Source organism: Panthera leo, chromosome F2 (assembly GCF_018350215.1).
Source record: "Panthera leo isolate Ple1 chromosome F2, P.leo_Ple1_pat1.1, whole genome shotgun sequence".
In the NCBI taxonomy this organism is placed as follows: domain Eukaryota; kingdom Metazoa; phylum Chordata; class Mammalia; order Carnivora; family Felidae; genus Panthera; species Panthera leo.
In genome coordinates, this window is record NC_056695.1 from 65,754,217 (window position 1) to 66,011,708 (window position 257,492).

The 257,492-nt window shown below is 48.5% G+C and overlaps 1 protein-coding gene, 1 long non-coding RNA gene, 1 other non-coding gene and 1 pseudogene across 9 annotated transcripts; all 4 read left to right on the top strand.

The window, feature by feature from the left end:
• Nucleotides 1-1,354: 1,354 nt before the first annotated feature.
• LOC122211335 lies at nt 1,355-1,461 on the top strand. Its single transcript, XR_006198635.1, has one exon. It is a non-coding gene; the product is annotated as a U6 spliceosomal RNA (small nuclear RNA).
• A 2,243-nt stretch (nt 1,462-3,704) lies between these two features.
• LOC122211124 lies at nt 3,705-11,241 on the top strand. Its single transcript, XR_006198513.1, has 2 exons — nt 3,705-4,057; nt 10,952-11,241. It is a non-coding gene; the product is annotated as an uncharacterized LOC122211124 (long non-coding RNA).
• Nucleotides 11,242-76,899: 65,658 nt separating this feature from the next.
• On the top strand, nt 76,900-238,841 carry ZHX2 (zinc fingers and homeoboxes 2). Of its 7 annotated transcripts, none has more exons than XM_042924130.1 (5): nt 76,900-77,221; nt 96,456-96,759; nt 149,461-149,531; nt 222,778-225,522; nt 237,563-238,841. In XM_042924130.1, the coding sequence occupies exon 4, from the start codon at nt 223,003-223,005 to the stop codon at nt 225,517-225,519; it is 2,517 nt and encodes an 838-aa protein (XP_042780064.1). In that variant the 5' UTR covers nt 76,900-77,221; nt 96,456-96,759; nt 149,461-149,531; nt 222,778-223,002; the 3' UTR covers nt 225,520-225,522; nt 237,563-238,841. The 7 variants fall into 7 exon arrangements, with proteins under 7 accessions (XP_042780064.1, XP_042780063.1, XP_042780061.1 ...); XM_042924129.1 differs by lacking the exon at nt 96,456-96,759 and adding an exon at nt 214,176-214,276; XM_042924131.1 differs by lacking the exon at nt 76,900-77,221 and adding an exon at nt 87,627-88,686.
• Nucleotides 238,842-254,221: 15,380 nt separating this feature from the next.
• LOC122211012 overlaps nt 254,222-257,492 on the top strand; it is a 4,232-nt pseudogene continuing 961 nt past the window's right edge.

The following is a 257,492-nucleotide window of genomic DNA, read 5'->3' on the forward strand; positions in this document are numbered from 1 at the left end:
GTGGCCACTGAATAGAGTTAACCCCTGGGGGGCGGGGGCATGGGGGGTGGAGGGTCAGCCATTTTAAAGCTGAATGAGCACACCTAAATGGGAATGAGACCCATGATCTGCCCTCAGGAGCAGCAACCAATGGAGTGACCGTGTCCAGCACTCTCGAGTAGAGGCCAGGCTTTTCTAAATGGGAATTTAAAACCTCCACTCGTTTTGTGCTGCGAAGGACCCTGTTTAGAGGATGAACAAATAAACTACAGCGTAGGAGAAAATATTTGCAAGTCACATATCTGATGAATGCCTTGTATGAAAACTATATAAAGGCCTCTCAAAACTCAACACTATAAAAGCAAAGAATCAAATAAGAAAATGGCCCAAACACATGAACAAATATTTCAAAAGAGAGGAGTTACAGATGGCAAGTAAGCACAAGAAAAGCTATTGAACATCAGTAGCCATTAAGAAAACGCAAATTAAAACCACAATTATATATCCCTACACACCTATTCAAATAGCTAAAATAAAAAAAAATAGTGATAGTATCAAAAGCTGGTGAGAACCCAGAAAAACTGGATCTCTGGGGTATCGCTAATGGCAACGTAAAATGGTACAAGCACTATGGGAAACAGTTTGGCAGTTTCTTATAAAACCAAACATGCGCTTACCATATAACCCAGTAATCACACTCCTTGGGCATGTATCCCAGAGAAACGAAAACTTATATTCATGCAGAAACATGTACACAAATGTTCATAGCAGCTTTATTTAAACTAGCAAAATACTGAAAACAATTGCAATGTTCTTTTCTGGGTGAGTGGTAGAGCAAACTCTGAGATATGCATAAGGAGGGAATACGGCTCAACAAGAAAAATGAAGTATTGGAATGTGCAACAACCTAAGTGATCCTCGAGGGCATTATGCTTAATGAAATAAGTCAGTCTGTAAAAGTTGCATACCTTTTGAAGTATGACTCTACTTCTGTAACATTATAAAAAAAATGACCCCAAAACCCCACATGGAAATGGAGAGTAGATTGATGGTTGCCAGGGGAGGGAAAGGATAGGAAAGTGGGAATACAAGAGGTAGCATGAAGGAGTTCTCCCATGGTGACAAAGCGGCTCTGTGTCTTGATTGTGATGGTAGTTATATGAATCTATTCACGAAATACAATTACATAGACACGGACACACACAAATGAATGCAGTCTTCAAAAATGATAAAAACAAGGGCACCTGGGTGGCTAGGTCGGTTAAGTGTCTGACTCTTGATCTCAGCCTAGGTCTTGATCTCAGTGTTGTGAGTTCAAGCCCCATGGTGGGCTCCACCCTGGGCATGAAGCCTAGTTTAAAAAAAATTATAAAATGTGCTCGCTTCGGCCGCACATATACTAAAATTGGAACGATACAGAGAAGATTAGCATGGCCCCTGTGCAAGGATGACACGCAAATTCGTGAAGCGTTCCATATGTTTTAGTACGCGAGGGGTGTAAAGCGTATCGAGGAGGGTTAATAAAATTTGGAGGAATAAGAATCCAGAATGGATTATAACAGTGATTACTTTCTTAGCCACAGCTCATAGGGTTTTTGTTCTTTGGTGGTGAGGAATAAAAAATTTATAGCAGACTTTGACATACTCATTATAATTTATAAAATACATTTGTGGCAATGTCATCTTCATAATAAACTACATATAAAATCAAAAAAATTATAAAAGCAAAATGAGGTCTGTAGTCTAGTTAACGGTAATATACTAATGTCAATGTCCTGGCTTTGATATCATACTACAGCTTGTTATCACCATTAGGGGAAGCTGGGTGAAGGACATATGTGACTGCGCTATTTTTCGCAACTTCCTATGAGTCTATAGTTATTTCAAAATTAAAAGTTACAAAAAGCCCTCTATTCGTCATTTTCATTTATCATTTGCTTAATCATTTATTCATGGTGTTAACTCTAATGATAACCCTCCGTGTCAAAACAAAAAAAAAACGGGGCGCCTGGGTGGCTCAGTCGGTTGAGCGTCCGACTTCGGCTCAGGTCACGATCTTGCGGTCCCTGAGTTCGAGCCCCACGTCAGGCTCTGGGCTGATGGCCCAAAGCCTGGAGCCTGCTTCCGATTCTGTGTCTCCCTCTCTCTCTGCCCCTCCCCCGTTCATGCTCTGTCTCTCTCTGTCTCAAAAATGAATAAATGTTAAAAACAAAAACAAAACAAAAAACCCAAACCCTCAAATAATCAGCAGATCTCCTTGTTTATTCTCAAAGCATTGCTGGGAGCTGTCCCGAGCCTGCCCGTGATCCTTCTGAGCACTTGTCTTACGCTCCATCTCTGACAGAAGCATTGAGTGTGGAGGCGATTGTCCTTTGTTGGCAGGGCTTCATCTAGACCGTCCTCCGGGGTCGGGAGATTCACTCTTGGTCTGTCGTCCGTGAATTTACGCAAATTCTTAAGGACTTTATCTTTTCAAACACTGTTCCTTCTAAAGTCACTGAATTTCATGTGTTTATCTCCATTGTTTAAAACACTCACACTCAATATTTGTAATTCTTTTAGCCCTTTGAAACTTCATGGGTGCCCCTCTTATTTGGGTCCACTGAAATTTGGTCAACAAGTTTACTTACAGACATACTTTCTATGTCTTTCGTGAATTCATAACATTTGCTTATTTCTTCAAAGCTTTGGTCTTTCCATACTTGAATCCATACCTTTTGAGCTCTTGCTCAGATGTAGATTCCTCTTAATAATTTAGTTTGCCTCTTCTGATGTGTCCTCTACATGTCCTTCCTTGAGTGGCGGAATGACTAAAATCACACACATTCCTTCAAGTGCTGACCCATCTAGGTGTTGTACAAGATAGATGGAACCAAACTTTTAGAATCCAGGACCGGTGAAAGGCTCTTTTACATGCTAAGTTTTACAGGTGTAAATTTTTCTAGACTTTTTTCTTCACTTGTACTTTTTTTTTTTTTTACCAATTGAAATATGCATAAAAGGAACACAGAGGGCAGCCTCTATCAAAGGGATTGAAAGCTTTGCCCGAGAACACCAGGCACTGGGGAGAAACGTTTCCCAGGCGCCCATAGCAGGCAGAGACAGTGAAAGAGGAAAAGTGAAGGTAGCAGACATTTACATAATGACATCAACATATTTTAGCTGCCAGCTGTGAGCTGTCTCCAATTCTTCTTTCACGAGCTCCTCAAAGTGCTAGACCCAGAGTGACCCCTGGGTTTTATTGGCCCCAAGGGCAACTCTGAAAGTAACCACAAGTAAGTTTCCTTTTGTTTCTAATGCTGCCCAGAATACTGAGCAGGATTTTCTTATCCTGATAAGAAAAACACAGCGCAAGTATTTTTGGCAAATAATCTACAGTGAATACTATATCTGTTCTCTGGCAACTGATGGCCATCATTGTATGGTTTGACTTGTTCAGATCTGTCCGCTTTTAATGTGTTTTTATACATTTGCCTATCACGCTTTCTCTCTTTTGCTTACTCAGTTGTTCACTGGTTTCATGTCATTTCTCATTTGCTTATTATTATGCAAGTCCCTGGGTTATGCCCTGGGAGCACACCACAAATATCACTATGACTGAGTGCCCGACACTCAAAAAGTAACTGGCATTTGGTAAGTGGGGCACGTGACCCAGCCCAAGCCAATTAGCGTATCACATACTCCTGGCTACAGTGATTGGTCCACAGACAGCACGTGTCCAAAGACAGTCCAATCAGAGCCCCCAAGGGCTCTCGTGTGAAAGCCCCAGGATGACCCAAAGCTCTCCTACCTCTTTCTCTCTACATCCCCAGCACGTAGAGGAGCCCTTGACATGTAGTGGCCCTCAATAAGTATTTTTTGAATTATTGAATGCTATGCCTTTCTTTCTTATTGTACCAGAAATCTGAGAGGACACGAGAGGCTAGACCTGCCATCTTACCCCCTCAGGGAGCCTGAGACTGAGCCAACAGAGCACAAAGCATGCGGCAGGCAGAGACACGTGATTACATCTGGGAGCCCTGAATCTTGCCATGCCTGAAGCCAGAGCTGCCCTTGGTCTTCTCACTTCCATGAGCCAGTAAGTTTCTGTTTTGCTTAATCCGTGTTTAGTTAGGTTTATGTTATGTCACTGTTTACTGCCGAGTCCTAAATGAAAAAATTAAAAGAAGGGTCATGCCCCGGCCTTAAACTGGAGCATTTCAGTCCCTTGGAAGGTGAAATATGGAGCACAGGCACGTGGGATGGGAGTTTGACGGAGGTGCTTTCCATGACGATGTGCTGATGCCTGTGGCAGAGGGGTGATGGCAGCAGGCATAGAGACAGCACTGGCGATGGTGATGATGCTTGTAATAATGGTGGTGAAGGGGCACGTGGGTGGCTCAGCCGGTGAAGACTACAACTCTTGGTTTCGGCTCAGGTCATGATCTCACGGTTTGTGGGGTTGAGCCTTGCAGCAGGCTTTGTGCAAACAGCATGGAGCCTGCTTGGGATTCTCTCTGTCCTTCTTTGTCTGCCCCTTCCCCACTCGTGTGCAGGCTCTTCCTCTCTCTCAAAATAAATAAACATTTAACATGGTGGCAGACCCAGTGGTGTTGGTGATGCTGCTAATGGTGATAATGGGGGGGGTGGGGGCTGGGATGGCTGCAGTGGTGGCCATTAGCACCAAGTGACTCTCCTCCTGTCTCCTCCAACACTCAGCACCACTGTAAACTAACCTTACAACTTCCTCCAGAATAAGAAATCTTAGAACTGAAAGAAACCTCAAGAAAGTATCTAGTATGAGCCCCACATTGTGCTGAGCATGGAACCTGCTTGGGATTCTCTCTCTCCCCCTCTCTCTCTTTCCCTCCCCTGCTCGTGCATGCTCTCTCTCTCTCTCTCTCTCTCAAAATAAGTAAACTTTAAAAATTAAAAAAAAACAACTGATCTTGAACTTCTAGCCTTCAAAACTATGAGAAAGTAAGTTTTTGCTTACCTACCTTGTGCTACTTTGTCATGGCAACCCTAGAAAACTCATGTAGGGTCAGTGAACTAGTATTTCTTAATTCCCCCCAGTTTGTTCTAAGACTCAATCAGTGTCTAGAATAATTGCCTTAAAAGGTAAACTTACATTTTCCAGCCCTCTTTCAAGACACTGGCCACACTTCACCTGTCCTACCACAGGTCCAACTTCCCTATGAAAGTTCCTAACCTCAGTTAGGACCTTCACTGCACCATCTCTTAGAAGTACCATGCCAGTGCCAAGAACTCATTTGCTCCTGCTAGCTCTTCCCCAACCCCAAAGTTTTCACCTCTCCCTTCCCCCAAACCACATGCAAGTCAAGCTTTTATCAAGCATTTACTAGGCAAGGTGCCATGATGCCTAACCACATAATATATTTTTAAAGAAGGGACTTTCAGGGACCTTTTCTCCTGAGCAAGGTGGGGGGGTGGGGGTTGCGGATTCAAGCTTTACACTGCATCTCTCAAGTTATGCCAACCGGGAACCTATCTAAACCATTGATGCTAAGTTCTCAGGGAGCTAGAGCAGGAATTTATTTAAGATTTTGTTTTTAATCAAATCTCTACGTGCAATATGGAGCTTAAACTCACAACCCTGAGGTCAAGAATTGCATGCTCTACAGACTGAGCCAGCTAGACAGCCCTAGAGCAGGAATTCCCACCACCGGCACAAGGAAGGGAATGAATCCTTGGTTCAGGCAGCACCATGAATGAGTTGGTAAATTCACCTTGGCAATCTTTGAGCTGTGTTCTCAGTTTCTGTGCACAGTTTTCTTTGTCTCAGACTGCCTTGCTACTCTACCAACTAATGCTAGTGAGAAGGTATGTCCATTAATAGTTAAGAGCATAAGCTCTGCACTTGGAAGAACCTGGTTCAAATCCTAGCTGCTCCACTTTGTAGCTCTCTAGAACAACATCCTAAACTTGGGAATATGCAGAAGAGGTTCCTGGGTGTTCTTTTGGTGCAGTTTTTGGACTTGACTTTCTACTGAGTAGGCAATTTTCGTCTCTGTAGGGGCAGAGGTTAACTTTTAAATTTTGGTCCAGTTAAGATGCAAATAATTTAACTCTGGTGGTAGAATTGGTTCCAAGGGTTATGGTTTATGGCCCTGTTGGACATTAACCAGCTTTCCATCTAATCCAGTAATATTTCTGTATTGATTTCCTGCTGCTGCTATGATAATTTACCACATCTTAGGGCTTAAAACAACATACACTTATCTTAGTTCTAGAAGTCAGAAGTCCAAAATCAGGTTCATGGGCTAAAATCAAGTGCCAGCAGGGTTGGTTTCTTCTGGGGGCTCTACAAGAGGATGTGTTTCCTTGCTTTTCCAGCCTCCAGGGTCACCTACATTCTGCAGCTTGTGGCCCCTTCCTCCATCCTCAAAGCGCATCACTCCAGCCTCTGCTTTCACTCTTCTGTCTCTCACTCAGACACTCCTGCCTCCCTTGTATAAGGATGCTTGTGATGACACTGCATTACCAGATAATCCAGAATAATCTCCCCATCTCAAAATCTACAACTTAATTACATCTGCGAAGTCCTTTTTACCTTTAAGGGGACGTATTCACAAGTTCTAGCATCGGGATGTGGACATCTTTGGAGGGTGGGGAGGCATTATCTAGGCTACCAGGCTTTCCTTGTATTTCTTTGTTAAATCATCTGCATATACCTAAATTCTCTAATGCTCTTTGGGTAAGCTTTAATATCCTACTGGTTCTCACACAAATTAAAGACTAAAAATCTTTGACATGTGATCATTTAATACTCACCTGAGAATCATGATGCACATTTTGTAAAAATACACTTAACATAGCTTCGTGACCCTAGGCAAGTCACTTAACCTCTCCAAGTTTTACATCTCTATAAGCAAGGATGACATAAATAATAATAATACTTAATTTGGGGGGGTTGTCATTGTAGGGGACAAATGAGACAATGTATGTACAACAATTGGTTCAGCGCCTTGTGCATCATAAGACCTCAATAAATGTTACATGCTGATGCCAATAAGAACCCGGACAAGTACTGTGGCCCCCTGTACCTCCACTTGCCTAAAACCAGAGTGCTGTGCTTAGCGCCCTCTATTTGCCTTTGTAGCTCTAGCTTTAGGACCAGTTAGCAAACATTAGGTAGTTTCATTCAAGTTGCAAAAAGGCGCCCCCTCTCGGTGAAAAAGGCATTGCAACTCCAGCCAGAGCACCTGACCTGGCAAAGGGGTGCTGACTGGTTTTCAGTCTCCACTTGCCCTTCCCCAGCCGGGTCCCTTTGTGGCACACACAAACTGTACACTCCGCGTGGGGAGTCCCTGACCATGATTTTAAAACTAATTGATGCTGGTGATTATCATAGGAAGCACTCCACATTGTTCTCTGGACAGAAGGAGAGTGATGTAATAATAACCTGAGCAGAAAGACAGGACTTGTCTTTGTACTGATTTCATGCCAAAACATGTCAAATTGCAACAGACAATTGCCAGGAAACTTATTAGCATCAATAATAATATTCTTGCGCGCACACACACACACATACACACACACCCCAAAACCAAACAAAACTAAATCTGCCCAGAACAACGGACAGTCATCATTCAACAGACTACAAACAGTTCCTCCCGTGGCATGTATAATGATGGATGAAACTGGGCACAAATGTAGTGTCCTGCAGCTATGGCTGCACTGACCCCAGAACTGCTTGAACTCAGGGTCATGTTTACACTGTAAATATGTAAATATGCTATGCAAATATGTATACTCACTCCATTTCTTAAAAAAAAGAAAACAGAACCATGCTTAAGATGAGCAGAGCAGCCTTGCCACTCAATGTGTGGTCTGGATCGCCAGCATCTACATGACCTACCTGGCTGCTGGTTAGAAATTCAGAGTCTCAGGTCCCCCAGACCTGCTGGATCCGAAGCTGAATTTTAACAAGATTCCCAGGCAATTCAAATGCACATCAAAGTTTAAGAAGCTCTGCTCTAAGAACTTCTGAGTGAAAGCGGTGGGTGGTAATATCCTTCTGAATAGCTGTCCCTCTTTGTAAGGAAAAATCACACCATTGCTACCAACCAGCAGGGATGTCAGAGAAGGGAAGTCACTGAAGCCGTCTTTCTACACAAACATTCATTAGGGTCTGTTGTATGCCAGACATTGTTCTAGATGCTGAGATACAGCAATGGAAAAGAAAGAGAAAAAGAAAAAGAAAAACCCTGCCCTGGAAGATCAAATGAATAGTCTATAGCATGTCAGGTGGTGGTAAATACTATGAAGAAAAATTAAAACAGGATAGGGAGGGTGACATTTTTGCACTTTTTTAAAAAAAATTAAATCTTTCCTTTGTTTTCACATTTTTGCTTCTTTTTACTTCCAAAAGTAAAGGAGATCGTAGCTCTGCAGTTTTTGCGCTCTTCAACATCATGGTCAGGAGAGGATGCTTGTGCAAAGATCCAAAGGAAACAGAGACAAGCTTTGCAAATATTTCCTGGAACAGCATGGCAAGGAAAGGGAACGGCACATGCAAAGCCCCAGGGAGCAGAAATTACAGCATGTGTGTATGTGGACGAGAGTGACCCATTGATGATTGATCGAGGTAGAGGGAAGAATTGCTGATGATGTATGTTCTCATCAGTGGAAGAGGATGAGACAGAGGACACAACAGAGGCCAGTCCAGTAGGGGAGTATAGAGTCTGACCACTAATATGAGGGAAGGTAGAACACATGTGCCCAATGTGGGTAAGCTGGTAAATAAAGTGGCAAAGCTCCCAGAGGTTTCCTGTAGGGTTTAAGATTTCTCCTTGTAATAGGAGTCAAGTTCATGAGTTGAGAGAGAGAGAGAATACTAGAGGTATAGCAGAGAGGGTAGCGTTTGAAACGGCTGGAAGAGTGAACAGACCAGGGAAGCGGGTGCTTGTTAAGTAGCACTGATTCCTCCTGGTGACACAGCAGCTGTCTTTCTCCAGCCACGTTCAGCATCAAGTGGAGACGAGGAGAGAGTGGGGGGTTGGCAGTGAAGATAGGAGCGGCCTTCCCCAGGGAACAGGGGGCTCCCTCTTGACTGCTTGAACCTACAACCAGAAATGCTTAGTGTTGGAATTTCCCTGGAGATGGGGGCTGCTGGAAGCAGAAGCCAAGCTTCAGGGACCCCATACTGGAAACCTACATGAGTTCAAATCCTGACTCGGTCACTTACTACTCTGCATCCTGGGGTACGTGTTCTCACTTCTCTGAGTCTGCACCCCTTCTCTTCAGGCTCTGCTCATGTTAACGCCTCTGCCCAGAGGCTTCCTCTCCCTTTACCAAGCCAAGGAAATGGTCCTGGTCTGCTGCTTGAAGATACACATTTTAAATATTCAAATGACTGTTCATGTATTCATTCAGGGAATACTAATAGCTCATATTAGGAGAAAAAAATGGATAGGGGCATCTGGGTGGCTCAGTTGGTTAAGCATTTGACTCTTGATTTTGACTGGCGTCATGATCTCACAGTTGGTGGGATCAAGCCCCGCCCTGGGCTCTGCACTGACAGTGCAGAGCCTTCTTGGGATTCTCTCCCTCTCTGTCTCTGTCTCCCCTTCTCTCTCTCTCCCTCTCTCTCCCTCTCTCTCCCTCTCTCTCTTTCTCTCTGTCTCTCAAAATAAATAAATAAACAGTTTTTAAACAAAAAAGGACAACAAGTGGATAAATCCAGGTTCCAGTAGAAGTTCTACCAGTTACCAGTTTTATGAAACACACAGAAATAGCTGCACCAGAAAGTTTCTAACTACGCCAAGGCTCATTTTTCTCTGCTGCAAAACAGAAACATTAACACAATGTTCCTCACAGGGCTGTGTGAGAAATAAGTGAAATAATCAAGCTCACCCACAAAGATACTTAGTGCAGTGCCCAGGCACATAGTAAAAGCTCATTAAGCGTTAGCCGTTATTAGTCACAGATATGTTTTGCTAGGCACTGTGCTAAGAGCTGGGGATGCAAGGATAAAGGGGGTCATTTGTGTTTCACACGATTCATATTATAGTGAGGGAGACAGTATCTAAACCAATACATTATAATTGTGATGCAATTAGACACGAGCTCTGCCAAAGACGTGTATACAGTTACCACTGACGGGTAATGAAGCAGAAGTTTTCACTGCACCTTGGGAAGATGAGAAGTCTTCCTGGGGTGATATTTGGAATGGTCTTCCAATGACGAGACATTTGCCAGATGGAGGAGGGGAAGGGCATCCCACGTTGAAGGAACAACGTGGCATCTTGAAAGGGCATAGTGTATCCATGAAGCTGTGCAGAGCCACAGTCACTGGAATGGAGGGGACATGGAAAAGCAGAACAGCAGATGAAGCCTAAGAGGCAAAGGTCCCACATGGGGAGGGCCATGTTTGCCACGCTAGCCCTTCCCACGTGATCTGATAAACCATGGGCAACTGTGTTCAGGTTTTTAGGCAGAAGAACAAGATCAGGATCCTGGCATTACAATGGAACATAGATGAGAGGAGGAACAAGGCTGAGGATGGGAAATGGGAAATGGCCAGGAGGCCATTGTAATAATGCAGGTGCGACATGATAAGAACTTGGACAAGGGCAGTGGCAGAGGGCATAGAAAGGAAGCTAAGGATGGGAGAGACCGTTCAGAAGTCAAATCCACAGTACTCAGGAATGTGTTGGGGCTGGATGTGGGGTAAGAAGATGAGGGAGTCATTCACCATAGCCTATTAAACTCACATAGCGATGGGTTAGTGAAGCGGAGTTTAAAAATGTTTTAGCAAGTGAAGGCTCCAAATCTAGGGCAGCTTGAGAGTTACCTTGGAGCATATCTTCTTTGACTCCCTGATGAACACTTGAGCATTTCCTGGTAATCATGTAATAGTAAAGCAAATAGCACCCATTGCCCTCAAAAAAGACTATATGACCATGTATCTATAATGCAAATATAATATTACTATAATATTAACCATTATGCCATGTGCGTGCTACAGGAGATATGGAACAAAGAATACAAGACCTAGCAGAGAGAAACATCTACTCCTTGGAGGCACTCAACCATGAGAACATTTTTGAAAGATAGAGATGGGCACTGAACGAGGGAGGAAATGCCTGAGCTGAGCAGGTGAGCAGGAAAGCATTTTTCAGGTGTGTTGTGACAGCCCTTCATCCTGTGAGCTGTTCCAGAACGAAAGGATCCATGATCAGAAAAGTCTGGAGATTCAACCCCCTGTCACAGCATGTCGCACAATTCTCTTGACATATTAAAGATCCTGAGAAGCCCTGCAGTTAAAAATAATTTGTCTAGGGGCGCCTGGGTGGTTCAGTCGGTTAAGCGTCTGACTCTTGATTTTGGCTCAGGTCATGATGTCACAGTCCGTGGGATCGAGCCCCATATCGGGCTCCACACTGACAGCAGGGAGCCTGCTTGGGATTCTCTCTCTCCCTCTCTCTCTCTCTCTGCCCTTCTCTGCTCATGCACACATGCTCTCTCTCTCTCTCTCTCTGTCAAAATAAATAAACTTAAGAAAAAATAATTTGTCTAGTGAAAAAAGCAAGTTAGTGGTTACTTGAGAGAGGTGGTAGGGATAGGGAGGGGCACAAGAAAACATTTTGGGGTAACGTACATGTTCTATATCTTGATTGGGGTGGTAGGTTACATGGATGTACGTATGCGTCAAATTCATTGACCTGTACACAGAATGTAAACATTTTGCTGTACGTTTTATGTGTAAATTATACCTCATTTAACTTGATTAAAAACAATAACAATTTGTTGGGGGGCCTGGGTGTCTCTGTTGGTTGGGCATCTGGCTCTTGATTTTGGCTCAGATCATGATCCCAGGGAGGTGGGATGGAACCCTATGTTGGGCTGAGCATGGAGCCTGCTTAAGATTCTCTCTCTCTCTCTCTCTCTCTCTCTCTGTCTCTCCCTCTATGTCCTGCCCCCATTTGCATGCTCTCTCTAAAACGAAAATTGTCTAAAAATTATTATAACTCGTCTTTTTTTTTTTTTTTTTTTTTGCCTTGGAGAACCTTTTTATTATTTTCATTAATATTCCCTCAAAAGGCCTATTTCTCTGAACACCATCTGGAGAAACACCAGTGTGTCCATTTCCTATGGCTGCTGTTACAAATTACCACAAACTTAGTGGTTTAAAACATCATAAATTTATTATCTTACAGTTCTAGAGGTCACACATCTGAAATGGGTCTCACTAGGCTAACTCAAGGTGCTGTGTTTGTTCTGGAGGCCCTAGGGGAGGAAAGATCTGTCTTCTTGCCTTTTCCATCTCCCAGAGGCCACCCACATCCCCTGCCTCAGAGGGTCCCCGTTCCTTTATCTTCAAAGTCAGCAATCATATCCCTGTGACCTCTACTTCCTTCCCCAGATCTCCTTCTCTGACTTCTACTTCCCTCTCTCACTCACTAGAACCCTTGCGATTACCCTGCACCCACTCACATCATCCAGGATTACGTCCTCATCTCAAGCTACTTAATTGGATCACATCTGCAAAGTCTTTTTTGTTGTATAACACTGCCAGTTTCCAGGAATTAGGACAACTTGGGAGACTGGGGGCATTATTCTGCTTAACATAACCAGTTTTTAGTGTAAAATAAGAGGAGTGAATAAGAACCCCAGAAATGAAGGTTGAGGAGGTTGAGGTCAGATCAGGCTAAAGAATTTGGTAAGCGACAGGCAGAATTTCTTTAACCTTAAATTGCTACATTTACATGTTTTAAAATATGAAAGCTATCATCGGGTATAAAGAGTTTTTCCTCGGATCACCAGCCATCCAGTTCCCCTTTATGGGACCAACAAATGTTACTTACCACTTTCTTATATATTCAGACATAACCCATGCCTACATAATTCCTTTACACACATAGTAACATAGTATAAAAATTGTCTTGGTGACTTTCTAACTACTACTCAGCAATATAAGTTGGATATCACACCAGAACAAGACAATGAGAGCTTTTTAAAGAGTTTATTTATATTTTTTAGTAATCTCTACACCCAATGTGGGACTCGAACTCGCAACCCCAAGACCAAGAGTCCTATGCTTTACCAACTGAGCCAGCCAGGCATCTCCAAAGAGAGCTTCTTTATTCATTTCAAATGGATACATAGCATTTAATTTTATGGACTGGTGATTCTTCTCATGGTTGTTCATTGGAATGGCCTAGGGAGATTTTGAAAGATCCCCAGGAGTTCCAGTTATCTTTTCTCTGCAACAAATCACCTCAAAGGTTAGAAGCATAAAACAATGACCATTTTGTTATGCTCACAATTTGGGGGGGGGGGGCAAGAATTCTTGTAGGGCACAGTGGGGACAGCTTGTCTCTGCTCCACAGTGATGGGAGGCTTTGGTGGGGTGACTTGGATGGCTGGGAGATGGCAGGAATGGTTTGATTGGAGCCGTGTATCTGGGGCTTTGATTTTGACATCAGTTGGAATGCCTGGTTACTATCCACATCATATCTGCAGAGGCTGAAATATCTAAAAACGATTCCTGACTCACATGCCTAGTGCCTGGGCTAGGATGGCTGTAACAGCTGGGGCTGAATGGACCTCTCTCTCTCTCTCTGTCTCTCTCTCTGTCTCTCTCTCTTCTTTCTTTCTTTCTCTCTCCCTCCCTCCCTCCCTCTCCACCCACCGCCTGTCTTCATGCAGCTGGTTTGGGCTTCCTCAAAGTATGGCGGTCTCAGGCTAGTCAGACGTCTTGCAATGGAGGCTGGCTCACCCCAGAGCTTAAGTTCCAAGAGTCAATGCAAAAGCTACAAAGCTTCTTAAAACTTAGCCTTTGAGATCTCAGACGACCTATTTGATCCCCTTCTATTGGTTGAGCAAGTCCCTAAACAAGAGACTATCCCTGTTTAAGAGAGGGGGAATTAGACTCTACCTCTCAATGGGAGAAGTGGCAGAGACTTTCAGATCATCCTAATATACCACACCCAGGTGACCTGAAAGTGCAACCAGGCTTAAAAACCACAGTTAAAATGTTCCAGCCCTTATTAGCCAAGCCCTTATTGATGAATATGCTGGTTGCTTCAGATTTGCTGCTGCTGCCAGTGATACAGCACTCAGTATGAACGGCAGTTGTGATCTCACACATGGGCAGATGTGTCTGGGGTAAATTCCAAGAAGTGAAACTGGTGTGGGCTGAGGACACCGGGCTGGCTTGGTTGGTAGAACACGTGACTCTTGATCGTGGGATCGTGAGTTCAAGCTCCACAGTTGGGGGGAAACCAAGGGAAATTGGTGTGGATTACGGATTAGATACTAGAAGTTTTTGAGTGATAATAAGGTGACACAACCAAGGTGGAACTTTAGAAAATCCAGTCTGTCTGCACTGCCCGGGATGGAGCAGAGGGATGCAGGAATTGTAGACAGAGACCAGGTTGATTGTGGCCAGACCGTCTGGCGGGGACAGATCATAAGGTAGAAGTACATCTAGAAAGCGACAGGTGAGACAGAGCTCCCGAATGCTATGATTCTCGTTACAGGTGATGGAAGACAGAGGGTGAGGGGGTGATAAACTTATCAGTAGGGATAATATGCACTGGAGTGCTCATGGCCAGTTTCTGAGAAGGGGTGGGACTTCAGATGCAGCATGTAGGATGAGGGGAATTTTAATAGGCAGCAAGGAAAAGGGAAGACAATCTGGTCAGCAGCATTTCATGAGTTAGAAGCCACGGAGAGAGCTCCTTCTTGAGATAGATAATCCAGCTCAAGCACTTAGGGCTTAGCTGTTACCTGTCACACAGCAAGTATTCAAAACGATGATGCATTATTCTCAATAATAGCCAGTAAGGTCTACTAAAAGCTTAACAAATTGGAACAAGACTTTGGATGACAACTGTCAATGCTCTCATTATTTCTAAAGAGATCTACACGGAATGGGAAAAGCTTTGGTTCGGCCATCGATTCTTCAACCATAGGCCCAATCCGAAACCGAGAGGAGTTTCCTCATTCTGTCCTAGAACCCCTCATCAGCTTCCCTTCCTTCCGAGGGATGATCAGTGGGAACTGACGCTAGCTGCACAGAGAATCCCTAGAACCCCATTCCTGACCCACCATCACCCACTCAGCCTGGTGCTCCTGGTACTCCTCTCCTTGCCATCTGGTGACGGGCCCAGGAGTTGATGCTCTTTGGGGTGCATTAACAAAAGATCCCAGAGCAACTCTGAAAAGGGTCTCGCTCTAAGTGCTGGAAAGACCTTCTCTGAAGACTTGATACAATTCTGGGTGGTGCATGGTAATGAAAAGAAGTAACATCTGGATAGTATATTAGGATATGGCTAACTTCAGTCATCCTCTGGGTCTCAGCTTAAAAAGTCACTTCCCATGGGGTGCCTGGGTGGCTCAGTCAGTAAAGTGTCAGACTTTGTCTCAGGTCATGATCTCACGGTGAGTGAGTTTGAGTCCCACATCAAGCTCTGTGCTGACAGTACAGAGCCTGCTTGGGATTTTCTCTCTCTGCCCCTTCTGTGCTCTCTCAAAATAAACAAATTTTTTAAAAAATCAATTCCTTGGGGCGCCTGGGTGGCTCAGTCAGTTAAGCCCCAGACTTCAGCTCAGGTCATGATCTCATGGTTCGTGAGTTCGAGCCCCACACCAGGCTCTGTGCTGACAGCTCAGAGCCTGGAGCCTGCTTCGGATTCGGTGTCACCTTCTCTCTTCCTCCCCACTGCTCGTTCTCTCTCCCTCTCTCTCTCTCTCTGAAACAAATAAACATAATAAAAAAATTTTTTTAATCACTTCCTCCACAAAGTCCTAACAACCCGGACACTGTTTGAGTGCCCCCAATATGTACTTTCCTATACTCTAAGCAATTATGACACTATTGTTATTCTTGTGTATACGTCTCCCTTATATACACACTCTCTCTTATAAATGAACTCTTGTTTGCACATCTCTGTGGTAGAGAGACCCCAGTGACTCCCACTTCCGGTTTTCTATGCCTTGGTATAATCCCTTGCCCCTTGACTATATAGCCAGGACCTGTGACTTGCTTCTAATCAGTAGAATAGACAAGGTCAAGGGATATCACCCCCAAGGCTGTATTAGCTTATATAACACTCCATCTCGGCAGACTGGAGCAGGAGACTCTGCTGGCTGGCTTGATGAAGTCAAGCCGTGTTGAAGAAGCCGCCGTGGCAAGGAGCTGCAAGTAGGCCCCCGTTATCATGGGCGGCCTCTACGGCCTGCAGATGGAATGCAGCTGACGGCCAGCCAAAACCGAGGCCCACGGTCTTACCGTGATAAGAAAGTCAACTCCTCCAGCAAGCTGAAGAAGCTTGGAAGCAGACTTCCCTCCAATCAAGCTTCCAGATCAGAACGAACCCAGTGGACACCTTGAGTGCAACCTTACAAGACCCTGAGCAGAGGAGCCAGCTAAGCTGTGTCCAGACCCTTAACCCACAGGAAATGTGATATAAAAATGTATACTTTCAAAGCCTCTAAATTTCTGATAATTTGTTACAGCAATAGAAAACAAATATATCCCCCACTAGACTATAAGCTCTGTGCGGGCAGGAACCACCTCCATGGCGTACCCCTCATTGTACCTCCAGCAACCTACAGCGTGCTTCACAAATATCTGTGGACTGGATGTACATCATCCCTACAACACTTATAAGCACTCCATAAGGAGGATCATTTTTACTCGAGTTTTCCTCGAGTGAATCCAAGATTCACACAGAAAGAGAAGAGACAGGACTTGAACGAGCATTTCCTCAGACCGGACCCCAAGCTCACTCTCTCACATCTGTAGGAACAGTGCGGGCTTTCCATCCCGGCAGGCCCAGTAGAAGCCTACACGCATTACTGTCCCTCACCCACACTCACGGCAGACATCACGGATAAATCCCTGTATGCTCTCAGGCTGAGTCCATTGCAAACCTTCTCAACTCAGCATTTCGGTAGCCACGAGCAATTGATCAGAGCTGGCCCAGGAGAGGAAACCTATTTATCATCTGAGCTCTCAGCTCCTAGTTCTCTCCATATCTCCGTGCAGCTGAATTTGGGATCTATCCCTAGGAATGTGCAGGAAATAATAGGAAAGCAACGAAAGGCTGGGCATAGATAGAGTGGTACCCAGGAAAGAAAAGGTGAGAAAAGAAAAGGGAGCTAGGGGTGGGGGGGCAACGTTCCTAGAACTTTCCCTGCAGAGGAAAGCCCTACAACATTTCCAGGCAGGAAATTCCACTAATGACACATGCTACAGCTGGGTTCTCTCATGGATGAATTCCCTAAGTTAGCTGATGGATTCTTCCTTGCACAGAAATTGGATTCAACAATTTGAATCCTTTTTTAAATTATTATCACTGCCATGCCACCCCAGCTGATGACTACACCAGGGGAGCAATGGACTGAACATTTGCCATGGCTGATATTTTTGTTGTTTTGACAATTAAGGTGTTATGTTTGCCTGAAGGGTTATAGTTTTGCTATTTTAAACATTAATCTCCAGAAAAGAAAGCTAACTGTTCAAACAAGGAATACCTATGCCGCCATAAATATGATAGAGCCTTGAAGTAAGAAAAAAGATTGAAAAGTGAGGAAAACAGTCAATGAAACAGTTGTCTGGCTTTGACTTTATTTGTTAGTAAATTGAGTCAATCCACTTTGCTCTAGGCATTAAATAGACGAGGGTTACCAAAGATATTATGCTGACAATACCACCTCTCCTGCCATGGCAGGCATTACTAATTAATCACATCATTCCTTCCTCCCTGAGTCCCAGCTTGGTCTTGGGAACCTTCCCAACATGGAGCTCCAAGCAGCCAATAACAATCTATCATGTTGGATCTCCAGGCAAAACTACTTGCTGTCCAAGATTATCGGCATAGCCCCAACTCACAAGTTAGCAAACAAACAAACAAACAAACAAAACCAGTAGAGTGAAGCTTTAAGATTAAGAACACAGAAACTGGACTAAGAGTGTCTGGATTTGAAGCCCATCCCTGCTATCCATTAGCCATTCCATGCCTCAGTTATGTCAGCCATCAAATGGGGATAATAACTGCATCTACCTCACTAAGCTACAATGTCGATGACATGAGTTCAAATACATACAGATCCTGGAAGAGTACCTGGCAATGGCACTGGCTGTTCTTATATTTTGATTCCCTTTGTTCCATGTACAAAATCTAGCCCTTCTATCGGACCGTAGGTTGTTCAAAGGTAAGCAACATGCTTTTTCTTCTTTGCATCCCCAGCGTTTAATACACAATAGGAGCTGAATCAGACTCTTCCAGCCAGACCGGCAGACTCACCATTTCCACCCTTGCACCTTGTGCATTTCTGCTTCCGTCTCTTCCACAGCTTCTCGCCTCCCCCACTGCTTCCCATCCCCCCACCAGCCTCCATGTCTTTACGGCTCCCCTTCATCTTCTTCATCCCTCGACTCTCCCCACCAAACCCACCCCGCCAATATTCACCTGATCTCTAGCCATCCTTCAGAGCCTACCCACCTGGAGTCCTTATTCATCTGTTCACCAAATATTTCCAGCTCCCTGCTTTCTGGGCTCGTAGTGGAATTTTACTTCCTGCCCTGCCCCCTGTGGTGGGGTGCAACCATATTAAAAGGTTGGCCCATGAGTGGAGAATTTGATTGCTGGTGTGAGACCCTCCCAATCTCAGATCCGTTTCCTCTGCCACAACAAGAAGCAAAGATCCAACCTGAGGCTGCTCTATCTGTCCGGTCTGGAGTGAAATTAGGGGAGCAGAGCCACCAGCTGACCCATGATGGACCAATAGCATGAATGAGAAATAAATCTTCATTTTTTTAAGCCACGGAAATTCATCATTACTATTTCTGCCACCATCACCTGATCTATCCTGACAGATACATTACCGTAAGGTCAGCGCCCTCCTACAAGCCTGCTCTAGGCTCCCCTGACCCACAATTTCTTCAAAAGGGCAGGAAAAAAACTCTTACCCATTTTTATCCCCAAATCTAACATACTGTCACACAGTATGTTACCCATTAACATAAGTTGGGTTTAATCTCTGGGCCTCTAGTTTTTCAATCTATAAAACAGGATAATGAATTTCTTGCTCTTCTTACTTTGCAGGGCTGTTGTGCTCCTAGAATGGAATTATGTGTAAGACAATGCTTTGTGAACTATAAAATGATGAACTCATCTCAAGCATTACTATTAGATAATAAACTACTGAGAAACATTCTCGGAATTCATCCATTCATCTTATACTTGGTACCGTTCCATTTTGATCATTAACTACCTACACACACGTCACTTTTTAAGTTCTGTAACTGTTCTTAAACTCAGGAATGATAACAGTGGTCAACACCTATTGAATGGTCAATATATGCCACGCACCGTGCTGCGCGTGCTTTTCATGCCCTTGTCTCTATAATCCTCAAAGAGTCCTAGGAGAGGGACACCATATGCCTATTTACAGATGGCAAAACTGAGGTTCAAAAGAGTTAAGTATTTGGCCTGAGGTCAAGTGGCAAGAAAGTTGCAGAGTCATGAGCTTGGTCAATAACCCCAAGTATTTGGAGCCCTTGGAATGGAAGCTATTAGCCACAGCACTATTCTCTCTCCCAAGGAAGGTATGAACCAAACGTTCTTCAAACCGGGCAGGAAGGACCACTGCGTGCTCAGGAGTCCCTGGTGTGGCCACCGAACAGACAGCAGAGACTCCGTGTATGCAGACTGCCAGACACTCCACTCACTTCCCCCGAGTCACATGGGCTGAGCTGCTGCTGTGTTTTAAAATACATGCATCCAGGGGCGCCTGGGTGGCTCAGTCGGTTAAGCGGCCGACTTCGGCTCAGGTCACTATCTCGCGGTCCGTGAATTCGAGCCCCATGTCGGGCCCTGTGCTGACAGCTCAGAGCCTGGATCCTGTTCAGATTCTGTGTCTCCCTCTCTCTGACCCTCCCCCGTTCATGCTCTGTCTGTCTCTGTCTCAAAAATAAATAAACGTTAAAAAAATAAAATAAAATAAAATACACACATCCAGGAGGGAGGGGAGGGTGGGTGATGGGTACCAGTTTGACAATAAACTTCATATATTGAAAAAAAAATTAAATAAATTAAATAAATAAATAAATAAATAAACATAAATTAAAAAAAATACACACATCCATGTAGATGAGTCCACCCCCAGTTTAGGAAACTCAATACATACAAGACACACACACACACACACACACACACACACACACACACAAGCATGCTTCTCACTTTAGAAATATATATGCCATAAAAAGCATTTAAAATAGTGCCAGCTTTGTGAACGTCTGCCTGGTGCGGTCACACAGGCCCAGCCCGCAGAGGCCCCGTGCCTGGTGTTTAATGCTCTGCAGTCACCATCTTGAAGTTCTCAGATTCCACCCCTGAGTATGTGTTTTGCAAGTGAAGTTGGATGGGACGATGGAGCATGCTTCAGAGGCCTGGAGCCTTAGCTCACACCCAGTCCCAGCTCCTGCCACCTCGTAGCTTCCCAGGGGAGGACTCTCAGCTGCCCACGCCCCCACCCCACATGCTCCAGAAGCCCCTTCCCTATCCTCACCTGAGTGAGTACCCACGTGGAGACGGCTGGGCCAGGCAGCGTGTGGGGCAAAGTACTAGAATCCACATCCGGGCATATTATCTAACCTCTCTAAGCCTCAATTTCTTCATCTGTAAAATGAACAAAAAACCAATACCTGCTCCATGGGGTTGCTAGAAGAACTAAATCTGAAAACCCCTGGAACGTAGCACGGTACTTGGGACATAGCAGCGGCTCAATAAATGGCAGGTGTTACATTCTCACCACAAGCTCTGAGACTGGTACTGTGACCCAGGTGTCAGATGACACTGACTGTCAGTCACAGATGTGACTCAGGCCTCAGAAGATCAGGCTCCGCAGCCAGGGGCCCCCTAAGTGGGAGAGTCCAGCTGCACACCTACGGCTGCCTGCCAGATGCCAAAACCCATGTGCTGGACCACCATCCCCCACTGCCTCTATCACAGAGCGGGGCCTGTCTTGATGGCCAATGTCACACTCCAGGCCTAATTCTGAGGTCCTCAAACCACACAGCCCTCCCAACAGAACCTTTGTAGCAATCAAAGTCCTGGTGGGGATCAAGATAGCCCTGCTAGGTAGCGACCGCGACCACCAAGTGCGCCTGCCCCAAGAGATCTCCCGTCTGTCTGACTTCCCTTCCAGAGAGGCTCATACAGTGCCACGCCCAAACGGGTACTTGATGAGCTCCTTTGATACAAATCTAGTAGCTGATAAGGCTATACAGCACCTGCCTAATATTTGATGCTGATGCTGAACAGTAGGAGGCATCCAACAAGAAAAACCTAGGAGAATCTCAATAGAAACTAAAGGCAAAGGAAAAAAAGTGAAAAAGACAGACCAGGCACCAACTGAATGTTTGAAACCAAGGCTTTTATGCCTTTGAAACGGAATCCGGGGAAAAGGCAGCAACGCCTGCAGACAGTTGGAGGGCTTTTCTCCCCTGGATTGTTGCACCGCTGGGGAGTCTCCGATGTCGAATCTCACAGGTTGGAAGCACAGCCCCGGAGTCCCTGTGCAGCAGGGTGCGCATGAGTCAGCCCTGGAGCTGGCGCGGCCCCAGGGCCTCGCGTGGAGTCCAGACCCATCTCTGACACATGCGGGAGAGCAGAGGCAGGAGTGGGTGTTTGCTGACAAGCAGCTTCATGGGAACGCTTGCCTTGGCATTTCTCAGTGCTGAATCAGGGAGAAAAGTTGGGCAGGGTGCCTGCGAGGTTCAAGGGACTGGGGAGCAGGGAAGGGGAGCGGGGGAGAGACCAGGGCCCGAGGCGGGAGGGTGGTAGTCGCAACAGCAAAATGACCACCCCTGGCGGCCCAGGTGGGTGCATTCCACCCTCTGTCCTGTTTGTCCTACCACAGCCCTAGGCGGCGAGGAATCCCCTGGGGGAACTCTCTTATTCTCTCCTGCTCAGGAGGAAACCAGGGCTAAGAAAGACCAAGGGCTGCACAGCTAACTAGTGGCTAAAATGGAAAACACACTCCAGTCTAACCAAAGCCTGCCATTCTCCCACATCTGACCCATCACTTGGCCCTACCTCTGATACGCCCCGTCTCACCCTGCGCTCCCCTGCTTCTCCTCCAAAGCTTAGCGAGAGCCAGACAGACGCAACAAATGTGGAGAATGGCATTCACCTCTCGCACAGACTGGGAGGGAGGGAGCGGCCCCCAAAAGCAGGGGCCTAGGTGTGTTTTGCTCAGCCCTGAGTAGGGCCATCCTACACCTGTTGATCCAGATGAAGAGAGAAAAAGCCAGACCTCCCCATTCCTCCCTGATTGTGTCATCCTGAGCAGCACCGTCCAATCAAAATATCATCCAAGCTATGTATTATGACTTTCTAGTTACCAGATCTTTAAAAGGAAAAAGAGGTGAAGTTAATTAACAGTATGTTTTATTTAATCAAATCTATCCAAAACAGTACTATTTCAAGACGTAATCAACATAAAATATTATTGAGATACTGCATGTCCTTTTTTTTTGTATTAAGTCTTCAGAAACCGATGTGCTCGTTATACTTGCTCAACTGGGACTAGCACACATGAGTCGTGGCTGCCATATTGGATGGTGTAGACCTACAGGGCAGGAAAATACTTAAACGAATACGCACGCTCCATGATGAGAAGGGTTTTTTAACTGTCATACAGGGAGGTTGACTTTTTTTATTTACAGTTCTATGAATTTTAACACACGTATGGATTCATGTAACCATCACCATAATCAGGATACAGAGCAGTTCCATCCCACCAAAGAATTCCATCCTCCACCCATGCCAATGGTTTTTCCGTGCCAAACTTTCCATCCTCCCCCAGTCCTGGTACACATGGAATCATACGGTAGGTAACATTTTGAGACTGGCTTCGTTCACTCAGCGTGATCCCTCCGAGATTCATCCAAGTTTGTTGTGTGCCTCGATGCTTCGTTCCTTTTTACTACTGAGTTTTAGCACAATGTATATATATATATACACCACAATCTTGCATATCCATTCAGCTGCCGACGGATGTTGGAAGTGTTTCCAGTTTGGGATAATTATGATCAGAGCTGCTGTAAATATGTGCACAGGATTTGTGTAAACATAAGTTTTCATTTCATATCTCAGGAATGGAGTTGCTGGGCCACGTGGTAAGTATATGTTTAACTTCATAAGAAACCACCAAATTGTCTTCCAGAGTAGTTGAACTATGTCTTATTCCCATCAGCAATGTGGGAGAGTTCCAGCTGCTCGGCATCCTTTTCTGCACTTGATGTTGTCCGTATTTTTATTTCAGCCGTTATGATAGGTATGTAGTTGTGTCTCGTTATGGCTTTAATTTGCTTTTGCTTAATGCCTGATGGTGTCGACATCTTTTAATGTGCCTCTGTGCCCCTCCATACGTCCTCTATGGTAATATGTCTGTTCACATCTTTTACCCATTTTTAAATTAGGTTGTGTGTTTTTAAGGTTTTGTATATTCTAAATACAAGACCTTTGTCGGATATGTGATTTGTATAATATTTTCTCCCAGTCCCTAGGTTGCCATTTTATTCTCTTAACACTGTCTTTCACCGAGCAGAAGTTTTCAATTTTGATAATGTTCAACTTAACAATTTTTTCTTTTATGGACTTTGCTTTTGTTATCAAGCACTCTTTTGCCCAACCCCAGGTCATGGAGATGTTCTCATATTCAGTCTCTGAACAACAAATCACATGTTTCATATGCAAGGGGTTGAAACTCCTTAAAGAAGTTCAGCTGTGGGTTTTAGTTGTGAAAATCTACCTTGTCATGTGGATTCATTCATCCACTCCGCAGATATTTAGTAAGTGCAAAGTCATCACTAGTAAAGCAGAGATGATTAAAGTTTGGCTCAGGATAGTGGCTGCCATGAATTGAAGATCTAGGGCCAATGGCCATGTCAATATCCTCTGCACCCTCAAATCTGGCGTTACTATCCTCATTTTATAAGAGAAGAACCTAGAGCTTAGAAAAGATAAGTAATTTTCCAGTAACACAGGCAAGTGGCAATAGAGTTAGGATCAGCTGATTCCAAAGCCCTCAGGTATGGGAGGGTTCTTTGGTTTCTAGCAACCGAAGGGGTAAATAATAACAATAATTAATAATAATAATAATAAAGAAGTAATCCACAGGTATTTTATAGAACCAATCCAATGGTTCAAGAACCAAATCTTGAAAGGGGGAAAAAATAAGGAAGTTCAAAGATCTAGGTAGCAGAAAACATATATATGTTAATGTTCAGACATCCTCTTTGAATGAAGCATCTTCAACTAGTTTCAGCCTTTTCATGTGTCCTCTCTAGATTGAAGTTCCCTGGAACAATCATCTGACTGACCTGTCATGGGTCACGAGACCATCTTTTGACCAAGAAATGACGCAACACCTGGTTTGATGGTCGCATCACAACTGTGTCCAATTAGGGGCCTAGTCCCCTTTCCTTGTTGAGATGAAAACTCAGGTACTATTACTGCAGAAAAAGGGAAGAATGGATCCTGAGAAGACAAAAACCACAGAGGCCCACAATGGCAGCCTTCAAAATTTTTGAGCATGATCCATGTTGAGAAATATATTTCACCAGCACGTGAGCATATTCACACATGACTGAAATGAAGTTTTCATATAACAGTAGGTACCCTTACAACGAGTAGCATACTTTACTATGGCACATTCGCTTCCTTTCATTTTTTAAAAATGGATGTTGCAGGGCACCGAGGTGGTTCAGTTGGCTGAAAGTCCGACTCTTGATTTCAGATCAGATCATGATCTCACGGTTCATGGGACCGGGCCCCATATCAGGCTCTGTGCTGACAGCATGGAGTGTGCTTGGGGTTCTCTCTCTCCCTCTCTGCCCCTTCCCCACTCACAGACTCACTCTCTCTCTCTCCCTCTCTTTCTCAAAATCAGTGAATAAAAATGGACGTTGTAACTCCCTCATGGGTCACAATCTACAGATTGTGAAGCATTGTACTTACCGTGCTTTCCTTCCCCTCTCCATCCATGAAGACCCCAGGAGGGAAGTGAGACAAGGAAGGAAGGAAAGCCAGCAGAGGGTTCATGATGAGGGGCTTGTCACTGTGGCATGTGGGGCTCAGTCACACAGGAGACTTTCTAAGAAACTGTGCAGAACACGCCTGAGGACTGTTCCACCAAAGGGCAGGGAAGCTGGGGTGTTCATCTGCTAACTGACATTCCTCCATATGAAGGTGGCACCCAAGCCATTAATTTCCCAATACTTCCAGCCCTCCATCAAGTGAGGGCCAAGCTCCCAAGGCCAGAGAACACCCCCAAGCAGAGAGGGGCAGGAAGCTTCAGACTGTATGGGAATTATCTTTAGAAGACCTCTGGGTGGATCAAGAGTATAGTTTGACAGTGTCCTCCAAGACGTAACTGGGAGGAAGAAGGACTAACTCGGAAAGCCATTTTCAGCCATAAACACCTGCTTCCCTTCCCGAGCCACACGTCACAGTCAGGCACATCCTGCCCCGATCCCCTGATTTCTAAATTCACCATGTTCATCCTGGCCTGGCTGCCCGGTTCCCTGCTTCAGCACTGCTGAATGCAGACAGGAAATCTGCCCATCTGGTTCGCCAGCCCTACCTGGACCCACTGATTCTCAGTCACTGTCCCAGAGAATGTCTCGATTTCAGCCAATCATCTCTGCCACAACATTTCAGTAAATCTTTACCCACCCTTCCCCTCCCCTTAGTGCCAGGAGAGAATATGTCCCCGCTCCTGTCAAGATGCCAGTGAAAACAAATATCCTGGGCTCAGGGAGGGATCCGGCACACAAACCTTGATTAATCATCTGCCTTTTGTCAGATTAAAACACAGAAGACAAACTGACTTTTGGAGTCGGGTCCAATGGGATGGGAATCGAAGCAGCACTGGGTTCGGAGAGCAAAGCCTTACTCAGCAATGTCTGAGGGCAGTGGGTTTTCACCCAGGCTGCACCAGTCACCTGAGGAGCTTTTAGAGCATACTGATTCCCACTGGGAGATGGGGTGGATCCCAGGGATCCGTAAGTGTTTTCAATCCCCCAGATTGTAATACACAGGAAGTACAAATGGGACAAGAAGGAGGAAATCATTTTCCTTGGGGTGGTTTTCTTTTTGAGCTAACCTTTGTATCTCATCGAATTATCTCAATAATGCTACAGTAGCCTCCCTTATCTGCGAGGGATATGTTCCAAGATGCTTGGCAGATGCCTGAAACCACAGTTAGTACCAAATTCTATATATACTATGTTTTTTCTGTGCCTACATAGCCATGATAAAGTTCAATTCATAAATTAGGCACAGTAAGAGATTAAGAACAATAATCTAATAGAACAACTATAGCAATGTACTGTAATAAAAGTTATATGAATGTGACCGATCTCTCTCTCTTTCAAAATATCTTATTGTCCTATACTCACCTTTCTTGTGACGATGTGAGATGATAAAATGCCTGTGTGAGGAGACGAAGTGAGGGAGCAACGTGTGCATTTCGACGTAGTGTTAGGCTACTTGTGACTTTCTGATTATCCGTCAGAAGGGGGACCCCTCGTTTCCAAACCGCTGTTGACTGCAGGTAACTGAAACGGCAGAAAGCAAAACCAAGGATAAGGGGGAAGGACTGTTTACATTACGGATTACTGTACCCATCTCAAAGGCGAGAAGACTGAGGCTGAGGGAAACCAAGTAACTCACCCAGGTCCCCATTGTTATGAGCGAAAAGACCACCATCACCATGCAGGATGGAGTCCGAAGGCCACGACTCCTCCTACCCCGCCGTGCTATCCCCCGAGTAAGATTTTAAGAAGATTCATGATGAAAGGAAGGGAGCAGGAAAACATTTGAGGACAAGAGTGTCACTGGATAAATCAAGACTGGGCCGGGGGAGGCATGTGGGAAGGGCTCTGGAGGCAGGGCAAGCCCTAGATACCTGCTTCAGGAGAAATGAGGCAAAGCCACCAAAGGGGAGGCTGAGTCCCAGCTACCCTGCCCTGTCCCCGTGTGCCCTGAGGCTGGCCCTGGTCTCAAGGAAGTCTTGCATTCACAGCTAGCTCAATGGGCCAATTTCTCATCAGACCTGAACTATGACACGGAGCGCCCCAGCCCATGTGAACCTTCCCCCTCTTGTCCCCGCCCCCAGGCTGACTACATTCAGCTGCGAGAATAAGCCGACATCCGGCGGCCAGCCTTTCCCCATTTCCGCCCTTGATTTCGCTATTCTCTGTGACTGCCTGGCTCTCCAGGCTCAGAGGCCCCTCTGGTTGAAGGGACGTCCTGCTGTTTCCAGCCTCCTCTGGGACTGCTCAAAGACAAGGGAAACCCTATCCGTCTCTACTCCTCTGTGTCTGCTCCATGAAACGGAATTTTATTTAAGCATCACATTTGGGGAGGGAAAAGGAACTTCAGTCTGTTCTTTCTTGATTGTATGTTTCAGCAACAAGATGCCCAATAAATTAAGGCAATCTTCGGAGGGAAAACTTCAAAACCAAGGTCTCCCCAGCACGCTGTGCTTCCCAAGTCCACGAGCGTCTTTCAGAAAATCCTGGAAAACTATAGGGCTGGAAGGGGAGGCTGAAGGCCCACATGGGAGAGCAACCTGCCCGATATCATGGCCTGAGGTGACAGCAGACGAGGGCGAGGGTCTGGAACCTGGGGCTTTGACCTCCTGTCTCCAGACAGCGTGTTACTGGCAGCGACTGAGGAAACACAGAAAAGCAGCAGACTGAAGGTGGTCTCCCTTGGGCCCACCACGATCCATGTTGAGGAATATATTTCGCCAACATGTGGGCACATACACTCATGGCTGAAACGTGTGTGTAGAAAGTACAGCCGGTGCCAAGAAAAACAGCGAATGGAAAACATGCAGGCTCAGCCCCAAGTGTGAAGCAAACAAAGTGATCCTCACTATTTACCAACCCGTCCCTCCCAAGTTGACTGATCGGAGGGGGCCACCATACGACACGACTCCAGGGGGCATACCGCACTCTGTACCGTGAATCTGTGTTTTAGAAAGGCAGAAGAGAAGAGCTGAAATATTAGCTGTTATTTTTCTCGCTCTGCATTAACAGCAGGAACCGAGGCATTAATTGATAACTACAGGATTCATTCAAAACAAATAGTAACTTAAGAACAACCCCGGGAGACTTGGCTTTCGAGATACAAAAGAACGAATCTATAAAAGCAAGTTAATCACCAAGATGCCTGAAAGGACGTCCAGAAGGAGCGGACTTAAGCACACACAGGTGTTGGCTGTGGTAGGCATTGTTCTCAGTGCTTTGTGTACATCGAGTCTCCCAACAACCGTATGACATGGTTACTATTATTATCACCCATTTTACAGATGGGGGGACTGAGGGGTACAGCTATCAACTTGCAAATCACATAGCCAGGAAGTGGCCAGGCGTGATTCAAAGGCTGCCAACGCTGTGTGCTCGACTATTTACCACATCGCCCTTTGCAGGAGCCGGCTAATCAATGTTACTTGCTATCAGGAGCTGGGGGCAATTGACTCCTCTGTTGCTCTCGCGTCAGTGCAGGTAAGGAGCGTGAAGTTTGCAGAGGGGCCACAGTGAGGAAGCCATCCTGCTCCAGGAGATCTGGGAAGGAAAGAGGATGTCGTAGCAGGGAAGCACAGATCTGGACAAGAGTCTCAGCATCCCCGAATATCGACATGGGAGCCTCTGGGAATCCTCCCTTATCCCCAGGCCCAACCTTCTTCAGGGTGAGGCGTGAAAAGAAGGAAGAAAGTGCTTTAGCTCCTCCCTTGGAGGCCCAACAGAGTAACAATTCTGAGTAACTTGGGACCTCCTCCACTTCTGAAGCCAGTAAGGAGAGAAGAGATACTTCTTTTTCTTTTTAAGGAAGAAATTCTTTTTTTTTTTAAGTTTATTTATTTTGAGAAAGAGAGAGAGTACCCACGTGCATGCCAGCAATCAGGGGAGGAGCAGAGAGAGGGAGAGAGAAATCCACGCTGTCAGCACACAGGCCTTGATCCCATGAACTGTGAGATCGTGACCTGAGCTGAAATCAAGAGTCAGTTGTTCAACCAACTGAGCCACCCAGGCGAGATACATTTTAATTCATTGCTCTCTGCTACCTGGAGCAATTTACTTAATGCCTTCCAGCCTCAGTTTCCTCACCTCTACCCTAGAGTTCCCGCCTGCCACACCTACCTTAATTAACTTGAGTTGGCTGGTGAAAGGGCTTAACACAACGCTTACCGCCACTAAAAGACCAGCTGAACCGATGAGTGACCGTTCTCTTCTGCCCCTTTGGGATAAAAGGGCACAGTTAAATTCCTGCCCAATACTCCTAATTTTTCTTTCCCAACAGACCCCTGATTTGATGCAGGGCTTCAATATGGCCAAATAAGAGGATGGCCTTCCCAGGTTCCTTTGTGAGTAGGAGTGGCCATATTTCAGTTCTGGCAAATGAGATGTAAGGAGAAGACTGTTTGTGGGTAGAGGACTTCCAGGACATTAGTTACCTCCCAAAAAACAGGGGGAACAAACTCAGCTAGGATTTCCCTCTACCCTTCCCTCTCCTTCCTTCTGAAGGTATAGCAGCCAAATTTCTGCCATCAGGACAAAAACCACAGACTGATGGCCTGGGTGGTTCAGTCAGTTAAGCCTCCAACTCTTGATTTCAACTCAGGTCATAATCTCACGGTCTGTGAGATTGAGCCCCATGTCGGGCTCTGCACTGCCCTGCTTGGGATTCTCTCTCACCCCCTCCCTCTCTCTCTCTCTCTCTCTCTCTCTCTCTCACTCTCTGCCCCTCCCAGCTCATGCTCTCATTCACTCTCTCTCAAAATAAATAAACTTTAAAAAGAAAAAAAAAAAAAAACCCACAGGCTTATGGCAAAAACAGAGGAGCCTGGCTCCTAAATAACATCCCAATTCTTGACTCCCTGCCTCTTGGTTTGTCATGTTAGAAAAATAAACTCTTATCAGGTTTTCCATTATTTGTAGCTAAACACATTCCTAACTGATATTTACCAATTTCAGTTTGATATATTGAAACAAACAAAATACAGTGTTTGCCTAAGGTCATATCATGAATTGATTGATGGCAAATCCAGGCCTGATGAGTATCTTGAGTATCTTAAATTCCCACTCCAAATATTCTCCTAATAGACTACATGCCCATGAAAATCATATTTATGGCGAGAATCAGAATGAGCAATTATAAAATATTTATATGGAAGCCAGTTGTGCCCATGTATAAGAAACTCCCATCAGAGCACCTGGATGGCTCAGTTGGTTAAGCGTCGGACTGTTGATCTCAGCTCAAGTATGATCTCACGGCTCCTGGGTTCGAGCCCCATGTCGGATTCTTGGGGTTCTGTGTCTCCCTCTCTCTGCCCCTCCCCCGCTCTCTCTCGTTCTCTCAAAATAAATAAGTAAAGTTTAAAAAGAGAAAAAAATGAACTCCTATCTAGAAATTTAAGTAGCCAAATTTATTTTTGAAAACCGTGGATTTCATTTAATCTGTGCAAGTGGCCTTTCAGTCTTGGGGCAAATCACGCAAGGAGCTGACCACCTACAGAGCCTGACTTCACCCCTCAGTAAACACAAGGAAGTACCTTTGCACATCACACCGTGAACTCAAACCCAAAAGAGCCGTCTGCCCTGATATCTATCCTAAAGAAGATACTGAATTTGCAAAAGCAATGCTTTTGAACCACTAATAAATATTTTATAAGCCGATCACTTAGGAAGTCAGGACTGAAAAGCACTCTTATATAAATATAATCTTTGCATGGTAAAATTGTTTGAGCTTAAGGATATCATCTGCCTTGGATTGTTGTAATTTAATGAAAACTGCTGGACTCGAAAAAACGCAATTAATAAAATCATATTCAAATGTTCTTGCTGTGAATCTGTATCTGCAATAAAGCTGCAGGGTGTGAGTTTGGTCAGAATCTCTGGAACTTCAGGATCCCTGGGAGACGGAAGCCTATTCCTTTCCTTGGGACAAGCTATGTCCTTGGAACTATCCAGGTGGATGTAGGTAGCGGTGCTTAGAACTTAATTCTGCCACCAAGCAGTTAGACACCAAGCAAGATGGCTTCATAGAGATTCCCCCAGTGGCCGTGGCTGTGCTCATGTCCCTGTTCCCCTGGACAGATCCAGGTTGTCCAGTGTAAAAACAATGTTGGGCCAGATTCTCTCTCGTGGGAAGTCAAGACATAAACAAGAAGTCATAGTGATGGGAGGTTTTTACACCCAAGTCACATGGCTGTCAGCAAATGAGAAAGTGAGCCCACCGAATGCTGCCGGCAGCTCAGGTCCCGGGGGCTTGTCTAGTTCTTGCCCTTCCTAGGACGGGCTGATTCTGTGAGCTCTCCCAGCACTTTTCCAAGAAATACTTCATTTTAAACTTGAGCTAGATGGAATCAGTTCCTGCTGCTTAAAGAAAAAGTATCTTCGCGAATACATTTGACATTATTATGCACTTATTTGTAGGGTCACAGAATCAGAAAGACTAGCTCCTTCCCACATCCAAACAGAAATAAGCAGTCCTACTCTTGAAAAGACAGGAGGTGACAAGAGGGGGTGCCTGGGTGGCTCAGTCAGTTAAGTGTCCGACTCTTGATCTCGGCTCAGGTCACGATCTCGCAGTTGGTGGGTTCGAGCCCCACGTTGGGCTCTGTGCTGACAGCTCAGAGCCTGTTGGGGATTCTGGCTCCCTCTCTCTGCCCCTCCCCCCACCTCTCTCTCAAAATAAATAAATAGACTCTTTAAAGAAAAGGAAGTGACAGGGAATCTCTACCCTAGTGTCTCTAGGCCTCTCAGGACAGTAGTTTCAACATCTGCCCTCATACTATGCGCCAAACTCTTCTTTGCCTTGTCCCTTCTCCTCCCTGCTGTGGTGCCAGCAGTGTGGCAAGTGGTTCAGGGTGTGGGCTTTGGAGCCGGACCCCCTGAGTTGGAGACCTGACACTGACGCTTCTAGCTGTGGGACTTAGACTATTGTCTGACCTCTCCAGGCCTCAGTTTCCCCATCTGGAAAGAGGGGAAGACACCACAGCACTTACCTCGTGGGGTTGTCATGAGGACTGAGTTAACCCAGATGAGTGCTCAGAATAGCACCCCATCCCTAACTCCTCCACATTTCTCCTCCCGTATCCCAGGCACACCAGCCTGCCTTTCAGAGACGTGTACTCTTCTTCCCACCTGGGAATCTCACCCCACCCAGACCGGTTCCCTCACATGCTCCCCATTCCCACCTAGTGATATATTGCAAAAAAAAAAAAAAAAAAATGGGCCTGGTTCTCCACCCCTCCCTGTATCCGCACCCACCGTATGCTCTGTGATTTCACAGCCCTTCCCATCCGGAGTCTGTGTTCCCTGTCCCTTGGTCCCGGGCTTGCTTTAGCTAATAGAATGCAGCAGACGTGACCTTCACCAGTTTGGAGACTGGGCCTCAAGAGACCTGGCGTGTGTCCAAGCTCCCTCTCAGACCCCTGCCCGGCCACAAACCCAGGCTGGCCGACTAGATGATGAGACGCAAGTGTGCCAGTCTCCACCCTCACCCCAGCCTACAACCAACCAGTCCCCTTGAGTGGGGGCACCTCCTCGCTGACCAGCATCCGACCATAGATGCGTGATGCTCTCCATGGCCCCGCTGAGACTAGAAGGACTGTCCAGGGGAACCCAGCCCAAAGTGTCAACTCACTGCACTGAAAACTACATGAGGGTTTGCTGTCTCAAGGCACTACGTTTGGGGTGGGTTGCTATGTTGTAAACGCTTACTGATAACACACCCTCTTTAGGCCCGGCTTCTTCGATGATATAACTGACATAAGGAGTAATGAGACCTACCTCCTAAAATAAGCGTGAAGAGGGGCGCCTGGGTGGCGCAGTTGGTTAAGCGTCCGACTTCAGCCAGGTCACGATCTCGCGGTCCGTGAGTTCGAGCCCTGCGTCGGGCTCTGGGCTGATGGCTCGGAGCCTGGAGCCTGTTTCCGATTCTGTGTCTCCCTCTCTCTCTGCCCCTCCCCCGTTCATGCTCTGTCTCTCTCTGTCCCAAAAATAAATAAAAAACGTTGATAAAATAAGCGTGAAGATTATGTGACATAATGCTTGTAAAGTGCCTATGTGACATCACCCAACTGTTAACTACCACTGACACATTAATGATTCTTTGCCTCTTGTCTATAAATGGGGAAATAATATCTAATGAATAGGGTTGCTGTGAGGAATTGAGAAAATACGTGTCATGCGCTCAGCACCGTCTTAGACACAGATCAGCAGTAAATGGTTATTATTGACTTGTTAACATACTATTGCACAGGCTTGACTCGTTCATTCTCTTCCCTGGCCCTTAGACACAGTCCACCACCACCATCTCTTCGCCTACCCCTAGCTTCAGTTTTCTCGCCTTGATGATTAGACCTGGCCTCCCAGCCTCACCTTGGGGCACCCCCAGCCGGCACGGCCCCCCGTCGTGGGAGGAGGCATCAGAACCCAGGGCAGGAAGGTCACCTTTAGTCTCTGGGACTCGTTGAACTTCGGCCCTGTGCGGACCTTTGCCACTAGGGGGCCGCCTCCCCCTCCAGCCACACAGAAAGCCGGGGGTCAGCCCGTGGCTCCTTTCTGGTTCTGCGACGCACCGCCCACCTTGTCTCTGGGCCGCTGGGGGACCCATTGCATTGGGGCCACACCCGCACTGTGATCACGCACCTGTCCACAGACCATCTCTGCCGACCGGGAGCCACCCCACCCCCCAGCCAGCCTGCAGAGACACTGGTGGCGATACTTGCCCAGCTCCGGGCAACCTCTCAACCTACGTGAGTGGTTTCATAATTCATGTCTGCCCATCAGCGGACAGATTTAGCCTGCTGCCTGCTGAGTCTGGAAATACTGAATATTAAAATATCCCAGCTCGCCCTTCTGACGCCCTCGCCTCTCTCAGATTCGCATGCAGTTGGTTGCACAAACAATCCCAGAGACACACATCAATTTGTCAATTAAGGATTTTGAGTACTCACATGTGTAACTTTCATTGAAACAGGGAAAGGAATATTCAAGGCCCCGGGTTTAGGTGCCTGACCTTGGAGAAGGCCTAGTGCTCTTGCTTCAGAGCCAGCAGCGTATTTTCCACCGCCCCACATTGCTGCCCAAACTCCCTGGCCCGTTTTGTAGCACCATGCAATAAAGGGATGCAGGAATCCTAAAGGATTTTACTGAGCAAAGTAAAGCAAAAGACCTCTCCATCCACCCAGAACAGCAATAGAGAGGCTCCCAGGAATTAAAACCGACCATTATCCGAGGATTGAGGAAGCAGAGAGAATCTTTCATATTTGGTAAAGAGGTGTGTGTGTGTGTGTGTGTGTGTGTGTGTGTAATGTCACACCCCCTACCAAAACTCTAGCCAACTTCCCTCATGCACATCAAAGACTACCAAGTATTTCCCACCTTCGATGTTGAGTTTTTAAAACTTTTACTAAAAAAATTTCTAGGCTAATACACCCACCTTTGCTGTGATATCCAGTAGTGGCTAACTGCAAAAGTCGGTTTAGGATTTCAGGGAAAGGAGGTGGGAATTTCCCACAGATTGAAAATAGAGGAAGGAGTTTCCTCTTTCTCTCCTGGCAGATTTCATTGTTTCCTCTAGGAGGAATTTGGTGAGCCTCTAAAGCAGGCTCCAGGTACTGAACAAAACTCAGAAGGAGCCATTGCTACCTCTTAGAGAGCATGATCTAATTAAAGGGGCAAGAACTCCGTGAGGGAAATGACGGATAAAATCCAGGCAACACAGGGAGCATGTGCGGTAACTTAACGTAAGCACTGTAGTGGGCAGAGTACGGGTCTCCACAGAGGGAATCTGAAATTCCTCTATAACGTATTCAGCAGGAGAGTACTTGAGGTCAGGCAAACCTGGGTTCGAGCCCTGACTCTGCCATTCACTATGGGACTTTGGACAGTGTACTGATTCCCTCTGGAGCCTCAGTTTCCTCACCCATAAAGTGGGTATAACAATACCCACTTCAGAAGCTTGTCATAAGGGTTCACTTAGGCCTTCTTTAGGGCATTTTTCCTCCAATGCTTCATTAGGAACTTCACCTGATCTTAACCTAAAAATGATTTAATCACAGCTGATGGATAAATTGCTAATTGGATTAGTAAACAGTTAAACTAAGCATGAAGGCTAACTGTAAACAGGTGGGCTTTGCCCAATGCCTCTCCCCTCGCTGAGAGAGGTCACAATATTCTCTTTTCAAAGGTGCCCTGCCAGGAATCCAGGAATATGCATTGTATTAGTTTGCCGTTGCTGCTCTAACATAGTACCATGAACTTGGTTGCTCAAAACAAGTTTATTATCTTATAGTTCTAGCAGTCAAAAGTCCAAATTGAGTCTCAGTGAACTCAAAATCAGAGTATTGGCAGTGCTGCATTCTTTCTAGAGGCCCTGAGGGAGAATCTATTGCCTTGCCTTCTTGAGCTTCTAGAGCATTCCTTGGCTTGTGGTCCTTCTTCTGTCTTCAAAACCAGCAGCATCGGGCTTCATCTTTCTCGTGCTGACATCTCTAGTTCTCCCCTGCCTCCCTTTTCCAGTTAAGGACTTGGGACAGCACTGGGCCTACTGGATAATCCAGGATAATAATCCTATCTCAAGGTAAACAGATTAGCAACCTTAATTCCATGGGCCTTAAGTGCCCTTTATCACGTGATCTTACATATTCACGAATTCTGGGGGCCCGGGAGGTAGACATCCAGAGGGGTCATTGTTCTGCCTATGATACCTAAAGGTGTTCCAGAGACAGGCAGAGAGGAGCTGGTCCACTTCCCATCAGTGGTGGTGACTGAGCAACCTTGTGGGGATGAGAAGGGTACTTACTGGTCAGGGGGTCAGGAGGTATGAGGTCTGGCCTGACTTGGCTACTCATTGCTAAAAACTTTGGGCAATTCACCCTTTTCTAGGTATCAGCTCCTCATCTGTAAAACAAACTACCCCTGCCTACTGCCCCTCTATCTTCAAGAAGGCTCGAATGTAATCCTCCTGAAAGCGTCCTATGGACCAGGCAGTGTGGAGGATGCTGAGGCGTGGAGAATGTCACACCTGCCTCCGGGGAGCTCACACTCCAAGGTGTCATCACCTGACCAATATTCATTATTCTCCTCTCCACACGCCTCAGATGTGCCTACAGATTGTAGTTTCCTTGTCATCAGGAGCTCTGAGATACACATCCAATGCCAAAAGATTAAAAAGAATTTTATCCAAATATTTTATTTGAATTTTCCTCTAATTTACCTTCATTGTCAAATATTTTACTACTAATAAAGATTCTTTAAATATTTCCAAATCCATTTTATGAAGCCAGCATTGCCCTGATACCAAGACCAGATAGGGACACAACAATCAACCAATCAATCAGTAAATAAATAAGCAAGCAAACAAACAAACAAACAAATAAATAAGTATACAGGCCAATATCCTTGATAAACAGATGTAAAAATCTTCAACAAAATATTAGCAAGCCATATTTAATACTTTAAGAGAATCATAACTATGATCAAGTGGGATTTATGTCAAAGATGCAAGAATGTCTCAACATCCACAAATCAATCAATGTGATACACCACATTAACAAAATGAAGGATAAAAATCATGAGCATCTCAATCGATACAAAAAAAGCATTTGACAAAAGTCAACATCCATCTATGATTTAAAAAGCTCCCAGCAAAGTGGGTATAAACGGAACGTACCTCACCATATAAAAGCCATACGTGACAAGCCCACAGCTATCATCATGCTCAACGGTGAATAACTAAAAGGTTTCCCGCTAAGATCAGGAACAAGACAAGGAGGACTAATCTCGCCACTTTTATTCAACATAGTATTGGAAATCCTAGTCAGACCATTTTGGCAAGAAAAAGAAAGAAAAGATATCCAAATTGGAAAGGAGAAATAAAACTGCCATATTTGCAAATGACATGATTTTTTTTTGACATGATTTTATATATAGGAAACCCTAAAGACTACACAGGGACACACACACACACACACACACACACACACACACACACACATTATAGAACTGCTACATGAATTCGGTAAATTCACAGAGTACAAAATCAATATACAAAAATCAGTTGCATTTCTATACACTAATAACAAATTATCAGAAAGAGAAGAAAACAATCCCATTTACAATTACACCAAAAAAAATACCTACGAATAAATTTAACCATGGAGGTAAAAGATCTGTATACTGAAAATTATACATTAATGAAAGAAATTGAAAATGACACAAAGAAATGGAAAGATATTCCATGCTTATGGATTGGAAGAATTAATCCTGCTTAAAAGTACATATTACCCAAAGCAATCTACAGATGCAATGCAATCCCTATCAAAATTCTGATAATACTTTTCACAGAAGTTTTTTAAAAATCCTAAAATTTGTATGGAACTACAAAAGACCTTAAATAGCCAAAACAATCCTAAGAAAGAATAACAAAGCTGGAGGCATCAGGTTCCCTGATTTCAAACTATATTGCAAAGCTATGGTAATCAAAATTGTATGGTATTGGTATAGAAACAGACACATTAATCAATGGAATGGAATAGAAAGTCCAGAAATAAATCCACACATACATAAGTCAATTAATGTATCATAAAGGAGGCAAGAATATACAATGGGGGAAAGACAATCTCTTCAATAAATGGTGTTGGGAAAACAGGACAGCAACATGCAAAAGAATGAAACTAGCCTACTCTCTGACACCACACACAAAAATTAACTCAAAATGGATTAAAGACTTGAATGTAAGACCTGAAACCATAAGACTCCTAGAAGGAAACACAGGCAGTAAGCTCCTTGACATTAGTCTTGGTGATGATTTTTTTTTGGAGTTGACTCTAAAAACCAAGACCATAAAAGATAAATAAATTAGTGGCACTACATCAAAACAAAAAGCTTTTACACAGCAAAGGAAACCATCAACAAAATGAAAAGATAACCTACTAAATGGGAAAAAATATTTTCAAATCATGTATCTGATAGGGGGTTAATATCCAAAGTATATAAAGAACCCATATAACTCAGCATGCCTGGGTGACACGGTCAGTTGGGCCTCCAACTTTGGCTTAGGTCATGATCTCTTGGTTCATGAGTTCAAGCCCCATGTCGGGCTCTACGCTGATAGCTCAGAGCCTGGAGCTTGCTTCAGATTCTGTGTCTCCCTCTTTCTCTGCCCCTCCTCTGCCCATTCTCTCTCTCTCTCAAAAAAAAAAAAAAAAAAAAAAAAAAAAAAAAAAAAAAAAATATATATATATATATATATATATATATATATAAACACATTAAAAAAAATTTTTAGGGGCCCCTGGGTGGCTCAGTTGGTTAAGCATCCGACTTCAGCTCAGGTCATGATCTCATGGTCCGTGAGTTTGAGCCCCGCTCGAACTGAGGTCACACTCTGTGCTGTCAGTTCAGAGCCTGGAGCTTGCTTCAGATTCTGTGTCTCCCTCTCTCTCTGCCCCTCCCCCACTCACACTCTGTCTCTCTATCAAAAAATGAATAAACGTTAAAAAAATTTTATAAAAAAATTTTAATAGCAAAAAAAAAAAGGTTTGCTTAACAAATGGGTACAGGACCTAAAAATACATTTTTCCAAAGAAGACATATGATGGCCAGCAGGCACATGAAAAGATGTTCAACATCACTAGATATTAGGGAAATGCAAAGCAAAACCACAATGAGGTATCACCACGTTAGAATGGCTAAAATCAAAAAGACAAGAAATAACAAATGTTCATGAGAATGTAGAGAAAAGGGAACCCTTGTGCATTGTTGGTGGGATGGTAAATTGGTGCAGCCACCGTGGGAAACAGTACGAAGGTCCTCAAAAAATTAAAAATAGAACTATCATACGATCCAGCAATTCCACTTCTGGGTATCTATCCAAAGAAGACAAAACACTAAATTGAAGATTTAGGCACCAAAATGTTTGTTTCAGCATTATTGATGATGGTCAAGATATGGAAACAAACTAAATGTCTATCGATGGATGAATAAAGAAGATGTGGTATATATAATAGAATATTACTCAGCCATGAAAAAGAATGAAATCTTGCCATTGTGACAACATGGATGGACCTTGTGTGTTTTATTCTGGGTAAAATAAGTCAGACAGAGAAAGACAAATACTGAATGATTTCACTTATATATGGAATGTAAACAAACAAAACTCATAAATACAGAGGAAAGATGGATGGTTGTCAGAAGAGAGGTGATAGGACGATGGGCAAAATGAGCGAAGGGGGTCAATAGGTACAAACTTCCAGTTATAAAATGAATATGGGGATGTAATGGTCATTGGGAAGGTGAGATTCTAAGCCAAGACTTGAAGGAGGAGGAGGGGCGTATTCTAAGGGACTTTCTGGGGAAAGAACACTTTTAGGCACAGAAATAGCTAAAGCAAAGGGACTAAGGTGGGGCCATGTGACTGAATGGGAGTCAGGAGACCCGGGCTCTCCTCTTTGGGCCTCAGTTTCCCCATGTCTTTTAGGTCTCTTCTCTCGAGGTCCTGTCCAGCTCAAACATGCACACCTCCACCAACTTCATCCCTCAGAACTGCCCGCCCACTCCTCACCCACCAAGAGGAGGCTTCGGAGATCTCTCCGGTTGTCTGAATCCTAGAAAAGGCTTTACCGGGAGCATGGGGGGAGGGGTGGGAGACAGATAAGGCTTATTTATAGATCAGGACAGTCTGTGGGCTGCTCTGCAAAGCTGGCTCATCTATAGAAAGAGCAGCCAGTTGCTGAAAGGGTCATCCCAGGGGACCTGCTCGGCTCCTTTGCCAGCCAGACCTGTCTCCACAAAGGGAGTTGGGAGAATGGCAGGATCGAAGCAAATCAAATCACAATCGCTCCCTAATTGGTTTCCCTGCCACCTTTCGCATCCCCATCCTTTCTCCTCTTTGCCACACCGGTCTGAGCATGGCATACTGTGCTGAAAAGGGCCCCATGCAATCGCTCTAAGCCCAAAGATCTTAGTAGGGTGAGTGAAGCCTAGAACAGCCTGGCCCAGCCAGATGCTTCCACATCTTTCGTCTATAGCGTCCCTTCCCAACACGCCCCAGTCTCCCCTCGAGCCCTTCTGCAAGAGGCACTGTGCCCCCAGCATGCCTTCGCTGCTGCTCCTCCCTTGTCCATCTGGCAGAACCCCCCACTCCTCCTTAAAGGACCGGCTCAGGTGTCCCCTTCTCTGAGGACACAGGTGTCCTGGGGTCAAGCTTCAAATCCCAGCTCCGTCACTTCCTACCAGGTGTCTAGAGCAAGCTCCCTGACCATCCGAGGCTTTGGTTTCCTCACCCATCAAGTGGGATGATAACAAATAGCACATGCTCATGGAATTGTGAGGATTGAGGGTCCTAACGCCCATGAAGAGCTCGTTGCAGAGCCTGGCACACACTAAGCACACAGTAAGCCCTGACGCTGTTACCACCTTTCAGGATTTTTATTATTGTTACTTTATCAACAACTGCTGCTTACCACCAGTGCTCCCTAATGTGGTGGCCTGAACATTTGTGTTCCCCCCGGATTCATACATTAAATCCTAAAGCCCACCAGGATAGTATTAGAAGGTGGGGCCTGGGGAAATCATAGGTCATGGGGGTGGAGCCCTCATGAATAGGATTAGCGCCCTTGCCAAAGGAACCCTGGAACACTCCCTAGTTCCTTCCGTCATGTTGGGACACAGCTGGAAAGCACCATCTGTGAGGAAATCAGCCCTCACCAGTCTCCAAACCTGCCAACGCCTTTTTCTTGGACTTCAGGCCTGGAACTGGAAGCAATAAATTCCTGCTGTTTATAAGCTACCCAGTTTGCAGTATTTGTTACAACAGCCCAAAAGGACTAAGTCGGGCAGAATGGACCCTCCCCTCCAGTGTGTTCCTACACACCTTAGTTAGGGTTCCCTAAAATTGGTGCTGGTTCTCTCAAAATCAGACTCTGAGATAAGGACTTCAGTGAGAGGAGTTTCTTTGGGAAGCGATCCTAGGGGGAAGACAAAGGAGGAAGAGGGGGAAATGAGACACCGAGAGAGAAGAGCCAATAGAGATGTATGAACGAGATGCACCTTTGTGGGAAGTGAAGCTCATCCTCGAGGGAGCCCCCTAACAAAGAGCCACACCCATCATTTAGACAATGACGTGCGGAAGACCCGACACGACCCGGTCACGGGATGTTTCTGAGAGGCTGGACCGTGGCTGCAGGGAATGAGTACAAGGTGGTGTCAAAGATCTGTCCAAAGAACCTCAAAAGTTTTCCAACCCTTTGACTCAGCGATTCCGTTTCAAAGAATTTATCCTAGGTGAATAATCATAGATGGCCACGAAAATATGACTAAAACCATTTTCATTTCCAGAGTTGTTTATGACAGTGAAACACTGGACACAATCCAAACATCCAACAGGAGGGTGGATAATTAAACCATGGCTTGTCCCCACACTGAAATCCCCAGCAGCCACTGAAAATCATTTTATATGAAAATATTTAATGTGACAGAACACTGACCGTGATATTGTTCAATCGTTTTTAAAAGCAGATACATACACACATAAACTAATATGTATGATATGACTTAATAAGAGCTGTAATGGGATAAGCACACACACGTGCACACACACACGCATGCACACAGGCACATACGCGCACACACAGGCACACACATCCACACACAGACCTGGAAAGATAATGGCTAAAAAGGATGACAGTGATAATAGCTGAGTGGTTGAATTGTATTTTAATTTCCTTTTTTTCCCCTTATCTCTATTTTTTATTTAATTTTTTTAATGTTTATTTATTTTTGAGAGAGAGAGACACAGAGTGTGAGGGGGTGAGGGGGCCAGGGGCAGGCAGAGAGAGGGGGAGACACAGAATCGGAAGCAGGCTCCAGGCTCTGAGCTGTCAGCACAGAGCCTGACGTGGGGCTCGAACTCACCCACCATGAGGGGCTTGAATTCACGAACCGTGAGATCATGACCCGACCTGAAGTCAGATGCTTAACCGACCGAGCCACCCAGGTGCCCCTCCTTATCTGTATTTTTAACATGTTCTACAACATGCAAGTGCTGCGGGGCTGCTCTGACGCACCAGGCTGCCAACACAGAAGGTCTGCAAGAAGTTAGAACACCACTCAGCTTGCTGCCTGTCCACGGAGGCTTGCATTGTTCTCTAATATGAAATGTCCTGCGATCAGGCGCCTTGGGGGACAGGCTTGCCTCCAGTCCCTAAGTAGTCCATCTGAGACATGTGCATCCCTGAAAACACACAGGCTTTTCCAACGAGAAGATACAGCCCATGACCAGAAAAGGAAATTAAATGCTTTTCCCTGTAAATTTTTCCACCTCCAAATTGTAATCATTGAACTGGGGCTACCTGCTGGTTTATGTTGTTTGAGGACTGATTAAAATATGTTGATTCTGTGAAGCTACCAGTAGATTTTAACAGAGGGGGAAAATGCAGTATTTACCCTGGGTTTTCTAATGTCTGATCTTCAGTTGCTTTTGATATCATTTTGTGTTCTCTGACTATCCTTTGAGGTGGGATTCAGGATCTAAGTAAGGAAAGGAGGAGACTGTTAGGGAGAATCTTTACAATAACTCAAAATATATTTTCTGATTTTTAGAGGAGGAAAGCCTTCTGCCTTTCTCTGGTTTTTCTCTCTCACAATAGGATTAGAGGAATTTTCATCCCTTTTATCACTTCTAGTGCCTCAGCCTCCTCCGTCCCTTAATAGCTTTCCCCAAAGAGAGGGACAAGCTCCTGTCATCGATCAGAGCCTGGCGTGATCATTGGACCATGAGTTACTAGAAGATGGACCTACTACGCCCTTCACATCCCGCATCCATGAACATAGCCCTCTTCACAATTCCTGTGTCGCAGGGAAAAGCCTGCTGGACCCAGCTCAGCCCCAGTGCCTGGCTCCGTGCCCACTCCTGAGCTAGGGTGCAAGCTGGCCGGGTAAATGGGCCTAGAGCTGGCTCTACAGACCCAGCCGTTATAGATAGCAGGGAACAGGGAGAAGAAAGCCCCAGTTTTTTCTTCTGCCCCGAGGCCCGGACCTCCTCCAGCTTGTATCAAAAGACGCCTTCTTTGGGGGACTTTATGGTGCCTGCAGATCATTAAGCAAGCTCGTACTTTGTTCCCCATTTGACTACTGTTCCTTATAATGATTTGGCCAAGAACCTATGGGACAGCAGGGATGAGTGGGAGGATTTACTCTCATCCTACGAGCTGCAGTATAAACACCTGATATGTTCCAGGGATTGTGCCAGGTCCTGAATATACACGGAAGTACCCACTGTTGCCCCCGAAGGGCTCTCAGCCTGTGGGAGGAGGCAGATATGTAAGCAAATATGTGTAATAATAAGTACAATCTGACGTGATAAATAATATAAGGCAAGAATGTACAATGTGCCGGTGAGCATAGAGAAGGGACAGCACGTCCCATTGTGATAGAGGGGATCAGAAGGAGACTGAAGTCTCCACAGAAGAGCAACATTTAAGCTGTGCCTTGAAGAATGAGAAGAGCAAAGGAAGGAGATTCTGGGCAGAGGGAACAGTATGTGCAAAAAAAAAAGAGTGGCGTCACTTCCAGGTGTGGTAAGTCATAGACTTTTGGGGTCAGAGTGATTTTCTTATTAGTTTGCATAAGTTTTTTCTAAAGTAAGGCTAACATTCCCTTGTCTAGTAGTGTTGCGAGAGACTTAATCTGTCATACTATATGGAGTTACCGTGGGAAAAAGCTGAAGATAAAGCATTAGTTAGGAAGTTGTTTGTCTACTTAAGAGCAATGCAGACTCAAAGGAGAGACGCCAGAACGACGCATCCCACGTGAGCGGTCCAAGGTCACACTTCGGTATATGGTAAATGTGCAAGTCAAACCAGAAGGTTAATACACCGCGTTCTACCTCATAGAAGGTGCAGCCCGGGAGGGTCTCAGGTAATGATAGGATGTCTCTGGAGCTTTAAGAAGAAAAATGAGGGAACATTGAAAAGAAGTGTCTTCACAGCTTCCACTGAAGTCCTCGTCTTCTCATGGACTTCCACGTACCCACATTTCAGTTGAGGAAGCCCTGCTAACCAGGAAATCACAGTCGCTTTTTAAAACGCACAACGTGGGGCTCCTGGGTGGCGCAGTCGGTTAAGCGTCCGGCTTCAGCCAGGTCACGATCTCGCGGTCCGTGAGTTCGAGCCCCGCGTCAGGCTCTGGGCTGATGGCTCGGAGCCTGGAGCCTGTTTCCGATTCTGTGTCTCCCTCTCTCTCTGCCCCTCCCCCGTTCATGCTCTGTCTCTCTCTGTCCCAAAAATAAATAAAAAACGTTGAAAAAAAAAAATTTAAAACGCACAACGTGCTGGACCATTAACAAGGGCTTCGTGAGGAAGCTGGAACTTAATCTGGTCTGAAAGAGTAAGATTCGGGTAGGGGGGGGTGCTACGACCTGGTCTGAATGTTTGTGTTTCCTCCAAATTCATATGTTGCAATGGTGACAGTGCCTAAATCCTGAGGGTACAGCCCTCATAGGTGGGATTAGTGCTTTATCAAAAGGGCTCCAGAAAGATCCTTAGCTCCTTCTACCATGCAAGGATACAACGGAAGCGTGCAACCTGAAGGAGGACCCTTATTTAACCATGCTGGCACCCTGATCTTGGACTTCCAGCCTCCAGGAGTGTGAGATAGAAATTTCTATTGTTTATAAGCTACCTGGTCTGTGATATTTTGTTACAGCAGCCCCAATGGACTAAGACGTGGGAAAGAGATTGACGTAGAAATTCCAGGAGAGGATTCCGTCATGCTGCTACTAAACTCAGGCCAGGGTTACCACTCTTTCTCAGGTAAGACTTCTTTGGTTCCAAGTAACAAAAATCAAGTCAGTGTAGCTCAGTGAAAAGTGGAAAATTTATGGAAGAGATAGATAGTTGGGCATCTCACACGCTATCACCGCATCACAAAGCTGACAGGATCTCTCTGAATCCCAACTCTCAGAAACAGATCTGACTGGTCCAGCTTGTCTCACATGATCAAACTTCAGCCAATCAACTCTTGCTGAGAGTCCAGATCCCATGGGGTAAACATGGCTGCTTTGAGTAACTCTCAAAATAGACAGTCCGTGTTGATGGCCTGGCTAGCTCCATTGGTAGAGCATTTGACTCTTGATCTTAGGGTCCTGAGTTTGAGCCCCACACTGAGTATAAAGTTTACCTTAAAAAAAAAAAAAAGACAGTCACTGCAAGCCAGACTATAGTCCCCAAATTCAAGTTCCTTTCATATGCTAAAGATTCCTTTTGTTTTAGAACTAAAGATTCAGCTGAAATCTGTGAACAATTAAAAATTTTAATTCAGTGTGGAAAGCAGGGTTGTCAGATTTAGCAAATACAAATGTAAGGTGCCCAACAAAATTTGAATATTTAACAAAAAAATTAGTATGTCCTATGTGATGTTTGGGACCTACTTAACTAAACTACGCTTCACGGTCTGTCTAAAATTCAAATTTAACTGGGCATCCTATATTTTACCTGCCAGCCCTGGTGGAAAAGTGGTACTTTTGCAGGACTCTGAATTCTTGACATTTCCAAAATAATGATCACATCTCTGGGAATTTAAATGCCCAAGACATATGTAAGGGTTTTCAATATGCCAAATCGAGGACACCGTGAGCGAAGCTAGCATCCTGAGAGTGAGAGGTAGACCTGCGCAATTGTCAGGGAGTTAAATTGCTTTGTCGTAAAGAGTCGGCTATTAAATCTGCATTTCAATTTTGGAGGGGTTGGCTGAAGAACTTGAGTATCAACAGATGGGAAATCCCTCACTGCAGCCGTGACCTTTACCTGTCATGCTAGCACAAAGGACCACAGGCAAGAAGACGTTATTATACCTCCGGATGCCATTCTCCACAGCCTGTGGACAGAGAGCTCTGGGCTCCCCTAGGCTGAGCTGGGAAGGAGGAGAGCCACAATAGCTACCTAGATGCATGCATGGCCTCTTTGGCATATGTGGGTATTTTCTGTTCTTTTCTTTTTTTAAGTTTACTTCTTTATTTTGAGAGAGAAGGAGAGAGAGAATCCCAAGGCCGACATGGAGCTCAAACTCACAAACCATGAAATCATGACCTGAGCCCAAACCAAGAGGCTGATGCTTAACCAGCTGAGCCACCCAGGCGCCCCAGATATGTGTCTTTTCATAACTGCATTGTTGTGTCTCTATGAAGAGGACGTTGTTCTTAGTGTTCAACAAACTTAGGTCCTAGGCCTGCTACTTCTTACATGCTACCTTTTCATGAGCTAGAGCAAATCATAAAAGCACTGTAAGCCTCAATTTCCTCATCTGTTAATTGGGGATAATAATATTACCCATCTTACAAGGTCATGGGAAAGGCCGATGATCTCCTGCCTATTTAAGCGTCAGATTCTGTGGACTACAGTCCCTCAAATTTGTCCCAGTCCCTCTGCTTCCTATTATCCAAAGCCCCAAGTTCAGTCATTAATAATGTTCTCCCAGCAGCCTTAAAATAGATGTCTTGTCCACAATCCTACTCTGCTTATCACCAGCTTTAGAGATTTGTTATCCCACTGTCTCTACCTCTGAGCTACTCGGCATAACTCGTAAGTCATGTTATCAAGTCAAATCAGGTCATCGAGCCCCAGGTGGGCTCTCCATGTCTTCAACAATAATATGCTTTTACTCTTTTCCAATGGCTGAGGGGTTTCATGACGACAATAGAAGTTGGGGCTTTGTTTTCGCATCACACACGTGACAGGGAAGAGGAACAGAAAAGACCAGATCTAACCCTTGGAGTCTTGTCTAATCCGTAAGCAGAGAGATGCTTTGAGAAGAGCTGAAAAGGCTGGTTTCCTGAAGTATTTTCTGCAGTAGGGAGCCCACACGGCACCTGCTGCGGGACCTAGGAGGCGAAGTAGAACCAAGTGTGTGGTCCACAGGAGTAGAGCACAGCAGATTCTGATTCTCCGTTCCCTCGTACTGGAGCGGAGCCACGTGACCTGTTCTGACCAATAGTGTGAGCGCAGATGCTGTGCGTCATTCCCATGCCCAAGCATTTAATTGCCCCTTGGAGCCCCTCCAGAACCCTCTTCTCCTGGCATGTCTACAAAGAGGCTGAATGTTCTAGACAGGGAAGCTCCAGCCAGAGGACGGTCCGTGATCCTGGATTGCATAGTTGCCTCTAAATTACTCTGGATCCATACAAAACACTGCAGTCCACACGCATATATGTGTGCGGGTGTCATCAGAACAAAAATTTCCGAGAAAAAACCCAAAACAAAACAGACACACACACACACACACACACACACACACACACACACACACAGTTTACCTTTATTTACTACATCCATCATGCTGTAAGAGTTTTCATTTCACTTCATTTTTTTTTTAATGCAGATCAACCTCACTAAATAGATTTCCTGATATGTGCTCTGATCTCAGACTTCCCACTCTGAATTCAGCCCCCTATTATTCTCTGGCATGGGCAGCACCGGATTCCTTCTCTCTGCCGCCAGTCTGTAATCCCAGATCTGTTTATGTTTGTTCAATGCCCACTTGTCCACTAGACTGTAATTTCCATGAGGGCAAGGCCAGGTCTGTGTTATTCACTTCCTTACACCCAGCACCTGGCACTCAATGCGCCCTCTTAAAACGCTCCTTGACAGTTTTTTTTTTTTTAATTTTGTTTTTTTAATGTTTATTTATTTATTTATTTGAGAGGAAGAGAGAGACAGAGCACAAGCAGGGGAGGGGCAGAGAGAGAGGGAGACACAGAATGCAAAGCAGGCTCCAGGCTCTGAGCTGTCAGCACAGAGCCCAACACGGGGCTCAAACCCACAAACTGTGTGATCATGACCTGAGCCAAAGTGGACGCTTAACTGACTGAGCCACCCAGGCGCCCCATGCAATTTTCCTTTAAAAAAAAAAAAAACCTGCTGGGGCGCCTGGGTGGTTCAGTTGACTTCGACTTGGAACTCAACCTCTGTGGATATGAGAAGACTACTGTATAATACTTCCCCTAATGGGTTGTTTTAGTCACTAAATAAAATAAAACCTGGAAAAGCATACTTCTTTAACTGTAAAGCCCTATACAAACTAAGTTCTTACTAGTTATTTGTGCTTTTCTTTTTCCTTAATTAGTATCCACACTTTTACATTCACATGAAACAGATCACGTTGTCCATTCAGGAGAATTAAGAAGTAAAGTTTATTTCAGAAAGACTGTGGGATGTTGTTGGAGGGATGGCATTTCTTTTCTGTCCTTCTAACTTTGAAGAGATAATATGCAAATGCCATGATCGTGCTAAGGTTTTTCCATACAAACCAGACTTGGAAATATCTTGCACCTGAACAGTACAGGTATGTTTAAACTGTAAATAATAACCTAGGGGAATAATAAGGTGAGTGAGGAAGGGACAACACGTAATTACAACTGGAATTTCACTAGGTGAGAATCCAAAGCAGGCAGAGCATATAAATCAAATCTTTCCTTTTTTAAAAAAAAATTTAACGTTTATTTTTGAGAGAGACAGAGAGACAGAGTGCAAGAGGGAGAAGGGTAGAGAGAAGGAGTGAGACACAGAATCTGAAGCAGGCTCCAGGCTCTGAGCTGTCAGCACAGAGCCTGACGCGGGGCCAGAACCCAGAAACTGGTGATCATGACCTGAACCAAAGTCAGTCACTCAACTGACTGAACCACCAAGGCCCCCCACCCCCAAATCTTTCCTTTTTTTTTTAATTTTTTTTAACGTTTATTTATTTTTGAGACAGAGAGAGAGACAGAGCATGAACAGGGGAGGGGCAGAGAGAGGGAGACACAGAATCTGAAACAGGCTCCAGGCTCTGAGCTGTCAGCACAGAGCCCGACGCGGGGCTCAAACTCACAGACCGCGAGATCGTGACCTGAGCTGAAGTCGGACGCTTAACCGACTGAGCCACCCAGGCGCCCCCCAAATCTTTCCTTTTTAACTAACAAGGTGTGTGTGTGTGTGTGTGTGTGTGTGTGTGTCTGCACCCACAGTGTGTGTGTGCACCTGTGTGTGTGTCTGAATGTTTGTGTGGGTGTATTTTTTCCTAGTCTTTTTTTTATTTTAAAAATTTTATTTAAATTCAAGTTAGTTAACATATAGTGTAATAATGATTTCAGGAGTAGAATTTAGTGATTCATCACTTACATATAACACCCAGTGCTCATCCCAAGAAGTGCCCTCCTAAATGCCCATCACCCACTTAGCCCATCCCCCCTCAATACCCCTCCAGAAACCCTGTTTTTTCTCTATATTTAAGAGTCTCTTATGGTTTGCCTTCCTCTCTGTTATCTTATTTTTCCTTCCCTTCCCCTATGTTCATCTGTTTTGTTTCTGAAATTCCACATATGAGTGAAATCATATAGTATTTATCTTTCTCTGATGCTCTTATTTCACTTAGCATAATACACTCTAGTTCCATCCACGTTGCTGCAAATGGCAAGATTTCATTCTTTTTGATCGCTGTGTCATATTCCATTGTATATGGAGGCCACATCTTCTTTATCCATTCATCCGTCCATGGGCATTTGGGCTCTTTCCATAATTTGGCTATTGTTAACAGTGCTGCTATGAACATTGGGGTGCGTGTGCCCCTTCAAATCTGTATTTTTGTATCCTTTGGATAAATACCTACTAGTGCAATTTCTGGGTCCTAGGGCAGCTCTATTTATAATTTTTGAGGAACCTCCACACTGTTTTCCAGAGCTGCAGCACCAGTTTGCATTCCCACCAGCAGTGCAAGAGGGTTCCCGTTTCTCCACACCCTCGCCAGCATGTGTTGTTTTTGCCTATTTGTTTGGTTTGTCTGGGGTGGGGGTATTTTACTTTATTTTTGATAGAATAATACATGCATGTGGTGTTAAAATCTAAGAGACCGTCTATTCTATGGAAGGCTGCTCCCAGCTCTCTGGGGTTAGGCTAGAGAGGACACAGACTGGCTCTAGATGACAGTTCCAGAAGTGGCAGAGCTGACAGGCAGACAACTGTTTTTCTTGAAGCGTTCTTGAGGTGGAAGGAATCTTAAAGGTCACTCTACCGATAAGGAAATGGAGGATGACCAGAGAGGGAAAGTGACTTCCCCAAGACGACAAACTCTTCAAGCCCTTCCTAAGCATCTCTCACATGCAAGCCTTCATTCTGTCACTTGAGGTGGGTCCAAGATGAATAAAGCATGGTCTCCATACTCAAAGAGGTGACAGACTAATGGAGGGGCATTAAATGTCCTATAACACAAGGCACAGTGAATCAAGACTAAAAAAAAAAAGTGCTTAAGAATACTGGAAGAACTAAAAAGAATTTCTGAGTGGGAAATTAGAAAAGGTTTTATGAAGAAGGTGGCATCTGAGCTGGATATCAAAGACAGAAAGATCCAGGACAGTAGCACCCACGCTGGTATAGTTATCATGTCACCTGCTGTCTTAGGCATCCATTTTGGAAAACAACATCAAAATACCAGACTATAAAACAATAACAATAATCCGGCACAAGGGAAGCTGAGAAGCACAGGCTGGGACAGGACGAGCAGCATGAAGTCACATTTCTGAAGGCGACGGGGGAAAACAAAACAGGGAGTACCTGCTGATGTATCGCTTCCATTTAAAATGCAAAAAGCAAATCAAAGGGTAAATATTTTCTGATCATGCTAAAAAGTAACAATAAGTCTGTAGGTTTTTTTTTTCAACTTTTTTTTTTTTTATTTTATTTTTTATTTTTGGGACAGAGAGAGACAGAGCATGAACGGGGGAGGGGCAGAGAGAGAGGGAGACACAGAATCGGAAACAGGCTCCAGGCTCCGAGCCATCGGCCCAGAGCCTGACGTGGGGCTCGAACTCACGGACCGCGAGCTCGTGACCTGGCTGAAGTCGGACGCTTAACCGACTGCGCCACCCAGGCGCCCCTGTAGGTTTATTAAACATGAATATGGTGCACCGACCTCATATATAAACTCATATATAGTTTATAGTATATAAACTATAGGTTAGAGGCCTGCTTAGCTTGAGGTAAGGCAAGGGAGAGCAGCTAAGGGGGAAAAATACAAAGAAAAACAATTTTGAACTAGATTCCAAAATGGGGGGGGGGGGCGTGGAAGAAATGCCACTGTAAGTGTGGTGACACTAAGCCCCGCCTCAGGGGGCCAGGCCAGCAGGTAGAATAATAATCTGTAAAATTAACCAACGTGATGCCATCACCTTGAGTAATTATTGAAGCCCCAGGGTTGGGGTGAGATGATCCAGCAGGCGTGAGGGTGAGTGCAGGGTGCCAGGGAGACTGGGCCAGGACTCTGGAAAACTGTCAAGGGCAGGATACGGCATGGAACAGTCAGTAGTGACTTGGATGGTTACAGTTTCCTGCCGTGGTGGGAGCAGAGGGCAGCTCTGTGGTTTGGGTAGATGTAAAATTGTTCTTCTTGTTTCTTTTATGTTTATTTAGTTTTGAAAAAGAGAGAGAGTGTGTGTGTGAGCAGAGGAGGGGCAGAGAGAGAGGGAGACACAGAATCTGAAGCAGGCGCCTGCAGCCTCTGAGCTGTCAGCGCAGAGCCCGAGCCCACGAATCGCGAGATCATGATCTGAGCTGAAGTCGGATGCTGAACCGCAGCCACCCAGGGGCCCCCATGCAAAATTGTCCTTAAACCTGTCCTCCAGGGGGCTGGGCCCTACTGCAAGCGGGAATGGGTATAGCGTGAGCTCGTGTGGGGGCAGACCTTGCAGAGCAGGACACTCACAGGCCAAAGGGGAGGGTCTCTCAGGAAGTTCTGGGAAGGTTATTTGCCCTGGGACAGCTAAAGAGCCTCACAAGAGCTTCACTCCCTGTCATGCTCCCAACCACACACACCTACCTCCACCACCACCAACCATCACCACCACTGCCGTCACCCAGAAATAAAGCATTTCATTAGGGGAGCAAACATCACAGTTTATACCTGCTGTCTTAGCGTAATAATTGAGGGCATCCCCTTTCACTCCCCAGAGTGTGCCAGTTTGGAAGACGGATGAGTGGTGGCAAGGGTGAGGGAGGGTGGGGACAGGGCGTGGGCGTGACTATGAAGGGGAAGCAAGAGGAAGGTCAGTGTGGTGATGGGAGCATTTATATCTTGATGGTGGTGGTGGTTACACAAATCTACACATGCGATAAAGGATATAGAGTGATATACACACATTGTATCAATGTCGCGCTCCTGGTCACTATAGTTATGTAAGATGTCATCTTGGGGGAAAACCGGGTAAAGGGGACCAAGGTCCTCTCTGTATTATCTTTGCAACTTCCCGTGAGTCCATAATCATTTCAGAAGTAAAGGGTTTTGTGTTTGTTTGTTTGGTTGGTTGGTTTTTAATGCTCTAGCAGCATCCACTGTGATAGAGCAGGCACTTCGCAGAACTGAGATTGGTGCAGCCAGCATTTGCTTGGATCTGTACAGTTGCTAATAGGAACATAAATTGCATCCGTTATAGGCATGGTGCTGGAGGAGACTCGGTTCTTTTGAGTTGGGAATTACAAGACAGGGAGACCAAGAATTCTCTGTAACTCTTCCATTAGCTCTGTGACAAGAAGGTAAGCGTTCCAGCATGAATCAGCAGAGATAGATATACCCTGTGGAAATGGATCAGTGGATGGCCCAGAACCGGCTCACAGACAGCAGAGGAGATCAGGAAGGACCAGGACAACAATATTCCCTGGCCATGAGCTGCAGCAATGTTCAGGAGAGCAGAGAATTAATAGTTAAGCCCAGACCCGCATGATAGGATAGCTGTATATAGTTTGGTAAACTGTTTTAAGTTTACTCCATATCTTGACTTTTGTTGTTCTCAACTGCTCAGTTTTGCTTTTCAGTGCCACGGTTAAAGGAATCCCATGAAATGTTTTTTTTTAAATTTTTTAACCATTTCCATTTATTCAATGTCATATGTCCACACCATTCACATGACATTTCAATCTGCCCACAAACTTACCAAGTGGATGTTACGATTCCCCACTTTGTATGTGAGAAAGCTGAGACCCCAAGAGGTTAAGTATCTTACCCAATATCACACGGATAATAAAGGGCAGGGCAGGATTCCAGACCAGGTCACTTCAACTCCAAACTGGTGTCATCCCCACTATGCTACACTGCCCCTCCTGGGATGAGTGAGGCGGGGGTAAGGAGAGTTACAGGGTTCCCTGAGCTAGGTAGAGCCAACTGCCATCAGTCACGATCCCATTGCTATGGTGGAAATGCCACCCCTTGGAGAACAGCATCAGAGCCCGCACTGTGCTCCCTCTACACCCTATCCTCCCAGAGTTGGGGTTGGTGGGGGGCGGGGTGGTGAGGAGCCCTTTGATTCATTCTATCTTTGCTTTTTTTCCCTGGAAGTCTGGGTGAGGAAGAGAACCCTCCACCCATGCCAGGAGCCATGTGCTAAGCTCTTATCTCAGGGCACCCATGGGTTCCATGCAGACCCACTCATTCTGTTGCCCCACCCCTGAACTGCAGTACATTGGGTGCTACTGAGAACCTTATGGGGTAGCCAGAGGTCCTCAGTAACCTTCAATACATAATAGAATCTGGGAAACCCAAACACCATGTTTCTTTCACTGCATCCTTCAGGTAAATGGCATCCTCAAGAGAAAAGAGAGAAAAGAGAAGAGAGGAGGGGAGGGCAGGGGCGGGGAGAAGAGGGGAAGGAAGGGAAGGGAAGAGAAGGGAAGGGAAGGGAAGGGAAGGGAAGGGAAGGGAAGGGAAGGGAAGGAGAGGGGAGGGAAGGGAAGGGAAGGGAAGAAGGGAAGGTTAGAGGAGGAGAAGAGAATATTTCTGGCCTGAGAACATCTCCAGCAAGGGCTCCACTGGGGAAAGCCTGCAAAATCTAGATCTCTCACAGAGAAATCTGAGGATACCCGGCCAAGTCATTGGATTGGAAATTCTGAAGCCGAGAAAGGAGAGAAAGCAGCCCAGACGGCTGACATCTTGACCGCTTGGCTCTGCAAACGCCAACGAGGATTTTGTCTCCAGTTCACGTGACTCCAGCGGGCAAATCAAGTCTCAGTGTCAGACCAGAAGAGGGTCAGAATGAGGTTAAGCAGCTCCAAGATCTCTCAGCCTTTTTCCTCAGACATGGTTACAGAACAAAGAGAAGGACTAAGAATAATTAGTGGCCTCAGGCGCCTGGGTGGCTCAGGCAGTTGAGTGTCCTACTTCAGCTCAGATCATGATCTCACAGTTCGTGGGTTCCAGCCCCGCATCAGGCTCCCTGCTGTCAGTGCAGAGCCCGCTTCAGATTCTTTGTCTCCCTGCCTCTTTCCCTCTCTCTGTCTCTCTCTGTCTCTCTCTGAAAAATAAATAAACATTAGGAGCACCTGAGTGGCTCAGTCAGTTAAGCATCGACTTCAACTCAGGTTATGATCTCACAGTTCATGAGTTCGAGCCCCACTTCAGGCCCTGTGCTGACAGCTCAGAGCCTGGAGCCTGCTTCAGATTCTGTGTCTCCCTCTCTCTGCCCCACCCCCTCTCACACTCTGTCTCTCTCTCTCTCAAAAATAATCATTAAAAATAAAGAAAAATAAATAAACATTTAAAAAAAGAATAACTAGTGGCCTAATAAAAGATACTTAGAAACTAGCAGCTACAATTTCTCCACATTTACTTGCAGGCCTGGCATAATGCCTGATATGCATGTATCTCACTGCAAGCTCACGACAGCCATACAGATCATTGTAATGATATCCCCATTTTACAGGTGAGGAAACTGAGGTTTAGAGACACCAAACAACTTGTCTATGGTCCCACTGATAATCAGCATACAGACAGGATTTGAATCCAGGAAAACTCACTCCTGAGCCATTTTTAATGGCTCTTATTCTGTCTCCCATGTGGATGATAGTGGGATATTCTAGGAGCAGGGGCAGAACTAGAACCCGGGGTTGCCCAGCTCTGTTGTTCTTCCCTACTCAAAATATTCCATATGTGTGGTCACTTGGGTGTGGCCCACACATGCGTGTGCACAAAAGCATTCAGCCAGGAGGTGAGTCTTCGCCCCGCCCCATCTCACACACCTTGCCCTGAATCCTTGCTTTGAATGTCTGCCTCTTGTGTGTGTATCTTTACAATGTGGTTACGTTGGAACTACAAGCTCAGCATTTTGGAAAACCCAGAGGGAAGGGAGGGAAGGTCTTGGGGCTACCTCCACGTGGCCCTACATCAGAAGAGTTGCTTTGGCAGATGAAGCGCATAGCCTGTCTGAGCAACCAGGTAGCAACCCATAAATTCCAAGGCTGGGGTCACCCCCAGAAGCGGATCCCATGTTTGTGCAGGGATTTAAGTCCCAGCTAGATCTGGGCCTTGCTCTGGCCTCCCCCAGCCCCTCCTTCTCTGTGGCTGTGTGATATTGGGAAAGTCATGACCACAACAGTCAAAATCAATAAGTGGTCAGCTTTTCCAGTCAGGTGCCTGGTAAGCTCTGTAGGACCTGGACTTGGAACAGCAAGTGAGGCAAAACCATCACTGAAATACAAACCTTGGGTTTTATTTGCAAAAAAATAAAACTCTAGGGGCGCCTGGGGGGCTCAGTCGGTGAAGCGTCCGACTTCGGCTCAGGGCATGATCTCGTGGTCCCTGAGTTCGAGCCCCGCGTCGGGCTCTGTGCTGACAGCTCGGAGCCTGGAGCCCGCTTCAGATTCTGTGTCTCCCTCTCTCTCTGCCCCTCCCCTGCTTGCACGCTGACTCTCTCTCTCTTAAAAACAAATAAACGTTAAAAATAAAATTAAAAAAATAAAGCTCCAAGAAGAGCAGGGGGTGTGTAAGATAACACAAATGAAATAAAGGAGAAAGGAAGGGTCTTGGAGAAAAGAGCTAGTGACAGGGGAGAAGTGCCAGGTGGGAGGAAGCCACACACTGCAGGAAGGAGGACTGGGGCACCCCAGGAACAGCAACCCAGAAGGGAGCCAGCCACAAACACCAAGCCTGCCCAAGATGGCAGCTGGGAGCTAGCCTTCATGGGGTTTGGTTCATGGCTCCATTGTAGGACCCTGTGCAATGGCTTCTGAAGCAGACAGGAAAGTTGCTCAGCCCAAACATGAGTCTCAGTGCCATGAGACTCAATGTAGTGCCATTGGGCCCAAACCCTGGGCACCTCAGCAGTAGCCTGGGAGACAGAGGCCCTATGGGTCACCTTGCAAAGACCACACCCCTTTTGCCTTAGAGTCTAGGGAAAGAGCTTTGACCCAGGCTCAGTGACTCTGCAAGGGGTCTGATCTGGGCAGTATTGAGATAATAATAATAGTAGGAGAAGTAGTAATAATAGTGATCGAGTTTAATCATAAGACTCTTTGGGAACTTAGAATGTGCTAGTTACTGCTCTGAACACACATATAGTAACTCGTTTAATACATCTACTAAATGGAGGTAATGTACTCATGATGCTTATCACATGTTAGGAATATTATCAAGATGACACATATGAAACTGATGATAAGGATGATAACTATAGAAATAATAACAGTGGTGTTGATGGAGGTGATGCCGATGGAGAGGTGCTGTTAATAGTGGTAATGGCATACACATTACAGTGCGGCAGGTAAAGATATAGATTTGGAGTTTCACAGGGACCTAGGTTCAAATTCCAGCTCCATACTCATGGTATGATCTTAGGCAATTAACTCCAATGAGTCTCAGTTTCTTCATCTGTGAAATGGGAATAATATTTCCCTCATGGTGCTATTGAGAAAAGTGCATGTCAGTTTCTCAGCACAGTACCTGACACTGGCTGCACCCTGGCTGCTACGGAAGAGGGCACGGGGCTTGGGGGGGGGGGGGGTGGAGAGGGGAAGGAGGGGCAACAGCAGCAGTAAAAATAGCAAAAATGGGGTTTCCCGAAAACTCTCTTGCACTGTTGGTGAGAATGCAAACTGGTGCATCCCCTCTGGAAAACGGTGTGGAGGTTCCTCAAAAAATTAAAAATAAGACTACCCTACGACCCAGCAATTGCGTTCCTAGGTATTTATCCAAAGGATACAAAACTGCTGATTTGAAGGGGAACGTGCACCCCAATGTTTATAGCAGCGCTATCAGCAATAGCCAAAGTATGGAAAGAGCCCAAATGTCCATCGACTGATGAATGGATAAAGAAGATGTGGAATACTAGGCAGCAATGAAAAAGAATGAAATCTTGCCATTTGCAACAACATGGATGGAACTGGAGGGTATTATGCTAAGCGAAATAAGTCAGAAAAAGACAGATCTATGATTTCATTCATATGTGGAACTTGAGAAACTTAACAGATGAACACAGGGGAAGGGAAGGAAAAATAAGATAAAAACAGAGAGGGAGGCAAACCATAAGAGACTCTTAAATACAGAGAACGAACAGAAGGTTGATGGGGGGGTGGACGGTGGGATAAACGGGTGATGGGCCTTAAGGAGGGAGCTTTTCGGGATAAGCACTGGGTGTTGTACGTAAGAGACAAGTGATTGGGTTCTACTCCTGAAGCCAAGACTACACGGTATGTTAATGAACTTGAGAATAAGAATAAGAATAAGAATAATGAAATTCCCGGTAGATGTCAAGAGGTTCTCCCGGGCAGGGAGGGAGTCACCTCCTGACCACACTCTGCACAGCTGTTCCAGCAGAACAACCTTAAGGGCCTTCACTTCGCTTCGAGAGGATGTTTTTAATTTGGCAACGTTTAGACTCCAGTATGCAGGGAGGCCTTCTACACTCACCACAACTCAGGCGCCACTCCTTAAATATTAACCAAGTTGGCTCCAGCCAAGCAAGGAAACAGACAAAGGTTATCTCTGGAGATGTTATGTCACCCTCTCACCTTGGCCCTGGCACCGCATGGCCTGAGCCTGACTCCTTGTCTGCTGGGACCACAATTGCCTTGCGCCATTTCCTTCCCCCTCCCAGACCCACAGACTCCCAGACCGTTGCTTTAACCCTTTCATGTCTAACCAACATCTGTCATTTGAGATTCTATGACATCAAAGTGAATGATCATAATAATCATAAATAGCTTGCGTGTACTGTGTCTGCTATGCTGCATGGGTTAGTTTATTCGGTCCTCACAACTACCCTGTGAGTTGGGTAGAATTATTAGCCCCATTTTGTAGGCGAGGATACTGAGGCTCAAAGGGCTAAGTAACTTTCCCTAGGTCATACAGCTCATAAACTGCACAGTGGGTACGTTATTTGACATACGTTCAATCTTGGATCCCAGGCTGATTCTTCCATATGATGCTGCCTGTCTTTCAAAGACTGAATCCACAGGAGCGAGAGTTAATTGAAAAGCCAGGATGGAGGGAGAGTGTCGGGGCTGGGAGGGGAATGCACTTGCCTGATTCTCAGATCCCCCTAGGAAAGCAGCTCTCCTCTACCACCTTCTCTCTAGACATTGACCTGGCATTACCATGGTCCAATTGACGTGGTCAGTGTCGGTCTTAGAAATGATGCGTCATGCTTTCTGAAAAGACAGACTTAAAAGATAAATAAATAAATGTAGCATGCCCTTTATCTCAGCAGCTCTGCTTCTAGAATTTCATCCTTCAGACATACTTGCACATGTGTGAATTGACATATTTACAAAGTTATTCATTGTTTGTAACAGCACAAATTTGGAAGTAGCCCAAATGTCTGTCATTGGGGAATGGTTAAATAAATTGGGGAATGTGCATATGATGAAATACTCTGCTGACTAAAATAAATTTAAGAGTAAAGCTCTATCTGCAGGGATATGGAAGTGATTTGTAGGAATACGTAGGAGATGAGAATGTACAACACATTGCTAAGGAAGGAAAGTAATAACAGCATGTATGTTATGTTGCCACTATGTGAACCATGGGGAGGAAGAAGGGTAACTGCAGATGTTTTCCTGTATATGCATAGATGGCCTCTAAATGGGTACGTAACAAACTGGAGCCATCAGTTGCTTTCAGAAAGGGCTCTAGGGGCTCGGAGGCAGAGGTGGGACAAGGACTTTTTGCTCTGTACCATTGTGTACCTTCTGAATTTAGGCACCTTTGCCAAAATTAATTTATCTGTAAAAACATGAATAACCATAAGGGAAGGTTCACGGCACATCAATAAAGTCACTGGACATGACATCAGAGACCTTGAATTTGATCATTGTTTCTGTCACCTTGGAAAAGCTGCTTGATGTTTCTGAATCCAGGTTTCCTCCATTATAAGGCTGGGGGTGGGGGCGGGGGAGTGATAACTACTTCCTAGGGATGATCAAAAAGATTAAGAGGCAAAGTGTATTTGGTTATTATTCACTCTCCAGATATTTGTAGAGCACCTACTCTGGGTCAGGCCCTGAGCTCATACTATATATTAACAAGGCTGGCTTCCCCCCTCCTGCATCATGGGGTTACAGTCTAGTGGGGGAGAAGGCCATGAAATCAATACAGACTTGTGCAGTAGCCTGTTGTCATAAATACTGCAGCGGCTCTGCGAGACAGAATCCCGCTGGGGTTACAGAAGGCCTTTCTGAGACAGGGACACTTAAGCTCAGACCCACAGGCATCTGCTTAGCCAACAGAGGAGGGAGGGGCATTGCAGGTGAGAGGTCTGAGCCAGAAATAAACTTGGAGAGTGCAAGGAACCAAAAGACAATCAAAATGGCTGGAAGCAGCGAGCTCTGGGGGAAGGGCTGGAGGCATGGGGGAATGAAAACATCCTGAGCTTCCAGAAACCATGGCAAGGGCCACGGGTATGTTCCAGGTGCAGCGGGAAACCACTGCGGTCCTACCCAAGGCAGTGTGGCATGGCAGGGAAGGGTGTAGGCTCAGACAACCAGCTTCAAGTCCTGGCTCTCTCTCTTTCTGGCTGGGTGCCCTGGGGCAGCCCCATGCTTCTCAATAAGGAGGCAAACAGTGCCTCTGGTACTGTGTGTGAGGTTCAAGTGCATCCCAGGGGAGCTCTTAGCTCGGCGCCTGGTGCCTTGTACACACTCAGCAGATGGCTTCGCAGCAGCAGCAGCCATAACAGCAGTTGTAGAGCATTTCTGAAAAATCCTTCTAGAGGGACGCTGGGCAAACAGTGGCCCCTGGACCAAATCCAGCCCGCCTCCTATTTTCGTGCTGTCCAGAAGCGAAAAATGCTTTTCACATTTTAACATTGGCTTAAAAAGAAGAAGAAGAAGAAAAGAAGAAGAAGAAGAAGAAGAAGAAGAAGAAGAAGAAGAAGAAGAAGGAGAATATTTCCTGATGCGTGAAAATCTTATGACATTTACATTTCAGCAGCCATAAATAAAGTTTTATTGAGACAAAGCCACTCACATTCATTTATGTATCATCTAAGGCTGTTACTATGCTGTAATAGGATAATTCAGGAGTTGAAACTCGTGGCCTGCAAAGCCTAAGGTATTTGCTATCTGGCCCCCTATGGAAAAAATTTGCCAACCCCTGCTCTAGAGAATAGATAAGAGATGCCCAAAGATACAAAGAGCAAGACTGGTTAGGAGGCCCTTGTAGAGTCTGAGCAAGAGATAACAGAGAAAAGGGAGAGACAGAGGGTCTGTAGACAATTTTTGGAAACTAGCAAGGGCTCAAAAGTATTGGGCTTTACCGTATTTGCTACATTAGACACAGTTGTGACTACATCTATCTGTAAGATTTGAGAAGCTTTTGAGGTTTGGTTATCAGCTCCGACATGTTGTAATTAGAGGGCACTTGAGAACAGCAGAGGATGACTCCAGATTCCGGCTGACCGACAAGCTGATGGCATCACAGATATGTAATGTGGGCATCTTCTGGGCAAGCCCAGCATTGAGCTGTATAAATAGAAGCCAGTGGTCATCAGGAAGTATTCCTGGGGCTGAAGTCATCCTCCTTTTACACTGTCACGGCAGACCCCAGGCAAGTGCTGGGTTCACGTCTGTGCCCACAACCAGCTTGGGGCAGGAGAACACAGTGGTGTTGAGAGAGAAGCCAGAACGCTGGCTGGATAACACCTGTGAAAAAGGTAAAACAACTGGGATTATCCAGTAATGGTAGGTACCACGTATTAGGCACCCACCACGCCCCAGTGTGGCTGCAAGCTCTTCACATGACTCGTTTCATTTAATCCTCATGAGGACCATTAATTACATTGTCACTACCACCATTATCTCCATTTCACAGATGAGGACAAAGAGACACAAGGGGAACTTGCCCAAGGCAGCAAAACTAGTAAGTGGAGGGGTCAGGATTCCATTCCCAGACATCTGGGTCAAGAGCTCCCATACTTAACCACTGTGCCTCATTACCTCTCTTTTCCAGCTGTCAGGGAGAGGAGAAGACTATGGGTCATTTCGGAGTAACATTTAGGCCCCTTTTGTTATTTCCCCTCACAACTCCCAGGGATTAAAATATTTTGTCTACCAGATAGCAGTTATTATGTAATGACCACCTCAGTGTTTTCTTGAAGTCATATGTGGCCATTGATCCTTGCTTATCAGTATGTAATGCCAACCCTCCCCCCTCCCCAATATGCACATGAGTGAGTGAGCAGGTGCGCGCGCACACACACACACACACACACACACACAATTCAGTCTTATCAGGGATGGATTAGGATTTCCAATGGGCTTTTTTACAACCTGCAGGTAACTCTCAAAGCACAACCTGCAGGTAACTCTCAAAGCACCCACGTCACCATCCTATGGGCTCTAGACAAAGGACCACTGCTTGGATACATAGCTCAGGCCCTGTCCAGCTCTTCCTGACCTATCACCACTTAAAACCCAACTGAGTGGTATGGGTATGATTATCTGCATAAGAAACAGAAATTAGACATACCACCAACAAGAATAATAATTCTAACTGCCATTTATTAAGTGCAATGTGCCTTCAATCTAACCCTCTCAACAACCTGTGGGTTGAAGTAAATTGGTGGATATTGTTAGCCCTATTGTGCACAAAGGAAACAGAGCGTCAAAGTTGTCCTTACCACATGAACATCAGAGAGAAAACATCTGCGTCAGTATTTACACGCAGGACTGCCTGACTCTGAACCCTGCTCCTAACTCCAAGGCCACAGCAAGGAATTCAGAAGTATCCCAGAAGGAGCTCAGTTCATTAGATATTTACTGATCACATACTATGTGCCCGGTACTGTAGCAAGTCTTGGAGATCCAATACGACAGAAACGGTCCCTGCCTCATAAAATTTAGAGTTCAATTAATACAACTATGGAGTTTATTCATTCAACAAACATTTATTGAAAGTCTATATGCCAGATCCAGACACAATTCCAAGTGTTTGAAGATGCAGCAGTGAATTTAGAGTCTTATGCTTGGACCTCCAGATGGGACGTGCCTGCCCAGCCCTCCCGGGAGTCATCCAGCTGTTGGCGGGAAGTCTGGCCTGCTGTGGGGGCAGTCACCCATCCTGGCACTTACCAAAGTCACAGCCCAGGAGCAGTTCAGAGAAGGGCGGGCTGCTTTATCCCCAGTTGTGCTGAATCCCTGGAGCTCTGCAATTATCATGAGGGGTGTGGGGAAGTTCTCTTCACAAGGGCTCCAAAGGAGATGAACCCTACTCTTTCATTAAAAAGTAACTATGTCAATGTGGTGAGCATACCAAAAGGTATAGAGTCATCCAATCACTGTGCTGTACCTTGAAATGAATGTAACATTGTGTGTCAACTATATCTCAATTAAAAACAGCATCACCCTGTCACAGGGAAGGGGAAGCAGAAGATTCCAACCACAAAAACTAGAAATCAATTACAGTGAGATAACAGAAAAATTTCCAAATACTAGAAAACTAAAAAAAAAAAAAAAAAAATTAAATATAGAACTTCATCAAAATTAAAATTTTTGCTCTGTGAAAGACCATGTCAAAGTATAAAAAAACAAGCTAGAGAGTGGGAGAAAATATTTGCAAACCATATACCCAACAAAGGAGTGCTATTGAGGGTATATAAAGACTTCTCAAAACTCAACAGTGTAAAAACATACAATCCAATTAGGAAACGGGCAAGAGACACAATGAGACATTTCACCGAAGTGAAATGAATTTGACATTCACAGATGGCAAGTAAGTGCATCAAAAGATGTTCAATATCATTAGCCATTAGGGAAATGCAAATTAAAGCCACAATGAGATACCACTATACGCCTATCAGAAATGCTAAAATAAAAAATGTTTGCAACACCAAATGTGGGTGAATATGCAGAAACGCTGGGTCACTCATACATTGCTGGTCGAATTATAACATGATATAGCCACTCGAGACACCAGTTTGGCAGTTTCTTACAAAACCAAAAGTGCACTGGGGCGCCTGGGTGGCTCAGTGGGTTAAGAATCCGACTTCAGTTCAGGTCATGATCTCGTGGTTCTTTGAGTTCAAGCCCTGCCTCAAGCGTGCTGACAGCTCGGAGCCTGGAGCCTGCTTTGGATTCTGTGTCTCCCTCTCTCTCTGCCCCTCCCCCACCTCTCAAAAATAAATAAACATTAAAATAAATAAATAAAATATTCTTTAAAAAGCTAAACTAAAAGTGCACTGATCATATGACCCACCAATCTCACTCTTGGGCATTTATCCCAGATGAATGAAGTCTTAGGTTTATACCAAAACCTGTATACAAATGTTTATAGCATCTTTATTCATAATAGCCAGAAACTAGAAAAGACCCAGATGTCCTTCAACATGTAAATGGTTAAATAAACTGAAATGCACTCATATCAAAGAATACTACTCAAGAATAAAACCTGGGAATGCAAGCTGGTGCAGCCACTCTGGAAAACAGTATGGAGGTCCCTCAAAAAACTAAAAATGGAACTACCCTACGACCCAGCAATTGCACTACTAGGCATTTATCCACGGGATACAGGTGTGCTGTTTCGAAGGGACACATGCACCCCCATGTCTATGGCACCACTATCCACAATAGCCAAAGTATGGAAAGAGCCCAAATGTCCATCGATGGATGAATGGATAAAGAAAATGTGGTATATATATATACTCTGGAGTATTACTCGGCAATCAAAAAGAATGAAATCTTGCCATTTGCAACTCCGTGGATGGAACTGGAGGGTATTATAGTAAGTGAAATTAGTCAGAGAAAGACAAAAATCATATGACTTCACTCATATAAGGACTTTAAGAGACAAAACAGATGAACATAAGGGAAGGGAAACAAAAATAATATAAAAACAGGGAGGGGGACAAAAGAGAAGAGACTCATAAATATGAAGAGCAAACTGAGGGTTACTGGAGGGGTTGTGGGAGGGGGGATGGGCTAAGTGGGTAAAGGCACTAAGGAATCTACTCCTGAAATCATTGTTGCACTATATGCTAACTAATTTGGATGTAAATTTTAAAAAAGAAAAAAGAAAAGAAAAGAACAAAACCAAATTATTAGTACATGCAACAACCCGTTTGAATCTCCAGAGAATTATTCTGAGCAAAAAAAAACCCCAGTCCTAAAAGGTCACATACAGTATGCTTCCACTGAGATAAGATTCCTGAAATGACAAAATTATAGCAATGGTGAGCAGACTGATGGTTGCCAAGGAAGAGAAGTGGGTATAGATGTAAAAGGGCAAATGGGGGACCCTCTGCTTGCGAATCTATAATTATCTCAAGATACAAAATCTTAAAGAAATAACTACAACATAAAAAAATAAACTTCAAATTTCATAGAACAAAAAAAAATGTTAAGAGTGCATAAGAAAAACCTAGTGAAATCCAAATAATGCCTATACTAGCATTGTACCAACATCAACTGCTTCCTTTTGAAAAATGTACTAGGATCGTTGGGGGAAGCTGGGGGAAGATTCCATGAGATCTTCCTATACTATCTTTGCACCCTCTTGGGAATCTTAACCTATTTCAAAATAAAAAGTTTTAATTTTTAAAAACCACCTAATAGTCTAATGTTCTTACCTTCAATCAATTCTTAAAAGACCACACACAAATGCAGGTGTCTGTATGTCCAGGTGTCTGTATGTCCAGGTGACCACTAGATAGACATACCCACTACGCTGGAAAATGTCAGTTATAAATCAGAAATCTCAACGCACAAGTTTCTTTAATTTCTCTAATGCAATTTCATTTGTATTTTGAGCTCCCGTTCAGCCAATGTGGTAGAAATAATCTCAGGCAATTCAGCTCCTGCCCCTTCCTACTTTCCCTGGGGAGATGGCCCAAGTTTTGGGAAACTTACAAAAAGTCTGATATCGATGTAGGGTGAGGGCGGGGTAGGGGAGGAGCACCTTCCTACCTTCAGCATCTCCTGTGCAGACTGCCATCTTCTGGGGATCTGTCATCCATCATCCCTGAGTTACTGGTCCGCACAGATCCACACCCCCCGGGCTCCACCTGTAAGGCTTCTTGCACCCAACAACACCTTCTAAACCACCTGTATCCGTTTCCTACTGCTGCTGTGAGAAACTACCACAAATTTAGTAGCTTAGAACAGCACAAATGTATTGTTACAGATGTGGAGATCGGGAGGTCAGGAGGCTGAAAGCAAGGGGTCCGCAGGTCTCCATTCCTTTGTGGAGGCTCCAGGGGGGAATCCATTTTCTTGCCTCTTCCTCTTTCCGCAGGCTGCCTGCATTCCCTGGCTCGTAGCTAAAAGACTCCGACCTTACTCATCCATTGTCACATCTCCTCTGGCTCCAACCCTTTGCTGCCCTCTCATAAAGACTCTTGTGATGAGGGCAGGCCCACCCCAACGTGTGCGCACAAACAAGTCATGCGAGCACACGATGAGATAGCAACTATCCACAAGCCAAAGAAACATGCCTTAGAGGGATGCCTGGGTGGCTCAGTCCGTTATGCGTCCGACTTTGGCTCAAGTCGTGAGTTCGAGCCCCATGTCAGGATCTGTGCTGACAGCTCGGAGCCTGGAGTCTGCTTCAGATTCTGTGACTCCCTCTCTCTCTGCCCCTCCCCTGCTCGTGCTCTGTCTCTCTCTTTCTCTCTCTCTCTCTCTCTCTCAAAAATGAACATTAAAAAAACTTAAGAAAGAAAGAAAGAAAGAAAAAGAAAGAAAGAAAGAAAGAAAGAAAAGAAAGAAAGAAAGCAAGCAGCCTCAGAATGAAATCCACCTTGCTGGCACCTTGGTCTTGGGCTCCTAGTCTGCAGAACTGGGAGAAATGAATGTTTGTTTTCTAAGCCCTCCACCCCCATCCGTGGTGCTTAGGTATGACAGCCGGAGCAGACTACCGTAGTCGGCTGGGTGTGTGGGCTGCGTCTCCAGCACCCAGAATGAGGCTGACACAAAGAGGAAGGGAGTGTTGAGAGGAGTGCCCCCACCCGTGCTAAGACCAGAACAAAGGAGACCTGTGCTCTCAGGGGAGGAAGTGTGAAGCTGGGCCAAACTCGTCCAGAGACCGAAAGGCAGAAGCAGAAGGCAGGAGGTTTTACCGACAACCCCTCCCTCCTCAGGGGAACTAGGAGTGGGGAGAGGCATCCCCTCCACTGTCCTCTGTGACCACGAAAAGTACATGTTCCCATGCATTTATTCATTCAGCATTTACTCAGCATCCATCCTTTATCAGTCTTCTATTGGCGTGTGAGGAGTTACCAGACACTGAGCAGTGTAGAACAGCACAAATTCATCACTGCACAACATGTAGGGCAGGAGTCTGGACATGGAACCACTGACTTTTCTGCTCGGGGTCTCACTGGGCAAAAAGAGGTGTCAGCCAGAGCTTCAGGCCTGGTCTGGGTCCCAGGGTGCTCTTCTGAGCTCAGTGGCTCTTGGCAGAATTCATTTCCTTGTGGCTGGAGGACTAAGGTCCCCGTTGTCTTGTTAACTATCAGCCAGGGCCTGCGCTCAGCTCCTAGAGGTGGCTCCCAGGTCCTTGCCACATGGGACCCTCCACTGCAGCCACGGAGAACTTCCCCTGTGTGAAATCCCTCTCCTGCTTTGAATGTCTCTGACTTCTTCTTCAACCAGCCAGAAAAATCTGTCTGCTTTTAAAGGGCTCACATGATTAGATCAGGCCTATCCAGATAATCTTCATAATCTCTGGATTTTAAGGTCAACTGATCTGAGGCTTTAGTTACATTTGCAATACCTTTTCACAGTAGTGCCTAGCTTAGTGTTGGAATAACCAGGGGCGAGGGATCCTGGGGCCATCTCAGAGTTCTACCTACCACAAACTCCATGTTAGGTAAGGCACGAGGACAGGGATGCCTGGCAAATTACCCATCCCTGAGGGACTCACAGCCAAGTGGCCATGGTAAATACAAAGAAGGGAGTGGATTGCAAGGCAGCAATTCTAATTCAAGGAAAATGCAATATTCCGTAGGACTTCAGAAGAGGCAGGTTTCACTCTCCTGGGAGGAGTAGAAGGCTTCCCAAAGGAAATGACGTTTGATTTGAGTCTTGCAGCATAGGAAGCGTGAAGGCATTCCAGGTAGAGGGTGTTCCATGTACAAGGATGGAAAAGACTAGCAAATTTAGGCAGTGACCAGGAACCCAGCGATGCTGAGTCTTAAGAGGACAAGGTTAGAAGAAGGGAGAAAGAAGACTGGGCTGGAAAGCTAGACTGGCAAGATGACCCGTGCCACCCTAGAGAAATGGGAAGCAACGGCCAGATTGTAAGTGGGGAAAAGACCTAGCAAGCTCCGTGTTTTCGGTGACAGCAGGGATAATGAGGGCAGATACGGGAGCCAAGAAAATGAGTTAGTTGGCGTCTACCACATTTCGAGTTCCTCAAACTAACCTTATGCTCTCAGAGGGAACGATACTAACTGATGGATCCAGGAGAGGCAGACAGGTGTCAGCGGGGTATGAGACGTGCAGTGCTGGTAACACGTTTGGCGCATGGGATGCTTTCAGATGATGCACGGACACAGCAGTAAATGGCTCTGACTGAGAGAGAGAGCTACTGCTTTTCCATTCTCTTTCCATCCTTTTAATTAGCCCCAAAAGAACTTCTCGCTTTGCAGGTAGTCTGTCTTTAACACCTAACACCTTTATCCTCGGGTTCTACCTTCTGCAAATAACAGTATCTAGCTAGATTAATAGCACTGTGTCTCCCCATAGATTACTTTTACTGTTCCTTTCATTTGCTACAATCAGTATTGGATTTTTTCCACTGGGATAAAAAGCTTTATTATTATTATTATTATTATTATTATTATTATCATCATCATTATCATATAAGTATGTTTACATTTCAAATGTGATCCAATATAAATTTAAAATGTTATATAAATAATACTGTAGATGTACGTATGCTGCTGGGGCAAAAATTGTGAAGGTGGTTTATGAATGAGTTAATTTGGGACACAGGTCTAAGAGGGAGCAGGCAGGATTTGCGATCAGTCTAACTTGGGTACAAGTCCCACTTCTAACTTACTAGCTGGACGACCCGTGAATGAATCATAAACCTCTTTGTGCCTCAGTTTCCTCCTTAAGGAGTTGACGCACCCTCTCAGAAGGTGGTAACGATTAGATAAGACAAAATGAAAGACTCTTCTAGGTGCCTCATACATAGTAGGCACTTGGATCTCCTGGTGTGCATCTCTGAAGAAGGAAACCTCAGTTTGGGGCAACACCAAAAAGGACTTGACTCCAGCACTTACTGAGTATCTGCGTTTGGTAAAAATTACCTGAAGGCATTCATCGGCTTAGTATCTGGGACCTGTGGGCAGGGGCAGTTTTTAGGCTGAATCCAGCTGTTTTGAGAGAAACAATTCATATTAGGAAAAGGTTTTGACTCAGGTTGGCCAGCGCAGGCACCCAGTGCCTTGTCCTGACCTTCTCTATGATCTCAGAATGCTTCTTCCTGCACAGATCAGCTGGAAGTGCATCTGGAACCTTCAGAGATATGTGCAAATGAAGATATGTAGAAAATACTTCCCATTTTAGGTATCTAGTGCCGTGTAATTAACCACCCCAAAACTTCGTGATGCTGAATGTCTACCATTTTGCTATCATCTCTCACAATTCTGTGGGCTGACTGGGTTACACTGGGTAGTTCTTTTGCTCTGTGTGACATCAGCCAGGGGTGTTGTCACCTGGAAGGCCAATTAGTCTACAGCATCCAAGATGACTCACGTGGCTGTAGTCTGACTGGGTGTTAGCCAGCAATCAGCTGGAGCTGTTGTCCCCTGAATCCTGGTTTTCTTCCATGTGCCCTCTCCAAGAAGTTTGGGCTTCTCACAGAATGATGGCAGGATTCTAAGAGGAAGGAAACAGAAACTACCAGTCTCTTAAGGCCTGGGCTCAGATGTCCCAGAATATCATTTCCATTCATTCCAAGCAATCACAGGACTAGTCCAGAGTCGAGGGAAGGGGATATAAACTCCACATCTTAATGGTGAAGTATTTTTCATACAGGGAGGGAAAGGATTGATGGAAGCCAACTTAGAAGACTGTACCACACCTCCTAAAGCTTTCACTTTTTGCAAAGGTTGTCAGTCTAAAATTATGTGTATATTTGAACCCAGCAAATATCTATCTAGGAATTTATCTTAAGGAAGTAATCATGGATGACTCAACACAATGTTGTCCATTGGGGGGGGTGGGGTTGAAATTACCTAATATTCAACAGTACTGGACCAGTTAAATTCAATGGGGTTTGAGGACAGTGTTTTGAGTGTCTATACCCTGGAAGCAGACAGAGTTAAGCTTAAAGCCCAAATTCACCACTTAAAATTTGGGCGACTTAACTACCCTCTGTAAGTCTCAGTTTCTATAACTGTAGGAGATAAAATATGGGTTTGTTGTGATGAGACATGGAAAAGATTCAACACATAGTGAATGATCACTAAATGTGAATTGCCGTTATTGTTTGTAGTCATTAGTGCTATGATTTTAGTACAAATATTTCTAGATCCCCCCATCTCCTGGCACATAACACTTCTATGTCTCCATGTGGGTAACTTTGTGACTAGTTCCGACCAGTAAGTAATAAGTAAAAGTGATATATTACTTCCTGGCTGAACGTTTAATTGTCTGTACAAGATCGTTTTCCTCTTCTAGAATGATTGGCAAAGTCTGATGCACGTGTTGACTGCTTTGTTAGCTGGAGTCCCTGAGTGACTGTGATGGTCAGAGTCTCCTTGCTAACCCTTCACAGACAAGTAGCAAAAGCAAGAAATACAGCGGTTTTAAGTTACGGAGCTCAGGGGGTTATTAGTTACTGCAGCATATTTTAGCCTGTCCTGACTAGTCAATGCTGTTTTTGTCATTCAACCTTGCAGTGAACAACAGTATTAGGATCCCATTAAATGTAGCATATAAAAAAGGTATTTAAATTCTCAATGACAACGGGTGGCGGGGTGGCTCAGTTGGTTAAGCGTCTGACTCTTGATTTCAGCTCAGGTCATGATCTCACTGTTCGTGAGATCAAGCCTCAGGTCAGCTCTGTACTGACAGTGCAAAGCCTGCTTGGGATTCTCTCTCTCCCTCTCTCTCTCTCTCTGCCCCTCCCCTGCACGTGCACTCTCTCTCTCTCTTTCTCAAAATAAATAAACTTAAAAAAATTCTTAACAAGAAAAAATAGTCCTTATATAAGGGCCACCTTCACTATAGAGGGTTCACTATACACAGGGACACTTAAAATATGTTTGTATTTCTCTCCCACCAGATTCCCTTCATCACTCATCCAAATATCAGCTCGACAAAGAGGCTATTTCTTTCTGTCCTTTTACCAAGCTTTATTCATGCTCATGGAATTTATCACTACCTGTTGTATCACCTATTTACTTATCATCTGGATCCAATATAAGCTGTGTATCCCAGGTCCTAAAAACAGTGTGTGAAACAAAGTAGACAATTTTTTAAATTTAATGTAGGCATACATATATAGCAAAATGTTCATGGTGCTTTTTTCGCGGTTGTAAAATTGAGTGCTATCTATCCATTTCTCTAATGTATTTATTTTCGCTATGCATTCTTGCAACAAATATTTTATTTATGTGAATTTTTGACGTTTTCAATGATTAATATGTATTATTTTCACATGAGAAATGATAATAATAGGTAACATTTACTGAGCACTCACCATGGGTCAAGCACTAAAGCTCAATACTTTACATGAATTATCTCAACCTCCCTGGGAGTCAGGTATAATCATCATCCCCATTTAGTATTCACAGATAAGGATACTAACATTTAGAGAAGTTAAATGAACACCGGGGCTGGAATTCAAACCCCAGAGCCTCTACGCTATAGCCAAATAACTAACTTGACAATGTATACATCAGGATGCACATATAAGCTCATTATAAAGAATAAATAGGAACATTCACACACGTTGTCTCATTGGAAGCTCACAGAAATGTTATGAAGGTAAGCCAGCAGGCATTATGATCCCCACTTCAAAGACCGAGACTTGGGCCCATGTGACTGTGTCTTGCCATCTGCCTCCTACCACATCTTTGCAACAGGTGTTTCCTCCTCCCCCGCCCCCATCAGCCTTCCCCCCACCCCCCACCATACTTGGCTATGCACATCTTTTTTAGCTCTGTTGCATACTGACAGAAGACACAGTTCTGTTTCTCAGGGGCAAGCTTGGGCTTTGTTGCTTATGAGCAAATCTGCATGGGGATTAATATAAGCCAGAAGTTAGGAGACCCACGTTCTGGTCGTGGCACTGTCACCAACTGAGAGCCTCAGTTTTCCCGCCTGTGAAATGAGCTGGTTGAAGAAACAGATCCCTAAGGACCGATGCCGAGGTAATGCTTTGCAGGCTGAGAATCCAAAGGAGGAGGGACCAGTGATGTTCTTCCACATCAGACTCAAAGCCCAGGCACCCCATAGAAATAGAAGCCTGCACCACAGGAAATGAAGTGCTTAGCAAAGATCATTCTCGGTAAACAGAAAATGTATAGTCTCTCTCTTTTTTAAAGTTTATTTATTTATTTTGCGAGAGAGAGAGAGAGCAAGGGAGGAGCAGAGAGACAGGGAGAGAGAAAATCCCAAGAAGGTTCAGCACAGTCAGTGCAGAGCCCGATGCAGGGCTCAAACTCACGAGCGGTGAGATCATGACCCTGGCTGAGATCAAGAGTCAGACGCTTAACTGACTGAGCCACCCAAGTGCCCCAGAAAATGTGTACAGTCTTGAACAGAATTGACTCCCTATTACTGGATGAGCCCTGACAAGAGCACACTTCATTCATTCATTTATTTCACAATCACTTATTGTGCACCTATGTACAATGCCCCAGGCAGGCTTTTAAGCACGGGAATATGATAGTGAATGAAACAAAGTACCTGCTTACAGAAACCTTACGTTATAGTGGAGAGACAACAAACAAATGAATACGCACATATAAAATACCATATGATAACAAAGACCTTGCCAGGTGATAATTCTCTTCCAGGATATTGCAAAAGAGAGTCTGATAGGGCCATACTTTGGTCCCCTTTTGATACAATAGCAAATGATGAAAAAGGGCACAGAAATAACATTAGCCTTGCAGTTAGAAGACCTGCTGTCAAATCGTGGTTCTGCATTTAGTCTGAGAACTTGAAAACTACTACACACTGTATACCATCATTGCAACCTTATTAGCTTCAGCGACCTTCTCTGTAAGACGTAGATGGTAGTATCCACCGTGCTTACCTTACAGGAATGCTGCAAGGATCAAGCCAGACTGTGAAGTCCGAGAACTAGCAAGCTCTGAGTTTTCCCGACTTTGTAAACTCTCTGTTCTACACTCCTTGCAGGTTCAGATTTCTGCTAAGTCAAGCTCCTGCTATAAACTTGAAAACTGTCAAGTCCCAGCTTTGATCCTACCAAGGATATGGGATTCCATCTCACAGCACAAGACATTTTGTATCAAACCACGGAGTGAGGGGTTGCAGACATGTGAGGAAACAGCATCTGTCTAGCTTGCTTCCTTTTTTCCTCCACTTGCAGGTATTTGGCAAAGCAATCTGAATATTCCAAAAGGTCACCCTCTATCTCGCTTCTTTATAAGTTGTGTCCGTAGTGGCTGTTCTGTGCTACAGTTGGTAAATTGATATTTAATACTTTTCACTTCTGAATCTTATAATGGAAAAATTAAATAAATGTAACATGTCCAAGGATATATACCAAAATTATAACCAGTACCTGTTTGGACTGCTGACAATTACTTTCTTCTTCTTGCTGACTTCTCTGTATTTTGTGCTTTCTTTTTTCATTCATTTAAAACATATTTACCTAGGGATCAGACAGCTGGAAGGGGCGATCCTGCAATTCACATCTTAATTCCAAATCTTTCTGCTCTGCCACCTTTCCTTTGTGTTTATAAACCAGTGTGGATTTGTTGTCATTTGATTAGGGGCTTCTCAGGGATAATGCTATGTTTTTGGTTTCTTCTCCTCCTGCAATTTCTAAATTTGCAAGACTTCTCAGCCGGGCCTGGTTCTCACCCAATTAAGAACAGAAGCTGTTTTCTCCCCACTGGGCATCTATAAAACACCAGGATGGACTCTTGTCCTTCCTTGGTTTTGAAGCCACTAGACGAAGATTTGAATCCAAATTCAAATTGGCTGGGTGACTTCGGAGAAGCGTCTTAACCTCTCTGAACAGCAGTTTCGCCATTTGTAAGATGAGGGAGACAATACACGCAGGGTAGGTGGTTCTAAGGATTTGACAAGATAATGCATACAGGAAGGGCTGGCCCCTAGTAGAGCCTCAATATGTGATTGCTGTTAATGAAAGTAGTCTTGGGAAACACTAGATGCCGTTCTAGGCTGGGGGATAGGGGAGAGGAATTCAGATTGTTACCAAAAGGTAGAATCATGCAATCAAGAACTCTGGCTCAGGCCTCTAATGAACTCAGTTCTGAGCCTCGACTTCCTCCTCTGTAAAATGGGCATGATAATGTAACTTACCTTAACAGTGGTTCTCAAAAGGTGATCCGAGGACCCTGGAGGCCCCCAAGGCTCTTTCAGGGGTCCCTGAAGTCAAAAATCATTTTCATAATAGGGCAAAAATATTACTTTCCCTTTTCACTCTCATCCTCTCACACATATACAGTTTTCCCGAGGCTCTGTGACCTGTCATGGTTGTCATTGCTCTGACGGCTAACGGAAAGTGTGTCTGTAAATCCCTGTTTTTGTTTTTTTCAATTGAATTTCTAATACGGTAAACATCAATAGGTATACAGCTCACATGGGCAAAAGCTATTTGGGGTCCTCAATAATTGTAAGAGTTTAAAGAGAACTGAAACAAAACATTGTAAGAATTGCTGCCCGATAGAGTTGTTGGAAAGATTAAGTAGCAACGGGCATATGGCGGACAAAGCACTGCATAAACATTACCTTTATCATCATGGATTCCAAAGCTCCTGAATCATATCAGATAAGGGTCCATCCACTCCACCTACGCGTAGAGCAAATTGAAATCATAGCACTTAATGCAAAGTCACCCTTGGTTTATTCCCTGCTGTTTGTTTAGGTAGTGAAAGTTCAGTCCATGTTAAACTTTGAACAATTTGCAGACAACAGCACATCAGAAACCTCCACAGTGTCCATGACATATAAGTGACCTGTAGACAGGGGGACTTGGTGGACAGTCCAGAGGACTACCCTGCTTGGCTCAACCCTGCCCCTTCCCACCCTGTTAATCTCTCACCAGCCAGAAGCAGATGGTAACAAGGTAGGGGCACAGGAAACTTGACTTCTAGAAAATGCTCCTAAGTGATGGACCATCAAGAGGAGATGCAGTCTCAAAATGGGAACAGTTTCCTTAAGGCTTCCATAATTTCCGTGGAAACAAACTGAGAGCTGCGCTTACTTTGGGGCACGGGGAGCGAAATGACCTGGAAGAGTCAAGGGTAAGCAATATAAAATTATTAAATTTGGCAGGGGGGTCCTTTTTTCCCCCCTGTATTCTTCTGGCACACCCTTGGGGGAAGAAATATAAAACAGTGTTCTTAGACTCTCGTGTTTATGGCAAATACATTAGGATCTTAGAAGTTATCAAATGAGTCTGAGAAAGATGCAACACGATCTGGGTCATGGTCTGCGATGAAGTTCTTAATGAATACGTTAAGAGCTGCATCAGCGATACGATGCATCGCTTCTTGGGTCTGTGAGCGTCACACAAGAGACCCCTCCCAGGCCAGGGCCTTGTTGTCTGCGTCATTAAAAAACAAAACAAAAAAACCAAAAAAACCAAAAAAACAAAAAACAAAAAACGCCACCAACAAAAAACCAAAACCAACAGACAGACCCTACATGAGCAATAACCGAACAAACAGGTGCAGACCAGTAAGAAAATTTTGCATATGAGCTATTTTTATTGTCAAAACTTCTGGAGACCCAAAGAGCTCTGTTAGAGAAATTGGAGCCCCAAGGGAGACCGTAGAAAAACGTTGTTCAGCCAGTTTCTTGTCCCCAGTCTAGAAAACGAAAATGTCAAAAGGTCACCCAGTGCCTTGGCCACGCAGTCAGCCCCCTAGGCCAGCCGTCCCCACTCCAGTCCCCGTCCTCGCCTCTGGCCACTCCGCCGCGCACGGCCACCTGTTGCGGTCCTGGCGCCCAGAGCTGCGTCGCAAACCGCCGCTAGAGTTCGTTCTAATTCCCCGGAGCAGAGGCTGGCCGGGAAGCCCCGACGCTCCGCGCCTGCTAATCCTCAGGGCGGGCGGGGACTCCGCAGAGCCTCCCAGCCCCAGGCTCCCTTTGTTTTCTCGCTGCGCTCAGACTGTCAGAAGTAGACCCCAGACAACATCCCTCGGCCCGGTTCTGCTAGTGCACGCCTGCGCCCAGCTCAAGCGGGGAAAGGCTGACGCGTCCACATGCCCTTGGAGGGAAACCGGGTCCGTCCGGGCAGGAATGTGCGGCGCAGACAGGTTGCCCGCTGAGATTCCGAAGCGTCCCCGGGATCCGAATTCCTTAGGGCTCCTCAGCGTAGCACTGCTGCAGGAACGCCGCGCCCAGAACGCAAGTTCACGGGTACCGCGCCGCAAGCGAAGGGCAGCGAGATCTTGGCCCGCCCGTACTCTAAAACGCCCGAGGGGAGCCAGGGGGCGGCAGTTAGGGATCTCTTCCCTCCGGGAACGCCAGAGTCCCAGTTCCGAAAGCGACCCGCCCAGCTTCCGAGGGACTTCCCTGCGAGCGCCGCAGGGGTGTGCATTTCTCCGAGTCTGAGAATCCCAGCGAACGGCGGCCCGACAAGAGTTTAAGTCAGCTCCCGGGGCGTCTGTTTGTTTATTGGCTCTTAAGGGAAAAAGTTTGAGGATCTTTAACTAACCTCAGACCTGGCGCAAGCGCAAATCACCGAATCTCCCCAGCAAAAGTCATCTAATTTCAAGTCGTTATATAAGTGGGGGCTCTTTCTCACCCTCCCTACCCCAAGCCCTCTTATTACTATTCCAGGAGCAAAAACGTGTCTCGCTTTAAAAAAAAAAAAAAAAAAAAAAAAATTTTTTTTTTTTTTTTTAGTTATTATTTCCCTGAGTCGGGAGAAGGGAGAAAGCGCAGGCAGCGGCCTGGGCGCGTGGCGGCCCCACCCGAGCACGACCCCTCGTGCTGCGAGAGGGACGCGGGGATCTGGGGTGCCACCCGCTCAGGGCCAGCAGCCGCGCCCCGCGGTCCCTCCGTCTGCCACTCCACGTGGTCAGGATCAACAGTTTGTTGAGCTCATCAGTGACACCTTGAACTTTTCATAAAGAAAATGGGTATTGCACCAGGAGGGTTTGGCCACGGCCGCCGGGCCGGGTCGTGCTTAATATTCAATGATCTCGCTCGCGCCTCCCCCTCCTCCCCTCGCAGAAATTCCACCGAGTCCGTTACTGGGCTCAGACTTTTAAGTTAATTTACTGCCCACCCCCCCACCCCAACCTCGGCTAGTAACCAGCGCCTTTAGGGCTAACCTCCCCCCCAGCTCCCGCCTGAAAATGACATTTCGCCGGCGTCTCCGGAGGGGGCTGAATTTCACTTTGTAACTTTCTGCGGAACCCGAGCCCGGGTGGCAGCTCGGGTGGTGGTATCGTATGCAAATACGCATGCTGACGTTACAGATCATGTGGGTTTTGGCGTAGATTCCCCACTGATCGAGACATTTTTTTTTCCCCTTTTTTTTCCTTCTTTTTTTTTTTTTTTTTTTTTCTTTTTAAAATTTTGGCCACTGTTCCCCGTACGGGGGCTTTTCCTGTCCGTCTGTCTGGCAGGCTGGCCGTGCCCCTCTTTCCCACGGAGCCCGAGCCCGGCGCCCGGTGGGGAGTGGGGAGTGGGTGGGGGGAGCCAGCAGAGTTCCATTTTGGAACGCCCGTGCCGCGTCTCCGCGCTCCCAGCCCGGGTCCCCGCGTCCCCAGCCCCGGCGCAGGTAAGAAACTTCGCCTCGGCGCCCGGCACCCCCCGCCCGGCGCCGCCAGCCCCGAGCCCCGCACGCCGGGCGCCGGCCACTCCAGCCCAACTTTCCCACCGCCGCCGCCGCTGCCGCGGCTCCCGAAAATGTGTTGTTAATGGGACTTGGCCGGGTTTGTGATTGGAAGAGGGGGTGCGGAGGGGGGGGGGGTGCGGGCCCTTTCGGCGGGTGGGAGGAAAGAAGAGCATCCGGAGGTGGGGGGAGATTTTTTTTTAAGAGTTTTGATTACAAGTTTGGATAAATGGGAGCCAGACCGAGGAGGAGGAGGAGGAGGAAAAACATGTCTACGTTTCCCTATGTCGACATAAGCCACAAAAAAATATGGCGTCCGCTTTCGACAGGGCGTTACGTAGACCCGACTCTGTTTTTATTTATTTATTTCGTGGCCGGCGCCCTCCCCTCCGTGGCCCAGCTGCGGCGCTTTGTGCAAACGGGGCAGGTCCCGCGGGGACTCCGGCGGGACGTGGCCCCGGCCCGGCGGGTTTGGCGGGGGGGGGGGGGGGGGGGGGGGGCGGGGAGGGGGTCTGCGTGTGCGAGCTGCCCTCCCTCCCCCGCGCTCCCCTCTTCTCCCCTCTCCCGGTGACGATTCGCCGTACTGTGGTGGCAGGAAGCATGACGCCGTGGGCTGAGGCTGCCTCTGCTCTCGTCGCCGCCGGTGGCTGCGGGCGGCCGCCCGAGCTACCTGCCGGGGGGCAGGGCCGGAGCGCGGCGCGGGCCCCACGCCCGGCTCAGGTGGCGGGGCGCCCGCGTGTGTGGGGGGGGGTCCGGGGGTGGATCCCCCCCCTCGCTGTCCGCCGCCGGCCGGCCCACGCCCGCGTCCGCCTCTGCCAGCCGAGCCCACGCTCGCCCCCGGAGCGGCAGCTGGCGCTGTGGCGTCCGCCCCACGAGAGGTTCATCTTTGTTGGTGTTGCGGCGTCTTTGTGGCTTCCCCGGGACTTGGTATCCTCGCCTTTGCAAACTTGCCCTTTCCCCGGCCGCTCTGCAGGAGGCTGCGGAGACGGAGAGCAGCGGAAAGTTGGAAACCAGTGAGCATCACAGGACGGTCCCCTTGGCCCCGTAGCTGTGCGGAGAGCTCGGAGGCGGAGGAGGAGGAGGGTGGCTCGTTAGGCTGGGGAGAAAACTTGGGGAAGCCAAGTTGTGATTTGCTCGGGCTTCCACCTGATTGATCGGCTTCAAAGCCAGTGGGGTCTCTGCCTGCCTTCAGCTGTTTGGGGATGGCCTTTTGTTTGTCCGGAGGTGGGGAGGGGGAAGGTGGGGGAATGGTGACTTTCCCTGGACCCGTCCCCTTTGGAAGAGGTATTGCCCGGCGGGCCCCGGGGTCCCCTGAGTCTTGTCAGGCCCTAGAATTCTTCCCCCACCTGATCTCTGATGATCTCCTTATCTCCCAAGTTAGCAGCTCACCAGGTCTGAGGCAGGCCCCGATGGGCAGGTTTTGGAGGGGCAGGAAGTCCCCCTCTTCATCCCCTGGGTAGTTCAGACCTACACTTACCCTCTTAAAACATCACACACACACAGGCACACACTCTCAGACTTGCAATACACTCACACTCCTTTATGTAGAGCAGAAATTAATGCCTGTTGAAGTGAAGGGGGTGAGGTTCTGAGGGCTCTTCAAGATTTCAGTCAAAAGGTGATTTTCTATTTATGAGGGCCCTGAGTTTAAGCAGTTCAGTCCCAGGGCAGTAATGTCAAAAAGCATTTGGATGACAACCAAGTGGAATAAATATCTTGTAAAATGGCGTGTTTAAAAGTAAAAATAGATTAATGGAACCCTCAAGTGCTTCAATGGAACTAACATAAAGGGTTGATTCAAGTTTAAAGGGAAAATTATATTAAGCCATATACACATCTTCTTTCACTGCCCCGGGGGGTGGGGAATCTACAAGTAAGACTGAAATGTGTCACCGACAGGAACAGGGACCTGTGATCCGTGGGAATCTCGTTGGTGTGGAAACGCTGTGCTCTTTGATCGTTCTTGTGTGCATGTACCTTCTGGCCAGGTTTGATGTCAACTAGGATCCAGCTGAAGTTAACAGCTCTTAAGGGGCAATTCAGAGGTCAGTGATTTAGGGAACATCAGATGTATTAACCAATCCCCATTTAAAGGAAAAGATCAAAATGACAGTGTTTGTGGGCACTCCAGAAGGGTATTCTCCCGATGTAAATGCAGCGTATCTTGACGTGCGGAAAGGTGATCCCCATACCAAGGGTCTCACCTCCATCAGGGCTGTGGGATTGAGTGGGATGCCTGGTGTTTGGCAAAAAGAATAGTGACGATATTTGATAACGACTGCTAATGTTTACTGTTTTCATATGCCAGGCACAATGGTTAGTTTTTTGTGTGCTTTATCATTTAGTTCTTAGCATAACCCTGTGAGATAAGTGCAATTATTATCCTCAGGTTACAGTTGAGGAAACTGAGGCTCAAAGAGGTGAAGGAATTTGCCCAGAGCTGCAGAGCAGAAAGTGAAGTCAGTGTTCTGAGCCGGGCCCTATTTCTTAGCCTTAAACACTCCTGTTACAGCAGTTCTCATTGGAACGAGTCCTCATTAGAAGGGAAAAGTAAAGGGACAGGTGTAGTTATGAAAAAGAAGGAACAGTGACACTGCCCTGGGGTCTGAACTCCAGAATTTTCCTGGGTTTTATTCCTTCATTCACTTATTTAGCAGCTACGTGTTGATTTATTTGTTCATTCAGCAGCTGTGATAGTCATCATCCTAATAAGAGTGCAGTCATTAAACACTTTTATATGCCAAGAACCCTTATAAGTGCTCGTGATTATTTTGTCTTCGTGACATCCCTGGGGGGTAAGTACTGTCAGTTTCTCCTTTTTATGGATGAGGAAGCAGAGGCACAGAGAGCACAGAGGTTGCCCAAGACCAAACAGTAAGAGCACCAGACCCCAGAACACGCACACTTTGACCCCAGAACCAGCTCACTCCAGTGCGCTGCGCTAGACATTATGGAGAGACTGGCGACAGAAAGCCCCCTAACCTCAATGCAAAACCCTGCTCCAGGCACTGTGGAGGTGCTGGCGGGGTCCAGACCCCCTACCCCCGAGGAATCTGAGCAGACCGGCAGGCCCAATCAAGCAGGATTAACTAAGTGCTGTAATTGAGAAAAGTACTGCGGAAGCACAACGAAGGGTGTAATTATTGTGCTCTGAGGGAATCGTGGAGGTTTTCCTAAAGGGGGTGGCATCTGAACTGACCCATGGAATGAGAAGGAACAATGTCTGGAGGTGTGTCAGATATGATTGTATTCAGCTGTTAGCAGCAGTGATCCTGACCACTGGTGACGTAGCCAGATGGGGGCTTACTCGTGTCAGACAAGAGGGGGGAGTGGGACGATGCCTGGGCTGTACCACTGGGGACCCAGGCTCTGTCTTTCCACTACACCATCCTTAGCTGTAGGCCTCCAATCCCAGGTGTGTGTTCTTGAGGTGGAAAGGTGGCTGCCACGTGTCCGGGCTTCACATCTCCATCCCAGGAAAGAGAAAGCAGGATGAACGAGGCATTGAACGTGTGGCTACTAGGGCTTTACTGTTACATTGGGAAGAGATGCCCCTCTCAGGGACTTCTGTCCTTGGTTCATCAACCAGAACTGCACTGCCCGGCCACCCACACGTACCAGGGAGGGCAGCCCTGCATTTTTAAGGTAGGCACATTGCTTCCGTGAACAAACTGGGGTGAATGGTGGGATGGTTGTTGAGTTGGCAGATAAAGTGTGTGTGGCCTAAGAGGAGAAGAGGAAGAAAGGTATTTCTGGTGAAGGTAAAGCTGTGTCCTGGAAGCCGAGCATATTCTGAGGAGGTGGAGAGGGGGATGGAGGGACAGTTGTGCAAAGAGATGATTGCAGACTTGAGGGTGGACGTGGAGGAGGGTGGCTGGTAATCCATAGGTACTGGGGAGCTATGGCAGGTTTCCGAGGACGCGTGTCAAGCATTTAGGAAGGTAAGACTGACAGCAGTGTGCCTTGTGCAGACAAATCGGCTCGGTTCTGGTTTGAAATAAAAAGTTTCAGACCAGGGGACCAGTTTTGCCTTAGGGCAAAAAGAAGACAGAGTGCAGTAAGAAAGTGAGGGATGATGGGGAGCTTTTCTTTTAGGTCCTGCCAATAGGAATCCCAAATTAACCCAATGCTAGTCAGCTGTTACGAGGACGTAAGTAGCTCTCCCTTTTCATAGCTCAGTTACTGAAAGCTGTGGAGGTAGGTACCATTAGTCCCCAGACACTACAGTTGGCCTTTGTCCTGATCCTCAGACTGCTAGGTATTACCTGCATCAGAATAACTTTGGTCATGACCGTTCACCTTTGCTTTAAATGGGCAGGATGATATCAGGAGGCCTCAGAGGCCCTTCTGTTAGGTTCCCCGCTCTGGATTCCTCCAGCAAGGACTGATTCTCTGCTCAATTTATTAGCTACTCTCTAAACCTCAATTTCCTCATCTCGAAAATAGGGATCGTTCTAATAGCTGCCCGATGAGTTGTTGTGAAGCTTTGGAAGAAATTTGTAAAAGAGCTGAGCACAGCGCCTAACACTGTGTTCAGCAAATATCACCTGCTGTCACCATCATCACCACCAGCATCATCACTGTCACTGCCACAACCTCTGGCATGTGACTTTATTGTATCCTTGAGATGCCAAGTGATTAACATACATGGATTTTATCATTGATTCCAAGACCCAGACTGCCCCCGTCTTATTGCATTCCCCCCCCTCCCCCTCACGCATACGCACTGGTTAGTGGCAGGTCCGAGTAACCACTGAAATGGAAAGCCTTCCCAGAAAATCGCCGTGAGACCCCGGTGCAGTGTTCAGGTAGGATAATGTGCTGTGTCATAGTCAAATCCAGACAGCGCGGTTCTGAAAGGATGCCTGACTACTCACATGGCCCCGTGGTAGACGATAAAGTAGACATTGTTTTTAGTAGTGACAAGGTAGTTTCGTTTTTAACTTGGGGGAGGTGGGGGGGGAGTCCCTCCTGGTTCCCCTCCCCCACCCTTCTCTAAAGCCCCCTCCCGGCATCCAACAGGTTGTGATTTTAAGAATCACCCACAATGTGTTTCCTGTTCCTATGCTTATAGTCTTACTTTTAAGAGGGGCCGATTGGGGGTGGTGTGAGTGTGTGTGTGGGTGTGGGTGTATAACAGACCCCCACGGAGAAAAACAGTCGTGACAACAGTGTATCAGTTTCCACCCAAACTTTAAAATGGAATAAAAGAGGCCAGAGCCAGACCTGATTTTCTTGCTTACCCCTCTTGTTTACCACCCTGGTGAACAATTTTCAGTAAAAAGCCACAGTGCACACACACTTTCTTCCTCCCCTCTGCCTGCCTCCACACCTCTAGTACTAGAAACACTTAGTGGACATTAAATCTTATTACAGGGTGTTTTGCTGCGATAGAGTTGCCACATAGAATCTGCAGTGAATGAAATACTTGTACTGTTGATCCATGGGGAATCAGTATTTGTAAGGAGCGTGCCCCCGGCGTTCACTTTGGTGTAAGAGATTTGTGGTATGTTTTGGGGGTGCACAGGCTTGGTTTGGGATAGAAAAGTGAAAAGCGTATGATGGGTTTCCTTTTGGGTTTCAAGCCATGCTTGGTTTACCCCGCAGGGGGAAACCAGCAAAATCTTGGGAACCATTTGCTGTCCAATTCAGTGTGGGCAGTGGACTCATGGATCCCTGGGGCCTCAGAGAGTGTCCAGATTGAGTTAGCTCCTTCTTTGGGAGGGAATCCTCCCTGTTGGGGGCCCTGGACAGACTGTGGGAGAGAGGAGTCTGCTGTTGAGAAAGGAAGAGGGAAGACGTGAGCAAGAGTTTCTGGGCTCCGGGTTCTCCTTGGCCCGGTTGGATGCCTGCAGCTGCAGCTTCTAGACTCCGAAACATCTGCAGAAAACCAAGGAAGGACCAGAAGTCTAAATTGAGGCAGCATGCGTGCATGCCCTGGCTGTGCAAACATTATGGTTTAAGTCAGTGTTGCAGAAAGACTCCAGGAAAACACTCCTCGGTGGGGCTGACGTCCATGCCCCACCCCCAGCTGTCTTGCTCCCCCTCCCGCTTTGTCCCCTCTGACTGGTGAGGCTGAACGAATACAAAGTTCCCTATACCCCCAGAACACCACAGACACACAGTGTTGCTGCCTTAATCACAGCGATGCGTCGCCCAGATTGAGCACCTGCTGTGTACCCGGCCCTCTGCTAAATACTCTCACTATGTCATTCAGTCTGACCATGAGTAGTACTTTGAGAGCAGGGTCGTAGCCCAGTTTTAAAGACAGGAAACCAAAGCTCAGAAAGGTTAGGTACTTGCCGAAGGTCACAGAGAGAAAGTAGCCAAGTCAGGATTCAAATTCAGATCAGTCTGATCCCAAAGCTGATGTCCTTTTTTTTTTAAGTAGTTTTTTTTTTTTTTTAAATTATTTTGAGAAAGAGAGAGACTGAGCACACAAGCCGAGGAGGGGCAGAGAGAGACAGAGAGAGAGAGAGAGAGAGAGAGAGAGAATCCCAAGCAGGCTCCACACTGCCTGCTTACAGGCACTGCCACAGTACCAAGCTGGATGTGGGGCTTGAACCCACGAACCGTGAGATCATGACCCGAGCCGAAGTCAAGAGCAGGACGCCTAACCGACTGAGCCACCCACGTGCCCCGCAAGGCTGATGCTGTTAGTCATCACCAGGTCTTTCTGAAATCTTGTGGAGGTGCCCCACCCCAGCCTAGGAGGAAGTATGGGGAGAAGGGACAGTTTTAGAATGTGCTTCTAGACGGTCTGATTGCTTTTCTGCTAAAGGGGTGTAGGGGTGTGGGCGTTCATGCATGCGTGAGGATGCGTGTGTGTAAGTTTAGTCAAAACAAGAGAATTCCAAATCCATGCTTGTGATCCAACTGCCCCACCCCAAAAAGACAACTCTAAAGCCTCCAGCAGTGTCTATGACAGAACATTCCCCAGGGGGCACTGCCCCCTTTCCACCCTCTCCTTGGCTGTAGGGAGGAGGAATCCCAGCGGGCTACAGGCTGCGCTCCCGGGACTGATGAGAATCCGGGTGCTACTTTCAGGATGCTGAACAGCCTTGCCAGCCAATAGGGGAAGGAGATGGAGGGAGCAGGCGTTGGGAGAGGAGATGGCTGTGTTGCTGTTTTTATACAATAAAAGAGGATCATTGTAATTGGGAGCCCTTGAATCATAACACGTCTGCCTATGGCTCTCTCCAGCTGCAGAGCCATTTAGTTAAATAGCGCACAGAAAACTCCTTTCAGCAGATATTACTTTCCCGCTGTTCTTAAATACAAGACTGAGCTGAATTGCTGTAAGGACAAAGCCATCTCAGCGCCCCCCCCCCCCCGCCCCCGCCTCCCGCCCCGGGTATACCCAGAGCCCTCGCGGAATTTCCCTGGCCTGTGGAGGAGGACATTTAGAAATTATTTTCCTTTGCACTGCACCCTTGCCTTTTTGGAAGCAGCTCCTTTAAGATATTTGCACACAGTCTGGTCAGAGTTGGATGTCATAGTCAAGTTGTTTATGGGGGGTAGTGACCCAGAAGGGGCAGAGAGAGGCCAGAATGCCAGTGCGGGTAGAGATGGGGTGTGTCCTTGCTTTTGGAGGAGGGCGGTGGGAAATGGAGAGATACGGACCGACAACTAGAAGCTGGGAAGACTGCCCCCAGGTCAAGAAATTTAGAGGAAGGGATGGCAGTGGCTCCAGGCAGGAGCAGAGAAGAAGCACAGACCCTCACCTAACCTCCCCTAACAGAGCGCCGAGGGCTCATTACCCTGTACTTTCTTCCCGGGAACTTTGTGTTACAGAATTAATTAGGAGAATGCGGTGAACTTCTGCCAGAGCCGCGCAGTTCAGGAGAGTGGAAGATTTCACAGCGTTCCCAGGAGCAGGGGCTTTTGGGCGCACAGAGCCACAGAGTGGACACGGTTTGGGTCACTCCATGGGTTAATGGTAGACATTCCAAAGATGGAGGGCTGTATTCAGCAGCGTGAAATTGAACACGGCCTGACGTCAGCACTTTCAGAAATGGGATTTATGGGTCTTCTGGTACAAACTCTAATGTCCTCTGGGGTCCCTGGAGGACGATCGTGGGGACCGGGGGATGAGTCTAATAGCAACATGGTGCATTAGTGGGATCAAGGAATGTTCCGGCTGGAAGAAACTTCAGGGAGCACTTAGTCCATCTTAGGGAAACTGAGGCCCAAAGAGGTAAGGGATCACACGATTATATGGCAGAGTATTACTTTCCTCTTCTATAGCTTGAGGCTCTTCGGTTTCCTCGAGCCTTCCCTAACCTAGCCTCTTTTCCTCTGTCCAGTCAACGAACACCTGCCAGAGGATGAAAACGACATCCCTCAGGAAGTCCTCAGTCATTTGGCCCTTAGCAACTGCAGTGATCGTCGCACTGACATTATAGGAGCAATGCTGAGCCCTTTTTGTGGATTAGCTCGTGAGAATCCCAAGAGATACAAGAACCCTTTTATTTCCACTTAACAGGCGAGGAACAGCAGAGTGGGAAGCCCTCTGTCCGAGGTTTCTGGGAGCCAGGCAGTCTTCTTCCGTACTGGTGCTCCCCAGGCATGGGCCCATGCCACCTGTCCTGCCCTCTGTGCACCTGTGGCTCCTCCATATCTGATTAGAACCAGCGGCCAAGCCACCAGCCAGCGCCGAGGGTAACACAAGGGTGCACGTGCAGTTAGGGCTTGACAAAGAGCTTTTTTAAAAATGGTTTTTATTTATTTTGAGAGAGTGTGTATGCGTGGGAGTGGGGGAGGGGCAGAGAGAGCAGAGAGAGAGAATCCCAAGCAGGCTCTGCAATGTCAACACAGAGCCCGACACGAGGCTCCATCTCACAAACCGCGAGATCATGACCTGAGCTGAAATCAGGAGTCAGACGCTTAACTGAGCCACCCGGGCAGACAAAGGGCTTTCTTGTGCATAGTTGGTTTCTTCCCCCCAGTGTGTCGAATGCCAACTGTATGTAGGTTCCTCACACCCTCACACCATCGTCCAGGTCATTTGCACAGCAGCCCTGCTGAGCAGATAGTGTGAAGGTCAGGGCCAGGATTCCAGCACAGGTCTGTGGAATCCAAGACTGGAGCAGTTCTAGCCACATCAGGCATGCTGCAGCCATAACCCACTGATTGGGAGAACTCTGTGGGCAGGGACAGGTCACTTAGGGATACAGAATCACCAGTTGACTGCCCAGGTTAGTTTCCCTGATGTCCCCCTAAAAGTAAAGGAATCTGAGGCACTTCAGGCAACTTTCAGCTGAGCAGCAGATACTTCTTTGAGCATGTTAAGAAGTACCAATTATAATATATGGGGCAGTATGTGCCAAGCCCTGTGCAGCTCTGTACGTGGGTCCTAGAGTTAGCCCCTATTTTAAAATAGCTTACGGTGTAGTGTAGATACCTTAGAATTCACCCAGGTATAAAATGTACAATTAACTGATATCTAGTGTATTTACAGTTGTGTAACCATCACAACAATGTAGTTTTAGAACATTTCTGTCATCTCAAAGACAGATCCTGTGTCCATTAGCAGTCACTTCCCAGCCCCCTCCCAGCCCCCTTCCCCAAGCCTTAGCAACCTGAGCTACCTTCTGTCCTATAGACCTGCCCTTGTTGGACATTCCACATGGGAGAAACCGTGTAATCTGTGGTCTTCCCTATTTAATTTCTTTCGCTTCACATAATGTTTTTGAGGCTCATCCGTATTATAGTATGCATCTGTACTTCATTGTTTTTATGGCTAAATAGTATTCCATTGTGTGGCTATGCCTGCGAGGGCTGCCATCACAAAATGCCACAGACTGGGTGGCTTAAACAACAGGCATTTATTTTCCTACAGTTCTGGAGGCTGGACGTTCAAGATCAAGGTGTCAGCACATTGGATTTCTTCTGAGGCCTCTCTCCTTGGCTCGCAGATGGTTTCCTTCTCACTCTGTCCTCACACGGCCTTTTCTCTGTGCACACACATCCCTGGTGTCCCTCTGTATGTCCAGATTTCCTCTTAAAGGACACCAGGCACATTGCTCTAGGGCCCACACTAATGACTTGTTTTAACTTAGTCACTTCGTTAAAGGCCCTATCTCCAGGGTCATTTGGGTGGCTCAGTCGGTTAAGGGTCCGACTTCAGCTCAGGTCATGATCTCACAGTTCGTGGGTTCGAGCCCCGCGTCAGGCTCTGAGCTGCTGGCACAGAGCCTGCTTGGGATTCTCTCTCTCTCCCTCTCTCTCTGCCTCTCCCCTGCTTTCTCTCTCCCTCTCTCTTAAATAAATAAACATTAAAAAAAAAAAGGCCCTGTCTCTGAATACAGTCACATTCTGGGGTCCTGGGGATAGAGCTTCAATGTATGAATTGGGGGGGGGGGGCGCGGAGCACACAATCCAGCCCATATTTTGTTTATCCATTCACCTGTCAACAATTGGATTTCTACATTTGGGGCATTATAATAATGCTGCTGTGAACACTTGTGTGCAATGTTTGTGTGGAGGTGTGTTTTCATTTCTCTCGGGAGGATACGTGGGAGTGGAACTGCTGGATTGGATGGTCACTCTATGCTTTCCTTTTTGAGAAAACGCCAAGCTCTTCTCCAAAGTGGCAGCACCCTCGCACACTCCCAGCAGCAGTGCATGAGGGTTCTGATTTCGCCGGGTCTTTGCCAGTCCTTGGCATTGTCGTCGGTCCCATTTTACAGGTGAGGAAACTGAGCACAGCGTGGGGAAGGTCAGTCACATGGCTAGCGGGCAGGATTCACGCACTGGTCTGACCAGTGAACTACCCGGGGCCTGGACTGGGTGAGGCAAACGAGGCACCCAGTGTGCAAAATATAAGGTGGTGCTCGCTCCCGGGCTCCTGCAAATGCAGGGTCAGCGCTTGAGAGGGAGTGCCTCCTTCAGTTCTGCGTCCTGGGTGCCTAGTTTGCCACTGCCTCACCCTCGTCCTGGCCTTGCCACTGTGTGTAGGGTACTGTGCTCAGTATTGGGAGCAGGGGAAGGGACACAGATGACCAAGCCCCAGCCTCTTCCCTGGAGGTGTTCTCAGTCTAGCTGGGGAACGTGTGCATTTGCTGGTCTACACAGTGGGCCTAGCTGGACTTGCAGGCCTGGAACCCCTGCTGCTAAGGCCGCTGTGTGAATTATAGGGGGTAACACCTGTAAAGTACTTAGCACAGCACCCGGCACCTAGGCAGTGCCCTAGAAATGCTGGCTCATATTGTTTTGTTATCCGACATATCTCTGACCTCATGTACTATGAGGCTGCCTCTGAGTCACTGTGGTTTGAGGGATATCCCAGTGCCATGAATTGATGACTGGGGGCCACACCCCTACCCCACAGAAGTGGCCATCACCCAGCGAGAGCAGGAACTGGTCATCCAGGCTCTTCAGACCTGCCGAGCCTGTCCTGGCGGACCCTGGTGGGTCCTGTCCCCAGAGCCCAGCGGTGGCTCCACTCGAGCTTCTGGCATTTCCTGGCTGGGCTGTAGTGACGCTCTTGTGTCTGGCTGTGTTACCTCCAGAGCCATAGTGTGATTCCTGTGCTCCCAGGTGTGAGAAAGTACCTGATGGGTAGTGCTTGGGGCCGAGGTGGGGCAGGGAAGGGTGGCTTCCGGTCCTTTCTGCTGAGCTGACAGTCCCCTGGTTTTCTCCAGCTGGGAGAAAGAGCCCTGTGTGTGGCTCCACTTATAACCAGATCAGCCTGCGGGTCTTTCAGGGTTGGGAGGGGTGCACCGATTGATCCTGGTAGGGGATTTGTGGAATCAACTTCAAGATTTCTGGATATAGAAGATATGTGCCAGTTACAAAAATGATAGGAATTTGCAGTCCTTAAATACCACATCTGATCGTGTTTCCTTACCCTCCTAAAAAGCTCCCCATGTCACTGGTTGTCCAGGAGTCACAAACCCAAATGCTTTCAGGGGCTTTGAAGGTAGTATAGAAGAGTGAAGGGGTGAAGTATAGGGCAGTAGAAAGCAGTGGGGAATGGGTCAAAGTGGAAAGCATATGCCCAGTCTAAAGGCATTCAAAATCAATTTTTTCCCATTGTGCTTTCCTGTCTATTCTGAGGACTCCCACTTAGTAACTTCTAACCCGTAGGATCAAGTCCAAATTCCTGACCCTAGCATGGTGGCTCTTGGAGAGCTGACCTCTGCCTACCAGGCTTATTCTACCGTAACTAATTCCCCCGCCCCCTCTGCCATATGCCCCACCCTTCGGCCAGACAAGACTGATGCCTAAACCTTGTGTGTCATCCTTTCCTTGTCATTCCTTTCCACACATAGATTCTTTTCCCTGGAGAGACTGCATCCCCCAAACTTAGCAAGACCTACTCATTCCTGCTATAGAGATACTCGCTCCCTCCTCCGAGAGGCTAGTGTGCCATAGAAATAACCCCTTATAAATCTTAGCAGATAAAACAGAAAAAAAAAATGGATTTTTGTCTGTTTGCACATCTGTCTCCCTGGAAAACTGTGAGCCACCCCCACCCCCCAACCCTCACCGCAAGGGAGACTTTCCTATTTGTCTCCACGTTCCCAGCACCAGCACAAGCCTGGCCCACTTAGTAGGTTCAAAATGAATATCTCTCATGTGATTGGATTGTTACTGAGGATGAGTAAAGGACCCTTTACTGTTTGGGAGCCTGTGCTCTCGGTCAACACAAGTTGGCAGCCAGATGCGTTGCTGCTCGCTGCTGCCCCTGGTGGCAGGTCCTTGACACTGCCTGGAAGGACAGTCAACTGGACCATGTTGTAACAGGAAGCAGTGGAGGAAGCTTCCGTCCCAGGCTGGTTTTGTCCCGGATCCAGGATCTTTTGGCCAAACTCTGCCAAGCTCCCTGCCTCCCTGGCTCAGCCCTACTGCCTCTTCTGGATCTCTGGCCTATCTGTGCAGCCTGGATCCACTGCCTCCCTCCAACTTGTCCCACGTGACACCTACAGCACTGTCACAGGTGTTGTTGCAGGGTCTTTCTACTACTTTCACTATTAAACTTTCTTTTATTTTTATGTTTTTTACAAAGTCTGAACTTGAGACCAAACTCTACTGTAAAGGTGTTAGAGAGGAAGGAAACCAAACCGATTGAATGCTACGTACCAACCATTGAATCTTGTTTTAAATTGTTTCATTTTCCCAATAACCCCACTTGGTAGACGTTTTTATACCTATTTTATGTATGAGAAAATTGAAGTTTTAAGAAATTAGCTTGCCTGAGTTATACGGGAAATGGCCGAGCTGGGATTTAAAGCCAGGTCTGGGTGACATCAGACCCCAGGGGATCTGTGGCCACATCACCATGTTGGAGTGTTAGGTAAAGAGTATTAAGAGTCTGTGTTGGGGCACCTGGCTGGCTCAGTCCGAAGAGCATGTGACTTCTGATCTTAGGGTCGTGAGTCTTTGAGTTCCACATTGGGTGTGGAGATTATTAAAAAAAAAAAAAAAAGTCTGTGTTAAGTGCCTTAGCACATGGGATCCCAGGGACACTGGTTCTGTATTCCCTTCCAGAGTTTAAGATTTTGCTTATGAAAGCCTGCACAGGTAGAATTAGCAACAGGAGCGTCTTTTTCCTTTCCCTTACCAAGTGCTTCTTGGCCAGTTTCTCATTCTCAAGATATTTGTCCTCTCACAGTTTCGTCAACAATTTTTCCCTGCTCTGGGGAGGCGAGAAAAAAATACCTGTCACGAGAGAGATGGCCAGGTTTACTAAATCTTCATAATCTTGCTGGACCATCTTATGTGATGGGAAGATGGTCTCACTGAGATTTCAGTGTACTGAGTGTGTGGTTGAAAATAACTGGCCATCCTGTGACAGACATGCATGAGCCTTCTGGAATAGGGGCTGAATAAATGTACATGAGTCGTCGGTTCTGATGCAGTGACCAGGAAGCCCCAGTATCCTAGTGGCTTAACAAAGCAAGGTCTATCTCTTAGTCTTTGGAAGTGTGCTGAAAGGCAGCCGGTCACCAAGGTGGCTTTCTTCGAAGCTGGGACTTAGGGATCCAGGCAGCCTTGACTTGGTGGGCACATCATTTGAAACAAGTGGCTTTCAGGCTGCTGGAGCAGAGGAAAAGAAAATTAAATGGTCACGTACGCACTCCCTAAAACTATCACCTCTCCTCACCCTGCCTAACTCTAGGATGCTGGGAAACCAGGGGGTGGGGAGAGTGGATGTGAATATGAGTGTTTGGTGAGCAGTACATATTTCTGACCTGTGAAGCCCTGGACTGGCCGTGCTATTCCAGCAAGTCATCGTTCCTCTAAGCCTGGCTGGGGATCAGGGAGTAAAGAGGATCAGCGGCAGAGCCCAGACTTGAACACAGCTTCCAGACGCTTAGTCCGGTGCCACTTTGGCTCTAAGGACAGTGCTCAGTTGTCTCTGTCAATTGGGATGTGGAGGAGCCATCCTAATGCTCAGAAAGGCCACCAAACACTAAAAATAATTGTTTGCAACATCTTTACCTTTCTTACATTTTGTAGAATACCATTGCGGTTTGGATTTACATTGAACATCCAATGCGGGGTAAAGAAAATGAACGTTAATGAGCCCACAGCTGCTGCCAAGCACTAGTGAGTAACTCTGATGGCCAGCATTTGCCTCGAGAGTGCGATGTGCCAGGCGGATTCCCAGCTCTATGTGGACAAATTTATGTACTCCACCCAGCTCCCCTAGGAGGTCCTTTACTGTTAATTTCCTCCTGAGAGAGGCCTGATTATCTGTATATAACAGATGAGGAAACTGAGGCTCAGAGAAGTCACATGGCTAGGAAGAGGCAGAGCCCAGCCTCACAGGCAGATCTAGCTGATCCTCAACCCAACACTCAATTCGTGAGGTTTGGGAGTATGTTGGGGGATGCAGGAAAGGCCAAGGATTGCGTAGCGGTGCTATTCAGGTGAGTAGTCGAATGCTTTGGGGGTATTCTGCCATGCCTGTCTATTCCGAGGTGTGCCGGAAGCGTTACGGATGCTGGACGTTTGGTTTATTCGTACAGGAAATATTCAGGAACCTACTATGCATCAGACACGCTGGTAAATACTAGAAATACTGAGGTGCTTTCAATCTGATTTATTTCTCCGTGGGACTTTCTAGATTTTCAAAAATGTCCTTGAAAGATAACTTCAGGACCTCGATCATTCCTGCCTGGGAATGATCGTGTATTTGAGTTTTGGCTTCAAGAACATGGCCTGTGGCACCTGGGCTCTGCTTGGAAAGCAAGGACCCCCTTCAGCCAATTGATCCTGTGATTGAACAGCCCAGCGTTTGTCGGTTACCAACTTCGCACTAGTTCCTGTCTCAGACGGTCAGCCAGCCAGTGATAAAGCCAACATTTGAGATCACCTAGTCCACCCCTCTGAGGTTTTATAGTAGAGGAAACCAAGGCTCTCTCTAGGTTGTGAAATACTCTAGGCCCTTTTGCTTCTTTAAAATGTTTCAGTCTCAAAGCGCATTCCAGAGCAACAGATTTTACCAGTGATTCAGGGAACCAGGGACGTGTTCCTGCCTCTACTGCGCTTCCATTCAGGAATGTTAAGGATACAGGGTTCTACCCCTCTTAGGCACTTTATACCTTTGACAGTATGCCTTTCCATTTACCCCGGGTGCCCAGGGCAGGAGCGCTGACCAGCCTCATCTCCCGCCTAGCCCCCCGATTTGAGGGGGTGATTGAGGAAGCAGTCCCTCCATCATGGAGAAGGTAAAGGACACGTACAATGTCAGATGATTAGCAGTGGAACCTGGGCTTCAACCCTGTGCTTTTTGCTTGTGCTTCACGTGTGTGTGTGTGTGTGTGTGTGTGTGTGTGTGTGTGTGTGGTTTTCTTGCTTGTTTTTCGGTATTAGAATTTTATGGCCAAGTTCTCTGACAAAAACTAATCATTTTAGACTTTCAGGGTGGGGGGGTGGAGGTGGGGGAGGTATATGTCTGGGGAAGTATGTCTATTAAATAGTTTCGGTTTTGGTGAACGTCACATTTTTTCACTCAGGGTTTAAATTGTGGAGTTTGGGTCTCCGAAAGTAATGGCATAACTCGGTTATCTCCGCGGTGAGGAGAACTTGGCTTTAGTGATCCTGGTAATCCGAGGAGGGGGCCTGCAGGGCTCCTTCTTCCTGACCGTGAGAAGTTTTCCATCCAGGTGACAGGGCTGGATCCGGGGCTGTGGGCAGCCTCCCTCATTCCGAGATTTTGGAGGAGTCCTGTCCTTCTGCCCGCCCACTAACCCTCCGCCTTTGCTTTGCACAAATGACAGGCATTTGAATTTACTTACGAGAAAAACAAAACGCTTTTGACTCCTGTAGCTCACCTGGTGGGGCAAGCGTCCGTCCGTCTTGCAGTTCAGATGCCCTTGATGACAGAGGACCCCAGCCACTATTACATCTCTTTCATCGTGGCTCCATCACATCCTGCCCTCCTCTCCCATCCTGGGTTCACATGGTAGCTGTGTGCCAGGCCTGCAACCCCTTCCGAGAGGGGCAGGAACCGTGTCCTGGACAGTACGGTGGAGCCCCAAGCTCTAGTGGCCACCCCTTGCGCAGAGTAGTTGCTCAGTAAATATTTGTGGAATTTCTGAGGCAGGCAGCACTAGTGAACCCACAGTGACCCTTATCCGGGACACAAGCTGTTGGAGATTTGGCACATGGGTCATTTGTTCTGGCAACTAATGAAACATCTTTGCACCATGTGCTATCGGCAACCCTAAATGCAGGTTAACAGCAAATGCTTGCATTAGTCATGAGGATAGCTAGTGGTCACTTCGTGCCAAGTCTTTTCCCAAGGGAGGAGAGAGCAGTGGAGGGCGGGGAGGCAGGGTGGGAGGGAGAGAGGATGGAAATCATATTAAACCACAGGAGTAAAAGAACAAAGAACACAGGTTTCCCCCGCCCAGTGAAAAACCATGTGAGAGGCTTGCCTGCAAGACTTGTAAAAACATAACAAAAACCTGCAACTGGAAGTTATATCTTGTGTAGACAGGTGCACATGCACACACATACACATACACGGGTCATACACAGGTGCACACGCACAACATACAGCTAAAACATAGTACAGCTGAAAAGTTTAATTTGTGAGTCTTTGACAGGACATAGGTATTGTGTACAACCTTAGTCGCAGAAACTACACATTGAGACTAATTGTTTTGTAAGTTCTGAGCTGTAGATACTCTGTGAATCAAGGCTTTTAATGAATGAAAAGACTGTTTGTGTAGGGTTGGTTAAAATAACAACCCATGAGAAAATTCTTAATCCTAGGTTTGCAGAAGGGGACTATTTATTCCCTAATTACCTACTTCATTGTGGGTGCCTATAATAAAATTCTCAGGTTATCTTGGGCAAAATTGGGCAAAGTGTAGTTTTTAATAAAATAATTTTTTAAGTAAACATGTTCCTGCAAATTTCCCATAATGCCCCTTTTTGTGAAATGAGTTTCATAAGTTGGGACTTGACATCTTTCCTCATGAACAGGATTTTGACACGGAGCTTCTATTCAGGGGCTCTGGAAACACAAGGGGAATGTTTTCATTTCAGAAGAGAAATCTAGAAAGTTAGGAAGCAGAAATGTTTGGCAGTGTCCTCCCATCCCCCCCCCCCCCCCAAATCACGTTTGGAGGAAGGTGACTGCCAGTTCTGGACAGTCACTGTCTTTCTGTTCAGATGAGTCCTCGTGGAACTTCCCCACGATTCTGGAACAAGTATGTGGCCTGAAAGAAATTCCATGCACAGATGGGAATCAGGAGGCCTGGAGACACCCAGCTCAGCCACCCACTGCCTGCTGACATTGAGAGGGTCGTTCTTTCCCTCTCCAGCCTCAGTTTCCCTGCTCGTAAAGTAGGGGTGACCTTACAGCCTCTGAGCCACTTCTCTAACCTGAAGTGTGCAGGGCAGGTTGTCTCTGCCCACTCCAGGTTGGCAGGACTTCTGCAGGTAGGGCCGGCTGTCAGAGGCCTGCTGCCACCCTGGCTGCCTCCGAGCGGCCAGTTGACTCAGACCTTTCTAGAAGCCTTGTACAAAAGAACTCGACTTTCCACCGAAATTGCCCGTGGAACTATGGTGACGTTTCCTTGGAAAACCCACGTGGTGTTGAGCAAGCAGGCTGCTCCGTGCAGCTGCTGACAGTCCAAACTCCCAAGGCAGTGGGTCTGCAACTGATTTACAGGGAAGCACCGAGAAGGGGCGGCTGGTGGGGGGTGGGGGTGGCTGGAGAGAGGGCTGGCAGGTTCTCAGGTCCCAGTGCCTGGCTGGAAAAGTTAACCGGCCATCTCCTCGAGGGGGACAAAGCTGGCCAGACCTGCCCTCCCACCCCTCCTCCTCTGGAATGCCGTGTTTATTTATGGCTCTGTGGATCCCTGTTTCTCTTGGGAAATCACTTCTCCCAGGGCTGGGGGAAGCTGGCAGGATGTCTCCAAAGCAGGCTCCTTCCCCCCGCCCCCAGCAGTTAGAGCTTTTGGACACCAGGGATTGGGGGTGGGAGATGCCTCAGGAGAACGGGAGGAGGTAGGCCCGCAGGTGGTGTTGGGGACTTCTGAGTGGTCAGCCTGGATTAGCACCCTCTCCTTCCCCCTTTCTGGTTCGGTTTGGAGCCTGGAAAGAGGGTGGGGACTTAAACGTGAAAGCAGCCAAGCAAAAGCAGCCGAATTTCCCTCTCCCTTCCCCCGCCCCAGCGAGCAACCCCAACATGATGCCAGGAGCAGAGGTGCGAGGGCTCTTAGGTTAGTAGGTGGTCAGAGCCAGACTTGGTGGTTTAGCCATCTGGTGTCTTTCTATTCGAGGCTGTGAGGGTGGCTCCGGGCCCACCTCACATTCCAGAGGCTTGTGCTAGAACTCACTTTCCAGCTCGACCGTCGCCTCCACGGGGAAGCCTTCCCTGAAGTGGTCTCTGCCCCTGCCCCTCCAGACCAGGGTTTCTCTGCGTCAGCACTGCTGACATTTGGGGTCAGGCAGTTGTCTGTCGTGGGGGCTGTGCCCCTTGGGGTGTGGAGAGCACCCCTGGTCCTCCTCCTCCAGATGCCAGCAGCACCTTCCCCAAAATGCCTCCAGATGCAGCCAAATGTCTCCTGGGGGGAGACTGTCCCCTCTTCCCTCCCTCCCCCTCCACTGCCAACCTTGGGGCCAAATCACATGCCCTGTTCTGTTTCCTTCACAACCCTCTTCCCTCCCTGACATGATCTTATTTTTCTCTCTTGATCCTGCTGGTGCGCAGCCCTGGCGGCCCGTTATATTCACCTGAGAAGCTTTAAAAAAATCCCGACGCCAGGCCCCACCCCAGGTGATTCCACCAGAATCTTGGGAGAGACTCCTTAAAAGCTTCCTGGCTTGGTCTGCTGGGCAGCCTGGGTCGAGAAACGTTTTGCTCTGTCCCTCTGGCGGGTAAGCCACCACGTGAGGGAGGAGCACGGCGGCCTTGACCACACCTGGGAGTCCAGAGAAGGATGCCCGGCGCACAGTAGGACTCGGCACTGAGATCCCACGAACGTGCAAACACTCCAGACAACCCATCGTCACTAGTAGGTGTTCTTTGTTCTTTCGCTATTACCATTCGTCCGCTCAACAAACATTCATCGAATGCTTGCTGTGTGCCAGCTGTGGGGGTGCTACATGCTGGGGATGCCAAGCTGAGCAAAACTGAACCCCCCGTCTTCTAGGTGCCTCCAGGCTCCTAGGAGGCAAATATGTAAAACGCGAGGTTGCCCATAGGATGCGATCGTTGCTAGACTGGCGGCGTGCAGAAGGCAGCTAGAACAGAGAACACGGAGTTCCTAAAAAGACACGAAAAGGAGCCTCGTTTCTCTTAGCGAGGTGTTTTCCTTAGTTTTGACACTTGGGTGACATCACAGCAGCTGAGCCAGCTGAGGTCCTGGGAGGCCACCTAACTTCCAATAGGAGCCACCTGCCTAACGTGGCCCCGTCTGGATTCAGACCCAGATCTGCCTTCCTCGAAGGCCCGTGTTCCTTCCAGGAGATGCTACTGTGTCCAGAGCTGAGACTGGAACACAGGACCCTGGGTTGGTTCTGGGTGCACAGCAGCCACTCGGTGCCCTCAACCAGCGCGTAGGATGCCTGCCGCTCCCACCACTAACCTGCTGTGGACCATCCATCTCCTGCCCCCGAAGAGTTTTACCCCCGAAGCCCTTTCAGTCTATGAAACCAAGAATCAGATGGTCTTCGTTTGACTCCTCAGAAGGAGACCCCAAGACAAAGATTTAAGTGAAGGTGGTTTATTTGAGAAGTATAGGAAGCTCTGGCAGGGAGCCAGGAAGGGAGCCTAGGAAGAGAAGTGGGGGGGGGGGGGGGCACAAAGTACTTTCCAGCAAGTTACCACGGTGGGCACCTGGGGCCGCAGCTCACGGGACCGCATGGCCCACCCAAGGGGTGTGACAGGCATGGGACTCACCAGTACCCACTCAGGAAGCAAAGTGGGCCCGGAAACCGGAGAGAGCCCCCAAGCAAGGAAACACAGGTGTTGGCAGTTAGAATTCTATGAGGCTCAAGTGCGTGGAAGGGGGCACGCGGTAGGGCACGGGCGGCATCTGTTCAGACCCAGAGGAGCGCTTCTCAAATATCATTTTTTTTTCAGTTGTCAGTCTCATTTTGGGGGCACCTGTTGTATACAGAGCTCCGGGCTGGGTTTGAAGGTTTGAAATAGACATTCTGTCTCAGAGGGGCTGGCAGTCACAGACAGGTGACCAGAGCACTGTCTGTGTAAGCCTCACTTCTGCAAACACTGGTGTGAAAAAGGTCCAGGTCCTCAGCCCAGCATTGGTGGCATTTCCCTGGGCAGGACGCAGCCCCCTCTCGTCATTCCCTCCCCCTGGAGCGCTCTGCTCCAGGAGTTTTGAACTGCTTGCAGCTCCTGAAAAAGCGTCTTCTTTCTCTTCTCCCTCTGGACCTAAATTTATACGTGGTAGCCCTTCTTCTTTGTTCCCAGAATAACTCCCCATCGTTTACGAGTCGGGTTAATATCTCCTCCTCCGGGAAGCCATCTCTGACTAACACTCCAATCCATGTGCCCTTGGCTGTTGTCAGGGTCACTATTCTTATTCCTATCGGAGGAGTTGTCCTAGAAGATTGTCATCACATCTTCTCTGTAAGCTTTGGGGAAGCCATGGATACATGTTTCCTTTTCACTGGGCGTTAAACTAGGCCTGGGTGTGAAAGCTAGGGCTGAATTTCAAACTTAGCTGAACAGCTTCCTAATTGTGAAACTGGGACTGGATTTCAAGCCTCAGTTTTCTAGTCCTTAGAAATGGGTACAATAATGCTTCCCTCACAAGAGTGCTGGAAGCATTAGAGAAATTCATGAAAACTGCCTAGGACACAGTACATACAGGCATCTGAGTCAGGGCCCCCGACAGAACGTGGAGTAGTCACGGGAATTAGTGAATGGACCGTTCACAGGTAGGTGCACAGGGATGAGTAGAGCCAGCAGGAAATGGGGAGGCCCTGGGTGAGCGACAGCTGCAGGGCCCGATAGAGCAAGTGGAGGGGTGGCCCCTGGAACTGGAGAGAGGCTGTCTTACGTGATAAGTACCACCTAACCTTGACTGTGCACCTGCTATGGCCACTGTTCTAAATCACTTAAGCCGCATTTATGGGGTATTCCTGTTTGTCCCATTTGATGGATAGGAAAGGTGAGGCTCAGAAAGATTCATTTTCTCTGCGTCTCGAAGTTGGGGTGGGACCTTGCTGTCCTATGACCCTCTGATCTGTGTGGTTGGTGAGCGGGAGCCATGATTGCTTCTGCTACTTTGTTGCGGTGGCTGGGCCCTAAAATGTGAGGCAACGCGGGCTCCTAGGCGGGCTCAGACGCTTTCCAGCCAACTTATTAGCTACAAATTGTAGCCATCTCACCTGGGCCCTAAATGGGCATATTTATCGAGTAATGAAATTGAAAGTCTCATCCCGTTAAGCTTCTGGTAACGTAGGACATGGTTCACTCCTAAGAGTTTTAATACTCGTGCATATTTGTTGACTCCATGAATTCTTTTTGACATTTATTCAGGATTTCCAGGCTGTATGGGAAGGAAAGCAAAACAGCATCGTCAGTGTTGTAGGTAGAAATAGAGCAATAGGGTTTTCCATTCAGATTGAAATGTTAGGCACTTGCAGGTGGCCTTTGAATTTAGATGGCAAATTTAACACTCCTGTCGGAGGCCACCCAGCCTGGTAACCACAGCCAGCATCCTGCCCAGTGGGCACCCCACAGTCAAGGTAGGGATCATGGTACCGACACACAGGGCTTAGGGCGGGCCACGTGAGGCTCCGTACTAATCACTGATGTTGGGCTTCTGCGTGCCCGGCCTCCTCCCAAGATGTTAACACAGGTTTACTCATTCAATTCCTATAACTACCTTCTAGGGTGGGGTCTATTATTAGCCCCATTTTGCAGATGAGGAAACGGAGGCACCAGGAAATGAAGTAATTTGCCCGAAGTCACCCAGGTGATGAGTGGAAGACCGCTGATTGAAATCCAGAGTCTGACTCGGGATACCTTCTCTGAACTTCAGTGTTATTGCCTCTCTGTAAGATAAGGCCCTCTTCTTTTACGAGTGAGGCTCAGAGAGGTACAGTGACTTGTCCGAAGTCACCCAGCCTTGTTAGCAGGAAAGTTCAAAAGGGTTCTTAGTGACTCCTTCGGACTCTGGACCATCCTGTCGCCTTTTTTTTTTTTTTCTTTCAGTTTTCTTACTCATCTGTAAAACGGGCTAATAATTATACCTTTAAATATTTTGAAGAGACTAATAATCATTTCTGCCCTGACTCCTTATAGATATGAGGACCACATACAGTGTATGTGGGCACCTCACGTAAACTGCAGGGTGCTAGAACAGGTTTCTTTTCATAAATTTTTTTTTCAACTTTTTTTTTTTTATTTATTTTTGGGACAGAGAGAGACAGAGCATGAACGGGGGAGGGGCAGAGAGAGAGGGAGACACAGAATCGGAAACAGGCTCCAGGCTCCGAGCCATCAGCCCAGAGCCTGACGCGGGGCTCGAACTCACGGACCGCGAGATCGTGACCTGGCTGAAGCCGGACGCTTAACCGACTGCGCCACCCAGGCGCCCCATAGAACAGGTTTCTAATAAATGACAGCACTGGCCTTGGTCAGCAGAGTTCAAAGCACATGTATTAACCCACACAGTTCATCCTTCATAATCCATAATCCGCAGCACGCCCTTTCAGGTTTGCAGCTGCAGAATCAGTTGTAGGAAGGAGAGTACCTTGTCAGGATATGGAAGCTAGTGAGGGCGCTTTCTAAGATTTGAACCTGACCAGTCTGGGTCGGAGCTCCTTACCAGCAGCTATGTTATTTTTTTTTTTAATTATTTTATTTTAGAGGCTGCACACGTGAGCAGGGGAGAGGGGCAGAGGGAGAGAGAGAGAAAGAGAAGAGAATCTTCACGCTGAGCGTGGAGCCCGATGGCTTGACCCCACAACCCTGGGCTCATCACCTGAGCGGAAACCCAGAGTTGGATGTTCAAACGACTGAGCCACCCGTGCGCCCCCACCCCCAGCAGCTATATTATTAACAAATCTTGTCAATGTTAGATTTTGCACCTCACACACATTTTCTCAAGCACTAGCTACAGCCACAAAATAAAGGAAAATCATTTCTTTATAAAACCCTGAATCTGGGAGGGACTGGTCTTTTTTTTTTTTTTTTTTTTTTTGCAACATCCTAACAGAGATGATGACAAATGCCCTCTGTACCACCTTTCAGCTTGAGGAAGCTTCTAGAGGGAAATAAGGGCCTCAGAGACCCGCCCTCTGAAGTCCTATTAGCAGTTGTATCACAGCAGAAGGGGCAGAGACGGCTGAAGTGGCTAGAGGAGGAAGAACCCAAAGAAACTAGAAAGAAGAGCTGAAAACAAACCTCCCAGGGGCAAAGAGAGCTCATTTATGCGCGATCCCATGGTGTTACTTACTTATGTCCGCTGGAAGTGATTTTAGACCTTAGGTAACCTCACAAGCCATCGGGGGCACATGTGCCTGATGTGACCTGAGCCACATCCTTTACTAGGTAAGCTCCAGACAGGCTGGCTGTGGGGTGTGAAGTTTAAGAGCAGGACCAAGGGGTGCCTGGGTGGCTCAGTTGGTTAAGTGTCCAACTTCGACTCAGGTCATGATCTCGTGGTTTGTGAGTTCCAGCCCCGCGTCAGGCTCTGTGCTGACAGCTCAGAGCCTGGAACCTGCTTTGGATTCTGTGTCTCCCTCTCTCTCTGCCCCTCCCCCACTAGCACTCTGTCTGTCTGTCTCTTTCTCTCTCTCTCAAAAATAAACATTAAAAAAAAAAAATAGCAGGACCAAGAGTGAGGCAGACCTGAGTTTGAATCATGACTCCACCCTTTTCCAGCCGTGTGACCCGAGGCCACAGTGTGCCACCATTTCATCATCTGTAAAGAGAGGTAATCACTGTCTACATAATACAATATTTTTGCAGATTAGAGGAAATCCTATACTTGGAGAAGTGGCTGCCAAAAGAACTAGAAGTTTCTAACTAGAGTTAGAAAAGGTTGCCTCTGGGGACTATGTTGGAGGGGGTTAACTTTTATCATAAGCTGGTGGTTTTCATTATAAGCCTCTGTAGTATTTCATTTCTTAATTATGAGCATGTATTTCTTTGCTAAAGATGGTTTTAAGGCATTTTATGAGGGGCGCCTCGGTGGCTTAGTTGGTTAAGCGTCCAACTCTTGAATTCAGCTCGGGTCATGATCTCAGTATCCTGAGATTGAGCCCTGTGTTGGGCTCTGCGCTGACAGCATGGAGCCTGCTTGGGATTCTCTCTCTCCGTCTCTCTCTGCCCCTCCCCTGCTCAGTTGCTCTCTCTCTCCCATGCTCTCTCTCTCTCCCAAATAAATAAGTAAACTTAAGAAAGATAAAGCATTTTACAAGATCGTGTAAACCCAGCACTGTGCAAAATGCTTGGCAAATAGTAAGAGTTTAATAAATGCAGGCTGTTTTTCTGGATTCCGTAAATGACTTGCTGTCACTATTTCCTGAATGCTTCAGGAACGCAGTCTGGGGTTGCTGTTTCAGCCTAGAGCAGCCGAGTGCTCCAGAATTACAACAGGCAAGTGGTTTGGACAGATCTCTTCTTGCCAAATGAATCATTTTGCTTCCTGATTCTAATGCCATCTCCCCTCCCTGCCACCAACGTGCTGGAGAAGGCAGACAGTGCCTCACTACAGGTCTCCCCTCACCCCTGGATTCAGCTAGTGGTGGACCTAGCTTCCTTAAATCTCCAGGTTCCCTGGAGTCTTTGGCCAGGGCTGTGAGAGGGAAGAACGGTGGTCGGTAGAATCCAGCATGGACTCACCGAGATCAGAGTGAAGCAGATTCGCTTCATTTCTTCAAAAATGGCTTTTGAGCTAGTAGATGAGGAAAACGCCCCAAGTCAGGCATCTCTGGTATTAATCAAGGTGTTTGAGAAAGCCACTCATGCGTTCTTTGGAAACATGATGGAGAAATGTTGGATGATGCCATTGGATAAGTTTGCAGGTTAAATGACCGCACCAAAGGGTATTGACAGATCTGAGTAGAATTGTCCGGACTGAGGTTCCTGGTGGCGAGTCTGGCTCTCTGGGCTCACCCCTATTCTAACCTAAATGCTAGCCCTAGGAGTCATCCAATGTGTGGCCTTTGGAACTCACACTGCTTCTTACAAGCTACAGTGATACGTGAAGGTGCTTCACTTCTGAAAACCTCAGTTTCCTCATCTGTAAAATGGGGGATAGTAACACCTGCCTCATCGGTTTGTTTAAGGGACAAGGCAAGGAGAATGCCTCGTGCCATGCCCGAGACCTTGCAGACCTTCGGGCAATGGTTACTTGCATTTCACTGTGGTCAGAAATAACACGAAGGTGGGAGTATTAGTGGGTTTATTGGATGACAAGCACAGCCATTTAGAAGATCTCAAGAAGAATGAGCCAAATCTAGTGACTTGAAGAACAGCATCAAGTCCCACCAGAGAGCGGGAGACAGAACCCTGAGGCACCGCAGATCCTGGGTGGGAAAGGCTGTATGGGCTGCAGGTCCCGGAAGGACTAGCGGTGTGAAGAGGGATGTGGAGATAGTTTTTAGCAGCATTGGGAACAGTGTGTGTCCAGAGCGAGCCAGTCACAAGCCTCCTCACAGAATTGTGCTCAGCAGTTTGCAGTATTGTGTGCAAAGTGGGACATTCTCAAACTAATACGTGGAAGGAGAGCGACTAGGATCGAAAACAGTCTGGAAACAAAGAACGTAAGGCTTCACTCGTTAAAATTTGGAATATTTAGTTGAAGTTTTAGGGGTCAGTAAATGGCACAGTGCTGTTGCTTGACCAGGTTCAAGACCAATCAGGAGAGATACAAGTGGGGCACCTGGGTGGCTCAGTCGGTTGAGTGTCCGACTTCCGCTCAGGTCATGATCTCATGGTTCATGGGTTCAAGCCCCGTTTCAGGCTCTGTGCTGACAGCCCAGGACCTGGAGCCTGTTTCAGATTCTGTGTCTCCCTCTCTCTCTACCCCTCCCCAGCTAGTTCTCTGTCTCTCTCTCAAAAAAAAGTAAACATTAAAAAAAAAATTGTTTTTAATGTCCACTTTGTTCCTTACAGAGCCAGGCTAGTGAGCATGACTTACGTACATCTGTTGGCTAGAAGGTCTTTCTAACGCCCCCTGTCCTGCACCCCACCCCACACAGAACCCAAGGAGGGAACTGTGAGCCTGCAAAGCAGACTCACTCACTTAGAGCATTGCTCTGTCTGATGGCAGAGCCAGAACAGGCAAAGAAATTGCATCTGTGAAGTTTGCAGCTTAACTTCATTGAATCAAGAAATGGACCAGTGACTCATCCGCCAGCGAGATGCTTTACTCCACTTCTAGGCAAACGTGGGTGACAGGGATGGAAACAGGTCCAGGGTGACTCAGTAAGGATCCTTCCTCATGGAAAGAAGGCAGGGGAGGAGTAAGAATCTCCCCCTAACATTTAGGAAGGCTGCCCCAAATTCAGTAAGCACCTTCTTGCTGTACAAAGTGCTCTTCATTCATTCATTCATTCATTCAGTAAATATCAAATAGTTACTGATCACCTGTTATGTGCCGGGTAGTCTTCTAGGCTTTTGGGGGACAGAAACAAAATAGAATCCTGCCCTCATGGAACACACATCCTTGGCCTGGGAGGAGACAGACAATAAAGGGTAGTAGTCATCATAAGCAAGGAAATCGTGCACTATGCAAGAAAGTGATAGTAGCTGTGGAAAAAATAATAATCCAGTATTTGAAAATGGTGTGGGAGTGAGCCATGGGACTATTTATGGAAAGAGCATTCCAGGCAGAGGAACAAAGCTGGGGCAAAGGCACTGTGGTAGCAGTGTGCCTGGGGAGTGGGAGAAAAGCCAGGAGGCCAGTGTGCGGACCAGAACAAGTGAAGGGAGAGCCGTGGGCCAGGAGACACAGGAACTGGATGGTCCAGAGCCTTATGGGCCATGCTCAGGACCCTTGTCCACCTTTACATGGGATGCGTGATTTGGTTCGCACTACATGATGTGGTGTTATAGGATAGTTATTCCTATTATCGTTGTTTACAGACGTATAAACTGAGATTCACAACCAAAGTCCCCTATTTTTACAGCTGAGAAAATTAATACCCAGAGAGATGAAGTGATTTGCTCAAGGCCACAGAGTGGGCAAAATGGCACTGGCCTAGGACTTGGGCCTCTTGATTCTCAGTCCAGAGCCTTTTTCCCCCACATCTCTACCCTGGAAATGAACTGCCCTTGAAGGAGGTGACCCTGGGCCTCTCTTGCAGATTCAGGTATATAGATCATGGAGTTCTTAATACTGTGTTTTGTTTTCAGATCTTCTATGTGGACTAAAGAATCTCCTTCCTAGTAAGGGGGTTGGTGTGGAAAAGCTGTTAAACATGCATGTTAATGAACACGGGATGAGGGGAAGGCCAATGACTGTAATATGGCCATTGCAAGCCGGATGCTAATTGCTTCCTATGTACCTGGTCCTACTGTGAGCTTTGGACGTGTATTCGTTCATTCATTCCTCACTAGCACCCTAAGGGGTAGGTATTGTTATTACCCTCATGTTATAGATGAGGAACTGAAACACAGATAACTTGTCCAAGATCACACCATAAGTAAAGAGCGGAGCAGTACTCAAAGTTCAGGAAGTCTGGCTTCAGAGTCTGCTCTTAACCCCTCTGCTCACGCTGATGGACCAGGACCGAAGGAAGTTACACCAGCTGCAGGATTGGGGTCACCAAAAGCATTTCCCGTGGGCAACTGGGGAGTGGATGAGAGCCATCTTTTACTTTCCCACATTCTTACCTGGAAGATACTCCTTTCTCGAAGCTTCCCTTCAGACACAGGGACTTTCAGAGCTTAATTGGCAAGACGACTTTCAAACACCTCCCTAGGAAAGAAGTCTCACCTCCCCTCTGTGACTGAAAGCATGACTGTTTCTGCTTGGAGTTATTTTAGGAGAGAGAAGCCATTCCCATGGATTGAAAACAGCACTCAGTATATGCTGATCTGTTAATAATGATAATGAGCATTTATGTGGTGCTTACACTTTCCAACAGGCTGTCATACTGAGTCATTAGATCATTCAGTCCCACGAGGGTTCTAGGTTGTCACCATTTCATAGATGAGGAAGCTGAGATGCACTGGGGAAGGTTAAATGATTTGCTTAGTCACACTAGTGAGAAGTGGAGAGAGACTTGTACCCAAGTCCATATCGAAAGTTCTAGCTACCACTCTGTGCTGGCTGAACAGCCACGCTCAAATATAGCCACTAAGACTTCAAGTTTCCCCCACTGTCCTAGAGTAGAGTGTTCCTATGAAACCTGTCGTGAGCAAGCTGAAGCGGCATAAAGCAAAGAAGCAATTACCATTCATTTGTATAGGAAATTTTTCAGCTCCCCAAGCCCCCAAAAAACCTCTCAGGCTTTTCTGATACCTTAGGACACTTCTTGCTACAGGATGCACAAAATAAGTCAAAGCACAGGCAGTTGATGCCGAGATTCTAAGTGTAGGTCCCAGGGAAGGATCTTGGTGGGGCCACTCTCCCTGCTTGGGGTGCAGCTATCTCTTTAATGGCTGCTGCAAAACTAATAATGCTATTTTCATTTTTTGCCCTTTTTTCCATAGAAAGTCCTTTTTGCATTTCTTTCCGTTAGCGAAGCCAGGTACTAATGGAGATCTCTCATAAAGGTGAGGTGGCATAACACAAACTTTCAAAAAGGGGAAAGCTGTATATTCCTGAATCACGTGAGTCCTTCAACGCATCTTTTCTCCTGAAGACAAGCGTAAAGAGCCGTGGCAAATTCCTGAGGGTATTTACTTAGACTTGAAAGATATTGGAGAAACCAGTTTCTAGGATTGAGTCTCCACTAAAAAAGATTGTTTTTATTCCCTAGGATCTGGCTGGCTGTGTCTGTTTTACTAAATTAGGTTGCCGACGGATTGACACCCATTGGCCACGTTTAGGAGTTTGTGTTGATATTACTGTTGTGAAAAAGCACATATTGGTCCCCACCATCTATATGCCTGTGACTAATTTTTTTTTCTCTCTTCCATTTCGTGCAACTTTTGCTTACAGCCTTCTTGGCGTAATTGACACATTGGCTCGGGCCTCCAAGACTGCCAACTTGGAGCCTTGAATCAGTTAAATCAGTTATGACAGATGTGATTATTTACAAGAAAATAGAAGTCACTATAATTAGACCTTCTAAGGAGTACATTTGGGTGGAGAATGAGAAAGCACAAGTCTGATCTGGCATGATGTGTTTGGATTTCAGCCCTGCGCAGGTTCTTCTCTGCTCTATGAAAGAAGGTGTTGGGGCGTCTGACACCCTCCATAGACACTGCCATGTATCAATTCTCGTGACAGAGCTATTGATAGATGGAAAGGCGAGGTGGTAGAGGGAGCATTAGATTTGGCCCCAGAAGTGGTTTCAGTTCTCAGCTCAGCCGCTTGTCCTTACATCAGTATCTTTTTTTTTTTTTTCAGTCATACAATGGGGATTAAAAAAAAAGAATCCCTATCGTACCGCGTTGAGAAAATGAAAAGTAACAAAGACAGGTGTCTAGCACTCTGCCTGATATGAGGCACCATGCACGGGGCTCCTACCCCTCTTGAGCATGACCCTTGACCTCTCCGAGCCTCACCTTTCTCATTGGAAAATAGAAGTGAGAATCATTTCATACAGTGGACGTGAGAGTTGGAGGAAATGAAGTATGTGAAAGGGGCTTCATGACCAGTTGTTGCTATTTCATGCTTCCATCTTCCTATTTTTTTTAATCCATAATAGTTTTGGGGGACCTGGGTGGCTAAGTTAGTTAACTGACCATCTCTTGATTTCAGCTCAGGTCAGGATCTCACCATTTGTAAGTTTGAGCCCCACGTTGGGCTCTGTGCTGACAGTGCAGAGCCTTCTTGGGATTCTCTCTCTCTCTCTCTCTCTCTCTCTCTCTCTCTCTCTCTTTCTCTGCCCTACTTCCCCTCTCTGTCTCTCAAAATAACAAACTTTAAAAAAAAATCCATAATAGTTTTGATTCAGTGCATGCATCATGGGCCAGGCATGCTGGGTCATCTTCTCCGTTAGGTACATAGGCATAACGCCTAGTGCCCACGATATTTTCAGAGCCCCAGAAAATGTTTGATTTTAATTTCCCTTAAAGTCAGAAGGAAAAAATGAACATAATAATAATGAATATAAAATCAAATATAGAAATAAGAAACAATAATAAGCATCATGATTTATCTGGCCTGGATTGTACTCCTCTTTATACCGATGTAATATTAAAAACCCAATTTTTTGTTTTTTTATTTCTATTATTTTTTTTTTAATTTAATGCAGGAAGGGACCGGACCCATAAAGGCAAAAATGTGTAGGGCTCACAAAAGTCATAATGCAGCCTTAATTGTGAGATCTTCACAAATGTTAGCCCAGTCATTCTCAGGAAGGTTTTTTAAATTCTCATTTTACAGATGAGGAAATTGGAGCTTCAGGAGGTTAAGAAACTTATCCAAAGCCACATGGCTAGTAAGAGACTGTATTAGGTTGGGCTAACAGCGGTAACCCCCAAATTTTAATAGCGTAACGCTTTAGGAGTTTATTTCCTGCGAACACGATTCAGTGCAGATGTTTGGCAGGTGGTCTTCCACACAGGGATTCGGGAACCTGGTCCTGGGAGCACTCTGGGTCAATTGGTAGATGAAGAACCACATGTGGGAGGTTTTCAGGGGCTGGGCCTGAAATTGCCCCACATTACTTCCGCTTTCAGTCCATTGGCCAGAGTGTAGCCACGTGACCATCCTAACTGCAAGGAAGACTGGGAAGTGGAGTCCAGCTGCATGCTTGGCAGGAAGAGAACATGGATAATGGGGAACCCTCTCAATCCCCCGACATGGTGACCGTGTTGGATGCCAGCCCACATCTTTTCTACCCCAAGTCCATGCTCTTTCCACTCTAATTAGCTGATTCTTGCCACAAAGCCCCTTTATGGGCCCTTTAATCCTGCCAGACTTGCCCGTTTACTGTGCCCCGCACCAGACCTTTGCCTGCCCCGTCCCCCTTGCCGTGGTAGGCGCTGGGAAGAGAGATGCATTGGGAAGGCGCTGCTCCTACCCTGGAATTGCTCGCAGGCTACCTTGAGAAGACTGCAGCCTGGTGCCGTGTGCTCCGTGTCTCCCGGTACCCAGCCCAGTAGTGCTTCTGGGCATGTGCTGAAGCCAGAGAATACCTCCACAGTGTGAGAAAAGGAGGCTGCGCAGAAGGTCTCAGAGAGCAGGAGGAAAGAGGTTTGAGCTGGAGTCTTGGCTGGACCGGGAGCCTTGGGCAAGGCATCGGCGGTAAGGGGGTGGTAGCAGGTGATCTTGCAGCACTAAAATGCTGCAGTCCTGGTATTGCTAGTTATTTGCCAAAAGCGAATTGTGTGGCCCTGCCCTTGAGCTGTTAACAGTGTTGCCTTTGAACCCCCGTGTTCATAAAGGACAAAACGGCTGGAGCCAGCTGGAGGCCAGATGCCCTGTGGATGTTTCTGTAACTGTTGGGCTAGCCCAGTGACCCTGGCGATGTTCCAGTAGTGCTGGTGTTGGTGGGCACCCAGGTCCTGCAAGATCAGGCCAACACCATCAGTCAGGAGACCGCTGAGTTGAATCGGAAGAACTCCCTCCTCCAGGAAGCCCTCGGTGGTCCCTACCTGCTCAGAACTCAAGGCACTTGTTGCCATGCCACCTTAAGGTCCTGCATTGCCTCCTGACACCTGGCTCACAGCTCTCCTCCCATTCCCCGTTAGTCTCTCACGCAGGCGCAGAACCCCGCTTAAAAATGTGTCTTGCAAGGAGACTTGGCATCCAGGACGTGCCCCGGGAAGAATTTGTTTTTGTTTTAATGCCGAGGACGTTTGCATGAAAACAGGATCTTTGTTGCTTAGGAATTGATCAACTCCTGCTGTTTCTTCTCCCTGCTGAAGTGCCAGCCCCATATTTGTCACAGGCAAGCAAGTAACGGGACGGCTGGGACCTCCACAGATAGAGGGTCCTGGCTGTTCAGGGAGGGCTACAGAGGCCATGGGGTCCACAGAGAATCCAGAATCCTTCCTACGCTGAAAAGAGCTCACAGGTGAGAGGTGCCCTTGGCCGAAGAACTGCCTCCTGAGTGAAGATTCTTTGTGGGTCTAGTTTGTCCTAGATGCTCAGGAGAGAAGAGAAGGGGCAACACATTTAAGAAGGGGCCTCCACCTGCAAGGAGAAAAAAGGAACAAAGACAGCGCAGACGCAAGTGACAGGAACTGGTACGTAGAGCAGAGAGGTGGGAAGTGAGGAGCTGGACAGGCGTGGGGGTCTGCTACTTACCCGTAGGGTAAGCATGGACATGCTGCTTCACCTCTCTGCACCCCAGTTTCCTCACCTGCAGAAGAACATCCATCTCTTGGGGGTGTTACGAAGATTAAATGAGATGCTATATGTTAAGTGGGTGGCATGGTGAACACTCAATAAAGGCAGACTCTTATTATTGATATTAATAATAACAATTCATAATAATACCAGATGCTCTCCATCCTAAGGAAGAGATATCCAGATGGCCACAAAAGGCTATTTAGAGAAAGGACTTGAACTTGATTTGACACAGCTGTGTCCACTGCAGACCATTCTTGAGGAGGTTGGAGAAACAGTCCACAAAATCGAAGTAAAATCGCCCACATGCCCGTGGAGGGGGGTTCTCCAGGCCCCCCCCCTCCCGCCCATTTGTGGCCCCAGCCTGGCCTGACAGGCGTTGGCCTAGAAGGGACAGAGATGAGAAAAGCCTGGAGTGACAAGTCAACCCGTCAGGCCCTTCCTCTTGCCTCAGTGCTTGGTTTCTGGAGGGCAGGGGGGCGTTTATGTCCAAATGCCCACAAGAGGCCGGACACCTTTCTCTCTCTGCGCCCTTAATATATGCTAATCAAAGCTGAGAGCCTGCAGAAAATCTCTGCTTGGCAAAGCCCTGCTCCCTCGCCTTGGCTTGCCCACCCTCCCTGGGCTTCCCCTCCCATCTGCCTATCCAAGGGCGTCCATAAATCCGGCTTTCGGAGCCCTCGGGGGCTGGCAGGGCTGCCGTGGACCTCAGTCACATCTCGATGGAAACAATTGAAAACCACTTGGCAAAAAACAAGGGGTGACCTAATGTTTCGTAGCAAGAATACATTTTTTCCTCGCCATTCTTATTCAAGCCCTGGAGAGAAAGCCGGCTGCTCTCCAACTCCTTCGGGCTGGGACCTCAGGGTTTCTTATTCCTTTCTCCCCACTTTCTGACCACCCCCCCAGGGGAAGCACGGGGAGGCCAGGCTCCCGGGCTGGCTGTGGCCCCCACGGCCATGGAGGAGCGGATCGGGCCTTACCTTCCTGACTTGCCAGGCGGCCTTGGTCCCCTCAGAGGCAAGGCTATGGGCACAGGGGCCTGTGAGAGGCCCATATATGGAGCCTGGGGAATGTGGGATCTGGCAGTCCGCCTGGAAAAAATGGCCGTGTTCTGAGGGCCAACGCTGCCGAATTATAAATAGCACTGCCTCCCTCCCCTTCCAGCTTGCTGTGTCTGTCACCGAGCCTTCATAGAGTAAGTTGGAGAGGACCGGACAGGACAAAGGGGCAGGCGGTGGGGAGGAGGGGGAGACCTACAGGACTACAGGACTTTCGGCTGCTGTCTTGAGATCGATAAAGAGAACTGTCACCAGACCGTGGGGCTGAGAGTAGACACATTTGAGACAGCAGAGTGACTACTGATTTAATACGTTTTTATAAGCCAAATAAATATGGGGGGGGGGGCGGGGGAGAACTAAGGGAATGTTTAAGTACAGGAGATGGCTTTAGAGGAGGTTTTGGAGCCTTTAAAAAAATAATAATAATCAATTGTCTCAATATATGAAAGCTTTCTCTCTGGCTCCAAAAGGCCAGCTGTTGTGGCTTCCAAATCGGAACCTTTGGACAGGTGCCCACAAAGGCCCATCCTGGGAGTCTTCTCCCAGATGATTTCTCTGTGGGTTTTGGTATCTCCCTGACATAGGGGAAGCAGGGGCACTCACCCCTTCCCCACAAATGTCTGCACGTTCTTTTGCTCACCACGTCGAGGGTGATGAATTTGGAAGGTGTTAGAAAAGAAAGAAAGAAAGAAAGGAGTGTGCAGCTCTGGCTGTAGAAGTCCCCCCAGTGATTCACACCTGGGTGATAGTGATCGGTAGGAGGTGTTCCAGCAAATTCTGAATTCTGAAGGAGGGGTGGGCTACTACTGCAAGGACCCGAAGTCCTCGATCGTGCCCGTGACCGTGCTGGGTGCTCCTGGGGACCCGTGGCCAGGTCTGCCGATTTGCTGCCCGGCCCTCCGCGGTCAGAACTCCGAAGTCGGGTCTAGGGGGCTCCGCTGAGGACGATGGGACTCAGGCGCCCGAGATGTGTGGAGGGCCAGCACACCCCCACATGGGTGTCCGTGCCTCCTCTGTGAGAGAGCGGGCAGCGCCAACAGCGGTTGCTTGTGTCCTTTGCTCCAGTGCTTGTGGCCCTTGTGTCCATATCACAGATTTGGAAGTGGGCTCACCGATGGGTCTCGCCTCTCCTACCTTTTTATGATCCCCCTTTCGTGCGTGCTCCGGAGCTACGTGTGAAATCAGACATGTTGAAAGAAAGCTTAAAGAGGAACAGACAAACCTTTGTGTCTTTTGGACACTTGTCAGTAGAAGATCTGCGGACCCCACAGAATTCAGGCAGCCAGTCAGCATGGGGTGTGAGTGGGTGGACTTTGGAACTTGCCCTAGTGTTCGATTTGGAAGGCCCGTCCCAGGGAGTGGCTTGAAACCCGTGCCTCTGGAGCCCTCGGCGGGGGAGGTACCTCAGAGGCTGGGAGACAAAGGGCTTCCAGACTTTGGCCCATTTCAGGCAAAGTAGCTCCGCCCGTTCCCTGCTTTAGGATGAGACAGCATCATTTGGAAAGGGATGGCGTGTCTTCAAAAGTGTGGAAACCAATACTGTGGCTCTCTCTGTCATTTCAGCGCTAAGTAAATGAGTGTGACTCTTGTCTCAGGAAGGGAAATCTCAGAGCACGGGGACAGGGAGGGAAGCACAGTGAGCATCTTTTCACCTCCCTTCCTTCGGCAACTGAGGCCCGGGGAGGTGATGGGATTTGTTGAAGGGATGTGAGTGGCAGGACCTGGGACTCAGAGCCACTGCAGGTGCTCGTCAAAGAGGCACGATGTGCCCTAAGCACCCCCAATGGTGGTATTTGATCCGATCAAGACAGACAGTTTCCCAGAGGAAGTGACACTGAGCCAAGATGAAAAAGATGGCAGGTGACAAGAAGGTGACGAGGGGCAGGAGGATTATCCAAGCAGAGGAACCACATGGGGGCTCGGGCAGGCAGTTCAGGGAAGCAGAGGCTTGGGAAAGGCGTTGGCTTTCATGGGAAGACCCGCCCCCCCCCCCCCCCATCTGTCTGAGCTCACATCTCGCCTAGGGAACGAGGAAGGTGAACGGCATTACCACCTGCCAGGCGAGGCCACGTTCTGTGGGCTTTCAGAGCAGTTCCTCTGGCCGACCCGGAGCCCAGCTTACCACGAACAGAGCCTGCTCCCCAGAGAGGTGTTTCTGCTGGAGCCCAGGCAGGATGGCGTGCTGGAAGGCTTGCCGCAGCAGGACTTGAATACATAATGTGCCTCCTCTGACTTGAGCTGTGAGAAAGTCCAGACGGCCTTCTCTAGACAGGAAAGGACATCGCAGGGACGGTGGGGTTTGCTCGCAGTGAAACTCCCTGTGGCTTCCTGGGGAGAATATTGGTCTTTTTCTCAGGGTGTGCGCTTTGCATGAGCGTCGGCCCTGTTCGGGCCCCAGATCTTGTTTCTGGTCCCAGGGTGCACCATTTATTCCTTAATCAGAAGTGAAGGGGGACTTGGCTAAAGATCCCCGGAAATGTGGACATTGATCGTTGTCACCCAGATGATACGCTTGAAAAAACAAATACATGTTCTTTGCAACATAACATCCTAGAAAAAGGATTCCTGTTCTTTTATATTCTGCTCTCTGGGGAAAACCAGCACGGGCTAGTGCCGACTCATCCAATCATGGGCTTACCTTATCCTCAAGCTTCATGAATCCCGCAGAACCGAGGGGGAGTCTGGGATGGCTCAGGAGAGCATGCAGAGCTTTACTAACTAGCAGTCAAGCAGAGAATTCCCAGTCACTCCCACTTGCTTTTTTTTTTTTTTTTTTTTTTAAAGTAGGCTCCGTACCCAGCATGGGGCTTGAATTCACGACCCCACGACCCCAAGATCAAGAGTCACATGCTGTACTAACTGAGCCAGCCAGGCACCCCTCTCCTACTTTCTGATACGCATTTGGAGGCGGGGACTTTCTGCACAAAATGCCTTACTCTGTATTCATGAGATTCATAGTCTCCATCCTGACATGCTAGCCTCGGTCCTGCGAGAGTGTGGTTCATGCTTCAGCTGTCTCTGGGCCAGGGTTTCTCAAAGTGTGTTCTGAGCAGTCTGTGTCCCGCGTGATGCTCTGGGACAAAGGGGTTGTGTTGTCATGTTAGTTTGGGAAATGCTGCCTACCGAGTCATCTTGCATGTTAATTCTCTGTTCAGATGTCTACGCCAGATATCTTCCCAGACCACCATTAACCACCGCTGTCAACGCCTATCCCCATACCCGTTCTGTTCCTCAGAGTCCTTTTATTTTTTGTTACGTTTGTTTCTCAATTTTGAGAGAGACCGAGATGGCACCAGTAGGGGAGGGGCACAGAGAGAGGGGGAGAGAGAATCCCAAACAGGCAGCGCAGAGCAGAGCCCGACGCGGGGCTCAAACCCACAAAGCTATGAGATCTTGACCTGAGCCAAAACCAAGAGTTGGACGCTCAGCCGACCGAGCCACCCAGGTGCCCCCTCCGAGTCCTTTTATATCCTGCTGTTATATTTATCTGTTGAGTTTTGTATTGTCTGTTTCCCCCACACTCACAATGCTCCACGCGCCAGGGACCTTGCCTGTTTTGTTCAGTACTGTATCCCTTGTGTCTAGAACACTGCCTGGCTCAATAAAATAATGTGTCACTGGACAGCGAACACATGAACCAACTGATATGTTCAAACCCTCAGGACTCTTCCATATAGAATTCTGTTTAATTTTATTTAGCTCAGTATTTTTTCATACTTCTTCCCCCTTTTCTTCAAACGCCCAGCTCATCTCATCACGTAAGCCCAGGTCGAATTTGACCCTGAGAGGCCAGCTCTGACCATTCTACCAGGAGAAGCTGGCCTCCTTGTCCCACACTGTCTCATCACCAGGTTTCATTTTCTTCGTGGTATCATGACCAGTGGAAATTGGCCTGTTCATTAGTTCTCTCCTAACAAAGAGTGTGTTAGTTCACTTCTCTGATCTGAGCTCTGTGAGGGCAGGGAGGTCATCTGTCCTGTTCACCACCGACTCCCCAGGGTTCAGAACAGTGCCTGGTAAGTGATGGGTAATAATTTGCTGCATGAATAGCCCTCTTTTCTGACTGACCCTTATCAGCAGCCCTTAGAATTTAAATTCCACCAAACACGCTCTGGGACAGGCTGTTTTCTGTCAACCCTCACAACCAGTTGCCAGTCATTACATTATGGTAGCTGCTCCTCTTCTTCATAAAACCACCAAGTGTCAGAACCAGAAGGGACATCAGAGAGTGTCTACACCCAGTGCTCTTGGTTTATTGTTGTTGTTGTTGTTGTTGTTGTTTTTAAGTAAGCTCCACGCCCATTGAGGGGCTTGAACTCATCACCCTGAGACCAAGAGTTGTGTGCTGTAGTGACTGAGCCAGCCATCCCTACCCTCACCAGTGCTCTCGTTTTTCAGAGGGAGAAATAGATAAATAGAGGCTTTGAGAGGGCAAGGGCTGCCGGTTCAGGACTAGTCCCCCAGGGCTCCTGTGTCCTACTCGAGTTATCCTCCATTGTCTGTGTTCTAGGGCTGCTGTACCAAACTACCACAACCTTGGTGGAGGTCACAAGTCTGAAATGGGTCTCACGGGGCTAAAATCAAGGTATCACCGGGCTGTTCCTTCGGGAGGCTCTAGAGGAGAATCTGTTTCCCTGACTTTTCCAGCTTCTGGAAGCTGCCTGTGTTCCTTGGCTTATGGACCCTTCTTTCATCTTCAAAGCAATGGCCTATTGAGTCTTTCTCAAACTGTGTCACTCTGACTCCCTCTTTCACTTCTGAGGACCTGCATGATTACATCGGGCCCGTCCAGATAAGCCAGGATCATCTCCCCATCTCTACGTCCATAACCTAACCACATCTGCAGAGTCCCTCTTGCCATGTAAGCTAACATATTCACAGGCACTGGGGAGTAGGGTGTGGACATCTTTGGAAGGGACGTTTTTCTCTCTGCCTCTCATCACACCATCTGCCCCTTGCTACACCCTCCGGCTGATGCATGTTCTCCTCCCCACTGGGACTCCCAGCACTTTCTGCATCTACTTGTCACATCACTTTATAGCTCGTCCAGTGTCTGGCTGCCTGGCCAGGCTGTGACTTCCTCATGGGCAGGGCGGTCATCTCTGTACCCAACCGTTAGCCCATTCCTGGCACTTAGGAAGCACATAGGAAGTGCCGTTGCCTTGGCTGAGATGGATGTAACCCACCTCCATTCACTACACCAGCCCCCTGCTTCCATTCACTGAACTGAAGGGGCCCCCCAGCAGCTTCTGCTGTTTGCGTTTTGCCATGGGATGAGTCCACAAAGAGAGCAAGAGAGAGCCTGGCCCCAGCTTTGGTCTTCTGGCACATTAAAGTATGAAAAAATATGAGAACTGATTACCGTAAAACCTGCAAAATCTTTATATCAGCAAGTTTACTCTTGATATCCAGAATACTCTGCTATAGAACTGAGTTGTGAGTTTAGCACGAGGTTTACATTTAAAAGACTTTAAAAACTTTTTTAAAATTTTATTTATTATAAAGAGAGACAGCAGGGGAGAGGGGCAGAGGAAGAGAGAGAATCCCAAGCAAGCTCCACACTTCACACAGCCTAACACGGGGCTCGATCCCACAACTCTGGGACCATGACCTGAGCCAAAACCGAGAGTTGGAGGCTCAACCAACTGAGCCACCCAGGTGCTCCTATATTTAAAATACTTAAATTCAGGGTATTGTACAGGTCTTAGAGTCTCTGATTCAGACAGCCTCATATAGTTTTGACATGGACTGTGTCAAAAGTTTCAATTTATGCCCTTTTGTGAGTGAGAAGCCTGGTCTGAAGAGCCCTCCTGTTCACACCCCCAGGCCTCCAGACCTTGTGAGAGGTTTTACTTTGGAATAAAGGCTGAAGGAAAAGGCCCTGGGATGTGGCTTAATATTCAGTATCAGACCTTGAGCAAGTCACGTTCTTCATCCAAACGTTGTATACTCAGCTGTCAGCGAGGGGCTTGGAGCCCACGACTTTTAGGTTCCCTTTTCACCAACATCCTGTTACCTGGAGGGATCTGTGATAGATGCTGCCACCTGGTTTCTGGTCCGAATGTAGCCATGAGGAAGGTTTTGCTTCTGGCCCGGGCCGGTAAGTGATGGCATCACTGTCCTGCCTTTCACAGAAATCCCGGAAGATTCCTTCCGCTCTCCACAGTATTCTGAACCTGGCAGAATCCTAGAGGTTCTCCACCCTGGAGAGATCCTGTCCCTCTTCTTATTATTATTTTTAATGTTTATTTTTTTTTTGAGAGAGAGAGACAGAGCACGAGTGGGGAGGGGCAAAGAGAGAGAGGGAGACACAGAGTCTGAAGCAGGCTACAGGCTCCAAGCTGTCAGCTCAGAGCCCAATGCAGGGCTTGAACTCATGAGCTGTGAGATCATGACCTGAGCTGGCGTCGGACGCTTAACCGACTAAGTCACCCAGGCTCCCCAGAGGTAGGGTGGTTTCTTATCTGGGGTGAGTGCAGACTGAAAAAAAAGCCCTGATTTTGAAGCATCTTTGATGGCTTTTAGAAAGAAAACAGGACCAAAAAAAAAAAAAATCATAAACAGTTGAAAACAATATGTATATTTCTGTGTTATGTGGTTTTCTATATGTTCTGTTTCACAATAAAATACATTTTAAAAGTCACAAGCAAACAGCACTGAATAAACGGGGTTTCAGGTCCACAAGGCAGCCAAGAACCCGTTACTCCCTTTCTAAGACTGTTCTGTTTTAGGCTGTTGTTCTTCCGCCCCCCCTCCCTCCAGCCCCCTGCCTCACCCTACAGCAGCCATGTCTTGGGCTGGTCCATCCACCAGGTCATTATGATGGTCCTCCTGTATTGAAAACACTGTGTACCCCCAAGTTCCCTTGATGACACACAGTGTGATGTGGGAAAAACAGCTCAGACCCTGATGTCCAGCAGAAACCTGGATTCAAGTCTGCCCTTGTCTGCTGTCTCTTCACCTCTCTAGGCCTCAGGTTCCTCACTAGCAAAGCAAGGGGCCTATCCTATGTTAGGCTTGCAAACTCAAGTGCATATGAAGTCAGGCAGGTAAAAGGAATGAGGAAGGCGAGCCAGAAGTAAGGAATGGGGAGTGTGGCAACTTTGACAAAATCGAAAATTCCACGCCCAGTCCAAAAGGGACACTCGCCACTGAGCCCCAACAGACTGTTCCCAGGCAGGAATATGGACTTAGGGATGCCAGACAGCTACCTTTTGTTTGTTTTGTTTTGTTTTGTTTTAATTTTTTAATGTTTATTTATTTTTGAGAGAGAGGGAGACAGAATGCGAGTAGGTTAGGGGCAGAGAGAGAGGGAGGCACAGAATCCGAAGTAGGCTCCAGGCTCCGAGCTGTCAGCACAGAGCCTGATGCAGGGCTTGAACTCACGGACTGCGAGATCATGACCTGAGCCAAAGTCGGACACTCAACCGACTAAGCCACCCAGGCACCCCTACCTTTTGTTTTTCCAAGGAAAGTTGGAAATCTTGGTTTAAAAAAAAAATGTTTATTTATTTGGAGAGAGAGAGAGAGAGAGAGAGAGAGAGCATGAGCGGGCAAGGAGCAGAGAGAGGGAGAGAGAGAATCCCAAGCAGGCCACGTGCTGTCAGCACAGAACCCAACCCGGGGCTCAAACTCACAAACTGTGAGATCATGACCTGAGCCGAAATCAGGTGTCAGACGATCAACCAACTGAGCCATCCAAGTTTCCCTGAAATCTTGGTTTTTATAAGACATTTCCAAAATGCTTAACGCATAGTGTAGCTCAAAGAAAACACGTCTGAGAGCCAAATCCAGCCCCAGCCACCTGTTTGCAAGCCTCGGGCCAGAGATTTGGTAGCTTGCAACCCACTCTGATACATGGGGATGCCGCCATGCATGCCTTACTTTCTGTGTGCCTGGATGTGTGTTTCTCTCATTGCAATCAAGGCACGTATTGTCCCTGGAAGATAGTAGGTGCTCAATTAATGATAGCCATAAAGTTCTAGATCCACGTGTCGTACTCCCGTGTACCACCCCACACGAATACACACCAGGACTAGCACGCGTATACAAGTAGTCCCCAGGCGTTTCTGCTTACTAAATACGCAAGAACAGCAACCTTTAATGATATCGTGGAATCGTAATGATGGAATTATGGTAATGATACCGTGGAATGATATCATGGAGTAGACTGACCTACAGCCTCTAAGAGGGGCCCCGCATGTGTGGTTTATGTTCTTCCTGATGTAGTTTATGCAGGTAAGAGAAATGGAGTCCTGCTGGGTTATGTCCTCTGTCAAAGGCCATGGTGCAGCAGCCCCCTCTCCCCATCTGGCACCCAAAGAAACTTATTCGACCAAGCCATGAATTTCTCCCTCCCCCTTTCCTTTCTCCCTCCTTCACTGTCCCCTACTCACCAGGAGGAGGTAGCAGACAACTCAAGGACACCTCTCACTCACCAGGGGCGGGACATGGGCTTCGGTGGAAAAGAAGCCCATTATACCCCAGATCTGTGGCTGTGAGGGTGAGCGCACCTTGTGCAGCTGAAGGGAGCACAAAGAAGCACTTGAACCCAGTGGCATCAGCCTGCCTTTCTTCACTGGAGGGAAAATGGGCCATTATTCCCACTGTGCCCTATTCCCACCAACTCTCCGCCTAACCTCCAAGCAAGAGAGGCCCCACTTTCCAGCAGGTTTCTCTGCTGGACACTCCAGCAACATATTAGCATATTTTGCATTAAAAAGGACTTGGAAAATGAATTAAATGATTGGCATGGTGTTTTCAAAAGGGTTTTCCAAACTACTAGTAATTGTGTGGTGTTAAAATTCACCACTCCTGCCTGAAATGCCCTGAGCCTGGCAGCCAACTTAATCAGGAGACATCGCACCAGGCGGGGCGTATTTTAAGGCTCATGATACCCGGGGATTGCCTGAACAGTACCTGGAGACTTGCTAAAGAGAACCTTGTCCTAGTTTTTCAGCAAGCCGGCAGTTCATTTTCCTTCCTCACGGAGCCGAGATTTACGCCAATTCAGAATCTCTTTTTATGAGAGGGTCTGGGTCAGCTCCGGAACAGTCTGTTGAGGCTCCAGGCTGTGTAGACAGTATCCAAATGCAGACAACAAGCTAACAGAGGTGGAGCTTGGGGGACGGGTACTAGGTTGGTCACTCATGGCACTGCTCTGGCCACGGGGGCTCTGTGTAGGGGCACGAGTGTGGCAGAAGCTTCTAGAACGCGCTTTGAGAAATGCTGCTCTGGTCCAACCTCTTTATTTTTCAAGTGAGGGAGATGAGACCGAGAAAGACTATTACTCGCCCGGGGTCAGAAGCCGTTTTTATTCTTCCTCGAAAGCGGGATTCAGATCCCCTGACTCTTAATCCAGGTTTGTCGTTTTTGCGGGTGCAGAGGAAAGGAAAATTAAGGGGCACCCGGCTGGCTCAGTCAGTGGAGCGTGTGATCTTAGGGTTGTGGGTTCAAGTCCTACATTGTGTGTAGAGATTACTTAAAAAGAAAATCTTACAAAAAAAATTAATTGGGAAATAGGGGTGCGGGGCTGGGTAGGACTCCCGGAGGGACATTAGGAAGTCCAAGATGGAGGATGACAAGCTGTGGGGAGAGCCTTAGGCTTTTTAGAATAACAGTTGTTACTAACATCATAATTAACCGTGATAATGGTGATAGTTGCTAACACTTGTGTGCTTTCTCTGTACCAAGCGCCGTGCCAAGAGCTGGCCTGTATTACCTCATTTGACCCTCCTAACAACTCTGTGAAGCAAGGGTTAGTACTCACGCAACCCCGTTTTACAGATGAGAAAACTGAGGCTCAGAGATCAAGCAACCAACCTAAGGTTACCCAGACCTGCCTGCAGCATCAGAATCTGTACAGAAAAAGAGAGCGTCCGTAAGCAAATGATCAGGAAAAGGTAGTATGAGGCACACAGCTACCAGACAGTATTAAGAACAGAGACAGGATGAGGGAGAAAAGAGTGGGGACCGAGGAGAGCGCCAGGGGCACCCAGAAGGTGCTGGTCAAGAAAGCAGAGTGAGATGCGGTGTGGATGGAACGGGGCTCTGTGACCTGGGCTCCCATGTCTGTGCAGGGAGCAGCTTTGGCCCAAGAGCAGAAATACAGACCTGGAGCTCAGGAGAGGAATCACACAAAAACTCCTGGTTTTTCAGGAACTGGAGGGGGGAAGGAAGAGAGAGAGTGCCTGGATAATAGAGTGTGTGTGTGTGTGTGTGTGTGTGTGTGTGTAGGAGGACCATACGCATACACACCCTCACACACATCCCTCAGGAGTGACTTGTAAGGAGAACGTGTCCTCAATCCAGCTCAGCCTGGGATGAAGGAAGAGGTGCCTGATCAGAAGGGAGACTGGAATCAGGGAAGACAGGGACAGCCATGCCCCATGCCTGTATCCACCAGGGCCTGGCTAAAGGGATCTCAGGAAGTGTCATCCTCTAACTCCCCTTGTCTGAGCAGAGAGGCCCCCCGCCCCCTGCCGCATGCTGTTGGGAGAGGTGGCTCAGTGGGTGTGGGCTGAAGCAGGCTGCAGGACAAAAGACGGAGGGGTAGAGGGCTGCCCCCTGAACGGATGAGTGGTTTATCTCATCTCGTGTATTTTTCCCTCCCTTCTTGGGGCTGATGGATCGTATATGTGAATGGGCTTCTGGATGACTAATGACAGATGATTCTCACTGGGAATACAAACAGTATAGTGGGTCTGGGCTCTACCAGGGTCTTGTGGGCTGGCTTTTATTTCACACGGAGTATCTGAAGATGGCAGATAACAACTCATATACCCTACACATTGAGGGCACTGATCTTTTTAAAAGTAATTAAGACGCTATTTCAGCAAAAAGTTGGAAAAATGTCCTATTGCCTTTTAGTCTCATTAAAGGGCCTCAAGAACTTTTAACAGCGGTTAGAATTTCTGTGCTTCTCCACGTTTACTTAACGTGCTGATAGTCCCTTCAAAAGGATGTGCACGGGTACACATGTAAATTAGAAAGAAAGGAAGAGGAAGAACAGTATGAAAACCCTCCCAGCTCAGTCTAGGAGCTGGGCAAGAAAGCCTCTCTACCTGAGCTCTGCTGGGGTCTGCGTCCATTTGGACTGCTATGGTAAAAGTACTATAGACTGGGTGGATTGTAACCAGCAGAGACGTATTTCTCACGGTTCTGGAAGCTGGGAGTCCAAGGTCAAGGCACTGGTGGATTCAGTGTCTGATGAGAGCCCGCTTCCTGGTTCATAGACAGTCGCCTTCTCACTGTGTCCTACATGGCAGGAGAGGTGAGGGGGTCTCTAATAAGAGGTGATAAGGGCACTAATCCCATTCATAAGAGCTCCACGACCTAATCATCTCTCAAAGTCCTCACCTCCTAATACCGTCACACTGGGTGTTAGGATTTAACATAGAAATTTTAGAGGGACACAAACTTTCGGTATAGCAGGGACCAAACATAGAAGACTGAGTCCACCTTCAAGTGTTAAGGAACGTAGGGTTGGAAACCCAATGTACAAGCAAAGGCATGGGACAGTTGCAAGGCGATAGCCCCAGGACTGAGGGCTCCGAATTTTAAGAGTTCAGAGAGGACACAAAATAAGTGACCCCAGATGGAATTCACCTTGACAGGTTTTCTGCATATAAAAGGTAAAGTTTGGAGTGCTGTTTTGAAGGAGGAATGGCCAGCTGAAGGAAACGGCACAAACAGATTGTAGAGAACCCATTGGTGCTGACGATGTGGGTTTTGCTCTCTAGACCGGGAGAATCTGAACATGCCATTTTGACGGACTTCTCATGTTCAATTTTGAGTGTGACTGAACATCCAAAAGAAAGGCCCCCGAGCAATGAGTCTCAGAGCTCTGTTTGCTCGTATGGAGTCCGCTAGCCCCCTGCAGCCCAGCATCGTTCAGATGCCTGCCCTCCTTTCTAAAACAAGAGCCAGTTTAGTGAGGTCACCTGCTGGTCCCCTCATTTGCATTTGGTGGTCAGAGCTGGTCAGGGTGTCATTCAGACAAATTAATTTTGCAAAGTCCTCATGGGTTTACAGGTAGGGGGATGGATGAAGGATGAGAATGTGAGATGTAAAAAATGCATTTCAGAAATGCCATCCCATTAGAGCTTCATTTCGGTCCCTTGGGGTGGCCACCAAGTAAACAGCTTAATTTCCATCCCTGCTGGAGGTGCCGAATGCAGCATTCACACTTGCCAACAGATAAATGTCTCCTGTCTCTGGCGGTGCTTAATGGCTTTTAGTGGAGTTAAGGCTGGGAAGAAAGGGACTGACTTTCTCTTATTGGGTAAAACTGAAACACTGGGGAGACAATCCCTTTTCAGACAGATCCTTTCCTTCTCAGATTACTGAGCCACAGCCCAGCCAACTCCTTTTCAGCTCTCTCAGGTAAAATGGGAGACAGAAGCCACCCAACTGGGGTGCAGGCGGTGGGGGGGCTGTGACATGCTGGTGTTTGGGATTTGTCAGCTGCGAGATTTGCATTTCTAATAAGGGCCGAGTCCAAGTGTGCCTCAGCCCTGTGGCTGCCCTGTCTCTTTAGCTCTCCGAGTGCTCAGTTTGCTGGCACCCAGGGAAGGATCTTCAGCATAAATAAATCGCTGTGCAGAGAGAGAGGAAAGCAGAGGGTGGTGGGCATCGGGGGCGCTTTCTGGCGCGAGCCTTTAAGGTCCCGTAACAAGCTGCAGAGCGCCCTGGCGAATATTCCCTGTGCACCTGTACCTCACATGCCCTTTGTCTACATTTGTTTTTAAAGATTTTATTTATAAGTGATCTCTGCACCCGACCTGGGGCTCGAACTCACAACCCCGAGATGGAGAGTCGCCTGCTCTACCAAATAAGCCAGCCAGGTGCTCCAAGAAACTTATGAAATGTTGCTCTCTGAGATTGTGAGATTCATTGTCATTTCTCTGAAAAGAACCAGGCATGTCTATCCCAGTCTTATCTACATTGGCAGAAAATTGGGAGAAGGAAACCTACGTCCTCCAAGAGATGAAGAGTAAAACAAATTCAGTGGTTAAATAAATGAACGATTAAATAAATAGCAGAAACCAATACAGCAAGTCTACTTAGTAGTGTGATTTTTTTAAAAGTGTTAAATGCTAGGGGTGCCTGGGTGGCTCAGTCAGTTGTGTCCGACTTCAGTTCAGGTCATGATCTCACGGTTCGTGAGTTCGAGCCCGGCATCGGGCTCCATGCTGACAGCTCAGAGCCTGGAGCCAGCTTCTGATTCTGTGTCTCCCTCTCTCTCTGCCCCTCGCCCACTCGCACTCTCTCTCTCTCTCTCCCCCCCGCAAAATAATAAACATTTAAAATTTTTAAAAAATAAAAAATGTTTAAAGATTAAAAATTAAAAAAAATAAAAGCGTTAAATGTTAAGTGAAAAATGCAGGATATGTACTGTATACTGTATATAGTTTTTATTTTTAAAAACACGATGTAGATGGAAATACAGCAAGACGTTCAACAGTTAGTTCCTAGACATGACATCAGAGATGATTATTTTTCTTCCTTTATTGCTATATTGCCTACAATGGTTTTTTTTCTGATTCTAGAAGTTAAATGTCGAAGCAGGAAACTGTCATATTCCCTCTTTTCTTTTGTTTCTTTTCCTTTCTTATCTCCTGGCACGAGAACATCAGCTTTGCTGTCACTGGGACCATCTAGGTGCTGCCCAGCCAAGCCTTCAGTTGCTAGCAGGGAACAGAACTACAGGAGCACAGGACAAAACTTGAACGTACCTAGTCCCCCTCACCTGCCATTTACTCTGCCTTGAGTTCATCTAAACCGTTCTTGAACTTGTTTATATTTTTAGCTCATACTGCCTCTCAGGCCCAACAAGTTCCATGTGTTTTCCACCCGCCGTGTGAAGTGGCCGAGGCCTGCCTGTCGCGTATCCTCAGATGACCTCCTTCCCACGCCAAGGGGTCCTCCCCGGTTTTGCACTTCTAGCGAACAAAATAAGAACAGCGAGGACACGTGCACAATTAGCAAAGCACCCGTACAGACATAATCGATTTTGTAGAACTGTTGAACCTGGTGTTGAGAGAGACCTCCGAAATTGTTGAGGCCGGTGTTTTCCTCAAAATTCACATAATGACAGTCACTATTTCCAGAAACCAGTGGAAATTGTACAGTACCCAGGATACGGTGGCACTGGCTGCCTAAAAATATCACAGGGCTGTGTGTGTGGTGGTGGGGAGGGGTATTTTGGCTTTGGCTCTGGGCAGGAATCGAATAACAATGGTCACCTTGTTTTGATCAGGGACTCCGGCATTTCTACAAGTGCTTTGCTATTTTGTTAATGGAGAAACTAATTAATGTATGAGAGACAGAATCTTTAAAAATTTGGCACGTGGAAAGGAGGACATTGACGGGACTTTGCTAATCTGGGCCAGACCTGTGAGGCGGAGAGGGCAGGAATATTCCCGCATGCCGGACAGAGGAGCAGGAGGACCCCGGAGCGGCCACCTGACCCCAGCTGAGGAGGCCAGCGCACAGAGGCATGGGCCTGGACCCAGGCTGTCCAGCTGTAAGGCCTCGGCTGTCTCCAGGTCGCCTCTTCTCTCTCTGTTTAAACCAAGCCCCTGAGATACGTTACCTGCACTGCGAATAATTTAATAGACTTTGGATTCGGGCACGCTCCAACGGTGGTCTTCCTGTCCAGACTGAGTCGTCAGTCTGGAAAACGATTGGTTAGTTTCATGGCCTTTCTAGATCCTTCAGTCTTTCCCAACTGTAGAAACACGGGCTTCCGGGTTCAGTAGGGTACAGAGGGAAAGAAGGTGGGCTCTAAACTCCGAAAGCCCGGGTTCAAATCCTGCCTCCCTCCCTCACCGGTCCACAATCCCAGGTTAAACTTCCCAACTGTAAAATGGGAATAATGATAGTATCTGCCTGAAAGGGCCTTTGTGAGGATCGGGCAACACACTGAATGAAAAGTGCTTGTCCAGTGCCTGGCGCCCAGTATATACTCCGTGAAGATGAGTCGTGGCCTCTGATGTCATCGTTGTTATTGTCGGTGTCCCATGAAAGGACCATAGTTAGGACACAGTGCCAGCTTTGAACCCGTTTTGCTTTGCCAGACCAGTGGCAGTTACCCCATTGGCTGTGTCGCTTCCTTTATCCTTTAGGGGAAAACAACCCAGTAGCTCCTCATTCACCCAGTTCCCGTTTCAAAGGGAGCAAAGCAAGGCCCAGTTGACCTGCCCTACATGACTTGCTCAAGGTCACACGGCTCGCTGGGGCAGAGTGGGAGAAAAGAGCTAAATCTAGAGCTCTTCACTCCGCAGTGCCCTGTTCCCTCTACGTGCCTCCTTTAATCCTCCAGACCAGGAAAATAGGGAGAAACGAGAGAAAGAAAGAACCAGATCCCCAGGAACCCTTGTTTGGATCACTGAGCAGTCACTGCATGCCTGCTGCTTGGTTAGTGTCTTTCTTTCATTTAGGAGCTTTAGATGCCGGTGAGGGTGGGGGCCCCCGATGGTTCCCATTTCGCTTTCCTCCCTTCCTGCCTTCACCTGACTGCGCTCTGCATGAACCTCAGAACCTTGGGCGGTGGGTGGATGACGGACACAAGGAAGAAGCATGGAGTTGGCTGGTGGTTTCTGGTTGGTATTAAGCCCTTGTCCCCGCGTGCTGGCTCCAGAGGGGCATTACAGGAATCCTCTGAGGCTCACGCCCATCTCAGGCTCTGCCGAAAGCCTCCTTACCTGAACCAGCCACTTCCTGAGCCCACCTTTTTTTGAGAGAGAGAGAGAGAGAGAGAGAGAGAAAGAGAGAGAAGAGAGATAGCACGAGTCGGGGAGGGGCAGAGAGACAGGGAGACACAGCATCTGAAGCAGGCTCCAGGCTCTGAGCTGTCAGCACAGAGCCCAACATGGGGCTCAGACTCTTGGTCTGCAAGATCATGACCTGAGCGGAAGTCAGACAGTTAACCGACCGAGCCACCCAGGCGCTCCTTCCTGACCCCACCTTTGAGGTGTCAGACATCCTGGGGCCACAAAACTGAAGGAGCTTCACTTCCTGCCTTCCAGGGGCTCACCAGTGGGGCAAGTTAGGCACAGACTGTGAACCAAATCACGGGAGGATTTGTGCACATAAGGGTTTGGGGAAGTGCATTCCAGGCAGAGGAAGGTTTGAGCAAAGACACTAAGGTGTCACCTTGCACAAAGTGCTTCAGGGTTGTCTGGTTGCTTTGAATATGTTTCTTCTGTCCCGGCTGGACTATAAGTGCTTCTAGCAAGAAATCACGGCGAGTCCTCCTCTTTCTTCTTAGCCCCTGTGTTCGTGGGGGCTGTTGACAGATTGGAAAACACCTTCAGCTGTACAATTCTTACTTGACTTGCTCAGCAGCTTTGTGGGGTTAGACTTTATTTCCATTTTAGAGATATTTAAACTGAGGCCTTGCAAAGGTGACTTGGTGGCTCAACTCCTTAGTGACCGAGCCTAAATTTGCACTCGAATCTGAAGTCTGATTCCAACTTCGCCATGGATCTCACCTTTAATTGGTCAACACTCGGGAAAGGGGCCTCAATTCAGTGTTTGACTGAGAGGGAGACACAGGAGCAAGAGTCATGGAGCTCAGTAGAAAGGGCAGTGGCTTCAGAAGGGAGGCCCCTGGGGGCACCTGGGTGGCTCAGTTGGTTGAGCGTCCGACTTCGGCTCAGGTCATGATCTCGTGGTTCGTGAGTTCAAGCCCCGTGTTGGGCCCTGTGCTGACAGCTCAGAGCCTGGAGCCTGCTTCCGATTCTGTGTCTCCCTCTCTCTCTGTGCCTCCCCCACTCATGCTTTGTGTCTCTCTCTCTTTCTCTTTCTCTCTGTCTCTCAAAAATAAATTAACATTAAAAAAAAAAGAAGAAGAAGGGAGGTCCCTGGCTTGGGTCTCAGCTCTGCCAAGCATGAGTTGCAGGGACTTAGAATAGTCACTTCTCTTTGAGACTCAGTTTCCCTGGTTGGAAAATGAGAAGGTGGTAGGAGATCCCAACTCATAAATCTGTAGAGCTGGGATCAAGAACCTTGGTGTTCAGTAGCTTTCTTCTGTCTCAGCCCCCAGCCCCTCCCTAGCTGCCCCCAGCCCCTGGTTCCGTCCAGCCCCTGTGATTTCCCCTCTCCAACAAACCCCACCTCTATCTAGCTCAGTGGAATCACCCAGGGAGCATGTTCAAATGCTGAGTCTGAGGCCTTTTCCTAGAACCTGAGGACTCTGAGACCCTGGAGATGGGCCTGGGAACCTGCATTTCTTCCCTAACCACCCCCAGGAAATTCTGATCATCAGCCAGACTTGACAATTTGTGCCTAAGCTTGGTAGTTCTCAAACTTGAGTGGGGGTCAGAATCACTAGGGGGGCTTATAAAATGACTGAGCCCAGCTCCAGAATTTCTGATTTCGTAGTTCAGGAGCAGGACCCACCAATTTGCATTTGGAACAAATTCCCAGGTGAGGCAGCGGCCACCCTTTGACAACCGCTGCCCTAGCTGATTCTCTGAGAGCCCAACTAGCAACCAGCAAGGGAATCTTTGCTCATGGGGAAGCCCCGTCAGCACATGAACTTTTTTCACAGAGACCTTTATAATTATTTAGATGACCAGAATAGAAGCTAGTGTTGGCTGTGACATATGCTACATACCAGGCCCTGTGCTAAATGTCTGGAGTCAGTTTCTTGTTATTATATAGGATTTTGCAGATTCAGAATTAGAGGATCCATTAGATTGAGTGCTCATCTCAGATTGCACCTACGACCAAGGCAATCAGGACTTTCTAGAGCAGTGTTCCTGGCTAATTTCCTTACCCCACGAGGCCTCTCTGTACTGTGTCAGCCATGATGGATTCTGTTACGGGCATTTCAAGCCAGGTCCAGAGAGGGTTCACCGTGCAGGTTGGGAGCGGTACTGCTGGTCAGAGGAGCCTGGAGCCTTTCGTTAGTTCCCCACAAATGGTACCCTGCTGTTAGTGGCCTTTGGCCCATACCTGCGGGACAGCACGACTGCCCCTCATCTCATCATCTACCTAGCCCACTTCTAGGGGACCCTTCACGGACCCACAGGGTGTTGCGTCTGTAGCTCGTAGCTCCTGGGGTAAAAAAACCGGGCTCTGCTGCTGGGTCACAGAAGACCACCAGCCGGGTGGGACTCTGCCTGGGTTCTGGCCCGGCTGATGTTCCGTTTGCCCGTAACAGCCTTGGAAAAGAACTGTTGGTGTGAGATCCCAGGAGACATTCAGCAGATACGGATGGAGAAGGTTGCATCATAACTCGAACTCTGGCGCGTCTTTATTGGCGAGCTTCTTTCCCCCTGACTTGTGAAGAGTCTTCCATTGTTTAGCAGCAGGTTCCCTGATTTGTGAAGAAATGTAGGACAGAGTAATTAGAGAGGAAATCCAAGTGGTCATGAGGGCTCGTTCCACCCTTAGGTCTTTATTCTCACAGTTTGCCAACACACACACACACACACACACACACACACACACACACACACATATCATGCTTGTGTGCGTGGTCTGTTATTGTTTTATTTGCCCAATTATTTTTACATCTGGCAGGAATCTCAGGGGTCTCAGGAAGTCATCCAAGTTGTTCTTGCCTTTCATGCAGTGTCTTTTACTTCTCCTACCTGTGCTCTTGGCTCTGTGGAGAAAAGGAAGGAAGGAGGGCAGGAAAGACACTGATCCTTCAGGGGGGCCAGAGGCCTCCACACAGAGGCTCAGAGTGTTATCCTTTCTGTTTTAAGCGGATTGACATGCCCCCTTGAAGGCAGCTTGGCGGAGTCAGCTGACTTTGGAATTGGCTTTGAACGCTACAGCTCTACTCGGGATCCTCCACTGAACCAAGCCACCTTCTCCGAGCTTCAGGTGGCCAGTCCGACCTGCCCGTCTCCTCTGAGAGGTTGTGAAAGAACAGAGGTGGTGGCTATGAGAGCATCTCTCCCATCTGAGAGGGGAAAGGGATTCTAGAAACCTAGGTGTTTTACTTTACTAATGAGAAAGCGGGGCGCATGGTGGTCTAGCACTTCCGGGGCAGAAGAGCAGGATTGGAAGCAGAAGCAGGGCATTGCCATGGTTGTGTTTCCTTCCGTGATTGTTTTGTAAACGGCGAGCAAAGTGAGTGCGGAAGCAGAAGGAAAACGATAGGAATCTCTGGCCGGAGCACCTTGCCCAGCTTCTGAGACAGCGTGTCGTGACCAATCACTCGGTTTCTTTGTGTGTGTGTGTGTGTGTGTGTGTGTGTGTGTGTGTGTGTGTGTGTGTGTGTGACTCTCTGTTTCGGTCTGTCGGTCTCTCTCACACACACAGACACATCTCTTGGTTTAAATAGAAAAAGGCAGTGACTGCTCTTCACAGGAGAATTACTCTCTTTCACTGATCAGCAGGAAATCCATTGGGCATCATCTTACTCGGCAACGTATTTTCTAAGACATGAAGGAGTAAAGCTTCTAGTCGGGGAGAATCCACTGCCTGAGCTCTCTGGCATCCATGGGCTTGTGGCCTTGTACTTGCCTCAACCCCCAGCCCCCTAGTTCCCCTGTTCCCCTCCCACAGATAGACACGTTCCTGGTCCTGTTGCCCCCAAACACACATAGGGTGAAATCGGAGAACATGGGCTATTAAAACAGCCAGAGGATCAGAACTCTGTTTCTCACTAGCAGTGTGACCTTGGGCAGGTCACTTAACCTCTCTGAGCTTCAGCTTCCTCATCTGGACCATAGTAATAGCCCATTACATTGAAGTGAGGCTTCACCTTCACAGCGGAGAAGGATAAAAAGTGCTTAATACCGGGACGGGGACGGACACAAAGTAGCGGCCCAATAGACATTAATCTGCCACTATTGCAAATGTTGGAGGGATCCTGAAGATCATGTGATTGCGGTATCATTTTCGTAAGGGAATTGACTGGTTTATCATGTAAATGAGATCTCACTAGGCCTCCAGCAATCTGGCTGCATAGTTAAAGCTCTAATTTTCTACCCAGGGAAGAACAAATATTGTCCAAGTGTTAAGCACTCCATAGCTGAGCTGTTATCTCTGCAATACTGAGATGCTCCCGTGGTACTTTTCAATGCTACCTTGTGCGCATAAATATCCTTGTATCTGAAAAGGATATAAAATTGCAAATAATAAAAGGATACCGATACAACAGAACTGGACACCATGAAAACAGGAGTAAAAACACAAAAGCCCAATTGTCAATGGGAGAGAGGTTACATTATGCTGCACTTTCTAGTTTACAAAGCACTTTTTTATAATCCCCATGCCCCAGCGGCCTCACAGCCGGCCTGGAAGGTAGATATCATCTCACCCAATCTGCAAGCGGGAGAACGGGGTCTCAGGAGGAGAGCCGTCATGTGAGTAGGAAAGACAGACAGCAGCCACATCCTCCCAGGCCTTGTAGGACTTAGGAAAGGAATGTGAGTAGTTCTGAGTTCAGTGGAAAACCTTCGAAGGTTTAAGCAGGACAGTGTTGCAATGTGGTCCACGTTTTCAGATGACATCTTGGTGGGGGGGGGGGGTGGAGAAAGAGCAAAAGTGGAAACAGGGAGGCCACTCGGGAGGTGGCTGTGGAAGTTCAGGCGAGAGATGTGATGCTTGCAAGAGAAAGAGAAGTGGATGGGTTGGAGATGGAGGCCAGGAGCCAGCCTTCCGGTGGACTAGATATGGATGCTAACGGAGAGGGGAGAAGCAAGGATGGCCCCCAACTCCCTGGTGGGTCGCTGGGTGGCTGGTGATCTGATGGGGCATCTGCAGAGGAACAGGTTTCTGAGGTGGGGGGCGGGGAATCGGGAGATCCATTTGCATTTATTTTGGGAAGGAGGATGTATTTCCCCAAACACTTGGTCCTCTGATGGCAAAGAGCTGGTCGTATTCACTTGCTCCTGGATGTTGAATAAATGCTTTCAGTGAGCAGGGTGAGCTCAGGCCCATCCCCAGCAGCCTGTCTGTAAAGAATGCTGCCCCTGGCAAGGCTCCATGTTCCTTCAGCCGCCAGGGAACCAGGGAGCCATTCATGACCCCTTCTCAGAACATTGGGCCCGATACAAGAAACAAACAAAAAACCCCAATGTCCTACCTTCTAATGTTTCAGGCTTTCGGTAACTTTTTCTTTCGCCAATCTCCACGGGATCTTTCCTCAGCTAACGTTTGAAAGTGATTCTTTTTTTTTTTTTTTTTTTTTTTATGTTGTGCTCAGGCCTTAAATAACCTTTACCCCGTGGTGGCTTCCAAATAGATGAAGCCTGGTAAAATTACAATAATATCAACAACAATAACAAGCTTTTGTAGACTTCCATTTAATTAAAAGACCTTGTTATTTTAGCCTCAGGAAAAATCTCTGAGCTAAGATACATGGTGAGTTTGTTTGGCTCTGTTTGAGAAGCCAAGGAATGTGGTACCCAAGAGCATGCAAAATAATAATAATAGTAATAGTGTTAAATTAAAAGAGTTAAGGCACTCGGAACAGGGCCTGGCGCATGAACGTTAGCTGTTGTTTTTATGATCAGTTTCTAGATAGACAGACCCAGGCACAACGAGGCTATGATGTACCCAGTAGTGGAATCGGCTCCCGTGCGCTCTGCGATATTCCCGGATGCTGCTCTCAAAAGGAATCTATGTTCCAAAGTGATCTTCAGGTGGACGGGAAGGCTGCTGCCAGGGGTGGGTCCCTATGAAATGCTCCTTTTCGGCCGGCCAGCAGTCACCACCTGTCTCCCTTGCAAATCGGTTTTCTACCTGAGGTCTGGGAGCAGGCCACCCGAGAGCCTGTCCTCTCTCCACTGCCTCCCGCCCCAGGGGCTCCCCCTCTGTCCATCATCTTTTGCTCCTTCCCATTCTGGGAGGTAGAGCACAAGCCCCGCCTCCACCACCTCCTCCTCCCCTGACCTCCACCCTCCCGGCACTCTTCTCCAAAGGGCTTCTGCAGCAGGGCCACCATGGGCACCATGGAAGGGCACATGACCTCATCTGCCCCACGTGACTTCTCACATGTAAGTCTTGCCCCCCCCCGTTGAGTAGATGGAGACAGAGGGAGGCCTTGTCTTGTACCTGGTGACTCTCACTGCCCGGTGTTCCTGGCCCAGGGCCAAGCCAAGAGCGGGTGCCATGACATCATACGACTGACTTCTGAAACAATCACCACAATCATCCCTACAACCCACCTTTGCCAATGGGTGGTGAGCTCATCCAAGTCAACCCCTTGGGGAGCTCACCTCTTATTACAAAGGTGCCATGGCTCAGAACAGCCCAGACCCCCCGAATATCCCCCCAACACATTCTGAGCCTTGAGCTTGGCAAATCAGTGTCCTTTGAAGGTGGTTCCACCTGTCCTATCTGTGGAACCAGGAATGTGACTTACTTTAGAAATATAGCTGGGGAGGCAGGGGACAGGTGTTGAGAGTAAGGGACAGTTATACCATAATGTGCCCAGTTTGCTTTTTGCCTACAACCTGACAGTGAAGACAGCTCCAGAAAAGGGCTTCCAAAGGTGTCTTAAGCAAGGGTCATGTCCCTGAGATCGATAGGAAAGGTCTGCCACGGGGATCCTGTGGAAACAAAGGTTCACTTTGGGCTGAGTCAGTTCTGTGAGTGTGGTTACAGTTTGTCCACAAAGAGGAATGAACAAGTGAGTGAGCCTTTGGGTGAAACCTCATTATCTCCTGGCCAGAGTGCGTGTGTCGTTGTATTTGTGTATATTTGTGTACATGTGTGCCTCGGGAGGGGAGCCTGCAGACCCAGCCACCCCGAAAAAGACAATCCTGCTTTGAAGCAGATATAATGCTCATTCCTTTGCCTCTTGCCGTCCCTCACAGGGCCCCCAAATTTGTTTCAGCCCAGTGACTCCCTCCACTGACCTGAATTTAATTATTTTATTCTTCATAAAGAGAACACCTCCCCCCTGCCCCGATTCCCACCCCACCCCCAAAATTAACTGACCTCTCCTCATTAAGTGTTCTAACAACACGGTTTTGTGTGGGAAGAGACGTGGGCTCTGTCCACAGGCCCCGCCGTTGATCTCTGTTAAAATGATGAAAATTTGACAAGGCAAGGGCGGGTGGAGGTTGGGAGGGTGTTTTCCCTAGATCCCCAATATTTGGGTTTTGTCCAATAAAATATTTTCCTGGGCATCAGAGGAAGAGGAAATGGACAACGTCTGTTTCTTCAGAGACCGATGTTGGCCTGCTGGCGGAGGCTCAGGAGTGGCCTGTGCACCTGCCCCCAGCACCCTTCTTTCCCTATCCTCCTAGTGGCCCGGGGTAGGGTGGGAGCCAAGAGACTTTCAGTGTGCATATCACGGGAGAGGAGGCAGGTTTAGTAACCCGACTGGCTGCAGTTCCTGAGTGATTGTTATGAATCCTGAGGCACAGCTGAAACCTGTTTACTGAGGCCACTACCCCCCCCCCAACCCAGGATCTCTTTGTGGCCGTGTGCATGGGGGGACCCAGAGGCTGTAACTTGAAGTCACCAGATTGGACAGAATTCCCAGCAAAGCCCCGGGTCCTGTGGTGGCTGCCAGGAAGCAGTGGAGAGGCTGGACAAGGGCCATTCTGGGGTTTTGCAAAGTGGGGACGTGGGGGTCAAGGGCAGGAAAGGCATCTGTCCCCCCTGCTAGAGGCCCCAGGGAGCCTGGTGCTGCCATTCACCAGCTCTGTTCCTGGCACATCCCTGTGGCTCTGATCTCCACTTCCTCATTGGAAAACACGGGGATAACAATACCTGCCTACAGAGTGAGCGGCTCTGGAGCCAGGCATTTCCAGCTCTGCTCCTCGATTGTTGTGTGACTTTGGGCAAGTTACTTCACCTCTCTGGGCCTGGTTTTGCTTGTCGTATTCACTTCCTGTGGTTGCTGTAACAAATGACCACAAACTTGGTGGTTTAACACAACAGAAATTTCATCTCTCACAGTTCTGGAATTCATGAATCAAGTGTCAGCTGGGCCATGCTTCCTCTAGAAGCTCTAGGACAAATTTTTTCCTTGCTTCTTCCAGCTTCTAGAGGCCGTTGACGTTCCTTGTGGCTGCCTCCGTCTTCGCATCACCTTCTCTTCTGTCTGTGTGTCTCTCTTCTGGGTGTCTTATGAAGACACTTGTCATTGGATTAGGGCCCATCTAGATAATCCAGGGTGATCTTCTCTTGAGATCCTTAACTTAATCACACATGCAAAGACTCTTTCCAAATAAGGTCACGTTCACAGGTTCTGGGGGCAAGGACATGAACCTATTATTTTGGGAGCAGGGCACAATTCAACCCACTATGAATGACTAAAGTCCTTCAGCCAATGCCCACAAACACTCACCATTTGCTCTTCTCATAATCCTCACCAATCCACTGTTGACTTCGGGGAGCACCACGTTGCACCCTGCAAGGGGCACCCGCCCCATTTTGGTGGATGCAAATGGCCCCTCTAGAGTTACACGTGAGCACGTGCTCGCAGACCCCTGGGTGGTGCTGCTTCTTGCCACGTCAACCGCCGCCCCCCAGTCCAAGCCCCCGTCCCCTCTCGAGTGGACCATGGCAGTGGACCATGGCAGTGCCACTGGCTGCCCCTCCCCCCGCCCTCCCTCCACTTCCTGCACACACCCCACAACTGTCTCCTCTCCCCACAGCTGCTTTTCCAAATGATGGGTCAGATCCTATCAATTGCCTGCCCCCAGCCCTCCACTCGTCCCCCCTTCTCAGAGCAGCGGCCGAAGCCCTCATGGCAACCCCAAGGCCCCCCCATGATCACCTGCCCTCTGCCCCCTGGCTCTCTGGCTCAGCCTGGAGCACACACACACACGCACACACGCAGACACGCACTGGCATTTGCACAGGCCGTTCGCTTAGCCTAGAACACTCCTTCCCAGTGGTCTGTACTTTCCTCCCTTGTTTCACTCAGGTTCTGCTTCAAAGTCACTCCCTCAAAGGGTCTTCCCTGACCACCACAGGGTCGTAGCTAAACTAGCACCCCATCCATCTCCGTTCCCTTACCCTGGTTTTTCTTTAAAGCACACAGTGTGCTTGGCACTATACGTTTATTTGCTTGTTGAATGGTCTGCTCTCCTCATTACGCTCAACTCCATGAGAGGAGGGAGGGTGATCAAGCCCTGCTGAATCCCCAGCCCGGGCACATGTGAGGCACGTGGTAAACATTTCTGGGATGAGGGGATCTTACCGGCCAGGCTTTGGCTCTGTATGCATGACCTAGTATCTCCCAACAACCACCGACGATGGTGTTGTTCTACCCTCACTTGTTGGAGGTACAGAGAGAGTAAATAAATGTCCCCTCTCCCCATGGGGAGTGATATCAGCAAGATCCGAGCTAACTAGCCTTACTCCAGAACCGACTTTCTGAATCACCATCTGTCATGAGGCAGACATGAAAGACTAGGTGAAAGGCCTTTGGAAGTGAAAACGTGCTATGTGGAGGAAGCAGGATGACAGGCAGTAGCCGAGCCCTAGCCAAACAGATCGCTCCACATTGCTTTGGGTCACCTTCTTGTTTAATTTTTTTAATTTTGAGAACCATTTTTGGCTGCCTCCCTGGATGATATAATGTGAAGTGGTAAGAAAGGTGTCTGTGAAGTATCGTGGTTCTCGTCTACTACTGTCCTACGTGGGTGGTCTAGAATGTTCTAGAAATGGGGCATGCATGCATAAAGGTGTCCTTTCTTCCAAAACAGTTCAGTCCGTTTTTCTGCCATCGGTGAACATAGCATATTGATTAGGATAAAATATCTTGGTGTGGGGCCGTGCAAAGAGCATACTTCCAACTCTACTGCTAAAAACACCCTGGGGCCTTGAATCATAACAGCAGCTCTTCCCCCAGGTGCTAGGCACATTCCAAGCTTTATACTTACTGACTCATTTCATTCCCCTAACCACTCTTGGGAGTAAGCACTCTTAATAACCCCAGTTAATCCCCATCACAGAGACACAGAGATGTTAAGTAACTCGGCCAAAGTCACCCAGCTAATAAATGGCAGAGCCGGGATGTGAACTCAGGCCGTCTGTCTCCTGAGGGTGAGTTTTAACCAACTCTCTTTCGTGTCTCAGCTTCATCTGTAAATTATGGGGGAATGCATCCACTCATGTTGCCAGCTTGAAATATCTATACTTTGAGGTGGAGAAGCTGGTAGTCGTTTTGAGTCACTGGTGTGAATGCAGAAGATGTAGGCGAGCAGGGCTGGAAGCAGGGCTGAAGCAAGGAGATCACAAGGGAAGGTGCAAGATGTGGGCTCCTGTCTGTCAGGTCCCGGCTCACATCTTGCTGTCCCGTCATTTGCTACTTTTCTTGCCTTGACGGTTTGCGGACATAAGAACACACAGGTGCGTATCTGCCCCCAGACGGCTTTCCCCTGTGTGTGGGAAAAGGAAAACGAAACTCTTACGGTCGACTCGGCCTCACATCTCTTTTCTTGTTTAATTCACACAGAAACCCTGTGTGGACAGGCAGGGAGAGTCCCATTTTACAGATGAGGAAACAGACAGAGACAGGTTGAGAAAACAGATCTCAAGGTCACATTTCCCTCCTCCTGCCCTCCTACGAGTATTTCCTGGGTCCTTCCTCGGGGTTTTTCCTACCTTACTGTACGCAAATACCTTTGATTGCTTCCAGCCACCTCCCACACTGTTGCCACCACTAGATTGGTAATAAATACCCATCATGAAGACAGCTGTCCTTTATTTAGTGCCTCCGGTGTGTCAGGAACTATGCCGGGGGCTGTCGCATTTTGTTTGCTTCTACTCCCCACAGTACCCCTCTGAGATGCAGCCTTATGATGCCCATTTTATGGATGAGGTGCCTGAGGCCACATAGCCCCAAGCTGACCCTTGCATACAGTCACACAGCTAGGAAGTGGTAACCCCAGCATCCCTATGTGTTAACCCAGGTTGTCTGATGTCCCTTCCCCCCTCCCCTGGGGGACTCGTGGTCATGGACGATGTCCAGTCTCCTTGGCATGGTGTGTAGGGCCCCCACTCCCCGGCCTCTGCCCCTCTATCCCACACGCTAGCTCCACTGTCCTCACTGGCATCCACTCTCAGCCACCTGCAGCTCTCTGCTCAGGCCATGCCCTTCCTCGGGACCTCACTCCTCTGTTCCCCTCCCTGGAATTCCCACTCCCTCCCATTTCTGACTGGTGATTTCCCACCCATTCCTAAGAGAGCGGGCCAAAGCCACCTTCTTCAAGAAGCCTCCTTCATGCAGACCCGCCATCTTCTGTCCCCTACTCCCCACCCAAGCGTCACTGTGTCCCAGGGCACCCTGTACCTCTCTCCATTCTGGCATAGCTCACAGGGTGTCTCCCACAACTAATGCAGCCTGTGGATCTGAGGGACATAGGACAGCAAGGAGCAGTATGGCTTATGGAAAGAGTGGCGAATTCGTGCCCCGCCAAAGGGCATTCTGATTCCTTGTTGTTGTTGTTGTTGTTGTTGTTGTTGTTGTTGTTGTTGTTTTAAGTTTTTATTTATTTTGAGGAGGGAGGCAGAGCCAGAGAGAGAGAATCCCAAGCAGGCTCCGGGCTGTCAGCACAAGCCCAATGCAGGGCTCGAACCCATAAATGGTGAGAGCATGACCTGAGCTCAGTCAGACACTTAACCTACTGAGCCACCCAGGCACCCCTGATTCCTCATTGTTTTTAAAAACACCATGCCAGCCAGCCCAACAAAACAACTTTGTGGGTATTTGAAACCTGAGCCACAACTGTGAGACTCCTGGGAGCCCCTCAGGATTTTCTACATTGTCAGTGCTTAAATGAGGGAGTCAGGGAGGGAGGAAGAAAGGATTTACTTTCCTAAACCTGGCAGTTTGGTATATTCTATGTATGGTATATTATACCATTATTATATTATGTATTATACCAGACTGCCATAACAAAGTACCACAGGCAGGGTGGCTTAAACAACAGATATTTATTTTCTCACAGTTCTGAAGGCTGGAGGTCCAAGATCACGGTTCCAGCCCATTCTGTTTCTGGTGAGGACCCCCTTCCTCATTTGCAGACAGCCACTTCCTGCTGTGTCCTCACGTGGCCTTTCCTCAGTGCATGATACAGAAAGAGAGAGAGCAAGCTCTCAGGTGTCTCTTCTTACAAGGACACTAGTTCTGTGGGATCAGGACCCCATTGTTAATGACCTCATTTAACCTCCCTTAGAGGCCCCCAACTCCAAATGGCCTCCGTCCCACTAGGGGTCAGGACTTCAACATATGAATTTGGGGGAGACAGGCATAAACATTCAGTCCCTAACGCATGGCATTCCAGATCATTTGATCCATGAGTGTTTCCTGTGTCCTTACTATGGGGATTCTGGAAACACTGAAGGCAAGCAGGACCGTCCAGTGGTCAAAAGCATGGGCTTTCAAATCAGAGAATTTCAAGTTTGAAACCTAACTCTGACACTTATTCTCCAAGTGACTTAGCCTACAGGGCCTCAGATTCCTCACTGTAAAATGGGGCCACGACACGAACCACACAGGGCCGGAGGATTGAGATTAATGCATATCCACAGTGCCCGACAGCACCCCTGTGTGAGTTCGGGGAACACTCACGGAGCACAGCTCTGTTCTGGCCGCCCTGCCAGGTGCTGGGAATCGGGTGGTGAGCAAGATAAGCAGATCCCTGGTTCTCACACTTACCGGACGAGCCAGATAATAAGTGAATATGTGATCAGATAACCAACAGGTCAGTCATTTGAGGACAGGGCATGGGCCGTGAGGAAATAAAACAGGTGGTAAAATAAGGGCACCTGGGGAGGTGACTTTGTCAAGAAGCTGACGGCCACACAGAGACTCAGGTCGGAGTATTCCAGTCGCGGGAAGAGGACGCACACAGACTGCAGGTGGAAACGCTCGGTGCCTGCATGAGCTGTTAATGCTTGCTGTGATTGTTGTGTTTATTCTTGCGTGTGGCCCCACTTTCGGAGTCCACCTCGCTTGTGGGGACACAAGACCTCTGCCCAGCCCTTCAGGGTATAGTGCCCCCCTGAACTGGGCCTTCAGAGGAGGGCAGCTCAGCGAAGGCTGGAGTGGTCAGGAAGGCCTCCCCCTCTGTTGGTGCAGAGGGGAGGGTGCGTGGGGAGGGAGGCCAGCATTCCAGAGGAGGGGGAGTTTGGCTAAAGAGCCTGGCATCTGAGAGGGACCCTCGAAGACTTCCCCGGCCAGCGCCAGGTCTAAAAGAAATGCCCAGGGCGCCATTGGGTGACCTCAGTGTGGGCTGACAAGGGCAGCGGCGGCCTCCGTTGTCACGGCGGGCTGGGCAGGTTGTCAGTTCGAGAGATTAGCTCCCCACTCAAGATGTAAGGCCCTGGGCAGAAATCCAGCTTTGTGAGTCACAACCAGATGCACATCTTGTCAGAGAAAACCATGGCCACAGAGCACTGGTCATGGTTTCCTGGAAACTTCCTGAGCGTTGGGGGAGGGGGCCCTCTGAGGATATAGGTGCCAGCCACAGCTGAGAGTGGAGGATGTGCCGTGGGCAGGGCCCAGGCTGGAGGCCTGGGGCTGCACCTTCCGGGGTCCACAGCCAAGCCTTCCAGGGCCCCCCCGGAACAGTCAGAGCCTCAGCGAGGCCAGTGGACTAGCTGAGGCCCATTTGGGGTCTCTGTCTCCCCTCCCACAGCCGGCTTCCTCAAGCAGGCCCGCATGCCCCTTGTGTGGGTGCAGGAAGAGCATTTATATGAGGAGAGGTGCCCCTGAGTCCCCATCCCACCAACATGGATTCAAATCCAAGGACTTCCACTAATAGAGCTTCTCTGGCCCTCAGTTCTCTGGTCTACCAAGCAATAGGATAAATTGGGAGCTCTCCAAGGTTCCGCCCAGCTGCAGTATTCAGACACTTCCTTCGTTTTCCTCCGTATAGATAAAAGAAACTGAAGCCCAAGAGAAGGGGTTTGCTCGGAGTCAACCCAGTTGAAGGTGGGACCGGAGCTCCTGCTCTGGCCAGATCTGCACCCTTTCTCCAATGCCCGGCCTTCTCTCCTCAGTCTCCCTCACCCTGGACACCTCTTTCCCTCTGTTCTTTCTACCTGTGCTTCCCGCCTGCCAGACAGAGGTTTTCAGCTACTCCAAGAAAGATGTTCCCACCTGGGGGGTGGTAGGTCTCGAATCAGAACCAAGATGGGAACATCTGTGTGTTCTCACCAGTATTAAGCAGGCAGGGCCTCGTCTGGCCACCTCCTGTCTGAATCCTACACATCCTTCAATCCAGCTTCAATAACACCTCCGCCAGGAAGCCCTCTGGCAGATCACTCCAGCCAGAGCTGTCACCTTCCCCAGCCTTCCTTCCCCATGCACGCCACCTTATAATCCTGCCATTGGCATTTTCACTTACTTTTGTTGTGGTTATTTGTGCATACATCATAGCTCTTCTATGCAATTTCCAACTCACTGAAATCAGTAACCAAATTGCCTACCACCAGCCTCCCTTGGACATCTGGTGCAGTGTTTGTATTCTGAGTGTTGGGTAGATAATTGTGGAATAAATGGAGTTTTCTTTCTTCATTGCAGAAGGGTTCTTTCCTTTCAGAATGAATGGCTGGGCGTGTAAGAGCATCTGTTCTAGAACTACAGTGGGTTGAATCTTAGCTTTGCCATCTGCACACTGTAAGACCTTGGGCAAGTTACTAACACTTTTGTACCTCAGTTTCCTCACTTGTAAAAGGAGGCGGACTGTAACCACCCACCAACCAGGGTGGCTGTGCAGGTACAGTGCCCTGCATAGACTTTCGTCAATAAATGAAGTTGTTAAATTTCAGTGGCCCTCTATGCAAATTTTTATTTGATGTTTTGGAATATAGCACAGCCTTGCAGAGTTCAAGTTTGGATTTAGATAAGGTGCCAAATCCTTTTTAATCCTTGCAGTCACTGAACCTGCTTTCGGGTATTTGGTACCCATTGTAGAACCTCCCCAGGTCCCTGGAGTAGGAGCGGGGAGGGAGGGATGGGGCCCCGAAGCTAGCGTAACTGCTCGCCAGCCTAGGACTAACAGCTACATTAAGCGCTTTTATTCAATTCATGTGACTCCACAAATTTGGAATGTGTTAGGGAGAGTTTTTCCAGCTATGAGTCAGTACATTTATGCTCTCTCACACACACATAAAAAAATTTTTTTAAAGAAAAAGAGTTTAGCAAGAATCATTTATGAGTGCAAAGTGGAAATCTGTGGAAATTTTATTTTGACCCTGAAGGCAAGTAATACTTAAGAATTTAATAAAGGGCTTGAAACAGGATGCAGTAGAGAAAAAACACAGCTAACTGCCTTTTCCTTCCTTCTGTATTCTCAGCCACTGTGTTTCACAGAGGAAGGTCTAATTTGCATGGGTTTATTAAGCACCTCCTGGATACCCAGATTTGTGCTAAATATGGTGGGGAAGAGAGGAGAAGCAGAACCAGCATTTATTAGGCACCTATTATGTGCCAGATAACCGTGATGGGAGGGGAAGAAACAGGTCTTCACTTCAAGAGACAGTGTGGGAGAAAATGGAACAATTGTATTCAGACACATGGGTTCAAACCCCAGCACCCTATATTCGTAATACCATCTAATCCCCATCATATCCATTATATGGATGACAAAACTAAGGCTCGGAGAAGGTAAAACATTTGTCTATGGACACAGAACTCTTAAATGTTAGAAACCATATCCTAAACTGGGTCTTTCCGTCTCCCTATCAGGGTTAATGTCCCTAGGAGCTGGATAGGAGCTGTTTCCCACCAGGGAGGGAGGCAGACACACTCGTTCTTGGAGATTGTGTCTGCATATCATAACCAGGTACAACCTTCCTGCAGACCAGTCTCTTCAGCCACCTTCTGCCACTTGCTTTTAAGTCCTGCAGTTAGGGATTATCAAGAACCTGCTTCTCATTCAGGCTGATCCTCTTTGCTGTTGTTGTTTATTTTAAATAAAGAAACCACCGCCCACCCAGAGGGCTTGTGTTTCTAGCTCACTTTCCTCTCTTTTGCAAGGGCTCATTTTCATAGAATCCCGATCACCAGGGAGCTGTGTTTTTCCCTCTGAAACATGAGCTGTAATCAAAGGTGTATTCATCCCCAAACATCTGCCAGGAGCCACCTGAGCCAGGGTTCCCCAAAGCCTCGAGGCTCAGGCCAGGTTCCCGGGGACAATTTTTCCCTACACAAATCCGATTGCCCTGTGGTTGTCCTTTTGTAAAGATGGCAGGGTCCCAGGCAATGCCTCTCAGATTGCTGGAGGATGTGAAGGGGACCCCGGGGTAAACAGGATTCCACTGTCCATTCAGCAGCTACTTTTGAGGGCCACCACATGCCAGGTACGGCAGGCATGGAGAATCCCATCACTCACAGGTATAAGGACCTGACTTCTTGAAATGCCTGCAGGGCTCTGAAAAGTCTGGCCCTTGCTGTTTCTCTGGCCTGCTTGGCTATGGCCACTCCAGCCCGCTTCCGGTATCTGTGTCCAGCAGGGCTCCACACGCACCCTTCTCCAGCTTTTTCGTCTTCCTTCCCCTCTTCGCCTTTCAGATGTGCGCCCCTCTGCTATACTCCCGTGTGCCTCTCCTGGTGCTCTTGCTGCCATTGCCATGTGCTTCGTTGGCACAATAATGTCTTTGAAGTCTTTATCTCCAGCCCCATTGCAAGGGCTCACCTTACCTCCCCAGCCCTGGTCCATAGTGCCCATTGTTGGAAGAATGAGGACAGTAGTAAGCAAAACAGACTGTGCCCTGCCCGGTGCTGGGCACATCTTCCTCGAGTGTTCATTGTGCTTAACAGTTTTGAAGAGGAAATATTTGGAAACAAATACAGATCCATTCTAGAGCAGAATTCAGTGTTCTCATTCAAGACGTCAAGCTGCACCCACACACTACAGGGAGGTTATGAACTCAGCATTCTCTGTACTCGTGGGGGTCTTAGTAGAAGAGTAGGTTGGACTTGGGGGAGAGGTAGCCCAGTTTGCCAGCAACTCCAGCCATGGGGCCAAAGTTTAAGAGGCCAGTATGGGGGTGGGGGGGAATGGAAGGACTATCCAGTCAGGCCAGAGTTCAAAACCCCAGTGCTGGATTTTCAACTCTTGTGACATGGGGCAGTGTATCTGATCACTCTGAGATTCAGGTTTCCATCTATAAAATGGGTACATGAATACATGCTCCTCAGAGTTGCCGTGAGAGAGAGAGAGAGAGAGACGGCCCCTGGAGGACTCAGCTCAGTACCTGGCACAGAACAAGAACTCAGGAAATAGCGGCCGTTGCGTTAGTCACTCACTAGTGATGCTCTTTTTGAATTAAAGGCTGTTGTTGGTGATCAAGGTGAAACATTTTCTGGAGCAGAGACAGGCAACTTAAAACTATACTTCCAGCTTACAGAATGATGGCTTCTCAGAAGTGACTTGTAGCTTCCCACCTTCTTTGTACTTGACCTTTGTCTCATGTCCAGCCTGGACTGGCCCCAGCCAGAGCCCGTCACCCCCTCCCCTTTATTCCATGGGTTCCTTGCCCTCTCCTCAATATGAGGCCATCACCGCGGGACATAATGACCTGCTTACCAGACCTGGAGTTTCTTACTCATCTGCTAAATGTTTGCCGAATGAAGAAATGGAATGGAATAAATTGTGTTAGTGGGGGTGACCGTGGAGGGTGGGGGGTGTTTTTCTCCTACAAACGGTTCAAGTAGCTTCCCCCCCCCCTTTCCTCCTTCAGGTGTCTAGCAATCCAGGAGGCTTAAAGTAGGCCACAAGGGAAAGAGCAGGGGAGCTGGAGGGAAAATCCCATGGGCAGATTTTTCTTTATTGGGATTTTGCTCCATATGACCAACACTTTCTGGTGAAAGGAGTCCTGAGCCAGGAAGACTGGAAATACGTGCACGTTTCGAGGCCGAAGAACATCGAAACGTCCTTTAATTCATTTATAATGCTCCTAACGGGAGCTGCCGTTTTCCTCACGCAGGAACGGTGCTCGGCACCAAGGTGTTCATTCCCTGGTGCAGCCCAACGAAGAGGTTCTGATAGAACCCCACTTGGTTGGTGAGGAATCCAGGGTCCCAAGGAGTCGAGTCCTCGGTGTGAAGGCACAGCACAAGGGTGTGAGACTCAGACTCAGAAGTCCTGTCTCCTAGACCAGCGCTGTTCCCCATGCTGGTTAGGACCAGGTGTCTCGCAGGCTGGGTCCGAGGGTAAACAGGGAAAACAGGACTGATTCGCGGAGACCCCTCCCAGCTCTGGCAATAATCCGCTGTGCAGCCCCATTGCAAGTTGCTCTGCTTCCCTCTGCTCAAGAATCACCTGGCCAGCGGAGGAGAGGGATCAATGTCAGCAATAATAGTAGCTACCATACCTGCTGACAAGATTCTAAGCGTTTTGTGTTGCCTCCCTCAGTCCTACAGGGTAAGTTGGGGTTGATTAGGGGAAGGGGGAGGACAGGGCATTGAAGGAAGAGACTAAGTGTAGCCGTGTGGCTGCCTGAGGGATGGTAGACGGATTCAAGAAGCTTGGCAGTCAGGGATCCCAGAACACACTGGAGTGAGGCGAGGCAAGGAGAGATGCGCCGATCTGGACCTTGGAAGCCCTGGGGTAAGGAGTGTGGTCTTTATCCCGAGACAAATGAGGCATCTATTAGCTTCTTCCCCCACCCCATACTACCTCTGTCACATTGTCCTTTCTCAGACTCACTCCATTATTGATTTTTTAAATGTTTATTTTTTATTTTGGCGGGGGGGTGGTGGTGTTGGCGAGGGCAGAGAGAGAGGAGACGAAGAATCCCAGCAGGCCCTGCAATGTCCATGCAGAGCCTGATGTGGGGTTCTATCTCACGAACCGTGAGATCATGACCTGAGCCAAAGTCAAGAGTTGGACCCTCAACAGTCAGTCTATTTTTTATCTTCCTCCTTTTTTATACCGTGAATTTCCTAAAGGTAGGGACTGGGTCTTCTTTTTTTATGTCTGGTGCTTAGCACAGAATCAGGTATATATGGGTACTTAATATAGACTGTTAACCAAGGGGCGCCTGGGTGGCTCAGTCAGTTAAGAATCTGACTTCAGCTCAGGTCACAATCTCACGATTTGTGATTTCTAGCCCCACATCATGCTCTGTGCTGACAGCTCAGAGCCTGGAGCCTGCTTCGGATTCTGTGTCTCCCTCTCTCTCTGCCCCATCCCCGCTCATGCTCTGTTTCTCTCTGCCTCTCAAAAAATGAATAAACATTAAAAAAAAATTTTTTAAGACTTAAACGTTTAATGTAGTCAGTATTCAGTATTGACATGTTCGATATTCAATAACTATATATAGTATACATTATATATAGATATTAGTACCTATAATGCAACTTACATTCAGCTGGATGATTGTAATGATAACTGAAAATTCAAAAATCGCAGCACCTTGGGGGACAGTTGGGGGACAGCAGAGCCGACACTCTCCATGCAACTCTGTAATAAAGCTCAATCCTAGTATTGAAACAAACACAGTTCAAAGGGCATGCTAGATTTTGAATTAAAAAAAAAAAATCAGTAACTTAGGGCCCGAGTCACTACAGGGGCTATATTTTAAAAAGGAAGAGGGGGGATTGATGGGAGGGGCTAGAGAAGGGTTGAGGCTGCGAAGGCAGGAGGGGACAACGCCTTTGTCAGAAGTTCCAGGTGAGGACAGCTGCAGCTGTTGCCACAGGGTAGCAGAGACGGGTGGTCTAGCCCTTGGCCTTTGCACAAAGATCCGTGAGGCCCGAGCAACAGGAGCTTCTAAGACAGCATGTGGCCACGCTGAGCCAAGAGGAGGAGTGTGGAGCACGTAGGGCGACTGGACAGCGAGGCCTCCAGGCTTGCCTTGCTCACTCAGGCTTCCCCAGGGACCGGGGGGGTGGGGGGGGGTGTGCTTTGCATCCGGCTGGCGTCACTGGGGCAAGGCATTCGTGTACCGGGAGCGTTTGCCTGTGAACTGCTGCCACCTCCAGATTTTGTTGACATCCTTCCCCTATATAACCTGTGTGAGCTCATCTGCTGTATGGAAGCCAGTGCACTAGAAGGAACGATACATAGTGTAATACGTGACTACCTGATAAGCCAAGAAGGCCAGCTGGCCAGTTTCCATGGAGAAAGGTAACAGTCACACACCCTGTGTGGGCTGTGGACCATTTTCTTCTTGGTCCATGAGTCTATTCAGCAAACCCATTCTGTGAGCCGAGTGTAGAGCAAGGCCATGGGGAGTTAGGCAAAACTAAGTGAGAGCATCATAAGCCTGTGACAGACATGATCTCTTTCCCCATCAGGAGCAGCTGAGCCATCAGAGGACCTCAACCCCAGCCTGCCCACAAGCTGTGTGACCTCAGGAAAATCACTTAACCTCTCTGTGCCTCATTTTCCTCAACTGCAAAATAGCACTGATGACACTCTCCCAAGTTCTTTTTTTTTTTTTAATTTTTTTTAATGTTTATTTTTGTGAGAGAGAGACAGAGTGCAAGCAGGGGAGGGGCAGAGAGGAAGAGAGACACAGAATCGGAAGCAGGCTCCAGGCTTTGAGCTGTCAGCACAGAGCCCGAAGCGGGGCTCGAACTCACGAGCCTTTGAGCTCTGAGATCATGACCTGAGCCAAAGTCGGCCGCTTAACTGACTGAGCCACCCAGGCACCTCTCCCAAGTTCTTTTAAGCGATTAGTTAATGGATAAAAAGCTCTTTCTAAACTAAAATGGGCTTCACAGAGTATTGTCCCTCCCACAAGTCAGTGCCTGGAATACTAAGGCTAGCTGGTCTCCCGGGACCTTCTTCCACTGGATGGTTAGTTCTAAGTGCAGTGGGCAGGAGCCCCAAACTCCCTGCTATCCAAATAAATTAATCGCTGGGATTAACACAGAAGCTTGAATTCTCCTGCAGGAGGAAGGCCCAGAACCTTTAACTGGGAAATTTTGTGGGCCCTCACAAAAAGTGAGGAGGAGGAAATCAGTGTGCAGCATGCAACGCCTCCCTCTCTGAAGGCTCTCCAGGACACCCAGGACCCTCCCTCTCTGGGGCCTGAGGTCATCCCCCGGCCCCCCACTGCCCTTCCCCAGCCCTCCCACCCAGCTGGGCCTGCCCATCCCTTCCCCCTCGCATTCTGCTTCCCCGAGATCACAAGATCACGCAGTGGAAAGGAACACCGGCTTGGGAATCACACGAGCACGGGCTTGGCTCAGCTCTACCAGTCACCAGCAGTAAGCGAGTTGTGGCCTCGTGAGCCTGTTTCCTCACCTGGAGAATGGGCTATGACTTCCTTCCTTCCACGGTTACTGACGGATATTACTATTCCTTCCGAGATTATGGATGAGAACCTGGCGGGCTTTAGTATGCCCAGAAATCACCCGAGAGGCTTGTTGGGAGGCAGGTTCTGACGCTGTAGGGCTGGGTGGGGTCTGCGACGCTGTTCTCTCCACCAGCTCCCAGGTGACACGACTTCCCTCTTGAAGAACAAGAACACAGAGCAGGTATAATACGACGGCAACTATTGCCATGAAGATTCTTTTTTCTCCCCGGTGAAAAGGTTCTTCCTTGCAAACAGGCGTCGATGAATAAGAGAAACCTCTGCTCACCTCTGAATTCGTAGGGAAACAAGAAAAAACAAGTTTTGCTTTAGAGGCGGCCTGGGTGTGGGGAGTGAGGAGAGTGGCCTCCACGGCTCATCAGCACGCAGCTCCACACACACACGTGCGCCGCAGGTGGGCCTCCGCCGGCTGCAGAAACCTCTAGAGCTCAGGCCTCAACTTGCCATGCTGGGAACGCAGCCTCGGAGCCGGGCACACGCCTTATTCCTCCGGCTACAGCTCTCCAGAGGAATTTTCAAAGCACACGGGGTTCGCTTGGCAGGAGCCTCCCAGGATATAAATACGCATTTGGGGCTTCTGCTTTAAGGACTGCGGTGCCTTTTTGACTGGAGGCCTGTGCCCAGGCCTCTTCCCCTCACCTTCATCAAAATGGAACCACGGCCGGCCAGCCGCTGCTAGGAGCAGACACCCAAGACTCCAGGAGAGCCGGAGTGAGGATCGGGACACCTCCCCACCCCACCCCATCCGATCCTGCTTTTGGTTTCCCCTCCTAAAAGGCCTGCTTCCCAACAAGCTGCTGACTCACCCAGGGTGAGGGGCTTTTTGTTTCTCCCCTCTCCTCTCAGCATCCCCACAAAGCCCAGAGGTTTTGAGGTTGGTGTCACGAGCAGCTTTGTCCTTATCATTTACTTTCCTTTCTCCCCACGCCCCCCCGACCCCCGTCTCCATCCCAGTCTCCCAGTCCTCCATCCCGCCTGGAAAGAGAGTTGGACCCCCAGGTGGTCGGCCCGGCTTTTAACACTGAGTTTCTCCTCTTCGTAGGTCTTGACACACTGGCTGCTCTTGGAGTTCAAGCATACCAAGATTCCCAGGATGTAAGCAATCCGGGACTGGTGAGTGACAATGCGTTGGATGCAACCTCAGCTGGATTTCAAGAAGGGGAAGGGGATGAGCAGGGGGTGCGGGCGGCCGGTCCTGGAGCCTGTCCTGAGGGCGTCCGACTTTTGCAGCTTCAAACCGCTTCCCTCCAGGTGCACCTGGAAATGGCACAGAGAAGCTAGGTGTGAGTCCCTCGCAATTCAGAGGGGTCCTGCCAGTCCCTCCCTAGAAGCAAACAGAGTGTGTAGGTAGGTGGCTGGGCTTCCTTTCTCTGCTCAGATGCACCATCCTGAGGGCCTGGGCCTGGAATTGTTTTCAGGGAGCCTTTAACCAGGATTAGGGAGGTATTCTTAGAAGAGAGAGGACATTACCTGGTCCCCTCCAGTTTGTAACCCATCGTCCTGCGGAGACCTGAGGAGGTGAGGTGAGAAAGCCACCTTTGCACATACAAAGGGCTGTCATTGAAGAAAAGTGGGCAGCTGTTGACTCAACCTAAGGAAAAATTCCTACCAGAAGAGGCATGCAAAGGTGATGTAGGTGTCCACTGGAAGTAGTGAGTTCCCTGTCACTGGCAGAATTCAAGTGCAGGTTGCAGAAGCATCGGTGTTGAAGGAAGGAGTGGTTTTGACTAGTGTTTTACAGACTGTTCCATGATGACCTAGAACCCCCAGGGGTTCTAGGGTGAGGGGTAGCGGACTTAGGGAGAGTGAGGGGGCTTGTGAGTGTGCACTCTCTCAGCACTACCTGTTTGGTGTGGTTCTGCTGTAAAACTGTTTGGAAGTTGCTGGATGAGATGATCCTCAGCTCTTCTATGACTTGTCGTCCACCGGCCCCTGCTGTACCTGAACTACCACCAGACAGACACACATATCACACAGCACGTTGTGAACGTGATGGGGTGGGCAGCTCTCCAAGCGTGGTGGGGGTTTTGGCCAGAGGCTCCTGTCCCATGCCAGGACCACCGAAAGATTGACTGGCTAGTCACACCATCTAGAGCTTTGATCCAGGCGACACAGACCCGAAAAGAAGGCGTGGGGGACACTGGAGCCCCCCCAGTCCCCCAGGCTGTGGGGGGGACAGTGAGGGTGGCTTCCTAAGGGGGGTGGGGCACTTTGGCAAGACCAGTACCCCAGACTCAAGCTAGCGTGAGAAGAATTGCACCCAGACCCAGGTGGGGACAGTATGCGCGAGGGACACCCACTGTGAAGGGGAAGGTCTGAGTAATGAGCCCCCAGGCTTCCTTTGTGCTTTGTCACTGGGCCTTCTTCCCCTGGGCCTGGGTCAGCTGCAGCTGTAAATATTTATCAAGGGCCCCTGAGGGCAGGGTGCAGTGGGAGGCCAGAGATGGGGTTTTTCTTTAAGAAACTGACAGCATGGATAAGATTGAGTTTGACAGTCGCTGTGCATAGGCTGTCTGTTCAGCTGAGTCCTGAGCGCTGGGGGTGGGGGGGTGCTGGGGGCGGTGGAGAGGGGGTATTGAAGACCAGCAATGGGAACAGAGGGCTGAACAATGCTTTTGAGCCATGGCTTGATGCTTCCTTGGCAAATCTTCAAACAGGAGTGGGGCTTTGAGGACAGGGGCTGTGTTCTTTGATTCACAGGAGCTGGCACATAGTAGGTGCTCAGTAAGTGATTGTCAGATGACTGAAAGGGATAACAATGAGGAGGCACCCGGGGAGGTGATGTCTAGTTAAGAGGAGCGGGGCCCCCGGAATCGATCTTCCCAGGTTCAAATCTTGCCTCTTCCACTAGCTGCTGGGCCATAGGCCAGGACATAGTAAGTGCCAATAGCCCTGAGCCCTATTTTTGTTCTACATGTGGGGCATGACCCTGAATTAAGGTTCAGTGTTGGGACAGGACAGTGTCCAGTGTTGGGGCAGGCTCAGTGATGGGACAGCATGAGTCAGAGGAGAGAGCTCTGGGCTGGGAGTCAGAAGACCTGGCTCAGCTGGAGGGCGGGGGGACAGGGAAGCAATCTCACCCCTGAGAGCCCACTCTCTAAGACGGTGATGCTGTGAGGAGGTGATCAAGGCGGCTCTATTTTTCCTGCTCTCCCTCTGATGGGCCATTGTAGTCCTGGCACCCTTCCAAAGGCAAGGGCAGCTCAGCCATTTATTACTTGTTGGGGGCCCTCCTGGAAAGTGGTCCAACGTCTCTGGACCTCCCTGTCCCCCAGTGAAAGGGAACCCAGTGCAAGCCTTCTTCTTTTGCAGAAATGGTCTTAACAACTTGAAAAGCACTGTACAAAAGAAAGATTCTGTTGATGCGGACAGAAAACCACTAAAGATGGGAGCTCGGGTAGCATAATCTCAAGCCTCCCAGCCGAAGCCCGTTCCCTGTCCCCTCCCTGGTGACGCCGCCTCCACTGGGAGACCAGTTCTCCGAACGATGCAGGCACCACCCACTACACCAGGACCTGTAGCAGGTTCCAGATAAAAATTTGCACTTGCCTGAACTGGGTGTAGCTGGCATCTGCCTAACTCCGGGCCTCAGACTCCACAAAATGCCCATATTTGCCCTGAAAGCAGACCTAGGAGAGTCTGGAGGGCATTTCCAGGGAGGGCCCCTGTGGGCTGGTGTGGGTACACACCCGTAAGAGACACCGAGGCAGCCTTGACTGCCGAAGACTAGAGTCGGCAGTCAGGCTAAATGGGGGCGCGCTGCTGGCACCTTCGAGCGGCCACCTCTGAAACCATGTCTGAGGCAGGATACAATGGCCCAGGATGCTATCCGGCTTGTTCCGGTGTGGGCCGGGCGCCACAGGCAGAGAGGGTCCGGCATCTCCCAAATGGGTAAAGGAGGGCCTGCTACATGTGTGAGTCATGCAGGTGTGGGGAGCCAGGGACCCTAAGGAGAGCCAGCTGTGCAGAGAGGCAGGGTGATGGTGTTATAGGCAGGTTAGAATAGGGATGAGGGAACAATAAAAAAACAGGATGTCCTGCATTAAGCAACATTCAGCCTACAAGTAGTCAGGGACCTGACTAAAGAATAAAATGCCCAGGCTCCTTTTTCGTTTTTTGTTTTTGTTTTTTTGAGACCCACACATGCGCATAAGTGCCTTAAAGGACTGAGAACGACCCGTCCACCAGGGGCACTCAAGGGCACAGAGTATACTCGATATTCGGGGTATACTCCTGGCAAGTGCCAGGACACATGCATCAAGTGACCAAAACTAGGTATGTGCAAAGTCCCTCAAAGCTCCTCCAACATTAAAGGAAAAAATCCCCCATCCCTCCCGTGAACATTCAACGGCTCCCTTTAACGTCCCAGTAAGTGGGTGAGACCCAGGCTTCCTGGGGTGGCTCCCTCTCAGAGCTGGCACTCCCTTCTTGAGTGTGTGCTTTCCCTTTCAATAAACTCTTTGCTGTTGCTTTTACCTTAAAAAAAAATTGCATTTGCCTGAAACATTTATCAGGCTTTAGTAATAGACCTGGACTGCAGGATGGGCTTGCTCAGGGACCCACCTTTCGCCTCCCCTGCCTGTCACACCGTGATCCTAGCTGGATGGTAGGACCGTAGTGAGCCAGAATCACTTAGCACACAAGCACTGCCCCTGTGCCTAGGGGATCTTCAAAGATGTCTAACATTTTGCCAAGTGACCTCAATTTTACTTCTGCCTTTAGTGGGAAGGATACAGGGAGGAGGGGCTTTCCTGGCCAGCTTCAAAGAGGGAGCTCCATCAGTCACACAGCTTCTCTCAGCTTCTGTGCCACCTCTATTTAGATGAGGTGACCAGGCTAGGTCAGGGATGGTAAATAGATTTCATCTTCTGCCAACGCTGATCAACTAACTGGTCTTGGCCGCCAGGGGCAGGATATTGAGAAGGATTCTGAGGACTATCTAAGAAATGGTGTGGGGCAATGGATTAGTGATGTCTGCTCAGGCAGAGGACAGTAGCATCTGTGGCAGTTTTTGGCATGCCTGCACTCCCCCCCCCCCGCCCCGCACCCCACCCCGTGCTTCATGTTTTATATCAACAGCCTTGTTTTGCATCAGAGAGGCACAGCACAGCAAAACCTCATTAATCTGGCCCACTTTAGAACCCACCCGAGTGAGTGAAGAGTCTTAATCTTTGGGCGTCTGCTACATTCAGGAGCTTTGTTACCTTTCGGTGAATGCAATGAAATGAACTCGCAAGTAGTTCACTGGTCCCGGTACAGGGGCCACAGTGATCTGTGCTTCGCAAGTCTGACCGTAGGGCTGAGCGCAGCTGACCTGTACTTCTGGCACGACCTACTCTGTTTGTGTGCAAAGTATGGATACCACCAAAAGAAACTCTGATAAAGGCAGAGTGTTTTTGAGGTACAAAACCATTCAATGGGCAGCTTGACTTCTATTTCAAATTGCCAGAGAATTTGAATTAGAGTTGGCTGCACTAGCCAGGAATAAGCTGTTTTTCCAGAATTATATGCACAAGATGAGACAAAACAGTCCAGAACTAGATTTTCCCTGAGCTTCCTGATCTGTAAAATGGGGAAATAATACACCCCATAGGGCTGTTTGGGAGAGTAAATGAGATAAAAACGCAGAAGAGACCTAGCAGGATCGTGCACACAAAAGCTGGTCAAAAAATGCTATTTCTTCTCCCCTGTACCACCTCCTATCTATAGTCCCCTGAAAGCATAGCTTTCTTCTTACAATATGTTCGAGAAAATGCTGTTACAGATAGATTTTTTTAAAATAGTATCATACTTTTCAAATGACTCCTGTTTTTCAGAGCCTCTTCCTTTTTATTTCCAATGATTTTTCAATGGGAAAGTCCACTTAAACCTTCAACTGGAGTTGCTCTCGGTCGTCTGGGTGTAGGAGCTGATGCTCCAAGGGTCCCGACGGGCACGTGCGTGAAGGCTGTGGTTGCAGGTCTCCCTAGAGGATGACTAGACCATGTCCCCTGTCTTCCCTTTAATTCAGCAGGTGTCAACACCCAAATACCGCTCCCTCCATAGGGAGAGTCGGGACAGTAAAGGTGGAAAAATGCCGAATTGATACCAAGTGAATTTGGGTGTGAGCGTGTCAAAGAGGGGATCTACTTGTTAAAAATGGGTAGGAAATTGGAAATGGAACTCCAGTTTGGGCCTAGTCCCTGAGAATCTTCAGGAGAAAGAAGTTCTCATTTAAAGAAATCAAGACCCATTGAATCTATGAGAGGCAGGGAGAGGAACCCACGTGGCCGGAGGGGCAATACTCCCCAGTCACAGGAGCCCAGGGTGGGGGAACAGGCCTGGGAGGCCCAGGGGAGCTGGTCAGGACTCCTGGGTTGTTGGCTGAGAACAGAGTTTCTAAGGGGGCACTGGGCAAGCGCGCGCCCTTTGTTCTGGTGCCTGGAGCATCTGTCCCGCCTTCTCCGGCCCCGGTGTGGACAGTCTCGTGCTTCTCCTTGGACTGGAACAGAACCGCTCTGCAGCCCGTGCCCTGCTCCCCTGCCAGAAGCCTCATCTTCCCTGCCCCAGGAGAAGGCCTGGCCAGCAGCCTGCCCACTGCCCCACAGGCAGGGGAGGAGGGGCGTGGACCCCTCACCCTCCCTCCCCTTCTTTCCCCTGAGCCTCCACTCCCTGTGTGATGACTGTGCTGTGGGTCCCTGTCCTCATCCTTGTCCAGCCTCGTCTTCTCCCTCCTGAGGATGGGGCTGAGAGTGCTTGGAGCAGAGGGGAGGCCTTGTGGTTGGAGGGGAGGGGGGACAGCCAGCACAGGCTCTCCTGGGGAGCTGTCACCTGGAGACCTGGGCAGCCAGGGCTGTCTCCTTAGCACTTGAAACTCAGCAAGTCCTGCAGCTTCCTCTGAGGCCCCTGTCCCCTCTTTGGATCCCCATGGACCTTATGGCGCCACCACTCAGTGCCACAGGGTCATTAAGACCATGGGCTCTGGAGCTGGACTGGCTGGGTTAGCATCCCAGGTCCACCCTCACTGACCCCAGTGTTGGCCAAGTTATTCAACTTCTGTGTGCATCAGTTTCTTCATCTGTAAAATGGGCCAGCTCACAGGGTAGTTAGGACTCCTGAGTTTATGGTATGTGCTTAGAACAGGGACTGGCACAGAGTGAGTAAATCAAAATCAGTAAGAAATGCAGAAATCAGTGTGTCATGTGATAGCCTGATTGACACCAGCAAGATTTTAAGTTTCTGCCCACAGAAACAACATCCTTCCTTCTGCCTGTGGGTTCGGGAGGCTTTCAACTAGAGCCTGAGGGAGGGGGAGAATTTCTGCAGATAGGTGGCTGTGGAATCATGGGCAGAGATGCAGAGGGAGAGGGCACCTGGGACATTCGGAGGATGCCAGAAGTCCGGCGTTGCTGGAGCAGGTGCAGCCTGAGGGAGGAGCACGAGGCAGTTGAGATGGGCAAGCTTGGATGAGTCAAAGCCTGGAGATCCTCAAACGCCATGGTCAGGATTGGACTCCGCAGGAAGCAATACACAGCTGTCGGAAGTTGGAAACCAAGCAGGTGATGTGATGCACGACGTGGTCACGGTGCAGGGAGTAGGCTGCAGGTAAGACAGATCACAGGCAAGACGCAGTTGGAGGCAGCTGCAGAGAGATGGCCCTGGAGAGAAGGTGTGACTGTGTGAACTGTGACGGACAGTCACGGCAGAGGCGAAGCGCGGGGAGTTGCCCTCAGCGTACCAGTTCAGAGAAAGCATCGACTGGTCTTGAACACAGAAAGTGGGGACGGAGGAGTCCAGAGGGAGCCCTACACTCCTGGCTTGGGAATCTGAGGGAGATCCTGCTGAGCGTGGTAGTGAACAGATAGAGAAAACGTGCCAGTTAGTACAGAAGGCGCTGGGAAGGTAGTAGCTGACGCACTTGTGGGACGCCCAGGGACCGGGGTGGGCAGCGTAGAGCAAGTGATCAGGCACGTGGTCTCGGGAGTCCACATGGCATGAATCCAAATCCCAACTCCACCATTTGCTAGCCGTGTGACCCTGGAGGGGTCATTTCCTTTTCCAGAGCTTCAGCGTCTTCTATATAATGGGGATTACACAGTTATTAGCTGCCTGAGAGGCTGTTCGGTCAGGACATGTAGCGTTAGGAGCTGTGCTCACGGAGAGTGCTTAGTAGGGGCAACCTTGCCCTACGGTAGCAGTGGTCTTGATATTAACTTTTAGTATTAGTATTCGTGTCCTCATCCTATTGGGGATGTCCAACATGGGCATAAGCGAGCCCAGGACAGGAGGGCTTCATTCCGGAGTCCTCCACCCAGAGGTCAGTGGTTGTCAACCTGACGGGTGGTCCTGGGGGAGGAAGAGAAGGCCATCAACTGGGTTGTTTACAAATTGCATCACCCTCCCCAGCTGTGGCCTCACCATCCCGTGCCCTCCCGCCCCCCCCCCCCCCCCCCCCCCGCTGTCCTGTGAAAAATCAACATGGGCGACTGTCACCATTCCCAAAGGGCATGTGCCACGTCCCTCAGGCCTACTGGGAAGGAGTGAGATGGACAGACAGCTGACAGAGGAGCAAGGCAAGGCCATGGGGTGATTGCATTCTCTCTCAGGGACTGCTCAGAGCAGGGGACAGAACCCGAGGACACTATCCACATTTAAGAGGCAAGACCGGAAAAAACAGCTCAGTCAGGAAACGGAGCTACCGCTGTCCCAGGTGCCCTGCCCGACTGGACATAAAGACCCCATAAAAGGCGGGCGGTTCTGCACAATCCAGGTGCGGGTTCAAACCACACTCCCACTCAGCACGTGAGGGGTCCTCTGCTCCTTCCTCCAGCAGCAGTAGACTCTGTATCTGAGTTGAACAGGAGAGATGGCCTCCCACCTTCCCCTTCTGTCCATCTAACACTTGCCCTGGTGCCCTGCCCTGAACCCTGTTCCGTGTTATTTCAGAGCCCACAGTTTATTGGCCAAGGAAATGATAACACCTGGAACTGGGAGGTAACAAGGCTCAAGTGGATATTCAATTATATTAGTCAGACTTTTGGTTACAAGCTTAGAGATCTAATTCAAATTGACGGAAGTATAAAAAACAAAAAAGCAGTTCATGTAATTGAAAAGTCTGAGCTGCTCTGGCCCTGAGCCCAGCTGGATCTAAACAATGTCAGCAGGCATCGCTTCTCTCTGTCTCTAGACTCAGATTTCTTGTGTGGGCTTCGCTCAGGCAAGTTTTCCCCCCCAAAGATCCAGCAGCTTCTCTTGGCAACCCCCACAGAAAGAGAGCTTTGCTTTGGTGGCCATCCTAGCAGATGCCCTGGGGTTGAGGGGTTCGGGTCACGTGTCCATGCCTAAGCCAAGGATTGCTGTTTGAGCAGCATCAGTGAGTGTATAGGGGAGGCTGGCTCACCCACCAGCCTGGGCAGGATGCTATCTTTGCTCTAAGCGAGCTCTCAGCTGATGAGGCTTCTCCTTTGTATGGCCAACAGGGTATCTGTTCCCTGGTTCCAATCGCTCTTCGTGCCTGAAACCACTCACACTGTTCTCGAGGTCAGAAGTCTGAAATGGGTCTCGCTGAGCTACCATCAGGGTGTCAACAAGATGCATTCCTTTTTGGAGACTCTAGTAGAGAATCCATGGCTTGCTTTTTCCAGCTGCTAGAAGCTTCCCTATTCCTTAGTTCATGGTTCTTCCATCTTCAAAGCCAGCGATGGCCAGTTGAGTTTCCCTCCTGCTGCATTACTGTGAAGCTGACTTTCCCGCATCTCTTTTCAATCTCTAACGACTCTTGTGATCCAGGATACTCCCTTTATTTTAAGGTCAGCTGATTAGCCACCTTAATTCCTCTTTGCCAATTAAAGTAACATTCACAGGCTCTGGAGATTAGGGCCTGGGCATGTCTGGGGGCTGTTTTTCTGCCTGCCACAGCTATTGTCATTAGTTTTGTAATATTTAGGCAATATTTGCCATGACCAAGGCCATTTGCTAAACTCCTAACCACCCAGAGGCAGGGTACAGCAAATAACCCCCATTTTACCATCAAGGAAACTGAGGCACCAAAAAATGAGTCACTTCCAAAGTGACACATTCAGTGACAGTAGAGTTGGGGCTGGATCACAGGTCTGCCAGACCCCAGAGTCTGGCTCTTTACCAGGTCAGCTGGTGGAAGATGTCAGGAGTGTTGGAATAACAGAAAACAGAGTGGAGGCAGATGGATGGAGTGGTGGTGAAGTTCTCTGGCACCAGACCCCCTAGGATTTATGTGCCGGCTCTGTCCTTTACTAGCCGTGTGACCTTGGCCCCGGTCACCCCACTTTTCCATGCCTCCCTTCATAAACCAGAAAACGAGCCTTGCAGGACTCCCAAGAAATCACCAGGGCTGGTTTTATTTTGATTTTTAAAGTAAAATTGCCGGACCCAAGTTTTTCTTTTTTATGTGTAGCTTCAGCCCACTTTTAGTGGGACAAAAAGCCATGTATACATCTCCTTTAACTTTGCTTTCCTTTTTTCCTGTTTCCTCATAAGACAGCATGGCAAGGATCAGCCAACTATGCCTATCTCTGAGCAGCCTGTGAGCTAAGAATGGTTTTATATTTTTAAAGGATTTTAAATACACACACACACACACACACACACACACACACACGCAACAGAGAGTGCATGTGACCCAGCAAGCCTAAAATATTTACTATCTGGCCCTTTACAGAAAAAGTTTGCCAACCTCAGAAAGAACAAGGCAGTTGAGTCGACCAGACCTGGGTTTGGATCCTGTACTATATGGTCATGGTCCAGTTAGACCTTTAGACCGTGAAAGCACCATGGGGCCCCCTTGGGGTTTTCCCCTCCGGGCGGGGGCGGGAACACAGGGGTGGTGGTCAGTATGTGATTGGGCACCTACTCCGGGTAAGAGCGTCACCTGTCGTCCCCTCACCAGCCAGGTACACCCATGGAGGAGAAGCCACTTGGGAGAGCAGGCCACTCGCTCACGAGTGACACAGTGGGAGGAGATGGAATGGGGATTTGAACCCAGGCAGTCCGAGTCTGCACTCGCCTGCCTTGCCTCCCTGTTGTTTCCATTGATTTTTTCAGGCAAGGGAATCATTGGCTGTGCCTTCCCCCTTCTCAGACTTTCCCCAACTCTCTGCAAAATTCCTTCCCACTGTAAAGTGGGAGAGTGGTCAGAAACAGCTCTCATGAGAACCATTTAAAATTTTGGTTCTGGCATTCATCTGTCCATCCATCCGTCTATCCAGCAAACACAGCACAGCACCAGGAATGGGTGAGAGAACATGCCTTTTTAAAAAACAAATTTTAATGTTTATTTTTGAGAGAGACCGAGCATGACAGGGGGAGGAGCAGAGAGAGAGACATACAGAATCCAAAGCAGGCTCCAGTCTCTGAGCTGTCAGCACAGAGCCCAATACGGGGCTCGAACCCACAAACCGTAGGATCATGACCTGAGCTGAAGTCAGATGCTTAACCGCTTGAGCCACCCAGGTGCCCCAAGAGAACACGTCTTTAAGAGTGACAAAGACACAGCCCCAAGTCCTTGGGTCCTCTGCGTTCATTGTTATGGGGAGGCATACAGGGAAACTCATTAAATAGCACCACGCACTTGATTAATAATATGCTGTAATTCGGGCAGCACCAGACTATTTCAGCACCCCTCCCCCCACCCAGTTACCATGACAACATTATTTCAACAAACAGCTCCTTAATATTTAACAAAAATTATGCTCCTGCCAGGTGAGCAGAAGAACCACCACACTACAAAGGGCTTAGGGGGGTTTACAAAGACATTTTATATGAAGCCATCAGTTTCCCCTGATCCCTGCGTGCCATCCGTCGCCAGAAAATGCAAGTGTTCTGGGGGCTGGGCGCCAATGTGATGCCAGGCCTCCGTTACATGCAGCAATTGAGAGTTGTCACTTTTTTAATGCAGAATGTCACAACGGCTCCGTGAGGACGGGTAGCGTGATAGCATTATTAAACGCTTCTTTGTACACCAATCTACTAATTTCACCCCAGCTCGCCTGAGGCTGCTGAAAGCCTTGTTTGCTTCCTGTGCCTTGAATCAGGCTGGATTGCGAGACGGCGTGTGGAGAGCCCAGAGCGTGTGTGCGCCACTGTGAGAAGGGGCTCGTTTCCTCTTCAAGGCGCCATCTGGTCCCACCCGGTCGATTCAGTAAGGAGCAGGTGCAGGGATCAGGAGACCCAGTCCTCTGCCCTCAAGGGGGCTAGAGATGAAAGAGAAAAGACCAAGGAGACACGGAACATTCTGTGGCAGCCTCCACCAATATGATGGTCTGACATGTGCTGAGCATTGAGAAGGCACAAATTAATTACACATCCCAGACCCCCATTGGGAAGGATGGGTTAATAACTGTAATAAAGTAGGGAGAGTGGAGAGTGCTATCATGGTGATCTATTAGCTGTATGCTCTTAGGTAGGTTACTTAACTTCTCTGTGCCTCTGTTTTTTCATCCATAAATTGGAGATAACACTACCTATAGGACAACCTAACTGTTGTCATGAGGTTTAAAAAATGAAATAAACGTATAAAAAGCACTAAAACGGTTCTTAAAATACTCAAAACAGTAGGCACATGGTAAGTATTAAATAACTGCTAGCTAGGATTTCAGGTTCCCATGGTACCATGCATACAATTATAATAATAGCTCACATCTATTAAGGGCTTACTGTGCCTCGCACAATGCTGAGCGCTGGTGCTGTACTATCTCATTTAATCCTCACATTCGTCCTGTGAGATAGATACTCTCATTATCTCCACCTTGTTGTAGATGAGGAGGCTGAGGCTCAGAGGGGTTGGGGAACTTGCCTGAAGTTGCGAGGCTTCTTGTTTGTAAGAGGGGCTGTTTGTAAGAGGGGATTGGAATTCAGTTTGTCTGAGTTTGCCACCTAACAAAACGCCAAGGGCAGTACCACACGGAGCACACCGGTGGTGCTGGGGGAGCACGGGTGCCCTGCTGGTGGCTCCAGGGAGGGCTGTCTGGGGGCAGCGGCTGTAGGTACTTTGAAGGCTCCTGTATAGTCGTGGAGAGAGGATGGGGTTTGAAGGCAGAGGGGCAATTCTAAGTAGGAGGACTAAGTAGCTGCATTTGTAGGAGAAGCACTGTCTTGTTGACCATCCAAAGGGCAGATTCGTGGCATTGAGTGGGACCTTATCTATCTATTTAAAATATACATTGGGCTTTTATTTAAAATAAGTGGACTGGAAGAGGAAGCATGAGACCTAAGGGGGGGGGAGAGAAGCCTTTAGAATTTTCCATTTTCTTGGATCAGGATTTCATTGGAATAATATGACTGGGTCTACATCGAGTGTGCATGTCTATGCAATATGAAAACATTTTGCCCCAGTTTCTCCAAAAGCAGAGAAAGGAAGGTTTAGATTGTGTAGCAAATTATAACCATAGCCATAATGCACTGTATTTTTTAATATATACATATGTATGTGTGTATCAGCTATTTATTACCACAATAGTGCTTCATAACAAGCAACTACCAACCTCACCCATGAACAACAAGAAGCATTTATTTAGCTCATAATCTACAGGATTTAGCCTTCATGGATTGGGTTCACTCATGAACCTGAGGTTAGCTAAAGGTTATGTGGCTCTGCTGATCATGGCTGGATTTACCCGCATCTTTGGGGTTGGCTGATCTAAGATGACCTCAGCTGGGATGACAGGGGTGAGTGGATAAAGCCCCACACATGGCTGACCCTCTAGTAGTCTTGCTCAGGCATAGGAGCAAGGGTGCAATCTGAAAGGTGCTTGTGCTTTTGCAAGCCTTGGCTTGCATCCTGTCTGCTAACAAACCTCCAGTTGGACAAAGCAAGTCACATGGCCAGAGTCACAGTGGGAGAGCTCAACAAGGTTACATGTCCAAGAGTATGGGTTGGGGGGGCGCCTGGGTGGCTCAGTCGGTTAAGCAGTTAAGCGTCTGACTTTGGCTCAGGTCACAACCTTACGTTTGTGGGTTTGAGCCCTGCATCACTCTGTGATCTGACAGCCTGGAGCCTGCTTCAGATTCTGTGTCTCCTTCTCTCTCTGCCCCTCCCCTGCCCATGCTCACTTGCTCTCTCTCTTAAAAGTAAATAAACATTTAAAATTTTTTTAAAAGAAGAGTAGGATGGATACAGGGAAGGATACAGAATTGGGACCATCAGTGTAACCAGTAACATGTTTCCCAAAATCCACCAGATGAAAGCATCAAGCCATCTGGGAGGAGGAATCCTCAAAGGCAGACTTGGAATAGTCATATGATTTCTTCTGGTCTGAGAGCTACAAGGTGACCTTGACCTCAAAGTGAGTCCTCAGTGCATGGCATTTAAGCCAGCGTCTGTGTCTTCAACATCATACCTAATCCCTGCCCCGAGGTGTCTGCAGTGACAGGTAGAACCTGTCACTACAGGGAGGGGGACCTGGTGCACCCCCGGTAGCACTTGGTTTGGATGTACTGCTTGTCCTAAGCTGCTTCTCTAGACAGCAAGGACAGCGCAGCCCTGGGAACTCAAGGTTGGCCATGTGTCTCCTGGCAGAACTTAGTACCCAAGGTTTGCCCTAAAGGCAGTCTGTCTAGAAATATAGGTCAAATGAAAGGAAGGTCTATCTAAGGAATTCTTTTTTCTTCCACATCATTTATTTAATAGTAGCCCAATACCTTGACTTTGCACTCTACTGGATACTCATAACAATAAGGACTAGCATTATTCCATTTCACAGATGAGGAAACTGAGGCCAAGAGAGCTAAAGTGACTTTGTCAGAGTGGCAAAGCCAGCTGTGCAGCCCAGCCCGCTCTCTCTCTCTCACTCTCTCTCTCTCTTTACCGCCAATGATCTGCAGCCCAGCCCTAGGGACTGTGTTCACATCCCCATTCTGCCTCTTGCAGACATGTGGCCTTGGATATGTCACTCACCTAATTCTCTGTGCCTCTGGAGAGAATCTTATCTCCCCGATGGGGCTGTTATGAGAAGTAAATGAGTTTAAAATTAAGGACTAAGATTCTTGAGTACTGCCCTGAAGTTGGACACATTCCTAGAACTCTCCCTGAACCCTCAAAACCACTCTGAGGAAAGTACTGTTCTTACCCCACTTTTACAGATAGGAAGCTGATGTTCAGGGACAGAGTGACCAGCCAGAGGCCCCACCAAGGTGGCGCTGGGGCTTGGACACAGGCTGTTGGCCTCCAGAGCCTGTGAACGTCTGCTTCCCGTGCAAGGATTCAGCAAGGACACCATAATAAATACTAGCTGTCCTTGTCCCTTTGGAAGCCTGAGATTGAGAAGCACATTGGGGAGAACGTGCCACAAGAGAAGCAAAGGTGAAACCCTGGCACCGCTCTAAAAAGCATCTAAAACAGATGCTGCCCCAGCATTTGGTCCCTTCTGACGACAGGAGCATCATGTTAGAGAGCCCCTGAGGTCATACCCCAAAACACACACACACACACACACACACACACACACACACACACACACACACACAACTACCAAAACGTGCGTTCACTGAACCCGGTGACTCAGAAGGCAGTGGCACCATCTCTGTAAATCCGAATACTTGATTAACACTGAATGACCTACGTGACCAAGTTCATCTGATTGAGATGCATTATCACCACCAGTTCATTTGCTGGGCACGTGAGTGTTGCTCACAGGCTCCAGCTTGAGCACACAAACCCTCCATCGTCATCCTTATGCACCACATACCTGTAAAGCTTTCTAAGCACCTTGACGTGGGGCCTTTTCACTCCTCGAGGGAGGTTAAAGCAGGGATGGTACCTGTTTTCCAGTTTAAAAAACAAAGGCCAGAGCAGTGACACTTTGGCTGCTGGCCCTTAGGAGAGACAAAAGAGGTCCAGGCCAACACAAACTAAAACTGTTCCTTTGTGTTCAATCAGAATCTTGGGTCCAGATTTCTTTTTTATCATTTACTGTCTGTGTGACCTTGGGGAGGTTACTGTATTCCTCTGTGCCTCTGTTTTCTCCTCTGTAAAGTGGGGATAATAGTGTTTACCTCCTAGAAACGGTAAGAGGATTCAGCATTTCATCTATGTCATGTGCTTACGGTAGTACCTGGAACGAACATACGAAGGATGTGGTAAATGTTGCCTATTGCCATTACTGTGTGCATTTTTGATTAATCATAAATGGAAATTAAGTAGGGTTTGATAAGTGTAGCTTGTGGACAAAAATCCTTATCGGGCGTGAGGGTGGAGTCACAACAGGCGTCTTGCGTGATGAAAATATTGAGGAGTCCGTTAGGATACATGGCCAAGGTCACCCTGCTGGTGAGAGGCCCCGTGGAGATGAGAAGCCATCTGACCCCAAAATCTAGATCCTTTCTGTTTTACCAGGCTGCCTGACTGTCCTTAGCAGGAGATCTGTCCCTTCCCTAAGTCACCCATCCTGTCACTCCATAACTCCGGTATTGGCAAAATGCCTGGGCTCACGTACCTAATGGAAACCTCCCCATCTCCTTAAAACTTCCAGCCAGCAAATGTAATGGAGCTGTGAACCCAGGTTTGCATTAATGCCATTCAAAAAGGATACAGTTTGTATCTGAGAACACTTAATTAAGCACTAGGCTTAATTAACTTAAATCAATCTCGCTCCTTACTCCCAAGCCCCCCTCAAAAAAGAGGGCTGCGTAAAGTATAGTCCTTAACTGGAAGTTCTGATTTTAGCTGTTTCTAATCAGACTCAAAATTGCCAGCTTGTTGTCTTAATCTGCCCCTGAGATATCAGCCTTCCCTGTGTGATTAATCTTTCCTTTCTTTGGCCACGTTTCAGACCTAGACAAGCATTGCACTGCGGCTTATCATGTTGTGGTTATTGTTCCCTGAAAGGGATGAATGGAAGCAACCGCCTTTCCTTGCATAATTTGTCAAACACCCACACACCCCTCTTTTTATTTCTAATTCCAAAGCCAGCCGATGAGCTTTGCACTTTTGCAACTTTGCCTCCACCCTCAAGAATCTTCATTAATTAAAAAAAAAAATTTTTTTTTAATGCTTATTTATTTTTGAGAGACAGAGTGTGAGCAGGGAAGGGGCAGAGAGAGAGGGAGACACAATCCAATGCAGGCTCCGGGCTCTGAGCTGTCAGCACAGAGCCCGACGCGGGGCTCTAACCCACGAACCGTTAGATCATGACCTGAACCGAAGTCAGACGCTTAACCGACTGAGCCACCCAGGTGCCCCTATTAATTTTTTTTTTTATGTGTTTTCTTCCTTTCGCTAGAGAACAGTGACTTGCCCCAAACTGCAAAATAACAAAATGCACAAAACCGGACCGTGGGTCCTGCAGAACTTCTCCCTTTCCTTCCATGTCCACAGGGGCAACTGTGATGCCTGCCACCTCCAAGGCCTCCTCTGCCACCCTGGCCCAGACCTCATCTTTCACCTGGGCCTGATGGGCCCCCCTTCCCCCCCTTACAGTCTTGCTTGCAATCCACCCTGCACACCTCTGCCAAAGTTACCTTTTTACTATACAAGCCAAATCACGTCATTCCCAAGGATTATAACCATCCAGTAGCTTCTCCCTGCAATTCAGCTGATGTCTAGACTCCTTTCCCCGGCTGACCAAACCTTAAGTAAAAGATCCCGCCCTTCTCTACCCATCAAGCCCCTACCGTCTCCTCCACTGAGCATCTGCCATGCTGGCTTTCTTCCTGTTCTAAGGGACCCCAAGCCCGCCTTCTCCCTGGTGCACTTGCTGTCCCCTACATGTGCAGTGTTCTGTCCTGGGTTCCCAAGAAAACAGAGGCGGAGGCACAGCTCCTAATGGTCTGTGCGGGGATGGGGACAGATGTGCGATCCCCAGGAAGCAACAACAACAAGGCAAAAGGGAAGTTCAGGTGAAAAGAGAAAACAGTGTTCGGGGTGCGTTGTTCAGCTGACTGGCCGCTTCACGAGGAACTCCGGCCCGCTGCTGTGATACTCGGATGGTGGTGTGGGATGTAGTCAGCTATACTGTGATGCCCCATCCACGTTCCTCAAATCTGCCGCACTGTGCAAAACCGCACAGTAAAAATCACCGGGCCCAATCGCGGGGAGGATGAAGTTAGGGCCACAACTCCCAAAAACTTTGTCCTAATAAGAGCAGTGGCACGGTTTTACACGTTACACATGGTTTAGAAGTGCACAAATACTGCAGTAAATACAGCATTTTTCCTTGCCACGAGACCCGTGTGTTTGAGGAACTGGGTGGCAGAAGGCGGCAACCTGTGGGTCACCGTGGCGTAGTAGAGGGACGAAAGCTGTAACACCAGCTGTGACGGTTGTGACTCGTCACGCACAAGGTAAACTGAGGTAGCCGGCACTCATTTGAGATGTGTGTATGTGCGCGTGTCGTGTCTTTCTGTGGATTTCGGTTCAGGTGGGTGAGGTCTGTTCACCTGTGGTTTCTCACGGATGACCTCGGGCACAAGCATGTGCAAAACCCATGGCTTACTCCACCGGGGTCCTGTTGCAACAGATTTGCATTTTCCAGACCGGCACTACAGCCGACCTGACAGGGCTGTGTCCCAGAAAAGCCCGTCGGGGGAGGATGTCAGAGTTCCCCCCCGTCAGTGCTGACTCTCCGTGCTCAGGGGGCTGAGCCTGAAGGAGGAGCCAGAGCCCTTAGGCCTGGTCAGGTGGGACCCGAGGCCAGCGGAGGGGGTGATGTTGGCCACGCTGAAGCCTGCCCTCACGTGAGAGAGCTGGGGGGACACCCCGGGGCCCCGCGCAGCCCAGCAAATCCAGCACCGTGCCGGGCCCGGCACCTGCTCTTGCCTCGTCCTTACACGTCCCACCGCTGGTGGTTCATTCTTCCACTTAAAGACACCCCTTTGGGGTGGAGGCGAGGGCCGCAGGCAGACTGGCAGCAACACCGGGGGGCTCCAAGCAAAAATGGGAAGCCGCGGGAGCCGGACAGACGTGGTGGGATTTGGATGTGTTAAATCCTGCCCTACAGCCGTGCGGGAACTGGCTCGCTGGGGAGAAGTCCAACTAGGAGGGCGATGACAGCTTGGACCAGGGGTGCAGGAGTGAAGCTGTGGGAGGCGGGCAGGTGGGGGGTGTGTTTTGGAGGAAGAGCCGACAGACTCACTGATGGAGAAATGGGGTTGTGGCCTGTCAGGGCTCCCCCGGTGAGACCCTCCTGGCTCATGAGAAAGTCCCCGGATTACCACCTTACCACCGTCAGGAGACAGGCAGGCCCTGGTTCAGTGTGGTATTTGGCGAGTCGGTGACAGCTTAAAATCATCTAGACGTTGAATTTGTCGTCTCTGGAGTGCTTGGCTGGGATCAAAGCAGACACACCCAACTCTGGGGACATGCAGGGGCCTTGGGAGGCCTGGGGGGAAGCCCTAGTGAAGGGAAGGCCCCTCCCAGGGGGTGAGGTTTTATGTGGGAGATTTGGGGTGGCATTGAAAGTTCTCACCTTGAGAACAGACAACAAAATGTTTAAAACAGTGCTTCTCAGAAGTGGGAGGCATGAGGGAGCACTTTTGCTCCCCACCCCTGCCCGGAGGACATTTGGCAGCATCTGGACACTTTTTTTTTTTTTTTAATTTTTTAGTGTTTGTGTATTTTTAAAAAAAATTTTTTTTAACATTTATTTATTTTTGAGACAGAGACAGAGCATGAATGGGGGAGGGGCAGACAGAGAGGGAGACACAGAATCGGAAACAGGCTCCAGGCTCTGAGCAGTCAGCACAGAGCCCGACGCAGGGCTCGAACTCACAAACCGCGAGATCGTGACCTGAGCCAAAGTTGGCCGCTTAACCGACTGAGCCACCCAGGTGCCCCAATGTTTGTGTATTTTCGAGAGAGAGAGAGAGAGAGAGAGAGAGAGAGAGCATGAGCTGGGAAGGGGCAGAGAGAGAGAGAGAAGAAAACAGAATGTGAAGCAGGCTCCAGGCTCTGAGCTGTTAGCACAGAGCCCGACGCGGGGCCCAAACCCATGATCCGTGAGATCATGACCTGAACCCATGTCAGACGCTCAGCTGACTGAGCCACCCAGGTACCCCTGGAGACATTTTTGATTCATCACAATTTCAGGCAGGGTTGCTGCTGACATCTAGTAGGTGAAGGATTTTTTTTTTTTTTTTCTATTTTAGAGAGGGCACGTGCAAGTGGAGGAGAGGGGCAGAGAGAGAATCTTTTTTTTTTTTAATTTTTTATGTGAATTTTGAGAGAAGAGAGACAGAGCATGAGTGGGGGAGGGGCAGAGAGAGAGGGAGACACAGAATCCAAAGCAGGCTCCAGGCTTTGAGCTGCCAGCACAGAGTCTGATGCAGGACTCGAACCACGAGATCATGACCTGAGCCAAGGTCAGATGCTTAACTGGCTGAGCCACCTGGGCACCCAACAGCAGGTGAAGGATTTTAGTGCGCTGCTAAACATGCTACAATGCACATGACAGCCCCCCTCGCCTAGAAGCTAGTTGGCCCCAAATGTCACGTATGCCAAGGTTGAGAAACCCTGATTATGTCCCGAACACCCAACACTGGGGGGGCGGGGGGGGAGCCTTTTCAGGTCTGTAACAAAATCCCATAGTCTAGAACACTGATCATGTGGCTGGTGGGTCTGGTGTCTACACCTGATACTGGAGTTTATCGCTCTGTATATTCGAAGTACGTTAATGGAGAGTTGAGTACACATATATTTAGCTCAGCATTTCTGAAAGGCTGCCAATTCAGGGGAAAAAAATCAATTAAAATGCACAAAAATGCCATTAAAAGTTAAGCAGTGTGTGCCAAACACTGGACACAAGCAAGATGCCTCTCCGTAGGTGAATGGATGAACCAAGTGTGGTATATCCACCCACTGGAGTGTTATTCAGTCATAAGAGGAAATGATGAGCCAAAAGGCCAAGAAAAGATTCGCAGGAACCTTAAGTGCAGATTGGTAAATGAAAGAAGCCAGATGAAGTGGTTGCATATTGTAGGATTTCAACTTGGTCACATTACCTAGTAGAGGGAAAACTATCCAGACTCTAAACACGTCAGCAGTTGCCAGGGGTGAGCAGGAAGGGAGAGAGGGGTGACCAGGTGGGGCACAGGGAGGGTTCATGGCAGGGAAACCATCCTGTTTGATGGTTGAATGGTAGACTCATGTCCCACGTGTGTCAAGACCCATTAAATGCACAACACAAAGAGTGAAACCTGGTGTAAACCGATGAACTTCGGTTAATAATCACTTTGGTTGTATCAATATAGGTTCATCAGTTGTAACACATGTACCACACCAGTGCAGGAAGTTACTAGGGGAAACAGAGGAAGTGGGGAGAGAAGAGTGATATGGGAACTCTGTACTTTCTGCACATTTTTTCCAGAAAACCTAAAATTGCTCTAAAAATTAGTCTATTGATTTTTTTAAACATTAAGCAATATAACAGAATTAACAAAATTATTATAATTATCATAATAACTAACACTTACCGAGTGCTTCCAAAGAGGCAAACACATAATAAAAAGTCGTCACTGGGGCGCCTGGGTGGCGCAGTCGGTTAAGCGTCCGACTTCAGCCAGGTCACGATCTCGCGGTCCGTGAGTTCGAGCCCCGCGTCAGGCTCTGGGCTGATGGCTCGGAGCCTGGAGCCTGTTTCCGATTCTGTGTCTCCCTCTCTCTCTGCCCCTCCCCCGTTCATGCTCTGTCTCTCTCTGTCCCAAAAATAAATTAAAAACGTTGAAAAAAAATTTAAAAATAAATAAATAAATAAATAAAAAGTCGTCACTGTCATCATTGGTTAGGACGTAACAGAAGAACTGAGTAGGAAGAATGGCTCTCACTTGAAGAGCACTGCTTAGGTCCAGGCAGATAAGATGTTGAACCTTATACATTTAACCCCCTCTACCACCCTAGGAGGAAGGTCCTATTATCATCATCTTCATTTTATAAAACAAGGAAATGGAGACTCAGGTTAAGTCACGGGCCCAGGGTCACAGAACATCAGAGGCAGGATTTGAATCAGATCTCATTGACTCCTGGGCTTATGTGCACACATGTGGGAGTGTGTGTGTACGTGTGTGTACCACATAGAAGGAGAAGGGTGCGGTGATTAGTGAGTGACTGGATAAAACGAAAGAAGGAAAAGCATCAAAATAACGGAAATACACATACACACAAATGAAGTTTCTCCCCTCCCCCTGCCTTGTGTCTGGGTCTCTTCCTGTGGGTGTTACCGCCCTCTACCCTGCCTGCCCACCAGGGCTCATCGTGGGATGGGGTGTGGCGGTGACCCAGGCTGACCAGTGTTTCCATTGGGCGCTGGCCAGCCTGAGAGTTGCATCTGAAGCCAGCCTCCTGCCCTGGGTGGTCCTGGATAGCTCCTCTTGCCCAAGGTTGTACAGAAGTTTCCAAGCCAGCAGCGGGAGCCCCTGCCCCTTTCTCCAGGAGCATTCTCTTTTGTTTTTGTTTTTTTTTTACTGTTTATTTATTTTTGAGAGAGACAGACAGAGCATGAGTGGGGGAGGGGCAGAAAGAGAGGGAGACACAGAATCCAAAGCAGGCTCCAGGCTTCAGGCTCCAAGCCGTTGGCACAGAACCCAACGTGGGGCTCAAACCCACGAACCGTGAGACCATGATCTGGGTCGAAGTCAGATGCTTAACCAACTGAGCCACCCAGGCACCCCAGCATTCTGTTTTCAAGAGGAATGCGAGGACCAGGCAGCAGCCATCCCATCCTTAAATGGGGACAAGCCCCTCATAGTCCCGGAGAGCTGCCTGTAGTCCTGCAGATTCATGCCTGCTGCGTTCAGAGTCCAGAAACAGCTACTTGTCTCCTTCAGAAGGTGCTGGAATGAATTGTCCGGCACCGCCCAGTTTCCTGAGGGCGTCTGATCACGTCACTCTGGACCAAAACGCGAAGCGAAGATCCAGCTGCCCCATCTGGCTGGCATTTTCATATCTTTATAAGGTGATGTCATGCACGAAGGGAAGGTGGCATCACTCTCACCTGATTCTGCCTTATCTCTTTTTTATCCACCTTATTCTGTCTAGACCCCCATCCTGAACCCACTGGCGGAGAAACCCACCTCAGGGCGTGGATTTCGTCCTGGTCTTCTCTGTCTTCCTCTGTGTCTGTACCGTGCCTGACAACGGCATGTCCTCAAGAAACGTTTGAGTGGCGCTACCCCGAATAAATCTCAACTGACCACGGACTGAATATTTAAAGAAGCATTTTTCTGCCCATTCCAGAAGATTTCAGTATGGGCCCATCATTCTCAGATTGTTTTTCAATCACCAGAATTGATTTCCGTCGTCCCCCTCCGCAGGGTCGTCGCCAGTGAAGTGTATGAAATTGCAATTAATGTTGGCATTTGTCCCCGTCTCCCTCCCTTTCCTTAAAGGGGGCACACAGGTGGTGGCAAATTGACGAGCCAATAGTAATCACATCATAGGGGAGGTGTGAGCACTGGCAAGGGCTTTTGCAATTAAATTAGGTGGAGAAATTCGCTTTCTGAGGAAGGGACAGCAAGGAGGTGCCCCTGCCGCAGGGGAGCTGGCTTGTCTTCAGAGGCGCTGCAGGAGGGTGTCTCCGCAGAGCACAGGAAGAGGGCGTGGCCGCTGGGATTATTTCCAGCCTAATTGGTTTTGCACGGCTCAAGTTTTAGCAAGCAATTTCTATAAGTCCTTTTACAATTGGAATTCATAAGCAAGTCTGTGTGCGCTCCCCTGAGTGGTTTTTTTTTTTTTTTTTCTGTTCTTTCTGTTTCCTGGTCCCGTCTCACTAGTACCTAGTAGCATCTTTCACCCGATCCCAGAGAGATCCCTGGTCTTCCCACCTGTGCCAAGCCAGACCCTTCCCAAAGAATGGGTTTCATTAAGAGTTTCCATCAGCCCAGTCTTAATTTTGTTTCTCTCCTGCAATCAGCGATTCATCAGCCTGCAGTTCATTAGGATACTCTTCGCACCAAGAAGAGCACAGCTGGGCACTCGCTGTCTGGGCCGAGCTGCGGGCAGACGGGAGGGGCCGATGGCAGGGGTGGGGACTCTGCCATGCCTGGTCCGTGGATGCTCCTTGGAGGCAGAGGACTTAGGAGGGAGGCGGACTAGTCCATCAGTCTAGACCCACAGCCCTTCTCTTCTCCGTGGACTCCCTCTCAAACCTTCCTACAGCTCCTTGCTGGGACTCTGGTTTTAAAGGCACAATTTTTTTTTTTTTTTTTTTTTTGGTTATTAAAAGGGATGAGCTCCCCTCTGAGAATTCTTTTACTCCCTGCCCTATTCTCTGGTCTTCCCCTTGCACGAAATGGGCATAGTCAGATCTATTCCATAGGATTCTTGGGAGATGGTGAATATAAATGCCTGGGACATGATGTCATTTTGAGCAGTTCTGTTTTATGCACCATGCATACAGTATCTCATTTAATTTCTACAGAAACACTTTGAGGTGGGTTTTTTGGTTCATATGTTTATTCTGTAAAAACCTTTTATTGAGCATCTACTATGTGCCGAATAATATTACATAACCTGCTGGGGCTCCAGCCATGGACAGGCAGATTTCCCTGCTGACAAGGAATTTAGGTTCTCATAGCTGCTGTTACACCATTTTACAGACCAAAACACTAATGCTCAGAGACAGTGTCACTTGGTCAAGGTCACACGGCCACTTGTCTGGCTCTGAAGACATTCCCCGCTCTTCTGTCCTTGCTGCCTTCCTGGGTCTGAACCCAGCACTAGGCATGCACATAGCTTTGTCAATGTGTGGAGCTTCCCCCCACCGTACCCTCACCCTGTTTCAATTAGGCTGGATTACATGTCACTGGGGAGGGAACAGTGCCTGGGAATTAGGAGATAATCGTGTGACCTCAGAGAAGCTGTTTAACCCCTCTGAGCCTCAGTGTTCATGTCTGTGAAATGGGGATAAATCTAACACTTCAGGTTATGATGGACTTCCCAACACCCAGGATATGGGGACCTACTTTAAGGGCTGTGATGTCCTGCGCCAGTATGAGTTGTTTCTTTGTGCCCTAGTAGCCCCTGGGTGTCTTGGGAGCCTGTTCAGCTGCCCTAGGCCCTGGGCACCTAGTTTCTTCCAGATCATTAGAGGGAATACAGGCTAGTGGTTTTGACCGTGGTTAAAATTCCAGCTCCGCATTTGCTGTTATGCCACCTGTGAAATGGGAATATCAAGAGCATCTGCCTCAGAGAGTTGTTACGAGAGTGAAGTGATCCTTTCCTGACAGCAGTGGCCGCCATGACTCAGTGATGTTCACCCAGTGGCTTCATTCTTAAACTGCTAAGCAAAACCCTATGATTCTGAAACATCTCTGAGGATTACATTTCTTGGTCTGAAAATCAAATCTAATTGTTTCTGTGAAACATTGCATCCCTCTATTCAGTTTTGGATTCATCCCCTTCAGACTAGGTGGTTTTTGTTTTGTCTGTCCGTTTTGTTTCTTTCATGTGATGTTCCGAAATATAACGGAGCGATTTCATTTCCATTTAGCGAAGTAGATTGTTAAAGGAACAGGAAACCTGACGACGAGGTTCTCCTCCCAGGATGTTACCCCACACGTGGAGTGGTTTTCGTGTTTTTCTGACAAAGAACTGAGAGATTGTTTTTCCTTTAAGCTGCTCAGTGGTAAAGCCTCTTCTCTTAAACCCGGGTCAACTCTGTATAACCAAACAGCTGGAAGTGTGGGCCAAGAGAGTGAGCCGTCTAGACACAGGGACAAGTCCCTGTCCGTGTGTAAAGGACAGCTTTGTTGTTCTTGCCAGGCGCGATGGCCCAGATCACTGGAAGGCCACATTTTGGCTTATTGGAGGCCGCAAGCAGTCTTGCTCAACCTGGAAACCCACATTCATGAGGAGAAATCATGGCTGTCAGTCCTCGTGAAGTGAATGGCACATTTCAGGACCTTCAAAGGGAAAATCAGCAAAGCAGAACTCACTGATTTGTCCCCACTGTGCAAATAAGCTACCATTTATTCAACGTCCCCATGCACGTGACCAACCTTTCCTAGGTGCTTGGAACACGTCATCACTTGTTTTTGCCCCAAACCCACCTATTGTAGATCAAGAAACTGAAAGAGAGGTGAAGTGACTTGCCCAAGGTCACACAGCTCTGACGACGCGGAGCAAGGTCCTTTTTATTCCCAAACTCTTGTCGTTCTGGGGAACCATTGGGGGAAAAATTAGGGATGAGAACACAGTAGAAAAAGCCTGGTGGTGATGGTGGCGGAGGAGGAGTTGGCGTTAACCATCGGTAGAAAATTGTTGCCGCTTATCATGACAATGTTGTTAACTATTCACTTTCAGAAAAGGACCTAAAAATGGACTGACAGATACATATTCAACTCTGTTTAAAAAAAAAAAATGAAAAAGAATGAAATTGGCAGGCATGAATTCCCAATGTCAGAGGCAGAACCAAGCCCGGTCAGCCTGCTTCTGGATTTCTTTCCTCCTTACCTTTATACTTCACAAGCGTCATGTTGTATAATTTTTTGCTTCTAGTCCAGATAGGACTAAGCCATCCCATCATGTGGTGCCCCCAGTAAAGTAATAGCAGTTAATACTTATTTAGCACTCTCTGTATGCCAAGCCTTGATGGAACCATTTATATTCATTTTTTTTAATGCTTCTTTATTTTTGAGAGAGAGCGAGCATGGGGCAGGGGCAGAGAGAGAGGGAGACACAGAATCCGGAGCAGGCTCCAGGCTCTGAGCTGTCAGCGGAGCCTGGCGTGGGGCTCAAACTCACGAACCACGAGGTCATGACCTGAGCCGAAGTCGGTCCCTTAACAGACTGAGCCACCCAGTCGCCCCCACCTATATTAACTCCTTCAAGCTTCACAAGAAGCTTGTGAGACAGATACCATACTCATAATCATTTCACAGAGAAGGACACAGAGGCAGGGAGAAGCTAAGCCCGGTGCCAGGGTCAACTGAGCTGGAGAGTGGCCGTGGGGTTGGGCGCCCAGGCAGGCCGCTCCCTACTGCACCTGTGGGCTCCTGCCCCAGCTCAGCACAACCTGCTCCTGACCTTGTTCTTCCAGTTGCCGCTTGATTTCGCCCAGACTTGTCTGATACTCACTCACTGGGTCTTCTCACAGCTTTGCAAAGTCCTGGGTGTCCAGGGTGAGTGGTTTCCGTCAACAGCCATGGACCAGCCATCCATTCAGCAAATCCGTACTGAATCCTTGCTGGGTTCAAAGCACCGAACTGGGCACTGAATCTGGGTCCTCGTCCTTGTATTCATGGAATTCCAAATTCCCTGAGGGCTAGGGTGTGTCCTGTGTTTGTTTTTCCTCCCTCTCCAGACCTAGAGTCCCACACAGACCCTCTCCCACAGCACCAAGAGCATTTCTTCTTCCTGACATTTTAACGTTTTCCTCCCCACGTGATGAAAAGCAGGAATTTTGGCCTCAATACATGGAACCTTGCATTTATAGAAGGTGCTCAATAAATGCTTAACAGTCATAGAAGGTGCTCGATAAATGCTTAACAAAGTGGATCCCTGGTATTGTCTTTCCAGCTAGAGCCAAACAGGGCTGGTTTACAATTGCACAAAGAGAAGCTACTTAAATCACAAGCCATAAAAGGCTACAGAAAGAGGGTATCCACTGTGGCCCCCTTCAGGAACATCCTCTTGAGTTTCAGATTTTGACCCCAAAGACAAATGCCATCAGGGAGGGAGGTGGGGGACGCTGGCTGCATCTGTCTCACCGTGTCCAGAAATGCTATTCCTTAGCCTCTTTTCTAACCACCTCCCGCCCCCACTTCCCAATATCCTGACTTACATGGAAAATCAATGTAGTTCAAGTAGGAAACAAAGAAGAGAGAGGTTTCACCTGAGGTGGAAATTATGCAGGCAGCTTCATGCAAATTGGAGGGAAAGACAAAAATAAAGCCGTGCTAGGGAATCCAGGCACCCTGGTAATTCCGAGCTGCTTTATTCGCTGCACTCATAGCGGGGCCGGCTGTGTGCAGGACCCAGTTAAAACTAACATCATGTCAGGTTTAGGCTTTCTGGAAAAGAATGTGAATGGAAAAACAAACTGCAGATGTTTGTTCTGATTTCTAGCAGAGACGTGAAATGTTCTGTGGCTTTCAGTGTATCAAGCTTTTCCCTCTGTCCACGCCTCACCTAAGGAGGGCGCCCTCTGGGAGCCAGATGATATCATGGAAGCCAGTTTGTGGTTGGAATGACTTCTCACATGTGGCTTCCAATTTCTGAGGCTCAGTGACATTCAACATGGGCTGGTCCTTCATTTTGTCCTAGTGCTGGGTGTGACATGTTTTGTTTTTTTCAAAGGCTCAGAAATGGTGGTTGGCAGGTCTCCGTAAGGTCACAACGTCCTGGTCAGGCGTGAGCCTTTGCCCACTCTAGTCCTCCTCCAGGAAGCCACGGGGTTTGTCATCCATCCCTGAAAAGGTGGCTCTGACATTTCAAATGTCTGCTTTACAGAGCATGTAGGTACTCCTCCTAGTCGTCTAGCTAACTGTAATTGATTTCCCATAATGCACTGCTTCCTACACGTACTGCATGTCTGTTTTAAGTGGCATAGACAAATATTTCATGCTTATGCATGTATTCTCAGGAGTATTAGGGAAAAAAATGTAACTAAATAATTTTTAAATTATTGAGTAAAGAACAGTACAAGTAGTATTTGTCTAGGGCATAACTCACAACGTGTGGTAAAAATGACTAAAGTTTGAGGAACTGGGGGGCTCCTGGGTGGCTCAGTTGGTCAAGCGTCCGACTTCGGCTCAGGTCATGATCTTGTGGTCTGTGAGTTCAAGCCCCACATCGGGCTCTGTGCTGACAGCTCAGAGCCTGGAGCCTGCTTCCGATTCTGTGTCTCCTTCTCTCTCTACCCCTCCCCTGCTTGCACGCATGCTCTCTCGCTCTCTCTCAAAAATAAGCATTAAAAAAATTTTTTTTAAGTTAGAGGAACTGTCCTAGAATGTGAGCATTTTCAGTCAACTTTCTAAAAACTCACATGCATATGGTCTGTTTACCTCTTCTCCTAGAAGAAGGGAAGAAAACATTGCAGCGTGCATCTGAATCACGGTGGGGTGTCCTAAAAATGTAGATCCCTCATACTCTCACCGAGAGAGCCTAGTTGAGCGGGACTGAGGTGAGGCCCTGGAATTTGCATTTTAATTAGCTTCCAAGGTGGGTTTGTGGTAGGAGGTCCTAAGGCCTGAAGTCCCAAAGGACTGCCTCAGAACATGCTTCCAAACAAAGACGGTTCCACTCCGGCACAGAACGTTCGCTTTCATCTTCCCCCCCCAGTGAGCCGTGCCTGCTCTCTGGGAATAAAATCTCATAAAACCTAATTTAATTGTTGAGCGGTGCTTCCTCTTTCAAATCACTTGTACATGCAGATTTGGGGGCTGCTTGGCTAATCAGGATTTCTCAGCCTCAGCACTACTGACATTCTGGGCTGGCTAATTCTTTGTCGTGATGGATTATGCTTCCATTGTAGGGTGTTTTAGCAGAATCCCCGGCCTCTACCCACTAGATACTAGCAGCACACCCCACACCCCCACCGTTGTGACAACTAAAAATGTCTTCAGACACTGGCAAATGTCCCCCGTGGAGACTAAACCAGCCACCATTGAGACCCACCCGGCCACTTAGCTAACTTTATTCCGCTCGATAAACCTTTCCAGTCACAACCGGACTCAGAAGATGATGGTGAGGGGCGCCTGGGTGGCTCAGTCGGTTGAGCCCCTGACTCTTGATTTTGGCTCAGGTCATGATCCCAGGGTCATAGGATCAAGCCCCACGTCGGGAGCTCTGGGCTAAGCGTGCAGCTTGCTTAAGAGTCTGTCTCCCTCTGCCCCTCCCCCACTGGCGCGCTCGCTTTCCCAAAAAAAAAAAAAAAAAAAAAAAGATGATGATGGTGATGAGGGTGAAAAAGGGATTTGCTAGCTTCCCACGACTAGGACTGAGTTCCTTGAAAACGCAGGTCCCTGGTGGTGAAAAAATATGCTCCAGTAGAAATTATTCATAGCTCTCTGGCCCTGGAATTTGAATTCTCTTTTTTCAGGAGCCCTCGGCCCCATGAAAAAAAGAATGTTTTATGAAGTGCATGAAGCAGAACGAGTAGCCTGCAGCCTGGCGTAAACCTACCTCAGATCAGCTGTAAATTCAAGGGACTTCAGAGAATCAGTATAGCTGGGCCAGGTCAGCTAGTGGTCTGCCCTTCCAGGGGAATTCAAGTGAACCAACAGGTATTAGCAGCTTACTTTGTGCTGGGCACTAGGGAAGCCGGTGAGGGTACAAAAATAAGGATGATCAAGTCCTTTCCCTCAAGAGGCTTGGGTCTGTTAGAGTTCAGGCAAGTGCCCCAACAGAGGCAGCATGACATAACGGTCCTTAGCCATCTTGCCTGACTTCAAATCCTGCTCCACTTACACCAGCTGTGTGGCTTTGAGCAAGTTCCACAACCTCTCTGTACCTGCGTTTCCTCAGCTGTAAATTGGGGGTAGAAATGGTACCTACCCCAGGGGTTGTTTAGAGGGTCATATGTGTTCATATTGTAAAGCACCTAGAAAGGGCTATGTTAGAAAGCCCAGCGGTGAAGGGCAGACCTTGGAGTCAGGAGGCTTGGGTTCAAATCCTCACTCTTCTGAGCTTTGCCAGGCTCAGAGCCTCAAGTCCTCCATCCATGAGATGAGACAATCTCATCTTGCCCCACAGGATGATGGTAAAGATGAAATGAGATGATCCATGAAATGCCCAGGCCAGCCTGGCACACAGTAAGCACTGAATAATTTTAGCTATTTTGTATGGTTATTAGAAATGGATTTTTACCAACCAAATTCATAAGAGATCAGAGACCATTTATCTGAAGTGAAAATTAAGAGAGCCAAGGGCCCAGAAAACTGCATCTCTTGGGTCAGTTCCCTGACACTGTCCAGCAATGGCATTAAGAGGCTGGATTCCAAAGGCCACCTGGGTGAGCACAGAATCCACTCAGGGAAGGTAGTTCTGGAATTCATATATGCACGCTCCCAGCCCGGCATCTGTACCACCTGCCTCGGGGCTCTGGGGGCTTTCCCCGGACAGGCAGACAGGGCACACCTCCTAGCTGGGTGACTCTTCTCCTAGCATTCTTCTAAGCTTACTCTTTATTTAGATGTATAAATAACTTTGCTTATTAGTATAGACACTCTCTAAACTCTGCCCATCCTGTCTCTTTCTTATCTGCGTTTAAGACAGCTTTGCCCAGAGCTCATCTGTCTTATCTACTTGATGCAGAATTTCTGCCAACAGACTCACACGGACAGGCAAGAGCCTTTGGTCACTCTCTCCAAAAAAGTATTTATCATATCTCATTGTGCCACAAGGCAAAGATGTATCAAGCATGCCCTGGCTCTTTAATGAAGTTAAAATCCCAAGTGATGAATTAAGTCACACACCTTCAGTGATTATCAATGTCTGAGTGCCAGGTCTTGGGATGGGCTTCAGTTTCACCTGGAAAGTCTTAGGAGATAATCACCATACTACCCCAGCCACATATCCCCAAAAAACTGTGGCCCGGCCCCCACTCTCGCCAGCAAAGAGTAAGTGGGGAACCCAGACTTCCACCCTCCCTTGGTAGCGAGGAGCCCCAACCTTGCCTCCGCTCCCGCCCCCACTAGGGTGGTGTCAGAGAAGGCAGACTAAGGAGAGGACACTTTTCACCACCGCCAGCCGAGGGTAACTACACCCACCTTGGTGTCAGTAAAAGCCACACAGAAGGAGTAAGAAGGCACTCCTAACCCTTCCCAGCTAGGGAGGTGTCAGTGGAAGCCTTGTGGGGAGCTGGAACTCCCATTCCTGCCCAGTGGGGATTTGAGTGTCCATGAAACCCAAATGAAGAACCTGGCCGCGCACCTGGCAGTAATGAGGTGCCCCCCACCCTGTCAGAGCAGTATCCAGGAAAGCCAGCTCAAACACGTTTAAGAAAGATCCAAATTCTCATAATATCCAAAAGGCCATATTTCAATTAAAAATCACTCATACCAAGAATCAAGATCTCAAACTGAATGAAAAGAAGACAATCGATAGATGCCAACACCAAGCTGACACAGATGTTAGAATTATCTGACAAAGATTTTAAAGTGGCCACTATAAAAATGCCTCAGTAAGCAATTATGAAATGTTTGAAATATGAAAAAAAATAGAATGTCTCAATAAAGAAATAGAAGAAAAAAACACATAGAAATTTTAGAACTAAAATATATAATAACTAAAATTAAAAATTCATTGGATGACCCCAATAGACTGGAGGGGCCGGCGGGTGGGGGGGCGGTGGGGAATCTGTGAACTTGATGATTAAACAGTAGGAGTTACCCAATCTGAACAGTAAAGAGAAAATAGACTGGGGGGCAGGGGAAGGGAACAGAATCTCAGGGATCTATGGGACTATAACAAAAGGCTTAATATTCATGTCCTCAGAGTCATGGAGAGAGAAGAGAAAGACAGTGGGACTCAAAAACTATTCAAATAAGTAATGGCTGGAAACTCCCAAATCTGGCAACAGACCTGCAGACTCAAGAAACTGAGTGAATCCCAAATGAGATAAACCCAAAGAAGGCCACACCAAGACACCTCAAACTCAAACATCTAAAAACCAAAGACAAAAGCTCTTGAAATCTCTGAGAGAGAAATGGTACCTTACTTACAGGGAAAAACAACATGAATGGCAGATTTCTTACCAGAAGCCATGGAGACCAGAAGGAAGTGGCATAGCATTTTTGAAGTAACTGTCAACCCAGAATCCTATATCCAGCAAAAATACATCCTGCGGGAATGAAAGGGAAATCAAGACATTCTCCAATGAGAGAAAGCTAAGGGAATTTGTTGCCAGCATATATACCCTAAAACAACGGCTAAAGGAAGTTCTCTAGGTAAAAGATGATTAGGGGTAACTGGATGGCTCATCAGGTTGAGTATGTGACTTCAGCTCAGGTCATGATCTCACAGTTTGGGAGTTCAAGCCCCGCGTCGGGCTCTGTGCTGACAGCTCGAAGCCTGGAGCTTGCTTCGGATTCTGTGTCTCCCTTGCTCTCTGCCCCTCCCCCCCTCCCCCCACACTCATGCTCTGTCTCTCTCTCAGAAAATAAGCATGAAAAAAAAATCTCTTTAATTAAAAAAAAAGAAAAAATTATTAAGGCATCTTGGAACATCAGGAAGAAAGAAAGAACACAAACCTGTTTTCTACTTTGCCTCCCATCTTGAAGGAAAAGGACCACAAAAAACAAAGCAGGGCCTGAAGGTTTTGAAAAAGGAAGACAGTCGGAGTCTTAAGGACCCTTGAAGGAAAAAAAGGATGATTTGGATTCTGCCCGGGACAGAGTAGTCTGGGGACCTGATGAGGGGACACAGTCTGCAACTGATGTCCTCAACTTCTTGTTGTTTGAATTAGAATAAAATGAGCTAGGAAAGAAATGTAAGGCTGTCCAGCTTTTTCCTTTCTTTATGTTAGACTAGAGTTAAACAACTTGTCTTAGAAACCTACAACCCACAACACACCCTTACTTACTTTAGACTGCCCCGTAGTTTCCTGCAAAAACCGAGCTGCAGTTAGAGAACGAGTCTGAAAATTTGGAAAAGTAGTATCAGTTCAAAACTTTCCTATCTGAACCCAATTTTGGTATTGGATTAGGTACCTGTAACACCTGGGCCATGAAAGTAACCGGTTTCCACAATGAGCAGGAGACAGACGTAACTAACTCCAGCTCTTAGAAATGGGCACTTGCCAAAAGAATTGAATGGAGGCTGGTAGTTAAATAGAGCCATCTAAGGCTAAAAAATTAGTTAATGTTTATTGGGAGCTTGTATCTCAAGCATGTTACATTTACAATTGTGTTCGGTGCAGAATTAATGAGAAGTTAGAGACAACTAAGAGTCCATCGGTAGGGGAGTGGTTTATGCTACATTGAGACCACGAAATCTGTCCAAGAGGATAAGGATTCCTCCTTACGTGTGGATGAGGAATGATAACTGGGATACACGGTTGAGTGAATAACGCAAGTTGCTGAATAATGCATCTAGTGCAATCCCATTTGTGAAAAATAAATTCCCTGTGTGGGTGTGTTTGTGCACGGGAAAAGGATATACATAAAACTGTTAAAAGCAGTTACTTCTGGGGAGTGGAAATAGAAAAGAGGTGGGGGATACAGTAGAGATTCCTGTGTCATCTAGATTTTTGTAGGAATTATAGGCTGCTTGTGTGATGCAAAAATTAGAATGGTTTCAACTTAAAGGGGACAGAGGAGGGGAGTGCCTGGGTGGCTCAGTGAGTTAAGCATCTGACTTTGGCTCAGGTCATAGTCTCACAGTTCGTGTGTTTGAGCCTGCATCGTGTTCTCTGCTGTCCGCACAGAGCCTGCTTAGGATCTTCTCTCTCTCTCTCTCTCTCTGCCCCTTCCCCGTTTGCAGTCTCAAAAAAAATTTTTTTTAATTAAATAAATAAATAAATAAATAAATAGGACAGAGGGCATGAAAGCCAACAGCATCCCGGTGGTCAACTTGCCTAAACCCCCCTCTAAGCTTTAGCTTCCTCAAAATGGGAAACCCCCCAGGAGCGTTGGGAAAATGAAACAGGAAAAGCTGCATGGAAGGGGCCCAGCCAGCATGAGGCTGGCGTCTGGATGCCCAGAGCCACTGAGTCGGGTCAGAGGATATTTCCCCATGTACAGAATGGCTGAGGACAGCCATCTCATAAGGGCGTTGTGAGGGAGTAAATGAGGTCAAAGATGTGCAAAGTGCCTGGATGGTAGGTGCTCAGAAGTGCAGTGGCTGGTGTCTTTATTTATTTATACCAGCCCCGCCAGCCCCCAAACAGAGCCTTGCAGGAGGCACGTGACAAGCTATCCCGGGGTGTGGGAAATTTTTTTTTTTAATCTGGACCAAACGGGTTGTAATGCCTGTCGCTGCCTTTCCCAAATATGCATATAAGGGGTTCGTCTTGGGTGACAGTGTGCAGCGGGGACAGCCAGCAAAAGACAGAAGACTGGCCTCCCTATGGGCCCCGTCACCCTACAGTTGAGTTCACAGAGGGCTGCGGGTTCTATGTGGGTGGAATTGGGATGCCAGGCCTTAGCCCCTCTATCTGGCTGTTGTGAACACAAAATGAGAGGCTAGTGTGAGAGCGTTGTGTAAACCGTAGAGCTCTGTCCACATGGAAAACCCTTGTTATCTCCCTCTTCTCTTCAATCTGACCTTAAACTGTGAGCAGTATGTTTCCCATGCCCACCCAGCATTCAAGTATCAAAGACAGATTTCAAAATTAATTTTTTGGAGTATGTAAAAACACTTTCCAGGGGCGGCTGTGTGGCTCAGTCAGTCAAGCGTCAGACTCTTGGTTTCGGCTCAGGACATCATGATCTCAGGGTTCGTGGGTTCGAGCCCCACATCAGCTCTGTGCTGACAATGTGGAGCCTGCTTGGGATTCTCTCTTTTCCCCTCTGTTTCTGCAGAGCACTCTTACGTGCTCTCTCTCTCTCTCTCTCTCTGTCAAAATAAATAAACTTAAAAAAAAAAAACAACAGAAACACTTACCAGTGGATGGCTATGGCTAGGGTAATAACCATGAAGTAGGAAAACACATCTTTCAGAAAAGAAGGCAGTTCTTGGCATTGTTGTTAGAAGTAGGTGTTTGGCTCCTGGTCTGATCTGAGTGCTCTTCCTGGGCCTACCTGAACTCCATTGGCAGCTGGGAACTTGGCTTGCCCCAGAGAGGTGGGGGGTGAGGGGGGTGTTAGTGGATTCATCACCTTTTCAAATTTCCTTTGTGATTTCCTCCCTTCCATAGATGTCACTTAGTTCTAACTTGTTCTATAATTTAACATTTCTTCCACCTGGTTCCAGAAACCTATGGTGCTGAGCCAGCAAAGGTAAGGACTCACCTGCATTGTAGCTTAAATAAAGTTTATCTGATTTGGGTTTAGTAGCCAAAAGGAGTTAGATATGGTTAAAAAAAAAAAAATAGGACAAATGAATACTCATTGCTCTTTAGGTTAATTTATAGATTTTGCATCCCTGGAGATTTCTAAAAATAGACTAAACACACATCATTCTGATTCATTCGCCTCGAGGGGCCAGGCCAGATTATCCTCCTCCTGCTTCCCCAGACCTGTTCTTCCTCTTGATCCCACTGCTCGGGGCGGAAAGCTGGGAGGTACCGCCCATGTGTGCTCCAGCCTCCTGGGTGACCCTCCTCCATCAGCTTTCCATCCCCGCCGTCACTCTCTCGAATTCGGGGCCTCATATCGCACACCTGGTCTCTTCCAGAGCCTTCGATTTTACCCTCTCCCATCCATCTGCTACCTGCAGCCAAGGTGATCTCTGAAAGCACAGGTCTGATCATGCTTTTCACCTGCTTAAAATCCTTTCTGCCTTCATTGGCTACTGGGTGAGTCCAACTTGCCTGGGGCCTCTCCTCCCCATGATCAGGCCTCTCCCACGTCCAACCTCAGCCGCCCCACCTCCCAGCGGTTTATCCTACACCCCCCACCTTCCCCACAGCTGTGCACACTCTCAAAACAGATCTGCTCTCATGTTCCCTTAAACATACCACGCCTCAGAACCTCTGTTCTGCAGCCTGTCTGCCCAGATAACATCCTTCCCTTTCTTACTCACCTGGTAAACTCCTGCTTGCTCCCCAAAACCCAGCTCAAAAATCCCCTCTTCAGAGAAGTAAATTAACCTGGGAAAAATCAGAGCCGGGCCAAAGACCAGAGGGGCGTAACTAGTTTCTTTCTTAAATTCGGGGCGCTGCCCTTGCACATTGCCTTAACTTAGTCCCTGCCCCAACTCTAAACGTAAGTCCTATCAGTATCCTGGTTTTGCAGATGAGGTCGCAGAAGTTAAGAGTTTAGTGACCTGCCCAAAGTCACGCAGCCAATTCATTGTAGAATTGGGGTTTAAACTTCAGTGTGTCTGACGAAAGCTTGCGTTTAGTCACTTGTGGCCTTCTGCCGTCCAGTGCAGTGTTTTTTCAAGCTGCCAGTCACAATTCATTAGGGAATTGTGAAATCGGTCTAGTAGGCAAAGCTGGCTACATAATTTGTGGGGCCCGGGGTGAACTGAAAACACAGGGCCCTTGTTCAAAACAACAGGAAAAAGCTTTTCCCCCTCATCTGCAGTCTCTCAGGCTGTCATGGTGTTTTTTTATTCCCCACCTAACATCACACTCCCTCAGGCACATGGATACTCGTGGGAGAGTGCAGACCCTCTCGGGGCACCACCAAGGACAAGGCAGTGGCCGTTGCCGCGTGGGGGCAGGCAGCGGATGGCCACGTGTCCTGTCCGACTCCACTTACAAAACCCGAGTCTCAAGATAAAATAATAATAATTAGTATCATTATTCTCAAGTTTGTTAACATACAGTGTAGTCTCGGCTTCAGGAGTAGAACCCAGTGATTCGTGTCTCACAAAGGAACCCAGTGCTCATCCAGCAAGTGCCCTCCTTCATGCCCATCCCCCGTCTGGCCCATCCCCCCACCCCCACCTCCTGCCAGCAACCCTCAGTTTGTTCTGTGTATTTAAGAGTCTCTTATGGTTTGCCTCCCTCTCTGTTTTTATGAAGATAAAACTATTAAAAACGTGGAGACAGTGACCACAGAGCATAAAAAGAAGGTATTAGAATATACTGTACATAGTGAGAATATTATTTTGTTCACTCTGTTTTTTACACATAGGTCTGCACACCCACAGGATTACCACATGAAATGTATTTCTTTTTTTTTTTTTTTTAATTTTTTTTTTTTAACGTTTATTTTTGAGACAGAGAGAGACAGAGCATGAACGGGAGAGGGTCAGAGAGAGGGAGACACAGAATCTGAAACAGGCTCCAGGCTCTGAGCTGTCAGCACAGAGCCCGACGCGGGGCTCGAACTCACAGACCGCGAGATCATGACCTGAGCTGAAGTCGGCTGCTTAACCGACTGAGCCACCCAGGCGCCCCGTGAAATGTATTTCTTAATGTTACTCTCAGCCAAAGATGTCTGAAAACAGTCAACTATCAACTGCTCGCTTTATTTATTTTTTTAAGTTTGTATTTATTTATTTTGAGAGAGACAGAGACAGCACAAGCGGGGGAGGGGCAGAGAGAGAGGGAGACAGAGAATCCCAAGCAGGCTCTGCACTGTCAGCTTGGAGCCCGTTGTGGGGCTCGAACTCACGAAACCGTGAGATCACGACCTGAGCCAAAACCAAGAGTCGGACGCTTGACCGAGCCACCCAGACTCCCCTCAACTGCTAGCTTTAAACTGTTCCCCTTCCCCGGAGTGCACAGAAGAGGAAAGGGGCTTTGCCACGGTGAGCAGTGGACGAAAGAGCGTAGAGGTGTGGGTGGACACATACCCTCTTCTTCCCCTCACCTCTCTCCCTGCTCTTCTTACACTAGGGGCTTCTCCACGAGGAGACCCAGGTGCCTCTGAGGAATTGTCCACCAAGGTTCTGGGAGCCCAGGTATGAGCAAGAGACAAGAGACAGGCTCAGGGTTCTAAATATTTGGTTCTAGATATTTGCAAGTTTCTTTTCACATTTTTTGCAAGACAGCTTCATAAGGATGGTGGCCTGGCTTCCAGGGGTCATAACCTTGACCCTCACACAGCTAACTGTTTTTGCAAATACTGCGCCTTCTCTGTGTGTGCCATTAACACGCAGCATGGCCTCAGAGCTGGTGTCAGCCCTGACCGGCAGTGACAGACACAGTCTGGGACAGGCTGTCAGACACATCTCCAGATAGAAACAGAAAATCTGGTCTGACGTGTCCACCAGCCCCCTGCTGGCCCGGGCCCTCGGCATTGGTCAGCACGTGAGTGTGTCCTTTCAGAGCAGTCTCCAGCATCATGGCATCGTGTGGGCTGCCCCGTGTGACAGCATGGCTACTGGGCTTTAGAAGGGACATGTGATGGGAGGTGGGGCAGATGGCTAAGAAACCATACTCCCCAGGGCAGGGGACCCCTTGTGGAGCCCTGTCAGTGGCACTGTGCCAGGCATCCAAGGAGGACCCTTTCCTTGCACCTCAAAAGCCTTGTCTCCTAATCGGCCCTTTGCAGAAGGCATTCTTATCCCCACTTTGCTGATGCAGAAACTGAGGCTCAAAGAGCCTACAGGGCTTGCCCAAGGCACATATTCATTCATTAGCAAATACGAAAGCACCTACTAGGCACCAGGTCCTCAGAAGACAATGGCACGGAAAACAAAGGGGTCCGTGCCTTTGCGAACCTTACAGGATAGCAGGAACCAAGAAGAGGTGGGAACTCAAATTTTTTTGTGGATGGTTTTATTGAGATGATAATTCCCAGACCATACAGCTCACTCACAAAGTGTACCACCAATGGTTTTCAGTATATTCACAGGTGGGCATCCATCACCATGAGTTTAGAATACTTTCCATCACCTCCAAAAAAAAAAGAAAAAGAAGAAACCTTGTATCCACCTGCAGTCACTTTCCACTTCCCTCCAGCCCCCCTCCCTCTGTTTCCCTCCAGCCCCAGGCGACCACTAGTCTGTCGCTCTAGATTTGCCTACTGTGGACATTTCATACAAACGGAATCATGCAATACGTGGTCTTTTGTGACCGATTTATTTCACTTAACATGATGCTTTCAGGGCGCCTATGAATTGTAGCATGCCAGCCCCCACCTTTTTTTTTCTTTTTTCTTTTCCTTTTTTGCCAAGTGAGACTGCATTTTATGGATGGACCATATTTTGTTGACCCATGCTCCATCGATGGACGTTTCCACTTTTTGACTGTTAAGAATAGTGCCGCTATGAACATTCAGCATTTGCATAGCAGGACCTCAGATTTGAACCCAGTTCTGCCCGTCTCTAAAGCCTAGCACTGTGCCCCTCAGCAGCTTCCATGCCCCCAAAAAGCTTGCCTTCATGAGCCTCCTGCCTCGTGTTTTGAGAGAAAGAATTCATCATCATGTACCACAGCCTTAGCAATATGTCGAGCCCGGTCGACGTATTGGCAGGTACGAAACTCCCTCTGAGCTCCCGGGAGTCAGGTGGTCCAGGAAGTTCTCCAGCATCTCTGTCACTCTCCATCCTGGCCCTCATGACAGGGACGGGCAGAAAGCAAAGGCTGGGGCGCTCTGTCCCGAGCAACCCTTAACTCGGGGGACTCGCGGGCTGAGAGGTTTGAGCCGCATCAGCAGTGGAACTTGAATGTGGCCCTCGTCTGCGTTGGGCTTGCTCAGTGATCACATAGCCTGTGCTCCAAGTCACCTCCTTACCTCGTTCTCTCTTATGACAAAAGAAGGGTTGTAACACCATCAGTTGTTGATTGAGAGGAAAGGGAGGCCATGTGCATAGGGCACAGCAAGTTACCAAGCCCGTGGGTGAATCCATCCTATAACTATGGCCTTAATGAGCTCAGCTGTCTCCTAGGGCAAGCCTTTCCTGATCTCTACCCGTAAACCCACACACTCTATTCTCTGATTGTCTGTGGTACTTTGTGCTCGGTTCACTCACGGAAATTAATCCATTGTTTCATCTCTGCCTGTGTCCTTACATGGCTCCTCCTTGAATCCAGGGAGAACAGATAGCTCACGGCCATACTCCAAACACCCAGCCCGGTCCTTGGTGCCTTGGAGGTGCTCAGGGGAGGCCATGGAAGGAAGCAGGCCAGCCAGAAAACAGCACTGAGGAGCTGCTGCTCTCACTCTGCTGCCTGATCCTGGCAGCTAGTTCTCTGCCAGGCTGCCGGGGTCAAGATGGCGGAGTGAACTAGAAGGAACAGAAGAATGCTGAAGGATCTTGAGTCTCACAAGCCAGGGTCACCATAACCGCAAACGGTGAAGTGGGGAGAGAATGGGGTAGCGGGGACAGCAGCCAGAACAGGTGGCATCTGCCTCCCACCGACAGGCATGAGGGCCCCACTGGTTATTTCCCAGCCCCGCCTGCAGGCCTCGGTTCAGCCTGGCCTACTTTCAAGCTCATTATATGCTGCCGCCGGAGCGAAACGCTCCCCCTGTCCCTGGTTCCTGAGACCTGCCCTTTCAGACCCATCGTGTGGCATTTTACTGCTTCCGAGATTCACCACTTATCAAAACCCCGACTAATTAAAACTTGCAAGCGATTTCCTTTCTTACACTGTGGACCTCTACTCGCTAATAAATCTTACAGGTTAATTCAGATACGTAAGTCCGCTCCTGCAGAAGTGGTTTTCTCCCTACTGCTTTGTTATCTGAGCCTTTTCAGCTCTCTCTTGGATTTTTGTGATGTTCAAAGCCTGTGATGCACTTATTCCCAGAGAAACTGCTTCGCAGTGGCCCATCTCTCTAAGATTATTCCTGCTGCAATGAATATTTTTACTGTTATTCCCAAAGGGGAGCATGTTGCCTTTCTTCTCCGCCTTCCCCAGACTTCACTTTAGGCTGGGTCTGTCACGTCAGGTTCCTTGCAGCCATATCGGGGCATCTTCTGGGCCAAGTCCCCTGCATGTTGACTGCAAGATGAGGCCCCTTCCCCCTTCTGAGAACGGCTATTAGCATCTCAGAGTCCTGGCAGGCTGCAGCTGAGCCCCTGAGAGCTCATCCATCCAGTGTCCATGCCTTACAGGTCATGTAATGACACCTGTTAGGAGCAGGACCCTGAGTGGCAGGCAGTCAGGTCTCCCAAATCCCCTTCAAGGGCTCTTTCCATGGGAGGCCTTGCCAGAGTTACTGCAGATCAGCGAGGCCCGCTGGCCTGGGAACGCAGCTGGTCAGTGCCCTGAGCTCGGCCTACAGCTCGCTCTTCTCTCCACTCCGCTTGCCTGGTCTCCCACCATCTCGGTGTTTCCTACCCTGAAAGGATAGTCTCTTCAAACTCGGAGATTTCCCCGAGCGCTCCTCCTCGATCATTTGTGGAAAATACAAAGTAAACTGAAAGATGGGGAGCCCAGGTGGCTCAGTCGGTTGAGCATCCGACTTCGGCTCAGGTCACCATCTCGCGGTTCGTGGGTTCGAGCCCCGCGTCGGGCTCTGTGCCAACAGCTCGGAGCCTGGAGCCTGTTTCGGATTCTGTGTCTCCTCCTCTCTCTGCCCCTCCCTTGCTCGCTCTCTCTCTCTCTCTCTCAAAAATAAATAAACATTAAAAAAATGAAGAAAAGAAACTGGAAGAAATTTGTAAGAGAGCCTACATTGATCATTTGGGAATTTCATTTGGAACATCATCCACCTCTTTCTGCTTTTGCTTCCTTGGCTTTACGCTGCAAGAAAACATTTCCTCTCCCAGTTATGGGTGATTAATGGAACCCTGTCTGGGCCTTGGGTTCTAGCGGAGTTGCAGAATTTCTCAGGAGAGCAAAGAAAAGCAGGAAAACCTCCATTAGTGTCTTATCTGAAGCAGCCTCATTCTTTTCCCCATTCTGGAGGAGTCTTGTTCTGTGATGGCCATGAGAAAGGGTGGTTTGTGATGGTTGGTACTTTTCCCCATGGCACAGTAGTCTGAAGACCAAAGAAAGTGGTGAATCGATTCTGTGTCAGGTAAGGAGAGGGAGTGATGGATATTTAAGTCTCCAGCCCTCCTAAATGCAGGTTCCGGGCCTGGGGCTTTGGTGATTCACCTTCTCCTCCTCGTCCTCCTGCCACCCGCCTGTGGGATGTGTGACCAGCTGACTCTGGTCCCCAGACACAGGCACTGGCAGGGAAGGGCGGACAGGCCCCTTGCCTTGGTGGGTTTCAAACCGCCTGCCTTGAAGTGCAAATGGCAGGTGTTGGCTCCTCTGTGCCTTTTAGAGCATCCGCCTGGCTCTTTTATGAGATTACAGGCGCTTTCATCTCGGCTTTGGCCCCGTTTTTCCTCCTTCTCAGCAAGGCTCCAAAGACAAGCATCGAGGCGAGAACAAGGAGAGGAGGCTCATTGGTGCCTGTGTCCCCGCTGGGCAGGGCGACCTGGCCTGTGCATCTTCCAGCCGCGTCCCTTTGAGCCGTGGAGGCTGGGAAGGGAGCGCCGAGGACCAGGTTAAGAGGGGTCCTTCCCCCTTGGTGCCGGGAGGAAGTTGCATTGCATCCTGGGAATGCTCTAATCATCCCTTTTGCTTTGTGCCTTCCACTTCAATCCAGTGGAGAGGGGCTTCGGTGCCTTTGCTTCCCTTTTTCTTTTCTTTTAAACCTAGAGGTACTTTTTTGAGGCTCAGGGCTGAGAACACAGCACATGTCTTGCGCTTTTGCTTTATGTCTGCATGTACACACACACCCTTCCTTCGTGGTGGCTGTGTTTCCTCACAGGTCTTGCTTTTCAGGTTCCCTTTGCTTGAAAGGCCCAAACGGGCTTTCCTTTCCATATTGCTCTCAATGAAAGAAAGGCGAGTTTCTCTCCTGCCCGAGATGCTAGAATTCCTTCCTTCCGTCTATCCGTCCTATCATTTAAGCGTTTCTTATGGAGCCTTCCCTCTGGACCAGGAGCTGGGAATGTGACCATGGATAAAGCAAAGTTCTTGCTCCAAATGGGCATGCTCCTTGCAGCCTGCCTTCCCCGGCCCTACCCCTTCTAGCTCTGTCTCCCACCACTTGTCCCCTGACTTCCATCCGTCCGACATCCATGCCCTTCGCTGAGCCAGTGTCCCCTTCCTGTCTCTGCACTTTGGCTCAGGCATCTCTATCCGTCCAGGGTGCACTTCCTCTTCCAGAGCCCCACCCACAACCTCACCTGCCTCGACTCTTGCCTCTGTGAAACTTCCTCACAGCTCTGCCCCCACACCAGACAGCGAGCAACTCCCTCCTCCGTGCACTTGGGGCTATAATGCACCCCATGTGGCATTATAGCTATGACCTGTCTTTCTCAGGGCTCCCAGCCCTGAGCTCACATTTGGGTCACTATGCATAAGGCTTTGTTCCCATGTACCATGGTGGGCCCTCCAGGCCCCCATCACCTCCAGCCCCCTAAGTATTTCTGGGAGTCCTCAAGGAATGTCTCGGTGTTCTTCACTCTGAGGAGCCACTGTGAGACCCTGCCAGAATTGGACCCCCTGTCCTTGCCCCTGTGAGGCCACACAGCATCTGACAGAGTGCCCAGATTACCACAGTGTCCCCCACCCCCACTGTGCCCAAGCCCGTGGAGGGCTGTGCTGTGACAAGGTGAATCCTGCCCCCCCCCACACCCCCCATGTGTCACATTCTACCACAGGGCCTCTGCTGCCTCACACAGAGATATTTGTTGAAACAACTCTGTCTGTTCTTTCTTGTCCCCACCTCTTGGAATCAGACATGGATCCCTGGGATCTCGGCCAAAGGGTGATCTGCCAAAGATCAGGCACCGGGCCGCAGTCAGAACTGCATTGCCTTCTGATGACTAAGGCACCGTTCTTGAGACAGGGTATGTGTACTCCCTAAAGATACATTGCTTCCCAAACAACCCTTGGGCCTTAGAATTCAAAAACTTATTGGCAGGCCTGTCCTGCCAGAATTCCAAATGTGCCCTGACATGTTTGAGTCGTAAAACAACCAACATAGGCTGCGGAAACACACGCCCCACCGTTGTACTTTCCTGGTCCAAAGCAGACATCACTAATCAATCACAGGATAGTTTCTGCCTCGTGACACCATTAGGATTCTTCTCCGTTCAGCACGCTTAAGGGACCACAGAGCACACCTCTACTCTGAAGGCTTTAAGGATCCCTTCATTAGAAATATTCACTATTTCCTCTATCTAATATCTAATATTATATAATATATAATATACTAATATCCACTATTCCTTTACCTTTCAACCCCTCCCCTCCCCTCCCCCCCATTCTTGTCTGGGCTCATCCAGATTGCAATAACACAGCTAATGGCTAATATCTTCTGAGCTCTTCCGTTGACTCGGGCAGTGTTCTGAGTGCCTGTCATTCATTAAACTTAATACTTACAACCATATGATGCCGGTACCATTACCATCCCCACTTTACAGATGAGAAAACTCAGATACAGGAATTACAAGAGTTCCCCAGTCACACCCTGTGTCCTGCCTACCTTTGTCGCTTCTGTCATTCCGCCATCATTTTTATCAGGCACGGATGTGGGCCCGGCACAGCGGTAGGCCCTAAGGACAGAAGTAGAACCCAGCACGCCGCTTGGGTGCAGCCCTTAAGAAATCATTTATTTCGAGGCCACGTTCATGGAGAGAAGAGAGGATGGGAGCTAGATTCAAGAAGTGGGAAGCTGAATGGGAGACTGAAGGAGTGAGCTCATTCAAGGAGTTTAAAATGAATGAGAGTGGAGAGAATAGAGCTGGAGCCTGACTAATGTCTTTTATTCCCGGACGGCCCCCGCTGTTCTTGTAGAAGCTTCCTCCTCCCTCTCGACACCCCCAAGCTTAGCTGAGGGCATCAGAATTTGTGAAAAAACCACGGCCCCCTGGGCGGGAGCCCGGGGAGGGCCCTGGCCTTCTCATCCCCCGTCCCCGGGCCTCCCGGTTCCACTGTTCCGACAGACAAGGGCGGCTCTGGCAGCCCTGCACAGGATGTGGGAGCCACTGACGACTCTCCTGCAGTCGTAAGGGGAAGGGCCGTCGCCGCCAGGCCCCGCCAGGATTGGTGTCAGCTGGTCCAGACCCCAGAAGCTCTGTCGCGGCAGCAAACCCAGCAATGCTCTTTTGCTTTCCTGGAAACCAAGCTTCCTTGCTGGCCTCCAGCGCCCTGCGCCCTCTCCCTCCTCACCTCCACCACCTTCTGATCCTGAGCGCCTTACCTGTCCTCTCTGTTCCTTGCTTGCCTGCACCCTGCTTCCTCTCTTACATCCAAACCACTTCTTACCTGGCCCTCCGTGGACACCGCACTTTTTTCAGACCCGTGAGTCTTGGCCTAGACCAAGGGTCAATCGGCCTCCTCTGTAAAGGACCAGAGAGTAAATATTTTAGGCTGCGTGGGCCAGAAGTTCCCTGTTGCGACGACTCGATTCTGCAGTGAAGTGTGAGTGCACACATGGGCACATCTGTCACGTCCCAATAAAACTTTATTTGCAAAAGCAGGAGGCGAGCCATAGTTTGCCATCCCCTCGCCCAAACTGTTCTCTCATCCGGAATATCCCCTCATTTTGTCACATCTACTCCTTCCTGTCCTTTGGGACGCAGGAGTAGTCTCACCTGGCTGGGAAAGCCCCCTCCCGACCACCTCACTGCCCTGTGTGCTCATCACCTCCTCACCCAGTTCTCTTTGTTTCCTTACCAGTTTGCATCTAGTACCCACCGTCAGTGTCCTCAACTGTGCCATTAGATGTAGCAACATTCTGGGTTCATAATCCGCACACGGAACTAGCTTCAAGTATTAGTAGCATGAATGTGTAATGACGCCGTGCTTGGAAAACCACTAAATTATGGGGCGCCTGGGTGGCGCAGTCGGTTAAGCGTCTGACTTCGGCTCAGGTCACAATCTCGCGGTCCGTGAGTTCGAGCCCCGCGTCGGGCTCTGGGCTGATGGCTCGGAGCCTGGAGCCTGTTTCCGATTCTGTGTCTCCCTCTGCCCCTCCCCCGTTCATGCTCTGTCTCTCTCTGTCCCAAAAATAAATAAAAAACGTTGAAAAAAAAAATTAAAAAAAAAAAAAAAAGAAATGAAAGAGGGGCGCCTGGATGGCTCAGTCGGTTGAGCGTCCGACTTCAGCTCAGGTCATGACCTCACCATCCATGAATTCGAGCCCCGCGTCGGGCTCTGTGCTGACAGCTCAGAGCCTGGAGCCTGCTTCGGATTCTGTATCTCCCTCTCTGTCTGTCCCTCCCCCGCTTGCATTCTGTTTCTTTCTCTCTCTCTCAAAAATAAATAAACATTTAAAAAAAATGAAAGAAATTCTCAGAGGTGAGAGGGTGACAGTAACTACTAGTCGAGCTAATTCTTCCAATGCTCTACATCTGTTATCTTGTTTCATCATAGTCACAGCTCTCCGAGGTGAACAGCATTAGCCCATTTTACAGATGAGAAGGCTAAAGTCAGAGGCTTGTGGCCGGCTGGAAGTCACACAGCTTCCAGGAATTGGAACTGTTTCAGCCACGTTTTCTCTCCCAAAACAAAGTAAAACCACTTTTCTGCTTCTAAAGGTAATAATCTGGGTTATTATACAAATTGTTGAAAATATATAAAGCAGGAAATAAAAAATCATAATAATCCCTATGCCATAAATAGCCAGTGTTACCATCATCTATATGTGGTTTTTTTTTTTACAACTGTTTGTGTTTTTGCAAAAAATTGGAATTCTACGTATCTGTGTATAGCTGCACTTTTTTTTTTCGCCTTTTAAAAAATTAAGGTCCAATTTGCCTTCAGTGAAATTCACCCTTTTTTTAATGTATAGTTCTTAGAGTTTTGATAAATGCATGCAGTTGAATAACCACCACCGAAATCAAGATATAGAACAAGTCTGCAGCCCCCCCCCGAAATTCTCTTGTACTCCTCCTAGTCGCCCCCACCAACCTTCAGCACCTGGAACACCCCCCCCCCCCGGTTTTTGTCTCTACAGTTTTGCCTTTCCAGATGTCACATAAATGGAATCATCCAGTGTGTTGTAGCTTCGTGTTTCACTTAACATCATGCGAGTATGTTCCCTCGTCATTATATATTCTTCAAAAGTATTATTTTTTAATGACTGCCTGGCACTCTCCATCCCCCATGCTCTCCAGCACGCCACAGCAGCCTCTTGGAGAATAGAAATGAGAGGTGCAAGGTCACGTTGGAAAGAACAAGGGCAGAATAGATCTGCTTCCTGCTTGTCTCCCGACAAGAGGTGCCGGCTCTTCTGACTCCAGGCCGAGGTGGCCCAACTCCACGTGGGGACACGGGTGATACCAAACCGCAGGTTAGAGCACCAACATTTGCACCCGGCTCTATGCCCTTACAGCCCTTGCTTGGACTTGGCGCCTTCTGGATTCCTGGGTTCAGATCCAGAGTTTCCCCCGAGGAAATGGCAAGAAGAATGCCCACCCCACAGGGCCACCGGGAGGAGGAAAGGCGGTGGCGTGGGTGAATATGGGGACCACAGGGCTGGGCGTTTGGGCCGGTTTTCCTTTCTCCCCATTCTCCGGTCCCCTCTCCAAATGTCTGGATCCACCTTCACTAAAAAAGAAGAGAGGAGTTGAGATTAATGAAGAGTGTGGAAGACCGGTTTTCACGTGATTGAAGCTGCCTCCTGACCGACAGCAGATGGGGAGAGGACTGAAGGAAGGGCATACAACTGTCAGAGTCGGGATCTGTTGGGAACAAGTACACGGAGGCCTCCAGAACCTGCCCCCTCCCCCCAGGTACAGGAGACACCCCCTGAGCACACGGCACGGGAGCAGGATCTGGGATGACGCTTGGAGCTCTGAGTACCAAAATGGCTCCGGGCCTTTTCCGCCTGCCTTCTAGGTGATGAAATTTTAGCAAGTTCTTCACCACCCAACCCAGCATTTTCATCTCCCTCCTCCTGGGTCCTGCTTAGACTTCTCCCAGCAAAGTGCAGTCAGTATCCTAGTGTGTTGCTATGGAAAGAATGGCAATATCACTTCGAGTTCATGAAGAAAAAAAAAAATAAGAAAGAAAAGGAAAAAAGAAAAAAATAGGACAAGCAGGATTTTTTTTTTTAAGTGTTACGAAACTGGAAGAAAAAGTGTTCCACCACTAAATATATCCACTTACAAAATCAGCAGATGTTAGGGCTTACACAGCGTCGGTCTCTCAGGCCTGCAGAAAACTGCAAAGCATTTTCACGCCGTCATCCCACAGAACTCTGAGAGGCTGTTGGAGATTTCTCGGTTGGTGGCTGGAACCTTCCATGTTGGCCAAATGGATGACATGTAGCCTTTCAGGGGGTGCCTTGGGATAACTGGACTCCATTGTGTTTATTTCTTTTAAAGGCCTTACTCCTGTTCCCTGTCCCCACCCCCATTTTCTGTGCCAGGTCATTCAAATTCCGACCCCCTTGGGTACCTTCAAAAAGCCAAGCTTTGGAGCCTGAGTCTGAACCCCAGCTCTGCCGTGGACAATCTCTGGTCCTTGGGCATGTCCTATTCAACGTCTCTGAGCTGCAGTTTCCATATTAATAAAACACCTGCTTCCAAAGGCTTGTGAAGTTTAGCAGTAACACAGGGAGCATCTAGCATCTGGGGGGCAGCCCAGAGCTATGACTAGTAGTGGGGTGGTGTGATAGAAGTTCTTGTGCCTTCTAGCCACATTTTCTCTCTGCCCCGGGGGCTGTCAGGGACTGCAGAAGGGGCAGTTCAGCTTGCGTCTGTCATCGGTGGCCCATCCGGAGTGGAACCGCACTCAACCTCAGGCCTTTCTCAGTGTCACTCATTCATTCATCACCTGTTGGTCTAGATAATCCGGATGTAGAGCATCTTCTCACACTCTTGGTTGATATCTTGGGTCTGCCTCTGTCTCAACTATTGCTGCCTAAAAACTCCACCAAAACTTAGGGGTTTCAAACTGAAATCTAGTACATGTCACAAATCTGTAAGTGCGAAGTTCAGAGTGTAGCAGTTGGGGCTCACCGGTGCTCTGTGATGTCTGGGGGCCTCAGTTGGGATGGACTTGAAGTGATGGGGCTAGAACAGCTTGGGAGAGTTGAGCATCTCTTCCTCCACGTGGTTAGCTTGGGCTTCCTCACAGCATGGTGGCCTTGGGACAGTCAGGCTGCTTACACAGGGGCCCAGAGCTCCCAGGGGAAGGAAGCGGAGATTGCATGTCCTCTTAAAGGCCTTGGTCCAGAACTGTCATGGCGTCACTTCTACCACATTCTATTGGTCAAAGCAGTCACAGGGCAGTCCTAATTCAGGGGTGCAGGGATGGATTGGGTCGTGAGCCCCACCTCTCAGTGGGAGAAGCGTCAATCTGTGGCCTTTTTTTAATCTGTCACAGAGTCACCACACCTGCCTGCCTGCTTGCCCTAGAAGGAAAGTCTGAGAAGCTGATGGTGGAACCTGGGAGCAGAACCAAAGGGCAGGATAAGCATTACTGATCAAAGGTGAAGGTGGAGTTCAGATAGCACACTTTTCACGGGAGCTGGCTCCTTGAAGAGTTGGGTGCAAACCAGAATTTTGGAATAGGCCCTGTGAATGCCCCCTGGGCATCCTCTCTGGCAAATTCCTATCCATAGCGCAACCAGCCCTCAATTTCTCTTGCGTGTAAATGCCTAGTGCACACATCAGGTTTGCTTACGGTGAGGCATTTCCGTTTCGAGTCACTGTGCTCTTTCCTAATGAAAGTGGGTCCATATTTTCCCAACTGGCAGAGGCACCCAGGCCAGGCTTCGCAAGCTGGTCCTGTAGGCCATGGCCACCTGGAAAGAAAAGATCTCTGCTTTGGGGGGTGTATTAGTTTCTTAGGGTTACCACTAACAGAGCACTACAAACTGGGTGGCTTAAAACAGAGGAAACTTACCGTCCCCCAGTTCTGGAAGCCAGAAGTCTGAATCAGGATGTTGCCAAGGACATGTTCCTCCAGAAGGCACTAGGGAAAGCCCTGCTCCAGACCTGTCCCCCGGTTTCTGATACCCTCAGACGTTCCTTAGCCTGTCACTGGTCGTTTTCCCCTGTATCTCCTCACATTGTCTTCCTTTGGGTGAGTCTGTCCCTGCCTCCAGATCTCCCCTCTTTATAGGGACACCAGTCATTTTTTTTTCATTTTTATTTTGGAGAGAGAGAGACAGACAGAGACAGAGTGCAAGCAGGGGAGGGGCAGAGAGAGAGGAAGACACAGAATCCGAAGCAGGCTCCAGGCTCTAGCTGTCGGCACAGAGCCCAATGTGGGGCTCGAACCCACAAACCATGAGATCATGACCTGAGCTGCAGTTGAATGCTTAACCGACTGAGCCACCCAGGTGCCCTTGGGACACCAGTCATATTGAAGAAGAGCCCACCCTTGACTTTTGTAAAGATCCTATTTCCAAACACACTGACATCCTGAGATGTACCAGGACTTAGGGCTTCAACGTATTTTTAGCAGAAACAGAATTCAACCCACAACAGGTGGTGAACAGAGGCACACTGGGATCAAATCCTGACGCTGTGGCCATCTCACTCCCAGCCTCTCTCTGTCTCTAGGGGTCATGACCCGGGCCTCCAAAATAGAAGCTCTAGAGGGCAGCGTTCTCAGCTGCCCAGAGCGGTGCTGGCACATATTAGGCCCTCAATACATATTTTATTAAAAGAAAGGAGGGAGGGAGGGTGGAAGGAATACATGAACCAGTCAGCCAGTCATTGAACAGCCAGTGGCCCTGACAGACCAGAGGGGCCAGCATGCCCCTTACCCCTTGGGTCCTGATCCTAAGTGGCCAAAGAGTTGAGGGTCTCGGAGTTACTACTGCAGTTACTTTTGCTACTGACAATACAGGACTATTAACAGGCCCCTCGTTCTCCTGTGAAGCTATGCCAGCACATTCTGCTATTGGGAAAAATATGGGGGGGGGTCCCACTGAAAAGCTTACAGAGGCTTCAGCCTGACCTCTTGGCATTTGAGATTTGAGTCTGTGGAGGGAGTTAAACTGATTTGGATAGAATTTAGGACGTGGAGGGTTGTTGCAAGGAGTACTAATTTGCTGTCCCCCTTGAAATCGGATAATTACCAAAAGAGGTTCTTAGTGGGCCTGCCTTCCGCAAATCGCACTAGGCACCAAGGAAGCATGCAGGATAGAGGATGAAGTAATGGAGTGTGATCGATGTTCAGAAAGCGGCACCTGGGTTCAGAACTGTGGGAGAAAGGGGAATGAAGATGACAAGGCCCTGACCCAAAATGAGCTCTTGACCCACCAGGGAAAAGACATACCCAGACAGGTGACTAGTAGACCCCTAGGGGAAGTTCAAATTGTGTTATTTGAGAATAGGGGAGGGAGCAACGCATGTGACCGAGAGAAACCGGAGAGATTCTTCCGGGAGGAGGGATTGGAGCTAGACTTTGAAGACAGGCTGGGTTGGCCTTCAATAGAAATATTTTGGAGAGAGGGCCATTCCAGACAGAACAGCGTGAGCCAGGCCCGGAGGTAGGTGAGGGCAGGGCAGGTCCGGAAGCCGTGAGCACACTCCAGGCCACATCAGCAGGGCTTTGAAGATGATGCTACGGAATTCAGACAATATTTGGGGAGCAGTAGGGAGCGAGGGAGGATTTAGAGGAAGGCGTGCCTTGATCTGTTTTTTAGGCAGATCACAGGGGCAGTTTGGACAAGGCCCTGGGAAAGCCCAGTGGCAGAGGGTGGAAGATAATTGGAAGGCCTCCTAACAGTGCAAGTGACCCAGGAGGAATGCCTGATGGGGGTGGAGGGAAGGGACATGGGACGGAGGGGCAGATACAAAGAGAAAGGACTGGACTTTCTGATGACAGCCCAGAATATGACCACACCTAACAGGGAAACGGTGCAGGAACAACCCCCATCTCGGAGTGTCCCCCAACAGAAGCAATACCCACGCTCCCCAACTCCCCTCTCCTGGGAGGTGACCCGACTGAGACCAGGGCTTCTCAAACCAGGCTGCACTTTGGAATCCTTTTAAAAATACGGATGCCTGGATCCCACCCCCAGGAAATCTGGTGTAACTGGCGTGGGGTGCGGCCTGAGTGTTGGGGTATTTAAGAGTTCCCCTGCTGCTGCACAGGAGAATGATCTCCCTGTACAGAGTAGGCTGTCCAGCTGCTGTCAGTTTGTCATTAGCTGTTAATTTGAAGGATTTCTTAGTTAAATGCTAGGTCTTGCACTAAATGGTAAATTCCATGAGAACGGGAATTATATCCGCTTCCTGCGACTGCTGTAACTGAACCTTCGAAAGGTCATTCCACCGATCTGTCAAGCCAGCTGCTTGAGGGCTGTGGGGAACACAGGAAGACCAGAGAATTCCGTGGCCCCTTGCCGCACTTTCGGACAGTTTGTGCATCCAGCTGTGCAGAAGCATCTGTAAACCAGGCCCAGTGTGTTCTCCTCATCCCATGGGTTATGGGAAACTCCCCAAGAGGCCTACACTCCCTGTGGAAGCTCCAGGGGACCATCTGCTGCCTTGTCTTTTCCAGCACCTAGAGCTGTGTTCTTTTCATTCCTTGGCTTGTGGCCCCTTCCTCCATCTTCAAAGCCAGATTCTTCTCTCTGACTCTGCTTCCCTCTGCTTCTGTCACATGGCCTTCCTCTCTTCCAACTCACATCTCCCACCCCCTCCCTCTTATAAGACACTTAGGATTGCATTTAAGGCCTATCCAGATAATCCAGGATTATCTCCTCATCTCAAGATCCTTAACTTAATCACATCTGCACAATCCTTTTCGCCATGTAAGGTAACATTCACAGATTCCAGGGATTAAGACCTGGATTTCTTTCAGAGAGCCGTTATTCAGCCTGCCTTGGGGGTTGTGTTATTTTTGTTTGCTTTGGTAGGCTTACAACCTAGTGCAGTGCCTGGGACATAGTGACATAGTGACGCAGTGAGATGGGTGGAGAGCATAAGCTCAGTGCACTGGCTGATCGAAGTCACATTGCAGTAGAATCAGACTCCTAGGGATGCAGAAGGAGAGCTGAAGGTAGACTGTGGAAGGAAGTGCCAGACATAGAGGGATTTAACCTGGTGCCTTCTAAAATGCACAGCAGTTCCTACCGTGCATCCCTGACTTCTCCCCCTCCCCATTCAGTGGCTTTCCATTACCCTCGGGACAAAGTCTAGTGAGGCTCCCCCCTCAACTCTCCCAGCTTTCTCTCCTGTCTCCCCTGGCACCCCATACTGTCCCTTAGATTGTGCCTGGCATTCTTGCATTATCATTGCTTCTGTAATTTTCTTTCTCCTCTACTAGACTTAAATTCCAGAGGACAGCTGTAAGCTTAGCTTGCCCCCCGTCCTCTTTACTTCCAGTCTCCAGGACAGAACCTGGCACTTAGTGAGTACTCACGTATCTGTCAAGTGAATAAAGGAACTACGAACTAACGGGCTATTAAGAGCCAGACAGCCTTGCTTCTGAGAATATTGGCTTATCAGGGGAAATTGGACTGTTAGTTCATTCCCCAGTGCCCGGACTGGTGGCCTGGCTGACAAGTCATTTAAAAATATTTGGCGGGGGGTGGGGGGGTGGAGGATGCAAAGAGTCTGCCAGAGCAGAAGAAGGTTCAGGGAAAAGAGTGTGTGAGTTTTGGTAAGAGCCTTGGAATTGTGTCGTGGGAGACCCCAAAAGCTCGTCAGATGACATTCAGCAGATAATCGGGAGCCACAGCTGGCCATTACTGAAATCAGAGATGGAGGGAGATGTACCCAGCAGCAGGCAGCAAGGCACAAGATGATGGAAGGAAGGAAAGTTATTCCATTTCAGTAACCCAGACAAGGTGTGATGATAGCTTGAGTATGGAACCATCTAGAATATTACAAACAAGTGACAGAGCTTAGATTCAGATTGAGGGAGAGGGACAAACTCATGTGCTAATGTACCATGCCCTGGGCACACATATGAAGAATGGCACAGGAGGGAGCATCCAAGGTGACTTTGTGTTTGCCAGCCCCAGGTGACAGAGAGCTTGATGCCCCCACCTTGTGGCCCATTCAGTCATCCAGGAAGTGACCCCATTTCTTATTTGTGTGATTTTGCATCTTCATATCATCAGCATCTGTTACTTTATATTTTGACTAAGCTCCTGTACCCTGGGTCATAGCGCATTGGCACATTAAAACCGTCATTTGGATGGGGCTCCTGGGTGGTTCAGTCGGTTGAGCGTCCGACTTCGGCTCAGGTCGTGATCTCGTGGTTTGTGAGTTCAAGCCCCACGTCAGGCTCTGTGCCGATAGCTCACAGCCTGGAGCCTGCTTCGGATTCTGTGTCTCCCTGTCTCTCTCCACCCCTCCTCCACTCGCACTCTGTGTGTGTGTCTCTCTCTCTCAAAAATAAACACTAAAACAAATTAAAAAAAAAAACAAAACCCGTCAGTTGGAAATTCCTCTGGAAAAGGACAAAATCACGATAACAGGCCCCTCATATCTGAGGAGAAATTCACCAAGTATTTTTTTGTTTCCTGTCCTTCTGCCCCCATAACACACTTGTATACCATTTCTCACTGTCATCTGTAGAGCAAGTAGTTGCTGGTAGAGATTGATCTAGGAAGCTGCAGATGCCACGCGGTTGGTTCTGATGAACTAATGTTGCGTCGGCCTAAAACGAGGAACCACAGAGGCAAAAGAAGAATCCAGCTTGGGCTCTTCCTTCAGTTCAGCAGGCAGGCCCAGCGCTGTGTCTCCTGTTTGTACAACAGCAGAGAGCTGGCATATGGAAGGCTCTGGATCGGATCACAGAGGAAAACCTCTTCTCAGACTCAGTGGCCTCATGGGGAAATAGAGGCTGTACTATTTCCTGCTCTGCCTGCCTCCTTGGGCATAGGAGCTCCTACGGGATGATGTCCGTAAAAGTGCCGGATTGTGGTGCACAGTCCAGACCTGAGGGGTGCTTATTACCATCGCGCCATGACCATTATTACCGTCGGTGTGGAGGAGATGGTGAGGATCGTTGGCAAAAAGGAACAAGCAGGCCAGTGATTTTCTACCAGAGAGCAGCAGTTGGCACAATTGCTTAGAAAAAGTGAAAGAGAAATTCTGGAAGAGTGGGCAACCCCTACATGTTCTTTCCCAAGTTTAAATGGTAAAAAGAAAAGAAAGAAAAGGAACGAAAGGGGGAAAGAAAGGAAGAAAGGAAGGAAGAAAGAAGAAAGAAAGAAATGAATCATGATTTTCTAGAGTCCTCCCATACTGGACTCACTTGGTAAGAATTTTGCCCCCAAGATAAAGGTGATCCCAAAAAGGACCTTCCCTTCCTGCGTTCCTTCTGCGTCTCAAATATGTTGGCAGTGGGGAGACTGGGAACACTGCCAGGCCCATGTGTTGGAAGAGGGAGTGGGCGGTCAGCCCTCCCACAGCCCCCATCCTTGGTCCATCCACCAAGACATCCCATCAGCAAGGTCCACCGGAACCTTCGCCCTTCAGTGCAAAGCTGGTCCTTGGTGTTATCATGGGAACCCTCCCCGGTCAGGGGGCTGTTCCAGGCCCAGGTAGGGCACACCTTGCCCCTGGGCTGCCAGAGGCCACGTGGTCTTTTGCACAGACCATGACACTTCTCTACGCCTCAGTTTCCTCACTTGTAAAATGAGCGGAGCGAGACAAGCTCAGGTTCAGGTTTGTAGTCTGTGATCCGTAATTGTCCAGGAATGCTGGGTTTCACTGAGTTCATCTGCGACAGGGCCCAGCTGTGCAAGGGACCCTGCACCCCGGAAGCCCAGAGGATTTGTGCAGGAGCTGTAGCTGCTGGCTGTGTGGGAGAAACTCAAGTCCGTGCTGTGGGCCCTGTGCCTCTCTCTCCATTAGCCTTCGGCCCATTGAGGAGCCTGCCTCCGCTTAGTGACCTACTCTAGGACATTTACTCCTTAGATGACCTTTAAAAGCAGGAAGAAAGGGGCGTCATGATCTCATGGTCATGAGATGGAGCCCACGTCAGGCTCCCACACCAAGCATGGAGCCTGCTTGGGATTCTCTCTCTCCCTCTCTCCCTCTTCCCCACTCATGGACACTGTCTCTCCCTCTCAAAATAAATAAACTTCAAAAAAAAAAAGCAGGAAGAAAGGAAAGGGGAGAGGGTTGGGGACAAGGATGGGAAAGGAAGGAGGGGAGAGAGGCAGGGATGGGGAAGCGGAGAAGACACCTTGTCCCCATCACCTCATCCGATTGTCACCACAGCCCTGGGAAGCGAGAAGGAACATGTGTGTGAGGTCACCTTAAAGACAGTTCAGCTCAGGGGCGCCTGGATGGCTCAGTCGGTTGAGCGTCAGACTCTTTGATTTCAGGTCAGGTCAAGATCTCACTGGGGGTAGGGTGAGCAGCCATGCCACTGCGTGAATGGGCGTGCTCACACGTGTCCCTCTGAAGACTGTCATTCTGGAATGTTCTAGCAGAGGTAATCATCCTAGCTGTGGCAACTTAATGGAGACGGGAGGCAGCAAGTGCTGGCCTTGTAGATCTGAGTCCAGCAGGGTTTCCAGCTTGTTCCAAAGAGACAGCAGCCCAGCTATTTCCAGCCTGGAAGCAGGAAGGGGTTCACCAGAGAAGTGGCGTGGGGTGAAAGGAAGGTCATGGGCTGCAGCCCTGGCTCCCCTGGGCCTGTGTTCACGTCCTGGGCCCGCCGGAACAGACTGAGTAGCCCCAAACAGCACAAATGCCCATACGGTTCTGGAGGTCAGAAGTCAAAAGTCAGATTCCTCGAGCTAAAGCCAAGATGTGGGCAGGGCCAGCTTCCCCTGGGGGTTCCAGAGGAGAACCACTCCTTTCTTCCCCAACTTCTAGTGGCCGCCTGCATTCCTTGGCTCATGGCTCCCATGTCCACCTTCAAGGCACGTCTGACCATCTCCATTTCTGCCCTCACATCATCTTCTCATCTGTAGTCAAGTCTCCCTCTGGCCCTCCCCTTGTAAGGTTATATTGAGACCCACCTGGGTAACCCGGGACAGTCTCTCCATCTCAAGGTCTTTAACCGAATCCCATCATCCCAGTCCCTTTTGCCATATAGGGTCCCATTCACAGGTTCCAGGAGTTGGGACCTGCGTATCTTTGGGGCCATTGTTCAACCTCCTACACCCTGAGTCCTGTGCAGAGAGAAGCAGAACCGTGGCCCCTGGATGCAGTTTAAACCCATGTGATTTTCGTCCAGGATTTGAGTGGCGTGGATGAATGGCTTTGTGGAGCACGTTCTATCAGAGAGCAAGAGTAAACCTTCAGTCTTTATCCAAGGCTTTGAGATAAAGGGAAGTCCCTTCAAGGTAGAGATGAAAGGTTCAAGAGAGAGCTGTGGTTTGGGGGATGCACAGGATGAGCTGGGGGGCTGCAGGCAGATTGGGGGACAGAATGGAGAGAGGGATCTGACAGGAGACTATAAGCGACTGCTAAAAAGCCCTGTGTTGCCCTGATCCACGCGTGCCTGGGGAACAGAGAAACCTCACTCCTCTCCAGGCTCCAGGAAGATGGAGTGAGCACGCATCACCCACGAGGAGGGAAATGAAAAGGTTACACCGGGAATTGTCGATATGATGAATGCCTGTGGTCTCACAGCCTCTCTAAATGTTTTGATAGCAGAATTTGATGGATTGTAAATCAGAGCAGGCCCATCTTACACTTTTCATGCCACCTTATTTATTTATGTAATGTGATGCGTAAAACCAGAATCGATTCCTTTTTCTCTGTCTCAGCGAGCTTTTTTTCCCCCCTGCTTTCAGAAACCCATCACTCTGCTCCCAGCCCTGGTTTGCCATGTTTGTGGGTGTGTGGGTGTGTGGGTGTGTGGGTGTGTGGGTGTGTGCCTGTGTCTGGTGGCGGCTGTTATGATTCTTTCTACCCAGAAAAAGGATGCTTTGCCTTGGAGAGGATGATAGCACCAGGAATTAACTACAGAAATAACGAAGCCACTTTGCTTCAACATGTGTCTTAATCTTGTTGCTGGTTTTTGTGGGTTTTTTTTTACAAGATTATTGCTCAGAGAAAGAGAGGGAGTAGAGATGGTGCAGTGTGATAGGTTTGTGATACGAAACCCAGGCAGACACGAAGACAGTTTCCCAATCATCCTGGCTTGCCTCTGAGCTCGCTTGAGCCCCTGCGGGGGAGCCGATTAACCTTGCCTTTGACGTATGCTCTCTACCGTAATAATTACTGGTTAATAATACATCGTAGAGGGGCGTCCCTTACTTCATCATCAACATTGCTACCATTTGTTGAGCATTTACAGGTACCTGGCATTATGATGGGATCTTTACAAGCATTACCCCATTTGTGACATCCTCACAATCCTACGAGGTAGGCATTAGCTCCATAGTTACAGACAAAGAGACCAAACCTAGGAGAGGTGAAATATATTGCCAGTGTCATACAACTGGTAAGAGGTAGGTGGGGCCTCACTTCAAACCCAGAGCTAGTGAACTTATTCACTCTACTTGTTCTAATTCCAAAGCCAGTGAACTTATTCACTCTACTTAACTGGCTTCTCGGCTCAAAACTCCTTGACGTCACCATGATACTGAGGACAGACAGCCACCCAGCAGAACCCATCACCCCAACACAACTGCCCTTGAGACACTTCACCTCCCTGCCCGGGAAGATGGGCCACTGAGGTCTTACCATGATGGTGAAGGATAGGATTCTGTGTCTTCTCGCCATGCTTGCCTTCTGTCTGTGACCACATCTCCTGGTTGACTTTACCTAATGGATAGACTTGGGTCACCTCTGAGAACCTTCCAACTTTGATGCCCAGTGGACCTTCTCGATTCTGGTTTTTAGCCTTTGGCTTCTTTCACGAAGAAAGCAGAATATGGGGGGCACCTGGGGGGGGCTCAGTCAGTTGAGCATCCCACTCTTGGTTTTGGCTCAGATCATGATCTCACAGTTCATGAGTTCAAGCCCCATGTCACGCTGTGCTCTGACACACGGAGCCTGCTTGGGATTCCTCTCTCCTCTCTCTCTCTGCCCCTCCCTGCCTTGCTCGCTCTCTCTCTCTCTCTCACTCACGCACTCAAAAACTAAATAAACATTAAAATCTTTTTTTAAAAAAAGAGAAAGCAGTGTATAGTTTTTGGGTGCAAAGTCTTTATGTATAAGCCATCAAGACAATGCTTCATTTTAACTACTTGAAAAAAACTATTTCAGAAACCAAAAAAAAAAAAAAAAAAAAAAACCCTGTATGCTATAGTTTTGGTTTTTTAATCCACTTTTTTCAAAGAACACCTGGAGATTAAAATTTTTTCTAATATTTTATCTAGACTCACAGATGACACCCCCCCCCCCAACACTTTTTTTGGAGCTGTTTGGAGCTCTCCACTTATCTCAGATTCAACTATTCCTCAATTGTCTTAAGTAAGGAAAAGAAGAACTTTCTTCCATGGTAAAACTATTGAAGAGTTTTGTTTTCATGTTAGTAAGTGAAAAGTTGTATTTCTCTATGAAGCTTTTTAAAGCCTTTCAAGAAAGTACCGCTGGGGAGAACAGAATTTTTAAATAACAACTGAACAATTTGCAAATTACTTCGCAGCTAGCATCGAATGTCGTCAGCAGTCAGTGAGTCTGCCCCTCTGTGGTCATTGATACACACAATCACGTCAAGGCAGCTCGTTCTCGATAGAGTTCTAGGCCCAGAACTCAACTCCTTGAGGAGGCATCCCCTGATTATCTCTCTGCCAGGGCTGTGCAGTCACCATCACATCATTTTTCAAAACTCTGTGCAAATCACTCAGCACTATCTAGACGTTGTTTTCCATTTGTTTCCTGTCTTCCCCTCCTTGATCATAGATGCCTTGAGAGCAGGAATCTTTTGTCTTATTTCCTTAGTATCTAAAATTTTTTTTAATGTTTATTTTTGAGAGAGAGAGAGAGACAGAGCACAAGCAGGAGAGGGGCAGAGAGAGAGGGAGACACAGCATCTGAAGCAGGCTCCAGGCTTTGAGCTGTCAGCACAGAGCCCAATGTGGAGCTCGAACCCACGAACCGCAAGACCATGACCTGAGCCAAAGTCAGACAGTTAACTGACTGAGCCACCCAGGCGCCCCTTTCCTTAGTATCGAAAGCGGTGACTGGGATATAGCAGACCTGAGGGACGGAGTGAATGAACGACTGAGTGAATGAATGAATGAATCAACAAATATATAAGTTGCGTTCTCTTTTCCAAGGCCCATGTTTCTGTTGCTAAAAAAATAGGTCCTCTGCCGTATTTCCCTTTTAAAATACCAGGAAGTTTCAAGGATGGGAAGGGGGTATCCAAATGGAACCGGGTGGTGAAAAGCATGTCTCACAACCAGCTCCCCCTACCCCTAGCGAGGCTTTCAAGGCAAGGATGATGTGGTCAGATCTGTGTTTAGAAACATGATGTTCAGTCATGCCATCAGTTGTGAGGTACATATTATCAAGAAGTATTGCTTCAGAAGTAAAGTAGTAAAGTTTGTGAATGACTGTCTTTTCTTGATTAGCAGGGGCGCAAAAGTGACCCTATATGAATGTCACTCCCGCTCACATCCTGCGAATCTTCCTTAAGTGGGAAGGGATGGTGTGGAATAATGGCCATCACAACAAGAACGAGAGAATGTTGCAAATGGGCATGTCACCCAGCATGTCTGTCATGGCAGGAAAAGGCTGAGAATTGCTGTTTTAGGAAGAAATGGTGGCAGGGAGGAGGTTGGCCTGAAACTGTGTCTCTCGAGATGTTTTCAATTACAGGTGACAGAAAGCCCCATCAGACTGACATAAGTATGTTGGATTCGGGCAGAGCGGCATTCAGTGGGATGTTTTCAGGACTCACTGTCTGCACCTCTCAGCCCAGCGTTCGGCTCCACTCTCAGGTTTGTTCCCCCTCGCGTGGCAAGAAGGCCGCTGGCAGTGGTGCGAACTGTGTGCTCGCATCCAGTCGGCTCGGCAACTCCACCAGAAAGGAGCACGTGTCTCCCAGTGGTTCCGGAAGAAGCCCCAGAGGGAACCCCACTGGTTCTGACTGCTTTGCTCGGGCCATGAGCCCGTTCTGTAATGACTCGCCGTTGCTGGAGGGCGTGGGGTTCTGAGCGGTCAGAACTAAGTCCCACGCCCACTGCCGGAGGGCCCACATGGACCAAGAGTGGCTCCTTGCTCGGCAAAGAATGAACTGCCATGGCCAGAGGAGGCGGGAAAGGCCGCTGGCAGGTGAAGCTCAGAGGCCAGGCCAGGATAGAGGGAGTGTTTGCAGCTGCTGAGGGAGGGCGAGAGGAGAACCTGACCTCGCACAGAGGCATGAGGGCCTGGGAGGCATGGTAAAAGCAGCAGAGTCAGGAAGACCCGGTGTAATAAACTAGGCGGCAGGGGGAGGACAGGGGAAGGAGAATTTGGGTTCCCAGCCTGAATAACGGACAAGATTATGGGACTTTTATTTGGAACGAGGAGCATTACAGAAAGACCACGTTTGGGAGGGAAGGGATCAGCTTGGTTCTAGAAGGGTTCAATTTGGGGTGTCCGTGAGACTCCCCGCGATGGTCACAGAGGCAGAGAAGACACACTTGGAGGAGACTCTGAGGCCATCCAGCCCGGCCTCTGCCAAATTTCCCCATCAGCTATACCTTCCAGGAGGGGTGACTGAATAGAATCTGTTTTCCAACTGAGCAGGGATGGATCCTCTGGTATTTAAAAAAAATTTTTTTAACGTTTATTTATTTTTGAGACAGAGAGACAGAGCATGAACAGGGGAGGGTCAGAGAGAGAGGGAGACACAGAATCTGAAACAGGCTCCAGGCTCTGAGCTGTCAGCACAGAGCCCGACACGGGGCTCGAACCCACGGACCGCGAGATCATGACCTGAGCCGAAGTCGGACGCTTAACCGACTGAGCCACCCAGGCGCCCCAGATCCTCTGGTATTTTAATTTATTTATTATTTTCCTTGGTTTTCATGAATCATCTTGGCCTTGTTAAAAAAAAAAAAAAAATCCGGTTTCAGTGGACAATGGCCCGTCCAGCCTTTGTCCACACAGGCTGGCCTCACTGTCAGCCAGCAGTCGGAGCAGAAGGTCTGGGGCCCTATAGAGAGGAGCCAGGCTGGGCGGGCTGTTTGGTAGCTGGCTGTCCACCAGGATGCGTGTAGAGCTTTGGGATGGAGGAATTGGAGGAAGGCAGTTTGCCCCACAGAGTCGGGGATGGTGGGGACAGATTTGGCAGTTTGAGAGAAAAGCATCAGCAGAGCAGGGAGGGCAGAGCACTCAGAGGTGAGGGGCGAACGGTACGGGATTGGAAAAGGTGAGCAACAGTCATCCCAAACTTCGAGAGCTTTGATGGTTGCACAGTCTCAATAACACGGATTGCAAGCTCAGCGCTCACACCATGTCGGAGGCCCAGAGCCAAACCTAGAGGCCAGGGCGTTCCCTGGATGCTCTTGGCAACCCTTTGACGTGGGTACCGTTTTCATGCCCGAATTACAGACAGAAAGGCCGAGGCTTCAGAAGCCTGACATAAGTTGTCCAGGCTCACACGGAGACAAGTGACCGGAGCAGTCTCTCCTTCACTGGGGGCCTGAGCGCCCCACCTCCACCATAGAAAGCGAGAGTTGGTGCGATAATGTGTAGACCGGGGCAGAATTGAGCGGCTTTGGGAAATTGGGTGTTGCTTTTTACTGTTGTTTTGCTTTGTTTATTTTTTTAGGGAAATGGCAAATGGAGGTGTTCCCGGAGGGAAGGGGATCCAGGGAAAGGAGGGGAGTTGAGAGCACCGATGAGTGCTGGGCTAGAGTCCCTGAGGAGCATCGGGGCCCGCAGGCCAGGTGGAGGGGTTAGCCTGGTAACGGGGAGACCCACTACCGCCTCTGAGCTGGAGAGAAAGAGGCGAGTGTGGAGATGGGGAAGAAGGTGACCTTTGTCTCGTGACCTTGATCTTCTCAACAAGATGGAAGGCAAAATCTTTAAAATAGACAGGCAAAGTTAGGAAGATTAAAAATATTGGCACAGTTGCCATAGAAATTTCTATGGGCACGAACAAAACATGAGAAAGAAAATCTCGGAGCAGCAAGACTCAGATGAGCTGGGTCACCTTCCCTGGGGGTTGGCAGCTGAGAAGGGGGACTTGGGGAATGAGGTCAGGTGACCCGAGGGCAGACTGAGCAGGGTGTGTGTGCAGGATGAATGGCACAGCTTACCCTCACTTCACTGCTAATACCAGCTCACTAAAGTCACCTGTTTGGGGAACCAGGCCAGCGGTAAAGGTTCTCATTCAGCCCGATCCTGCCACTGGAGAATCCCACCCCCCATTTTCTAAATGTGGAAACTGAGGCTGGCCCTTGAAAATGAGTCTGTTGCATTTGGAGCAGTCCAGGCTGCACGTGGGTTTGGGGTGTGTGAGGTGGGCATTCGGGCTGTGGCCCGACAAGGAGGGACTTCTCCATCAGTAAGCGGCAGAGCCGGGATTCAAACCCGGGGAGAGCTAGCTCCAGCCTGGGTCCGTCTCCACCAGCCAGGTGGGCACTAACGGTGAGGACCGATGGGGGGAAAGACAGCCATGAGGCTAAGGTCTCACCTGGCAAAGGAGCTGTGGAATTCGTTGTTTCTGAGTCAATGAGTTAATTCTGGGGTCTGGGCTCACATGGGCCCAGAACGGGTCTTCCGTCCCAGGCATCGCTGGCCTTCTTTGCCTGAGTCCTTACTGCCTTGTCTCAGGTCGCCACTTTTCCTCACGGCTAGCAAGACACAAGCCTCCTCTCGGAGCCCTGTGTTGCCTAAGTGCACGATGGCACTGATGGGGGTGGGCCACGTGCCCCGGCCACAGACTTCATTTCATCATTTCATCCCCCTGAAACGTTTTTGGCTACAGGAGGCCATGCAGGCTTTTTCCTAGCTCAGAAGAGAGCATCTCCGAGTAACAAGTGGAAAAAGACATTACAATTCAATTAAAATCGTACTCCTTCGAACACTCCCAGAGGGAGAAAGCCACTCAGAATTTGTGAGAAATCTAATTTATAGACTCAGTGTCAGGAAATGGAATTGTTCACGATTAACAACTGTGTGTTCCGGGGACCAAGCAGTGGGTGTAGGGCCAGGATTGTCTGGGCTCTACCCGCTTCAGCAAGCCATTTAACCTCTCTGAGCCTCCGTTTCCTCATCTGTGAAAGGGAGATCATAGCCGTGTGCCGGTGTTGTAGGGATAATACAGATTATGCCTCTAAACAGTATCTGCTCACATCATCCTGCCCATGCTTAACCAGATCAGCAAACGCCTTTTCTTTAAAAAAAAAAAAAAAAATTGTCTGGCTGAGCAACGGAGCCATAAAAACACGAGAAGTAGCATCATTTTTTTTTTTTAATGTTTATTTGTTTTTGAAAGAGAGAGAGACAGAGCATGAGAGCAGGGGAGGGGCAGAGAGGGAGAGAGAGACACAGAATCTGAAGCAGCTCCAGGCTCCGAGCTGTCGGCACAGAGCCCGACGTGGGGCTCAAACCCACAGACCGTGAGATCATGACCTGAGCTGAAGTCGGTCACGTAACCGACTGAGCCACCCGGGCGCCCCAAGAAATAGCGTCTTAAAGTTCACCTCCCCCAGCCACCAGTTGCGCTGCTCTGGACCTGTGGTGTCTACAGGTGTCCTATACTGCGTTAGCAGGCATCCAGCATGCTGTGTTCCCTTCTCCTCCTACGGTTCTTCCCCCACGTCTGCATTGTCCTCCAAACTGTCATCGCCCTTGGGGACATGCCGTTCCTCTCTAGTCCAGCACAGAATGCAGCAAGAAACCTCTCCAGTCTTCATGGCACAGAACTGGCCTCCCCCTAGCCACTTCTGCAGCAGGAGAAGCCGAGTGACGCGTTCCTGCCGAGGCCACCAAACCTGGCTGCCCGTCAGTCACCGTGGCTGCTTGTTAAAAGTAAAGACTCCTGGGCCTGCTTTCGGTTGTCGGGTTTTAAAGTCTGCACGGGGCCGCAGGAAGGGTATTTTCTACAAAGCACCCCAGGGGGTACCTGACGGTTTGGGAGCCACATCGTAGGCTTTCCCCCGCATTAGATTTCAGTAGGCTAGGGAGAAATCCGTAAAACTCCAGGAATTAACTCAGGGTCTCCTGAGTGACGTTTCAAAAGTGATTCCCATTTAACAGATGAGAAAGATGGAGGCAAATAGAAGCAGACGAGCGAGCTGGGCAGCCAGGAGTGCAGAGCAAAACCCGAGACCCCTGCGTCCAATTCCTTCCTCCACTCCACCCGCCAGCCGCCACTGCCACAACGCGCCTACCCTTCAGGATTCCTTCTCCCTGGGCAGCGGAGGGGTGGGGGGATGTTGTGACTTGAGAACATAAAGGAACAATCACACGTGTGCGCACACGCACACGAGGTCTACCCTTATGAGCTGAGGTGATATCTGTTAACAGCTCTGTCAGAAGACCTGGCAGAGCTAAAAGCATCTTTTTTGGCTTTGATGTCTTGACAGGATGCTTCCTTTGAAAGCCCAGAGACAGCCCTGTTATTTCCTCTGACAGCCCCAGTGAAAAGCCCCGAAATGAGAAGTGGCATCCTCGCCAAAGCCCGAAGGTTCGATTCCTTAGGAGCGGCCCATGTGCTCCCTGCGTAGGCGCGACGCAAAGCCTGCCTGGGAGGCCCGAGGGGCCCGGGCTCCTTGACTTGCTCTGACCTCTGACCCTCCTTGGGCTGGAGACCACCCCCCACCCAGCCACAGGCTCTGACTCTCCCCTCCCCCACGTGCCTTCCTCCGGAATGACAGCCTGGACATTTCTCTCATCTGACAGCCAGGCTATGTGTCAGCCGCCTTGCAAAGCGATTCCAGGGGCTGGTCTTCTGGTTTGACCCGTTTTTGGTTCCCCTGAGGGCCACAGGCCACTTGTAGGGAGAGGTCGGGAAATGCTACCACCCCATCTCTGGAAAGGAGAGGGGGAGAGAGGGTGGCAGTGGGGACTTGCTTCCTTGGGGAGGCTCCACGTGTGGCCCACCTATGCGCTCTCCTCCCCTGGGGCCCGGTTAGAAATGCAGAACCTCACTTCCACCCCAGACTTTCCAAATCCGAATTCTGTATTTTAGCAAGGTCCCCATAAAGCTTGCAGCCCAGCTCTGCTGCTCCGGGCTGTGTGACCTCGGCCAAGCTCCTTAACCTCTCTGAGCTTCGGTGTCTGCAGAGGGTTTTTGACAAGTGAGCCACTGAACACCTGGAATGTGCAAGGACTGCGGTGAATGCCAGCTGCCGTTGCTGTTGGGAAGACGATTAAGGGAGAATCAGTTTTACCACATTTAAACCCGAATCATCCAGCTATCCTTGGGGGGGCGAGTGCAAACTGAATGGGAGAAGGTTCAAGATGAAAAGGGAAGGGCCCTCAACATCTGCTTAGAGAACAAATGTAAGGATAGAGGGAGGCGTGTCTCTGGCAGCCCGGGCCCTCACTGTTTAATTTGGGGGTAGTCAAGACTATTGTTCATCTGCTTGGCTTGGGGGTTCTTACCTTCATTGACGTGCCTTCTCGTCCTGCCATCCCTACCCCACCACCCCACGAACTGCTCTCTAAGACCCTGCTGCTTCCATGATTCGCCAGTGGAATGAAATTGCAGCTCCTTAGTGTGACATTCAAGGCCCTCCACAGTCTCTGCCTAACCTGACTTGCCAGCCTCTTCCCAGCTTCCGCCCTCTTGCCCTGCCCTTTGACCTCAGTCCTGTCCATTCCTCAGATATTTCCTTGCTCCTGCTCTCTCCTCTGCCTGGGAGCACGTTCCTCTGATTGGAGTCACCCTTCCCTTTCTCTGTCCTCCAGGATCCTACCCCACCCTTGGAACTCTGCTTAACCAGGGGAGGCTGTGTCATGTGCCAGGAGCACGTGTTCAAATCCCAGCCCTACCGTGAACTCACCGTGCGACCTTGGGCAAGGCACTTAGCCTCCCTGGCCTGGGTTTTTCTTCCATAAATTGAGGTTCATTACAACAGCCCTGCAGAGTTATTGTGGGGCCTCATCCACATAGTAAGGAAAATTTCAGTTAATCAAAGTCATGGTCATTTTATTTCTTTAAAAAAAATTTTTTTTATCTTTATTTCTGAGACAGAGAGAGACAGAGCATGAGTGGAGGAGGGGCAGAGAGAGAGGGAGACCCAGAATCCAAAGCAGGCTCCAGGCTCCGAGCTGTCAGCACAGAGCCCAATGCGGGGCTTGAACTCACAGACTGTGAGATCATGACCTGAGCTGAAGTCAGTCGCTCAACCGACTGAGCCACCCAGGCACCCCTTGGTCATTTTATTTCTAAAACGATTCCCTCCTCTGTGAAGCCATTAGCCATCCTCCTACCCTGTCTTAAGGAATTAAGCACAGCCTGCTCTGTGTTTCATAAACTCTTTCTCCTTCCTGTCTGTGCAACGTCCCGATGCTCCCCTGGCTTCTCGTGGAGGGAGGCCCTGACCTCCCCGTTTAAAGTCACAGGTCACCGCACTCCCCACCCCAGCCTCATCACTGCTTGACTTTTTCCCCATAGAGCTCATCACCTGTTGGGCTTCTGCTTATGTCAGCTTGTGAACACGAGTCCCACCAGAGCAGAGATTCCTGTGTATTTACTCGTGTGTCCTGGGGACCCAGAACCACATCTGCACTCATAGTGCTCGGTATCTGTCGTCTACACGAATAAATCACTTTTGCACCATGGAGGGTATTTGGTGGGCACTCCCCTGCCTGCCTGTTACAGGCTGAAATGGGTCTCCCCTGCCACCTGCCAAATTCACGAGTTACAGTCCTACCCCTGAGAATGTGGGGTATTTCAGAAAGGGTTTTTAAAGAAGTGATTAGGGTTAAAGGAAGCCCTTGGGGTGAGCCCCAGTCCAGTGTGACAGGTGTCCTTCTGAGAAGAGGCGACCAGGCAGTAGACACAAGGAAGGACGTGCTGAGGACAGGGCAAGTAGGTGGCCGTCTGCAAGCCGAGGAGAGAGGCTTCCAGAGAAACCAACCCTGCAGACACCTTGGTCATGGACTCCCAACTGCCAGAACTGTGAGAAAAACACCCCTGTTGGTTAAGCCTCCCCGTCTGGGGTGCTCCAGCCCTGGCTCAGTAATAACGCCGGCTGTGCGCTCCCTGAGGACAAGGGCACGGTTTCCTCCTCTTTGTGGGCCGCGTTTCCACAGCCAAACTCAGCACACAGGGGTCTAATCGAACTGCGTTCCACGCACAGCACAGAGGGGCTGATGGAGAAGTAGAGGCGCCAAGCGGGGAAGGGGGAAGAGAGCCCAGGGGACGCCCGGAAGGGAGTTGTTCGTGATGGTCTGTAGAGACTGGCCGTTTTCATCCCATGTTACTTATTCCAAGATTTTGTCCTTTCTCATTCATCATTGGATTTCTTTGTGGTGAGTGATGGATGTCGTGGTGGATAAAAGGAAAACCGAGTGTCAGAAACACGCAAAGGAGGCAAGGGTCTGTGTCGGTGCCTTGGCTCCCTTTCCGTGCACCATGTGCTTGTCGCGCTCTGTCCTAGTTGTCCTGTGAGGCCTGGGATGCCTGGAATGTCACAGACGAAGGAGATTTCTTTCCTCTCCTCTCCTTCCGGGCGCCAGGATCTTAAGCACAAATGTGCTCAGTCCTAACCGGCTCTGGCCACCCGCCCCAAGGCAGGATCGTGTCTCAGGCCCCACTGCTGGGCATCCAGGGGAGAACTCGCTGCCGCCCAGAGGTCGAATGTTCTCAGGCGGGCACAGAATGCGCCTGGGAAGCCGGCCGGGGTGAGACCGGCTGCACAGGGCTGGCAGGTGTGATGCTCACCTCCCCTCCCCCAGCACGGAAGCGATGTGCTGGACTTTTAACGTGCATTTTGACATCTTTATTTTTGCCAGTTCTGGCAGGTGTCCGTCCGAGCCTGAAGACGGCTGGCAGTACTGTAGCCTTCGTGCAGGTGAGGCCCAGGCCTCGTGGGCGCTGGTCCCGATCCCGCTGGCGGCTCACAGACTTTCAAAAAGGCAGACCACGTGCTTCTGCTGTGCAGACACTCACCCCCTTCTGGTGCCGGGGTGATTCTTCCCAGGGCCGTGGTTCTTGTGACTCCATCACGGGGACCCCCCCCCCCACCACCGAGAGATGAGTTCTTCAAAGGCTCCGTGTTTTCTGCGCCCTGCCCCCACGTCTGTCTTCTCTTCCTTCATCTTTCCTTCTTTTTGATCTGCTGTGGTTTGGACTCCTGGTCGCCAAATGAGTTTTAGAAGATGCTGTTTATTCTGAACCACGGTTTTTGGAACACTGAGAAGTTTTAGGATGTTTTTACCACAGTTTGGTTCACTTCTGGGCCCCATTTGTCAACAGATTTAAGTCATTCTACGTATGGGGAGTTTCTCTAAGAAGAATCTCTTCCCCCTCCCTCCCCTGCACCCATTCCTGCACCGATTTCTTTGTTTTGCAGGCGAAAAGTTTCCTTTTGCTCCCTTGCTTAAAAATTCTATTTCAGGGGTGCCTGCATGGCTCAGTCAGTTAAGCATCTGACTTCGGCTCAGGTCATGGTCTTGTGGTTTGTGGGTTCGAGCCCCGCTCCGGGCTCTCTGCTGTCAGCACAGAGCCTGCTGCAGATCCTCTTTCCCCTTATCTCTCTGCCCCTCTGCTGCTCATTCTCTCTCTTTCCCTCTCTCTCAAATAAATAAACATTTAAAAAATTTCTAAAAATTATATTTCAGCTTCCCCAGTCTCTTGGCTAGTGTGTGCAAATGTAGCCACCAGCTGTCACGACAGGGACACCCTCTGTGGCACTTTAGGACCTCCTCCCCCCTCACAGAGCCCCTCTGCTCATGCCCCCAGCGCACACCCACGCATACACTCACGCACGTGCACGCACACACAAGGGTGCCTACACGTGCACGCACAGCAGGACATTTTGCCGCGCCTCCTCTCTCCGTATCAGCCACAGGCCCCACGAGGCAGCCATCCTGAGTTAACTTAATTATTCAGCCAACATGCATAGGAAGCTTACTACGGGCCAGGTATGGTTCTAGGTTCTGAGGAAACCACAGTGAAAAGTTTCTGCCTCTATGGAATCTATGTTCTAGAATAGCACTGTCCAGTAGAAGGTCCCTCAGCGATAGAAAAGTTCTGCGCTGCTTCATACAAAAGCCACCAGCCACGTGTGGCTACTGAGCACTTGAAATGCGGCCAGTGTAACTTGAGGATCTGATTTTTTTTTCATTTTCTTTTATTTTAATTAAGAAAGAGCCGCATTTAAATTCGAAGAGCCACATTTGCCTAGTGGCTGGCATATTGAAAGTCCTAGAGGAAGAAAAAAGTAGATAAATGCTCTCTCCTCCCTCCTTCAATCACAAAATGTCTAAGTAAATTTTAAATATTGAAAAGTGCTATGAAGAAAGCAAAGCCAAGCAGAGTAAGGAAACAGAGTAATGAGGGAGGCACTGATTTACTTGGGGTGGTGGTCAGGAAATGTCTCTCTGTGGGAGGATGCCTTTTATTTTTGTTTTAATGTTTATTTCTGAGTGAGAGAGTGAGAGTGAGGGGAGAGGGGCGGGGGGGGGGGGGGGGAGAGAGAATCCCAAGCAGGCCCTACACTGTCAGCACAGAGCCCAATGCAGAGCTTGAACTCACGAACTGTGAGATCACGGCCTGAGCTGAAACCAGGAGTCGGCCACTTAACCAACTGAGCCACCCAGATGCCCTGAGGATGACTTTTAAATGGGGACGTGAGCACTGAGGAGCTCGGGGGTGGGAGGTTAGGGCAGAGGTCCTGAGATGGAAGGGACACCCCTGCTCCAGCAGCCGGAATGTGACGCGCAAGGGGGAGCAGGAAGTATGGGCCAGAACGTGCCGGGGTTGCAGGCTGTTATAAGGGCTTGGAGAAAGGGCTTTGTGCAGAAAGGTGACATGAACTGATTCTTATCTTAAAATATGCCACTGCTCCAGAGACCCTTGAGAGGCTGCCACAGACTTCCAGGTGGGAGAGGACAGTAGCTTAGACAAGGCAGGGGCGGGGGGATGTGGAAGTGGTGCGAAGGGTCAGATACTAGATTTATTCTGAAGACAGAGTCAACAGCGTTGCTGACGGATTAGTTGGGGTGAGCCCAAGAGAGTTTGGGCCGGAATGACCAATGGTGGAGCCACTGACAGAGATGAGAAGCTCTGGAGGGGGTAACGTTATGGCCGAGGGGGAAACCAAGAGTCTCAGCAGCAGGGACATGGAGGCTGAAGATGTCAGTTTGGGTGTGGTCAGCAAAAAGACAGGGTCCCCTCTGCTCTGCTGTGCCCGTGTCCTCTCCTCACCAGTGCCCGGAGGGACACTCACCCACTGCTGATGACGTTGTCCAGCGTGGGAATGCCAGGGCTCCTCGTTAGAATAACTGGCTTCTGGCTTCACAGGGGGAAATGCCCCTCCCCAAGTCCTGCTCAGCTTTGTCACCTGAGCCCCTAAGCAGATGTGCGTGGGCACAGTCCCGCAGGGTTGCTCGTAAAAATAAGCCTCCACTTCCACCCTTGAGCACTCTCTTCAGTGGAACTCAACCCCAAGGCAACGGGAGGGACAGGAGGTAACAGCCATCTTTTCCCTTTCCCTTCTCCCCAGGTGTCAGCTCTACTCCTTTCAAAACACATCTCCCTTCTCCTTTAAGCACAAAATGAAAGATGCCCTCTACACCAGCCCGTGCATTTACACACTGGACGCTGCCACTTCCCCGACTTTGCTACTCCTGATAAGCAAATTGTTCCTGTACTCCCAAAATTAATATTTGTTTAATGCAATTCCAATCGAAATTCTAACAGGATTTTATTTTGCAGATGATTCTGATTTATGGGAATTGATTTATATGAAGAAATGACCAAACTAACCCAGAAATGTTTTGCCAAAGAAGAGTGATAAGGAGGAGCTCACTCTACCAGACATTAAAACATACTCTAATCTACAAAAAAAAAAAAAAAAAAAAAAAATTAAGTCGTGTGTCAATAGCTAGATAAGAGGCACAGAATAAATGACCCAGAAACGCCCTAGTATATGTAAAAATGTAATGTATGACAGAGATGATTTCACAAATTAGTGAGAACACAATACATGCTATGAGATAATTGGTAACTCTCAAAAAAAATGGTTAGAATTGTACCTTACAGCTTAACCCAAGATCAGTTGAATTCCAAATGCGTTAAATGTAACAAATAAAGCTAAAACACTCTGAGACAACATAGAATGATATGTCTCAGCTATCAAGGCAGGGAATCACTTTTTTTTTTTAATGTACAAGTGATTTTTATTTATTTTCTGTTGAAGTGTAATTGACATATAAGATCCTGTTAGTTTCAGGTGTGCATCAGAGGGATTCCGTGTTTTTATACATCATGAAATGATCCCCACAATCAGATAGTTACCATCTGTCACCATACAAAGTTAATACAATATTATTGAGTATATTCCCTATGCTGTACATTACATCCCAGGCCCTTTTTTATTTATTTTTTTTTTACAACTGGAAGTTTGTACCTCTTAATCACCCTTCGCCTACTTCATCTGCCCCTCAAACCCTCCCCTCTCTGGCAACCAGCAGTTTGTTTCTTGTAACTGGGAACCACTTTCTATATATAAAATCACAGCGAAAGGAGCCACAAAAGAAAAAGGTTGGTAAATTTGCTGCCTAAAACGTAAAACTTTTGCATGTAAAAACACGAAAAATGCCATATACGAACGAACACGAATGAACATAAAAGGTAAATGCTCAACTAGAATCATTTTGCAACAAATACAATAAAGTACTGATACTCTTAATATAGAGGCTTGTAAATCAATAGTAAAACCACTGAGCATCACAAGAGAAAAATAGCATGAATAAACAATTCAAAAGGAAAGAACACACAGGGCAAGTAAATCTATGAAAGCAGTTCAACCTGATTAGCAATGAAGGAAAGCACAAAAGTATATTAAGATCGTCTAACCCTGGGGCACCTGGATGGCTTAGTCAGTTAAGCATCTGACTTCGGCTCAGGTCATGATCTCACGGTTCATGGGTTCGGGCCTCCCACCGGGCTCTGTGCTGACAGCTCAGAGCCTGGAGCCTGCTTCGGATTCTGTCTCCATCTCTCCCTGCCCCTCCCCGGCTTACAGTCCTTCTCTCAGTCTGTCTCAAAAATAAATAAACGTTAAAAAATTTATTTAAAAAAAGATGGTTTAACCCTATCTAATCAGCAAGGCGTTTTCATGGTAATATTCCATGTAGGTCGAGTGGTAAGTTGGGCATTCCCGTTCATTGCCAGGGGAAGGGCCAGCTGATGGAAAAGTTGGCCAAATGAGTGAAGAGAACTTAAAATGCACATATCCTTTAACCCAGTGCTTCTGTGTCTAAGCATTCATCCTAAGGACTTACCGGAAATAAGGACTCACGGTGTTGCCTGCAATTTTGTGGAGAAGAGCCAAAAATTGAAGAAAAAAAAAATGTCCAACAAAAGCTGAATGACTAAATGTATCACATGTGTATATCCCCCCAAGGTGGTATCATGCAGCCATTTTTAAGTCCTTATTTTGCTCATTATTTATAGAAAGGGAACATTTCAAGTGAAATAAAGGAACTACAGTATTCAGGGTGATTTTTTTCTCCTTTATACTTGAAAGCATTTTCTGGATTTTCTATACTGGTGACTTTACTTCTGTGATAAGAAACAAGAGTTGATATCCATTTTCTAATACCCATATAAACACCATTTGGTGGCCCCAGGTAAGCATCTTGCTTCTGATGTACCATCAATTAAGGCAGCTTGAGAGCCCAGCGACATCTCGACATCTCATCTCCGCCACCCCACCCACCACTTCAGAGCTTAGAGCCTTCATTGCATTTCTGTATCTGTTTGCCTCTAAACATGAACGAATGACCTGCACCCTCCTTTGCTTGCGTTGGGCCGGTTCCCACTGCCCTTCCCAAAGAAAGGAAGAAAAGAATGTGATCTTTTATTTTCATGTGCACCCTCTCTCACTGTCTGTGCGTACCTAGGTGTCTGCTTTATTGTGGGTGCCAGTTGGGGTGGGTTAGAAAGAAATGCTAGTTTCTTCTGCCTTGTGGAAAAACACTGACCCTATCTTTGTTCTTGTCCCACAGATATGATGCTGCCTCTTGTGTTTAGCCATTGGAGCAGTTACAGTTTTTTGTGCTGAGATCATTCTGAACACTCAAACACTAGACTTCAGCATTCAAGGGAAGCCAAAGCCATTGGAGGGGGAATAAAGCCCAAAGCCTTTTATCTGATTTGCTCCAAAAATTTCACTGCCCCTTCCCTACCCGCCCCCCTCCCCAAATTTAAGCTGTTGCACACAGACAGACGGCATGGCGAGCAAGCGAAAATCCACAACCCCGTGCATGGTTCGGACATCACAAGTAGTAGAACAAGATGTGCCCGAGGAAGGAGACAGGGCCAAAGAGAAAGGAAACAGCACGACACAGCCTGAAACAACCAAGGACAGTTGGACAGTAGAACCCGAGAACTCTTCCAAAGAAAATGAAGTGGTAGAGGTGAAATCTACAGGGGAAAACCAATGCAAAAAACTCCAAGGTGGTTATGAATGCAAATACTGCCCCTACTCCACGCAAAACCTGAACGAGTTCACGGAGCACGTTGACACGCAGCACCCCAACGTGATTCTCAACCCCTTATACGTGTGTGCCGAATGTAACTTCACAACCAAAAAGTACGACTCCCTGTCCGACCACAACTCCAAGTTCCATCCCGGGGAGACCAACTTCAAGCTGAAGTTAATCAAGCGCAATAATCAAACCGTCTTAGAGCAGTCCATCGAAGCCACCAACCACGTCGTGTCCATCACCACCAGCGGCCCCGGAAGCGGCGACGGTGACCCCGGAATCTCGGTGAGTAAAACCCCCATCATGAAGCCAGGGAAACCGAAAGCCGATGCCAAGAAGGTGCCCAAGAAGCCGGAGGAGGCCACGCCCGAGAACCACGTGGAAGGGACGGCCCGCCTGGTGACAGACGCGGCCGAGATCCTCTCGAGACTCGGCGGCGTGGAGCTCCTGCAGGACACATTAGGGCACGTCACGCCTTCTGTCCAGCTCCCACCAAATATCAACCTTGTCCCGAAGGTCCCCGTCCCGCTGAATACTACCAAATACAACGCTGCCCTGGACACGAATGCCACCATGATCAACTCCTTCAACAAGTTCCCTTACCCAACCCAGGCCGAGTTGTCCTGGCTGACGGCTGCTTCCAAACACCCAGAAGAGCACATCAGAATCTGGTTTGCCACACAGCGCTTAAAGCATGGCATCAGCTGGTCCCCAGAGGAGGTGGAGGAGGCCCGGAAAAAGATGTTTAATGGCACCATCCAGTCAGTACCCCCCACGATCACCGTGCTGCCGGCCCAGCTGGCGCCCACAAAGATGTCACAGCCCATCCTCCAGACAGCTCTGCCGTGCCAGATTCTCGGCCAGACCAGCCTGGTGCTGACTCAGGTGACCAGCGGATCGACAACGGTCTCCTGCTCCCCCATCACGCTTGCCGTGGCCGGAGTGACCAACCATGGCCAAAAAAGGCCTTTAGTGACTCCCCAGGCCGCCCCCGAGCCCAAGCGTCCACACATCGCTCAGGTGCCAGAGCCCCCGCCCAAGGTGGCCAACCCTGTGCTGACGCCAGCCAGTGACCGCAAGAAGACGAAGGAGCAGATTGCGCATCTCAAGGCAAGCTTTCTCCAGAGCCAGTTTCCTGACGATGCTGAGGTCTATCGGCTCATCGAGGTGACCGGCCTTGCCAGGAGTGAGATCAAGAAGTGGTTCAGCGATCACCGGTATCGGTGTCAAAGAGGCATCGTCCACATCACCAGCGAATCCCTTGCCAAAGACCAGTTGGCCATCGCGGCCTCCCGACACGGCCGCGCGTACCACGCGTACCCGGACTTTGCCCCGCAGAAATTCAAAGAAAAAACACAGGGTCAGATTAAAACCCTGGAGGACAGCTTTTTGAAAAGCTCTTTCCCGACCCAAGCAGAACTGGACAGACTAAGGGTGGAAACCAAGCTGAGCAGGAGAGAGATCGAATCCTGGTTCTCAGAGAGACGGAAGCTTCGGGACAGCATGGAACAAGCGGTCTTGGATTCCATGGGGACTGGCAAAAAAGGCCAAGATGTGGTGGCCCCCAATGGTGCTCTGTCTCGACTTGACCAGCTCTCCGGTGCCCAGTTAGCCAGTTCTCTGCCCAGCCCTTCACCAGCAATTACGAAAAATCAAGAACAGGTACATCTCCTGCGGAGCACGTTTGCAAGAACCCAGTGGCCTACTCCCCAGGAGTATGACCAGTTAGCAGCCAAGACGGGCCTGGTCCGAACTGAAATTGTGCGCTGGTTCAAAGAGAACAGGTGCTTACTAAAAACCGGAACCTTAAAGTGGATGGAGCAGTACCAGCACCAGCAGATAGCGGGAGATCACGGTTACGACGCCCCACCAAGGAAAGCAGTGAAAGCCGTCATCGCTGAGAGCCCAAAGAATGGAAGTGACGTGGGTCAGCAACATTACAAGGACCCCAAAAAGCTCTGTGAAGAGGACTTGGAGAAGCTGGTACCCAGGGTGAAAGTGAGCAACGAGCAAGCCAAGGATGGTGTGCTGGCCAAGCCTTCTGAAGCCACCTCGGACAGATCGGAGGGCAGCAGCCGGGACGGCCAGGGCAGTGACGAGAATGAGGAGTCGGGCGTTGTGGATTGGGTGGAGGTCACGGTCGGAGAGGAGGACGCCGTCTCAGACAGGTCGGATAGCTGGAGTCAGACGGCAGCCGAAGGCACCGCAGAACAGGCCGGCTCGGACTCCGACAGCATCCCTGCCGAGGCTGGCCAGGCCTAACAGGTAACCCCCTCCCTGCTCCCCGCAGGAAAGAAGGCGAGGATGCTGGCTTGCTTTCTCCGTATTGCCAGAGTCCATATAGGTTGTAGGGTACGGAGATGTTGACACAGATGATGAGTTCTTTTTAAAAGTTCTTGTTTGAAAAAGGAAGGAAACCAGGGATGCTGGCAGGCCAGGTCAGAGGACCTGGAGGGGGTCCCGCAGGACCAGTCAGAACGGTCCTTGGCTTCATGCAGGATGGAAAGCAGGTGTGAGCCAGCAGGAGGTGAGAGCAGAGTTTACTGAAGGGAGAGAGAGAGAGATTGAGAGCAGATACGGACGGAGCGTCTGGGAGACTTAAGAAGGAAAGGAGCAGGAGTCTCATCTTTGCTTGGGGTCTGGAGATTTTATTGACCATTGCGGTCTGGAGCACATGTCCTCTCAGGCATCCAGGAACTCAGGGTCCAGGTGTCCATCATAAGTCACTCGTTCCCTGGAATCAGGGAATTTTGACGACGAGATGTCTAGAGTCAGTGGTCTGCAATAGGCAGGCGTGTGCCACATGATGGCCTCGCCTGGTCCTTCCTGAGATGTTATCTACTGTGCTAGAAGGCCCCAGAGAAATCATGAACTCCTGGTCCCTTGTAAGGAGGACATACGTTAAGGCATGTGCGGGGCGGGGGGTGCAAGTCCTAGCGAGAGAGAATAGAAGCAGGAAAGGGAGCAAAAAGCAGATTCTTATGGAGCCCTTCGGTTTCCTGGTCTCACTAGCGGCTGGTGGATTTTGTGTCCTCGTTTGCAAGGCCCTGCCCGTGAGTGACAGCGCTGTGGCATATCTTGGACGCACCCTCTGGGGCCTCTCCGTTCCTCAGTCTACAAGCAGTTATAGGGACACAGCCTCTGCCTGCTTTCTGTTTGCTGCTGTAAGAAACGGACCTGAAAAGGATGTGTCTTTTCCTTTTTCTTTCTGTGTTGTTTTGTTTTGTTTTGTTTTCATTTTCTTTCCTTTCTTGGATTTTTAAGGGTAGTTAGCCAAGTTTACTGGCCAGAGATTTGGGGTTGTTTCTTTCAACCTGACAGGTTTTGCTCTTTGCCTAGTCATGGCTGAAGGAAGGCGAGTTTCTCACTATATAACACAGCTCATAATTGTGCTGAGTGGGTCCCCAGAACCCCTTCAAATCTGGAAGAGACTGGTGTAAATTAGGCCTGTGGAGCCACAAAAGCCTGGGAAGGGAGGTTGCCATGGTTACTAATGGCCGTGTCATCCACATGATGGGACATGCACCCAGGCCCTGGTGTTTGTGCTTTCACGAGAGGTCTGTGCAAATCAAGGCCTCAAAACACAGCAGCTTGCATGGTGGTAGGTTTAGAATAGAGGGGGCAGCGGGGAGAGGGGTGCAGGAGGCAGAGAGCCGACCTTGGCCAAAGCCGACACATTCCACGGGCAGCTCGGAACCAGGAGGGAGAGGTGTGATTTACGCTCTGCCCAGATTGGCTTCTCCAGAGGTCACTTAAAAGGCAACAGAAGCCCCCCCTCTCCCCCCCCACATCATGTCATCTTTAAAAATAATGAAACAAAGGTAAGAACCTCCAGAATGATTGATAAGGTCCCGAAGGGAGCCCTGGAAATTACCATGCTTCTTTATTAACGACTTCGGGCAACTTTGGCTGGTCATGCCCCTCATCAATTCATTTATTTCATAGTAAGAAATAGCAGTAAAGAAATAAATGAAAAAATAAAGTCTTCTTAGAAACCGTATTTTAGCTGGTTCCATCAGTTAGTGAAAGAGCAGTTGAAGGAACAGCCAATCAAAGATGCCATCAAGGCTTCTTCCCGCCGCCCCCCCCCCCCACCGACTTTTCAAGAGGGAATCGTAATGGGGTACAGGTGAGGAGGCAGTCCAGAGGGGAGGGACTAGTGGCAGGAGGGGGCTAAAGTCCAATAGTACCAACTGCCCTCCACCATCTGGCTACCTTGGTTCCTCCCTCTGGCTATTCTCGTACCTTCCTTTGAGACCTAGCTTGCCCTGTCTTCTATCATTGACCTTTTCCAGTGCATGACATAAATTTACACGATTGCTTTTTCCTCCTGCCACGGAGTAGACAATAGGGTTCAGTTCAATCCAGCAAATACATTCTGCACACCTACCATGTGCCAGTCTCTGTGCTAAGTGACAGAGATAACGGGATGAAGAAAGCAGATAAGAGTCCTTTCACGTGGTGCTCAGTCAGGCCAAGGAGAGAGGAAATTGCTCTTTCCTTTACTAGCCGGGGTGATCCATGGTGTGATAGGGACACGCCCAGCTGTGCACTAGAGCAGACAGGAGGGGCATCCAGAGGTCAGGGCAGGCTTCCCGGAGGAAGGGATATCTGTCTCAGAGACTAGCTGAAGGGAAGGAACTGGCCGGTGCACTGACAAGGAAGAGTGGCTCATGTGGAAAGGGACGGACAAGGAAAGTTCCAGAGATGAGAAAAGGAATGGTACAGTTGAGGAACCAAGAGAGTTCGGGCACAGCCAGAAAGCCGAGTTCGGGGTTCAGGAGTCGATGAGAAAAGGCAACTCAAAGAAATGACTGTGGTTTTCCACAGCAAGCAAAAGCTATTCTGAACCAGCTGTGTTGGCCGAGTTTGAGTAGAATTGTGAGTGTCCCGTGTCCCAGAGTGAGCTGGGATGGCACTTCCAGGTCCCCATGGCTGAGTGGGGTTTGTCTAGGGGTAGCAGCTCCCCAGGGGCCCTGAGGCCACCTGTCCCCATCCCTTCTCCCCCAAGCTGTACCAGCACCGACAGGGGAACATGCCCAGCTCTTCTGCCTACCATCGGGCCTGTGCCCCACGAGAGGCCCAAGAGAAACATAAAGGGGGAAGCAATGCTAAAACGATAAGGAGCAGCTTTGGAGGGAAGGGAGGAAGGATGGAAGGGTGGGTGCAGGGCCTCCTGAGCACCAGAGGCTGAGCTAAGTGCTCTGGCCCCAGATGGTCTTCCTTGGTGCTCCTAGTGACTCCGAGAGGTAAGCTACTGTATATTTTCATAGGCCCAGAAACTGAGGCTCAGAAACCAAGGAGCGTACCCTCCTTCTCCCAACCAGCACCTTGGCTCCCCTCCACAGCCCCGCCTCCTACTGCTGTCTCTGCCTCTCTGTTTCTGACAGAAACTCCCTGTCGCTGGATGACCCCCAGGGTGGGGTTGGGAGGTGGGTGTTTAGATTTGACAGTTGATATTAGATAATTCAGAGATGAAGGAACTGGCTGTTTTCTACCTCCCACCCACACACACACACACAAACCCAGAAATACCGTGGAACCCCCTTTTATGTTTATGGCGAATGCCCTCAAGTGTGAGCTGAAAAATGTTCCCAAACAAGATGCTATGGTCTACTTCACACCGGGTAGCACCCAGTGTCCCTACTGGCTTCCTGATGTTTCCGAGGTGCTACCGCATTGAGAAAAGGGCTGCGGGTCTGGCCCGGTGGTGGCATCCCGGACAGAGGCACCCGCTTAAGGGGACCTTTCAACTTAGAGGGAAGAAATCCCTCCAAATTACTTCACAGCTTTTATGAACCGAACACATGGGTCTCTTGAAATTCATAAATATTCAGTGATGCCTTTATTTAAACACATATTTATTTAGGAAACTGCAGTTGGGTTCAGTTGTTACACATACGATAATCCTGAAAATAATGCACAGTTGCAGCTTCGTAAAAGGTGTTATGGATGTACGTATGAGAAAGAGAAAGAGAGAGAGAATGAACTTGGGTGAGCAGCTGAGAGCAAACTCCAGGGTGGGGTTTCCTCCTCTGCTGTGGTTCAGCATCCCCTCTGCCGAAGCTTCACAAGCTCACGACAGCGTTGACTCGGGCCAGTTTCACTCAGCCTTGAGGGCAGACAGAAAGGGACTCCTTACCTTTGAATTGTGTTGTGATGATTCATCCTCCGCGGCCAAACAGTTATGGAGCTATCCATTGAGAGACCTGTCGTGGTAAGAGGCTGAACAGTAAATTCCTCCTTTCCTAAAAATGAGTCAGAATACTTGAGCCAAACATTGCCAGACATATGCCTCAATGTTTGGCCAGATGGAATATCCCAGTACTCCTACTACTAAGAATTTCTATATACCGGTATATGCCATGTACTTGGCATTCTTCTTAGCACATCCATTAAACCATTTAAACCTCACTTCATCCCCGTGACACAGGTATGGCCTTCTTCCTGTTGTGCAAAGGGCAAAACCGAGGCTCGGAGAGACGCGTGGGTTCCTCAGCTAGCAGCTGGTGGCACCCGGAGGCCACCTCTCATCTGTGAGGCACCAGTGCCTGACCCAACCACGGTTGGTACCACTGCCACGGGTCAGGGCAGACCGGCAGGACTTGACTCTTTCTTAATACTATAGTCAAACACGAATACACAGTGACTCGTGCACTAACTTGGCTACCTCCCAATTCCTGACAGTTTCCAACTCATGATTAGGGATGGCTTTGGACAAGAGATACATTTCGTGAAAAATATTTTCCAGGGTTCAGCTTGCTTAAAAAATTCAAGGCTACCAACTGGTGCATCCTGGCTACACTTTAGGATCCAGGATATGCGTGCCCCACAGTCTGTTCAGATTAGCTGTCTAAATACAGATATTTGAATGAGTGGATGGATGGATGGATGCATGCATGGATGAAACTGTAATTATCTGTTTCTCTGTCTCTCCCCACCAGACCCTTGAATGTAGGGACCATATCCTATTAATCTCTGAGTCCCTAGTGCTTAATTTGGAGGGGGTGCTTAATAGCAATGTATTGAACCAACCTGAGAATTAACAAACATAGTTGACTTTCAGTTGTCTGGAATCTGGTATTTCAGTCCTTTGCTCCTCGTCCTCCTCCTCCTCCCCCTCCCCTACCACCCCCTCCCCACTCCCTCTTCCTTTCACTTCCTGTCCTCCTTCCCTTTTCCCTCCTCCTCATTTTCCATCACTCATTAGCCTTATTAGCTGACAGCTGACAGAGGAGAGAAGTTGGGGACAGTTTGCTTTCCATACATGTGAGCAGCTCCAGGAAAAGGTCTGCTGGAGAATCTCACTGGTTATTTACTGGGTGATGCTTCTCAGGGACTGCCCATTAGCCTCGCAGCCCTGGCACCTAATGGAGAGTTAACTGTTACCACTTCCATTTACCTAATTCTGGAGCTTCTCACGCTAGGAATTCTCACTGTGCTTTGGGCAGCTTGTAGCAATTTAGGAATCATGAAGTCTAAGTTCCCTCATTTGTCAGAGGAAGGATGTGGGCCCCAAGGAGAGGAAGTAACTGGTCCAGAGACATCCATAATAAGTGATTCGACCCATTTATGCATCAGGTTATTTGTGGGATGCCTCTGGCATGCCACACTCCTGGTGTGTTCAAACTCTGAACATCTGTGGTACCCAGCATGTTCCTGCCCTCATGGAGCCCACAGTCTAGTGAGGGATGAAATTTTAACCAAACAAAAAGGAGAGATTGCCATGCTAACGGGTTTTTTGAAGGAAAGGTACACAGTCTGTGGGAATATACGATAGGGGAATTTGACTTGATTTGAGTGGTTGGGGGAGGCTTCTCTGAAGAGATAATAAATGAGTTAAAATCCAAAAAGTCAAGTATGAGTTGGCTGAGCAAAGAGGGGGAAGTAGCCTTCCATGCTGAAGATACAGCATACTCAAAGGTCCTGAGGCCAGGGGGAACTTCACATCGGGGGACCTAAAAGGTGGCCATTGTGGCTGTGATTTGCCTAGTTCACACTTCACAGAAGTTCATGGGTTAAAAACCAGAGTGGTATGTGACCTACGAATAATCCAAATTTCCCTTGAAACTCCTCTACCTCACCAGTAAAGAAGACTGTATATGATTCAGTGTGTATGATCCTGTAGAGAAAGTTTAGATGCTCTGAGATACTCAAGGAAGGAGTAAAAGGAAGTCATGTTGCAGATATCTGGGCATTCAGACCTTCCTGCCATAGTGGTAAATGGAGGATGGATGCTGGAAAATTCTAGAGCATCCACATGGCCATATGTTTTACTTTATTCTCTATTATTAGTAGGTCTCTATAACTTTAATACTTAACGATATTAGTCAACTAAGGCTGCCAGAACACTACAGATTGAGTGGCTTAAACAACATTTATGTTCTTGCAGTTCTGGAGACTGAAAGTTCAAGATCAAGTTTCCAAGCAGAGTTGGTTACTGGTGTGGCCTCTTTTCTTGACTTGCACGCAGCCACTTCTCTCTGTGTCCTGTCCTTTCCTAGTCTTTCCTCTGTGCCTGTGCCCTCCTAATGTCTCTTCCTCTTCTTATAAGGACACTAGAGCCCCACCTCATGACCCTCATTTAGCCATAATTACCTCTTTAGAGGCCCATCTCCAAATACAGTCAGATTGGGGTTAAGGCTTCAACATATGAATGGTGGGGTAGGGGACATAGTTCAGCCCATAGCACTAATAAAATTGTCTGTTGTTGTTAGGATTAAATGAAATAATACAAGTGAAATCCCCTAAACAGGGGCCCAGCATTAGCATCAGCAATTGCTTAGTTGCTGGCTCTGAATTGACAGTCTTTTTTTTTTTTTAGTATATTATGATTATTTTTAATGTTTACTTATTTTGAAAGATGGTGGGGAGAGGCAGAGAGCAAGGAAGAGACAGAGAGAATCCCAAGCAGGCTGCACACTGTCACCACAGAGCCCGATGTGGGGCTTGATCCCATGAACCATGAGATCATGACCTGAGCTGAAATCAAGAGTTGGGTGCTCAACCGACTGAGCCACCCAGGTGCCCTGACGCTTTTTTTTTTTTTTTTATGGAGAAGAACTTGGCTGAATGCCTTCCAACTTGGCTTTTTCAGTTGGGGCCCCACTTGTACAAGCTCATGCTGTTGTGTATTAATTGCATCTCAGAGGGGTGGGGGTGAGGATGGGGGGCAATGACAAGGGGTAACATTTGCTGAGCCCTTACTGTGCCAGGCACTTTGCATGTGTTGATGACTCTCTGAAGTCAACACTATTCTTTTTCATTTTATGGCTGAGGAGAACGAAGCACAGAAAGGTAGCTCATCCAAGATCCTTCAGCTAGAAAGTGGGGGAGCTGGCATTCAAACCCGAATCCACATGCATAAACACGTCAGGGGTGTGCCTAGTGAGTTTAAAATATGATTCTGTTTGCCCAAATTCTTTGGACTCCTCTAGATAATATCCTCTGATGGAAAAAGGGCAGGAAGAGCCAATAGCCCCTTTGATTCCTTCTCCCATCGAGCCTCCTTGCAAGCAGCCTGGGGGAGACTTGCCTGGCTTGTAAGTCTCAGCAATTTCCCCAAGCCCAGAGGCTCCCCAGACTGCTGCAGTGAAAGAGCTTTGGCCAGATATGCCAGAGTTGACCAAGGCCTGGCATGGGAACGATTTGAGATGGGATGGAGTCTTCCTGGTCCACTGGGAAATTGCTTAATCCCTCTCCCTGCCACCATGTTTTCCTTTTCCCAATTCTAATTAAAATCAGAGCATGCCCCCTATCAAGAAAAGAAAGTTTGGCTCAAATATTATTAAGATAATAAATCACTATCACGGTGCGTGTTTTTCTGTCTCACGGAGTACAGTATTACTCTCTCCTGAGTCTGCGGGGCTTAGGGAAATCCCTACAGGGCAAATTAAAGAGACACAGAAACAGGTATCACATGGGAAAAGAATTCTAATTTTTTCATGTTTCCCCAATGGGTAAAGTAGTAAGCAGATTTTGCTAAAGAATTAGACAGTACTTTTTAGCCTTCCAAGTTGTCCCCAAGATAGAAAGGGACTGCTATGAAGGCAGAGGGGGTTCTCTGTCCTGGGCGGTGTTCAGGAAGAGGCTAGACATCCACTTGGTAGAATAGTGGCCATAAGCACAGGGCCCGATGATCTTGCTGTTTCCTCCCAAAGGGGAGATTCGGTGCTCTAGGATCAAATAATCCATCGGGTCACTGGTTCTCTGCCCTGGGGAATGTCTCCGTCCTAGTGGTAAGATTGCGGATAGAGGCCCAGGGGATTAGCAAGAGGCCACACAGTCAAAATCACTGTGCTACTCTAAAATAAAAACCTGAGATGGGAGTTTGTCACCAACGTTGTGTAACCAGCCACCCCTCTAAGAGCAGCGTGCTTGTCCCATTTCTCTTTCACTAATGAACGCCGGGGCATACTGTGTGGGCCAGACCCAGAGTGGGGCGGGGGGCCAGGGGTCAGCAGTGAACACCGCGGGCCCCATGCGTGTCCTCAGAGGACGTACAATTAACCAGGCAGTTTGAAGACTGCATGATACAGTTGTGCTGGAGATCCCTGGTGCAGGGGCGTTTGACAAGGAGACCTGAGGGGGCTCGAGGGCAAAGCCTTCCAGGGAAGCAGCCTGTGGCTAGGACGCCCTGCCCAAGGGGAAGTGACTGGGCCACCGGCTGTGTCCCTCATGGGGAAGGGAAACCGCCCCGCCTTCTGTTCCCAGCGGCTTCCCACCCTCCCTTTTGAGAGCATTGCCAGCCCCCGCAGTCCTGCCTGCTGCCACGCACCCTGAGAGAGGTCAGAGGAGAGAGCTGAGGTCCCAGGGTGCTCCCAGGGCCCAGAGCCACCCACGGACATCTGGGGTCTCTGCAGAAGCAACTTGGTGTCCTTTTCTCCGGGTCACCCTTTTGCCCTCTGCAGTCCGTTTGGGAAGGGGGTGGGGGGGGTGGTAAGGGCTTTGTTCAGTATTTCTTTTCTTCGTGAATACACCTGTTTGGAGGCTTATGTGTGTTGGTGTCCACAAGAAATGACACAAGGGAATCATAACACATCGCCCGATGAAGAACCACCTTCATATTGAGGCATATCTAAAAATGTGAGTTTTTGCCATTCGCTTGAAGAGACAGGGTTCAGTTTCATTTTTGAGAGGGAGAGAGAGTAAATACGTGTATACACACACACCCCTAAGGCCCCAGTTTTACACCTGGCCTTCCTCAAAGGAAAATGAAGCAGTGTTTTGGGAGCACCTGCATACCTGGCACTCCCCACCTGTAACCCCCGCCCCCAGCGGCCCAGCAGGTATGGGGGGATGGAAGTGAGTCTCAGGGTGGTTAAGGAAGTAACACGGACACACAGCTAGGAAGTGGCAGGCCCTGGATCCCAGCTACTCCGACCCCACGGCCCTTTCCACTCTGACCCACCACAGCCAATACCCACAGTCGTGTGCTGACCTGATGCTCTGCAGCCTGGCTGGGAGAAGGATGAAGAGTAGCGGTCTACCCCCCCTTGGGCCTTGTTTCCCGGGCTCTTGAGAACCGCTCAGGTGGACACCCCACCAGAGGCACCCCCTTTGCAAGGGTGGTGAAAGACCCTGCTTGCTGGGGGAAAGCCAGTTCCTTGGGGAGCACAGGAGGAGCCTGGCTCTGGTCCCTGTGCCCACCCGGGGGTGCCTGTGGCTCTCCGTGGGATCAGCAGTAGGCACGTGGACCTCTCTGGGTGCCCAGAACCGCCAGCCCCTGCCTTTGAAGCAGACGTGCTCTCCCTGTCCCCAGGTGTCTCCATGCAGGGGGAGACTGTGTGAGTAGGACAGGGAGCCTGGAGCCCCATCAGGTGTGGGAGGAGCCACTGAAGTTGGACTGACCTTGGAGGAACGCAGGCTCCACCACTCGCTACATGCCTGACATCATTTAATCTCAGCCCCTGTTTCTTCACGCCACGGTAGGCTTAACGGTCTGGTTACTATAAGGAGTGGACGGGATGCGTTAGCATTAGCGCCTACCATTGGGCCTGGCTCGTAGTAAGTGTGAGAGAAATATCAGTTCCTGTCACTGTTGTCACAACCAAGGTCATTACTGTGACTGTGCCTCTGAGAAGTCTCGTGATTTGGGGGATTCGCCTTTCTTCCCGGAGCTTCCCTCCTTTTCCTTGTGAACTGAGTGATGTGACAGCACCACCTGTAAGGACCCCTGTGGTTCTTACAGTTCAGTGACTTTTGCGGATCACTTTCAGGCGGTACCAGATCCCAAGGACACCCCCGGAATCTGGTTTCATCCACAGACGTTTCTCTCACAAGTTGGCTTCTTAATTCCAGCATTCATTCTCCTAGTCAGAGCACCTAGGAAATGTGGGGGCAGCTGACCTCCTGACATTAAGAAAGAATGACTGTATAGATGACCTGCTGATACCTCTGGCTGAGAAGTCAAGTCTGCTTGCTCTTGGGGTCCCCTGTGCTAAAGGCACTTCTTAGGGTCCTCTCCACTAGAAGCAGCCATTCCAAGAAGGAGGCACAGAAAAAGCCAGTGGCTTCAGGAATCCACAGATCTGATAAACTTCCAGCCCGTCATGGAATACTAGCTGTAGTCCTGGGCCCTCCCCTCGGATTCCTTTCCCAGGAGCTCCAGATCCTGGGAGCCCACAAGGGTAATCATGGCGGTCTGTCTTTGCTTCCTCGGGCTGCCTTAAAGTACCACAAAGCGGTGGCTTAAACAACAGAAATGTATTCTGTCACAGTTCTGGAGACTCGAAGTCTGGTGTTGGCAGAGTTGGTTCTTTCTGGGGGCCGTGAGGGAAATCTGTTCCACGCCTCGCTCCTAGCTTCTGCTAGGTTGCTGGCAGTCCTTGGTGTCCCTTGGCGTCCCTTGGCGTCCCTTGGCGTCCCTTGGCTCATAGATGCATCACCATGGTCTCTGGCTTCGTCTTCATGTGGTGTACTCTCTGTGCGAATCTGTTTCAGTGTCCGGATTTCCAGTTTGTAACGTCACCAGTTCTGTTGGATGAGGGGACACCCTAATGACCTCATTTTAACATGACTATTTATCTCTGTAAAGGAATTTCCAAATAGGGTCTCATTGTGAGATACTGAGGATTAGGACAGCAGTATATCTTTTGAAGAGACACAGTTCAACTCACAAGAGGGTCCTTGTGCCGTTTTAGTAACGTCAAAGAACATAAGAATTAAGCATTTCTCCATTCGGACTCTTAATACTGTTGGTGTGTTATAAGCAGACACTCTGGAGATTGCCTGGGTTTGAATCCTGACGGGGCCACTTCCCAGCTGTACAATCTTGGACAAAGTGTTTAGCCTCTCTGTGCTCAGTTTCCTCACCTGTAAAATGGGAACAATGGTCACACACCTCTGAAGGTTGATATCAAATTAAAAATACACTTAAGGGGCACCTGGGTGGCTCAGTCGGTTAAGCATCCGACTTTGGCTCAGGTCATGATCTCACGGTCCGTGAGTTCGAGCCCCGCGTCGGGCTCTGTGCTGACAGCTCAGAGCCTGGAGCCTGCTTCGGGTTCTCCGTCTCCCTCCCTCTCTGCCTCTCTCTCTCTCTCTCTCTCCTCTCTCTCTCTCTCTCTGTCTGTCTCAAAAATAAATAAACATTAAAAAAAATTTTAAATACACTTAAAATGTTTCATCTTGTTATCACTGTTCTCTACCTTACCATGCTTGGAAAAGGCTGCAGCCAACAAAACAACAGAAGTCTGTAATACTATGTAGTATTGTCAGACTCTGGAACTTTAGGAGCCCCTGTGACTGGCTCCCCCTCCAGGAATGAGAAAAAGGCCTTGTAGTGATGAAAAGAATCACAGGCCACCACCTCCACTTGCCCAGAAAGTCATCCTATTTTCAAAGGTCTCTTTCTGGGGACGCTTCCTGTGATGTCAGACGTACTCGGGAAAATACACTCTTTTAAAAAAAAAAAACTGGGGCGCCTGGGTGGCTCAGTCGGTTAAGCATCCGACTTCGGCTCAGGTCATGATCTCACAGTCCGTGGGTTCGAGCCCCACGTCGGGCTCTGTGCTGACAGCTCAGAGCCTGGAGCCTGCTTCCGATTCTGTGTCTCCCTCTCTCTCTGACCCTCCCCTGTTCATGCTCTGTCTCTCTCTGTCTCAAAAATAAATAAAACATTAAAAAAAAATTAAAAAAAAAAAACTGGCCCCAAACCGGGGCACTTATCTCTCGTCTAAGCCCTAGGATGGCTTTGGAAGGGGTCGTCCCCAAGACAGCCAGGAAGAGTGACCCAGCCGCCTTCCACCCAGAGACTGATCATCTCCTGACATCTCTTCTCTCCGGTTTTGCGTTGTCTTTCTAGGGAAGTCCGTCAGAACTGCATTGCTGATAAAGGGGACGCTCTGTCTTTGAGGAAGGAAGAGGACCTCCCTCCCCGGCCGTGGGCCACCCTGGCCAGAGGCTCCAAGTGGAACCACTTAGCCGGCGTGTGGCTGCTGGGTGCCGGAGCCCCAGCCTTCACACACACCCCGCCTGGAGGACCGGCGGGAATTGTTCATAGTGCCAAAGTCCTACTACTGCGTTTTCAATGGGTCCTTGTAAATAGTTTGCTCCTCTGCCCTGGCCCCCACTTCTTGCTATACTGGAACCAATTTGTACGATGTGGGAATTTTGTTACCTTTTTAATCAAGGGCAACGTCCTTTTCCAGCACTACCATTGTAAGGTTTTTTCCAGGAGGGAGGGCTGATCACATGTGCTTTTCTCTTTTTCCTTTTTTTTTTTTTTAATCTTTATTTTCTTAATTTTGGGGAGGGGGGGAATGTTAGCATTAGTGCCATTATATCTACTGGATTTTAGGTAGGGAGAGTTCGTTTTATTAAAAGTAGTTTGAAATTTGGGAGATTTCTCCGTGGGAAGGGCTAGGATTTGGGCTTCTGTCTGAACTTTGAGAGGGTTTTACAGATGGCACATCTTCCAGATCAAGCCCATTTTTGGTTCTCCCTCCGCCACCAGCCACCTCTGGGGTCCCTGTTTAGCCACGCACAGGGCTTTCCGAACTGCCAACAGGTGGATCTGGTTTTCTCTGCCGCCTGGTCTCTTGGGCTGACCTTGGGCGGAGCCAGCACCAGAGAACTAGGGAGCAGGTGGCTCCCTCTTTCAGCGTCTTGTTAGATACCAGCAGAAAGGGCTTCCACATTTCTAGCATTATCGTTACTTTTGTGAAACTCCAACAAAAAGAGGTCTTCCTATCTAGATGGTACAAAGATGAACAACTTTGGTTTTGATTTCTGTTCCTAACTGCCTTTTCTCAGTGTGGTATTTGACAAGATTTCAGCCTGAAGCCTCACCATGATCTGATTTTTTTTGTTTGTGTTTGTTTTTGGGCCAATTTTAGATTCCTGAGTGCACTTTTGTTTTTTGTTGTTGTTTTTTTTTTTTTTTCCAATTAGTCCTAACTTTTAAAGAGGAAAAACCAAGAGACATATCTGGTGTAAATGTTGCAATATGAATTGTGTTTGCAACCCCCTCCCCCCCCCCCGGCCCCCCATTTGGGTATACTGCACAAATAAAATGCTAGGGAGTTTGGAAAAAAAAACATTTTTTCTAACTTGTTGCTCATTTATTGTAACTCAATAAAGCAGAGACTAAACATTTTTATAACCTTTCCTCTGCTCCTTGTTCTTCATTGCTGCCTGGCTTCGAGGGCATGAGGTTTCCAACTCAGCCACCTCTCATTTCAAAGCAGTATGACAGATTCATTTGACATTTCTCATTTTCTGTCTTGGTGAGGTCCGACAGCACAAACGGGACTTTAAAAACAGGGCGTACATGTTGATGTGGGAATCTGTCACATCTCTTGGACACAGAGAAGTAAGTGATAGGTCCTCCCTTCTCCAGGGTCTTCACAGATAGATTCATAAAATACTGCGGAGAACAGCATGAGTGGGAAGGAAATCTGCAGGCCATGTGCAGGACCACTGCTCGCCCTCCGGTGACCCGAGGTAAGTCACTCCCCTCCCTGGGCTGCTGCTGACAGGTGACTGGGACACTGCCATTTCTCAGAGAAGGCTGGCTTTTGTGTCTCTGCCCAGGTAAGGTTTAAAGAGTCCCTCACTGTTCAGGGGTGAGGCTCACCTGCCCGGGGATTTTTAAGCTTGGGCAGGCACCAGAACCACCTGGAGGGGCTAAAGTTTCTGATTCGGTAGGCCTGGAGCAAGATCGGAGAATCTGTGTTGCTAACAAGTTTCCAAGGTAAGGCTGATGCTGCTGGTCTGGGAAACCCACTTTGGGAATCTCTCGTCTAGATATTTGATTTTCCAGGGATGTATGGACTTTGGGCCAGTTTATCTAAACTAAGCATGTGTACAAAGCATGTGGAAGTATATTCTTCAGACAGCCCTCCCACTTCCCCAAACATAGGAAACATTGAAAAATCGGGGATTCTGAATAAGTTGGCCTTCTCTGGAAGATGTCCTCTATCTTGAATATTGTAGAGTTCTGGCCTTTGGCTACAAAATCATGCAGTCCTGCAGCAGCCATGGTCTGGGGCTCCGGCCGCCTGGGAGATACCTGCCCACTAATCTCTGCACCCCCTTTTCAATCTCCATCCCCTGGTCCCCTACCCAGTCAGGAGGCAGAGATGCCTTCTGCTTAGCGGAACCTGCTCAGTCCCCACCAGGCACCCCAAAGCTCATGCTCCAGATACTACCCTCCCACCGGGACCACTGCAAAAGCACCTGTTCTCTGTTGCAGTGTCGCCCACCCTCCAAGGCTCCCTACCTACAAGACAGGATGAGACGGAAGCACACAAGCCACCTACAGGTGCAAAACATAAGGAGCCAAGGCCGTGCAAGTGCCAACCCCGAACGTGCGGGACCCCACGAGTGGCTGCCTCCTTAAGTTCTGTGTCCTGGGTGCCACACTTGCCTCGCCCTAGCCCTGCCCTGTCTGCCACACTTGCCTCCGACCCTGCTTCATTTTCCTCCATCTTATTTTCACAGCGTGTCATCATCTATCTGTTTACTGTCTTTCATATCCCACTGCGTTACAAGCTAGCTTCAGGAAGACAAGAATTGTGTCTGGCTTGTTCCCTCTCCCACATCCTCTGGCCCTAGCACAGTGGCAGGATGTAATAGGTGCTCCCTAAATATTTGTGGGATGGATGGATGGTGGGTGGATGGACAGACGGATGGATGGACAGATGCATGGATTTAGAGTGCCAGCTCGGCAGTCAGACAAACCCAAGTTTGAATCCCAGCGCTATGGCCCACGAGATAGGTGATCTTGTGGGGTTTATGTGACTCTTCACAACGCTGCTTCCTCATCTGAGGCATGGACGTGCAGATATTTGCCACGGGGCCAGTGTGAGGATTAACTACGCTCAAGTACGCAAAGTGCCCAGTGCTCTACAAATGTTCTTTCCTCTTGTGCTGCTCTGACCGAGGAGTGACAGCGGGCCAGGCAGTGTGATGGCTGTGCCTTTCCGTGCCCGGATGGGATGTCCATGTGAGCAAGGCACACAGGAAGAAGCTGGATGAAGTTCTAGGAGATAATATTGCAGACACCTGTGCTTCTGGCTTTGGAGACTTTGCCATGTGTAGCTAATACTCTCCTTCCTTCCCTTGACCCCCAAACTCTCCCTACACCCCTCTTCCAAAAAATCCCCAAAATCCAACATACAATTTTCTTATTAGAAAAAAAAAAACCGTGAAAAGTGGCTGTAGCTCACTCATTCTCGGTCCCCACCTGCACTGCCTTTCCTGTGCGTTCCCAGCACTGGGCCTTCCACAGACCGCATCTCCCCATGCCGTCCTGTGCTTCCAGCCCATTAACGAATGTCGGACCAAATCCGGCTTCCAGCTTCTCCCTTGGCAGGCATCTGCCTTCCGCTCCTGCTATTTACTGCCCTTGCAGTCGCTTGTCACTCTCGAGCAACGTAAATACATTCTTCAAGCAAGGCAGCATGAGATCAGCCATCAAATGCCTGAAGAAACCAAAGGGAAAACCAAAGCCAGAACATTTGTCTTTTTATTTTAATTTCTGCATCGAAGACAAAGCCTGGATAATTGGTTGCAATGAAAATACACAGGGAAGATGGTTGTGCTCTTTTAACCATCCAGCAAAATACATGTCAAGCCATCTTTGCCCGCCTGGGGACAATTAAAGGTGGCAGAAGCTAGGAGAGGTTCTCGGGGGGAAGAGATGGACAGGATTCTCACTGAGGTGGACGAGAGCCGTGGAGTGGGCTGAACAGCTGTAGCTTCTGTCGGCCCCATACCTCTCTGCACTGCTGCCCCTTCCTCTGGGGTTCACTCCTCTGACTCCGGGGGTGGGGGCTGCCCATCACGGTGACCAGCCCCTCCCACAGGACGAGCCAGGGCACCCCAGCCCCGTGGCAGTGCGCTGCGGGAGCGCTCTGCGCTGGGGGAAGAGCTCCCTTTTCCCATCTAGATGACAGTGTGTTATTAGCCTGGAGGCGCCAGCAGCCGGAGCCCCTGCCAGAGACAGGAAGCCAGTAGTTAGAAGCCAAAAAAATCAAGAAAAGGAGAAGAGCAGTGAAAGAAAGAGATGGCGGTGGTGACAATGACAATGCAACATCATCTGAGTCCCTGGACCCTGCCATTCCCAAGGCCAGCATCCTGCCTTTCCAGTTTCATCAAAACCAACATATTTCTTTCTGACTTAAGCCAAAAACCCGTTACTAGAAACTCCGTTCTGATGGGTTGATGATATGACGAGATAAAAATCAACGGAAAGACACTGAATGGACATCGCCACCCGTGGCTGGTGTTTCCCTATTGGATGGCTGGTCTCTGAGTCCTTGCTACTCAAGTGTGTTTCCTGGATCAGCAAGCGGCCCCGGCCTCAGCCTCACCGAGATATTGTGAGAAGTGCAGAATCTCTGGCTGGCACCCAGACCTGTTGACACGGAATGTGCAATTCGATACTGACCTTAAGGTGATCCACGCATTCATTCAAGTCAAGAACATCCCCCCCCCCCCCCCGCTCGACTCTGAAGGCACTGAAAGTCTCCTTCCCCACCTCCTGCAGCACACTGGCCGGGGGTTGGTGGGTGAAATCGAATGCTACATCACACCACAGAAACTGTTTTCAGAATGTAGACTCCAGGGCCTTGAGGAGCGAGGAGGCGAGGTCGGGAACAGGATGGAGGGCACGTGGTGCCCCAGGTGTGGGCACGCTTGTCCTTCTAGGCCACCTGGTGCACTGCCGCTTCTAACCAACAGCTCTCGGAAATGACAGCTCTCGCTGGCCTGCCACAATACAGGCTGGAGAGAACCAGGAGGATGTCAGTTCCCTCCTACTGATTCCTGAAAGCTCCCGGCTGGAGTGCCTCGCAGCTGGATGTACTTACAAACCACAGCAGCGACGCCATCTTTGTCCCTGAGGGGGTTGATCAATAAAAATCAATTTTAAAAAAAGGACTTCGGTGCATCCCAGGACACGTAGCGAGTCGGGCATCCTGCAGAGTGCAGGAGGTGCACTGCCCTTGACTTTGAGGAGGGGGGAAACAAAGGTGTCCATCAATAACTCTATCACCTTCACCCAGAACAAGCCCCCAAAGCGTTACACACTTCCTCAGTCTGGATCCTTGGAGAAAAGAGAACACTGAGACTGGGTAATTTAGGGAGAGTTTATGAAAAGTTTATTGTTTACAAAGGTGTGGGCAGAGTTTGGGGAAAACAACAAGGGAGGATGTAGGGAGCTTGGCCTGAACGGGTAAGGAATAGGGCAGTTACTGGCACCCACAGAGGGCAGATGTACAGAGGAGGCTACCTGAAAGGAGATGTGACCTTCAGCAAATAAACCACGGTGACCCAGCAGGCACAGAGTCGGGGGAATAAATACCCTGACATCATTCTCCTTCTGTCCTCTGCCCTCCTGCCACTGCCTTCCAATGACCAAACCCAATCAGACGTCAGAAGGCAAGGGGATCTGTCGATCCAGCCCATCAGAGACTGGCTCCCAACACACAGAGCAGGTGAGGTAAGGGTAGAGGGAGGAAACAGATGATCCCACACACAGAGCAGTCTATTGGCTGGACCAAAGATGGCAAATATGCACCAAGCATGCCTTATGCCCTACTCCACACCTGTGACAGACGTTAATAATCGATAATCGATGTGCCTTTCCCTGCTAGGCTTGGACAAACTTTCAAAATATTTAACACAGAACTCTACCTCGAATCTATTAATCTTGGAACGTGGTTGCCTAGCTAATATCCATCCCCTCATTCCTCCTTGCTCACAGAACCAAGATATTGCCCAGGCACTAACATACCCCAGCTCCCCAGGTGAGAAACTCAGTTTCCCCTGCAGCTAGGAATGGCAAATGACACAAAGGCAGCAGGCCACTGCATAGTTAGTGCCACTCTCCTTTCTTCCTTCTGACCTTGTATGCACTGGTGATCTTTAGACTGTGTCTCTGAGAGCCTCATTGAGCCCCCAAACCTGTGCCTCAGATGAAAGTTTCAAACTATTTTTTTAATCGAATTATAATTGACATACAATATCCTATTAGTGTCAGGTGTACAAGATGATGATTTGATATTTTTTACATTGGAAAATGATCACCCTGCCAGGTCTGGTTACCATCCATCACCATACAAAGGTATTACAATGTTATCGACTATATTCCCTATGCTGTACATTACATTCCTATGACTTGCATATTTTATAACTGTACATTTATCCTTCTTTAATCTCCTCCACCTATTTCACCTGTGTCCCCACCCCCTCCCCTCTGGCAATCACCAGTTCTATCAGCGAGTCTGTTTCTGCTTTCCGTTGTCCATTTGTTTTTTATAGACCAAATCTAAATGAAATCATATGGAATTTGTCTTTCTCTGACTTACTTCACTTAGCAGAATACTCTCTAACTCCCATCCATGTTGCCACAAATGGCAAGATTTCGTTTTTTTCTGGCCAAGTAATATTCCATTATATGTATACTGTATTATACATTATATATCATATAATGTATTTTTATATATTATAAATATATAATATATTTATACATTGTTGTGACATTTATATTTAATATTTATATATTAATATATAATATTTACATATAATGTAATTATACATTATATAAATAATGTGTAAATAAAATTATAATGTATAATATATATACACGCCACATCTTCTTTATCCATTCATCTATCCATGCACACTTAGGTTGCTTCCATATCATGGCTATCATAAATAATGTTGCAGTACATTATGCAGTACATAGGGGTACATATATCTTTGCAAATTATGTTTTTATTTTCTTTGGATAAAGACCCAAAAGCGGAACGGCTGGATTGTGGGGTGGTTCTATTTTTAATTTTCTGATAAAACTCCATACTGTATTCCATAGTAGCTGCCCCAATTTACATTGCCACCAACAGTGGATGAAGATTCCCTTTCTAAACTTCTTGATATGAAAAGTAAATCTCTGTTTGACCCACCACCCATTGGATTTGTCTGATACTTGCCATCAAATGCACTCATAACTGACACAAACCCTGTGTGCCATACATTCTAGAGAGATGTGAATCCCTTCACTCACACATGTACTTATTTATCCCTGTGCTAACTGCCAGGTGAGAGACAAGTGAGGCATAGTCTGTCTCCTCTTCAAGGAACCTTGATCTACATTTTGAAAGATTAGTAGGAGTTTGCCAAGTGGATAAATGAGAAGAAGGCACACGAAGCAGAAACGAGTGTATGCAACGTCGGAATGTTAAGTACTAAGAATCCATCTAGCAGTCTATGATGTGTAAAAAAAGAAGAAACCATCCCTTTCGAACAACCAATTCTGAAAAACAACCAATTCAATTCAAACCCGGTCGTGAAAAAAACAGAAGTGATTATCTACTTGGAAAGAACCTGAAAAACAGCCAAAGATTATGCTATTTCCTTGTATGATGGGAAATCAAAAAGTGGCTTGGGATTTCCCAAAACAAATAAAATTTTATATAAAACAGATGTAAAGTGAAAACAAAATGTATTTGAAGTCTTTTACCTCAGACTCGCTTCCCACAGCTGAATTTGGGTCACAAAACTTGGAATCAGGTCGGTACTTCCAAATGTATCCCCCAATTCCTTGTGCATGCCCTTTCTGTGGCCACACTGGTCCGCCTGCTGATTACTGAACACTCCCTGGGTCCGTACAGTTTCCCAGCTTAGAACCCTCTCCCCAGTTCTTGCCTAACCCCCTGTTCTTCCAGGCCGAGGTGAAGATCCACCAGACCCAACAGGAAGCTGGGTTTAAGGAAGACACATAACCCCAGGCTCTCAGAGAGCCCTGCTGTTCTGAACTCCAGGAGTTCACCATCAACAAGATCTATTCTAACCACACATGGGTTTGTTGTTCACCTTCCTCTTTGTGTGACGCTCCTGTAGTCAGGAAGTGGGCTGAACATCGTTTGCTTTTCCCTCCCAGCATCCCTTCCGCTCCCTTTCAGCCACACTCACATCCCTCCCCACTGGGGACCCCTGGGCCCTACCCCTTCCCCACACCTGCTCTCTCCCGGGTGGCCAACTACAGGCCATCAGTCTATGGGCACCAGCACACAGCAGCACCCTCTAGCCATGGGGAGTCATGTGACTCAGGCCTAGCCAATCGCAGCACTCCTCTCTGACCCCCACGGGGGGGCCCGCCAAGGGGTACTCACGTGACTCGAGCTGGACCAATCAATGATTTTCTTGAGGTTTATAAAAATTTGAGCAGCGAGGGACAGGGGGAGAAAAAAGAAAAAGAAGTGCGGGGTCATTAGAGTATTCAGATCCAGCTAACCCTAAGGTTAGGTTCACCCATGTTTCCCAGTTAGTGAGCCAATAAATCCCCCATTTGCTTAAGTTAGTTTGAGTTGCCTTACTGTCATTTGGAAATGAAAGAGTTGCGAGTAAAACCCGTACTGTTACCCCACTGCCCAGCACGTGTCTGCGGAACTGACCACAACTGGAAATGCAAGGGCAGATTAGAGGACATTTAAAAATGTATTGGCTATGATTCCATGTATATGAAATGTCTGAAATGGGCAAATCTATAAAGATAGCGGTGGGGTGTAAAGGAAGGATTAGGGGTAAGGGCTAAGAGCTGTGAGAGTTCTTTGTAGGGTAATGAAAATTTTGCAACATTGATTGTGGTGATGGTTATACAACTCTAAATATACTAAGAGCCATTGAATTGTATGCTTCAAACAGGTGAATAGCGTGGCATGTAAATTATATCTTGGGGCACCTGGTGGCTCAGTTGTTTTAGCATCAGACTCTTGATTTCGGCTCAGGTTATGATCTCATGTGAGTCAAATCTGGAGTTGGGCTCTGTTCTGACAGCACAGAGCCTGCTTGGAATTCTCTCTCCCTCCCTCTCTGCCTCTACGCCACTCATGATCTCTCTCTCTCTCACACACACACACACACACACACACACACACACACACTCACACACTGTTCAAGCCTGTCCTGAACCACACCCTCCAGGTTTTCTCTTGCTTGGTGCCTTTGTATCTGAACTTCCTTTTTCTTCCTTCTTGTTGCCGGAACTTCCCTTTTCTTCCTTCTTTACCTGGCAAACTCCCCATGACTCATGCAAGTCCCCAAATGAGTATCATGTCTTCCAAGAATCCTCTCCTGACCCCTTCCAGCCAAGTCCTCTGTGCTCCTAAAACCGCTTTTGCATGTCTTTATTATAATTCTAGATACTGTCCCTGTGTTTGTCTGCCATGTAAGCCTATGGAGGCCTCCTTGTAGACAGAGTCCAGCCCCATGGGGACAAGGCAAGCATGCATTCAATTGTGTGTTGTAGGAATAAATCTACACTAGCAATATCCCCAGCTTAATTAGACAAGGGATGGTAGTAAGATATTTGAAAAAAAAAATTTGTGGGGAAACATCCATAATGGGATAAAATGTATAAGTGTCCACAAACTTCTTCCCTTCACCCACCTGCCCAAGAGAACCTCTCTAATTGGCGGCCTAATTCTCCTTTCTCCTCTGTCTCTCTCAGAGACCAATTTCTACATTTTTTTTGGTTAAGGGCCTGGAATGAGCAAAGAAGGACAGCAGCAAAGGTGTCAATGGAGGAGTAGAAGGACTTAAGGAAAAAGGTCTAATCAACCTGTGTAATAAAGAATGGAGAGAGAAAAGAGACGAAGTTCAGGGAATAGAAGTCACTGGGCTAGTGGAAAAGAAAGAATTCTTCGAACAGCCTCAACAGGTCAAGAGTCAAAACAGCGTACAGGGCGTGCTGTACAGGGTCATATATCTGGAAGCCTGCCTAATGTTCTTTCAGAAAGATGAGAACAAAGCTAAATTCCTTTTTTGTCATGTTTTGGCTTATTTGGACTGTGCTTCTATAACTGGTTCTAGGACTGGACCATATGGGTCACAGTTTCAATAGGGTTACATGAAGTTTCAGTAAATGCAAAATGAAACTGGAAAACCAACTGAAAGCATTTCCTGCTATTAATAGGCTAGAACTCATTACCCATTTCCATGGACCATACTTGTCTTCACATTTCCTCATACTGTTCTGCCTGGTGAGAATTGTGCTTCCTGGAATAGCAGAAACGTGGTTGAGCAGCAGAGGACACAATCATATGACTGTCCACGACAAGGCCACCCCAGGATTCAGGATCCTGGATCCTGACCCTTGTTTTACCACAGGGGTGTATGACCCTTGGAAAGTCATTGCTCCTCTTTAAGCCTCATTTTTCAAATGAGGGGGTTTAGACCAGATGACCATCAACTGTTCATTCCAACTCTGAAATATGATTATAGGAGCCTGGGCCAATATCCGTCTTAAAAGCCTCCAGATTCCAGCTCCCAAACCCCCTACCCTCAACTGAAGGTTTTGGGGAGATTTTTTTAGGACAGCAGTGAGCTAAAGAAACTTTAGGGCAATAGCCCTAAAGCTTTGGAGCAAAGATTGTCAGTGAGCAACCCAGGGAGGGAACTTTGAAGAAGCATATGTGCCCACAAACAGCATTTAATTAAAGAGCAGCAAATGGCAGCATGGAAAAGCGGAAAGCAGGCTGTTCAGGAATATTTCTCCAAATGCAGAACATATCACTCGATATCTCTTCTCAAGCCAAGCAACGTTCACAGTGGCTTTGTTAGAGACACAGGGTGCCTTTGGGGTCATCTAACCGGTTGCTCTGGGCAGGCAGCTGCCCTCGCCCTAGGCCTGGACACAGTCTCCTAAGCCTGGACATAGTCTCCTAAGCACGGTCTTCGCCTGGTGAGACTGGGGACTAAGTTGACCTTAGCAAGACAAATTCCTCTTTAAGGGATTGCTAAATCCATGTGTGCTCCAGAAGTTTCCTGTGGTGTTTCTGACTCGTGTGTGGCAGATCGTCAGCAGATTGTGTAAGAATGGCTAGGACCCCAAGAAAGAAGCACTTCCAGAACACACGAAAAGTGCACAATTTTCCCCACCAGCAGAGTAAAGGCTAGACTTCAGAACGATTTCCTCAAGATTGGATTTAGGAACGTGCCCAAAGCTACAGAAACTAACAAGTGCCAGAGCTGGAATTCGAACCCAGGGTTCTCTGAGACCAAAGCGCATGCTTTTATTTATTTATTTTTATCTTAATATTTTTTAATGTTTATTTACTTGTTTTTGAGAGAGAGTGTGAACGGGGGAGGGGCAGAGAAAGAGGGAGACAGAGAACCCTAAGCAGGCTCCGCGCTGTGAGCACAGAGCCCGATGCGGGGTTCGAACCCACAAGCCATGAGATCACGACCTGAGCCGAAATCAAGAGTCAGACGCTTAATCACCTGAGCCACCCAGGTGCCCCAAAGCTCAAGCCATTGCCTCCCATGGCCGATCCTAACCAGGAGCCAGTGACAAAGGACTCTGGGTGATGCAGACCCACTCAGGTGCACGTTTCTATGTCAAACGTCATGGCATCAGAGATGCTGACTGCCTTGAGCAGCACATACAGCAGAAGGGAGTGGTGTGGCAAGGGTGCGGTATAGCCAGGTCACCGAAGAGGTCCAGGCTTGAGGAAGGCAAGTTCAAACGGACTCAAGTGGATTCTGTCCGGGAATCCAGGTAAATGAGCCATCGATTCAGAGACATCCAAACGCAAGGTGCTGGAATTCATCTAACCCATTCCCCTTGGTTTAGAGATGGAAAAAAAAACCCAACCCAACATGAGTAATTTGCCTAGTATCTTCTTCTAGCTAGTTACACATCCAGGGCCAGAACTGAAATATTATGACTCCAGAACCAGCTTTTTTTTTTAACTACACACATTATTACTGCAGCCATGAATCAAAGTTGTCTTTGGCAGAGCTATCAGTGCACTTATTCCGAAAGTAGCTGAGCCATAAAAGGTTAATTATCCCTTGTAAACTGTGCCCAACAGACGCTATGAGAGACCAAAGTAACCTCATCTTTGGTGGGCTCAAGCTAGTAGGAAGTACAAACAGTCTTCAGAGCTCAAGGAATAATGACGGGCAAACTTCCTCCAAACTCAAATTCTCAGGAATTTTATAAATACTTCCACAATGCCAACACCATTCAATATTCACTTGTTGAGGATTCACCTTGTGTCAAGTACTTTAATTGCTAGGGAAACAAAAGGGATTACATGCTGGCCCTGCCCCAAATGGGCCCCCCTGTCTGTGCCCTCAGTTGATCCTAGGTCATTCCAGGACCTTGACCAGTCCATCCTTGGTCATAAGGACCTAGCATATTCTGGCCCATATTTACTCTGGCCCAATTTACTCTTGTTAAACATAATGAGGTCGGTCGGTCTAATGGGGGAGGCAGACAAGTCAACACCAAAGTCAACACAGTCAGACATATACGCAGAGAGAACTGGGAAAACAGAGCAGGGGCATCATTTCCAAACAGGGGCATGGTTGGCTTCCTAGAGGAGGGGCCACCTGAACTGAGTTTTCTTTTTTTAATATTTCTTTATATGGGGGAGAGCGCAAGCAGGGGAGGGGCAGGGAGTGGGGGCAGAGGATCCGAAGCAGGCTCTGAGCTGACAGGCTGAAAGCAGAGAGCCCGATGTGAGGCTCGAACTCACGAACCACGAGATCATGACCTGAGCCAAAGTTGGATGCTCCACTGAGCCCCTCAGGTGTCCCTGAGTTCTGACACCCATAGAGTAATGCACAAACATGGTGTCTGGGTGACTCGGTTAAGTGTCCGACTTCGGCTCAGGTCATGATCTCACGGTTCCTGAGTTCGAGCCCCTCAGCAGGCTCTGTGCTGACAGCTCAGAGCCTGGAGCTTGCTTCAGATTCTGTCTCCTTCGATCTCTGCCTCTCTCTCTCTCTCTCTCTCTCTCTCTCTCTCAAAAATAAATAAACATTTAAAAAATTATTAAGAGTAATCCACAAACAGGAGACTAAAGGAGATGGGGTTTAGTAGAATCAATCTGATACAGGCTTAGATTTTTCTCTCTTCTCATTTTCAATTGTACTTCCACCTGCCTCTCCTTAGCCGATGGGGCTTTTGCTCTCTGATAAGAAAACAACCTTCCGTTGTCCCATAGAAACATCGGTGTGAGCTTGTTCTGGTCTCCTTATGAAAACCACCTGTCTGGAAGGCAGGTGGAAAATCACAGGAGTCACGCCTGCCTGGCCTGACAGGCGTGAGGAGAGAGGGCATCGGAGCCTGGCCAGGAGCAGGCCGAGAGGCGGGAAGAGGGTAGAGAAGTTCCTAGCAGCTCCCGGTCCTGACTCGCCCCTGCTCGCTGTGGGGCGCAGGATTGGGGCCAGGGTCCACAAGGTCCCCAGGCGCAGCCTCTCCTCTCAGCGCAGGTTACCATTGGACAAAGGCACAGAGAGCGTTCACCCCAGAGCCTTACACGCCTCAGATTTCAGAACAGGTGACAGCCACTCTTGTGCTGGGAGCTTATAAACCAGCCTGCAGCTGGGCCCGGGGCCGGCTGTGTCTCTCCTGGGGCAGTGTGCCCAGTGAGTCCAAACCCCATGGCAGGACATGATCGGCCTCACTCACCCTTGAACCCATTGCCCCCCCCACTGCCCACCCTTCGCCTACACTCGCCTCCACCTCATGGACACTCCATTCCTCTTGCCTCCAGACCTGTGCAAACACTGTTCCCTCCACCTGACACTCTGACCCTGGCCCTGATCCTTTATCTCATTGACCCCTGCTCCTCTTTCAGGTCGAAGCTAGAAATCCCTGCTTCTAGAAGTTTCCTGCGATCCCACCCCCAGGTCCCAGGGAGCTGCAATTGCCAGACTGCGTGCCCATGTCTCCCTCAAGGGCTCCTGCAGGGCAGAGACTGAGTCCTTTCATCCCTGTATCCCCAGCATCCAGCACACCGCCAGGCCTGTGAACGTGCCAGACCCGGTGAATACATCGCTTCTCTCATGGGAGCCACTGAAGGACTGATTCCAGTCAGCAGGATGAGAAGGCCAAGGTCATTCCTCAGCTGAAGGGTCCTTGGGGGGGGGGGGGGGGGAGGGGGCGGGGGTTTGATGCTCAGAGTTCTCCCTTTGCATGAAAAACCACTCCCTTCTATTTGCAAAGGACTTTCCTCTGCACCACCCTCAGGGGTAGGTTTTAATCTATCCACTTCCAGATGGGGAACCCGAGGCCCAGACAGGTTCGGTGAGTTGCCTGCGATGCACACTCCGAGGTGACAGAGAGCCGGCCAGCCCCGGGGTCTCTGACTCGGGTTCACCAGCACCTTTGCTGGCCTTCTGGCATTGCCCAGGGGAGCCAGCCAGCCTGAGTTCCAGGTGAGGAGTCGTTGCTTAGGCCCTTCCTGTGACCTGTTAACTACTCTACAAGGGGCCCACAGGGACTGCCTGACCTACTCCATAGTGGGGTACAAACGGCTCAACGCTCCCCCAGCCAGCCCTCACGCACACATGTGTGAGCCCCACCCCATGGCTTTTAGGTCCATGGCCCTCAGGAAAACGGGGGTAGGTGGCCACAGAGAATTCATGACACGTGGTGGGAGGGTCGAAGGCACAAACGGAAGACAGTGGTATCACCCAGGGCCCATGAGCCCAGGCATCCCTAACACCGAGGAAGGACGACTCCTCCCTTCTTCCCGCCTCCCAATCCCACACAGGTGCCTTTTGTTTGTAAAAACTAACTGGGACCCAGCTGGCAAGAGAGTCTGGAAAATGTAGTTTCTCAGTCTCGGGAGTGCAGGGAAAAGATAAAAGGGCAGGTATCGAGCTGGACAGCAACAGGTAGCATCTGTACACCATCAGGGCCACTAGAATAGGGCGATGTCTCCAAAAGGCCCTTGTGAAGGGCCAGGAGCACAGGGCACGTGCTGAGTGTCCTGCACCTGTGGGCATTCTCCTTACTTTGGAGGGGGTCCTGCCTTCTACCTCCAAATAGAAGTGAAGATCTCAGCCAGCCTCCCTTGCGGCTGGGAATGGGGCATCGGCTCCACAAATCAAAGTTGCCAGCAGGATCTATTGGGATAGAAGCAGTGATGTGAGGGAAGAAGCCCAGGCAGCCTCCATGTGCTGGGAGGCAGCGGCGGCTGCAAGGTCTGGCCTGTCCGGAGAAGATGCATGAACCCCTGCTCAAATTCCTGGCGCAGCAGTGACTGTTCCCTCTAATGTTCACCGGGGGCAGTCTCTCACCAGATCGATCCTGCAGCAGCGTCCTGCGTGTCACTGCCAGGGATTCAGCCTCAAGCCGGATCCCCCAACCTTCCCAAGATCCTCTAATTTACCCATCTTTTTACACAAACATTAAAGCTAAAGTATAAGGTCTTTACAAAGCGTATACAGATCAGGAGCATACAGCTCAAGAAATTTTTATAAAGTGAACCGTCACCCAGAGCAATAAGTAGGGTATTACCAGTACCGGCAGGTGCACCCCCAGGGGCCCTCTCAGAAACTGCCCCCTCAACTCTAATCGCTCACCCGACTTCTGACAGCATAGATTCTTTGTGCCTATTCTTGAGTTTTATAGAAATGGGATCATAAAGCAGATATTATTTGCATCTGGCTTCTTCCATGCAACATTGTTTCTGAGACTCCCCAACGTTGCTTTCTGTGGCAGTGCTGTGTCTGTGTTCCTAGCTGTATAGTATTCCATCAGAGGAGCAAACCACAGTTCACCCATTCGGCTGCTGATGGACTTCAGGTTGCTTCTAGTTTAAGTTTATTAAAAATAATGCTGCAATCGGGGCGCCTGGGTGGCTCAGTCGGGTAAGTGTCCGACTTTAGCTCAGGTTATGATCTCGCGGTTTGGGGGTTCGAGCCCCGCATCAGGCTCTGTGCTGACAGTTCAGAGCCTGGAGTCTGCTTTGGATTCTGTGTCTGCTTCTCTCTCTGCCCCTCCCTGCTCACGTGCTGTCTCTCTCTCAAAAATAAACATTAAAAAATGCTGCTATCAACGTTCTCACATGTGTCTTTTATGTGCATTGCAGTGCAAGGCAGTCCTAAGAGGGGAACAGAACTGAGGCCAGCTGAGATTTTTGTAAAGAAAACAAGTTATTAAAACAAAACACACTGTCCCCAAATGGCTTTCAACTAAGTAGAATCATTTCTAACAGAGCCATTTAGGGTGATTCCCTGGGCCCACAGCATCCCCTGTAATCAGCACCACCTCGGGGGCATGTGGGTGGCTCAGTCGGCTAAGCGTCTAACTCTTGGTTTCGGTTCAGGTCATGATCTCATGGTTCATGAGTTCAAGCCCGTGTCCAGCTCTGTGCTGACAGCACAGAGCCTGCTTGGGATTCTTTCTCTCCCTCTCTCTCTCTCTCCCTCTCTGCCCCTTCTCTGCTCGAGATCTGCACATGCAGTCTCTGAAAATAAATAAATAAGATAAACACATAAACCATAAAAAAAAATCCACCAGCTTGGTGGCATCCTGGTGCTAAATGACACTGCCACTGCTTCACTGCGCTGTGACACGGCAGGGTGACAGGGTCCCCCCTCTGAGCCTCAGTTTCCTCACCTATAACAATAACGCCAACCTCATCAGACCATTGTGAGGATCCCAGTGATGACTGAAGGACAGGGGAGGAAGGCAGGGGGACAGATAGCACTGCAGACTGGCTTTGTAGCAGATGCTTCCGCAGCATTAGCTCAGGGGGGTGTCACCATCATCCTATGAGGTGGGTCTCACCCTTCTCTTCGTCAAGCTGAGGAAACTAGAGCTCTGAGGTTTATGTGAGGTCGTAAATGTGGCTCGAGGTCACAGGCCTGGTGAAGGGCAGTGTCAGCTCTGCCCAGGTCTGCCCCCCCCCCTCCCCAGTCCACATAGGGGACCGGGATTCTGCCTCTTGCTGGTGAGGGGAGTCCTTCGCCTCCTCTGAGCCCTACGTGTAACTCATGGGCAGCACGAGGACAGTAAAACCATCACAGGGCAGTTGTGAGGACAAAATGAGTTGGTGGTTGGGAAGGGGAGGGACACTAATGTGTCTGAGGAGAGCCAAATGATTTACACAGATTGAGGTAATTTCCACGACAGGCTTCCAAGGTGGGAGCCCGGTTACTTCCTTCTAGCTAGGACGTTCGGGTGTGTCATGAACTGTGACTCAGAAGTCCCAGAGGGACGCCAGCCCCCACCGGCCTCATCACCCTGGACATTCCAGTTCCTGCCCAGGGAGAAGGGTCCAGTCAGAACTGACCCCCGCAAAGTGGACAGTCTCCTGCCGCTGAGGCCAGACCCATAACTCCTTCAATTGTCTTTGTTCCTCAGACCCTGAAGCCAGGCCTGCACCCCCCAACACACACACACACACACACACACACACACCCCACAGGCCCGGCACAGCAAGCCCCCTCCCAGCCCCCACTGCTATCAAGAAAGCCATTGTCAAATGCACACACTCAAAATGCTAAAAGACTGCGTTTTTATTTTTCAAGGGCCCATTGCTAATCACAAGAGGCCACTTAGTCTGAGTGGGGCCCAGTAATGTTGATTAATGATTATGCATTTCTCAAGAGAGTGGGGACCGCTCCACTCCTCTGTCTCCTGCCCCATTGCCCGCCCCGGGTGTGCGCATTAATCAGGGCGACCGGGGGTGAACTAGAGCTGTGACCAGTGACCTTTGGGCAAGAGCGCCGCAAGGCCCCAGCACCGGGTCGCTCTTCGCTCTTCGTTTCCAGGTGCGTTTGCTCCACACCCTCCTCAGCAGGGCCCTACTGCCCTGTGCCCTGCCTCACCCCTGCCAGGGGAGTCTAGGGGGGTGGCTTTTCCACTTCAGTGCCCGGATCACCCCTCCCATCACACGCCACGTGGATGTGAATATTAATCAGGCCCCACACACCTCCAGATAGTTCACCGTAATGATTTTAAGGGTTTTCCTTAATTTCCTTTCTCTGTGTGACAGATACAGACATTCATGAGTGAGGGTTCCCAGCCCCTCCCCCCCCCCCCCACTATCTCTAAAGGAAATTCAATCTTCCTGTATTCAGCCCCGCCCCCAGCCCCGCCCACGTCCCTCCCACTCCTTTCTGTGGGTTCCCTTCTGGCCAAGCCCGGCTTGTGCCACGTTTTCGGAACACAGAATCCGGAGAATGGGCTGAGGGCGACCAAACTGGAGGCAAGGAGAGAGAAAGAAGGCGGGGAGGGGTTGAGATTCAAACATGTCACTTAGGGGAGCAGTTTTCTTGGAGTGGAGGAGTCGGGGGGACTCTCGAACACCCTCAGGTGTGAGGGACAAAGTGGAGCAAATCGGCAGGAGGGCTTTTAAGAAGCGGGGAAAGGCTGACAACCAAGGGCTGGCTTTGGAAAACCACTCGGTTCTACTCCTGCTAGATGTGCGGGACTCTGAGGCCAGGCAATGCTCCCTTCTAGGAATTAGGCGCCTTACCCAAAGGATATGTGTGTCACTATGTTCCTCAGAGTACGTGCCCCGGAATATTCACAGCAGCCTCCTTGTTATATCCTGAAACTATCCCGATGCCCACCAACAGCAAAGTGGACAAGTAAATCATGGTGTATGCGGACCATGGAGTAAGCTTCAGCGATGAGAACAAAAACACTACAATTATACACAACAGGAATACTCTCACAAGCATAACGTTAAGTAAACGCAGACAGACACAAAAGAATATGTACGGTATGGTTCTATTTGTAGAATATTCTAAACCAGGAAATAACTAATTTACTATGTGGTTACGAGTCAAGACTGTGGCTCACCTGGGGTGGGGCTTGGTGACTGGGCCAGGGCAGGTGTTCAAGAAGGCTTCTGGGGGCTGGAGATGTCATATTCTGATCAGGGTGCTAGCTACCCCAGGTGTGTCGGTTTGTAAACAGTCATCCAGGTGTGTGAACTTTTCTAAACACAGAGTATACAATATTTATTTTTAACAATTTTTAATAATTTATTTTTGAGGGAGAGAGAGACAGAATGTGAGCAGGGGAGGGGCAGAGAGAGAGGGAGACACAGAATCCAAAGCAGGCTCCAGGCTCTGAGCGGTCAGCACAGAGCCCGACGCGGGGTTAGAACTCACAGATCGCCAGATCATGACCTGAGCCGAAGTCGGACACTTAACCGACTGAGCCACCCAGGCGCCCCAGGATTTATTAAAAAAAAAAGAAAACAAAAACCAGCAGCATTGTCCTGGATCTGTTCTTTAGACTTGTTAGTAAAGGCCTGAACGGCCGTAAAATCGCTTTGCTTGGCTGGGCTGTGTTTCTGTGAAGGCGGTACTGTGCTGAGACAATGCTTGGTATTCTTTCAACTTCGTTTGCTGTTCCACAGGGGCCTTCAGGAAGACTTGTGTTTCCGAGCTGCCCTCGTGATTCGCTGGGACCCCGTGAGTGAGTGCCGGCCAGCAGCTTGTGGGCAGAAATGATGTAGGCCGCTTGCAGCCTGGCCCCTAAAGTCGGCTGCGCAGTCCTCCGCTGGCTCTTCCTTGAGCGGCCACCTCCAGAGAATTCAGTGGAGGACTCTGGGGTCCTGGGAGGTTGTGGAGCCGCTGAAGCCCAAAGCACAGCACACACGGAAGTTTGAAATCCCGGCACTAATTGAAAGGACGCCGAGTCGCTGAATAACTGCGTGGAGCAGACCCCCCTCCTCGTTCTCCACTCCCCTTCCCGGCCCCCACCATCCTCCCTGCCGACCCGCATCGGCCCGTGACTTGGACAAGAAATGGAGCTCTGCTGTGATATGCAGCGGGGAATTGGTGATTGGTTGCTGGTTACAGCTATTAGTCTAACCTGACTGTCCGACTCATATTACACGTTTCAAAAGAAGCCATTTGGGGCCCGGGTCTCCATCTTGTAAATGGGAGTGGAGGTGAACACGCTCAGGGAGAAATACTGGTTCCTGACCCCTTGCACTTCCATAGGGAGGGAATTTCCCAGG

Coding starts and splice junctions, on each gene's coding strand:
- ZHX2 (XM_042924130.1), top strand. CDS start 223,003: ATGGCGAGCAAGCGAAAATCCACAACCCCGTGCATGGTTCGGACATCA.